The sequence below is a fragment of the Bactrocera tryoni genome, chromosome 5, assembly GCF_016617805.1.
Source record: "Bactrocera tryoni isolate S06 chromosome 5, CSIRO_BtryS06_freeze2, whole genome shotgun sequence".
In the NCBI taxonomy this organism is placed as follows: Eukaryota; Metazoa; Arthropoda; class Insecta; order Diptera; family Tephritidae; genus Bactrocera; species Bactrocera tryoni.
Genome location: NC_052503.1, coordinates 54,790,205 through 55,052,247, shown reverse-complemented (window position 1 = coordinate 55,052,247; position 262,043 = coordinate 54,790,205). Strand labels below are relative to the sequence as shown.

Genomic DNA, 262,043 nt, shown 5'->3' with positions numbered 1-262,043 from the left:
TGGACTGTAATTCAACTTGGTGAGAAGATGGAGTATTTTCTTCTTCATCATTCGCATATTGAGATGTGCTGAATATCGGTTAAAAAACATTATTATTTTTTTTTTATAAAAAATGACCGTCTGTCTGTCCGTCCGTCCGTTCAAGCAGTAACTGAGGTAAATTGAGATATCTTGATGAAACTTGGTATGCAGGTTCTAGTACAAAAAAATTGCGTTCATAGATGGGCGTAATTAGAATCGCCATTTTTATTGTTAGAATTTTTTATTGTTACAAATTTTAGAATATTTTTATTGTTACAATTGGACTAAAATTTTACCAAGAAATTGGCACGAAAGAGTCTTATAGGGGCCGGGATAAAGATTGGACGATGGGCGTAGCACCGCCCACTTTTTGGTGAAATCCCACATCTCGGGAACCGGCTGAGCGATTTTGACAAAATTTAGAAAATGATATTATTTTCATATTTTGATGTCACTCTGTGAAAATTAGTGAAATCGGACAACAACCACGTCTACATCTTCTATTCGTTCAGTTTCCAGTAATAAACCAAGAATAAATTAATGTAATGGGATTAAACTTTGCACGAATAATGCCTTTGAACTCTACCACTTTATGACAGAAAATTGTTCAATTCAACTAAAACTCTTCAAAGACACTAGGTACCGAGTATGTGGACCCCAGAACCTATATATAATTGACTTTTGTTCGAAAATTACGGTCAATGTGTGAGATATGCAATAGAAATTGTAACAGAATCCTGTTTCCTTCAATAGTAATTCTGTGTATCCAAAATGGGGGGATTCGGGTCAATACTTCCCAGAGCCCCCATGCACCAAATATAAAGATTTTAGAACTTCCTGTTGACTTTATGCTGGATGTATGGATTATCTTAATGAAAATTTCGGTGATTTCGGTTTTTCTACCAAATCTGATGCCGACTTTATGTATATGTAGATAAGGGTATAAGTTATATTTGGTGTATGCATATAATGTATGCATATATTACTTAGATTCTGATCCTCTTTTTGACGTTTAACATCGTAAAGTATGTCCTTGACTTTGATTAATGCAACTTGCAAGATTATAAAATGTTCGGTACCGCCGAACTTAGCCTTTCTTACTTGTTTTATCTAATCTCTTCAGAATTTAATCCCACAATATTTGCAGATTTGCAATTAAGTTTCGTCATTCTAATAATTCAAACCTCCGATCCACCTTAATGTTTGTGTTTTTTCTTACTCATGTATAAAATATTTATTTGCACTCATTTACAATATTTATTTAGCCTACATTCCAGGCGTGCATTTTCAAGTTAATTGCGGAGAATTTAAAAGTGAGAAAATATTTTCCATAAATGTTAACATTTTTACACAAGCACACCGTTTGGCACATATTTACTTGTGTATACGTATTGTGTGCGCAATTTCAAGTTAAAATATCTACATTTTCCTTTTAGAATATTTTCTGAATGCGCGCATGAATAAACTGGGCCATAACAATCATTGAAGGCCGATTTATTATGATGGTAAATGTGTCAGTTGTTTTAATAAAAATTTTTAGCTTGGCTGTCTATCTAGTGTCTATCTGCAGGTCTCTTTGTCTGTCTGTCTTTCCGTCTGTCTGCCTGTCACACTGTCTAGTCTCAAAGCTTTCTGCAGACATAAAATGATATCTCTTTATTCTCGTTATTTAGCAACATTTGTGCATTGTTCATTTGAAAGGCTTCGGCTTGTTTATTTAAAGCATTTAAACGATCGCTCAAGAACTTGATATATGTTGATATATGTACATATATTTACATAGATCTAAATATATAGATACGGGTATATCTAGCACTTTTCATTGACAGCTCACTGCGCGGTGAATGCGATTATAATGCTTTGCTAAACAGGGCGTATAACAAATTTGAAAAACACGTGTTCTGAAATTGTTTTTGTTTTATTCTGCGAAGTAAACAACAATCCGCTCCTTTGTATTCGCATGTGCCAACGCGTTTGCATGGTGTTGTTCACCTTATAAACATAAAATCAGGCATTTCCGCGGCGAAGATTGACATAGGAGGTGGGATATTTCACACCGCTATGCGTAAACGAGTTTTATAAACTTTATGGAGTAATTGTAGTGGTTTTGTTATTAGACAATAAAATTCTGGAAGTGATTGGCAGAGCAGAGCGGGTGAAGTGCATTGGAAATATACATAGACTCCAACGAGCTTTCATAAAACTTGAGCGTTGTGTTTATCTACTTGACAATGGTTATAGTTTTGAAGTTGTTGTAAGGCTTTTCCTTAACTGATTAAAAATTGACTCTGGTAAGAAATCTGAAATTTGTTGTACTCTTGCAACAGGTTAGCAATACTTTAGCTATTGTATTTATGTGAACAAAGGTATTATACTCTGTAGCAACATGTTGCAAGTGTATAAAAACAAAATTTACAGCAGAAAAATTAAAAACATATGGGGTTAACGCTTAGCTTTTTTTTAGCTTTTGCCATAAAAAAGTAATACTCAAATTTTTTACAATCGTCATTTTTGCACACTTGAATCATTCGTTATTTTTACTTTGCCATTTTGTGTTTGGCTTTTATTATTTTTCTTTTTTTGCTCTGGGACACCTGTTTCAGAGCTCTCAAATCAAGTAGTTGTCGAGTTGGCGTTCTAATTTCGATGTTTATTGCCAAGTACCACTTAAGCCTGCCATGAGAAACAAACCTTGCCAAACTAAAAATTTACAATCATTTGTTGTGCTCTAAGGTTTATTGCCATAGCTTTGGGCGATAAAACGATAAGAAAATTGCTGAGAACGGCATTAAATTTTGAATAAAGTTGTTACATATAACAACCACTATATTATATATATATTAGCTGTATATATTAGGCTATAAATTTTTAATGTAGGTTACTGCTATATAATTTTAATGCGGAGCAGTTTCAAGTGATTTTTTATTTATTTAATAATAATAACAGTAATAAAATTACATAGTTTTCTGGCAAGCTCTTAAATATAATAGCTTCGTTGTTATTATTTCTTGTGCTACGATGTCTGATTAGACTTATATTTTTTCAACAAAGTGAGTATTATTATTTAAGACCTGGAACATTACGCGAGGAACATTTTTTTAGGTCTAAATTTACTCAAAAAAAATCTATGGATAATTATTACTACAGATGAATGCATTGAATGAAAATTTAGGTTGCAACTATTTTCATAATTTTATGAGAACACAAGTTTTGAGGTCGATTTTGGGTCAGAATACCATTATTTTACTTGTATTGCCTGTCATTTGATGACTTTAAGACTAAACAAAGGTCCGTAAAGCTTCAATAAATTATGTTAAACTAATTCAAATGGAAATACTGGTTTTCTTTTTATACTTTAAGTGCGAGGTCATACATTAAAAAAATATTGCTGCTTCCGTAAATACATTTTATGTATTTTAGTAGTCAAAGTTCAATAATTTTAACTTACCAAAAATGCTTCTGCCCCACATATTATCGAGCCACTTGGTTTTGCGGATTTGAATTAAGTAAAAACTCTTAAGTGAAAGCTTCTTTCATCCTTATATTTCAGCTTTCAGCTTATGCATCCATCTTATATGTAATCAAACTGTTGCAACCAAACAGCTTGTAGCCACATATTAAGGCCAATAAAGCCTACACCTATCAAAACGATCACTAATATCGACAGGTACCAGTGGAAGCTCGAAACATTTTCAGATTAATTATACTGCAGTGAAAGCAAAATTAGGGTTATAACGCAAAAAATTGCTAAAAGAAGCCAAACCAAGAAGCACATGACCTTAGTGCGCCCACTTGAAAGCTGCTTTTCTATGCACAACTTCATTAACCAAAAATTAGTCAATTTCAGCTTTTGACTTTACCGCTACTCTAAGCGTAATTTACGTAAAACTCACTGAGCACCAACATGCCCCATAGATAATTATAGTACATGTATGCGTGTGCATTTTCAGCAAAGAAGCATCCTTGGTATGCTGTGACAGCTTTAGGTGTGTAAGCTTTTTGCCACTTATCCCTGTAAACCGTCTAATATGCAAATTCCGTTTTCCTTATACAAATTAGACAACGAGAGTGGCACGTAGCTATGTATGAGGGATTTGGTAGAGCACATGCGTGCGGATAACGGTATATGTGCTCCATTTAATACACACACACACATATTCCGAAACAGGATTGCTTTCTGTGGGTCTTCGGCTAGGGGCTGCTTAAAACCCACTAAATATTCATGTAAACTTGAGTGGCAGGATCTATCAATAGGGATGTGTTAGGAGAATCAAGTGTGAGTATGTGTGTCAGTGTATACACATGTGTATGTTTAGTTGTGGTTTTGTATTTCAAAACGGAGGCAGGCGGAGGCCTTGTAAGTGAGTCTAGCTAGGCCACAGATGAAAAGCTAAGAATCCCGCTTGCCACACTTGATTTACGGCCAAAATAGACTATCTTACAGAAACACATATATGTACTATATGTATATAAAAACTCACATACACATAGGTACCTACGTGTTTTAATATATATGTACTTGTAGTTAGCAGTTTGTTTTGCTTTGGTGACCTGTTCGTATTTGTAGGCTAAGCTCGCTAGACGTTGTACTTGCCACATACCCCAACATATAGATACCGATATATACTTAAAAACACAACTATATACAGTAAACTTGTAAACATTGCTTCATGTATATAAATATGTATAGGTATAGTTGTATTTGTGGCAAGGGAGTAGATTTGTTGACCCAGCGCAATATTTGACTGACTTTCTTTGGCAGCTTGCGCACTTAAACCATTTTCTAGTCTAAGCTTTTAGACACTATTTAAAGTTTACTATGTGTGCAAAATATTTACAAGGCGGACTGTTTAACAAAGCAGTACATGTATGTATATTTTGATAGACAAAATGACAAACAACAGCATAAATAGATATGTACATAGAGCGTACGTAAAGTTAGACTTGCATTCGATATCGAATTGCATGTTTGACTTGTCATTGGATGCATGTGACACATGAGGCATGGCACTCAAACACAGAGGACGTGTTTTTTTTTATAGTATGTAAATATTAAAAAATATTAAGTATAATGAAATATGGACATACATATATGTATGTGAGCTAGATCGATTGTGTCTAGTTTTTAACTAGTCGGAAATGATATGAAATGAGAAAAATTTATCTTACTGGCGGATGCTACTTGAACCAAGTTTGTTCCAGATATTGTTTAACTCATTTATTTAATTTCTGCAGGTCCGATCATTCGATCTGCGTCATGCAACAAACTAAAAGAAATATTTCCTGTTATTGAAATTTTAATTATGCAATACGGCTTTTAGAATGATGTAAAATACCACCTAAGTATGTTATCTAAGTTGACGCCCTGACTATATTGATACTATACAATACTTTTACACAGAGTTCAAACTGAAAGATGTTGCAACTTTATATTGTTCCGTGTATTGTTTTATATATGTATACTAGTATTTAATTTTCGCTTTGCTTTAATAACCAACTTCTAGCTTTCAGCCATTTTCAGCCCATTTCTCTATCATTTTATACACATTTCACATCCTCTGCTTGGCGTAGCTCATGTGTATATTAAGTTCAAGTTTTGTTGTTGTGCACTCGCACTGTTGACTTATCGCCGGCTATACCGCAAATAAGCGGCGACTTTGGCACTGGTTTCACTCTCAAGCTTAAGCCAATGCAAAGCCCACTCGAGGTTGTTGTAAATATGTACATATTGTAGTATGTGTCATATTTATTTATGCCTTGTTTGTTAGCTTTTATACTTTGTTTACATGCTATTTTTGTCCAATTTTTTACACACACATACAATTTTCGTTGTCGGCTTTCAAAAGCCACGCTTCCAAACAAGCACCTACGCACATACTGTGTACATAAGTATGAGCAGTTGACTTGTATGTGTATATGCGTTAGTTATTTTTGTTTGCATATGTGGATGAAGAGGCCTACTGACATTCCAATACTTCTACTTCGGTTCTTTGACTTAGCGACTCTGCACATCCGCAACTTTCTATGTAACTTACTGGGGTGCTAAAGAACGCATATATTCAGAATTTCCACTCTTTGCCCTCTATTGAATCCGTTTATTGCTTCTTTCGTGTTCGTGCCACATGCACCATTTCACCACTTCAGTGGCAGTAAACATTGGCAGTCCATAGGCAATGCTAACAAATTCGTTCCAGATTATATTCCACTCGTAGACTACATAATCGAACGTCTTATATGATAATAACCCACATACTCATATGTATAGACAAGTACACTGTATAATGGCGTATATCGGAGCATGAGCGAATCGAATACTAACAACGTGACTAATACTTGACTCACTCATTCACTTCCTCTAATCTCTAAACATCGCCATACTTGTGAGAAGAGAGAGTATATATTCATTGACAAAATATTGGTTTTCTGAGCAAACGAGCATCAAATGATGTTGTCGATTTCCATGCCACTTACACGTGCCACATACATAAGTTTGAATGTGAATTGATTTTGTTGAATAGACGTGTGTTGCATGTTCCTTAGTATTCACCACAAAGTGTCCCACACAGTCAAGTTGGTACGTGTCGATTTTGCTTTGATGTTGTAGGCCACTTATGCTATTGTGTGTCTCGATGTAGTGGTATAGGCCAGCAAAATAGGCGTAGCATAAATTTCTGGTTGCCGCAATTTCCTTTGCTTTCTTGCTGAACTTATTTGAAGTCTTCTGATTCGTAATTATAAATAATGTTTATTTTTAAATTCAAATTTTACATAAGAATGTTAAAAAGTTGATTTTTTGAGAAATAAAAAGAAACTTCTGTCAGCATTGTTTTCAAATTTAAAGACTGTGTATTATTATTGAAAATATTTGAAAGAGAAGCAATGAAATATTAAAATAAAAGAGTTAGACGCAATCTCTGATGGCGCTAAAACCAAGGTCTTAAGCTATTACAGTGATTTCGGCATTCTCCGTGAATGGAACCTAAAAAGCCTTTATTAGAAGCCTTTCGTCCGTCCTACGGCCTAAAAAAACCAATAGCTCGATATTTTGAAATCCATTGAAACTATAAAAAACTAAGTTCCTATAGAAGTAGTTTACATACTCCGAGAATATCGTAAGTCATCCCCCGATATCAGGCAATCTCAAGTCCTAATTTAAAAATAAAAACGAGTTCCTTCAGAAATTAAAATCTGTCTCTCATCCCATGTGAACGAGCTATTTTAAAGAATGGAGATTTGTTTGTTATTAACCTTAACCATTTTCCAAAAGGTATTCTTGAAATCTGAAAGTTAGTCTGGCTCATTACAAAAGAGATTACTCTTGAAATCTGAAGCATTATTTAATGCTGAAACATAATTTATAGTGACATAGTGTTGATTAAGAACTTTTAGCAATTTAACTAAATATATTTTTCGATGCCATTGTCAAATAATTACTCTTCAAAATTCGAGTTGTTGTAATTGGAGAAAATTGAATCTACAAATATTTGCCAAGAAACATTGAAATGTTCCAGTATTCATTCCTTTCTAGGCCAAGATATGTTCGTAGAACTATTGGCCTTTATCTTCTAATGCTTAGAAGGAAAGTTGTTAGATGTACCCGAGGTAACAAGGATATTGTGTTGTTGTTACAGCCCGCCAGTCTTATCATGCTGAATGCTTAAATACGCAACGAGCTACTTCATAATAAGATTTGTATGGTTATAACTACAAATCGTAGAGGATACTACCAAAGTTAAGAAGTGCAACGAAAAGCATTTCCACAATCAATGGCAGAGGGTGTTCTGTTTCTTGTGGATTGCTATTGAATGGCTATTAGGTTTGCGTCGGGTGAACTTTTGCGGTGTAACGGTTCTTCACGCTGGCTAAATCACAAGAAGTCCTAGTTTTAAGAGTTTTAACAACCAGTGCTCTGTTTTCATTCATGTCTTGATGTCACGATTCTTGAATTTGTCAAGACTTTGGACTCTCACGCTTCCGATTATGTTTGAAACATCGGTCCTATAACATGCTGCTTAACAGGTCGTGTTATTCAAGGCTGAGAAGAGTTCTTTGATCCTTGGCGGTTATGTTTCCATTATGTGTTTGTGACATGACTGACACTTACTAATAATAAGTTGTTGATATGAATATAAGGAAAATCGTGCTTGCTCGTCTTCTTCGATATAGACAAAAGAGATGGAAGACAGGTAATGCTATTCGGGTTGCTATTCCTATGTTTACTTCGAATTCCATTAGAGCTTTACTTGTCTCAAACACTGATTCACAAGAATACTTTCTATTGTTTTCGATCATATTTTTGTTCAGATATATGCGCATAGCATATACAAGTATATACATAATTTCTTAATGCATTCGAATCTCACGGATTTACTCAATGCTGAAAACGGTTTTGCTTTTGAACTATAGAGCCGAGCATAATCCAATTGAATGCCAACTTGCACCATATAGTTTCACAAATGAATGGGACAACAAGCACACCTACATAAGCTCATACATATCCTATGATACATATAATATATTTATATATCTAGGTACAATCCTGCCGTTATATTTTGCAATTATATACAAAGAGAAGCAGGCACATCTGTATTCTGCTTACTCAATGTGTATGTGTGAGATAAAGACATATATTCATTGTTACAACACACACGATGCTGTATGATTGCTTGTAATGAAGCTGTTGCTCCAAGGTCGTTACTGGCCACATCTTGGCCTTCCAAGGCCACACATTCATATATAATAGCCATAGGACTAACATACAAATGATGTATTTAACTATTTAATGCCAATGTCACAAAAGGTCTTCTTCCTCACTTTCTTTATCACTTGCCTCGCCGCTTGCCGTTGAGCTGTTTTACCATTGGTCGCTGCAATGAATTTATTTCGAATGAAATTCCAACGTAATATATACTGGTTTACAACCACTTTGACCAAGATATACATATGTGCACCGCTATGTTTGGATACATATGTATGCATATAGCCAAGATCGCTAGTACGTTGTCAGTTTGTGCCAGTACTGAATGGAACGCAACATGTACATTGAGCCAACCATGTCAGTACTTAACATGTCGATAGCCAGTGGCAACCATGGACGAGGGACGGCTTTGCACCGGAGTATAAAGCACTATGAAAGATAGTTGTAAGCTTTGAGTCGAATTCAGAATGAAGGTCATCATCAACTGTTGACTCGGAACTATGCTCGTAATTACAAACGCTTATCTTGCCGATTTTAGTTCGACCTGATTGTTAGGATTACTTCAGCAATAAAACAGATTTTTCAGATTTGGTTATATATTGAACTTAATAAACTTCAACAACTAGTGTCTCTTTAACCAAATTCGGTGCATCCTCATTAAGAAACTACTGCATCCATTGTTTTTGGTACTTCCAAAATATATTTACATGTTTAAAATACGTGACATTTTTTTTGAGTTCTCCCATAAATTAATAATAAAACGTCATTAAACTTGAATATACAATTCTGATTTCTAAAACGGGCAAGTGGCAAATAAGTATTTTCCAAATTTGGTAGCGTTTCTCGGCCAAAATTCAAATTTTGACTGATCGATTTTTAAAGGTAAAAATTGATTTATATGTACCCTAATTTCAATATTAGCACTGAACCCATAAGAACCTACAAAGATGTTCCTTTGAGTTCAAAAAATTTTTAAAACTACTATTGTCAAGAGAAATAATCGGTTCTTAAAATTGAACATTTAATTAAAAGAATCAGAAAATAGTGACTAAGTCACATAATCCAAATATATCCAACTCATTAATATCAGGATAGTTTTGATTGAAGAGGATGTCGTTTAGTTTAAACCGCCGTTGTGTTCAAAGATAAAAGGAAACCATCTTAGAGTTATTATGTTAGATTAGTGGATGATATTTCAGTTGCAATAATAGTGGCTTCTGAATGAAACTACATATCTGATTTTAAACTTAGAACTTGAAAATAACCGTAGTTGCCACAAACTTTCACGAAGTCTCTTTTTCAGTTGACAGTTGACATTGATCACATTTTTACGCAAAGTTTATAGAGGAGAAGGTTGGCAAATCAATGGTTTGTTAAGACTCAAATTGTTGTTTATTATATTTCCTACAAGGTACGAAACATCTATATGAAATCATGTACCACTCTGCCCAGCGACTCCAGCTATTCCGCTAACACACGTACGCTAAGATGATAGATGGATAGATATGTGGTAGTATAATGATGAGGTTGCCGACAACGAGCATAGCCAGAAGGAAGTGAACGTATCTGATGTATGGTCTGCATTCAGTATCTGACGGTAGCGACGCGCTGTCAACGACAATGGCGTTGGAATGTAACAGACGCCTGGGCTAAAGTTAAGCAAAGTAGCTGAACCGAACTGAACTGAGCTGTGATGTCTGGTCAGTACTAATGGTGGTGGAGCCGTCGTTGCTGTTGCAGCCGCCGCCCCTGCTATATCTTATGGCGTCGCGCGTGATTTTCCGCGGTTTTTCTACGTCACTTAGAAGAAAAGTACATTCTGTTCCATTCTGTAGTCTATATACATATTTTGTTCCTTCGCTAAGTCGTCTTAAAGATCTTTGTTTGTTGCTTTGGTATTTTTGTCGCTCGCCGAAATTGTATGACAATTGAAATGGGCGAGTTCGAAAACTGTGCTTTGCCAGCGAGCTATCGCTTGAGAATCTCGAACTCATACAAAATGCAAGGAAATAGAATGATGCTTTGCGGCGAATCGAGATTTCGGATTTTATTTATTTACTTTCCATGTACTTGCCCAGAGATATGTCACAACGAATTTAGAACGAGTTGAACGAAGTTAGCGCAAAAAAACAACAACAAATTAAAAGAAAATGTATTTATATAAACAATTTGATATGTGAAAATGACCAGCAACAAGGTATCGGTAATGAATTGAGCCAAGAGGCCGACTCTATAGTAAGCGCATAAATATTTAAGGCAACATAATTAAGGCCCACGGCATTTCTAAGATTAATAAGTTTCTTTTGATTTATTAAAAAATTTGTGGATGAAAAGATCATGAATCAGAAGTAATTGGGAATTATGATTTTATTTGTTAAAAATTAAAGAAATAAATATGTTTATAATAAAGAAATTAAAATATATAGAATAATTCTAAAATTTAATTGTTGGTATTAGAACCGAAAATTATTGGCTTGAGCACTTACTAACTTTATAATAAAGCCTGCCTTATGATAAGGATAAACTTTCTGAATTTATCACTTATTTTAGGACCTTGAAATGTACCGGTAACTTAATGCGACCTTGACAAAACAAAGTTTATACCTTCCTCACGACTTCTTTACTACTATAATCAAATGAAAACTAACCGTAAAAGAAAATTCCTATTTTATTAGCTGAAAAGAAATGTTAATTTTTAATCAGATATTTATTTGACCGAGTAGAGCGAAACTTTAAAATTCCAAAACAAAAAAATTAATTATTAACTTTATTAAACTGGTGCCGGTAAATTCATTTCATGGAGAGAATGCAAATAGCTGTATAATTTGTTTAATCCCACTAAGCAAGAATAATTGAATAAAATAATTTTTAAAATGAAAGCTTATTTGTTTGCCCAAAATTGTCCATTACCTTCATGAACTATGACTTCAGTAGCCAAAGCTCACTCCTTTAGGCGGTTTAAGATATTCATTTATACGACAACGTACTTAACTTTTCAAACAACATAAATCAGAAACATGTTCCATGAAGGTCAATTTTCGTTTATCTTAATAATTAGCAACAGTTATGGATATATAGTAAGTGGCAGTAATGACTCTGCTTCTAAATAGGTTATAGCATGGGTTCTTTAATGAGAAGAACTGGACCGAAAAGTAAATCAACGTCTCAGACTTGAATATACCGATTATTTATGTTAAATATAAGCCTCATCTTGAGAAATAAGGCAGAATTTGTTAAGCTGCAGCCGCAAACAAAAGGAGCCTCTTAAGGCAGAACTTTCATTTTAGATTGCTCTTCGCAACACCATTGTATAATCATCGATTGATTTTTGGTAACTCTTCTTCATTTCTATAGCATAAATGTTTGTAATGCGTTAAATGCTTCACAGTCTTCAAGCTCAATTTCACTAAAATGTACATATGTATATGTAGTATATTAATATAATATTAAAATTTTATTGCAATCACAACTACAAATATTTGAAAGCTAATTTTTAGTTGCAAAAATTTAAGTATTTAACTCTCATATGGGTAGCTTGAAAGAACATTTGACTATATACTTACAGTGCTGTACCGTTGGCAGTACATTTTTCCTTGCGACTCTTCATTAATCTTTTCTCCATGAAAAGAGAAGAAAATAGCAAATAGGTAGATTTATTGAAAAAAACGTTGAATGCTGTTTAATCAGTCATTATCCGTAGTGGAAATTATTCTTAGCCGCTTATTTTGATGGCCCGCACTGATATCACTAGAATTTGTATCAGAATCAATAGTAAGAACTATGGATTGATGTTCTGGTTGACTTAGCTTATCTCCGACTGAGTTTGCATCATAAATTCCGTTAATTTAGTTTGAAAGCTTCTTTTTGGACCCAATAAATTCCGATGTAGTTCTTTATATCTTAACATGCAGAGACTCAATTTTTTTTGAAAAATTCGTGTACGTTCGGCATCAGTATCATTTGCTACAAAATAATTTTCCAATTCTGCAGCAAGTTTAAGACCAAGCAAAAAACGAAAAAAAGCAATCGCGTTAAAGTGAGAAATTCGCGTAAAAAAAGGAATTTGCGCTGCAAAAATAACCGCGTTAAAGGTCGGTGAACACAATGTTTTCCCAAAACCAATACGGTTTGTTTAAATATTGTTTAGCAGCCGCCGACCTCTTCTTTTTATTAACCTTATTTATGTATGGCTTACGACGGGCGATTCGTCCATGAAAACCAGCACTTTTCAACACATTCCCTACTGTTTGAGGATTTATTTTTTTGGGTACATTTCAAAAATGGATAAACAAACGTATCTGAATATTTTAAGAAAAAAATTTTAATTTTAAGTGTGCTTAAATCGGCTGTTAATAGCGGTCACTTCCATTTACAACAGGATAACGACCCAAAACACCCAAGACGAGTCGTGCAGGGTTTTTATGGTCCCGCAATCACCATACATTTATCCTATTCAAAATATCTGAAACTTTTTGGAAAATCGTATTCGAAAACATCGAATTTCTTCAAAATAAGGCCAAAAAACTGGATCATCGACTTAGTGGGTCAACATATGTGGAAATAATACTAGAAATCGAGTGGGGAGCATACGTCGATGTCTAGGGACAATAATAGCAACAAAATGTAGGCCAAAAACCGCTAAAACTATTGTAATTACTTTTGAATTATATAAATAATCATTGGTGTATGTAAACTTTTTTGATGTGAATTAGACGCATTTTAAGCTTTAGCATTAATTTTTTTATTAGTGTAAAAAAAAATATTTTGGTATGCTATATTTAATGTTAAATATACATATCGTGAAATGGATAGAAAAAAACCACAAAATTTATTCATTTTAAAATAAATGAACGTGTCTTAATTTAATAGAACTAGGTGTATATAAACTTTATTGGTCCACTGTATATCTAATAGAAAAAATTTTTAAACTTCCGGCTGACTTTATACCCCACATATCAGCCAATATGTGAATTGTCTTAATTAAATTTAGTAGACATATTTTTCGCCTAAGAAAATATCTCTGTGGAAGGGTAAAATCGGGTGATCCTTTCCCTTGCCATATAACTATCCCTTGCTACTTGAGGGTATGTGAGGTACCTTAATGAAACTCAGAGAACATCTGTTTCTATTAATAACTACAAATCCCAAAAATAAATAAAATCGAGTAAATACTACACCGTTCCTCCATCTACCTATTAAGGGGTTACATGGGTTTATGTGTTTCAAAAAATCGAGTTTTAATTGTCTTATTAAATTCTACAACACCTCTAGAATATTGTCAAGTTGATTCGAGTAATAGTTTCGGAGATACAGCCTTGAGAACTTGTGCGTTCAAGGCTAGCTGGGCTAAGTGCGCCGTCTGTTAACTGTGCTCTTGAAGTCGGTTGGCAAGATTTCTTTGAGATACAATTTTTAAACAAAGTTTTTTTTAATAGTGTATGTTTGTAATAAAAAAAAAATTGTAATAAAATATTTAATTTTTTATATGAGAAAAAAATTGTTGAAAAAGGGCTGTTTTTAGCCAAGGAAACCCATGTAACCCCTTAAACGATTTTCAAACTTACGGTTGGCCTTAGACCGCATAGGGTATATGGTCAATATCATTAATAGAGATCTTCTGACTGACGTTTTGATTGGGAGTGTTTTTCGGAACATTCTTTTAATATGAAGCCAACACTTGAAGGTTCCCCGGCTCCGTTTACACTCGAACTTGGCCCTGACTTACTTGTTCAATCTGCTTTTTTGAAAGTAGTTTTATTACAGTACTGCTCTTTGAATTCTGTCTCGTGTTGCATTTGGAGATATTTTAATCCCTTTTTAAACAAAAAACTTTTAGCTGTTTTAGACTGAGGAGTTGTTTCTTCTCAAAAAGGAGAACAATAGCTTTGTCCTCACACTTAAGTGTCACGTGATTCGTCCCTCTTTGACGACAAGCTATCTACGTTCGCAGTTTCTCCATAATTGTCACACCACCTATTCATAAATGACTCATATTTAAATACTTTGTGGTCCATGTGGGACTTTTTGTGTGTATAAACACATTTGCTACACTGAACACTCATTTATCTTATTCTACGGCACGACGTGATATGTTAGGAAGATCGAAAAAAACTGTCCGAATTGCACGCGTCAGTGATCGCAATTGAACATGTCTTACAAGTAATTTGCAAAAAAAGAATGTTTTGCGAATTGATCGCGGAGAGGAAAACGTTGATTTTAACATACTGTAAATATATGCAAGTCTAATATATTTATAATAATCCGAATCGGAAATCCAGATAAAACAAGCTTCAAGTAAACTCGACGTCTGGTCAATCAATATCTAAGTTCAAGTATGAGGAGTAGTACCATAACTGCCTGAAGAGCCCACGTAGATATTTCCTTCTATACTCATGAATTAAAATGATGGGTTCACATAAATAGAACTCTGAGTTTGACAAATCCGCTAAGTTTTTATTAGCTTTATTATTCATTAGCTTCTAAGTTTCCCGGCCTCATATTATCGAACTGATAAAGTGTGGACCTCCCCGCACCTTCTCTCGACTTACTAATAGGCATTACCAGATCCTAGGATTAAGAAACCATCTTTTGAATAGTGGCGAGAGCGCTCTTGTGTGAGCTGTATCGCAAAAAGTCACTGATCAATTCCTTTCTAATAAAAATAAATCTCAACGCACTACTGATCCCATAACACACAAAATAAAAACACAGGTATTGCGTTTCATTGTTTTTGCCGTGGTGAGGGAAAGATAAACATCCTCAAAGTTCTCATATCGGCTTCAAAAAACAATTACTGGCCATCCTAATACTCAATATGTATTATATTTTTAAACATACAGAGATACGTACGAAATTGTTGGAAGTTTTGAATTTGAAATCGGGCGACACACGACACTCAAGCAAAGCTCCAACAACATGCTAGCAATTACAGTAACATATTTTTGCAATACAAACGTTCCTATGCACTTATGTTTCCTGGCATATGTGCCGCACACCAATGCGTACAAACGAAAGTGCAATTGCAACGGCATTTGCATTCGTGTTTGTGTTCGTATTTGTTAGCTTTCGATTGCAATATGCAAATCTAGAGTATTGTGTGTCAACAATTGGCCTTTGCCAGCATTTCGAAATGCAATTAATTTGAGCATAAGCCAAAAGCGCAGTGTCACCGACGGCCGCCCTTCTTCCCCCCCTTCGCTCCCTCTCTAGCTCATTTGGCCGTCAATCAATTTCGGGCAAGAGCTTTGCTGGGTTGTGTGAAGGTTTACAGTTTTAATTGTCAATCATCTGTCGGTGCCGTTGTTCGAGTGCTTGAACGAGTCGATCTGTCACTCAGTCAAGTTATTTGTTGTTTTCGCTTAGATGAATTCGCTAATGTCAAATGCAAATTTTCGAAAATCTAGGAAATATCGCTTATTGCATTCATTTGTTTTTGCTTTTGAGCTTATTTGTAATTTTGTATGAAGATGTATGTGGATGTAAATAATTATAACGGATAGTTCAATCATTATTAGTGACAGCATGAACCTACTGCATAGAATTGAGTCCTGTTGTAGTTGATTTTGTTGTTGTATAGGCAGAAATGTTCTGGTGCCGCATGGTTGCACATAGTGTTGCCTCGGGTGAGACTCTCGTTTTGATAACGGCCACTGCAAAAAGCAACCACAAAATTGCTAAACTGAGCGAACTGCAAAGGAACTATCCACGATCTACGTAATTGGGACGGGACGGTTCCTTAACGTGAAATCCATCATCCAGCAAACCAGCTGATTAGTTATTTAGATCATACATGCTTTACCGATTATAGTTTTTCGCTTTGATTTTAGTGTGGAGGAACATTCCAGTCTTAGGCCGACTATGAAAGGAGTTTTAGAATTTTTTTATTAACTAAAGGCTATAGTTTGTGGGTATGCACTTAGAATATCCGAACACTCATTCAGATATTCATCTCTGCCTAGCTGGACTTCTTTCCTCGAAGATATCTGTGTTCGTAAGAAGTCTTCGTTGCCTCCTAAAAGGCCTTGGATGAGTCGAAGGATGGAGTAAATTAGAACCCGTTGACATGTGCAATATCGATCATGTAAATTTGCGGTATTTTAGTTTGATATATGTATGTAATGCTATCAAGATGAAGACAAAATCGTGATTTCAAAACTAGAGTAAACACGCATGGAGTTCTCTTTCTCGCCTGTGGAAAATTTTCTACTCGCTAATCGACCACGAGCAATCACGAAACGTAGTTGCATTCGACGCCATGTATCAAGAAAAGAAAATACGAGAAGTTACAGTGCTATTTTCGGACCTAAACAGAAAGCGATATATGTATGTATGTAATGCAGTAGACACTCTTTTTATCGAAGGATGTAAAATAGGCGCGGATAAGTTAAAACTGCCACGGGAACAATTAAAAATATCTATCAGAAGGTACTTTGACTCAAAAAAGGTTAAAGGGGTTATCCAAAAGGGGGTATTCCAATTTTACATTCACAGAATTTAATGTACTTTATTAACTGGTGAATCAAAAATTAAACGGTAAAAGTGCATTTTGGAGAGTGAAAAGATTTGGAAAGCAACCATTCTTAGTTACAAAGGGACTCTGAAAAACACCACTGGTATCACGTATGTATGTTTGTTCTGAATAGATACAACTGAAAGAAGTTTTGGAAAAACTGCTTGCCACAACCGCTAAGATTTGCTACAAACAAAACGGCGCTGGTCCATACTGATTCACTCGCATGATGTCTTTACTGGTTGGCAACTTGCGCTGATCGGCCTTATGGGCTCCAATAACAGCACATCTTCGATGTTGACTTTTCGCAGCTGATTCTTGTCAACATGAAAGAAGCAAAAACAATTCCTAGTGGAGAAGGTAATTAAGGCGCCTCCCTTGAACGCCACTGCGCATTGAGCAAACACAAATGGTCGCTTAAAATAATATTTTCATTAACAAATGTTGCTGTCAATGGCTTCGTAGAAACGCACACACGACACTCAATCGGAAATGAGAAATAATAGAAATAACTTTCAAAACGCTGATCAATGGTTGTTGCTCATGTTTGGCTATGCTTTGTACACAAACCCTCATATATCAATGTGCACGACGACGGACGAACAAGTATTGAATATTTGAACAGCAATTTAGATGTTATCTCGACATATAACCATTAAAATGTTCATATTTCTTTCATTTACAGGAAATTAGTGCTGTGCAATCAATGTGGAACGCATAAAACACCATACTTGTAAGCAATCCAAATGAATGGACGCGGCTGTTTGTCTCATTAGCCACTTGCCTCTCTCCTGGGTACAGCTCAGTTAACAACATGTTTTTGTACTTCGAAGACCCATCACAGAAATTACAAGAAGTCATAAAACATAATTTTACCTTTAATACATACATATGTACATATGTACTTTTTATGACACTCGGGCGCACTTTGCATTTTCCCTCATAGCCGCTGCAAGCAATGGAAAGGTGGCCACACCATCAATCGTTCGAACAATTCACCTCACCGCGGCAGTCGTACATTGGTTTTTTATACCAAGTGATACGCATAAAACGATTTCAGATAGAATTCAGAGATTTCATTAAAGAAATTTGTATACATTTTATAGGATTTTAATTTTTTATTGGCCAATGCTTAAATGCTTCGCATGTCGGTGAGGCATAATTGACCTATTGCCAGTGCCTCCAATTTATGTATGAATATACATACATATCTACGCACATATCGGGCTTGCCAAATAATTTTGTCGAAGGCAATGCATTTAATGTGCGTTCTTGGATACGTGAGTCTGAGTTGGACTGCAGTCATTGGGGTGCAGGACGGCTAGCGCTTACCAATTTTATTGCTTGGTTTTATTGCAACAACGTATGTTCTCTAATTGCTGACTTTCCCCTTTTAATAATGTTGGGCCAAAATGTGTAGGGACCGGCAAGTGATCTAAAAAGTGCGTTTCGCATAAAAGCAATTATGAAGATATATTTATATGTGGATGTACATCATCACATACATTCTTCCGCACCGTTATACTAATATATATTTACATTTTATTATTGAAATACTGTTTTTGTAAAAGGATTACAGTCGATATGGGCCGAAACGAAAAATATAAATAATAAATAAATTCGCTGCATTTGTCTACCCAAAATAGGGCAAAAGTATTGAGTTTGCCACAAAGTTTGTAACACCCAAAAGGATATGTCGGAAAGACTATAAAATATACATTTGTATGTGTATATAAATGATCAGTGGTATAAGCTGAGTACATTTCACAATGTCCGCTTGTCCATTCGACTGTATTTATTTACTGAAACTAGTCCCTCAATTTTTGAGATATTGATCAGAGATTTTGCACACGTCACTTTATCTCCAATAAGCTGCTCATTTGCCTGAACCGCTGATATCCAACTACTATAGGATATAGCTGTCATACAAACTTCTTCTTTATTGGCATAAACACTTCTTGGACGGTTATAGCCGAGTTTTCAATAGCGCGCCAGTCGTTCTTTCTCATCGCTGTTTGGCGACCATGTGTACTCAGGTCCTTCTGCACCAGGTCTTTCTAATGGAGTGGAGATCTTCCTCTGCTTTCCTCGGCTCATCGTACAGCTCATCATTCCGTCGACTGACTTTGTCTCGAACACTCTTAAGGCCGACTCATCAGAATTGTCATCATCCATGCCTTTGCACCATATAGCAGGACTGGGATGATGTGTAATTTGTATAATTTGTTTTTTTGTTTGTCGAAAGAGGCCTTTACTTCGCAATTGCTTAACAGAACAAACAGCGCGGTGGTTATGGCCAATATAGAAGATTGTACTTTCTCCATTCAGATCTGCAGCTCAAATTATTCTTTCCAGGTGTAGACTGAAGAAGTCGCACGATAGGGAGTCCCCTTGTCTGAAACCTCGTTTGATATCGAACGGCATGGAGAGGTTCTTCCCGATCTTGACGGAGCTTTTGGTATTGGTTAACGTCAGTTTACTCAGTCTTTTGGTCCAGTCATTTAAGCTTAAATTAGGTAAGAAACTCGGAATTCGATATACCCATTTATATGTCTGTAAATACTTGTATATTGACACCCTAAAGTTCTCTCAAAACCTACATATGGTAGGGTGTCAATATGCAAGAATTTACAGACATATAAATGGGTATATCGAATTCCGAGGTGAACTTACTATAAAGACTGGACTATTATTAGTTTTTCGGGGATAACAAATTAAGACATACCGACTTTATGCATCGTCTTCTCATGCAGTCAAAAGTAGCTTTGAAATCAACGGGTCACGGGTTTTTTTCCAAGATTTGGCGCATGGTGAATATTTGATCAGCAGTTGATTTTGTAGGCTTAAAGCCATGGTTAAGGTCCAATCAGTTTGTTGACGTTGGGCTTTAATCTTTTCTACAATACGATCGATTGAACCTTATATGCGATGTTGAGTAGGCTTATTCCATGATAGTTGGCGCGGATTGTGGGGTTTTCTTTTTGTGGATTGAGCAGAGTACATTTAAATTCCAACCGGCGGGGATGGTCTTGTCTGACAATATTCTACAAATAAGCTGATGCATGCTCCATATCAGTTCTTCGCCGCCGTATTTGGATAGTTTTCTGTTTTTCCTCAGACGAATAATTGCTATTTGCACTTCTTCATGGTCAAGCAATGGAACGTCTGCTCCATCGTCAAGGATTGGAGAATGGGGTTCACGATAAAAATCTTCATAAGAGGTCTTATTTCCTGCTTTGCAAAATTTAAAATCGCTTCCTTTACAAGCCTTCAAAGGGCCATGTACTTTTATTCGACTGTAATCCAGTAGGCAATGTCGGGATAAATGACACCCTATCAACCAAACACGGCGCGAAATATTGATTAGGCGTTAACTATAGGTCTATAGGCCAAGTCTATGACCAGAAAATATGCTCCGTAGTGCGTTAACAAAAACAGCGTCATACTATACCTATACCTTTTTAACATATGACAGATCATTTCTCCAGTACTGAAAAGATACTCATACATAAACTCGGTGTCTTCGTCATACAACGTTCAATGAATAAAATTTTTAATATTTTCCTATCTTGCTCATTCTTCAAATATTTGGCACTAATGCTTGTTTAGCCAACACTCTGTTAAACAAAATAGAGTAATTACATATAGCCGCCACTCTAAGTCACTACCCCGATGGATCTGATAACAGTACATGATTTGAAAAATTTGCATATAAACTATTGAGATTTTTCTCATTTAAAAAATGGCAGCTGATCAATGCGCGATGGTATTTGTGGCGCTTTTCATTGGCATGATATTTAAGCCAGCACTTTTCGATTTCTTCGACTTAGTACTATACAGAGCGATCACGCTCTTGGCTTTCCAAATCATTATAATAGAACTTCTATTTCCAATTTCCTAAACGAAAGTATTTCAAAGTACCGTTGTATGGGAGGGATACTTATGAAAATTTACAATGTGATTGAACTATTTTTGAGGTGGATATTATAATGTTTCAATACAAATATGAGATCCTTTGGCAATGAATTGGTCTTATCCAGCTTCTAATCAAAAATCAAAACAATTAAGCTGCGCATCTTGTTCCGTTCGGTTTTAAGAAATGAAAATAAAAGTATTTGGATCGCGTGTTCCTCTACAATTACTGTGCCATTATGCCGCCATAGGATTAATAAACAAAAGAACACAAGCGTCTACAAAGAGAAGAAGTAATCGGAAATCGGTAATACCAGCAGCAGTGATATTGCTTACTCCACCACAACAACCATGACATTCGATTTTAGTATATATGTACGTATGTATGAATGCAAGTATATATAAATATGCATTGACATACTCACATTCATCTGCTTCGTCTGCGGGCAGATAAAGGTAGGTACTGCGAAACCAGTGAACGATCGTGTCAATTCCAAAGAAGCCGCTCCCTTTCGGAGGAGCCACTTGTCACACACACATACAAACACGGAGAAGCCCTTTCCTTGGCTTGGCAGCTATAGCGTGACATTGTGATTGCACTCGTGAGGCCACTAGGCAGTGGTTTCCAAACTTGCTTGAACCGCAGTGCAAATTAAAGAATTTGAAGAAATAAGCACTACGGTTTGGCGCTCCCTGAAGTTTTTTTGTGCTGCTTGATCTTTTGTTTTTGTTTCGACAACTTTTATAAATCCTTGTCCGACCACAGCTTTTTATTGCTTTCTTATTTTTTTTGTCTTTTTTGGGGTTGTCTGTTTTGTTTATCGCGCTTATTGTTTTTATACTCTTGCAACATGTTGCTTCAGAGCATAATCGTTTTGTTCACCTAACGGTTGAACTTATCACCTAAAACTAAGCGAGATAGATATAGGGTTATATACATATAAATGAACAGGTTTACGAGAAAAGTTGAGATCCGGGTGACTCTCTGTCCTCCCTTGAGTAAAAATTGAGATATCTTGATGAAACTTGGTTTGCCCGTTTCTTGGTGAAAAAATATCGAATTCGTAGATGGGCGTAATCGATCCACAAAACGCCATTAACCGAAATCCTATAAAGTGCCATAATTAAGCACTAAATTAAGATATAAAACTCGTATTTGGTACAGTGGATCGCAGTAGCCAAGGGAACCTTTGAGAAACAAATTTTGTGTAGCGGGTGTAGCCCCGCCATTAAAGCTACAAAAACGAAATTCGGCTAGGGCAAATACATAAAGCTGCTACCGACAGCGAAAATGGATGGAATCGGATGATAGCCCCACTCACCTCCTATATAACGGTACTGTTAAAAACTTCTAAGTCAATAACTAAATACGTCAGAGATATTAAAAAATTTAATAAACCCCGAGTTGGTATGAAAGGACTCTAATGGAGTCGGGGTAAAAATCGTACGATATACGTGACTCCGCCCACTTTTAGGAGAAATCACACATCTCGGGACCCGGCCGACCGACTTCAACAGAATTTGGTTGGTGACATTCCTATGTAATAGTGCGAAAGCGGACTACAGCCACATCTACTTTCCATACAACACATTTTTAAATTCCATTTGAAACTTTCACTTGGCAGCACACAAATCAAGAATGGATTTATATATTTACCGAAAATATCGTTCAATGTGTGAGATATACAAGGTGCTTTCCAAAGTAAACAGGACTTTTTGAAATTAGCACCCCCTGGTGGCGCCATCTATATGTCGACTGGTACGTTAGAATCTGCTATCTTTATCGATTGTCCAGTGACAGTTTCATGACATTTCATTGATTGGAAGTGAAGTTATTGCGTTTTAAGTGAAAGTATGTTTGAGTTATCGGTGCGAAAATTAGCTTCGAACAAAGAGCCAACATTAAACTTTGTTTTAAAATTGGTAAAATTTTTATCGAAACGTTTCAATTGACGAAACAAGTTTATGACGATGATTGCCTATCCCGTAACAGAGTGCACGAGTGGTTTCTACATTTTCAAAGTGGTCGTGAGGACATAAATGACGATCAACATATGGGCCAATCAAAATCCGTGATCACCAGAAACTCCATCGAAACTGTAAAAAATCAGCCGAAATCATCATTGAAATTCATGGAAATGGAATTGAACATCTCCAAAACATCATTTTATCACATTTTGACCGAACATTTGGGCTTAAGAAAGGTGTGTGCACGGTTTGTTCCGCACAAATTGACTGACGACCTAAAATTGCTCAGTATCCAACATTCGAAGGTCATCATTTTTGAGTAAAAATCACATTTTAACCATTAACCACTCCCCGTATTCACCTGATATGGCACCGTGCGACTTCTTTCATTTGGGGAAAATGCATTTGCCCATGAAAGAAAAGCGTTGTGCAGACGTAGAGGCTATTCAAAAGGCCTGCACCGGAATACTGGCGGCCATACCGGCCAATGAGCTAAAACACTCGTTCGGGTTGCAAGAGTATGAAATATTTGGTTTTACCCGAACTTGTCTCTGTCTTACTTGTTGTTCAATGCGATCGCTTTGCTGAGCTTAACCTGCAGCGTAATTCAGGATTCTCTGTTATTATACCGGCGCATTCATTCTTATTGTTGCCGTGGTGGTTCTTTGTACTGCAGGCAGTCTGTATGAAATTCTTGTACTAGAGATGTGCAGAAGAACTCAAGATCGGGACTAAAGCCTTTCATTAGAGCGGGATATACGGGATTAAGAATATTCCTTTACAGGAAGAAAATTATTTGTTGAAAGAAATTAAAGCTTCCAAATCTTCGGACTTGGAGGTTTAGGGATGGATGATTGGAAGTTTACAGAAAAATTTATCGATGCATCTAATAAGGTACTGTAACTTATAACGAACAAATCAGTTTAATATGATATATTAAACTTGTTCTAGATAAATCATTTACTATCATTGCTATTGGTAAATTTATAGAACTAAAAGCATTTTTTTAATTCTTATAAACGCAGCGAAAATCTAGCCACACCATGGGTGTCTGGAAGACCATCAAAAATTTGATAAAAGTTTTATTTTACATTACAACAAGTTCGACAGGTACTCTTTACTTAAAGGAAATGTTAATTAATTAAATTGTTGGACTAATCTATAGTACTGGGTGCTTAACCATCTTACAAAAAGTTATGAAAGATGAGAACCGTCATCATGTTCAGCACACTTCGTCAATAGTATTCTTTTTTTACCACACTGATGTCTACTGGACAATTTCTACAACTAGGACAAGATGAACCATAGATGATCTATGGAAGCCTTAGCAGGATTTAGCTCGATCGAAGCAATAATAAGCCTGGGCTTATTTATAGATAGTTAAATCACACCCTGTTGGCTCAAAAAGCAAAAATTGTTGTTCAACGAACGGAATGAAGAAGTCTCGTTGCTTATGCGACAAAAGTTCATCTAAAGTTTCGAAAAATCAACTGATGTGCGCCAAATTTTTAACAAATTGTAAAATTTGACTGCCTGAAAAACATAAGACGAGCAAAGAGTGTTGGGCCTACCTTACACTTCTTTTAAATATTTACCAGCATTTCTATCACATTTATGTTACACTCATATGAACTCGAAGCAAAAAGGTTTGTCATCGTGCAGCACATTTTGGTACCATCGAGTCTGTTAGGCTTTGCGTCTGCCCTTTTGCATTGCTTACCGCTTACCGCTCACCCCACCTCCACACCACGGCCGTTGAGTGCATTGTCTTTGTTTTTGCACTTCTGCGATTCCGCCCTGTTTTGCAGCTGCCAAATCGCGTATTTTGTTTTTGTTGTCGTGTTTTTTTGCCAATTCCTGTTTTTTATTGCAGTTTTCTTCGTTATTATTGTCGACGTTTATGCTCATTTCATTTTTGTTTGTTGCTTTTGTGTTTTTTTTTTTTTGTTTTGCGGGCCCTGCGCAGCTTGAAGAATTGAGGAGGCTGGCTAACTTCGGCTTCTGCCCAAACTGCTTTTAAGAAGCCTTTGAAGTTTTTACCAAAGCTGCTAGGAAGCAATTTCGATTTCTCTGAACCCATAATTGCCCGTATGCGTGCACCTTGTTCATTCAAGCATCGCACGGCCCTTTCGCTTCTCTTTCCTTGCCCTGTTTTCTTCTACTGTACACCCATTTATGCGAATGCGATGCGACCGTCTGTCCGGTCCACTGTATGTCCAGCCGCGTACATGCTGCTTGCGGAGATAGATACGTTTTACCTTCAAGTCTTCGGTTTTCGCCTCTGATAGCCGCATGCTGAAATCTGTCCGGGAATCGCCGTTTTACAGCCGGAAAGCGGTTGGTCTTTGCGGATTTTTCTGTTTCCCTTTTTCGAATTTTCTATTTGATCAACAAAAACACCAATAATATCAGCGAGACAGCGATCATGCTGCTAATGGAACTGGAAGTTGTGTGTGCAAAAACAAAATTATATTGTGTACAAAGGCTTAGATACTTTTGTCTATACATTTCTACATACGCACATATTGTTTATAAAAATATGAATTTCTATGTGTTTTTTAAGGTTGTTAAAAAGGGACACTATCTTCTTCACACGCATCGGCTACTCATTTTTTATGGGATGCACGTTGGCCGGTCCCAACATTTTTTGATGTTTATTAAGGATAATCTATTAACCGGACAGAAAGGCTAGTTCCGCCAGTATCCGCTTATGGGAGCTTTCACTGTATAAAGATATGAACTTCAGAGAGCCTACTTATAAAAAGCATTAATTTTTCGTGTTCCATTTGGTTTAGAACTTCTAAAATCACAATAAATTAAGAAGAAATGGATCCTATAAAATGCAAGCCTGTTTTTCTATTGTTCGTCAAAAATGTTAACACATTTTAACTGGCTCAATCGTGATTCTGATCCACGAACCATTGTAGAGTTGTAGTCACGCAATTAAGACAAGCAATGGCGGTTTCAGTGAAAAATGGATTATTCTCATGACTCGTTACGTGTGCTTCGAGACTTTGAGTACGATAAGTATTGAACTCAAAGTTTTAGCTCTTTATTCATGTGATTTAAGTTAACGCATTTTATTGATTTGTAATGATAAACCCAGAAGAAAACAGTGTTCCAACTTACCATATATGCAAAAGTACCCAATACTCATAGTTGTATACAAGTATATATATCGATCCAAATTTTCAATTGAAGCAACGAATTTTGTGTACTATTTATTTGGGTATAAACGAAATTATGGATTGATGGGATTTCTGACATTTTTTGGAAAATACCATACTTATATTTCACTTATTATACTAAGTGGTCCTAGAATAGAGTTCTTTCGACCTTCTCGGTCTTGAAAGTATATTGAGACACACTCGTATTCGTTGAATTATGACCGTTGTATATTACTATGGGTCCCCTCCAAAACAATCACCCTTGGCCGCAATCACATTTTGCCAACGTGTTTTCCAATCCTCGAAACAATTGTCAAAGTCAATTTCCCGAATAACATTAAATGCGCGTAGCGATTAACTCTTAATGCCTTCAAATAGTATTCCTTGTTGACAGTTTGATCGATTGGAAGGAATTTGTAGTGCACCAAAGCTCGATAATCGAAGAAAACTGTCAACATCACCTTGATTTTCGGTCTTTTTAACGTGGATTTTTCGGCTTTGGCTCACCTTGCCGCCATATTCGGCCGATTGATCGTCTGTTTCCGGGTCGCAAACATAGATTCAAGACTAATCGCCAGTGATAATACATTTAATTATATCCCGGTTAATGCTATGCTGTTTTTCGAAAAAAAATTGATTGGTTTTGGAACCAATCGTACTTTTACTTTTCTTAGGCCAAATGATCTTTCAAAATGGCTTTCACTGATCCTTCCAATTTTCTAACGTTGCCAGTAAAGTCTCTGACTGTTAATTGTCGATTCCAAAGCACCAAATCCTTTATTTTATTGAAATGTTGATCACGAGTTGATGTTGATGGTCGTCGTGGACGTAGTCCGTCGTCATCGCTCTTTGAAAAATGTATACCAGTCAAAAACCCTTGTCCCCACCACAAACAGTTATCAGCGAAGGTGTTTCCCAATATTCTGAACGTTTTGGCACCAGAAATTTGATTCCGCACACAAAATTAAATGGAACTTTTTTATTGAAAAATTTCACTATCATAAAACTCCGCGAATGCACTCTATGCACTTCAGAAAGATGTCACTAACGGATGGGTCACTGAAGTAAGTATCTGGCTAATTTTTTTATCAAGAGTCGCTTAAGTAAACTGGTAAATTTTATGGTCGCTGGCTTTTCGATTGATATCTAACAAATGATTTCTGTTTGTTTTTGGACTCCCATTGTGGTTTGCCTGAACCTGGGACTGATGGGGGCTATTTTTGGGCTATGCTCTAACTAATATTTTATATTTTTGTTCAGTTTATTCACATGTTCACGATGGTTTTCTATATTTTTTGCAAATTCTTCCCTATTTTCTTAATATTTTATGTCATCCCCGTACTAACCAATCTAAAAGAAATTACCTCAATATTTCGTCGGATTGTCAGACATTCCAAACCGCCCTTGTTTGCATTAACGGATAAAATTTAAATATTTCTTGAATAAAATCTTTCCATCTTAGTTTTCGAAATTGTGTAGCCTGTTGCCAGATAAAAGATGTGAATCCAAATTTTTTAAATGCAACCCAGTTTTATATACATACTTATGTACATACATATGTACGTATATGTATACACTTGCACGATGCGGTATTTTCGCAATAATTAAAATATGTCAGTAAATTTTCAACAGCTCGCAGTAAATCCAAATCTAAATATGTCGAATCAATCTCAATATACTATCCATCCAAAGAATATAATATACAATATATACATATACTCTTGTATATAAAAATATTTCAATTAAACAGAGGCTGGAAGACCGCAAATTTATGGCGGCCATCCATTGTAAACAAATCAGAAAATATAATAACTTAGACATTGGTAGATTTTTCCAAAATATAAAGTCATGTTATACATATCGATTATTTACATGAACAGTGTCATAACTCAAAAACACGATTTTTTAATTGAGTGTGCACAAATGTGCGCAATGCCCTCGTCCATATTATGCAAAAATTGCTTTACTAAACAGTCCACAGAAGGTCTACTGTTATTTCGCTTATTATGCAGTATTACTTTTGAATCACAACAACGACCCATCTCAGTTGTGCTAGAGTAAGATTGTTTTTTTTTTATTATTGTAAATAAAATTATAATTTTTAATGTTTTTTTTCAGCAATAGCGACTCATTTTAGGTATGACAGCGAAATTGCTTTGCACAAATAACGCCATAATTCAAAGCGGAAGATATTTATGCCCGTAAAAATCTTTAGTACTATACTCTATGCAGTCCACTTACGTATGTAGTTTATTCAATCCACGTATGGTGTTTATTTTAAATTTGCTAAATAAGAGACAATTGTAAACTTTAAAACGTTCTCCTTAAAAATCGACTTTTTGAGTTATGACACTACTTTTGTAAATACGATAGGTAAATTCATTTCATACGGATAAATACAATTGAATATATTTACATTTGCTGTTCATAACAATAACAAACCATCAAAACAAGTTTTCTCTTGCCGTACGCAATTTCGAAAACGATGTTCTCTTAACTCAATGCCGAAGCGCTTAAGAGAGTAGCGCAACTCCCTTTGTGCTTTTCTTGCTGCCAGAGGAAGCTGTTGTCATAATATATATATGTATATCAATATATATCTCAGAGCACATTGCAGATTAAAACCAGGCGTGCTCTCTGAGAGCGAAGTTATGTTCGAATTTTCGATATAAACAAAACGTAAATGCTAGAAACTCGTACAACCGGGGTGAAGGCGCTTAATAATACAGGCGAAATGTACACTGGCAAAAATAAAGGGAATTACACAAAATATATAAAAGAATTATACACCAACAAATATATGTTTATCCTGATTTTGTTGTAATGTTACATTGATCTTAATTGAAAAAAGCAAAGTCCGGCGCTGAACGTTGTTTTCCATAATTTCCAACTATGTGTATGCGTTGCTTGCGTATTGCTCTAAATCTCCTAAGGACTGTTGAAAGTCTTGCTTTTGAGTTGAACTCCTGGGCTGGAATGGCACAGTATCTGAAAAGTCTGATTGAAGCCCAGATTAAGCCTTCTGTTTATAAACCCTTTCACAGACAATCTGAATAATGACTAAAGGCGCACTTGGCCCCGACTAGCGCGTTATCTTTACGCTATCGAAAAATTCACGCGCTAAAATTTATGCCATTCGTTAAATACTTCATGTGAAGGTTTCTTTTATGAGCTTTAATCTAAAGTAAAGGCTACTAGGATGCTGGTTCGATTATATTTTGAGGACCATGGAGCACCGTAATCGAAGGCTAAGTTTTTTCAACAGAGGGTATTCAATATTACTTAATAAATTTCCGCTTTCAGTCGGATTTCGGGAGTAAAAAAGCACTCAGATCTGTATTCCTCATTAAGAAATATATGACCTGACGTAGTTCTTCGCATCACTTTTCCAATTATCCGCTCAGTGTACTCACAATAGCTACACTTGGCCGAGCAGCGCGCGAACGTTTTACTTTTGCCGCCTTGCGCTTTGGTGTGCCGCCAGCCAACTTGCTAGCTAGCTAGGCTGCTCCCCAGCTACCACCAACAAGCGCTTTTGTATACCATGCCGATTGCCGCCTTTTGGAGTCAACAACAACGACAACAAAAAACATAACAACAATGACTTGCTATGACCAGAGAACGCCGACGCGCACGTCAACTACAGCAACGACGGCAACAACAACGCCAGTGTAGTAGCAGCGCTGACGAAAAACGAATACATCACAGGCAGCAGCCGACAAGCGTGGCGTGGCGTAGAAGAGGTTTGTTGTTTCAAACGTTGCGGCAGTGTGGTGCCCGTTCAGTCAGTGGTCGTACGTTGAGCGTAAAAGTAATGATATTCGTGAAATGAAACCGATTTTATGCGAAGAAGGGACGGTTAAAGGCTGAAAAATAAACGGAAGTTCCGAGCGAGATATTCGGAAGGCATGTGTTTTTGTGTTGCATTTTGCAAGGAATTATGAAAAGCAGTGCGAAAGTGCTGGAATAATGGAATTCAATTAGCAATTTTAATGAAAAGTGTTTTCGAATCGATATAGATGAGATTTTGGAGTTCTTTAGTGAAAAAGTGCAAAGATAATGTTAAACAGCAAACTTCAGCTGTATGTAAATAACATGCCAAAGTGTCGCGATTTCTCAAATGGAAATTAAAAATACTCGAAGAAGAATGCCAAAGTGCTCGAGCGTTGGCCGGATGTAATTTCCATAAGCAATGAATTTCCTGTGTCGGACCAATTGAGTGCTTTGTTGTGTCGGTAGTGCGTGGCGCATATTTTTGTCGCCGAAAAAATTAAGACGAGTTGCAAACCAACAACAATCAATGTTTAAAAATAGAAATTGGTTTTAAATAAGAAATAAAGTGAGTTAAGTGCAGCGGTAGTATTAAATAAATTGTTCAGGTTGGCCAACAATTGGTTGAGAATGTGGTCTTAAGGTTAATGTTTTCTTCTAGAAGTAAACATTTGATTTTTGAAGCCGCGAATGGACCCATACATACTCATACATACATACATACATATGTACATATGTGAGCACGAGTCTTGTCGACCCGCATTGCAGAGAAAGTGCGAAAAGTTGTGTGAGCTAAAATATTTGCAGACACTGAAAATGTCAGCTGAATGTTGTCCAAACCAGTAAAGGCGCTATAAAGCGGTAAGGAAGTGCGCCCGTGAGTACAGTGACACAGTAAAATAGAGTGGAAGTGGTGGAAAAGCGACTGCCTACCATACGCCAAAAACCTGTCGATTAAAGCGACACAGCAAATGCAAAAACATATAGCGTTTTACCACTTAGGTAAGTGACGCGCTGAGCCACTGCCTGACTGGCGGCGCTCATTTTACCTGCCAAAACGATAAGGATAATAAACGGCAGCCGCGGTGAAGTGCAAAGTACAGTGAATGCTAAAATGTGCGCGTGTTGCAATCAAGAAAAAATTATAAAAATAAAAATAAAATAAAAAGTGGGAGCAGCAAATTGAAAACAGTGTTCTCATAAAAATAAAAAAGCGTAAAAAATAAGAATCCAGCAAATTATTTGTCTCCAGCAAGCTCCGTTGGCATTACTGCTGATTACAAAAAAGTTTCGTTGCCACAAATAATAAATAGGCAAATACCCGGCAATAAAACAAAAACAAAAGCAAAGGTAGTTTAGCAATTCAGCCGTCAAGAGCAAACAGCCAAGCCAGCAAAATCAGAAACCATCAATGTGTAATATCCACCTATGCACGCACTGTCGGCACTCGGCTGCTACTGATTGTTTGCGGTTGCATTTACTTGTCGTAAATCACGCAAACCAATTGTCGTAGACATTGCGCCAGACTGCACAAAAAGCGAAAAACCGAAAAAGCGTGGCGAGCGAAACAGTGAATCACAGCAAACGGCAAAACAGAAGTTATCGACTTCGAGCGGTCCGTCAATAAAAAAACGTTGACAAGCCGCGTGCAACGTTGCGACGTGGAATTAAATATAAAACAAACAACAACAATTCGAACAACAAACAACAAGCGGAATATTCAACAGCGTAAAAAGCGCGTACTTTGCATTTATTTTGGCGTTCGTCAGCAACATGGCGGGCAATATCGTCAAATGGTGGAAGCATAAAATACTCGGCGGCTATAAACAATTCTCAGGTAAATTGCGATTTTCCTTTAATACACGTTCATACTTACATATGGATTTATTTGTTTATGTGCATCTCTGAGCGGCAATCGGTGGAAGATGCGTTACATGAAAGTTATGGCGACGTAAAGTTTAGACTTTAAACTCCATGGCGAATACAAATGTACTCTAGGAATAGCAAAAATGAAGTAATGCATTCCCTTACAGAGCACCGGGTTCAAAATATGCATACATATAGATAATTAGATCTAGGTCTACATCTAATCTATTGAATTTTTACGTGCAATTGTTGAAATTTTTATTTCCCTGTTGTTGCTGTTGATGTAGCGACAGAAAACATTCATACAGTAATTTCGAGGTATGGTGCCGAGTTGACAGTCCTTGCCGGGATAAAAAGCTATGTCTTTTCCGATTCCTTAGAGTCGAATGTCGTGGGAACAGAACGGAAATTTCGCCAGTGTTTAGTAGTACTTTCATACAAAAATTATTTGCGATCTCATACAAAAGTAAAGCCAAAAATAATATGGTAACTTTAAATTATTAGTTCTCGGTTGAAAACCATCCTTCGAAAAAATCTTGCCAAATAAAATTAACTAGCGAGAATTCTACATACTTGGATTAGTACCGTTAAATAAAGGGATCTTCATTCAAAACATGGAAAGCTCTGCATTTAAAATTCAACAGGAAATTAATCTCTTTATATTGCGCAAAATAATAAAGAGGCGACTAACTTTTGTTTAAGTTTCTGTCTATATTGATTTTCACGCAATGTGTACAAACAAATAACAGGAAAATCGACTTTGAACCTAAATGTGAGATGTAGAGCTTTTCCAAATGCGCTGCCGGTTTGGCTTTATGAAATCTCAAATATCTTGAGAGGTAGCCAATGAAAAATTATTTGTGGTTCTCATTAATATCATACCAATAACTCTTGAACGTGATATCAGTAAAGTTGGAAGCAAATCTCCATAGAAAGAAGCGTTGCTGTTTAGTTAACCGAAGGTAGTTCACACAACTCAAGTTTGCATATAAAATATACATCGCTTGAAAATCATTAGTAAATCATACAAATAGAGATATAACTACCTACAGGGACTAATATCCTACCAAACTTACTTGTGTACTTCCTTAACGAGTCGACAGAGACGGAACAAGTTTTTTTGCTAAACTCAGCTATGAAATAGACCAAAATAAAATGGTGCTGGCAGATAATAAATCAACCGCGTGTTTAAATGACAACAAATTAGTCTACTGCAGAGATAAAGTGATGCCCAACTCTCCTGCCATTGGAAATGAGAGAGCAACTCTCCTACCCGACTTTGACAGCTGACTGGATCGGGTATGTTTTGACGTTTCACAATTGGAACGGCTGCAACGGCCAGATATAAATTGTACCAAAAATAAATGTGAACGGAGGAATTTGTTGCCACCATTCAAGATTACTAAATAAAAATGTAAAAAATGAAAATTACTTGCAGGAGAAAATATCTTAGATATTAAAAGATTCAATTTGATTTAAAAACAAAATGAGTACCCTCCATATTAGGATGAGTCAAACTGTAGCTTACCGAACTTATCGAATTTGTGTGCTAAAATTGGCATATCTGTATACAGGAAAGCTACAATAACTACGAAGATAGAATTCTTAATTTGTCGATTCTTGTAAAGCATAAAATTTGCTTAAAGATCCACCTCAGAGGGATTTTTTAAATTCAAAAATTTTTATATTAGACAGAACACAGTTGATGGAAGCAGCATTTGTTAAATGGTACATACATATGTACATTAATATCAGCATATCATTCGCACCTTACTACGTGTAAAACAAAATGCGATGAACACTACGGAAAGTATATTTTAGGCTGGATCGACCTACGCATATTCGAAAGTTTCGTATGTATGTTGGTTTAAAATAATGAATGGAAAAGAAGTAGTCTCTTTAATCTGACGCTTGTGTTGGTTGGAAGTAGGTTAATGAAGTGTGCAGTTCACAGCTGTAATCACAGTGGCTTCAACACAGTCGTCTAAGTATTAATGACCTCTGTATTATAACCATAAATAATTAAACGATATTATCAAAAATAATGGGATAACAACTTATCAAGTGCAAAAAGCATTAGCAACTTGTTCAAAAATCAAATTCAAGTCATCTAATGATCGATAAAGTAGATTATACAGAAAAGCAAGCAAACACAGACCATTATATAAGTTTGTGGATATGTAAGAGCTCACATATTGATATACTATTATATGTATATAAAAATTCAAACCCTGGCATGTTTCTTCGTTCAAAAAATTATTTCGAAATCTTCATAAATATACTACAAAAAAGCAAATAAAAGGGAAGTAATGACCGCCGTGGACCTTATACACTAACAGTGCCTTTCGGTTTGAGTATACGTCGATGAGTCGACACTTGCGACGCAGCTTGTTGGAGTATTCACCAAATGTTAGAACATCCATTGATCATTTGAGTTTGAAAACGCCGCAACTATAACAAGCAAACAGTGCAAAGAGCAGAAGAAAAACACCGAAAATATTAAGAACAACGACGAGCCTGACAAAGACATGCAGACATACACGGCTCGTACAAGAAAATTAAAGGCAGCGGGTTTTTTCTTTTTTATGCTACCGCTTCCTATGCGGTCGCTACAGGTCACAGCCACACAATTGTACACACGTTTGAACATTTACATATCTAAATCACGTATAGATATGTATGGATATGTTTGTGTGCGAGATCATGATGAGTTTTTTGGTATTTCGGTTTCGGTTTTTCTTGCCTACCATTTCGTATAAATATGCTGTGGTCTATAAAATAAAAATAGATGAAGTGGTGGCAGCGAAACAACGAACGACAGCCTAATAAGACAGTGTACCACCGAGCCGCCGGTGCCGCCAATATCAGATCTCGACACATATGTACATACAAGTATATACTCACATGCAATGATACTGCAGACAACAACAATCGCCTATCGAGCGCATTGGCTCTGCAGGAAGAAGGGAGAACAATAACAATTTGCCGAGGGGCGCGCTAGTGAGAATGTATGTTGTTGAAAAGAACATGCAGAGAAAACTAAATTATAAATGAGAAGATCGCCGAAAAGGGAAAAATGAAGATAGATCAAATCTTTTGTTGTGTGTTTTTCTTATTATTTTTGTTTTTTCTACCTACTCCATTCTCTTTTTTATTTTCGTTGCGATCAATTGAATTAACAAAGCCGCCACTTGCAACTGCACTACGACCGATAGATTCCCCCGAATTATTTTAGCAGGTCTATGCGCGGCTAGAGTTCAATGCGGGGCCGCCGGCGTGGTAACTCTGAAAGCGAGCTACTGCCGTGTGTAGTTCTGAGTTCGTATGCACTCACCGAAACCTTTTTCGAGCAATACGAAATTATGCGCAAACGAAAAGCTAGAAAACAACAAAATTGTACACAAATATATAAGAAACAACCAGCAGCTAATACATACATAATAAGTATGTATGTATATTGTAGACAAAAGTAAACAATTCCTAAAAGGAAGCAGCCGAAGATGGCAATGAAACCGAAAAGAAGAAAGAAAAAAGCAGAATTGTGAAGAAAGCAAGATGGAATACAAAAACAATAAAAATGTATAGAATACACTGGAAGACAACAATAATGTGTGTAGGTATGTAGTAAGCGGCAGGTATAACGAAATGCGTCGGAAGACACTGGTAGAATCCAGATACTACTGGCACACATTGTTAAAACACCAAGACTGCTAGTTAGCAATTTGCACTTCAAATGCACCTCAAAATGTATACGAAAAGATATACAGATATCCACTTAACTATACTTGCATATAATTGATAGATACAGGGTACTTAAAAACCAAAGAGAGCCATACTTTACCAGCCAAAAAATCTTGCAAATATGTTTGCGAGCTCCAGTGAGAAGACATGCTTACCATTGATAAAAGTGAACTGCAGAACACTAGCATGGTATGTACGGCGGCTTGTTCTTCTAACTGTTGGGTACAAGTAATAGTTTCAGGACCTTTCCAATCGAAATGGATCGACATTTTTATTCGAGTAAATTGAAAACAAGTTTAAACGTTTTCTTCAACTCAACTCTCAAACGAGAATTTAATATTTAAAATTTTTAATCTTTAAAAGCAATAGTAGCGCACGAGGTTCCTTTCGTAGTAGGTTTCATTTCCTCCTCCTCCTTTTATTAGGAGCACTCTCAAACTTTTGGCCATACATTATGGTCTGCAATTTCTGGTAATGGTAGAAAACTAGGCTGACGCTTTTCTACACATATGTATCTACGAGACTTCAATGTGAATGAATCCAAATATATGACAATATTCGCTGTATAGAAATTAGAGAAATTATCCGATAGAAATTATGTATATTTATTTGTCTAGCTGAAACCTATATAATTTATAGAAGAAAAGGGATTTATTTTGCAAAAAGTCACATAAAAAACATGTCTCCAAGGTCCGCAAAGAGTTTCTTTTAACAGCTTTTAGAGTAAGCGTCAATTTTAATAACAAAATATAAAACATCAATAGTCATACACACACTTAAAAGCAGACTCGATAAGGCCGATAGCCCCACAGAAAAGCCATTTCAAATAGCAGCGTTAAAAGCGAAGAAAACAACAAGATAAATACCTCCTCCTACTTGTTGCACATTTTGTTGGCATTCGGCATCTCTATAGTGAAGTTAAATACCGAAAGAGAAATAATAATAACAGCGCGCATGCGCGCGGCACTCACAAAAACACAAAGCGGCCGGCCGACAAACGTGAATGCAGGCTACGCGGCTACAGAGCTGGCAAGCCTAAGACGAACGCTACACTTGGTGCGGGCCGCCAGTCAAGCCAGCAACCATTGAGCCACAATCGAAGAGCAACGAAACAACAAAATAAGACAACAATAATAATAACAGCTGCAGCATAAACCCGTTCAAACAATCAACCGGCCAACAATTCAACTGCTTGCCGTCCCCCATTGCTTTGGTTCCCTCATTGCACAAGATGCATTTTTTCTTTTTTCGAACTTTACTCGTGCAGTTGAAGTTTTTCTTGCTCGCATGTCGGCGTGCAGCGTTTGTTAGATGGCGGCTTCATTTTCAAGCTGCCGCCGGTGCGATCGTCTACTAAAGTCAGCAGCACATTGAACAACACCACCGCCGACTTCACCGGCACCATCGTCATCATCACAACTGCACCGCCAAAGCTGCCTCCAACGTTGGTCGGTCGGTTTTTGTGTGCCGCATCAAGCGGCTCTTGCTGAATTGCGTCTTTCGCAGCGAGGTGATGCCGCCGACCACGAGATGCCGATGATTGCAATGTCTCAGAGACCGTCAGCCGGGCAGTATACGAATGCTTTGCTGTTGTAATATTTTAAGTGCATAAGTTTTATTCCCTTCACGCTTTAAATTATAATTGCGTGAACTAACATTTCGGTTCTAATTTTGCAATGCTGTCATCTGTTAATTCACGTGATTCCAATTCCAATGTGAACCAATTCAAATCTGCTAAAATTCTCAACAGCTCGCCACTCGTGGTAACTCGCTTTTTGGCGCCAATTGGAGATTTCAAGTGTACCCAATCCTTCTCCACCTGGTCTTTACAATGGAGTGGAGGTCTTCCTCTTCTGGTTCCCGGGCGGGTACTGCGTCGAGTATTTTCAGAGTTGGAGTGTTTTCATCTATTCGGACGACATGACTTAGCCAGCGTATCCGCTGTCTCTTAATTCGCTGAATTATGTCAATGTCGTCGAATATCTCGTACAGCTTATTACTCCTTGGACTGCGATATTTGGCGTTGCCAATGTACAAAGAACCATAAATCTTCCGCAGAACCTTTCTCTCGAAAACTCGTAACGCCGACTCATCAGATGTATTCATCGTCCATGCCTCTGCACCATATAGCAGAGAAAGTTATTGTAGTAACGACAGACCAGACCTTAAATATTCATTCAATCATTTGGACCTGAGGAAAGAGTTCCCTAAATATGAAATTCGATTTTATTGTAGTAGAATAAAGTAGTGTTAATTAAAAATTTCTGCATCCGGTTGAGTAAAGTTCTTAAAAACAAAATTTTTTTTGGATTAATTGGTGTTTCCAAGAGTACAAGTGATTTACTGTGAATTGTATAGCTTCCTTCAGAACAACATTAGAAGCATATGCTTTAATGGTACCTTGGCTATGTTATAACGATGAAACTAGTCGTTTCACATTATTCGGATAAGAATATGAGGGAATTAGTTGGCTCAGAGGGAAAGTATGCTACAACAGTGAACAGCTTCTGACTTGAGAAACAACAGTGGAAGAACTTCAAAGCACTTAGTGGACCTGATATATCAATTTGAGGAGTCTTAGTATCCGTATATTTGACTTAAAGTATTACGGTTTTTAAGGTTTTTTCGAACAATTTACTCTGAAATCTGTGGACAACTCGTGCACTATAGCTATTTTGCTTTTCAAATATTAACTTAGCAATCGAGCGCACTTCACGAAGGCTATAAATTGGCGCGTCAAAATTTTTTGTCCAACATTTCGCTACACAGTTGTTTTGATATTGGCCTTACGTGCCGCTATGCCATGTGTCGTCCCTCATGCTCCATCAAGTTGGCCCGCTGACAACAAGAAATTGAGGCAAATGCACATACAAAAGATGAGTTGAATACGCCGACTCGCCGCGACCATACACAAACACTCACTGGGCAGACGAAACCATCAGATGATCATCATACGTACGTACGTATGTATGCCCATGGTTCGTCCGTCAGACGCTGTATCCATCCTCTGCGACGTTTGCGAGTCAAGTTTCACAAGTTTTTAAAGCTGCAGCAGTTGCTTGTTAGTTTTTATTGCAGCGCTTGCTGTGCTGTTGTTGTAATCGTTTATTTTATTCGTTATTCGTTATTTTTTATTTTTGTTTGGTTTAATTTGAGCGGGTATTTACAACATATTCGAATACTTAGGCGAGCTGTGTAGGAATCACAGACATTCAAAAGCATGTGCTACAGCCACAACCATTCAAGGTATCTTTAATTTCCAAAGCAGTTGTTTGTTTTGTTTTTGGGTTAAGTACAATGGCGTTATTTTTTGATGGAAAACAGCTGTTCCGAGGAGACTAAGGGACTTGTAAATTTCCTCTAAAGAAGAGCTATTAAATTTTAAGCGCTCTTTGCGACTGAGCTCTACGGCCGTACATAGGTCCAAAAGAATTGTATATTATATATGAGCGCAACAACAACGCCGTCATTAAATGACAGTTCACATACGGACTCTTTTGTCGCCCAAACCGGCTTTTTTAAATTCGAGTGGACGACGAAGAAAGACGAAGTGCCGCTCATGCTCGGGTGTCACTTTATGTTCTTATTCTTAACAGTTTGCTGCTACGCAATTCGGCATGAACCACATCCATGGAAATGCCTGGTTAGCAAAATGTGAGACCAAACCAACATACAAATGAACTTTACGAAGCGTAGCCGAACCGCACAAACATTTGTTTTTTTTTTTTTGTGAAAAGGAAAACAAAAAAAATCGACTCGACTGTGGGACAAAGAAAGAGAATTTGCCGATAATGAGTGACAAAAGAGTCCCCGTCTGAACGCCGACTAACAGGTCATACGCGTAGGCTCGGCCATAATAAATGTTAAATAAAAGCAATGGTAAGACAGGGTCTCGCAGCGTCCGACAGGTACTTGGCGTTCTTTCAAAAAATAAACAATAAGAACTGAAGTATTGCGCAGGCGCATGCGCAGTCGACCCAGTCGCAATTATGCGTATCGTCGTCGTCGGTCGGCGAATGCACTTACGATTAAAGGCTGGCGGCCTGTAGTGCCTTCACAAAAAGCTGTTAGCTTGTAGCTTCTGCATTTATTTTGCCATTCCTTTATGCCTGCATATTTTGTCCGCACGGCCTACAAATGGTAAATAAAAAAACGCAAAGAACGCGAAACATTTTAGCCTTTAAGGTTGGTCTGCATGCTGAGCTGGTCTCTGAATGTCCGCGCACGTTTGTATGTGCCATTTCGGCGAATTTACAACAGAGAAGATCAAGACGCGATTTCCGACAGCTACCCAGTCAAGCCACCACAAGCCAGGGATAGAGGAAGCATGCCGCCAATCGCGCGGTGCTCACAGCATTGGTAGCGATCAATGGTGCCAACAAACTAAGCCGCCGCCCGACCAGCCAAAGACGTCACTAAAATATGGAAGAAGCCGCGCACAAACAGCTCCACCGTATCAAAACAATGCAAGCTGCTGCCGCCGCTGTGTTGAAAAAAGGCTGTGGAGGCAGTAAAAGCAGGAAACTGCTGGGCAAAGTCATTGCTGCGGTCGATACGTTGTGTGGCGGCTTTGGTTTTTGGCGCGCCATGGCGGCGCGATCCGGTTTCAAGTGATCGTAAAATGTTGTGCAATGGGCTTTTGTGGCTTTCAGCTTTAAACTTTAATATCTTGACTTAGGCAGACAATGGCCACAAGCCTACAATACAAAGGCATCAGGCGAACAGCCTAAAAACGTGTAAAAAACACAAGCTGTTGCCTTTTTGGTTTGTGCCGATGGCATAGTTTTGTTGTTGTTTAATTTTTGTTCGTTTTCGGTACCACTTTTTGGAAATATATAATAGCGCATGCTTTGGTGATTAGTTTCGAAATTTTTGGGAGAATGAATACGATTGAACTTATGCAGCACTTAGGTGCAACCGCAAAAAAGAAGCTATAAAGTGTGATGATTTAGGAATTAGGTGGAATTTGGAAAACTTTTCCAATCTACAAAATTATCTACAAGGAGCGTTCCAAGGTAAACAGTAATTTGAATCTAGCGCCCCCTGGTGGCGCCATCTAATTGTCGACAGGTGCGTTAGAATCTTCTATCTTTATCGATTGCCCAATGAGAATTTCATGACATTTCATCGAATGGAAGTGAAGTTATTGCGTTTAAAGTGTCAGTATATTTGTGTTGTCGGTGTGAAAATGAGCTTCGACCAAAGAGCTAACATTAAACTTTGTTTTAAAATTGGTAAAACTTTTACCGAAACGTTTCAATTGATGAAACAAGTTTATGGCGATGGTTGCTTATCCCGTAGCAGAGTGCACGAGTGGATTTAACGTTTTCAAAGTGATCGTGAGGACATAAATGACGATCAACATGTGGGGCAATCAGAATCCGTGATCACCGCAATCTCCATCGAAACTGTAAAAAATCAGCCGAAATCATCATTGAAATTCATGGAAATGGAATTGAACATCTCCAAAACATCGATTTATCGCATTTTGACCGAATATTTGGGCTTACGAAAGGTGTGTTCAAGGTTTGTTCCGCACAAATTGATAGGCAACCAAAAATTGCTCAGAATGCAATATTCGAAGGACGATTATTTGACCAAAAATCACATTTTTACCATTAACCACTCCCCGTATTCACCTGATATGGCACCGTGCGACTTCTTCCTTTTCGGAAAAATGCATTTGCCCATGAAAGGGAAGCGTTATGCAGACGTGGAGCCCATTCAAAAGGCCTGCATCGGCATACTGGCGGCCATACTGGCCAACGAGCTAAAACAGTCATTCGACATGCTTTTGGACCGTGCAAAAAGCTGTATTGAAGCTTTGGAACGCACCTTGTAAAAGCAGCCTTTTTCAAAATATTCATCAGAATGATAATGCGGTCAGACCCATCGTTGCCTCCAGCTATACATATGTACATATACTACATTACTTGCTTAAAAAGGCCATTCAGCCAAATTTTGTTTAGTTCTTTAGCTGCCTATGAAGCGGCGCATAAAAGTTGCAACATTGTTGCCGAGCCTCATGACTAAGCAGAACTCAACGCGCAGACGTAACTTTTGACAAATAAACATCATAGCAACGCTAACAATGAACAGCAAAATATGCAACACACAAAACAAGACAGATCGGTTGGTTAAAGTATCATTTTCTTAAGAAATCAAGGTGTTAAAATGTGAAGCTTTGAATACATGTTGATTTTATAAATGCAAAACAAATGAGTATTTACTATCAACAAAGGGCAAGCAAAGTTGTAATGTGTACAATACGTAGACAAGAAAGTGAGATGTCATCTTGAAAGTGAGAAGAAGCGGAGGTAGATCACCAGTTTTCAGTAAATTGAACAATATCAGATATTCTGCTGATGTCCCAGTTGCGAGCGTTTAGAAAACTCGTAGCTTGGCAGCAGCTTGTGCAAGAAGTCCCATCGCCAATGTGATGTGTGATGTTCGCCAAGGACAAACCCCAGATTGAAATTCAACCAACTTGAAGGAGAAGGTGTAGCTATAACTATATATCTTCACCCACTTGAAATTTAATTTCGTACTTCACTTAATTCATTAAAAAGGACCATAAAATATAAAATAGGGTAGAAAGTAAGATCTGATCAGGATTGAGGGAAGAAAACCACCAACTCTTAGCATGTTTTGAGAATTCATTAAAATTGATTACAACCAACTCAAAGGTGAAGCTGAACTTTGGTCTGTGTTTTAACGTTTCCCTTCCCAAAGGAATCGGTCAAAATTTCTTGTGTTTTAGAAATCTAAAATGTTTTTTACTCTAATAGTTGAATATAACTGTTTAAATGATTGACCATTATCAACGAAGGAACGAAATCGTCTGTCTTATGTTGTAAATTAATAAGCAAATATGTATACATGTTTGTATATCCACATACATACATATATGTAGGCATATATACATATGCGTTATATACACATATACACGATATATTCTGTTTTGTTAAGCGCACTTGAGAATAGATTAAATCTATGTGGACACTTGAAACGGCGTCGAACTGGGTAATTAAATAATGCACTTCATATGGTAATCGCTGTAGTTGACTTAGAAAGTTATTGCGATTCATATGCATACGTTAAAACAAAGTAGGCCGAAGTAATTACCACTCGACTGCAAATGGCACAGCGCATCTTTCGAATAATTCAGCTAAACGCTTGGGTGCCTCTAAAGTGCTGAATGGAATTCGGTCCGGCCACTGATCGCGCTAAATAGATACATGTGCTTGCAGTAATATATAAATGTTCATGCAGATGTTTAATTATTTTTCCGATCACATGATGTACAAATGTAAGTTGAATCAGTAATGATTTCAGGCCATGCCCGTCAAAGTTTTTAGTTAGCCGCAAAATAATGCTTTATTAATGATTAATTTTAGTCGATTTTTTATGAAAGTCCGCTGCGGTTGAGTTTTTCTACTTGTAAAGACTCCAACTAAAGTTGTGTAGGCTTTTGTCCGCTCACATTTAACTGGTCATAACTTGGGTTGTTGTTTCACAGGACGGATAAACAGTCTAAAGTTGAACTCCATAACTACATACTTACTTACAAAGTTTGTTTATTCGTATTTTTGTACAGTCTCTATCTGTCAAGTTCTTTACATATTATTACATATGTAGATATTGTAAATAAGCATAAATGTATAATCACAACAAAAACTAGAAAACTTTAACTTTGCACCGTAGCTATAATAGCCTCCACAGGTGCATTTCTTACATATATACAGGGTTTGTCCGAAAAGTAAATAGGACTGAGCCGATTTAAAAAAATTGATTGAACTAATCGTTACAATTCTTTAAGCGCGAGGCCATTTCCAAGCATTGAAGGCGTCACGGAAGGCATCCTCCGGGATCATATCAAACGTCTCTGTCGCAGATTTACCGAGTTTCACACAGAATTTCGGGTACCTCTGCGACGTCAATCGAAAATGTTTGTCCAGACTCTCCAGGTGCTCAGACACAACCAGCCGCTCTTTTGTTAGCTAGGAACGCCCTCTACCGAATCCAGTCGGTGCGCGCACACTCCAAAGTACAGTCGCGGCGAAAGGAAATCACCCTGTATTTTATCTAAAACTAAATGGAAAACGAACTTTTTGTTTGGAGATAGGAGAGCTGCTTCAGACCTTAAACTTGGCCAAATTTCATGAAGATATTTTGCAAAAAAAAAGTTGACCATACTTGATCTTCAGCTATATGCTATAATGGTCTGAGATCGGCGGAGCGGCTACTAAGCAGTTTTTAAGGATGAAGAGGAATACTTTCAGATAGATAGCCAAAATCTCAGTGCGTGAGATGAGAGAAGGTGGAAGGTATAAATATAAATGAGCACTGTACCGCTTAGTTAACGTTAAAAGCGCTGTCGATTGTTTCCTCTGCGTTCACACCAATTGTGAATGATGGAAAAAGCATGTTAGCCAGCGCGTTGGCAAACAAAGCAAAAAAGCAGTTAAAATATAACTACATTTATGCTTTTATGCTGCGTCTATGTAGACTCACTTTGACCGTGGGTTGCCGTGGTCAACGCCACAGGTTGCTCGCCGCTGGCTAATATTCACACACACATGAATATATGTGTGCATATATGTGTGTACAACCATATATAATGCACTCAAGTGTTTCAAGTGCCAATATTACCGCGCACCCTTCGCAGAGCCTTTGCCCTGTGGCGCAACAAATGCCTGACTTTAATTCCATTATTTTACTCTTGAAACTTTTTTTTGCAAATTTTCCAGCTGCATGTTGAGATTTCTGTATGCGCTAATGGAAAAAGTAAATACTAGTATGTTTTAAAAATATATATAACTTTATGCATACGTATGTGTGCGTGTTTTAAATGCTTTCAGCCATTGTGCCTTTTTCCTATAAATTGTTTCCGCTCTTAAGTGCTTTTAAATTTTGTAAAATATTTATGTTCGCTGAGTCTACCGTAAAGGTTTCAAATATTGTTTCGAAATTTATTTCTTTATTTTTATTTAAAAGCATACATTTCTGCTTTAAAGCGGATTATATACGTAACACTGAGTTAAAATACTTAGCTTAAGTCGGCTTAAGTTGAAGTAAAAACTGTGAGTTACTTAGAGCAATTTATACGCGCTTGAAGGGCGTAGTTCGTCTGAAATCTTAGATTAGAATCGAATTCTTCCAACTACAATGATATGGCATTAAGAAATGTTCGGCTATTCCGTGAGCAGTATTAGTGCGCATCTGTAGGTATTTTTATAAACTTGAAGTTATTTTGATATAGGTATAATTTTTGATAAGGCCATGAACTTCGTAAACATAATTAATTTTCAGCACGAGAATCTGTAACTATTGTGAGTTATATTCAATTGTTAGTTTTTTAGCATCGAAAACATAATTTCGAAAAGAGCTGTTCATTTAAAATTGAAGTTTTCTTTATTAAAGACATATTGAAATGTATTCACAGATTTCGCTAACTCAAACTATATGAAGCTGTCTTCGACACATCAATTGTTTGAAAGTAGAGAATCGAACATACAATACTAGCTGCACAAAAAAACTGGTACTGCTCAAAAATATGTAATATAAGCTTTCATCGATAAGCCAAGTTTTGGAGCATACTAGATGTCCAACTAGCGTGCGGCACTTGCGGGGCAACCCTGCGCTAAAATGTTTTCTAACACTTGCGATTACGCCGAAGTGTTCTCTCAATATTACCATCCATCCATTGATTCATGCGATGTGTGGCAAGTGATGCCAGCTTGTTGAAACCAAATGTCGCTGAGATCCCGAGCTTCAATTTCCGGATCAAATAGTCGGTTATTATGACGCGATAACGGTCGCTATTGACGGTTTCGTTCTCAACGGCATCAATATTGAAGATATATGAACCGATGATTCCACCCACCCGCAAAACACACCAAGCCGTACTTTTTCTAGATGGAATGGAAACTCTTGAATCTCTTCAGATTGATGTTCGTCTCAAATGCGGCAATTTTACTTACTTACATACCTATTGAGGCAGAACAAAATTTGGCTCGAAAACGTCGACTATTCATGGAACTTTTCAAGAGCTCATAGAGCGAATCGATGTCGCTTGGGAAGGTTGTGCGGCTTATGTTCTTGCACAAGCTGTATCTTGTACGCTTTCAGTTTAAGATCTCGACGTAAAATGCGCTAAGTTGTTCCATACGTCAGTCCGAGTTGCTGCGAACGACGCCGAATCGACTCTCCAATGGGTGCTGACGTGGTCTATTCGGTCGAATGTTATCTAATAATGAATGTTGGGTCCCAAGATGGCTGACAGTGTGGCGAATAGTACGCTCAGTAGGTCGATTATGTTGACCAAGTTGAACGAAGCGCGCGAAACACATTTTTTACAGACTTGAATTTTCGTAATAAAGTTGAACTATGTGCAAGCGTTGTTCAGGCGTAAATATTTTCAAGATGAAATGCCGAACGTTATTGAACAAAAATAACATGACAGATTGACATGACTCACGTGTGATCTGTCAAAAAAAGGCTACTAAAAAAAGTACCACTACTTGGATCACCCTTTTTAATATAACATTTTAAAACAAATTAGAAGCAATAAATATTCTGTATTGCCATTTTGCACAGATATTTGGCATTTGAACAATTTACAACTGTAAAACTTGTTTGCTTTAATAAAGTATTCACATACGGTGTCAAATTAACTCCCCAACTTTGTTGTAATTTGATAAACCTGTAATTTACTTTAGAAAAGAGAGCAGCTCTCTGTAGAGAAGTGTAGATGGTTGCTGTTTGTTTATACCAGTTTACAAGTATGTGACTTACACCGGTTGCTGTTCGATTCGCGACTCTGCAAGCACTGTTAGTTTCTCTATTTCCGTGTAACGGTTTTTCAACTATAACTACTTCGTACTAAAGCTTTATTTGTATATTTTTTTATTCATAATTTTTTTCGCCTTGCTTGCGTATCACTTTTTATTGATATTTGTTTGTTGTTTTTTCCTCATTGAATCACATTCTGCTGATAAGCTTCAAAACAAATGCCGGTCGCATGCTTTCAGCTTGTCGCCGCCGCCGCCGCCGCCTTCTAGCCAGCTAATGTTGGTGTTGGCTTCCGCGCGCGTTTGCACTAGTTCGCCTTCAAATCGTTTTCGTCACGCCTCATTGCTTATCTTAATGTTATTTAATACACTTTAATGTCTATATAAAGTATAGTACAAATATTTTTTTAGCGTCAATATGACTTTGTTTAGCTGTCGAAAGAGACAGCAGTGATTAGCGGAGCTTTGAAGAGATTCTTTTTTAGTGCCTAAGTGGCAATTAAAGCTGTTACTATGTTATACGAGTAGAATGAGGAAGTTTTATACGAGGGACTGGAGTGCACTGAAATTGGGCCGTATTTCGACGAGTAGCGGTAATTAGGTCGAAACGCTGCTGCTTGAAGAATCTTTAAATATTTCATAAAAAGTCCATACAATTATATACACTTATGTGTACATACATACATATGTACATACTTAAGTCTGCCAGTTCAGCATCACATCATTTTAATTATCCGCTTGATTGATTGACTGCGCTTCACAAAAAATTATTCAAGTATTCGCATATGTTTGTGTGCATGTTTGCGCAAATGGGCGATGGTCGCTGACGCCGTTGTCTGAGAATTTAAGAATTTAATTGCAACAGCATTCATCACGGTGTCGTAAACCGGCAACGAAATATAAATAAAAAACTAATGACAAATAAATTTCGTAATGAAAAAACTGTTATGAGCAATCAACTGACAACTGACACTGTTATGCAACCAGTAATTATACACTGCATACATACTTACACATATACATAGTACAAAGTCGTAAAAAGTAGTGTGTCTTTAATGACTGCGCTTTCTGAAAAAAAAAATAATAATAAAAGAGACCAACAAAAAATATTTGTTTAGGAAAAACAACAACGGCGTTGACAACACACCGGCTGCGCCGCTAACTTCCGCGCTGCTGCGCTGTGTGTGTGACAACACAGGCCGCGGCTGCAGCAAAGCAAACGCGCTCAATCAAACGATCAATTCAAAATGCAAACACATTCTCCCATGTATAAGCGGTGTATGTATGTGTGCGCGCATTTTCAGTAACTTTTTCACCCTTTTTGTTGTTATTATTTTTCGTTTTTATGTCGTGTACAAGCACAAATAACATTTTCCGCTATTTAAGTGGCGTTTAATTGATAAATCAACGACTCTGTGCGCCGTCTCTGTGTGCGTCTAACAGCTGACTGCGCGAGCGTGTAACGCGACACACATCCGCTGCACCACAAATTCCCACGCTTTGAAAATATAAAATGGACTGTGAACAGAAAAACCCTAAGAGGTTGATGAAGTATGTACATAGAGCAGAAGTGGAGAGGAAAATGAAAAATATTACAAATTGAAAATTTGGGCTTGCACAGCGCTTCCGGTGGGCTTTGAAGTCTGTACTCGTACAACAGTTTCAACACAAAAAATCAGTACTGATTATTGAATTACCGGTACACCGGTACAGTAACACTTTTGTTTATGCATTTTAATCTCTAAAATATATAAATGTATAAGAACTTTTAGTGGTAAAACTACAAATAAAGCTGAATATCCAACCTTTGTCAAGGCTCTAAAGTTCGGGAGAAGTAAGAAGAATTGCTGAGAGCAAGGGGTTCAATTTACCTCTTATCTATTCTGGAGGCAGAAAAACCAAGCTCAGCCGATAACCAGACCCTCATTACTAAAACGTTTGAGAGCAGCGATTAGTTCCTGGTGTGATATTAGGACGAGAGTACTCCATTTTGCAAGCTCATCAGTTTAGCAGTTTCTCGTGATTTTTTGTATGACCAAGTACCCATACAATACATATTACGAAATAACTCAATTAATGCGCTGCGCCATCGGAGCTAATGCTAACTTAATGGAAAGTGACTGCGTTCCGATAGCGGTTGATGTGCTGGGCCTTGAAGATAGACATTTGATCCTAAAAGATGCTCCACAATGAGCAGGTCAGATCAAAATAAACAAGTTGATAGCGAAGTATCGAGAAAATACTTTCCTATAGATAGTAAATACGTTTATTAACTAGAAATAAGACATTACACCATTAATAGCCATGTTCTTCTTTTCATAAGCGAATGGGGAGGAGATATTTGAATGCATTTTTGCGACCTTGGTTCAATATTTTTTTGTTGAAAAATCTGTGTACAATATTTTTGTGCGAATTTGTTAAACAAAACTTAAACTAAAATCCTTTGTTTATTTTCTTGAGAGGCATCTTATTCCTCTAATGCAAATATGGGATAACGATTTTCCTTACTTCAGCACCTAAATTTACTCAGTTATTTTGAAAAATCATGTTTTTATCTATTATTTGTGCATATTTATAATAATCAAACCTTAAAACTGTTGTTTGATCAACCATATTCCTGGGATAGAGGTTGTTATACCGTAAAGCGCATCTCTAACATGAAAGGCTCGGTTAATTACTTTCACTTGTTTGGTCTCCACAAACCAATACACAAGTGCTAGTAAATAAGTTTTGTCATTTCTCTTATATATGTATTTCCACATAACTGGTAGCGTTGTCCTCTGACTAGGCGGAAGCGCAAGTACTCCACTGCGTATGAGTAATTTAATTTCAAAGCACTCAGCGCACAGCCTAAAAGAGCAGGCATTTGGTTTCAGGACGCACATGTAGCAGTATTCCGTTGGCAACTTGCAAGCACATAAATTTTTAGCTGACATATGAGTTCATAAATGTGTATGTATGTGCGTATGTTGGTTTATTGTCAGTTATAATTATATATACAAGCCTGCCAGCAGGAGCACATAAATTTTAAAGGCACATAAATGCTATAATTTTAACTGCGAAAATGTAGCTAAAACATTCGGAGAGCAAATAAATATGTGGCACAAACATTTACACATCCATACATATGTATATGTATACAGCTGCAAACAGATAAATTTCATATAAAAGCAAGCAAAATGTGCTTGAAACGTGATTCAATCAAAGCAAGTGTTTCACAACATATGGGAAATATGGAATTTGTGCGATTTTAACTGTCAATAATAACTTGCTAAAACTACAGTGTGCAATAAAATTGTAGCACCTACAATATAAATACTCAAATTTATTGCCTTTATTTTATGAAGAGTCTATCGAACGAACATAATCAAAGTGAAATTTGTTTGTTGGGTATAACTTTCTGTATTTATATTATTTATTGAAACTCACATATGTACATACATATGCTTTGAAATAATGCAAATAAATAAATTCATGTGTAACATTTTGCTGCAGATTTTAGCCGACTGCTGCTATGCATTTATAGAAATCATAAATTATTTGTTTTGCTGCTTGCTCACTAAAACTGGCATGCTGGCCATCGTGTGCGGCGAGGCGAAAATGTGGTTGCCATGTCAGGCGTGCAATTGTCGACGGCAAAAATACTCAAAAATTATATTTCACACATACCGAAAATTGTATTTTTGAAACTCTTGATGCAAGAATGGTGTTAAATTCATGAAATAAACAGCGATTTTTAATTAAGCTGAAAATTGCAATGCAATTTATATTAAATGTTTGGTGTTTCGGAGTTCGACAAATATTGTATTCATAAATGCTGTATAATCTTTTCTGTACAAAAAATAATTAATATTAAAAAAGTAAGAGATAAAGATAGTTTCAAAAATAGTTCGGTTGAAAGAAAACAAAACTTTTAACGGTACAGTCGACGCACACATATTAGAACCACTTTGTTTCTAAGGTGATTGCAATTTCTGGAAGTTTATTTATATATGTATAAGCAGAAAAATTTATTAACTTTGCTTAAGAAACTGCAATGAAATTCTTTTCCATGTAATTATTAAATTGTGCACTTTTCTCACTATTAATAAAAAACAAAAAGCCAAAGTCAAAAATCCACGACAATACATATCACATTTTCATGTTCAATTAAACATATATATGTATATGCTTGTATACATTAAATCACAAACAAATAAAATAAAACGTAGAGATGTCACTCATTATATACACACCTATATATATATATACATATTTTTTTGTTTATAGTTTTCCTATAAAAAATGATATGTTATCAGTAAAAATATAAAGATAATTACGATAATTTTCTAAGATTATCATCCTTTTATTAAACTGTTAAATCATTTAAAGAAAATACGCTCAGACATTTTCGATTAAAATTTCCGTACATAATTTCTGGAAATTCTCACTACCTAGAATTTTCAGGTTCTAATTTGTAAGTGTCAACTGTATTACTTTTCTAGATAGTCGAAAAATCACCTAATTCCTAAAGAAGTTAATTCTATTCTGTCTAAAAAACAAAAGCATATCAGTGTTCTATACTTTGGAAAGAGTAAGAGCCAAACTCTTTCAAAAAGATCTTTGTAGATATCATCTTTGAATGTGTTGAAACAAAAAGTCTACACAATTTGATCAATTTGCCAATTTCGTAACGGTTGGTAGGAATCGAAATTTATTTCTTACTTTTCTTGCTTTGAAACAATTACACTGTGCGATACGATTTTTGTAACATAAATGATATTACGTGTTTTGAATTCCTGACACTTGTATCATTGTTGAAAACATTGTCTAGAGCTATGGTTGTCTAACACGTAGTCAGTAGTCGAAGTCGATTAAGAATCGATTCCTGACATTCGAAAAATCGATTATTTTACGAGAAAACTGGATTCTCGAGTAGAATCGGAATCGAGTTTACCATCCTTACTGGCAGCCATCGCGTGCACATATAATAACCTCCGCACAATAAGAGATATGAAAAATAGAAAATTTGAAACAGGCACCTCTTAATATTAATATTAAGTGACATCATCTTTTGAGTGACTTTTTTCACAATTTCGAAAGCTTTTAGCCTGTTTTTCAGTTGAAAAAAGGTTGCTTCAGAATGACACACTATTCAAGGGAACCTTCGTAAAAAACAAAACCAAACGTCGTTCATTTCAGATTTATTTTCATACTGAACTCTGTACGCCTAGAAATTAAAAGTGTTCTAGTTTTAGTTTCTAACAGTTTGTTTAGGCAATCATAACATTTTTTTGAAAGTCATTTAAAATTAAAGAAAGTTTTAGAAGGTAATTTCATTAATAATTGCTTAATTATTAAAATTAAATAGTTTTCGAATTAAAGTCTTATCCAGTGAAAAAAAAATGCTTCGAATTATTTTTAGTAAGTAAATAAAAAGTCATGCAGAAGCTTCATTTATTATTAACTAGCACATACTACCCCATGCTCCCCTCCTCAAACAAGAAGACCCTGTATATCGCTTTGTGTTATCATAATGCTTCGCTTATTTTCCGCTACATTAATTTTATTTTCATTTTTATTCTCTTATTTGTGTTTTCATTCATGCGCCTGTCAATAATTTCGCGCTGTACTTATTTGTAATAGTAATTGGCATTGTTTGTGCGGATAATAAATGTAATAAATAACCGATGTTAATGCGGGCAGTCTGCGGCGCAAAGTGTCATAGCGGCAAAAATCATAAAAACCAATACTAATACTTTAAACAATATAAAGACAACAACGGAAATGAATTATAGCTAAATAATATAAAAAAGTTTATAACTGTTTGAACAAATATTGGTTTTTAGTGGAAAAATACAAAACTCGACAGTAATTCTTACTAAGAGAGGTAAATTTAAATTAATGTGACTTTTTGCAAAGAATAAATGCTTTTTGTTGGAAATATTAGTGCAATGATTTATTCAAGTATACAGTGCAATGAAAATCAGAATAATTAATTATTATTCAAATACTTAAATACTTAAAAATTAGTACACTATTATGTAAAATACTAAACGTGTAAATTACTAGAAATTTTGAGTTTAGATAGCCAGTGGCGTAGCTACAACTTCGGGCGCCCGGGCCAAGGATGTTCTGCTGCCCCTCTTTATCTACCTACATACCTACAAGTTGCATGAGGTGGTTCGAACAAAAGTGAATTTTTACAAAATATCTTCGATATTAAGCATATAAAATTTAGGAACTAGAAGCCACGCAAATTCTGTAGTTCCAAAATTCTCACAATACGGTTTTTGAGGAAATTGATAGTAAATTTACAAGACATCTTCCACAATTTGCAGGAATTTTTGCCCGAAATGGAGTTTTTAAATACCATTTCTGAAAATTTGGAGAAATAAAAGTATTTGTTACATTCAAAGCATAGGATAACTGTGAGAGTGACACGTCGCTAGACAAAGCTAAAAAAGTGCATCTTAAGTTCTATCACTATTTTTAAGAAAGATATAAGCCAAAGATATAAGACAAATTCAAAGACTGAAGAGTATTCGAGTAGAAATTAATATTTTTCATTGTTATTCCGGTTATTACATAGTGAGTGTACAGCTCTTTATCTTTTATAATAAATTTTGTAAAAAAAATTTGTAAAAGTATTTTTCTGAATATTAAAAAACACCGAAGATCGTTTTGCCGCCCACAAGACATTGCGCCCGGGGCGACGGACCCCTTCGGATTGAAGCGACGTTTTGGTAATGAAATGGAAGGCGCGAAAAGTGCATATTCATTCAGTAAAGCACAACAAAATTTGTATTTAATACATTATGTGAATATGTATGCCTTAAGAACATTTTCAACAGTAAGCTTTTCCGAACCTTTGGGTTTGATACTGTTATTGCGGTGTTTCCTTAACTTTTTTAAATATAAATATCATTAAAGATGTGGCAGCCCTTTTTAAATAACATCTACTGAAACAATTCATGAAACACTTTGATCTAATATGTACCAGTAGAAAAAACCATTTGATTGAAATAAATATCAGATTTTAAGCAGATCGAAACCCGACTAAAATTGCAATTGTTTTAAGTTCTTAATGTAGCTACGAAATCTGAAGTATTTAATTTTATTAAGCAATTTGATCGAACATAAGAATGTAATCATGTGGCAACTCTACTTAAACATATTTTTGATAAAACTGTTTAAAATTCTTTAATTTGATTGAACATATAGTAAAAATTTATTCATGTGGCAACTCTACTTAAACATATTTTTGATAAAACTGTTTAAAATTCTTTAATTTGATTGAACATATAGTAAAAATTTATTCATGTGGCAACTCTACTTAAACATATTTTTGATAAAACTGTTTAAAATTCTTTAATTTGATTGAACATATAGTAAAAATTTATTAATGTGGCAACTCTACTTAAACATATTTTTGATAAAACTGTTTAAACTTCTTTAATTTGATTGAACATATAGTAAAAATTTATTCATGTGGCAACTCTACTTAAACATATTTTTGATAAAACTGTTTAAAATTCTTTAATTTGATACAAATTCTGAAATATTCATTTTACTAAGCAAATTAATGAAAGCATAATAAATGAAACATGTGGCAACTCTGATCAATAATATTTTTTACAAAACTGTTTAAACCTCTTTAATTTGATACAAATATTAAAAACAAAAAATTAAAAATTTAATCTTGTGGCAACTCTACTCAAAAATATGTTTGACAAAATTGTTTAAAGTTCTTTAATTTATAATTATTTAGCAATTCAATCAAAGCATGAAAAATTTAATCCAAAATTTTACTCAAAAATACAAATTGACTAATTGTTTAAAGCTCTTTAATTTGATACAAATTCCCAAATATTCATTTTATTTTATAAGCAATTGGATCGAGTATAACAATTTAATCATGTGGCAACTCTACTCAAAAATATGTATTTTTGAGAAAATTTTTTAAATTTCTTTAATTTGATAGAAATTCTCAAATATATCATTAAATTTTCATTACCAAAAAAAATTAAATTTTATTGACTATAAATATCAGCATTTTTCATAACTGCCTGCAGTTTTCGGCAACCTGTTTTTAAGATATCGATGTTGCTACATGTCTACATACAATGCTTCTTTTCAAACGAACTTAACGACTACTTGGTTTATTTAAATAATTCCCCATTATCGTTTCACCTGCCCACAATTTCCCCTTTCTCTCATAAATTCCTCAAATGAAAACAGCAAGCAATGCAAGTTTTGACAGCGCAGTGACACTGTGGTGAGTTATAACACTTTAGGTGACAATTTATGTGTTTACATATTATATTTATTTATCTAAACATATTACATACATACATACACACAGGCATAAAAATGCACACACTCGAGAGTTCTGCCGCCTTTTAGCCACATACGATTATTTGCCTTGCTGTTTATGCGCTACAATTACCCATCACAATAATATCGCCCTTCGATTAATTTATAGCAATTTTGAATTTATTTTCATAGTAAATTGTCCACTGATTTGTGTGCGACGTGACACATAATCAAGTAAATAAATAATGGCAAGTTAGTGGCAACATTATGTGATGCCAAGCGAATTGCCACACTATGCAATTGGTGAGGCGAAAACTGGTAAACTGACACTTCGGTCAAATATACATATATTTACCCACCTAAATGCATATTTCCTTACATATGTACATGTACTTAATATTTATATATGTGAGTCACTTTGCTTTCCACATACACATTTATTTTTGAATGTCAACAGACTTCGCGCCTTGTACGCTTGCATACTCGCATGTGTCACTCATGTTCGGGCCGCGCAAGTTGACAGCTGTCAGTATCCACGCCTGGCAAGTGTTGAACAAATTTGATTGATTACATTCATAAATGGTCAAAAGACTACACATATTTACATATGTATATACGCTTTTTTAAAGTTGCCGTTTCGCATTTGTAGGGATAGAAATAATTGATCGCCTTCAGGAAATGCAGTGTGAAGGGTATCTTGATTTGCTTTGAAAACCCGCGAAGTTCACTCGAGTCGAGAGCAATTTTTGTAATTTCCTTTAGTTGTTTTCAGAATAGTTTTTGAAAGGCCTAGGTCAGTCAGTTTTAAGTCGGCCTAATTGACTGACATTTATTGCGAGAGTATGGAAAACAACAATCGAAATTCTCTCCCTCATGCTTTGTTAATCATGCAAAGTTTGTATTAACATTGCATAAAAAGTGACAGCTACTGGACCAAGCTGCGGAAACACCTTTTAAAGTGGCTCTCTACGAGCGATGCTTTATGAAATGTCAAAAAAAGTTTACTTTTTGGCACGAAAGAGCGAAAAAGACGTCCTAGGCAAGACAGAGATTGCCAAAACAAATAGGTGGAATCGTGCTTAATTTATAAATGGCATGCCTAACTCGACTTGTTTATATATAGAGTGCCGCACTTCCGCCACATTCTTCATTTTCCCCATATCGACTAAAATAAAAGCCAAAATCCAAGAATTGACTCAAATGTGAAAAGATTAATGGTGGTACACCTTTTATTCAACTCATTTACTTTGCTTTTGTGTATCATTTAAATACCGAGATGTCTTCTAATCACACACGAACATCTGCTCATTAGCAAAACACTCCAACAACAAAGTAGCATCGGGCGTCCGCTGGAATGGCGTCAGTTGGCATTACTCAAATCTCAGACAGCTCATCAAGCGCACACAGCACCACATACCTACCAATACGTACAAATAAACAGCATATAAGCAGCAACAGATGCATATATATAGTAGAAGAGCCCAACAAACTAGTATTCCGATGAATTCGAGGTACTCATCAAAGCAACAAAGTAGAAAGGTCAGAAGCAGCAGGTCACCTACCGCATACATTCCTCAATTGTGGATGGCGGAGATATGTAGATATGAAAACATACAATTTTACATGTATATCCATGCATTGTTTATCTCTCTACACAGTATACTTGCAACTATATATTCAAGTATATATGTATGAGGGTGTATTCGACTGTTCCTCCATGCATTGCTGTCCTCATAAGTGTACAATCCACTCGGATCACACCTAATTTGCTGCTGAAATACTAGGAAATGTAGGCATCAGCTCGAAATTGCCTATATTCTGTAGATTTGTTCGATAAGATTTGCCTACGTGCATCCTCTTACACGTATGTATATATGTACATATATATTAACAAAGAATTTTGATGCGTTTTAACTGTTATGCCTACTAGGAATACATTTGTCCTTGGAATTTTTTTTTGGTGATTCAGTTATTCTTAATCTTCAGCAAAAAATTTTAATTTTGGGTAAGAATGATCTAAGTAAGTGAATTATTATTAACTTACAGGGTGCTTCGTGTTCAAGGCTCCTTTTCAAAATTAAATTTAAATTTCAAGTCAAGCATTTCATTATAGTTGGAGTTAATTTTGTTTAACTACTTTTAGTGCTTTCGCAGTTAAGCATCATGTTCTACACAGTCTTAGAAAACCTTGGGTAGTCTAACATTCTCTAACTTTATCTTCACTTTATAGTTATAAAGGGTTTCTCAAAAAGAGCGCTTCAAAAGTTTTTTTTTTTTATTAAACAAATACAGTTTGGGATATCAGTGAAACTATTTATTCCTATAAAAGTATATTCGATGCTATTACACAGTCTTACAAAAGTTTACATACGGTACTAAAATTTGCAATTTGATAAAGGAAACTGAGCATATAATAATTCTTTTTGTTTTATTTTATTTTAAAGTATTAAATATTAAAAAGGAATTTTAAAAATAGTTCAATTTAATAAATTTATATTTAATAACACAAAATATTTCACTTTTGTTTACATACGCCTAGTAAATTAAAGAAAAAATAAATGAATTAGTACTCGGTATGACCTCCTTTGGCTTTTATTACGTCTGCCAGTCGAGAGGGCATGGATAATGCCAATTTTTTTGTAATATCGGGAGTAATTTTACTCCATTCCTCCATTAGTGCTACCTTTAGACCTGCAATGGATGATTTTTGCCGTTTTTTCAGATTCCGCTTCAAAATATCCCACAAATGTTCGATAACATTAAGATCGGGAGATTGTGGGGGATGTTCCAGCTTATGTCTGACGTTATAGAGAATCCATTCCCTTACCACTTTAGAAGAATGTTTCGGATCGTTGTCCTGGAGAAATATAAAATTTCCTTCCAAATCTAGCATTTCCACACTAGGAAGGTAACTATCTTTTAAAATGTCAATGTACATAGCCTTCTATAATCCTTAATTTGCCAACACCATTTGCGGCCATACACCCCCATACCATGACCGAACCGCCTCCATGTTTGATTGTAGGGGTTATATTCTGGGGCAGTAATGCTGTATTTGGTTTTCGCCAAACTGTTGCCGGACCATCACCTCCAAAGACCATAAATTTACATTCATCAGTAATTATTACCCTTTCCCAAAACGTTGGGTCACTTATGTGAATATTCGCATACTTCTGAGCGTATTCAAACCGCTTTTGTATATTTACAGCTCTGAGAAGCGGTTTAATGGTTTTATCTTTCGTTTAAAGTTATAAAAACCAGCAACATATAAGCAGTATTTTGATATTTATAATAAAATTAAAATTTTGTGGTCGTATGTAAACTTTTGTAAGACTGTGTATGTGTGGAACTAGATTTTTTTTTACATGGCCACCGAACACGCTTGCAGAAGTCCAGACGCTGAACCGAGCTTTCGACGGTGTTTAAGCATAAATCGGCCGATACTGCTGCAATTTCGCTTTCGATATTCGTACGAAGTTCATTAGTCGTCGCTGTCTTGCTGGCATAGACCGTAGTCTTAACGTAGCCCCACAGGAAATGGTCTAACGGCGTCAAATCGCACGACCGAGGCGGCCAATTGAGTGGGCTACTTCGTGAGATAATAGCCTTGACAGACGGCAGCGTTAATACGGATTAACTGGGCACTTAATCAGATCCAAATTTGTAGGTGACAGACGGCAGCTATGCGAGTTCGAAACTCTCGTAAACAGCTGATTGCCATTTTTGTAATATTTTCAATGAAAATGGATAGATGGTAAACATTCCTTTGTAGCGCTATTATTGAAATACCCGTTCTTAAAGTTGAGGCCACTGACTCCGAATTCCGGTAGTAAAGTTTACTATTTCGACTCGTTGTTGGATCGTATAACTCTCCATGATGAAATGGCAAACTTTACTGAAGATAAATATTCAAAGAGCGGGAAAAAATACAGCACCGTTTGCTGTCCCTATGGGTCTACTTTTGTAACGTCCATATTGAAAACCCCGTTATATAGGTATATTTGCTGTGGGCAACTTCAATATTAACGAATTGTATTTGTTTAATATCCGTCTTTAATAAAATTTCAAACGAGTTTCCATTGGCTACTCAACGATTTTGTGCGGTCTTTTGAACTCAAATTGGTTTAGAGGAAGTATTTCGACTTCCTTGCAGTATTTCGGGTGATCGCAGCGCTGTCATTAGCAAAATAATAGAGGATAATCGAATAAGCAGTAAAAAAATGACTTTCTCCGCAAAAGTAAAATGTCCCAAGAAGGAAAAAATACTGCAAATCAGAGACATTTTTACAACTTTCTTATGTGTTATTTCCACTAAGTCAAATATAATGACAGTTGACTCTTTGATTCATACACTAATTACCACTTTTTTTGAGTTTTCACTTAATCACTTCGAATGCTCATTTCAAATTTGCTACAGCTTTCACTTTTGTGTACCGAAATTCTACCAAAGCCATTTGTTTTGCTAAAAAATGCAACCTTTGATGTTGTCTTCTTTTTTATGGAGTATCCTTCTTTCAATATACTTCACTCAGTTGTCGTCAACTCTTCATTCACTGCATCTTTTGCGCTCCCCCTTATTTGTCCGCATTTAATTAAACCCAATATGTGGTTGCTCGTTTGCGAGCAGGGGATGTGAAAAGGTTTTTGTGCGAATCCACCGCATATATTTTGATTTTTTTCGGTTTGAAAAGCATACTTTTGCATTTTTTTCCTGCTTCCTTTTTTGCAAAACATGCGCTATTCAAGCTGAATTGAGTTATTCTCATTATCCCACATAAATTCGAGAAGTGAAGCGCTTCATTCCAGTATGGTTGTAATGGAAGGTATAGTTACGTATGTATGTGTGTTTCTGTCACACATACGAAGTTTTGGGCGATATACCCACATACTATATACATATTTACAGAGAGTTCACACCCACATAAACGGGTCGCTTTCTTTCGTCTGTTTTTTCTATTTCACTTACCGTTGTAGCGCCTGATGACCTGGAGCTGCGGATTAACATACTTCCACGTGTGAGCTTACAGAACATTCCTATCTACCCAGATATCCTCAGTCATAGCTTTTAACACCCACACAAACGCTCGAATGTTTGAAATGCGGGAACGCTTTGCTTCGTTTGGTTTTCTTTCAATCGCAAACAAAAACGAAAAAAACAGAGATGAAAGAATATAATTCTTCTTTCACTTTTCACTCACCTTCCACAATTTCACCTGCTATTTCTCGCACTCTTTAAGTCAGCGGCACACCTTTGACTTTTCAACAGCTTATTACGTATCCTTTTCATAACTCGGCTTTCATCAGCCGAGCATATCAGCACTTGTCTCTCCACATATCCATGCGCCATGTGTACAAGGATAACAGTTATGCGAGTCAACCAGTCACCTTTGCCGCTTTCTCAAGTGACTTGTTGCTTTTTGCATTTAAAATGAATTTTCACTTGAAAAAGGAAAAGGAAACGAAAAACTCTTACAATCTGCCTACCGGTCGTCCAGGGTTAAGCAAATACCACATACAAACGGGTATGCAAAGTGCACGCACAGAACCAGCAGTGAAAGGAGTCAAGGCAAAGTGAAGGCTCTTTGCGAGTTTGTGAGGAATAACTACTCGCTCTCTGCACTGGATTAAGTGTGTGGATAGCACAGGCAGCACACAAAGCTTTTGCTAAGCGCTGTTTATAACCTTGACAGCCAAATTTCTCAAAGTGTCTTAAGCATGTGAATTTCAAATGATGAAATAAGAGAAATGTTTTATATATTCTTTGAACGATTTACACTTTGTGACTTTGAGTGAGTCTGAAAACAGTTTGTCTGTAACGTAAGATGCATTTTTATATCCACAATATACTATACAAATACACAGAAGGAATATAAATAAAAATTGAAATTGTCTATGCTTAAAGATGAAATGAAATGGATGTTCAGTCAGACTTATCCACATACATTAATGAAGAATTCCTATATTAATACTCCCAGTGGTCTTATCAAATATCATTGAAGTAACCTTCTGTTTGATCAATTCAAAATCAAAGTTCGCAGAGCTGCGAGAATGCGGATTGCAAATGGGGGTTAAGTTGGCTGATTGACAAGTAAACAGTTCATTTTATTACATCGTGTCTGATTTTTTAATCCAAGAACTCGGAAACAAGAATCGATACAAGGTTAACTCGGCCGAGAAACGGGAGTTAAGTCGGCTGATCAAAGCAATTCTTCTTTTGCTATGCCTTGGTGACAGTTTCGAATATAATTCATCTCCTTACTAAGTGCGAAGATTTTCCCAAAGACCGAAACCGTCGAATGTGGTACTGAGATATGTTGTCTATCTTTTTTGTAGCCTAGCTAAACCTTCAACTTCTTATATACATCACAATTCTAACTTTATCTGCAATTTGTAGTTGCCTTTCTCAACAAATTTAAGTTATCAATCATCAGAAAATCTAGGACATTCTTACCGATTTGCTGCCCTAAATCTTAGTTAGTGTTCTTCACTAAACCACTCATTACCAAAATGTGCATTTGTTTAAAGGAAAATAGCAATTTAACATATAATTCATAAATTCTCCTTCAGATGTTAGCACAGATACACAAGTACATTCCATCGAAGCTTAATCCATTGCAACCGGTTCAAGTAAAGAGCTCTTAGTTTTTTCCGTTGCAACCGAATCTTAATGAGTTGCCCATTAGGGATTCTGAAGAATACGATAATAAAATTACAGAGCGCGCCGCCAACAACAAAAAACGACGAACCATGGCGGCGGCAGAGTTGCAAACACTTAACCCGGAGTAGGACCGTTAGCAACGACTGTCAGTGTGCGCCCAGGAATTTTCGAAAAGAGATTATTTTACTAACAAAATTACAAGCGATAAAAATAAATATATATTTATTTATTAGCGAGCGCCATCGTACCCTCGGTTTCTTGCACTTTACCTAACCTTTTGCCTTACCCGCGCATATTTTCTGTTTTTTAATGACTCTCCAAAAGGTTGGCGCGCATTCCTTTTGCTGCTGCAGCCGATGCCGCCACTTTCCTCGCGAACTTTTGAACTTCTTGTATGCGTGTTGCCATTGCTGGCATGTCCCTAGACGGCACCAGCCCAAAGCGGAAGTTTATTATGTAATAAACTAGTGAAGAAGCAGGGCACGAAAGCTGCTTGGCATGCAGAAGCCAGCAGCAAGGTGCTTCCCCGAACTGGCGTTAAGCAAAAGGTTGGAAAGCTAAAGCAGAACTATTTAAGAGTTGCGCGGCATATTGCAGAAAGAAAAGGAACCGAAAAAAGGTATAGAGTAACTAAAAGGAGCAAATTAGTTGCGCGAAATTCTAAGAAAGACGGCGCTCACCTGAGCAGCAGAGCGCGCCATTTATTATTGCTAATAATGCCGGTAAGCCGCTGAAAGCGCTCAACACCTGACCAATCCGTCGGGAATTCAAGCTGTCGGAACGCGCAATTAAAAATGACGGAAAAATATGAATTGATGGCGGATAAGCGCGCAAAAATTAAGAAAACACAACAAAGACGCTGCAAAAGAGTTGCACATCGCGTACATCAAAGTGTAGCGCAGGAGCCAAGCAGCTTGTTGGCCGATTCGTATCAAGCAAAACAAACAGGTGTAAAGAGTTGAGCGCGCAACGCCGACATGCCGGAGTAATGAACATAAATTATAAATGAATTAAATTCCTGAGTTTACTCACTCTTTGTGCGCCACACTTACATATGTACATACATTAAAAGCGAGTAGAACAAACGCAAGATTGCTTTGTAAATTTATACGCTCGAGTGCAACCCGAAAGGGCAGCTGTGCGGCGGCTTTGCGATAAAGTGATAATAAACGCGTTGTGAAAAAAGAATTGTTTACGCTTTTACGCAAATTGCCGTGCACTCTGCGCTATCGTAAGCCGAGCACACGGACAAGGTGAGCAACAAGATAACTGCTGACCCTCAAGTCAGTGTTTAATTGCACTCAACAAAGTTGCTACTGGTATGCGCCAGGAATGAGTGGTGATTAATATGCATGTGGAGTAGTTTAGGAAAGAGAGAAAATGTTGTTTTTTAAGTAAGAAAGCAACTTTTTTTAAACGACTCTTGTGTTGACATCGCTGTTTCTACTGCTGTACTCCACTAAGAGCTACAATTTTGATATTGTTTTACAGGTTAAGATCGGTGCTATCTGTCAAATGTAATAGTAAAGGGTGTGCTGCCGCTACTTAGCCGAAAACGAGCAAAAATATGTGAAGCGTTAATAAACTATTGCGAATTCAAGAAGATAATATTATTGTGAATGGTCGCTGGTAATAGTCATTTACCGGACAGCATTGCCATATCCGATAAACTTAATGCACTCATATAAATAGATATGAAAGGAAAAAACAAAGCAGGGTGTTGTCGTTGTCAAAAAATCAGTCTCCGTTGCCATCCAGCCACTTCAAAGGCTGCTTAAACACCACCAGAAATGCTCTCATGAACCGACCGAAAAATTTTAAGTGATTAGATTACACTTAATCTAGAATGTCCTCACTGCCGTTATTAATGAAACAGCTGTTTTTGACGTTAAAAAATTCACATCGTTAATATTTATTAAAAGAAATGATCGCAATGTCGTATTTTGTTATAAAAGTCGTTTTATTCGAAATATTTTCATTTAATGGAAATAAGAGAAGCACATTTTTCATTTGATGGCAAAGTGACTTCAGAACATTTTTTGTTTGTTTCCATGTTTAAAATGTGTAAAGAAACATTTTTTCTCCTTGTAGTGTATAAATCAGCTGTGATAATATAATAGATTTCCTTGCTGACAAACAGATGACGCTAAAACAGGTAGATTTCGACTAGATTACCCAAATCTCCTCGGTGACGAGGTTAACGAGTGTCCGTTTTTATGACGAAATGTTTCTAAATCTGGCATATTAGTAAGATAATCTATTCAAGAGCCGAAATGTCGTGATTAAGTGTCGGTCGAAAGATGGTATTATATTTTTAATTGAGAAGGGATTAAGTAATGTGAAATGAGTTAGCACAGCGCTTTTACCCTTGAATCAACACCCCCAGAAACTTGGTTAATAGAAATTTGCAAATATTAAACATCAAGTCACTAATCCTTCTATGGCACCCCCAATATTTCAATCTGAGCAAAATTGGCCAGCTAAAATGGGAAGAGTTTAGGAATTTTAATGAATCAGCTCGAAGAAAAATTAGCTTAAAGATGGCTAGCAGCGGGCGCTTTCGACCTTTCAACCAAGTAACCATTAAATGAATTAGCAGTCTTCTCTCCGAAAGGCCAGCTATACACTTCTTAATTTACTTCAGCGAACATCAATATTGATGCTTTTTGGTATTATTGAACTTCCCACTACGGAGCTTTGAAGCTGGACCCTGTGGCTTTACTCTCAATTTCCTGACATAAATATTACGGTTTTTCTCCAGTATGTTGGATAACCGTTAGCTAAAGTCATGTCATATTGGCTTTATAAGAGAGATCACTAGGAACCTTGTAAAGCCACAACCAGCACTGTTTGCTCTGTTCACTCAAATATTGTTTTGTTTTCGTCTTCATTCTTCTCAAAAGCAACAGTCGTGAAGATTTCTTTCTAAATCCAAATTGGCTGCTTTACAATCTCCAATTACTGTCATAACTCGGCTTTCAAAGCCTAATTTCTAAGAAATAAATTTCTAACTGCATTTAGTGCACTTTATGATTGCGCCGCAACAAACCACCTGCCACATAAGCAGCAACAACAATTGTTTGTAATTTTCAGCCGTCAGCCGAGCGGCTAAAGCAAAGTTGAGCTCAACTGCAGCGGAAATGCCTAATTTGCCGCAATTTGGTTGCGTGCAACATTTGAGTTGGTGAAAGAAGTTGCAGCATACAGTTTCTTGCGTATGGCTTGCGGTAATTTCTGGGCTGAGGGTTATCATTTTCTGAGATTTCCGTTGAAAATTTTCCGCCACTAAAGCGCCTCTTGGTAGTCTTAATCCAGTCAGAGTAGGTACTGTGCGAGAACTCAAATACAACAGACCCCAGCGCTGCAACAGGCGCATAATTACCGCTATTTACTGAAGTGCAACGAATGTGAGCTCTGTGCAACAGCGATTTGAGGGCAGGAAATCCAACCGTTGAACAGACCGAGAGCACTTAAGAGCTACAAAATTTGATTATCGGCAGCAAGTGAATATTCCACAATAACAACAACGCTTTCTAGTGTGCCGGTAAGTGATTGTAAGTAGCGGCTTGCTTCAACTTTGTGGCAAGGCAGAGCATTAGCCGCTGTTAGAACTAAAATCAAATCTAAAATGGAATGGAAACTAAATTTTAGTTGAACTGAGCTCAAAGCCGTTAGCCACATAATGCGGCAAAGTGCCGCTGCTGGTCAGCGTTGCACGCCAAAACAAGTATTAAAGGCTGGTAACATAGTTGCCGCGTGCAACACAACCTACATTTGAGTGCAGCTAAAGTGCAGCCGGCATCAAGGAAAATTTAATTTTCAAACGGAAAATGATTTTTGTAGCAAATTTTGTGTTGTTGCTTTGTTGCCACTGCTTGTGTGGGTTTATGTGGCACAAAACCAGCGCTTTGGTAAGTACTTTTTTGGTGAAGCTTTGTTAAACTATGCGACATAAATTAGTTGAAAAATAGATTTGTCTTCTAATTGAAAGCGGTTTACAGTGGTTCGCTCCCAAATGAATGTTACTATATCTGCGGCACAACAAATGCATCTGTGATTCTAGAAAAGCCAGCTCGTCCCAAGAGAAGGTCAATTTGTTGAAAAGTTTATGTCAAAGGCCTAAGATACCCGTTATCCTCTAAAAATACTACCGAAAGCATCCAAACATAGTCAAAGATTTTTTTTCGTTTAGAAGACGAGGCCTTTAAGGGCAAAATCGCCAAGTTCGGTTATTATCACTCTTATTCGGACTATATGTAAACTCCCGCGAGGTACTGATATTTTGTTGAACAATGCATTTGATATTTAGGGCTGTAACCCAATCATTGATTTAGCCAAACCCATTACTGTTAAAATAATAATACTAACGTCAAATAATAATGCCTGAAAATATCTTGAAAAGCACTATTTGATAATAAGACAATCTGCAGTACGGTAGATGACTACGCAGGCAATATAATGTTGGTAGCCACCCAGCAAAAGCTCTATAAATATCGTGGAATATAATCGGATACTAAGGATACATCGGGGGTACTACGAGTCACAGCTCTATATTCAGCATCCGAAAGACTTAAAATAGTTTTACGAATTTTTTCCGTCGGAATAATTTTCTATTTTTCATTTACTTTGGCGCCTTTATAATGCAGAATCGATTTTTGACTTAACTTTGGTGTTTAGGACATACCATAGCCTTAGACTTAGACAAAGCCTATACTTTGTGACTATTGACTTCTTTCACAAGTCAAAATTATGTGAAAAAATCAAATAATCCAGTTTTTGGGTCATCGTCCATGCCTCTGCACCATATAGCAAGATGGAAATGATGAGTGATTTGTAGAGTTTGGTTTTTGTTTGTCGGGAGAGGACTTTACTTCTCAATTGTCTACTCATTCTGAAGTAGCACCTGTTGGCAAGAGTTATTCTGTGTTGGATTTCGATATCGACAGTGTTGTTGGTGCTAATCCTGGTTCCAAAATAGACGAAATTATCTACGACTTCGAAGTTATGACGGTCAACAGTGACGTGGGAGCCAAGTCGCGACAGTTGGTTTAATGACAGGAGATATTCCGTCTGGCCCTCGTTCACTAGCAAATCCATTTGCTTCGCTTCCTTGTCCAACCTGAAGAAAGTAGAACTAACAGCGCGGTTGTTGAGGTCAATCAATATCATCAGCGTACGCTGTACACTTTTATAGAAGATTGTACCTTCTCTATTCAGCTCTGCATCTCGAATTATCTTCTCCAGGAGTAGATTGAAAAAGTGTAAGGAGTCGCCTTGTCGAAAACCTCGCCAGGTATCGAACGGTTCGCAGAGGTTTTTCCCGATCCTGACGGAGCTTTAGGTATTGCTTAACGTCAGTTTACACAACCGTGTTAGTTTCGCGGAGATAACAACTTCGGACATAGCGGCATAAAGGCAGCTCCTTTTTTACTGAAAGTTTACGTAATTATATCCGTCTTCTAAGATATACGTAACTAGTATAACGATGCAACCGCATAGAAGACCTGACTCACTTTCAAACGACTACTCGTACAATAATTTATCCTACCTGCACTTGTTTTGACCGCCAGTGTCAGCATATTTATCTGTACCTTAGTGGAAATTTCGTAGAATTTCGGTCATATAATTAAATAACTCGATTGTAAGTTGCAGCAACAGCGGCAACAACAACAATAATTCAACTTTACAACAATGGCTGCGGCATTGTTACAGCGCTGTGCCGGCGCTGCCACCCACTCACCCGCCGTCACCGCCACTGCCACAACAAAGGGTGCGCAATTATGTGCACTTTGTGCCAACAACAACAACTTAATGCAGTTCTGCATGATTTTCGATTTTGTGGCAAACAGTATGGTGCCAATTGCCATAACTGCCGTCTTCTCGCCAATGGTGTTGCCAGCGAAATAATCGCATGAAATGCACACCTACACACACACAGCATACGCGTACACACTTTTGGGTGTGCCAATTTGTTGCCGACAGGTTCACTAAGCACTTCATCATTAAATTTCGCGTGAAAGCAACAACAATGCCATTGGAGGGGCGAAAAATGTTCAGCGCCAAAATGGAATTGATAAAAGCGTGCGGACACAAGCTGCAACGCAAAGGCGATGAGGTAATGGTGTTGTTGTCCGGTGTTGCAAGCAATGTTGGTGATGAAACTGCTGTGGCGGCAGTGTTGCAAACAATTTTAGGCCGTTGTAAAAGTAAAGCTTTTGCCGTTGCGCGGTTTCAACATGTTTGTTGTTGTTGTTGTACTTACAATTATTCTTGTAGTTCGGGTAGCATTTTTTGGTTTGCTGTTGGTGTTGTGCGCGTTGAAACTGGTTTTTAGCGCGTTGTTGTTGCTATTGTTGTTGTTGCCTCCTTGCGGCTGCTGTTTGTGCGGCGTATAATTTTCTCACCTCCTGTAATTCGCTGCCGCGGGGCATGATTTCGTGTTTTTGCGTTATTACAGTTATTGCGCGGTGCAATAACAACATGCCGCTGACCGCTGCACGAATTTTTATTTTTGCCACGAATTTGCGAATTTGTTGCACTCAAAGTTTGCCTTTTCCAATGAATCCACAGAGACATCCACGACTTTATTATTATTTTTTGCATGTTTTTGCATCATTTTTGATATTTATTTTTGTTGTACACAACTTTGCACAACATTATTTATCATCCGTTACCACATTTGCAACAAGTGCAACACTGACAAGCTGCGGCAGCTGCAACATTTTTGTGTGTTCCACATTTTTTCGCTTAATTTGGGTAATTATGGGGGTGTACTTGGGCGGCTGGAGTAGCGACTCTTGTGTGTGTGAGCGTGTAACAGCGCGTTGCAACAAGGCTCGGCACAAGCACCGCGTATTGCAGCGGATCAACGCGGACGTTTTTAATTTAAATTTTTTGCGCACTTTGTGGGCTTCGAGTTCTTTTTTTCACCAGCTTTTCTCTGTTTTTTCGTTGTTTTTTGTTGCTTTTTGTTGCTTTTTTCGTGTCTACTTGAACAAGCGCTAAAAGGAGCAAAAAGCGTGGCACACATTAATTAAAAAGTTGTGTTTGTTGTTGGAAATGCCGGCATTGCATTCGCTGCCGCAGAGTTGCATCGCTTGCTGGCGCATTACATCTGATCAGAAGTGTTTAATTTTTTCTCTTACCCAAATGCCAGAAGGCATGTGTATATGTGTATGTGTAGATAGGCAACTTGCCACAAAGTTTTAAAACCAATTTAAGCTCTAGAAATGTTCGCTGACTAAAAAATGCAGCTGGGAAATGTTCTATTTGGCAGAAATTTTGGGAAAGAAGCTTGTGAGAGTGGTCTGCTTGATAAAAACGTGTGAATTCGTTAGTTGCAAAAAATAACAGTAATCTTTGTTGCTTAAATCATGAGAGTTTAGGATACACTATTTTACATACTTAATTCATCAGTATTTTAGGAGCATACATACATTGTGACAAAAAAGTATGGAAATTGTAAATAAAAGGGAAATATTTAATATATTGTCGCCTTCAAATCCCCACCAGATGTAATGCACTTATGCCAACGACTTTTCCACTCCTTAAAACACTTTACATAAACTCTTCAGTTTCTTTAGCGTACTTTGCTTTATCTCTGCAATCAACTGAAAACGGGGTCTATTCGATGATTATTGACGTGTTTGCATGTAAAACTCATAAACTCATGTCTCATCGGCAGTTATAATGGTCTCCATGAATGTGGGATCGGAATTCGCACCTTCACGTTTGTCCAAATATACCTGTTTATGATACTCTTTTTGAAAAAAATTCAGCTTTATCGGGACGAGTCGAGCAAGAACGCGTTTCATACTCAAATTATCCACCAAAATCATTTAAGCGGACTCGCGAGAGATGTCGAACTCTCTTTGCCATCCCCTTAAGATTTGCCTGACGTTTTGCCAAGCGCCATATCCTTTACTTCTTTAATATTTTCATCAGTTGAAGAGGTCGGAGGTCGTCCAGAACGAGGAATGTCTTCAACGATCTCTCGACCGCCTTTGAAGGGTTTAAAATTAGTATTTTTTGGTTGATGTCATAATGTTTTCTTCAGTGTTTGAGGTAAAAATTAATTACTTTTTCAATATTTTTGGTGCTTCTAATTTCAAACACAGTGTGTTCTAGGGGCTGTTTTAAGTTAAATATATGAATAAACATATGTTATTCAAATATTTTCTATAAATAAAAAAATATATTATTTTAATTAAATTTATTATAATATATTAGTAAATTTAATATTTTCAATGAATAAATATTTAGACACACATATAATTTTATTAAATACTATTTTTTTTTAATCTTTCCAGGTAAGCACATAATTCTTTCCATATAATGGAAGAGGTTGGGAAAAGCCCCTATTACTTATTTCCTACTGTAAGTACCGTCTTTATACTTTCTGGGCTCTATTTACGTTTACATATATCACCAGCTCACTCATCTCGACTGTGAACGATAAGAAATTTTCTGTGTGCATTCTTAATATATGTAAATAAGAAAATAAAATAAAAAAAATCGGTTTTTTTTTTAATTCTAACTGTAGGACTGTTTACTTTGGAACGCACTTTGTATAACCACTCAAGGGAACAAGTCAATTTCTAATAATGATAGGTATATATAAATATAAAGATAATTATTACGAAAGCATCAGCTGTTACAATTACATTACAATTGATCGTCTCCAATTAACTCTAGGGTGTCCTAATTCTGTTCGAACTAAGAATCTAAGATTTGCTTCAACTATTTCTGCTCCGAAAATAATATAGAAAGCTTCAATATCTTTGCGATTTGTTGAAATAGCCTTCACAAATGCAAAAGATTCCTCACAAAAGCTTTATTACAAGGTGCGTTCCAAATCTGGCGGCATCTATATGTCGACTGGTGCATTAGAATCTATTAAGTTTATCAATTGTCCGGTGAGAATTTCATGACATTTCATTGATTGGAAGTGAAGTTATTGCATTTTGAGTGTCAGTATGTTTGTGTTATCGGTTTTATGGAAGCTCATTCGAACAAAGAGCCGACATTAAATTTTGTTTTAAAATTGGTGAAACTTTTACCGAAACGTTTCAATTGATGAATCAAGTTTATGGCGATGATTGCCTATCCCGTGGCTTCAAAGTTTTCAAAGTGGTCGTGAGGACATAAATGACAATCAACATGTGGGCCAATCAAAATCCGCAAATCAATTCCATCGAAACTGTGCGTGAATTCATCAAAAATCAGCCGAAATCATCATTGAAATTCATGGAAATAGAAATTAAACATCTCCAAAACATCGATTTACCGCATTTTGACCGAACATTTGGGCTTACTAAAGGCTTGTGCACTTTTTGTTCCGCACAAATTAACTAACGACCAAAAATTACTCAGAATCCAACATTCGAAGGTCATAATTATTTGACTAAAAATCACATTTTAATCATTAACCACTCCCCGTATTCACCTGATATGGCACTGTGCGACTTCTTCCTTTTCGGAAAATGCATTTGCCCATGAAAGGAAAGCGTTATGCAGACGTAGAGGCCATTCAAAAGGCTTGAACCGGCATACTGGAAGCCATACCGGCCAACGAGCTAAAACACTCGTTCGACATGGTTTTAGACCGTGCGAAAAGCTGTATTGAAGCAAAAGGAAACTATTTTGAATAAAATAAACTGATTTTGTCGAAAAAACCATCTGTTCTGTTTTTTTTTAAAGTCCTGTTTACTTTGAAACGCACCTTGTATTATCATTCCGCTTTTATGACAGCTGTACTCTACTCTGTTCTTTTCTTTCGACTCAATATGAAAAGTTTTGAAGTATTGAATTTTCAAAATCTCAACGCGTAGTAAGAAAAGTATTTCGTTATAAAAATAACTAGTCGGCCCAGTGTTTCCGATTTTTCCCCAGCTTTTCAAAGGGATAAAATTTCTACTTTTTTTAAACAGAAGGTATACTTTCATAAACAATTTTGTTTGTCCAACGTGGAACTATATTTATTTAGTTTTTTTATTGCACAATGATTTTGACAAATTTTCGGACTTCATTTCTTCATTTCTCACGCTTGCTACTAGGGCAGTGATCATTATTTTCCAGTAAAAATAAAAATTCACAACTTGCAGTCTTAGCGGATCTAACCTTATATCGGTAGTAGGACTGGTAACATTTTTTTTTCAAAACTAAAGATTACGTTCACTATATAATATTATGGTATATAAATAACTGTTTCAACTCTCTAAAAGTTTCAGAGTAGCGAATCGAACACTCAATTGGTATAAAACATATACATATGTACTTACATATAAAGATGTTAATAAAATTTATTGATTTTTTTAGTTGCGAACTGGCACGAAGTAGGCTAAAATTTTTCTTCTACGTAATCGGAACACACTTTGAATTCGGTCGCATTCCTTAAAATTATTTGTGAAATTTGTGTTCCGATATATAAGTTATGAGATTTATTAGGATTATTGATAAAGAAAATCTATTAAATTGTTTATGACAAAATTTCTTAGCTGCTGAACTGGATACTCGTCGAAAAAGTTCGTGCCTCCTTACGGTATAATTACTAGGCTCTGCGTGTTATAGAAAAAGTATGTATGATATTTCGCTTATAAACCCGAATTACTGTAAATACCCCACTACGTATCCACTCGTCCGCATGCGTTGCCACTTTTTGTTGTGCTCCGAATTGCAGGCCCAGCTTCAACTTGCTCAGCGTAAATTTTTGCGTCACTTCACGGCAAGGGTGATACATACTATGTACAGCAATATCTGTGTATGTGTGCAGAGAGGAGCACTGCCACTGCGCCGATTGCAGCAATAATTCACAGGCATTTTTTGTTGTTTTGACGTGTATGAATTGATCATAATGTTAAATTATGATTTGTTGCGTTCAAATTATGAATTTCATGCGCCGCACAGGAAGGAGACGGCGCTTTGCGGGGAAGTTGATGAAGTTATTTTTCTGCAAAGCAGAAGATACATAAATAATGTGGGAAAACCGAGAGGAAGAAAGCGAGTAGTCGTAGGCAAAGTTGTTTATGTGGCACGGTGTAGCAATTGCCGTGTAAGTAAGTGTGTGCGCAGCTGCTAGGCGGCGTGTAGGCAGCTTTCGTTGAGGTTGCGGTAATAATGAACTTCATGCGCATTACGGTTACACACGATTTATGGGGCTAATATGGAAATTGAGCGCGAATTAATAGCAATCTCGCTTTTCGTTTTTTATGATGTGACAGCGCATTTGAGGCAGAAACTTCCGCCATAAAGTGTTGATTAAGGCGTATATAGACAAGCCGAGATTTATTATTGGAATTTGTTTGGCACAAAAATAACGGTACCTTAGTGTATATTAGCAGGTGTCAATTCATTTTCCGATATTATATGTACAAACTGTTTTTTAGTAAAATTCAGATTAAATTTGTCCGATAAATACAACCGTTCTTTGATTAGAATTTGCCAAAAACTAAGAATCTTAAAAGAGTAGATTATTTTATTATTGAATGCAGGATTTGAAGAAAGTATTTTGGTTTATTGCGTTTCGTTTTTATAACTATTCGATCTGGCATTACACTGAACTCTCTTTCTCTCATAGAATTGACTCAACTGTGAAGGTGACTTTTCAATTAAATGCTAATTGTGCAATTGGTTAATCAGATAATTAATTATAAGGTTAATTGAGAACAATTAGAGGTTAAATTAGCAAACATATACTTAAAACAACATATAATACCTGAGATATAATTATATACTTTCTTAAAAAAGCAAAAACTTGTTAAGCAATGAATGGAATAGTTTGTAAATATGAGCCGGTTTCTTGACATACAGGTCTGCATAAGCTGATTTTATACTTATGTGTATGGTATATGCACACCCGTAAGTGTCAGGTCGGAAAATGTGGTGTGTTTCCACAGCCAATCAACCGCTATTTTTAAGGGTAGTTCTCAGCCATGTCTTTGTAACTAATAGTCTAATAAATAATCTACTTTTGCGTGCGATATTATACAAGTTACGAATTACAAATAATATCTGAATACCCCTAACGATTGGACTGCAAACTATTAATGCGTCTTATGTCAGATAAAGGGTGTTTCTTTTTTTTAACGAAAAAACAAAAAACTTCAAATTTAATGAAGAATGTTTATTTTCGGGGTACTCACAACCCATCGTTTTTACACTTCTTTACAATTCGCCATGCTATGTTTTCGAATCGTTATAACTTATAACTTCATGAGATTTGTGAAAACCCTATATCATTCGAAAGAACATTCTTTCGTATTTATTTATTGAAGATTATCTCTTTCACACAATGGCACGCGTGATGTTTTGCTCCAAGGCCTGCATCGAAGCGGGATTGCCCGCATAGACTTTAAATTTTACATATCCGTACAGGAAAAGGTCTACAGGTGTGACGGTGCGATATCACACGATCTTGATGGCCAATGGACCGATCCAAAAAGTGAAATTATCTGCTTACCAAAGTGTTCTGTCAATCAATCCATTGTCTTTTTGAAACCAATTGTCGCCGAGATCACGAGGGTCAATTACAGGCTGCAAATAGTTGGTTAACATGGCGCGATAACGGTCGCCATTGACGGTTACTTTCGCATCATATTTGAAGAAATATCAACTGCTGATTCCATCGGCTTACAAACCACAACCAAAGCATTGTTTCTACTGCACGAAACGGTAGCTCTTGAATCTCTTCAGTTTGGTCTTCGTACCAAATTCTGCAACTTTGCTTGCTTACATACCCATTGACCCAGAAATGGGCCTTAGCGCTGAACAAAATGTGGATCGAAAACGGCGGATCTTCCATGATGAAATGACAAACAATACTGAACAAAAATAACATGACAGCTTGACACTACTCACTAGTGATCTGTCAAAAAAAGTATATTGAAAAATTACCTCTACTTGGGCCACCCTTTATTTTATTTTCTATACTATACTATTTGTTGTTTTGTTTACCGAAAATTTCTCGCTTCAAGTTGAGATCTTAATTATTTCTTCATTCCGAGCTCTTTTTGGCGCAACTTCCATTTATCCTTGAATGTTTATGAGAAATCTAAACTAAATTCTCACAAACCTTTACAATTTCCGTTATATTGTTAACTATTATATAAGGATTTGCCATTACCTAAGCATGCTAGCATGCCACATGTAGCTGTCATTCAATAAATTGAAAACATGAACAATATACTTCCGGTAAAGTAAAAACTATTGTCTATTAGCTTTTACCTATACGATATCAGGCCACAAATATAGGAATTCACATGGACCTATACATACGATAGACATAAGCCTTTGTATTGTTGTGCGAAAATCGTTTAGAACACCTGCGTGTGGTTTTCCATGCAACTGTCAAAGCCAAACTGACAGGCCACTGAGTACACATGCTCCGACCCGCCGCTCTCACACACTCGTGCGCACTCTTTTGCAATTTTATCACATCCATCTCATACCATTATGTCACCACAATGTCGGCATTCCAATACTCGTCCTCTATGGTCATTGAGAATGTGCGCTATTTCTATGCTTGTCATTGACAGGAAGCGCTCCTTTGCAAATATGAGTAGCCACGAGTGTGCCATTGTCATACACGTCAAAGTGACAAGTGCTTGGTGGTGGTGGTGGTTGTGCTACGAGTGTCAGTGCGTGTGTGCGCGCTTATTGCAAGCTGCCACTTGAATATTGAATATCAACGATTTATTTTTGTCAATCGTTATGTTATGTGACAGTTGTGGTTACAACAATGACACTTGCCGCGCGATGCATTCGTGGGGGTGTACACGGAGTGGTGTCGGTAGAGTAATTTGAAACCCTCAATTCAAGTAGCCTCATACGAAAAGCCATATGCGGTTAGCTAATTAAAGCGTTTCGATTTCAAGTATTTGTTCAATAAGATTTGGACTTGATTATTTATAATTAATTGTCAATCGAATCTTGGCAATCGTCAATAATTTCAATTTTAGTATTTGATTGTTAAAATTTTCGTGATCTTTTTTTTCAAAAGTATTATATTATTTTGTTTGGATTATGGTTTTATGGTACTCTGTGCGTAACCAATTTTGAGTAAATGATCTTAAGCTATAAATACGAACTATTCTGCTTTCGAAAATTAATTAAAAATTATTGCCATAAAAATATATCCCACAGATGTGTAACTTCGTTGTATATAGGCCAATAAGCCTAAATGTGGCCTTAAGGGGTTACATGGGTTTCCTCGTGTAAAAAACAGCCTTTCTTCAACGATTTCTTTCTCATATAAAAAATGAAATGTTTTATTATAATTTTGTATTGTTACAATTAAACAGTACTAACAAAGAATTCCATAGTGGTAATCGAAAAAAATCCTTCGTCCATGTCTTTAAGAATTATATCTCCGATACTGTTACTCAGATCGACTTGAAAACTTATTACGATATTCCAGAGGTGTTGTAGAATTTAATAAGTTAATAAAAAATCAATTTTTTGAAACCCATGTAACCCCTTAAATTATGCAATTGTTCATTATCCAATTTTCCATCAGAGATGATGATTGTAGTTATAGGAGTTTGAAATCTTTAACCTTGGTCATCTTTATTCGAAAAAATAGGCAATTAAACTTTCTTTGATGGTTCTCAACGGTTTCAGCATAAAATATTTCTCCAATAATAGATAGTTTCGGAGAACTATCGAAAGTAGTAAAGTACCTTGGATTAATTAAATTATAACTTGATGGATAAGTTCATGGTTAATGCCGTGCCTTAACTTCCGAAAATTACAATAAAAAATTAAAATATGGAGGATATTCTAAGTTCAATGAAGCAAAAATATGTGTAACTACAGAATCTTTTGTCACTTTTACAAAATCTGCTTCGTATAAAAATATTTGGGTTATTATATAGCAAGTCATTAGTGCTTAATAAGACAGACAGGCAGAGAGGCCTCTGGATACGACCTGCTACACTTGTAATAGACACCGCAATATGCGCATATGACACTTTAAAGAAGCGCTACAAATTGTGGTTTCGGGAATGTGTGTATGTGGTGTGTCAGCCGTGTTCCACGCTGCTCAAATTCTTTCGGGACCACACAAAATGCTGTGCCAACAATGTCGCTGCCACATTGAATGCTCACATTTCGCCGACAGACATGAACTGTAGGTAAACAAACGTATATATATGTATGCACATAGCATATGCAGGGAGATGATATAGACGGTTGTGTATGTGTGTAGCTGGCATTCTTGTTAACCAAGAAATCGCAGTAAAATTTCTGAGCACAGCTTCGCCTCAAATTATTCGTACGAAAATCCATTGCATAACGTACAAAGTATTGCATTGGTGGCAAGGACAACAAAAAATGACAGCTGCATTTTGGCTAAACGGCGCCTTGACAAAAAAGCGGCCAAGAAAAACGATCCGGCATCATGATATGCCACTAATTACCAACGGCAGAGTAACGAAACCGGCAAGGACAAACTGATATGCGTTTGACGAAGTATGTATGGGCGCATTTGAGTGTGTCTGTGTGCTTCCTTGAATCGCACCGATGGACAGACACACGAGGAGTGAAGCCGCAAACGAGTTGCGAGCAGCGGCTGGATGTCAAAGCAGCAGTTTCACTAAAATCTATATAACTAAATATACAGACACACATACACCTACATACATATATATATATGTGTCTACATATGTACATGTACAACTACAGCTACACACCGTAACTGCAGCTAAAAAACAAAAAAGTTGATGTGAAGACAGAAGTAAAGAAATGACTTCCAAGAAATTTGACACATTGCACGAAAGGTTCGGCTCATGTTGTTGATTATTTGTATGTACATATGTATGTATGTATGCGCATGCATATTTTTGTTGCTCTTGTGAGGCGCTGTTAGCCGCCTGCAGCTATAAAAATGTAGCGACTAGGCAAATAAGGGAAGAAAAGGACACCGAAGCCGACAATGGGCTGTCATCCGCCACATGCTGCAGCTTATAGCAATAACGCCGAAAATTATACAAACACATACACAGCTACGGGTAAACACCAACTTAAAAGAAACGCGCAATGTACTTTAGGCACGCTAGCGACTGCAACGGCAAAGTGTTGCGACTCCAAGAACGCAGCATTGCACACACCTACTTTGATGACTTGCGTTTGTGTTCTTGCGCATGGATTTATATAATAAGCCCGCATTACCGCGCTCGGCAGCAGGATTTGTACACAATCCACGGCGCATGTCGCTTGTGACCCTTGCAACGCCGCTGGCGTTCTGCGGCAATAACAATAGCAATGGCGGTTGGGGAGCGCTTGTGACGGTAGTAGCCGACGCTGTCATTAGCGTGGTTGTGGACAGACAAATATTTGATTTTATATTGAATTATGAATTTTCGACAGCTTATGGAAATTTCGACAAAGCAGTGTGTGTATGTACATTGGTATTCACATACATTTATTGTGTATATAAATAAGTATTGGTGAATGTGGCTACAAAAGGTTGTTTAATTAAAGTGTGGCAGCCATTTGGCGGTGCACGCCAATGAAACTACCCAGTAAGTCACGACTACGGAAACTCCAATGCGTTGAACGAATATCTGTGCAAACTAACACATACACTTCATGCAACTCAAACCTTATGCGGTAGACAGATAAGTATGTCTGATTTCACAAGTACCCAAATGTTTCGGTTAGATTTCTTAATTCAGTATTAGAAACCTTTTGGAATTTAAAGAGATATCCCCGGGTAAGGAAGTGGAAAATGCCTTCCGTGCTGTCGTCACAGCAACGGTATGTGCCACTTGCCACTAAAAACCTCCCTCTAAGGAACCGCCCTCACCCTGGAACTACTTTGATCTGCCTGGTACAATTATGTACCATATAGTCCAGGGTATGCTGATGGCAAGTTGGGTTCTCCTTTTCCATTACTGATTAGCAGCAGCCGTTGCTTTTTCCAGAGTTCAGAGAATATTCCGGCGTTGTAGATTTTCAAAAGTACTGCCGGTCGCTCAGCACGAATATTTTCAGGATTTCTGCTGGAATTCCGGGGCGTGTGATTTGTTGGCTTTGAGCTTGCCGATGTCTAGCTGCAGTTCTTCGAGGGTAAACTAAGGCATTTGCGGAAATTTTAGAGTTGGTTTTGGATTACTAGCCCTTTTTTGTGTGTGGGGAGGAGTGCGTTTACGATGTGATCCATTTTGGCAGCGGTTAAATCAGGTATCTTTGCTTGAACACCGAGTAATAATTTAGTTTGCTCGATGTATATAGTGTTCAAATTTAATTGCTTTGCCACTTTTTTCAATATTTTAACGGCAATTTTAATGGCTCGATATGCAGTAATGAACGATGAAATTTATTTATCCATTTCAGCAACTTAAAAGTATAAAAAATGCAGGCCTTTCTAGTATTATACTCTCTGACTATTATGAAATAAGTATATTAAAGTATATTTTTGTAAGGTAGCAACCGTTCGATTAAATGTTTTTGTTGGTTACCCATTTTATGTTTGTTTTGTAAGTTGTATACCCTGAACATGGGTTACGTTTGCCCCGAAGTTGGTAACACCAAGAAGGAAAACTCGGCGACCCTATAAAGGATAGATATGTAAATATAAGTGGTCAGCGTGATTAATTGAATTCAGCCATGTCCGTCTGTCTGATAATCTGTACTCGTATATACGACAACTAGGCTTTCAGTGTTTGCAATATAATGGGTTGTAAAAAAGTTTTGCGGTATTTTCGCTAGTTGGCGCTGAAAGCGCGTAGTTCTAGTTTTATTCGTCGCATCGGGTCATGCTATACCTTTTTGGAAAGCTCATTTCACGCGCTAACACGTGTTTGATTGATTATCGTTTCTTTTAAGTCGTTCGTGAGTTATAGCGCCGCAAACATGGAGCAAAATAAAGAGAAAATACGGCATATTTTACATTACTACTACGATAAAGGCAAAAATGCATCTCAAGCCGCCAATAAAATTTGTGCAGTTTATGGACCCGATACAGTTTCCATTTTCACCGCACAACGATGGTTTCAACGTTTTCGTTCTGGTGTAGAGGTGGTCGAAGATGCGCCACGCTACGGAAGGCCTGTCGATATTTCTAAGCCTACATAAATCATTTCAGTTTGATAACTACAAACATACATACATTGTAATATTATATTTTACTTGTCAATATAATTGTGAATGCTTATACGGGTGGCAACCATCTTCAAAACATTCTCGAATTACAGTGAACAACCAAGAACAAGTTTTCTATAGTTAAAACTATGTGACGTAATTTTGTTACGTAACTCAATTTCGTTGCATGTTATATATTTTACTACAAAGTGTGTCGGAAGAAGTTTCACTTCAACATTGGCTTAAAAAGTGAGCTCAGTACAATAAAGTAGAAAACCCGAACAACAATTTCACCCAATCAAGATTTTCGATTCGAGCCATGTACTACATTCCTGGTTATTTGTTTATTGGGATAGATGACGGTATGCAGAATATGTACATAATACACATATGTAAGTATTATCAGACGGTCAGTTTTATATGTTACATCGACTTAAATATATATGTACATAGATACCTAAAATTAAATCCTAAACTCATTGAATCGTATATATTTTTTTAACGGAATATATGTGGAAAGATGCAGTCAAGTATGTTTCTTGTTGCAAATTGGAATTCTGAATAGTCGAAGTGGATTGACAATAGTCTCGATCTCGTCAGGAGAGCCTCTAAAATAATTCCCAAGCACGTAGCCTATAATTTACGAACTTAAATCACCACCAACTATATTCGGGTACTATTACATTAAGAACTGTAGTCTCATTAGATGTTGTTTCTTAAACACATTATGAACCCTTGGACTGAGGACCCAGTGAAAATGCAGCAAATAAATTACGATTTATGAGACGGCGCTAAAACCAATAAAAATATGTTAACGTAAACACCTTCAGTCGAGACAAAACAACAAGCATTCATTGGCAAACAAAAACTAGAAACATAAAAACGAAAAAGCAGCGAAATTGCACAAAAAGCAACTGTAATCAATTACGAGTTGCAACAAGTGCTAAGAGCACACACTTGTCACAATCAAAATGTCAGCACGGCAGACGCCTAGACACCGTTTTTTCACCTATTTGGCGGCCCGAACGCCGAGCACTGCACTCAAAGTGCAAGTATCGAAATTGCACTGAAGCAAAAACAACTGCCACAACCAGCGCGCCACCAACAATAGCCACACTGCGCTTACATTAACGCGAAAATAAAAGCTGAAGCGAAAAATTATACGCAATTATTTAACATGCGAAACACATGTGCGAACAAGTGCCACAAAAAAGGTGCACAAAAATCGGCAACAATATTTTTCCACAATAAAAAAATTAATAATTTTGCGCCAATGCTGTTACGCGCGACCGGCGCACAAGCGAAACGTCAAAATGACAAAACGCGCCGCCCCGCGCGGTGACAGTTAAAAAAATTCGGTGTCGGGCCAGCGTTGGCGCGGAGGCGAAAATGTGTGAGGCGCGATCGCCAGCGTGGTGCATAGCGCTGAATTTGTGCCACACACATGCCTGTTGCGGCGCGCTACAGGGTGAGTTGGCCGGCAGGCGGTGAGGCGGTTGGCATTCACAGACTATTATGACGCTTGTGATGGCGCATTTTTCAATTATGGCACCACAAATTATCGTTTCCAGTTCAAATTGTCTGAACACACATGCAAGCATACACTCACACACCCATAGGCAGCCATGAAGGCATAAAATATGAATATGAAAAAATTTAAATAAAAAAATGTTTTGAAATTAATGATGTCGCTGCTTAATGAACAACAACTGACAAGCGTACGCAGAGAGCTTTAGAAGAATACGCTTAATGAATAGCAAAACACGAAATTGCTCGCGCACCAAAACTCGTCAGTTGGACTGGCGGGCAAACGGTGCTGGAAAAGCGCCTCCAAAGCGAAGACAACATCAAAGCGCCAATGAATTTGAAGGCTTTAACAATTACGTATTTTGTTGCTGATGCTGTGGAGTTGCCCCTAGCTGTGTTGTTGTGTATATAAGCATATATTTTTATACCCATATACATATGTAATTATATATAAATATATATACATATATCCAACGCCTGCGCTAACCTACAATGGCCCCGAAAGATCGTGTCAAAACAGCGCCTGATTTCCATCGCGTTTTCATACATACTTTTTGTATTTTGATGTACATTCTAACACGTACATACATATTTATCCAAAGATATCCCTATACGTGCTTGTATATAATTGATTAAATCTACTCGGGAATAGGCTATTAACGCTACGCTCACATTGGATATTATATGAAATATGTGCATAAAAACGTAGTAACATAGACACAGTGGTGGCAAAAATATGTTAAGGCAACCACTTCAGTATTAATATCCCACTGTATAGAAGTTTGTAAAGGGTGATCTATTTCGGGGTTGCCTACTCTTTAAAGAAAAAACACAGATACTTCAATTTTAAGTGGAAATGTTTATTATCATTCGAAAGGATACTCCTTGGCATTTATTTTCTGAAGATTATCTCTCTCGAATGTTGGTCGCGACAATGTCTCAGAAGATCCATCCGTTGTGTTCAATTTACAATGACTCGTTCGAGCATTTCGATTGGTAACTGGCGAATGATATGAGTGATGTTTTCCTCCAAGGCCTGAACGGAAAAGGGATTTTCGGCATGGACTTTAGACTTTACTTATCCTCACAGGAAAAAGTCTAAAGTTTAACGGTGTGGTATTACTCGATCTTGGTGGCCAATCTACCTGCCCAAAACGTGAAATTATCTGCTCACCGAAGTGTTCTCTCAACAAATCCATTGATTAATGCGTTGAAACCAAATGTCGCCGAGATCACGAAATTCAATTTCAGGCATCAAATAGTCGGTTATCATAGCGCGATGACGGTCGCCATTAATGGTTGCGTTCTCACCGGCATCATGTTTAAAGAATTATGGACCGATGATGTCAGCTCTTGAATCTCTTCAGGTTGCTCTTCCTGCCGAATGCGAAAATTTTGCTTGTTTACATACCCATTGAGCCAGAAATTGGCCTCATCGCAGAACAAAATTTGGTTCGAAAACGTGGAATTTTCTTTGAACTTTTCAAGAGCCCATAGAACGAAGTGATGTCGCTTGGTAAGGTCGAGCGGCTTCAGTTCTTGTAGAAGCTGTAGTTTGTACGAATCTAATTTAAGATCTCGATGTAAAATGCGCCAAGTCGTTTTACTATATGTCAGTCCGAGTTGCTGCGAACGGTCGACTCTCCACGGTCTTCGTGTACACTCTCAGTTAAGGGCATGCTGGACGGGGTCGATTCGGTCGAATATTACTCACTAATGAATGCTGGATCTCACGATGAGTAGTGGTGTTGCGAATAGTACGCTCAGTGGGCCAATTATGTTGACCATAAGTTGAGCGAAGCGCGGGAAAAACATTCTTTTCAGAAAATCAATTTTCGTGATAAAGTTGAACGATTTGTAAACGTAAGTCCATAATGAAATGCCAAACAGTTCTGAACAAACATGACAGCTTAACACGGCTCACTCGTGTCTGTCAAATAAGCCTATTGAAAAAAGTACATCTACTTGAATCACCCGTTATATGTCAAATATGAATAGCGATGTAAAAATGTCCGAAGATTGTTTCTATTATTTTACCCAGCACTGTATGCCTAGCCAAGTATATGGTATGTTCGTATATAAGTATACCGTATATACTATACATACATATATACTTATGTACATATGTACTCATGTACAAATATTTATGTGAAATGCTTCATTATTATTGTTACTTTCGTTAACGCGCAACTGACAGTGATTGATTACTTTCGTGCATAATTTATTATTGTAATACTCGTATACGCTTGGTATTACTATATTTTGAGTTTAACCATTTGCCTACACAACGCTCCCAAAGTCCATCCTCATCACACTTTGTTACGCTTCAAATGCCATTCACACATACTGGCGCACAAACATATATATATGTGTGTGTGTGTGATTATACTTTCAATCAGTGGTTTATCTATCTCGCCCATATTTATTCACATATTTGCTGTTTTTGCTTTCAATTCACTTTCTCGTACTTTCCAATGCATTCTCTAGGAATTTTAAAATATTTGAATTTTCGCCTCTAATTGAGTGTTATTATAATTATCCATCAAAAGAGGAACAGTATGCGCAATTAGTTGTTTGAGTTTGTTTGGTCAGTGGTACTCAATCTTGTATCCCCGAACAGGATATATCCCGTCAGCAACGAAGTTTGTAGAGGATCAGTGGGAAATGTCGCAGACCATATACTTGTACATATGCAAATGATCAGCGTAGAATTCAGCTGACATACAAGCTAATCCATCAAACTCAAGTCCCTGTAAGGAAAACTCTTTTTTTGATAATGTAACTTCACGTAATTTGGCACAGGTATTTCAAAGGAAGTCCTTCAGAACGGACCTTTATAGCATATAGGCATTCAAACTGACTGATCAAAAATTTATATCAGGCAGCCGTGGTTAGAAAGAGCTAGCAAAATGCTTTTCGTTGTATGGAAACCTGAGACCGGATACATTTTCAGAATCAATGAATGCTATAAGAAAGGCGTCTGTGAAAAGCGTTGTAACCTCTGTGCATTTAACGTTTAATTGCAAAATGGTGCTTCAGTAGTATTTGCCGCTCAAATGTTATTTTATTTCAACAATACTTATTTTGTTCGAAGAAAACTTTAAGAGTGACAGAATTTCGGAAAGTTTTATGAATTTATGCTTTAATTGTTTTTTGAGTAACCAGAGGTTTTTCTTTATAACTATCCATAGGATGATTCAAATCTGTGAAAAAATTACTAAAATGAAAAACAGCGAAATAAATTTAAAAAATATCTCGCCAAGGAAGTCCTGGGGTTTCTTTATCAATAACTCTCTCTGCGAAATTCTATCTCTTAGACCTGTATCAGTAAAGAGTTAGCAAAGAAATGTTTTTAATAACTTCAAATTGCGGATATTCTGTTTATAAAAAACAGGAAGCAAAACGCGAGGCTTCTAAATATTATGTAAGGAAAATAGTGCTTTATATGATTTTATAATTTCCCTCAAAGTAAAAAAGCTGCTATACAAACTACATAAATCACAGCCCCACACAAACCCCCATTAAAGAATGCTCATCAGTGACTTAAAAACGCGCTCACTACGCTTTTCCAGCGAGCAGCTCAAGCAGACTGTCACTTGACGCCAACTGAAAATTGACATGTCGCAGTGGCATTAAATTGTCGTCCTATTATCGTGAGTTTACCGTTCGTTTACTGTACGTTAAATCAAAAGCGAATTCTATTATCGCAAGCGCACAGCCGGCGCCCGTTCGTCAAGCTCTTACCATGGCGACTTCAACCGTCGTCTAAGCGAAAAAGTCACGTATTTCATTTGACAATTTTCCTAAACGGATTTGCCACCATAGTGTAATTGCGGAGTGGCTTCCGACTATACTGTTAACTTTTGAATTTCACAAATAAATATATAGTTGCCACTTATTTGCTTTCGAAAATTCTTTTTTGAATAAATTCACCAATTTAACTGCGCGCATATGGTCGGAATATCACCGCAACACTTTAAAGTTTAAAGCTAAAAATATGAGCACTTTTGTGTGGGATTTCGAAAAGTTGCATGCCACATTGGTGGCTTAAAAGTTTACGAGAAACTGCAGCCACGAATGCGCGCATATATTCTAACCGTATCTCTGCTACCTTCTAAAAAATCACCGAAAAAGTGGCAAATGTGTGACTCCACACACGCCAGCAACAACTAATCGAGACCATGAAGCAAGCCCCATATACATACATATGTATATAGTATATCGTACCGAGTTGAGGTGCTCTCCGAGCAAATGCTGCCGAAATATAATATTTGGAAAAAAATACAAAGATTTACCGTTGCCTGTGCCTTTTGCAACTTAAATGCTTTCAGTGCAGCCGAATTGGCGTTGCACGTTAAAATTTGAAACGTGTGAACTCGCCACAAGCTCTGCAAAAAACACAGGTGCGGTTTGAAACATTTTGCTCACACAACACTTTCGATATCGAAAATCCATTATGAGTTTGCTGACCCAGGAGAGGTTGAAAATAGAGCATTTGTGGAAACAAGTTCGTTGTTTCCTGAGTAGTGGTGCCGAGTTGGCAATACTTGACTGATTGGAAAACGTGTCGTTAGCCAGATTGTTGTGTGAATAGTATTATGTTCATCTTGGGCTATGTTTAGGTTAATGTTTCTTAGATAAATCGACTGAGCAAATAGTCAAATATTTTTCTTTTCATGCTTTTGCGTCCTTATGATTTTTAAGGATTTCTTATTTTTCCAAATTTAGCATGAAGAGAAAAAAGCAAATCACAGAAGCTGTGAAAATCCCTAACCCCGAAAATGTTGAGATTCTACAGAATACCAAAAATTAACAGTAATAGAATCTAAAGGAAATATTAATAAGTGAAATTTTTGCCGATACGGTTGTTCGAATTCAAGTAAAATGTACCAAACTATATTCACGCAGATCAGTGCTAATTTAAAGTTTCGGTTGACGAGCTTTAGCAGTACATTTCCGATTTATTGTGTATTAGAGGTGTCATCGAAGGAACTAAAATGGGCAAATTTGTATACATATGTTTCAAAGTTTTGTTTGTTAGATTTCATTTGAAATCTACGTCTACTAAATCTCTTTGGTATATACTAAATATCAACCACCTCCTCCGAGATATTGATTATTATATTATATTGATACTTTGACATCTGTAATCGGAGAATTTTGGACAAATTTAATTTAGCAATATAAAATTACTCGACTTTTGGTGAATTAAACCGTAGAATAGGAAACCTTCTGAAGCTATAAAACGTGGAAATAGTGCTAGAAGCTTGTGCAAAAAGAAGGATCGGAAGATGTTTAATTGTTTTGTTGCATTATGTTGGTGCTCATATCCCGTTTAGTTAATTGGTTTTGATTGGACGCTTTTTGGTTCGTTTTCGATTTTTGTTTATTCCAAGAACTGGATCAAAGAATTCGTACAAAATTGTGTGTGAAAAACAAAAGCAACTTTTATCGGTGGTACAAAATGTCTTCAGGGGGTCGAGACAGCAGATGTGAACGGCGAAGAGGACGTCTGAACACGTTAAGAAAAAACGAAAGCATTGAAGAAGAGAAGAAAATAGTGTTGACTAATAGTCGAATCACCATGAGAGAAATTGTTAAGGTACTAAACATATTCACTGCTCTTTTTCGATAAAAAAAACAGCGTCACGTTGACAGTGCTCAGAGTGAGTGACAAATCATGGGCTTCTGTTTATGACGTGTCTGATGGCGTGGCGCATTCTACAAGAAAAAGCGCTGGTGCGTTAGGTCAAATGTGAAGGTTTCACTAACAGTTTTCTTCGATTGCAGGAATATTTCCTATTACTAGTTATGGGCAACTTGCTCAAAGCAATCCTCTCGAAAAGCGAATTTGTGTAAGACCAAAAATTGGATTTTGCGCCATGTTAACGTCATGCTATTCCCCAGACCTTGGCCTCTGTGACTTTTTTCTTCCCAAAACTGAAGAGGCCAATGACAGGACGACGCTATCATTGAGAGGATAACAGCTGCATCGAAGAAGGAGTTAAACTAGATCACAAAAAAAACTGTTTAAGTGCTATGGCCGTTGGACAAAACACCTCTGAGGTGACTACTTTGAAGGGGGCAGTATAGATATTCATGAATAAATAAACACTTTCTTAAGAAATACCAAATTCGCGATACTTTTTGAACAAACTTCGTAAAATTTCACTTCAGAAAAGAACGGTATGTTCCTATATAGTTATCCGTAGAATTGTAAAGGTGAATTGTCAAATGATGCTGAACAATTCAATTCAAGCTTAATCCGTTTGTAATAATCTGACTTTTGTAATGTAACAGTAAACGAACGGTATCAATGACATTCAATCTTTGCGAAAGTTATTTCAGCCTAACATCGATTTGACAGCATATTCGAGTTGGCATAATGCCGTTCCTCCCTCAGCTGGTTTGTTTGCGTGTGCACTTACTTACATATACACAAAAACCACGTGGGCAGTTTAGTAAGTCATTGACTTTAAATGCAACGCTGCTCTTGGCATTTACAGTCAATAGACTACCGAGAGTTTTTATTGTTGCAAAAAATTATAATCAAATATTTTTGAGAGTTGCTGCTGAGTCAGTTTTATTCGGTTTACATAGACCTGACTGCCATGTTACGGTACCAAATAGAAAGCTGAGGACTGTTAGTATATTAATAGCGTGACTATATTACATTTGATATAATATTTTGGGTTCGTCGAGGCATTAGTGACATATTTAACCTCTGAAAGGGTTCGGTCATCAAAATATTCCTCGAGATTTATGTACGGATTAATATTTCGTTTGATGTCATACTTTCTTTGGTTTAAACCGGGAAGGATGGATCTCAGATTCCCTTAGACCTATCGACGAAGTAATTGAGAAGACACTGCCGGCACATTAGTTTTCTATAGCAATTAAATACTAAGAAAGATGTGTTCAGTAGTGGGTTAATTCCTAAAAAAAATATAAACTTATTCCAATCCAAAAGCCACTGGCTTATCCAGCAGCCCGTACGGCATTAACGAGCATATGTTCCAAAATCCTTATTGGCCTGTCCTCTAAACACCTTTAAAAACTTACAACGAAAGTGGAGTGCCGATTGCGGTGCCATTCAAAGCATTACCGTTACCCAGATTTCCGATATACCGTTTGCCATTAGAGTAATCGAAAGGTAATACGTGTGAATATCCAAATGTGACTGTCAGCAGAACAATCACACCAACAATTCAAACACCTAATGCCACACAACCGCTTTTGAGATTCATATAAGTATATATGTATAGTATGTACATATATACATACATACTGAATGGTATCTGAGGGTGTGCACACACAAATCTTTGCAAATTTAAAATTTTACCATCTGCTTGGCGCGCACTGTTGAACGACTGAACTGCAATTCCTGGCAGTGAGTTGTTTGTGTGGTGAGCACCCTTAACTTGCTGCCAAATTGTGTCGCAATGCCATTTGTATATATGCATTTATGTATGTACAAACAGTTACATTTCTGGATACGTGTTTGTTGGGAACACCTCACCCATTCTCCCTCCCCCTCCTTTACCCTTATTAAAGGATTACGATTGACAACAAAGCGCACATTCAAGTATGCAACAACACCCTGTATGTATAGAATGTGTAAGTAAAACGCCAGTTTTCACAATAAGGATGAATCAGTAAAAGAAGAAAATCGTTAAATCGTTGAATCGGGATCTTAAGGAGAGCAACTAAAGTACTCGTATGCTGTGGCCGTTTAAGTGGAGTGTCGACCCTTTCGCCTGTACTATGGTATAGCGCCTTCAATGTTCTCCATGGCGCCGTTTTGCTTGCCTAAAATGCTCCTGCATTGCAAAGGTAAACCTTTCGTCTTACGAGCATCCTGTGGATATTCCTTGCCGTAGTTTGGCAGGTGATTTGCTCGGTTGGCTAATGTGTGGCTGCATGTAGTTCAGGAGGTAGCAGAGTTGCAGCACTAGACCATGCCAGCAAATCGATCTGCACAATTAAATTGTAAACGTTGCAGAAAAGGTAACCACACGCTCATATATATGTGATTTCTTAAGTGTACTCGGTGGTAAATTGGAGTCTGTTTAATTCTCTGTGTATCGCATACATTATGGATTTAAGGTGGAGCTCATACTGAAAACTACATAGTTTTCGGTATCAGCCTCGAAACTCCAATTAAAACTCTCCAGTATCTTGAAATAGATATTTCTTCGCAAAAATTCTACAAAATATAGCTCTCTACGAAGTCTTGGTGTATGCTTTAAGGTTTTTCAGCCAAATAATCTTTGAAAATAGAGGTTATACAGCTAGCTGTCCGACCTTATAAACGTGGTCTGAAATGTTGATGTCGAATCATTTTGCTTAAAATTTGGGTTAGAGCCTAATGCATTAAAAACCGACGTAAGTGATCTTTAGTTGTCATATATTTATATACATAAATCTTATATATTGAAGCGAAATGAAGAAAAGTCATTCAGGCGTGCCTATTTTGGTGACCCAAAAATAATTTCTTCCAACCTGTCTCTTAACAAATCACTCTATTCCGTTTCTTTGCTTATTTATTTCGTTGATGTAAGTCGCTTAGCGGTGTTGTTTCTCTAGTTTAACAATACTAGTAAACCTGCTTCCTTATTGGTAGTTTGATGTACCATTTTCTCATTACTTTTAAACCAGTTCAGACACAGTCGTGACAGGAAAAGTGCACTGGCTTCATTTGTCGTCAAAACCTTTATTCACGCTTCAGGTAATGTAGAGACGATATATATTTAAAAATGCTTCTATATACATACATACTTACACTAAATACAGTATATAGTTTCTATATAAATAGAAGATAACACAGCGTCATGTGGAAGTCAATTCCGCTGGCCAAAAGATGTTATTGAAGTGATAAAGGATTTATATTTCGACAAACACTGAGCCTCAATATTTTTAGCAATACATGAAAGGCAACACTAACGATTACTAGATAAATTTTTAAAACATCATAAAATTCTTAATATGTATTTATATCGTAAAATTTTCAAGGTTGTCTGTGAATGAGATTGGTTCTATTTAATATTATTAAAGATATAGATAAATCGAGGATCCGTAAAAGGGTCAACTTTAACAATTCGTTCTAAGAATATGGTAAAAAATCGAATGGATCTCTTTCAGGTTTTTTCAAATATTTATTTGAGCTGTTATATTGACAAATTTATTCAAAATGGCTGCCTTTGGACCAAGCTTAATTCATATAGAACTTGACAGTAAAGTGATTTTTTTTTGTTTTACTTTCTTTTTTCACTTTTTTACTGGAAAAATTAGCAGTAAATAGTTAACAAAAAAACACAATAAAGACACATGTATGTAGTTTAGATAATGTCCCTGTGAAGCTAGAGTTTTTGAAGTAGTCTATCTCTTTGTACCATCGACCACCGATTTGAAAAAATGTAGTTTCGAGCAAAAAACGTTTGTAGTTCTGAGTGCTCAGCTGAGCGACCTGAACGCTTCGATACGACAATAGAGTGGACCACGAAGCTCTTTTTTCATTATTCTAAATCAACAATGGGGATGGGGATAACAGTAGCCATGCGTAGAAGTTCACGCAAGTGAGGAAACTTCCCTGAGCGTCATTCACTAGGGTGTGGCCAGAAATGATTCTTTTACATACGACTCAAGCAACTCACGACTTCCGGTTTTAGACAAAGTATTATCTGGGTAAGAAAAGCTAAAGAAAGAAGGCGAACCATCCCTCCCCAGGGTGGTGCGCTGGGTTTGGGACCCGCCACCTAAATAAAGCATCCCCAATGAAAAGGTAAACGTCTGGCGCGCTGTTGTAAACTCGGCTATATCCGTGTAAGCTGTGTCTAGTCAATAGAGAATAAGAAGAAGAAATTAACAATTGAATAACGTTTTTACTTTGCTTATGCTGAGTGGCTTGATGATTTTGAATATTTAAAAATTTTTTAAAGTTTAAAGCTGTTTGAAAGTTTTTCGAAAACCCGGTTGAGTTTATATTTTCAAGTCGGATGCTATATTCTCAATCAAACAACTATCAGTGTTAGTAAAAAAATTTTTAATGCTTTTTCTATTATATTTTTTAATGATTTGCTTATTTTTAATTCAGGAGTAGTATTTGGCAAAACTTCTTCAAGTATTTTGGCGCTTATAAATAAAAATTTCATTTAGTGCCCCTTAGAGTTTTCAAGTTCAGTCCCTACTTTTAAACTATTTACATTTTTAAATCCCGAAAAATAGTTTTTGCACAAACAAAGCGCTAAAGCGCCTATTTATACGCTTCACTGTGCTTGAATTTCTTCTGAAATGGCGCGAAAGCAGCAATAAAATGCAAAATGTATGAGTAAGCAGCATTTTTCAGCGCACAGTTTCCATTTTTTTTTTAATTTTTTCTCCGTTTGCTGGCAAGCAACTTGTAGCACGGCGCAATAAAAGGACATTTTACACGAAAGAGTTGAGTTTAACGACACACTTGCTTTGCCGCTTGAGCCTTGAGCTAAAATATACCATATAAGTACATAACAGAACAACAACAACAAATGGAAAGTGACGCATTTTTAAGAGCGAAGCATTTGTTTGTGCAAATTTAAATTGTAAAGGGATTTACCAACGGCACAGGCGCAAACGCGTCGTCCTTGTGCCGGCCAAGGTAGCAATGGTAGCAATAAGTGTTCAACCAGATGGAATGCACACACATTCAATTTGGCGACACTTTAAGCTGCGTTTTACTTGCCATATGCCTTAACTATACGGCGCAGCCACTTTCTTACACTTCACAAAACAATCAATGGAGGGAAAAATAAAGATTCCGAATGAGTACTCGTACTCTTTACCGGATTCAAGCGCGCCAAAATCACATTGAACTCTTTTACTTGCATCACTTTAAGTACTTGAACTTTCTGTAAGCCTTCCCTCACCTTCAGTTTGCCCTCGGCGCAATCGATTGCTGTTCATAATGACGTCCACAGTTTGTTGGCACTCGAGGCACCGTTATTGTTGCCGCTATTTCGTTTCTTCCTTGCAGTTGTGCTGTATTGCACTCCTTCCATTCAATCAACTTCTGCTAAGCTATTTATTCTTGCCGCTTTTTTCTCACTTTACCTTCATGATTGCCAAGATCGCTGCGCGCTGCCTCCTTCTCTCCATGCTGCCTTAGAACGTCGGTGTGAAAATTGCTTGTTTACGCTTCCTGCACTAGAAATTACAATGCTTTCGCCACTCCTCCGCCTGCCTTCCTGCGCCGCAAATACCTCAAACCTAACCGAACTCCTGCTTCCGGCTGTGCGACACATGCGACGTGCCACATAAATAGTGTTGTGTTGCTGGCGTCGCGTCGCCTCAGAGTGCCACTTATAAAACGATTATCGTTGTTGTTACAGCACATTGTTATTGTTCTAAATTTGCAGTTGTTGCTTTTCTGCACCGATGTTGTTGTTGTTGTTGTTGCTTTTACATATACTATATCATATGGTATGAGGATGTTGACATTTGATTGTTTACGCCGGTGACTGGCGCTTCTTCGTAGCTCCAGCGCGCCGATTCAAGCTCCGTACCCCTAACCATCGCGCCTTTAGCGCTTATGCCATGCGAATCAGGCAATATTATATGGAATATGAGCGAATGTGTGGATGCATTTGAATTATGTCGGAGATAATTTTATTATTTGCTTTGGCGCGGTTGAATTGACATTGGCACGACTGAATGCCTCCAGCCGCCCGAACGCTATGCGCCGTGTGTTTGTTGCTCTCCAACTGACTGGCAATTTTCATTGCCTGCATATAGAACTTTTTATTGCTTTTGTTGCTACTGGTGCTCGTGCGTATCTACAATTGTGCTGTAAATTGTTGTGCGCCAACGTTTGTGCGGGAATTTAGTCATAAAAATTCCACTGAAAAATTCATCACTCGTCACATTTCTGAAATGACTTGGCACAAATAGACCTGTGGACTTATATATATGTATATGTATACTTGTTTAGCGCTTTAATGGAATGTGCTTGGAGAAAACGGTTATATGATAATGATTATTAATGATGGCAAAGTAACTGTGATGCTATGGCGTATACGTAACTCCGTGCCGACTTGAGTGTATTGAAAATAGGCCAACTAATTTTAAGTTTATAATACGTACATATATGTAAACATACTTTGGTTCTGGACTCGATCATTTTTGTATTTTTTCTCGAAACTGTGTTGTTGAAGTCGGTTGACAATATTTCTCGAGAAGTACATACTCAACCGATCTTCATGAAATTCTATACAGGTGAGATACAATTCTTAAAGACTTGGAGGAAGCATTTTTTTCGATTATAACTATTTGGAAAAAATATGCCGCGGAATTTTAATTTTATCTTTTTTAAAAATGTTTGCCAAAAATTCAGTTTTCAGTTTTTTTCCTTTCCAAGTTCTAAGTTAAGAACTAAAACATGTATTTTTTCACTTAAGGTAATCCTCTAAGGAGTTATCCTGCCAACGCTGGCACAACTTTTTTCAGAGGGGTCACCGGAAATGGCGTCACCTAGTTTAAAATATTTTTTTTTCAAAAATTTCAGAATTGCTTTGTTAATAGTATACACACTTTTGTAACAGTAACAAATTCTATAAAAAAAATTTAATTTTTTATATGAGAAAAAAATTCATGAAAAAATGCTGTTTTTTACCGGAGGAAACTCATGTAACCCCTTAATTCACTTCTTTTAGAAGTGATTTCCGTGAGTTCGACCTTATAAAAGATCGCTTGTGTCCACTGGTAAAGTGATTGGTGGCGTTCTACATTTTCAAAATAATTCTTAGTTTAGAGTAATAACTTTTCTACTCAAATTATATTGAGCATTAGGTAGTAAAACCTAGGAAATTGCAACGTTTTATGGACTGACCCCAAATGCGATGCATCTAAAGCTGGCCAGGTAGCGGTATGTTTACTTTCTTTTATAGCTTTAGAAGATTCTGCAACTGTTATATAAATTCTGAATCGCTAGTTTCGCTAATGAAAATTGCAGGTTATCATTAGAAGTTATTCAAGTTCAGGCTTGGTATTTATAAACTCGACTATATCGGTAAACTAAAGCGGTGTCTACGCCAATATTAATTTATGTGCTGTAAATTGAGCTAATGTGTTCAAAAGATTAAATTTCAATTTCTTCATGGATTTAAGGCAATAACAATCCACCTTACCAACATCACTACTATTGGCAACCGATTGCAGTCATACGAAGACGATTAACTTTCTGCCGGCACTTTTTCAAATATATTTACTCGAAGAATTTACTCAACTGCAAGCAATTTCTGCGAAATCTAATGGGCAAATAAAATAATACAGTTTAATTAAGATATTTGCAATAATCAAGTGTACAATTGGCAGCACTTATACACAAACTTGCAATAAAAGTCACTTATGGGCAACCACAATACACCTGCGGCGCCTCCGCGACGTAGCATCCACCCAATCCACACCGAGCCGATCGAAATCGAGCACAAATCACCAATTTCAGCAAACGTGCGGTGCGGAAACCGTTACCGGAAATCAATGTTGGCTGCTAACCCTCACTGCCTTCCTGCAACTTTTATATAGCATATGCGCACACACATCCATACAAAGCAACTCCTGGAAACGAAGGAACAATTGGGAAGCGTGTGATCGGCTCTAACGAGCAAAGCTCCTCTAGTGAAGCGCAAACAATGCAGGCATTGCCATTTTCGCAAAATCTATGCCATTCCGCAAAAATAGAATTCGGAGAGATAAAAAGCGTTGAAAAATTGTTCCATATACAGCAATACAGATGTTTGGTATCTGGGAGGCCGTGCGAAATTTGTTGGGTGTGGGGTTGTGATGCTATGACAACGACGGTTCGTAGAAAGTGGGTCAATTCTGCGTGAAAACGGCGAAGATAACAGCTGCTGACACGGTGGTGTGGCTGGAGTGAGAGTGAATGAGACTCTTGTAGTTTGACAGGCATTCAATGGGAAGGGGAGTGTATTTCCAGGTAACTGCTGCTCAGCTGAAAGCATATGGCATGTGCAAAGGAGGAATATCTTCTGATTCTGATGAAGGCAACATATACCAATTATGCCAATTCTTTCGATAAAACTGGATAAAGGTGCGTAAAATGCCAGCACACGCATTTGCAAAATAGACATTTTCATTTAGTTTTATGCTGCCTTCTTCGTTTCCTTTTTGGCCTGAAGGCAACAGCTGTCAACTTAGAATAAGTTTGCGTAAACAAAGGCCTAATAAAACCGTGGAAACTTGCGGACGGTGGGTTGTGGTAATAATTTAGCTGTAAAGACTTGTATAGATTACCGAAAAATAGGGATGCTTCACGATAGGCGCCGAATAAAAGAGTTCGATAGGTCTAATAATGACAACAGCAGTGCAATTTTTTGAATCAGTTAAGGTGGCTTTCATGTTAAAGTAACTCTATATATATTTAATAGGAAAGAAAATTTCCAACGATGCTTTATTGAATCAAAAGCCTCTCAAGTTAAATTTGGAAATAATTAAACCAACCAATTATAAAATCTTCGTTAAAATAGAATATGATTCAGTGGACTACAGGTACCTTATGAGATGTCTAAAAATACATTTTTACGATTTAAGGGAGGATAAGGACAATGAAGAGAATTGGGCTGTATGAGCTAGAATCCTAAAATTAGCTGAGATGTTAAGTATAAGACTTTTGTCAAAATATTGCTGCAATATACTCTACTTGGATTTGAAAGAGATTTAAAAGGTTAAACAAGAGAAGAGTGTATATTAGATTCTCGATGTTCTGTTATCAGGTAGTGTTGACATATTTCCAAAATAAATATTGAAGGGTTTCTCATATTCGGTAGTGTTTTCAAATATTGAAATCTTAATGAGAAAAAAACTGTAAAATTTTATAGGTTTGCCTAACAATAACGGAATCACTGGGGACTACAAAATCGATGAGCTTGCCCCTTATCCTTATTCCTCTACCTTTAGAATGATTTTGTGTCAATAAAAGCCATCTGTCGATAAATAAGGAGCGTTTGATACATACTTTGGAGAGTGCTCAGTTCTCGAGGAACCTCGGATACACGTTCTGAAGAAATTCAAGCATTTTTTCGCTGAGCTTCTGGTTGCACTGCTCTAAGAGATTAGGAAGACACACAATCCCTTCACTCCTCCTCAACACGCACGTGCAGCACAAAAGCGAGTGGCTTGATGAAAGAGTATTAACAGAAAAAATTGCCTACATTACACCACTTTGTCTTCGTTTTGTAGCTTGGGCAGATTATCGAAACGGAAAGCACGTGCAGAAGAATGGCAAACGGAAGCCAAAGCTTGTAAGCCTGGCTATAGGAGCAAGGAATGCACAGTAGGGGATAATGAAATTAGAAAAACGTATTGAAAACTCATATTAGCACAACTCAAAAACAAACAACAGAGTATAAGACAACAACTTCGGCAAACAAACAAAAAATAAAGAGAAAAAACATAAGCAAATAAGAACACAATCAAAACAAATAACAAAGAAAATAAACTACACAAAACAATCGCAAACAAAAGGCCTGCCAAATTCCAGAAAAAAATATAAAAAAGAATACAACAAAGGAGTAGAGTATGGGTCCACAACAAGTATGGATGACAGCGGTACGTGCTTGGACTTCACTATGCGGGATTAATTTCATTTTCTACCCACTCCTTGAGACTGTGCCAACTTTGATTGCAAATACACATGTGTGTATGTATGTATATGTGGTTGCGTATGCGCGTTGGTGGGCGTGAGTATGTAGGGGACCCATTACTACGGTCATTGCCAATACAAATACACATTTGCTGTTCAATTTTCTGCTATTAGTGGATATTTTGTTGAATCATTTAAACGACTGTAGGCAACATTGGCCACCATTCTAATGCCATGTGCACAGAAGTACATACATATATATGTATATATATGGCATAAACAACCAACAGCTCCAAAGACCCACATACGATTGTGCCACATTATAGGCATATAAATATAATAAGGAGAAAGAAGTGGGTGGGTGACGCTTGGAAGACAGTCAATCGGTAATCGCCTTGGCGGACTTTGAACGCTTGGCTTTCTCATAGGTGAACCGGCGCCTCTAATATACAGTAAAAATGTAGTTGATGGCCTGAAAGCTTGCTTGGAATTTTTTATGTCTATTTGCAGAATTGTGTTGACTTCAATCGTTCTTTTGCTGCTAATCTCAATCCCAGTCGCTGCTCTAATGGGAGACATTAATTTGAATTGCATTATTTAGTAATGCCATTTTTCGCGCATTCACCGCTCGAAGCCGAACGTTCTTTGTGCATTTCCTCTATCCATTTCTTCACTTTATTTATTTTTATCTGTGGCATATTTATCAAGCGCTCCTCCTCCTTCTTACTACTATTTATTGCTATCGATAGACTCGTAGTGCCGATTATCGGAGTTGTAGGTGTTGGCATAAGCTGCGTGAAGAATGTTGGTTAGCCGGTTTAATCTTAATTTATCAGAATAAAATATTGCAGCACTTCTGGTTGAGTCTTTCTCCAACTGAAGAATGTGTGAAATGTCTCAAAGTAAGCTAGATGTAGCTATGCAGATTGTTATGCGTATAGCTCTGTTCTGCTGTAAATGGAATGAAAGAACACTCGTTAAAAACATACATATAAACATTTTCTTTTACCAACTACAACTGCTTCTCTTCTTGAGTTGAGCTGGAGCCTGAAAAGTTGTATACCAGAATTTATTCGTATCATTCTCTTTCTCAATGAGGCTCTTGAACTTCAATCGTTTAAGAGTACAGACACAAGCCTTACACAATTAAATCTATTTTTTATATTTTTTTAGTAATTAACTATTTGGCAAAAGCCCCTGGATTGAAATTTTATTTAGATTTTTTGGCTTGCAAAACACATACATTTTTACGATAATATTGGAATTTTTACTTTAAGCTACGTTCTTTCCGCTCTTACTTAAAGAAGCAAAACTCGTTTCAAAAAGAAAGATATTGGAAAAGCCTTTAATATGTGTTCTAGAGATCTAGAAATGAAAAAAATGACAGACCACAGTCACTTCAAAAACTTTGAAGGCTGCGTATCCCGAACTAAGTACCCTGATTTTATAGATTATCACAACAACATGATTTTTTAGAGCTACTTAGGGAAATTGTATGCTACTAGGACAACAAGATCAGCAAGTATGACAAATTTCTGCAGAAAGCGATCTTTAAATACTTTCGTAAGCTGTAAGAATATTAGGTGTAAAGAGTATTTTGATCTGCCGATGTACAAACATATCATAACTGCAAACGTAAAGAATTTCTTCTTCATTGTTTTATTTTTTTCATTTCGTTTTATTTTAGGTTTTATTTCTTTTACTACTTCTTACTCAATATCTTATAGCATTTGATTTTTAGTTTTTATTTTTAATTTAATTCCTTTTTTGTACGCGTTTTTTCCATTGTTTTTTAATTATTTCAATTATGATTTATACTATATTTGTTATGTTTTTCAATAATTTGTCTTACTTTGCTTTATATTCTATCATCCAATCTATTTACCTTTCCCAATCAGAAACCTTCTAAATACCCTTCCAAAACCAAATCAGATGCATCCAAACATTCTTCAAACACCCTTACATATGTATATTTAGCAGTCTAGAGCTCTTGGAAAATGTGACATTCGCACTGTCCAGGCAAATAAAGTATTATAACAAAAATATTTACCTATACACTTATGTATTTACACCTAAATATATATATACCTTTGTATATAAGTAGTATGTAAATGTTACTCGAGTTTAGTGAACAATATGTGCACAGAACCTCATTTGCTTGCCTCGTGAATCGTGAGAACAATAGACCATTGTTACAATTGACAGTTAACAAGACATTTCGGTCGTAGTGGAATTTTGGGAATACTCGAAATAACGGCAGTAAGTAGGTGTCATGTACACAATGGTCTTAAATGACATTGTACTAAATAAATAGAAACACATGCGCATATCTACATATCTAACTATTGTCGTCCAAAAATGTCACACATGTAACTATGAAAATGTATATATGTACAAGTATATGTATACTTATGTATGTAGACGACATAAACTCAACCATGAGTGTTAAGTTCCATTGGGTATTCGTCTAATCAGTGAGAATATTACATTTCTGAAGTATACCTTCTCTAAAAAATGTATATGTATGTGTGTGCCTCAACTTCTCTCCAGTATTCCAGGGGGCTTTTCAACTTCATTTAAGCACGATAAATTTAAAAATAAAATATCTAACCATATTGACTTCTGCTTTAAAATTAAAAGCAATTTTGCGTATCTAATTGCTCTCATCAAAGGGAAAGTCTAATTGTTGTTCCTCTTGATAAGATTATTGCTTTGAATATAAAAATGATTCCTTCTCTTTGCTACTTTTTGGTTTTTTGTGTTAAGTTCTTTACTCAATACCATTATATCATATTCCTTAAGGCTAGTTATGCAGAGGTAGTGACATGTAAAGTTGCGGCTGGTCAAAAAGAAGTTTTTGCATTATATCAATAAAGCAAATTTTTATAATCCGCTTTAGTTAGATTGTCCCCTAGTAATCAAAAACCAATATTTCATAAATATAGATATGTATACCTTTATTCGAAGATACAATTAGCTGCTTTCGAGATATCGTTTATTTAAAATCTTTTTAATGGAGTAACCGGAAATCAACCTAATTTTCGTGTGCAACTTCTTCAAAATTATTCAGATTTTTGGAATTCTATTTTTAATTATAAACAGACTTCTGATTAGGGATGACTACAATGTTTCCTAAATAATAGCTCATTTTTATGTTAGCTCATAGAAGCTTTTCATTGAATCTTTTATAAATATTTAGTAACATCCGAGATCCAATTGGAGTATTAGGCATGTTATTTTGGAGCCGAGCCACAAAAAATGATTTACCTATCTTAAATTGAGCTCTCAGCAGTTTACAATTCTGACTACAAATTTAGAACACCCCTGGTATGGGCACATATTGTCACCTCTCCTGTCTTCTGGCGTAAAGAATTCTTAGTTATTTATAAATGCTACAAAGCAATTTGCCCATACCAGCTACAGCAAAGAAAGCAAAGACCATCGTTAGATATGGCAGGCGAGTGGGGAGCAGGCATTTGTAGCACAACGCGACAACATTGTTTATGAGGGGCAAATCCACAAAGCAACACGTACACATTGGCTACAACAACAACAGCTCTTAGTTTATTTTTGCAAAGTGGTGCGAGTGATAGCAAAATGCCACATTAATACCAATTTTAAGCGACTGTTGGCATGTTAAGCGTGCAACACATGCAACATATACGTCATTGCGGTATTAAGTGGAAAGCACACACATACACACCGCTGCTGCAGCCTATATACAAAGATACGCATTGCTGCAACAAGCGGGCCGTTCATTTCATTCTTCCCGCAACAACACTAATCTTTATGCAAGCGCATGCCACTGCTGCTGCCCCTCCTCCTCACGGTTGCGGAGACGGGCTGTGTGTGCGTGGCATGCGAATGAAGCAATTCGTGTCACATAGCGCAACAGGGATACAAGTGTAGCGCGCACTGTTGCGGCAAGTGAATGGCCTGTGCTACATTCATTTGCTGCTGTTGTTGTGTTTTGTTCTTAATTTTTATTTTTTTAGGAGTAACCAAAACAAGCAAAGTACCCGAAATAACGTAAAATGACAAAAGACAAACAAAACAATAAAATAAGAAGAAAAAACAAGCTGGCAACGCCAATAAAAATAAAATGTTGCAACATGTAGTAGGTGCCGGAACGCGGTGGGGACGCGGTGGCTGCCGAGGGGCTTTGCCATTATGACAACAACCTTTTGGGAGGATTATGATCTACTCGCCTAAAAGTAGGTGTGTGTGTTCGTGCATAGTTACTCCATGGATGCTCGTCTATGCTATAATTCACTTTATTATTATGACATAAAATGTGTGCGGGGACAAAAATAACAACAACAATAACAAGATGTTATGTTTCTATGGAAAAATTATACTTGCTAATGGTGCCAACAATCCGCTCCTGCCACCGCCACACATACTGGCACTCTCCTCCCACTCTCTGTGTCGACAAATCCAGCACGAATGCCCCAAACACCGCCTACTACATACATACAAACACATACATATGTACATCTGAATGAATACAAATGTGCTACGTGTAAATTTTTACCAATTAAATTGAATTTCCCGAAATGCATTTTATTTATTCCTGTGCGACTGCCGTTCGTTCTGGCGTTGGCTTCGTGGCTTTTTTGTTGCTATTTCGATTTCATGCCACTAAAGAGATGTGAGTTCTTGTAATTCGACAATATATGCATATGTGTGTGTGCGTGTGACATTTTTGTGTATTTATGCTTGTAGTAAAAATAAAAGAGAACTGTCACTTTTCTGCTCCGAAATGTTTTTATGGGTGTTAATGCCTGGTCGGAGAAATATGATAGTTGAAGAACATCGGAACCTAAACTGAAACATATAAAATCTTTTTAAAGTTGCTTGCTCTCTTTTAAATGTTCCTCCACCATATACAGTTACTTTGGAACCGTTTGAGTCAAAAATGATTAGATTTTGACGCCATGGCATAGGAAAACTCAGTTTTTTCTTTAGAAGTTATTTTAGGTTATGTTGTTTGTCATAATTATGGTCATAACTTCTGAATATTTAATTTTTTATTACTTTCTTATGCCTTATTTTGTTATTTGGAGTTTGACTGATAATTCGCAGGCAATTGCTAAATTTATATTATTTATTAGGGAGATAAAACCTCTCTCTTTCATTTTTAGTACAATTTTCTGACAAATATTTTTTTAATACAAGAAGTTGTTCACATTGGAAATATTTATATTACCAGTTATGTGAACTAAGAAATATTATTATAAATATTGGATTAAAATAAATCCGAAATTTTTTTGATCCGAAAATGTTCTAAAGGGTAACAAAAGTTCTCTTGCCTGCAGGCATTTTATTATTTTTTTTTTCATTATACATTGTGATCAAAAAGTACCTGTAAATCATAAATAAAACGAAATTTTTTTAAATTATTCATCAATATTTATTTTGTCGTCTTCAAAGTAATTCCCACCAGATGTAATACATTTATACCAACGATTCTTTCAGTTCTCGAAACTTTTTTCTTCTCCAGCGAATTTTGCTTTATCTCTTCGTTCGACTGGAAACGTCAAGCTCATAAGCCCATGTCTCATCGGCAGTTATAATGCTTGTTTATGGTACTCTTTTAGAAAAAAATTCAGCTTTATCGCGAGGAGTAGAGCAAGAACGCGTGCCATACACAAAATATTCAACAAAATCATTCGAACGGACTCGCGAGAGATGTCGAGCGTTCTTGCCATCTCTCTATCACTTGCCTGACAACAGCCCCTTTTTTAATATTTTCATCAGTTGAAGAGGTCGAAGATTGTCCAGAACGAAGAATGTCTTCAACGATCTTTTTGTTTTCTAGTTCCTCGAACGGCAAGCATTAGATAACTTCCTGCTAACAGAAACCGTTAAACGGTGCGTACTTCCGTACACTACCATTGCAAGAGCAGTCTGGTAGGTCCCTATGTATACCATATCCTACACGATATTGCCTTGTTGAATAGTTATGAATAAAAAAATATATTTATTTTCGTAATCTTATAAAAACTTAAATGTTCAGAATTTCTAAATGAGTCAGATCCGAATATTTAATTGAGACGGTCAAATCGTTTCCAGGTATGATGGAAAAAAATGAGCCAATCTCGGCTTTTTCAAAACCACATTTAAAGCCTCGAGTTTCAGCTCAGCGCTAGTGACGTACTTCTTCAATTCATTATAGTTAAATTTATTTGATGATCTCATGTCTTTTATATTTCTCTGAAGTAATAGCAAACAACTACATATTAATGAAAGTTAATAACTCTTGCTAAATACTCTTAACAAAAAAAACAAACTTTTACTTTTAAAAATGATTTTTTGTTTCCATGATTCTGTTTTTATTATTTATAGCAATAAAATTAATCATATATCTCTTCTCTTTATTTGCAGGTACGTTACAGCTACCCTACTAATGAAACAATAAGTATACTTGTAAGTAAAAATACGATTTTTGTATCCAGTAGAAAGGACACGGCAAGCACCCACAATAAAACCACCTAAATTTAAAATACCATACTTTACGATTGGTCTGAACTGCAAATCTAATTTATTAAGTAGAATTGAATAAATGTCATTAAATAGCGTTTTCATTTTTCGATGAAATTGTTGTCTCATTACAGCCTACAAATATTCAATATTTTAAATTATACAAGAAAAAAATGGCACCCTATTATAAATCAGCATGGTTTTCGGTAATAATTAGTGCATACAATAAAATACATAAGTTCATAGAAGTAATGAAGGGTGCAAATAAAAAAATAAACGCTTAAAATGGATTTGGAAATGAATACGTCTGAAGTTGACTCCACCTTTAAGAGTACACTATGCAACTATAAAAATTAACAAGTAGGCAGAGGACAAACAATAATTATAAATATGTTTGTGTTTCAGTGTGAATAGATCGTAAGACCCGTCTTCTACTCGATAGATATGCATCAAAAAAGATGAGTAGCATACCACAAAAATGCAACGACATGAGTTTCGACTGATTTTTGTATTATTCTTTCTTTGTAACTCCTTGTGACATACCATGTACTTTCTGTATACCACGAGATCACTATAATAGATAATCTCCATTAACAACTAGCATCGTCATTTCCTTTTCTGATGATGATAGGGATGAATCGACTAACTCATTTGCAATTTCCGATAATGATTTTAATAAAATTGGCCGACTCATTTTACTTTTGGCAATAACTTGTTTAAAATACTTTGAAATTTTCAGAAACGTTACATAAAAACTCAAAAAAACGTTACAAAAAACAATGTTCCACTTTTGCCTAGTTAGAAGGCAACACTTTGAAAAAAGAACAATCGAAACTGAAAGCGTGTTGAGACGGGAAACAAGAAACACGTAACTTTGACAGTCCGAGCATAATACAGCATAAATGCAAGATTTTATGAGAAAAGAAAATGTAAATAAATATGCCTTGTACCGTTTATAGCATATAGTTATAATTATACAAAAATAGTATACCGTCAGAAACCAATTTACATCATATTTTTCTTTTCTTCGAAATAACCGAATTGCCGAGGTAAAAATACTGTCTTGTCGCACCAGTTTACCGAAAAATATAATGTGTTGCTGCTTTTTGGCATCAGTCGCAAAGTTCTAGATAGAGTTTAGTTCCTTTTTGTCTACCTGTTTTCGGCAGAAGATCGTTATTTTCCTAACAGCTTTTCCTCTTTTTTCTGCTGGGATATCATGAAGACACACACGTGAGACAATATTTGAACTAGACTGTTAAACATATTTTAATTTATCTACTTACTTGGCAACACTCTCGCACCGTCGCCCGGAAGCCTATTCATTTGCTGTGTGAAAGAGTTTGTGACATCAATTAAAATCAAATTTTCGAAAAATTTTACTCGACCAAATCCAACCCCAAACGCAATTTAGTGTGCAAATAAAAGCGAGAAGTACACAAACAAACTCGAGAGTTTTTCGGCCGCTGCGACAGCTGTCTGCTCTGAGTTTAGTTTCGCTCGCAACGCGTGCTTTCGCATCTTATTTCGCAATTAAGGTCTCTTTGGTGGCATCTCAAGCTCAACAAAGCAAACAAAACCTTGCAGTGGGGCACGAAAATTTCGTTGGAGTATAAAATTTGAATAATAAATCCAGTGACGCACAAAGGCCCGACAATGCTTTTGAAAAAAAGCTGCGAACAATGGCTTGGGGTACACATATGAAGTTGGGTTTAGGGTGGGCACAGCTGTGGTTGAGGAGGAGAGTGGAAGGGGGCGCAATTTTCACGCTTTGACAAACAGCCAATTCGCATGCTTGCGTGACAAGGGATGGTAATTTAAGTTAAATACCCGACACCCCTTAAATGCGGTTACGAGGTGAGTGTGTGCATGCTGTCGCTGTTGGCGTTTGCGTGTCAGTGGGTGACGTTGCGTTAATTAAAGTGACAGTGACGTTTGCATTTGACACCGTAATCGTATTAGTAATAAAGGAAGTGAAGTAAAGTGAAATGAAGTGAATTGAAGTGAAATGACCAAATCGATTTTTCTACTTCAAGCAGCTGGCTTCTGAAATCTCCGTTGTTTACACTTATGCTAGAGCTAGCTGAGACTCTCCGCGTTCTTCCTAGACTGAAAAATAATAAGAACTACATAGTTATGCATCGCAAGCCAAATTGTCAGCTGACTCTCTTTTCACTGGAATCGCTTACATGACAATATTTTATGACCTGCCAATTGTCAGTTTAAAGACAGAAATGTATCAAGTTCATAGGTATCAAAAGCATGGATGTGTTTTACCTAAAATGGACCTTGTCCGCATCCATCATGTTTTTAGCGATTCGACCACGTAAATTACCTCTCTTTCTGAAGCAACTTTTCAAAAACTGTATATAAATAAGTAATAGAAAGGTATTAGCTAATATGTAAGTCTAGCCACTTTGAATTTTATCAGTAAATGCTAACTAAACTGGAATGATTGCAACTATTTTGTAGCCTCAATTTCAGGATACTAAATAATAACATTTAGGATTGTTAGGTTATGTTTCGAGGCTGATTTCTGTTCTCTGATTTTCTTAGATATCCCTCTTGGACAGTTAAAACATCGGTCCTTTGTGGTCTCAAACACGCATAGACATGAATCGAACGACTCTTCTGGGTCGACGAAACGCTTTGTGTATACCGCGAAGCTGCCAGTTTGGCTAATATCGATCTCAGTCAGTTCGCCGAAAGTAAAACGACCATGATTTTAATCTCAACTTAGCGTGAGCAGAAGAGCCGAGGAGAAAGAGTGAAGATAGCACTCGATTTTAAGCGATTAGCTTAGTCGGTCCTACCAGTTGAGTTACTTCAGCCAAACTTTAGTGCCAGTACTTTGAGTAAATCGGTTAAACTGGCATAGCCAAATCATGACAGAAATTTAGGAACGGGAAAACTTTATGGCCAATTTTTATAAGAATTTTTATTTTAGGTGTTTTTTTTTTAATTATTATCAATTTTCACTACTTCTGTTTTAAAAATCCAACTCTGTTCTTGCGTCATTCGTGGTTGGTATCAGCCTATTCATCCCGGTAAAGCCCAATTTAGATCAATTGTGATCTTTTCACAGTTTTATACTACATACGTCAGATTATGGGATCTATAGATCAGGGTTGTCATAACCTCAAACAAATACGCTGCTGAGTAAGTGTAGGGTTTTGGAATACGGTTTTGGGTCGGGTGGATTTTAATTTCTCTAATTCAGTTTTTAATTGCGTGAAAAACTACCCTTATAGCCTTTGTATGCCAACAACAAGCACATATTAAGTGCAGCCGATGTGAAATGCTGGGCTACTGCTTATCCTTAAATACAAAGACCCTCGTATACGTCTACAACGACAGATTGTATGAGTGATTTGCTGATTTGTATTGGCCGCCCTCAAGCACATACTTCGTGAGGGTTGTGGCATGCGGCATGTGGCAGCACAGCCACCACCCAGCGATTTTATGGACGCTGCAGCCGCAAAATGGAAACGAGCAAAATGTGCACAGTTGGCGGAAGTCACGGAAAAGCAAAAAATAAAGCGCAAGCAATTCAATGTCAAATTTAATCATCGCTCGCTACCAAACTAACCCCCAGTCACGAAAGCGACAAGACTGCCGCACAGCGCGTGCAACCAGGAAGTGCCGAATCCGACGCGACGGCGAAAACGAAATAGATTTCTCATTTTTATCAGCGCATACAGTTCACCGGCACAGCGCAGTGATTTGTTGCCGGCATTGTTGTTGTAGCATTTGTTGCGAGTGCTACCAATACCACTGCAGTGCGATATTTCCGTTATGACGCAACAACGGAAACATCGAATTCCTTAAAAAGTGGCAGTGGTAGCGGCGAAGTGTCACGAGGCAAACAACATGCGATAGGGCAGTGCCCCTGGCTAGCCGGGTGGCACCATAGACACACAAACATCCATAAACGCCGTGCAACAGACATAATTCCAATATAAAAGTAACGATTCGTTGCGTCTACCACGAATGAATGTCTACCAAGCCGACAAACGCAAGGGCAGCGCTCCCGTGGAATGTGTGGTAAAGGGGGTTTTGCGTCACACCCGTAAAACCACCACCCGTTGACGTCTCTGAGCAACCCAACGGTAGCGAAGCCAAGCAACGCCGAAGGAAACACCCAAGGTGCTTGCAAGCACTCCACCCCCGACGGGCGCAGGAGACACGTGCAGTGGGAATATCCTTGACAAAAATATTTTTAAATGTCTCGTGTTGTTTGTTTCGAATTTGTTTTTGTTGTTGGCAACCATTGTTACATATTTATATTTGTGTAGCTCTAAGTTGCGTTTCGTTATCGCTGCATGGAAAGCTGTTTTGTGGCAACGATTGCAGTCCAGAACGTTTTGTGTATTTGATGACTCAATGTTACGGGAATACAGGTTTTTGGAGACTTTGGTACCAGCTGCCGTATTCTGTAGGTATGCATAGTAATACACTTACCTTACGTGCACTGACATTTGCGGTAAATATTCACGTGCATTGATATTACATAACACAGACGCTAAGGGACTCAATTGGAGCAGAGAGCCGGTAGTTACATATTTGGCTACTCAAAATTATTATGAAGGAGTTTTTGAACAAATATCAAATATTTTACAAGCACGCACTTTCAGACCTTTTTCCGTCGGCTGCTATTTTTTTTGTTTGGAATATTGAGAGCCGTGGAATATGGACCATTTCATATAGCTGAAGGCCGGATATTCCAATAAGTTATGTTTTAAAGTTTACTTATTCTCATCGCATGCTCTGTATATTCTGCCATACCAAGATTTAAAGATGAGATCTCTGCGGTAAGATTCTTGTGATGACCATTACTATATTACTAAATCTCCTCTTTTCTAAAAAAAGAGCCTTTTGCTATGTTCGCAATCTATGCTAGCTCAAAGTAATTTTTTGATATATGTAGGTGGTGTTCCAAGACTTTTTCTAATATTAACTACTTCAAACAGCTTTTGAGGAAGCAGAATGGTCTTAAGCAGCTTATGGGAACTATGCTATGGAAACTGTGTTTCCAGCCAGGACCATTAGTTTTCAGAGCACCACAAACAGTAATCTAAATATTAGCGCAAATATTTGGTTAGAAGCCCGATTAAAATTCTTCATAGAGATTAAAGATTTAGATTCATCAAAACTTTAAGACCGGCTAATCTAAAACACAGCTTGCACAGATCTGCTAGAGATAAAGTGGTGGGTAATAAGTTTGTTTTTACAAAGAACCGAGTTCAAACTTAACAAGCATTACAGTGGCGAATCTAACTTAGCATCTGTGTAAAAGCAATTCACTCCTGTTCAGTGGCGTAGCTACAACTTCGGGCGCCCGGGGCCAAGGATGTTCTGCCGCCCTCCTTTATCTACCTACCTACAAGTTTCATAAGGTGGTTCGAACAAAAGTGAATTTTTACAAAATATCTTCGATATTAAGTATATAAAGTTTAGGAACTAGAACCCACGCAAATTCTGAAGTTCCAAAATTCCGTATTGTGAGAATTGAGGGAGTTTTGAGGAAATTGATAGTAAATTTACAAGACATATTAAAAGCCATAGAAAAAACCCATTTTCGGCCTATATCTTGTACACTTTTGACACAATTTGCAGGAATTTTTGCCTGAATTGGAGTTTTTAAATACCATTTTTGAAAATTTGGAGAAATAAAAGTATTTGTTACATTCAAAGCAACGGGTAACTGTGAGAGTGACACGTTAATTTATAATAAATTTTGGAAAAAAATTTGTTGACGTATTTTTCTGAATATTAAAAAACAGCAGTCGTTTTGCCGCCCCCAAGACGTTGCGCCCGGGGGTCTCTAAGAAAAATTATTCCAAGTTTGTACGGCTGCTTTTTGGTATTTTGGAGTCAAAAATGAACAACAAATGCTTATTTGGGCTTAAATCCGGTGCCTGAGCTGTCAAGGCCAGTTTTTCTTTAAGCCTTTTTCAAAAAAGCGAGTAGTCAGACGAGATGTGCGTAGGCGATCGTTACCTTATTGGAAGGTAAACGACCCCAAGTTCACTTTTTTAGCATTTATTTTCAAATTTTCGCTAAGAATGTCAACATATGAAGCAACCGGCATTCGTCCATCGATTTTAAGTACACTATTTACACCAAATTTTGAGAAACAGCCCCAAACCATGAGAGAACATCCTCCATGCTTCACTGATGATTGTATGCACTGTGGTTTTACGCGTTCAGAATGATTACACTACACTCCCCTACGTGTTTTTTAACTCCTTAGCTCGAATTTGAATTAATCGGACCAAATTACTTTGTCCAAAAATGTGGTTGGCACATTTGGATATTGTTTTGCAAACTCTAGTTCCTTTTTTCTACTCGAAATGGAAAACCTAGGTAATTTTTTGCGACATAGTTTTTAAAACCAGATGTTTGTAGTTTTCTTTTCATTGTACTAATGGCAACATCCAAATTAAAATTTTCAATCAACTCCCGCCATAAAATTTCAGGGTTTTCAGGAGCTTTTAACGTACAAGTCGCTCAGCGTGTATAAAAATTTTGGACTTTGGAACTCCACCGTATTGAGTCTTGCATGTCTTTCTTCTCTGGGAGTATTCAAAAATCTTTCTTCTTCCCTCTCTGATCGAAACGGAGTATTTTTCATAAATTTTTTGATACGTTTCACCCTTCTTCCCATCTTCTACAATTAAGATTCGATTCTCTACAATTTTTTTTATATTTTTTACTAAGAACAGAACAAAAAAGTTTTCACCATAACAGAAATTCCCTTAGTAATTACAAATGTATTAAATATGTAGTACAATTCAGTTTTATCTTGAAACAAGTAAGGAAGGGCTAAGTTCGGGTGTCACCGAACATTTTATACTCTCGCATGATAAAGTGATAATCGAGATTTCATTATCCGTCATTTACATATTTTTCAAATACCGTAGTTGTGTAAAGTTTTATTCCGCTATCATCATTGGTTCCTAATGTATATACTCGCATTATACAAAGAAGGCATCAGATGGAATTCAAAATAGCTTTATATTGGAAGAAGGCGTGGTTGTGAAACCGATTTCACCCATATTTCGTATTTTATGTCATCAGGGTGTTAAGAAAATATTATATACCGAATTTCATTGAAATCGGTCTAGTAGCTCCTGAGATATGGTTCTTGTCATAGGTGGGCGACGCCTTAGCGCCCATTTTCAACTTTTAAAAAAAGCCTGGGGGCAGCTTCCTTCGCCACTTCTTCCGCAAAATTTAGTGTTTCTGACGTTTTTTGTTAGTCGGTTAACGCACTTTTAGTGATTTGAACATAACCCTTTTGTATGGGAGGTGGGTGTGGTTATTATCCGATTTCTTCCATTTTTGAACTGTATGGAAATACCTGAAGAAAACGACTCTGTAGAGTTTAAGTTGATCATAGTTATAATAGTTTCGAGATATGTACAAAAAACTTAGTAGGGGGCGGGGCCACGCCTACTTTTCTCCAAAAAAATTACTTCCAAATATGTCCCTCCCTAATGCGATCCTTTGTGCCAAATTTCACTTTAATATCTTTATTTATGGCTTAGTTATGACACTTTATAGGTTTTCGGTTTCCGCCATTTTGTGGGTGTGGCAGTGGGCCGATTTTGCTCATCTTCGAACTTAACCTTCTTATGGAGCCAAGGAATACGTGTACCAAGTTTCATCATGATATCTCAATTTTTACTCAAGTTACAGCTTGCACGGACGGACGGACAGACGGACGGACGGACGGACAGACAGACATCCGGATTTCGACTCTACTCGTCGCCCTGATCACTTTGGTATATATAACCCTATATCTGACTCTTTTAGTTTTAGGACTTACAAACAACCGTTATGTGAACAAAACTATAATACTCTCGTTAGCAACATTGTTGCGAGAGTATAAAAAAATGAACCAAAACTAAAATTATACTTTCATTTGACGCGCAATCATAGGCTCACCAGCGAAGACTAATCACTCTCGATGGAGTAAATATTTTTTGCGTCTAAATAATAAGTGCAAATATTACTGCAACTTTTTATTTACATAACGGTGCATCTACATAAAATGCTTTATGAATTTATTCTTAAGCGAGAATGTAGGAAGTAAATGAAAGATCTGAGGTTGCCAGTATATATTACATTTATACTTTCATTTGATGCCTAGTGTATATTATACATATAACTAAAAATTTCATTTGAAAGTAAATGTTTTTTACGCAGATTGAAATAATTGATGAAAATCTTTCATAAAACAGTCAGCCACGGATAAAAATATGCCACTTCAGAATAATGCGAACTCACAAAATAGCTGAAGCTTACACAAAATATTTTATCCATGCCAAACTGCCACAACCATTCCATTTCTGGCGCCTTCGAGTTGGCGACGGCAGAGCCCTTAAAATTTAATCTCAGCAAAAGCAAACGACAGCACGTCGCAATCGTCTTCAGAGCTCTCCATCAATTTTCGAACGACTCTTGACGATATCGACGAAAACTGCAACGTCAATAAGAACTCCGAAACTAGGTAAATAAAGCGCTACTTTCAAAAGTAAATATTACAAAAAAACGGGATATAAGAAGAAGATATTTCGAGAAAAAGTATGCGTCGCCAAAGTGAATTGAATGGCGTTGTTGAACAAACAACGCTGACAACTCTAACACACAAACACTGAAAATAAGTTGTTGTTGGCATGTTTGCATTGGAAACTACGCATTGCAGTAGAAAATTTATCACCCACCAAATTCGAAGGAGCCCACCCCTTTCATGTGGCCTCCGCCGACGGGTCAGTAACGAGAATTTGGAGCGATTGAAAGCAGGCAATTTCATACTAATGCAATGGAGGAGTGTTTGCAGTGGCAGTTGATTTGTTGCATAGAGCTTTCACACAGCTTTCAAATAAATACTTACATACATATACATATGTATACACTTCCAAACAGCTCAATATTTTCGCTTAATCTAGGTTGCGCCAGCATTCTTCAACCCATATTTGCTGAGCGAATTCACACCAACCCCGCTATTCCTGGCAGTGGCCACACATTTCAACTCTGTTTGCATTTGGTTTGCGGCACGTTCCATCTTCAATCTGCTCGCCACTCTCCAGCTATATGCTTCATCATGCACACTTCACTTCATTTTGCGCAAATCTTGTTTGCTAAAAATGTACGAAAAAGAAGCAAGCAAACCCAAAAGCTGCTTCTTGAGGTCAGGCATGTCCGTGCGGCTGGTGGATGTGGCAGCGAATCAAATGGAATGAAGTACACAAAATTGCATGCGAAACTTTTGGAATTTTTTCTTACTCCGCTCAACTCTAAGCTCTAACTTTTTAAGCGCTCACAGCGCGGTGTAGGTCGATCTCTCAAACACAAAACGGAGCAGCGAAAACGGAGTTTGTTTGCTGACGAAACTTTTTAATAGAAAAACGATTGCCACCGTGTAACCCTATTCAATACTGCCGATATTTAAGGAGTGAAGAATAAAAATCACTGCTCAAAACAATTTCTTTTTACTTGGCTCTGGCAGCGGCATCCTTTTATATGTTAAAAGAATTGCTCTATCTGATTTATTTGACCCATTGGGAGTCGTTTGTCGGTGGGTCAATGTAAGGTCGTTGCACTGTCATCGTGAATCTCTGACAATTGGGAATTCTTTGTTGTGGCAGCATTGTAACCCACATAAAGTGTGCTTGGCTGGCTTATTTATAAGAGAGTTGAAATAATGCACCAAATAGAGTTGGGACACTGTCCCTCCGTTAATTTAATTAGTTAGCAGTACTTTGAAATTTTTTCTAAATCAAATAACATTTTTTATTGAAAAAAGATTTAGATTGAATTATTAGTATGCAATATTTTAGTTATTCGCCGATAATTATGAGACTACGAAATCAATATCCAACTATGGTGGGCCTCGTTTTTAAAACAATTTAAACATTATTCATTAAAAAAACGACTGTTTGTAAGAGATTGTAAGTGACTGAATAAATGACCTCAGTTTGTCAATATCCTTAAAAAGTATCGGAACCACAATATTTGTTCTATAAATTCAGAATTTCGACCAAAAAATTACTAAGACTTATCAAATTTAGTTGGGCTTTATCAAACATATTTTTATGGAATAAAATACTACATGAATGTAGGTTTCCAGCTGGTTATACATATATGTACATATATGTAGATTCATCAGCATAAATTAGTCCAACGTAGTTCTGCCAACTGACCCTAATAGCCGTTAAACATACCCTTTTCGTTATATGGCTATGAAACGTCGCGTCGATGAAAGCAAATGATAACCGTGTCGTCTGTCCGATCAATGCATGGTTCAAATTGATAATTTTTTATCTGTGACGATTTGTGTTAACAGTTTCACTAGGTTTTGGAAGATCATACCGTGTCCTTCTTCCCCAACAAACGCCCTTCTTACTGAATCGATCTGCTTTTGCAGTCGACAACCATCAATCCCTAATTAACCCATGATTTTCTCCGTTTAGGATTCTTAAAACAAATCCATATGTCATCGCCAGTGACCACTCGTTGAAAAACTACTTTCTTTGAAACAGAATTTTTTCGGGTTTCTATTTGTCTTTTAATTCAATTAATGTGGCACCCATTTTCTACAATTTTGGATCCTTCCCGTAGCTTTCAAATGGTCTGAAATTATTTGTTGTGCAACACTTACCATGACTGCCTTTTGATTTTGACTCAAGGTCTCATCTTCATCATATATTGCTTGAAGTTCGATGTCTTCAAACTTTTTTGGCAGTCTTCAACGTTCTTTATTTCTCACATCAAAATCATTATCTCTGAACCGTTGAAACGAGCTTTTGCATGTTGCTTCTGATAGACCGTGATGACCTTCGATGCGACTCTGCAGAACTGTTCTTCAAATGAAAACACAAAATAAATGCTATCCGCAAATAATCACTTTTTAGTACAAAATCTGACATTTTCAACAAAAAAATAATGGGTTGTCAAAAAAGCCTTGCGGTATTTTTATTGAATTTTTTTTTATTGAAATTGAAATGAATTTTTGATAACTCATGCCCAGCTCTTGACTGATGCTACGGCTGCTACTATGTCGGTCTCTTTCGACCAATTCAGCAATTTTCGACGACAGGCCTTCCGGAGCGTGGCGCATCTTCGACCACCTCTACACCAGAACGATAACGTTGAAACCATCGGTGTGCGGTGGAAATGGAAACTGTATTGGGTCCATAAACTGCACAAATTTTATTGGCGACTAGAACTACGCGCTTTCAGCGCCAACTGCTGAAAATACCGCAAGACTTTTTTTGACAACCTAATATGATGTTGTTATTGAATATGTTTGACAGATGTCATGCCACCCAAATAGAAAAAATGAAGGCTCGTTCTCAACAAATGTAAATGGTAAATAAAGTGGAAGGTGATATTTTGCTTCCATTTTACCGGAATCGATTGCCGATTTAAAGATTAAAAATGACGGCGTAAGTTATTTGCTTGTTATCTTCATCAATAATGTAAGCTCTCTATTAGGTTTCCAAAAAGCTTGAGAGCCTCCACTTAAATCCACATCATTCTCATAGTTTTGATCATAGAACCTGCAAAAATCGTCACAATACTTTCAAACGAATGAAATATGAAGCAAATATTTGTGGAAATATCAGCACCCATAGAAAATATTGTCGATTTACCAAATGAAAGCACCTTAACGAATTTACAAGTTTACAGCTAAACCATGTCTATTTTATTGTAAAATTGTGAAATCGCTGGACCTAAGAAAGTGATTTGCATGGTAAATAGTGATTTTGGTTTGGTAAACAAAGAACATCCCGGGTGGCGAAAAAGTTTGAATAATAAGTCGTTATTGCATCGGCCATATCCAAGAAGCCAAGGTAATGCTCTGTAGTTGATGGGATCTTAAGAACGTGCTGTATTACTCCTCACCCACCTTATAGCGCAGACTTTGGCTCCTCAGCCTACCATTTCTTCCGTGCGATGCAGAACACCCACTATTTGTAATACTCTGAATTTATTTCCCTCCTCTCCTATGCAATATATGTATGTATGTATATGAAATTTCATAGCAGAGTATTACATACATACATAAGGTTAGGCGTCGCTGTTTGGCTTTATTTGCTAAAATCCTTCTTTAGATTGTAAATTCTTGCGCTTTTGAAACCACTGCCTCGAACTAGTCTTCATAGTAAGACCAGAAATCGGTTTAAGTATTGACTTGGTTAGTGCAATTAGCTTACATAAGAAGAATCATTTAAATATTGCAAAGCTCAGAAGAAAAATTAAAATAAAATATGCATGAAGTCTTTCCTGGCCTCCATATTTGCGCTGCAGTGGGAAATCAATTTCAATGGAAATGTAAACAATGAAATAGCAGTACTTTTGTTGCATTATTAAAATGATATGAAACTCCAGCAGCTTCGCGGCCCACTACAGCGCCAGTGGCGGCTTGAAGAAGCGCAGCAAAGCAATTGCAGCAGACAACAGGCGGTGCCGCTTCATTCTTTCAACCAAGCCGGCACATAAAATATTTACCACTACATTATCAGAGCACCAGGTCGCGCCCCTCGCATACATGTACAGATATGGCGGATATATGCATACGTAAGTTATTGTCTTGCGAGCTTTCGCGCTTTAAGGGGCTACCTACTGACTGAATTTTACTGCAATCCGCCACAGCTCGACGCGCTCAACAAACTGCGCGGCCGAAGCATGGCCACCATTTTTGTTTAACAACAAAAAAGGAGCGACGAAAAGCGAGAAAAATCGTTCATTTTCACTGCTGCCCCACTAAAGCGGCATAGCTGAGGCACCAGCGCCGATGCTGACGTTGTGGCACAGTCCTGCAACAAGCAAACAATGGTTAATGTAAACAACATAAAAGAGGGGCGCATCAAATGGGGTAATTCATATAGTGTGCGTTTTTTGCGAAAAAAGGCAAGTGTAATAAAAACTGGGATATACACCGTTAAATGTTCTGTAGCGCATGTAGTACGAAGGCACAATGCGCCATTTGCCATATGTGGCATTGTTTGCCGTGCGCCCGGAAAGCCGTCACGTCGCGCAGCATGTGAATATGTCGTCGTATGACAGCGTAATTGAAGGATTCCATTGGCCTACGTAAATAGAGAGGGCGCAGCTGCTAAGTGGGCGTGTAGGCGAGGGGGATAGGTGCGCAAGCAGCGCAGGACACTCATACGGGAAACTGCCGTAAACTGGGTCAAGTTTTGCTTGAATGAACGCATTTAAGTGCCACGGAGTAACTGTAAACGTGAATCGAAATCACTGTGCTGTCAGTTAACTGTATATGCAAAAGAATGTATTGGTTGGGTGGTGGCAACAGCAAGCAGAAAAGGAGAAAACATTGTTTGATGGCATTTTCCGTTTTTCCCTGGTACTTTCGCTTTTACGAGTGAACTCTGCTCAGTGGCAAATCCTCTGCAAATGTTTACTTTTACTTTGCCACATTTTGTTACAAACCGATATCAGTTAAGCCTCTTGGAATGCTCGTGATCACTTTGATGAGTAGTTTTAATAAGTGGCGAGTGGTTACACAATGGACTTGCATTAGAAAGCTAAATTGCCTAAATTGCCACACTTTCCATATGCAACACACATTTTGCTCAGTTTTATGAAAAAATAAACTGAAAAACGTTCGATGGCAAAGTTCACATTAACTTCAGTTGAGTATAGAGCGAAGTAGATAAAAACCGTTATTTTTTCCCTGTTGAACGTAGAAACTATTGGGTCTTTGGATGTGAACGCTGCAAACCTCTGAAAGAAGTGATTAGGTGACTCACACCATCTGTTCTTAAAGGAATTGCCATAATATAGTCCTGTATAAATAATATTTAACTCGTTGGCTGCCAATGTATCACCGCTGATCACTACAAAAACCTACTACTTTTTGCATAGAAAAAAAAATACACGTTGCGTTTTGACCAGGCGTGTAACATCTGTGATACATTGGCATCTGGGGTGCCGATGCTAATTTTTGTCTGCAATAATTCACTACCATCATCACCGGGCCCGGCTTTATCTCTACGGTCATGCGTCTGTGATAGCATTTTTTGTCCCAAATATTTCTAAAGAGTAGTTGCATTCTCTCACAATAACTCGCACATGCCTCATCTACCTGCCTCCTGCCTCAATGAGATTAAACTGACCTAACCCGCAAAGGAATTCAATGAAGATTCATAAAGTAATATTTTCCTGCCGCACAGTTAATAAATTATACGTTTGCTTTATTCTTTTGAAGCTACTTTCTTGTTCCATGAAAGCTTTTGTTTTCATTTTTTCTTCTTCCCTTTTGTGCATTTCTCTATTGTAATGAGCAGATACAATTGAGGAATTCCATATTCTTTATTTCATTACATCCTTAGGGACAAAGTAACAACGATGGAGTTTCCTCCCTATTTTTACTTTATCTCTCACTGTTTTTCTTCCGTAATTTCTGTGTACTTAAGGTGCTCTCTCGCCATTAGCTATAATCAAGAAATGGTTTAGTATTTTTACCGTTTCATAATTTGTTACGATTGCGGCTTAAAGAGTCACTGTTAACGATCTCTACAGAGCTCCAGAATATGAAGAAATGAATAGAAGATATGTATTTTACAATATCAAACTTTTTCTCTTTTTTATTATAATTTTTTTAAAACGATAACAATGTTTGATAGCGCCAGAACTAGTCTTATAAACTAACGAGCAGTTTGATTTTAATACCCTACACAGATAACATGGAATTTTTATGAAAATATTTATGTTTTCTTAAATGAAACCTATGCAATACCCAAAGAAAAGATAAGCTAAAGTCAACATGCCTTAATCTCCTCATTCCACAAGACATTAAGGTTTTTACTGATCTTCAAATTTTTGTGACATATTGAAACTGACTCGAGTATTTTTAACCTATTTCCAGCGCCAGTCGTTCATCCTTTCCACTATTTGGCGCCAATTAGATATTCCAAGTGTATCCAATTCCTTCTCAACCTAGTCTTTCTAAAGGTGTGGAGGTTCTCCTCTTCCTCTGCTTCCCGCGGTGGGTACTGCGTCGAATACTTTCAGAGCTGGAGTATTTTCGTCCATTCGGGTAACATGACCTAGCCAACGTAGCCGCTGTCTCTTTACTCACTGAACTATCGTAATACTCGTACAGCTGTTGTCATCGTCCATGTCTCTGCACCATACAGCAGAACAGGGATGATAAGAGACTTGCAGAATCTGGTCTTTACTCTTCGAAAGAGGACGTTATCAAAAGAGGGGTATCTAATCCGAGGCTGTTGTGTCCTTTTCATTGGTTTTTTACGTGATGGGTCCCAAACCCAGCATACAACCATGGCGAGGGATGTTCGCCTTCTCACTTTTGCTCGCCTTCAAACGGATGTTTTTTGGCCATATGTAAAAGAATCGTTTCTGGCCACTCCAATATGAATAGCGCTCAGAGAACTTTCCTCACTTGCGAGAACTTCTACATATGGCTCTATCCTCCTTAAACTGATTTTATTCGATTTAAATATATTTCCACCAATTTGAACTGATTGATACCGTTATAAGCCGATTTGAGATTTTCTATTGGTAATGACGCAAAATAATGCAAATAACTTTTATGGAAACCAACAAAGACCCGACCCTACGAAAGCACCTACATTTGGCTACGTCCTTAAACTACCTCCACTGTTCCTATATAGATATTTCCGAGCATTCATCGCATTTTGTTCACTTGCAGTAAACACTTTTTAACAAAAATGCTTTGTTATTTTTCTTGTTATCGAAAACTGTTTGTCTTTTGCTTAAATCTCTTTTAGAGATTTATTAACATTTTAGTTTTACTCTGGTCCAATATATTTAGCGTCATTGTTTTGCGCCAAGCGCCGCTTCTTGTCAAAGTGGTTTAGAGTTTTCACAACTTGCCACGGAAGTTGTTCTTGGTGCACAGACCAAAGTGTGGCCATTACCGCCTGCAGTACTCGAATTGCGAACAACAACAAGCACGCATGCGAGATGAAGTTTCGTCCTTCATTGGGGCGAAAAAGTTTTTGCAACTCACCAATACACCATACACACCACTGAATGCTCTAATGCTCGCTTTTGCCCCACGCTCCGCCAGCAGCAGCGGCAATCAGTTTTAAAGCCGTCGCTTCACTCTGCTCTTTGTTTTTGTGCTCGTCGTTTTGCGCTGTCGAAAAATAATGAATGCGAACTGCAGAATAATGAAGCATCTTAAATGACAGCTCGGATAATGGGTTTCCTTTGGCGTACAGCGCGCTGCGTCAGTCTTACAATGTGCTTACTCCTTACGGCATTGTCTCAAAGTTTGCGCTGCCGCCGCGCGTCCGCCCCTCGGCTGTGGTTCGTCGAGCCCGCGTGTCTAGCCGTTGTCCATTCATTTCCGCTGCCGCGAACGTTGCCACATAAATGGGTTCTGATTGCATCGTTGCCACCCGATTTGGGCACAACAACTCGACGAAATGGTGCAACTTTTTCACACTTTTTCCACGGCTGTCGCGGCGCGGCCGGTGGTGTCAAGTCAAAAATAGAGATGATGAGCTTCAGTTGATGAAGTTGAGAGCTGCTTGTTTTTCTTTGGCTTTATAGGAAGTGTTGTCATCGTTTTGGCCACCACTTGTTGTGTACATATAGCAATATGTACATACATATATACTATATATATATATATATAAATGATCCCATTTTCAAGCTAAGGTTGATTATATGCCTGCCCGAGTTGATGAGAAAGGATGACTTGGCTCGTTCACTGAAAGTGTAATTGGTTTATTGATGGCGGTGGTAGGCAGCTTCTTCTGCACTTCTCTTTAGCTCTCACTCCCCGTCACATCAGCTGCTTTGTGGTTTGGTTAGTTAGTTTCTGAAGCGGTAATAGACACAACATTGCGGTACGTAGTGCTGCCTTGTAAAGGGGTTTGAGCTGTTGCTGTCGCTGGCCGCAGCGCTGGAAATTGCTTTGCACTTGCACTTGATTAATTGAATTTGTTATAAGAAATAGCAAGTAATTTTTACGCCAACTTGAGGAAATTTCATGCGGTGATAGGATCGTCGGAAATCTAGTAATGTTGCTGAGGAGACAGTGGAGAAATGCGAGAATCTAATAAGCGTTGATGAAAATGTGTGTGTGTAAAAGGGAAGATTGATTATTTTTCTATGTTTGATCGATGAATCTGGCGGTCATGCTACAACAATAATGCAGTGTAAAGTGGTTGCTCCTCCTTTTAGCGCTGAGTTGATAGATTGCGGCGCTTTTTTGTTGTACTTTGTTGCTATAAAATTTGCGTCCTTCTTGGCCATCTTGTAACTTTAATATTGGTGATACGTAATAAAGTGTGTTCAATGCGCAAGTTTTCCTTGGTTTCTATCCTTAATGAAGTAATCTAGATTTTGTCCGTTACTGTTCTCACTGGCAGGCAAATCAAACATTCGAGTGTGTTTCAGAAAACAAATCATTTGTCGTAGAATCCATGGCTGTTTCGACGTAATTTGGGACTTCAAGAATCCTTCAATTTTTGGTGCAATAGATAATTCTATCATTTTACAAGCTAACTCAACAGTGTTCCAAGCCCACTTAGCATCTGAAAGTTATGAACGTGTGTTTCATAGAAAATTAAGCGAATAGATGTATAACCGCTAGTATTCGAGAAGACAGCTCTTTTGATAAATTCATTCATTCTGATGAACAGAGAAATTTAATATTTTGGGTAAAATTTATGGATTTCTATGGAAATAAGTGAGCATTATATACCCTTTACATATTAGAGAACGTTCTTGAAGTAATAATGTCCACTGCAAGTAACATTCTACTTGAATTTACTCTAACGAATAGGTCTTCACTACGATTCTATGGATATTTTTTTCATATTTCTTTTTTGTTGCTGGTCATAGTAACAGTAAGTACTCCTACTAGGGTAAAGCGAAGAGAAAAACAATGAAAAACTTTTCGCGTCGTTACTTTTTTCGAGAGCGTTTGACTGAGGACGACTGTGTAGAAAGCTGTTAAAAAATTACATTAAGATATCAACAGAGAGTTTCCACAATTTCCACTATATTCTCTTTTATATTTTGAATTCTAATTTTTCCTTCACATTTTCCAGCTGCTTTATTTTCATCAGCATATGAATTTTTCATTCAATTCATCACATCATTTTCACTTGACTTCATTTAATTTCACGTTCTTGCCGGTTCTCTCCTCGCATACAATTCGCACATGTGATATTTGCCTGAAATTGCTTTAAGAATTTCAAAGTTGCAACACAGCAGCAACACGAAAATGACAAACAACCAAATGTGAATTTTGCAAGGCAACCAAATTTCACATTCTTTTCGACACCACACACAACAACAGTGTCACATGTGGAGATTTGCATGCAAAATATACGAACGCTGTGCTTTATTCCACATCGTATGTTGCTCTCGGAGAGTTTGCATTATAAAGATTGCCACACGTATCATGCCGACAGTCAAAAGCAAAATAAAAGGGGAAAAGTGTGTCACTCTGTTGTTGCGGTTGGCAGTGACTGCAAATTCTTTGCGGCCAAGTTGCGCCCGAAAACGTGTTGTAAATATTAAACGGAGTAGAAACTGGAGACACAAATAAAGAGAAATACAATGAGTAAGAAATTAATTTACTATGCACATATGTAAAATGGTTTGCCATGTCAAAAAGTGCATGAAAATACCAAAAGTGCATTTGTTTGCATCCGTAGCATACTTAAAGGCGCATAAACGCGTTGAATGTACATACAAGTTGATTAGAAAAGTTTTTAATTTTATTTTGCTTTGTCTTTTATTTACTATCTCTCCCCATTCCCCGCTCTTAACTTGCCACTTGCCACTTGCTTCCAATTCCTCTGTAATAAAGTGCAGAGCAATCCCTGCTCTGCTCACTCACGCTGTCATAAAACAGCTGTTCTAATTGTCAAAGTAATCGCTTGATCTCTCAGACACTTTTCCTTCCGCTGCCATCCGGAAATGTACTGTCTTTACACAGTCCTTGCGCCACACGTGCTGAACTTTCAACTTTTATCATTTTTTACTTGCCCCGCAACGCTCTGCCAGGGTCTGCGTTTATTAAGTGACAATAATGTTGTTGACTAAAAGTGTTTTACTCTTGACGTCTGCAGACACTTACAACAATAATCATAATTACTATTTTAAAAGTAGTTGTCCAACAACAATAAACTTAAATAAAGTCAGTAAAACTACAATATATTTGCGGATACTTAGGAGACTGTAATCGCTTTTAACGTCCAGCACAACTTGACTTTTGCTGTTGTTGTTATTGTTGCAAAATCACGACCAAAATAAGTGTTGTTTGCTGCATTGTTGTTGTTGGCTACTTAAAACCGAAAACTTTGCATATAAATTTCTGCTTTATTTGCCATTTTGTGGAGCAAGTTTTTGCATCTTTTTTCTGGTTACGTAAATTGTACTTTGGTGCCAGACGAAGGTCGGTAGGTAGATAGTTTTGGTAAAATCCTTGTGCCTTAACTGGTATAGAGAGGCACTTGAGCGTAGCTTTTTAGCTGTTAGTTTATTACTTGTAAGTTTGATCTCCATTTGCTTGCCCTCTGCTGGTTCTTTAGGTTTGGCTTAAGAGTGGCATTTTTGCTCACTCAACCGGTTCAAAGGCAGTCAAAACTATTTTAGTGTTAATTTTTACAAATTTAAGTTTAAATCTGTACACAACTTAGATATTCAAACTGAAAATGTAATTTAATTTTATTTTGGGCTTTACAGAGTATTTTTAAGCCAAGAAGATGCTTATTAAGTACCATCTATTGAAGGTTAGCATTGTGCGGGAAAGGAAACTGCATAGAACGAAGCCTTCGACGAAAGTATTACTGGGTTTTAATCTGTAAATCTACATTAATATCGAGCCGATTATTCCTGGTATTACTGATCGAGTTGTTTCTTTTATTGTTCCCTCATAGTTTCATATAGTCCCCTGATATATAGTGAAAATCGAGCTATTTTGGATCAACTAACGTGCCGCTAATGATTTGGTCAGGTATGACATAATACAAGGTCTCTTTTTATACATAGTTTCTTTCTATAGAGATAAGGTTCGATCAATTTTGTGACAGCAGAGCCTTCCAGATTATGGGATCACTTTCTTCTTACATTGCAATTTCTCTTCTCTATATTCGGTCAATATGCAAATGACTCTGTGGTGTGTGGTGAATACCAAATCTTTCTTTTTGATTTGAAATTCAGGTTGTCTTCTCCATATGTATGAAAGCATAAGCTTGTCTTCGTGCACCAACTAAGAACTACCTTCAAAGACCCATATACAATTCCAAGTTTGATACATAAACAACTAAAATGACGAGACGAGTTGAAATCCGGGTGACTGTCCGTCTGTCCGTCCGTCTGTCGATCCGTCTATGCAAGCTGTAGCTTGAGTAAAAATTGAGATATCTTGGTGAAACGTGATATGTACATTCCTTGGCAAAAAAGTAAAAATTAGTCTTCTTCTTTATTATTTTATTATATCCAAATTACGACAGCATTTTGGATTTTTTACGCCAATTGGAGGTTCCTAGTGTAGGCAGGTCTTTCTCCACCTGGTCTTTCTAACGGAGTGAAGATCTTCCTCTGCTTCCCACAGCGGGTATTGCGTCGAAAACTTTCAGAGCTGGAGTCTATTCGTTCATTCGGACGACATGACCTTGCCAGCGTAATACTTATAGAGTTTGGTTTTTATTCGTCGAGAGAGAACTTTACTTCTGAATTGCCTACTCAGTCCGAAGTAGCACCTGTTGGTCATTTAGACACTTCCGTACTAACATTTTTTCCAGTAGCTTGAAGGCGACATCTAGCGATCTATATAAACTTAAAATTCCCTTATAGTCACAGTTGATTGCCTGTCGCGAATCCACTCCACTTAATATGCTGTTAGAGAGGTCTAATGTAATTTGGGCTTTCATAAACATAAATGGTGTCATTCTGGAGCTTTGGGACTTTAATTTCAAACAGGCACAGAACGCACTAACGCTTAGTAATACTGTCTAGTCGTCCGTCCGCCAGTGGCATTATGCAAATGCTCTTTGTGGCAGGCAAATAAGTAAAAATCAATTTGATGCGATTGTAATTGATTTTAAGCCGTGAAATTGTGTTTAATCCTACAATTTTAATAAATACACTTGCGTGGAAAATTATGCACCGACATGCGAATTTACACACCGAAATTATTACAAATTATCGCACTCAGAGCATCGGCCGATTCGGACTAGACTCAATGCCAACAGCAGCACGTCAACATTTGTATTTTCGCATGTGTGTATGTGCACTTGTCAATTGGAGCAATTGGCAATAAATTTTATTTAAATTGACACTTCAACGCATAAATTCAATTGTAACGCGCGTCCAACTGCGAATGGTCAGCGCTTGCCCAACAACAACGCAAATACCAGGTATTGTTTTCGGCTGTCGGGCGCCGATTAATCCTGTGGAGAATACGCGCATTTCGCATTTTATTTCTGACAGTTCGCACAGTTTTTATCTTATTTGCCGTTTTATTGCATGTGTGTGTGTGTACGTATTCCGTTTTTTGTTTTTGTTCGCATGCATTGTTACATGATTGCATTAAATATTCATTGTGATATGGAGTCTGACATCAACCGCGTCGGATATACTAGCTGTAAATACATACATATGTACATGTGCAGCGCCTTGATACTTTTACCAACAACATAGTGAAGCCTTCGCCAACAATATGAGCGCCACCACCCCCCTTACCCAATTTCATGTGGGAATTGCACACGGAAACTGCGGCATTGATAGGAAAAATAGTAAATATGCAAACGTACTGTTGGGCCGTCGCTGGTGTGGCGTGAACTGTGACGCGTAGCACGCGCTTGCCACACATGCATGCAAACTTCCACATTTAAATGGTTAAATAAATTAAATGTGTTATGGAAATGCAAATGCGTATCTCGAATGTGGCATGTAAGCACAAAATGTATGTGAGGCTGCATAATTGCTAGTATACATACAGGGTGTGTCATCTCTGGACGATGACTTTTTCACTATCACAAAGTGAAAAGTTCGAAAAAACTTGCTCGACGCAGCAATAAAACAATGATGCTGATTTCGGAGAGTGAAAAAATTGTTCAAATAAATTTGAAATTATTATTAAAATTGTCTTCTATATCAATAATTTTCAATTCAAATTCAAATGTCGCACCCTGTATGTTAAATAGTGTTGATATGTATGTATATATTTCATGCTTCTGTCCATTTGACCTGCAGTTTGTGGTATTATGGTTGTTATTGTATTGCCATTGTACGAGTATTACTGTTATTAAATTTTGATCCCTTAAACAAGTCGTCATTTCTCCATGGAATAGTCCTCTGTTCGCTATTTTACATATCGATGGACAATTGGTGATTGGGCATTGTTAAATGTCACTCCAGGCGAAACGTGGTTGGGAAAAGGTCGTTAAGTGGAATTGTTTAAATTCGGGAATTTAATAATTTAATAAACGCATGAAATAATTTAGTATTATAAGTATTATTTTTGACATTGCCTCCTAAACCAAGCAAGTAACGTAGAAGTCTTATACTACATGTTATGTAGTTAAGGAAAACAAGTAAGGAAGGGCTAAGTTCGGGTGTCACCGAACGTTTTATACTCCCGCATGATAAAGTGATAATAATTTACATATATTTTTTTTTTGCTGTAAAATTAATTAGATTAGATAAATTTGTGTACTTTGAGTATTGAATTGTATTTTCATTTCCTAATGTATATATTATACAGAGAAGGCATCAGATGGAATTCGAAATAGCGTTATATTGGAAGAAGGCGTGGTTGTAAGCCGATTTCACCCATATTTCGTATATGTCATCAGGGTGTTAAGAAAATATTATGTACCGAATTTCATTGAAATCGGTTGAGTAGTTCCTGAGATATGGTTTTTGGTCCATCAGTGGGCTACGCCACGCCCATTTTCAATTTAAAAAAAGCCTGGGTGCAGCTTCCTTCTGCCACTTCTTCCGTAAAATTTAGTGTTTCTGACGTTTTTTGTTAGTCGGTTAACGCACTTTTAATGATTTTCAACATAACCTTTGTATGGTTATTATCCGATTTCTTCCATTTTTGAACTGTATATGGAAATGCCTGAAGGAAACGACTCTATAGAGTTTGGTTGACATAGCTATAGTAGTTTCCGAGATATGTACAAAAAACTTAGTAGGGGCGGGGCCACGCCCACTTTTCCAAAAAAATTGCGTCCAAATATGCCCCTCCCTAATGCGATCATTTGTGCCAAATTTCACTTTAATATCTTTATTTATGGCTTAGTTATGACACTTTATAGGTTTTCGGTTTCCGCCATTTTGTGGGCGTGGCAGTGGGCCGATTTTGCCCATCTTCGAATGGAGCCAAGAAATACGTGTACCAAGTTTCATCATGATATCTCAATTTTTACTCAAGTTACAGCTTGCACGCACGGACGGACAGACAGACATCCGGATTTCGACTCTACTCGTCACCCTGATCACGTTGGTATATATAACCCTATGTCTGACTCTTTTAGTTTTAGGACTTACAAACAACCGTTATGTGAACAAAACTATAATACTCTCTTTAGCAACTTTGTGGCGAGAGTATAAAAATACCTGACAAAACCTTTGTTTAGTTCAAGAGCATCGCAAAATCGCAGGTGGCAACACCCTAAATATAATTTCAAATCTAAATTGTTTTAGTTGATGCAAGTGTTTTTTACTTCATATGTTCTTTGACAAAAAATTTCGAAAAAGTTGATAACCCTAAGACTATAACCGAATGACTGTTTAGGTCTATTTACAATGAGCCTCTTCTGTGTACATTGAAATTCGTGCTAATTATGTTTAATCATACTCTTTACTTTTTTACTTTAGGCTGAGCAAGTTACTTAAATTTTTTTATGTTCTAAGTAAACACCTTGATTCATGGCCATTGTTAGATCAGCCGCCAACAGCGGGTATTTACATAAGCAAATCGCTTATACTAATTTCGCCGCCAATGCGAGAGCATTATCACACACACACATGCATGCATACATGCGACTTTCAAGTGCGCTTCCACAACGAATTCCTCTTTAGTCAAGGTTATCTCAATAGTGGCTCGATTATTTCACTTTGATCGCCGTGCTTTTACTAAAATACCCATCAATTCATTAAATTACTTTTAAGTGACGCTTTTAGAATACGAAATTCAATAAAATTAAAGTAATTTGTCGAAATATTTTTAATAGAACATGAAAGGCCTTTTGTGGGCGGCGCCGTGACTTTGATCTCCCAGCGAGTCTGACTAAAACGAATTTTCGAAAATAAATAGATTTGTTGTATCGCCGCATTTGTTGTTATTTATTAGTAAATGTTTATTATTTGCGCGTTGTTGGCCTTAAGCCTCAATGTCTGCTGTGTCTGTTTTATTTTCATTTAATTTTTTTTGCGATCTCTTTTGATTATTTCGATTTTTTTTTTGCACAGCGTGGGAGCGGAATTTGCTTTTAAGTTTCCATACAACACTTTCAATTAATTTGGTAAATAAATGCATATACACACATGTATACATATGTATGTGTTAGCAAATAGACTCAGTGACTAGCAGATTACCCTGTGGGAAAGCACGTACTAGTGGCACTAATCACTGTGAGATAACAATGACCTTATGGATTGTATCGTTATAAAGGGTGACCCATTTCAAAGTTACCTTCTTTTTTTAAGAAAAAACACAGAAGCTTTAAATTTAATGGGGAATATTTATTTTCATTCGAAATACCATTCTTTGGTATTATTTTTTTGAAGATTATCTCTGGTCGCGGCTAGGTCTCAGATGACTTCCATGATCGTTCGAGCATTTCAACTGGTAGCTGACGAATGACACGCATGATGTTTTCTCCAAAACCTGAATCGAAGCGGAATTGTCCGCATAGACTTTAGACTTCACATATTCCCACAGGAAAATGTGTAACGGTGTGATATCATACGATCTTTGTGGTCAATCGATCGGCCTAAAACATAAAATTGCGTGTGAAAAATTTCCGATTGATATGAATCAAAACATCTATATCTTTTTTTAACAATTCTGAAATATTGGAGAACGTACTTTAAACCGGAATGTAAAGCTTTCTAAAATGACCAATTGCTAATTATTTTATTATTGGATATTTATCACACATTCTGTTTGACTTGTAGCTCAAATTGTTTGATTTGTATGATCAAACATTAAAACTTAAATAAGATTCTTTAAATCCTTACCACTGGTGGGGGGAAAATAAAGACCTTATTCAAGTGAGAAATCTTTCATTATTTTGGTGATTGTTGTATTTTTTCGGTTAGTAGACATCCCATCCGTTTCTTCTTCTTGGCTTTTGGATTCAGTACTGCATCTTCCGTTGTCATACCTTCAACGTCATCGACTTCAATTAGCATGTCTTCATTTGGCTTTTCATCTGGCGGATCTTGATTCTTGCATCTGTAGCAAGATAACCACCATCCCTACTTTTTCCGAAGTGAGGACTCTCCCGAAAAATAAAAAGCCTCTTAAGGTCTTCTCTTCCCGTAGGTGATAAATTCCCTTGTTTAAAATCATAATCCAAAAATTTAACTGCTTCTACATTGATTTTATTTTCGTTCATTAAGGAGGTGCTTGCTTTAACCTCCTCTTTAGTTTTTTTCGTTTTAGTCAGGATGCATGGTTTTTGATCGCATTTAGTTGTTGACTTATTATCAGCTACCATTGGGTCGTGCTCTTTCGTTCCGTTCAATATCTCTTTCTGTAAGATCTTTTATCTCATCTTTCTCGAAGGTTATATCTTCTACGCGCAGCTTGCGTTCCTTCGATATGTCATCTATGCGAGGTTTCTCGAAGGTTATATCTTCCACGCGCAGCTTACCTTCTTACAATATATTATCAACGCAATGCTTCTCGAAGCGTATATCTTCTACGCGCAGCCTGCGTTCATTCAATATCTCATCAACGCATTTTTTCGAAACGTATATCTTCTAATATGTCATAAACGTAATGCTCTTCGATATCTTCTACGCGCAGCTCATCTTTTCTATTTTTTAAATTTGTTTTTTGGTCTCTTTAATCATTTCAAAATTTGAGTGACATCCCAAGATAGATCTTTCTCTCCGTGGAACGTATTGGTATTCTCGATCTACCCTTCTGTATTTTATTTGTCTATATATCTTTTCGACGTCAGCGCTCATCACATTAGGCCACTTTGCGATGATATCTTTGCCCATCTCTTCTAGCTTTTATGACCATCTCTTTGGAAGCTATTTCCTTTTTTGCCTCCTGGACTCGCTTTGTATAATCTTCGGCTCTCCTTCCTATAAAGTCTATATTTATTTCCTCAAATCTAATATCTTCTACGCGCAGTTTCTTCTCAAATGTTATATCTTCTACGCGTAGATCGGCTTTCCTTTTAATATGTCCGCAGTGTTCGACATTTTAAAAACTGTTTTTATTCTTTAAAAAAATCGTTGGAGGTAATTGTTTTGGTCGCCTGGTTGACTTTGCTGTGCCTCGATTCACGGCCGCTGAATATTTTTTTAATAACAGTCCTTACACAGCGTTTAGTTTCGTACTAAAACGGCTTATGTGATCATATAAATATGCGGGAATATGGACTCGTCTTACAATTTCCTTATTCATTTGCCTGTATAAGTAACAGGGCTTTTATGTTGCCTATATACATACATATATAATAGGACTTTTACATAAATATATTGCCTGTATATTTTATACACATTCATTACTCTTCTAAATTTTAGTCTGTCGAAGGTAGTGGCATTACTAAAAAGATTTTTTACGTACCCACAAATATAATATTAATATCGAAAATAATGTTGAAATTAAAGAATATCGAAGATTTAGACTTGTCCAAACTTTCCTTACATCCCTTCTAAAGTTTTCAAGCACAACAAATCAATCATAATATCAAAGACGATAGCAAAGAGCACTTTGATAAGGTCCAACAATATCGCTTGTAATGGTATTGCACACTTTTTATTCTATTTTCAAGAGTTTTTACTTCAGTCATCACCTGTCACAGGTTCTACGCCGCAGCCTCAACCATAAAATCGGAGTAGAGTTTTCTTAATAAAATTAAGAACGCTTCGGCCATTAGCCCTCATTTCACCAAAAACCTGCGCTGATAATAAAGCTCTTGCTAGTCAAACATATCTTTTGGGATTCCAGAAATGTTCGGTCTTGAGAAGCAAATAGTACTGATAAGAACTGATTAACTCATTTTAGAGTTCCGTTCAATGAATCTTAATTCTGTATTGGTAAAAGCACCAATGGGTCAGATGTATGTATATCGACAATTTTACCTACTCGTCCTCAAATGTCAAATTCACATAACTTCGGATATTACTTCTCAACTTCGACACTTTCATTCCCTTCGTCGAAGCTAAAGTTTTCGTTAATTTAGAGTCTTCTTTACATATGCTTGCAGTGGATTAAGAAATTTCCAATTATTATGTAAATCTATGGACGTGCAGAAAGTGTCAATAATACAAATGCATCCGTATAAAGTTCAAATCTGCCACGGCAGGCTGAAGACAAGAAATGCCTTTGTCTGTTATGTTAATCTTCGCATGCGTGTCTGTAAGGAATACAACGAAGTTTTCTCATTAAAATTCAGGTCACAAGTGTCAGCGCGTCAATGACTTTCGGGAAATACACGAAATTTTACAACTCTCCCACTTTTCAATACACTTTGTAATTCAAATGCCCATGCAATACTTTTCACATTTCTCTCAACCGATGCCTATTACTTTTGAAACCAACGTTTTTTACTTAATATGTTTTCTTTTCACCTAACTGCGGCTGTGATTTGTTATTAATAAACCGAGCTGTCAGAATCAGCTGTACTCACACACACAAGCAGCGCCAAATACCTAATTACATTTACAATGAAAGCTGCTTTTGCTGATGCTTACGTGCATACGTAAGTTTCTAAGAGTCGCGCGACGAGCCCGTCTCCGCCCGTGAATTTCGCACTTTCGCTTCATCCTTCCAATTTCTGACAGCTACGTAAACTCAGCGCTCAAAACAACGGAACCACACATGTGTACGCATGCTGCGTAGGTGTCATTGCAGCTGTCAAATAAATGCAAGAGTTTACAAATAAATTTCCACACTAATTTTTACGCCCGCAGCAACGAAAATGGTTTGCTTAAGCACTTTTACTATTTATGCGGTGGAATTACTTGGGCGACAGGGCGAAGGCACTTGCAAATATTTCGTACAAAGCGTTGCTAATGCCTTAAGTGGCGTGTGTGAAGTGGGCTTAATTTGACAGCTGAATGAGCGCATCAGCCGACAATCGCAAGTGTTTGCGGAGCCGAGAGAGGCACAGGGTGCATTCCTTATATAAAGTGCAATTTAATGTTAATTTTAGTGTGTTCCTTCTTTCAGTAACTCGTCTGCATCATTCCAGAAGCGTGTCCCGACCATTAATGCAAATGTCAACTAAGAACCCACTAGTTTGTATATAATTTTCTAGAAGCAGAAAAACTTTTCTGTAGACAGCATGTTTCGCTTCGCACTAAGGGTGTTGCCAGCAAGGCAATGAAGAAAAATAAAACTTGCATTTTAATGACTTTAGTATAGCATAAAGCCTTCAACTGCCGCTCACGCTGTTAGGCCTTTGATTGACGTGTGTTTGCCTTTGTTTTTATTTTCTTAGTGCGTTTGTTAATTTCTTTGTTGCGCTTTCAATAATTTGCCATAGTGTATTTCGGTGTTTATGTCCTCGGCAGCTGCTCCATCATCAGCGCTGTAACAAAGTTGAGCTGTCAGCGTGCGGCGCGTTGACAGCTTGACAGAGTGGATGTTGGAAGTATGTACTGGGGGTAGAGGGAGTAAGAGGTGGCGGGACGTACACATACCGGCGTGTAAGCAATGTCGATTTCGTAGCAGTGTCATAAATGTTGACAGACATGTGCAGTTTCTACTTTACTGCTGTCTAAGTGCTGGTGAAGAATGTTGCAATTCCGTAAAAAACAATAAAAAAATATTATTCGTAAAAAGTATTTATTTTGCAATCCGAAAATTGTTTTATTAACGCTAATTGTATCCATAAGAAACTGTATTTCGACCTATGTAGGTTGCACAGTGTGCCAGTTCCATGAAACTGTCAAACAAAAATTATGTTCAAAAAATTAAGATACAAATTATTCATTAAATAAATGCAGAAGCACAAAAATAAATTATTATTTACACTGGTCTACAAAAACAACCATTCAGATAATGAAGTGAATTATAGACAAAAAATTAAAGCATATTTTTTAAAAAATCTGTAAACAATAAAATTTCTCCACAATTCCAAGAAGAGAGGATAAACATCGAAATCTCCAACTACAAACATATTGGAAAATACATATGTATATGTATGAGAGAATTCTACCTATACTACATCGAAAGTAATGAGATCAATATGGAAGGAAAGGAAGCTTTCAAAAGATCACAATATATGGGAAGTTGGCGTGGGTTTTGTTCGATTCGCCCATTTTCGCACTGTAGTGTAGCATTTTCTGGATAATAATACGTACCGAATTCGGTTAAAATCGGTGGATTAGGCCCAGAGATATGGGTTTTTATCTGACACCAGCTTCTATAAAACTCTTTTGTAACATTTAGGGTGTAAATTTTTATTCCTCTGACTTTTATTTACTTATAATTCTATGGCGATTTTAGTAGTTTTTAGGGGTAACAGTTATTTCGGGAGTGGCTGCGGTTTAACCCGTATTTATACATTTTTACGCAGTGAGTAAGGATGCCAAAAAAATTTGTTCCGAAAAAATTTGGTTATCAATGCTTTAATGGTTTAGGAGATATGTATGTTCTACTTATTAGAGGTCGGGCCACGCCGCTTTTTCTTTAATTTTTTCAACCTCTCCCTAGTGTAATTCGTTGCAATAACAGCCATGTATCCTTTTGCGGAGTTTAGTTCTATGATTTCGATTTGTAGGTGTGGAAACGGTTTCATAAATTTCGCCCATCTACAAAACTAACGCTCCTTGAAAGCCAAGTTTCATCGAGATATTTAAATTTTTACTCAAGCTATCGCTTGCACGAACGGAAAGATGGACGGACAGAAGACAGTCACTCGGAAATCAACTCGTTTAAGTTCACAAAGTCTGAAAGATTCTTTATAAAAATGGAATATATCAACTTAAAGTAGACACGATATTTTCGATCCTGTTATTGACCAAGATATGCTGCTATATTACTTATATTTGATGAGGACTATTTAACACTAGACATTCTTACAATTGTTAAAAAAAATTCAAAATACATACATATGTACATATATTCTCGCTTAACTACCAAAAATTTCACAACTATTAAAGCTTAAAATATATTTTACGATAGCGCGATAAAAATATAAAAGCATTCAACGCGGTCATAATTAAATTTTTATAAGCCTTCAAATTTCTTTAATGTTTCATAAATTTAACAATTAAAATGACATTAAAAAGATTTCTCGCTTTCTGCCTGATTTAAATGGATGATGCAGAACGCACGCGCCGAGAAATTCAAACGCTGAAAGAAAACTTCTGAAGAGGCTGTAGATTTGTCACATACATGCTAATTTTTTGTAAACTTTTCAAAGGCTAACACTTAGCCACGCAAAGACGTGTTCTTTTCACCACTTTGACGTTTTTCCTTCTTTTGACGCGCATACAAATCACGAAATTCGCTGCAACTTAAGCTGCCAAACTGTGTAAAGCAACAAGAAAAAGTTTCACAACGCCCACCTAATGTCATTAAATATTCCACCGGAACCAGCCTTCACACACACACATACATATACGAAGAATTTCTAAGCGAGCGGCTTTTTGTAGGCGCAGCAAATTAAAAGAAACTTTGCTTTTCGAGAAAAAACCAAAAAGATGACAAAAGCAAAAAGTAGTATTAATAAAATAAAAGCGAAATCTTAAGAGTAAATCTTCAAACGAATTCTTCGCGCCGCTTATTTAGCATCAATCAAAACAGCGCTGAAGCATTCGAACAAAAAGGCCGAACTCGCTTATGACCACAGCGGAGAGGGGGACACGGAGATTTGTAGTTACGTATAGTATGTTATGCAGACTGTGTGGGGAGCTGGTGAAATAGGTGCTTAGCGGAGGTGGTGGATTTACTTGCTTGTTTATGAAGGCATCTAAAAGATAGCGATAAAAACCTGTCAAATAAACATCAAAGCTTTGTGTCGCTATGCTGTTTTTTGTTGTTGTGCTGTAACTAAGTTATTATTGCTTTTGTTGTTGGCGCAACTTTGACATGCTAACAAAATTGCACACACACACGCACACATATGGACATAAGTAAGAAAACACTTAATGCTATCTGATGACTTTTCTTGAATGAAGCGGCTTTGTTGCTGTCGTGGCTGTTGTTGTTGTTGTCATTACGGATGTGGCAAAAGACTAATAAAACTACATTCACATGTTGGATGGGACGCGGCGAACTAAAAGCCAAAGTGGGACGCTTTGATGAGACCCGCTAAGTATCCACAAAGATATAAAGTGTGTGTGTGTGTGTGTGTGTGTGGATGTGTGGAAATATGTAAATGTGTGCGTGCACTTGACGTTAGATTTTTTTTGGAAAAGACAAACGCATGTGTTGTTGTTGTTCACACATTAGAGACGTGACAAAAATGCCGTTGCCAGCCACTCCAGCATCAATTCTTGCGGGTAAATTAGCACGTACTACAAAAGCAACAACAGCAAAGGTGTTATTAATCTTAAGAGTATCGAAAGAAGTCTCGAAAAAAGTGTAACCCCAGGCAGAGCAGGGTGTTTGGTTAAGTGTGAATTGGCGCAGAAGTTCAAAGTAAAAATTTTCTTGGTATTCCAATGCCGTCGCCGACATGCAAGGCGGAGTCCCAACCATTTTTGACAGCTGATCAAGTGTCACGGTAATGACAGCGCCTAAGGTAGGTGATAAAATACGCTTTGGAAGATTTCAGACGCAAATTATGGACGTATATTTCTAAAAAAAAACAAAATAAAAACGAACAATAATAAAGATTAAAAAAATAAATATAAAGCAATATGTGTATCAATTGAATTGAATTGAACAGTAATCAAAAAATTATGCGAATAAGTCCTGTATGTAAGTATACATACATGTATGTACTAAGTACTATGAGCAAAAAATACAGTACCCCGCCAACTCATTAGAAACAAGGAAAATTATTCATATAGTTTCGCGTTCAGAGTCAAATAAACCAAAAATTATTGCGATATGTGAATGAAATTTTTTGTTAATATTTATTTGAAATTTCATTTTTCATAAAATTTTGAAAAACTTTAATTTTTTAGTATTTGGTTGACAAATCTTTATTTTTAATAGCATCCTTCACTCTTTGAGGCTTACTATTAAAACAATTCTTTATCTTTTTTTTTAAATCTGGATCATTTAGCCACACATCATCATGGGATTTCTATGGGAATATACCTTCGATTTAAGGAACGTCCAATAGTTTTCGATAGGGTTTAAGTCGGGTGAATTGCCCGCCAAAGATAATATATCAATATCCAAGTTGTGAAGGAAATCAGTCGTTCGCCGGGAGGTGCGGCAAGCAGCCCCATCCTGCATGGGGGGTCGTTCATAACTTTGTATGTTTACCTGGTTCCAATCCGCCTTCATGTACTTCTGTTGGAGACTGACCCATATTACACGTTGATCTTTCATTTGCTTGGTCAATTTAGATTTCTTTGCTGGAGTGCGGCATTTTCAGTTTTTTCCTGAAAGATGTATTCAACTGTTCTTTGCGATATTTTCACATGGGCATCATGTAGCTCCTTTGTAATTTCTCTAGCTGGTTTGCTGCGCGATCCTAGGGCAAGTCTACTTACGTTAGGTCGAATGCGCTCAGCCATTTTCCCATTTTGGGCAGCTTTTTGCCGCATACTTGTGCGACCAACGCGCCATTTTTGAACGTGTGCACAATTTTCGCTACTCGAGTAATAGTAGCTGCACTCACTCCATTTTTTTTTTTTTTTTTATCGAATGCAATTTTTTCTTTTAAAAGTGCAGCAATAGCACTTCTGATTTCGTTTGAAATGTCCAATTTTTTGCATTTTTCCTAAAAGGTATATTTTTCATTGATTATGTTATATATGTACATAGCTTCAAAAAACTTCAAAAAAATACTTCCCTAACAAATTGAACTCTAGATAATAGTTGAACACTTATGAAAAAATTCAGTTTTTTTCACTATGCCATACAATTTATCTCTGATGAGCCAGAAATCACAAATTCTAACTCCAAGTAAAGTAAACATTTCAATATGATTTCGTTTAATTTAAGACTCGCTAATTGTAACGCTTTATTTTTTTTATATTTGACACGGAGTAATATATAGTGTACGGTCTACTTAATGCTTAGACAGTGAAAAAATTCAAATTATTCGCCTAGCAAGCTCCCCAGTACGTTATTCGTAAATTTTAATATCTATTCACCATGTTTCTAATGGGTTGGCGCGGTACTTGTGCCAACGTCCTTTCTAATCCTCGAAATGGTTGTTAAAGTCAATTTCCGGTGTAGCATTGAATGCTCGTAGCCACACACATTTAATGACTCAAAACGGTCGATGGAGTCTGCTGAATAGACAGAAGTCCCACAATGCTTGTCGACCCATAATTTTCACATTTTTTCACGAATAGCTGCACACAAACTATTCATAACACTCAAATAGTACTCCTAGTTGACAGTTTGGACAGTCAGAAGAAATTTGGAGTGTACCACACCTCGATATTCGAAGAAAACACTCAACATAACCCTGATTTTTGACCTTTTTTGACATGGTTTTTTCGGCTTTGGCACACCTTTGATCGTCTGTTTCCGAGTCGTAAACATAGATCCAAACCTCATCGCCAGTTTCTTGACATCCTAGTAGTCGGAAAGCAATTTTTCACAGATGGTAACGTGATTTTGAAAAAAAATATTTCTGCAATGGCTTTTCGCGCGAAATTAAAATAATCTTAGTATTTTTTCCTCGCAGTAGTACTTGTATATTAATGTAATTAATTTTTTCACATTTTTTAATATTCCAAAAACTTTCTTATCATAAAAACATATAAAGAACATTTACTGAATATCAGAAAAATATTTCTAGTTTATAAGGAAAATGGCAATTTGGAGATCACAATATGTCGGTTGAAAGTTCCTACCCGAATTTTTGTTTTCATATTTTTTCAACTTAAGCTAGAGCAATTAACTAATAAAAATTGCACAATATTTCTCGCTTTAAGTTTATTATCTAAAAAATTTCGATTTACTAACATTCCTTTTCTCTTTTTATCCTTTTAGGTATGTTACAGACGTTTAACCATAAATCAAACAAAAGGAGGTCACATTCATGACAATAAACTGTTGTAAGTTATAAGAGCATGAAATAAAAAATCCTTGTCTCTAAACCTTTTGTAACTTAAGGTCAAAAGGTAGTCTACCAAAAAACTAAGAAAAAATAATTGTTTTAATTATTATAATCTAGAAACAACAATTGTTGGTTTGTCTTTACTGTCTGAAACAAATTGAATTGAACTCTGGAAAATATTTCTGCGTAGATCAGAAAGCTTTCGAATGATACCAGTATGTAGTATTCCCTTTTTATACTCTCGCAACAAAGTTGCCAAAGAGAGTATTATAGTTTTGTTCACATAACGGTTGTTTGTAAGTCCTAAAACTAAAAGAGTCAGATATAGGGTTATATATACCAAAGTGATCAGGGTGACGAGTAGAGTCGAAATCCGGATGTCTGTCTGTCCGTCCGTCCGTCTGTCCGTCCGTCCGTCTGTCCGTCCGTCCGTGCAAGCTGTAACTTGAGTAAAAATTGAGATATCATGATGAAACTTGGTACACGAATTCCTTGGCTCCATAAGAAGGTTAAGTTCGAAGATGGGCAAAATCGGCCCACTGCCACGCCCACAAAATGGCGGAAACCGAAAACCTATAAAGTGTCATAACTAAGCCATAACTAAAGATATTAAAGTGAAATTTGGCACAGAGGATCGCATTAGGGAGGGGCATATTTGGACGCAGTTTTTTTGGAAAAGTGGGCGTGGCCCCGCCCCCTACTAAGTTTTTTGTACATATCTCGGAAACTACTATAGCTATGTCCACCAAACTCTACAGAGTCGTTTTCTTCAGGCATTTCCATATACAGTTCAAAAATGGAAGAAATCGGATAATAACCACGCCCACCTCCCATACAAAGGTTATGTTGAAAATCACTAAAAGTGCGTTAACCGACTAACAAAAAACGTCAGAAACACTAAATTTTACAGAAGAAATGGCAGAAGGAAGCTGCACCCAGGCTTTTTTTAAAAATTGAAAGTGGGCGTGGCCTCTCCCACTTATGGACCAAAAACCATATCTCAGGAACTACTCAACCGATTTCAATGTTCGGTATATAATATTTTCATAACATCCTGATGACATGAACGAAATAAGGGTGAAATCGATTTACAACCACGCCTTCTTCCAATATGACGCTATTTTGAATTCCATCTGATGCCTTCTCTGTATAATATATACATTAGGAACCAATGATGATAGCGGAATAAAACTTTACACAAATACGGTATTTGAAAAATATGTAAATGACGTATAATGAAATCTCGATTATCACTTTATCATGCGAGAGTATAAAATGTTCGGTGACACCCGAACTTAGCCCTTCCTTACTTGTTTAATTTTAATTTTTCCATTAAAACTTTCAAACAAGTGACAACATTTCTCAAAAGTATTTTGCAAGGAAATCTTCTTTTGGATTTCTGCTTCTTTGTTTTTGTTGAAATATTTAATTTATTCTATCAACCAAGTTGAAAAAATCTAAAGAAACGGCGGCGCTCATCAATATCGATTCAGTGACCTCTTTACTCTCAGTAAGGCTAACCTCTCTCTGGCTGTGGGTTTTTTAATAGACCATTGCCCTATTGGAGTCCATGCTGTAAAGCTGAGAATTTTACCAGACGCCATCTGCAGAAGCTGTATGGAAGAAGATAAGATGGAAACAACTCAATACTTCTTTCTTGGTTGCTCCGAGCTTGGGAGATTAAGTCTTAAACACTTGGGAGCCCATAAGTTCAGACATCCCACCGAACTGGTAGGAATGGAAATTGAACGCCTTTGCAAATTTGTATCGGTTACTTAGCGTTTTGCTAATTTGTAAGTACGAACACAGGAGTTCTTCTTTTCTATGGCTTTACAAACGACTACACATAGCAGTCGATCTACCTGTATGTTGAAAAAATACTAAATAGTTGTCAACTCTTCTCAAACACATTTTTAGTTATGGACTTTCTAACCGTACATATGAAACCAGAAAAAACGTTATATCCTTTTTCACTGGAGTTCTATAATACCCTTCACAAATACAAAAGATTTCGTACAAAAACTTTGATCGGTCAGTTTGTGGTATGTTTATGATATAGTGACTCGATCTGATTGCTCTAATCCATTTCAAATTTCTTGATGGTATTTCGTAAAATGAAAAACTTTTCCACCAAGCACTTGATTGCGACTGTTCAGTTTATACGGCAGCTACACGCTATGGTGTTCCGATAAGGGCCGTTCCCATAAATGCGCCTCTACTTGGTTAGAAGGCAATGAGTGCGAAATTTCAGACTGATATCTCAAAAACTGAGGAACTAGTTCGCATAAATACAAACAGACGGGCATAGCGGCTCAGCTCGTCATGCTGATCGTTTATACATATACTTTATAGGGTAACTGACGTCTCTTTTGAGTGTTACAAACATCTTAGCAAATTTAATATACCCCGTTCAGGGTAAAAAATCGACTGACGGAAGGTAGTATTCCACATTGATATACTAGCGGAAGATAAAGCTTAAGATTTCAATATTTTATCACAAAAGTTCTGCGCTCTTTGCTTACAAACTTAAACATCAAAGCCTAGACGTGACACATTATTTGTGCATCAAAGTAGATGAGAGAATATTTGACAGTTTGAAAAGGTATGCAAATACCAAGAGTCAGAGTCAGACACAAAAGTCACAAGGCAGCAAGCAAAACCGAAGTTGTATTTGAACAACAGCAAATTTTCATTCGGCACTACACATCAAACTAAAGCACACGCAAAGAGCAAGTTATTTATTTTTTGGAAGTATTTGGGTAACTACTCGTATGTAGCCAAGTTTGAGCGCCAGTCACATCAAAAGCGACAACGTTAGCTGACAGAAATTGAAAAAACAAGAAAAATGTAAAAAACACAGAATTTTAGCGTGAGTAAAATTGGAAAAAAGTCGGAAAAAGTTAGCACAAATAAATAAAGCTCTAGCAAAGCACTGCAGTTTGAAGGGTTGAGCACTAGTGGAAGGGTGTGTCAGCCTTTAGCAAACAGTAGGTATATTTTGCCGACAAACAAAATGCCGAAATGCCGCAACTGCATTGTATCACTTGAAAGCTCCATGGCACAGACAATATGTGTAATTGTTTGGCAAATATGACAATGAGAAATATTTACGATTTGCTCTGTGGACGAGTGGGATGTGTCTGTGCGTGTTGTTGTTTTTGCTCGTATCTCAAATTTTCGACAAGAAAATTCAATTTGTGTCTACTCGCACACAACAGACCCCAGCAACACACTCTTGTGAAGCACACGTGATATCATACGCATACATACATGCATCTATATCATCATCAGATAGCTAAATTATCATGCATGTACATCTACACACATATATGTATGTATGTATGTATTTTTTTGCACTCTTTATTTTTGTGATTTTGCTTATTTGATTGCCGTCTGCGCTCGAGTGTTCTTCAGAGCCAGTGTCTCGCTGGTGTGTGGCATTTTCTTCATAGATAAATTACTTTTCCGATTGTTTTCCAATGAAAACTTAATGGAATTGTCTGCGCCGGAATTGCTTTGAAAACAGGTGTGGCTTACTTCCGGAACTTTTCATGTGTTTAAAGTTGGGGCGATTCTTTGCCTTTTAAAATCCAGCATGAAATGAATTGTAAGTCAGTTCTCATAATCAGTTTAGATAGTTGTTATGCGGCGTGAGATAATATAGAAACACAAGGTAAGATCAAGCTTTCTCATTTCTGTACATATTACGTCCGATCGCTTTGGAGGGATCGCGATGGCAATATCAGGTGGAAATCGTTGTCTAGTGTAGCCTTCCTTTACTTTTACTGGCTTATAGCCCTTATCTATATTTAAATCTTCTTGGCGTAAAATAATTGAGTTCGAAACAGGAAGGCTGACACCTCAAAAAAAATATATAGTACGTTTCATCAACCTTTTCCAATTCGTAGATAAATGAAGATACAAAAGAAATAACTTCAAACGAAATCCCAGGAAGCTACATGTTATAATATGAACGATCTTTATAGAAAAATCTATTTGTTATGAGAGTTTTAAAATGGAAATATAATGTTTAGGAAATTTGCTGGACTTTTTATACAGATTTTGGTAATAACGACGCCTCTACGAACCCTCACCGGTTTTTTATTTGGTGTTTTATGTTTATCATGTGAAAAAGTTCTTCATTAAAACCATTAAAATCCAAGAGCAGTTTCCATTTGTCTTATTGGCATATGTACTTCATATAAATATTTAAGTAGGAACTTAACTTAAAACCCATCATAAACTCATGGCTCATAATAAATCAGTACTAGATTTGCAGAGCATTCCCTTGACTTAACTTAACTAAAGCTTAACTTAAACTTTGGAAACTTCATTAAAGACTTAACTTGTTCTTGTATGTATAAAAACTGAACTTAAGTAAACACTTAACTTAAATAAACACTTAACTTAATTTAAACGTCAGTAAAAATATTTCCTAATTTTAGGCAAAAAAACAAGAAAATTCACCATAACCCTTCCTTTAAGCCCTACCTTAAAGTGCTTGAAAGCGTCAAATGTAAAGTTCGCTCTGCTATCACAAAGCAATTGGATTAGTTAAACAACCCAGCACTTAACAAAGTGCAAAACTATTCAGCTTTACGCTGTGCAAATTCAATTTATACTTTAAATTTGTTCTCTTTTTGCGGTTTGTTGCTAGAAACCCACTTAAATTATACACCAAACTCTTTTTCTGTCAATTCCGTTCCAGCATATCACTTTACTTTAACTTCGCACTGCTACGCCCCCACCCACCAGACGCACCATCGTGCATCCTTTTGTAAAACTTTTGCCATTCTTTAAACATTTTTTTGTTGAGTGTAATTGCTTCGTTTTCGGCATTTTTAATTCACAACTCCAATTCTGCCAACTTCATCCTTAATTCCGCTCTGCTTCAACTTTCGTGGCAGCAGCAGCTTTGTTTTTCACTTAGCGCCCTACTCTGTCGCCCCTCTGTCGGATTGAAGCTCTCCGACGGAGCGGGTCTTTTACAGCTTATACAGCTCGCATGCCATTCCTTTTGAGAGTCATCCTTTCCCACTAGTGAATTGCTGAATTTCGCAAAACGTCTGACTTTTAATTGCATAAAATTATTCCAGATAAATGTGGCACTTTGTGGGCCACTCAAGCGGCAAGGCAGCCAGTTGCGGGAGCAGGAGATCCTGCGAATGTGCATGTGTATGTATGTATGTGCGTGTGTGTAGCTGCCACTTTTTGGTCGTTTGCGTTATTTGTGGCGCTGTTATTGTTGTTATTGGGCGGTTGGTGGCGGCTGCTGCTGGTGGCACTTGTTCAAAAAAGGATTTTTAACACTTAACGAATGAGTTGCGAAAAACATAAGCGTACAACAGTGGCAACAGTAGTAACGACAAGCACCAGCAAAGCAACAACTGTTAACAATTAGCAAAAGTAATAAATGTGGCAAGCGAAAAGCGTGTGAAAGGGCTGCCATTAAATGGAAACACACAAAAACACGACCGACGAAAAAGAGTGAGAGCAACATACAAAACATGCAACTGAGAACGAAGGAGCCCGGTGGAGAAGGGTGTGCGAAGAATAGCAACAGCTGCTGCAGTCCTCTTTTGTGTTCGTCCTTCGTGTTTTTTGCGGGGAGCTCCGAGCGAAGGTCTCTGCGGAGGTGGCGCTTTCAATTTTGTAGCTTAGAAATGGGGTCAACATTGGTGTCACTTGCCCTACTGCCTTTGTAATGTGCCGCTCACATAGAATTTGTTGTTGTTTTCTTTTTGTATAGTAAGTTTTGTTAGGCTTAGTAGTGCTTGGACCTCCTCAGTGTTATGTTATTTTCTTGTTAGAGACACTTGATAAATGATGTTTTCGAAAATTAACTCAGTTTTTGTGCTGATTCAAATTGAGTTAGTGCTCATCGAAATGGTGGATTAAGAGATCAGAAAAGAGTTAGATGAAAAATAGACGGCCAAGGTCCAACAGGGAAATTAAAGTAACTTCAAATAGTGAGTATAATATGGACTATAGCCGAATCAAGAGTATGCACCTGTTGCTAGGCAGTGCAGTTTAACAGGCGAGAGAAATTCATTCCATTCCATTTTGTCGATTCAAGAACGAAGAACCGAATAATATTTAAGCTCTCAGATGACTGAGGAGGAAACTGTTATTTTATCTGATCAAAATATAATTTTTAATACTATACGTACCTTATGTCTACTGTCCTCCTTGATAGTCATTCAGTGCGCTGAGGAAACAGTTTTCATTGGTCATCGACGCAGAGGTCTCTGAGAGAGGGTTCCCATAGTTGGCAAATAATATAAGTCCCAATTTAATTTTCATTTATTTAAAATTATACCATTATCGTGCCGCTACATTTCACCATTACCATTAAACACCATTCAAATTCACGGTGTTTACGCCATAAACAAACTTCCTTAAAGTCTCGAATAGTGAAATGTTTTCATGTTTGTGAAGAAACAACACTGTTTCGGTTTTAATTTGATCGCAAGATTGGGTAGTCTTTTCAAGTAACATTCCACTAACATATCTAAGAACATTCACCATAAGACTGGGAGCTTAATAAAAGTTAAGAATGAAAGCATTTACAAATTTCGCGATATTTTTTTTAATAGTTGTCATAGAAAAAAGAAACCTTCGTCCATTGAAGAACTGTATCTCAAAGATAGTTCTCGAGAAATCCTGCCAACCGACTTCAAAATCATAGTTTTGAGAAAAACGCATTTAAAGACGGCGCACTTTGCCTAGCGCACAAGTTTTCAAGGCTGTATCTCCGAAGCTTTTACTCGCATCAACTTGAGAATTTAGGACAATATTCTAGAGGTGTTTTAGCTTTTTATAAGACAATAAAAAATCTTTTTTTTAAAACCCGTAAACTCATGTAATCCCTAAAGTGTTAGTAACCGTAATCCACAAGGTGTACTGATCTTTGTACTTTTTATATAAAGCTTAAGGTAAATGTGAGTACTTTAGATTGAGTTTTCAAAAAAAAAATTTTTATGGATCTACAGCAATATATTTTGAGTGACAATAAAATATTTTTTAATATTTAAAATTTTTAGTCAAAATTTTTGCTTATTTATAGATTCTAGTTTATATTTATGTATCTTTTATCCTTTCTCATTAAATCGAAAATATTTCTGAAACACATTTATTACGAAGACACCACATGAAAAAGGTTATTGAGTGCCTCGGCAAGCAAAACAGTTTCGATTTATTTGCCTTTAAACCGTTATATATCTATGTATTCACTATCGGAGTCTACAATAAATTAATAACACACAGTTGTTTAGTATCACGCTAATTGCGATTGCTTTATTTACAAGCCGATAGTGTTTATAAGTTATTTTTATTACCTGATTTATCGAAATTGATATATTAATCTGCAACAGTGTGCAAGCAATCGCCGTTCAAAAGTGATTTAAAGCAGCCGCTGGCACAAACACTTACCGGCTCGCCTAATAAAGCTCGGCATCAATCAAAATAAAACGCAGGCAATATTTATGAGCTGCTTTCCATATTATACAGTGCATTAATTAAAAGAGTTCGGCGGCATCGCCGTGGGGCTTGCTGATTTTATCGATGGCGGTGGTTGAAAATTAGCAAGTTTAGATGGAATTTCTCGGCAATTCGATTGAAAAAAGGCATATCGCTCTTTTAATTTTTACCTTTGCTTTATGCACACTTTTATTGTATTTCGGCAAAATTTTTTTAAAGATATTTTAATGTTTACTCATGAAAACGTAATTAATGTTATCGAAGAGGCGCAACAAAAGATTCGAAATGCTTTGATTAAAGCGCCGAGATAATAATGGACTTTGAAGAGTTGTTTTGCCTTTCAAATGGGTGTTCTTTAATTTTTATTTTTATTTAGTCTCTTGTTTCTACAATTTTAGGTTTTTTGATGGTATTTCTAAATATCTCTTATATCTATTATATAAGTTTTTATGCTCCTCGCCGTATTGTTTTTCATGTCTCGTCCGCTTTTGTTGTAATTTTTATGGCTGAGTCAACTGGTTGTGCCAACTGATGCTCCGACGACCACGTGCCACTATAATTCTGCCGCAAAGGCCATTTGTAGTTGAACGTGGAATTTGAACAGCGATTTTAAAGGTCGCTGTGATGTAGCATGATAGCGCGAGAAGCGAAAATAATAAATTTAAATATAAAATACAAATGTTAATTAATAATTATAGCGCCATAAACTTGCATGCAACCTTGAAAAGCGCTTCGGTCGGAATGATTGATCGTTTTTTCGCAATTCTCTCGCATTGAAAGAGTATTCTGAAATACAAAAAAAAAATAATAAAAATAATAAAACAGCGCTTTATATACGGGAAAACAATTGTACGCTTTTCTAGTTTTTGAATATAAATATTCGTATGTGTAGGTACATATATTTATATGAGTTCCTTTAGAAGCTCTGAAACTGATAAACGAAAGAAGTAAAGGCTTACGTATTACGATAGGTTGGTAGGTATAGCGTCTGTCTCACGACGCACCTTCTGCAGGCCCATTGTGTTACCACCGAGACTAAAGTCCCCTCACTCTATTGACTCCTCTCTGAGCCACCCTGGTGAAGTTCATCGGCGTGAAAAGTTTACTCTGAGCAACCTCCGAGACGTTGTCAACAAATCCTCAACCGATAGTTGCGTTTATTTTCCTATATAGAGCTTTGCAATCGCATAGAAGATGTTTGGGAGTCTCTACCTTTTGTAGCTTCCGACAGCTTCTACAATAGTCGTTAAAAGCGTTCTTTGTTTGCTGTTAGTCTAGTATGTTTGCCTATTCCTACTAGAGTCATTACTTTTAGTTTTTGATAGTCGACATGCGCCGCCCATATTCCACTCATGCCACGTTAGCCTGCTTATTGAGCAAGTTAGGGATTGATTCCACCAAGACTCAGCTAAATTTATAATATCTTTGTTGATTAGATATTTGCAAGCATACAAATTCCCTCTTTTTCGGAGTCTATTGTATGGTGATGCCTGTTCTGTCAACTTTATCTGCTTCACAGCTTCCTGGGATACCACTATGTTTAGGAACTCTTAATAGGTTTGTCGTGCAATGGATCCACTAAGAGATCTAAGCATGCTTTCACTAACTTAGATGAAACCCCAAGAGACTTTAGTGTTCCCAAGGCCCTTGGGGATTTACGTATTTAGTTTGGCAGAAAAGAGACCTCCCGGTCTGTTATCTAGTCTGGAGCCATCCGTATAGATGCTTAACCTGACGTTGTCTATATCTCCCCTTTTATACTCTTTTCTGGAAAGGAAGACAATATTGGGGATCGAATGTTAATTCAACTCTGTAGCATTTAGAAAATCCGTGGTAATGGAAAGAAACGGGAACTTTTTAAATATATATTATTAAGAATGTGTTTGTTGCTAGTGTAGTAGTTAGGATTCCCTTAAGATAAATATTCCTCTGAGAGCTGACTTCGGTGCAATTGCTTACAGAACAAGTCTTTTGGTAGTAACTGTGAAATTATATTAAGTGCTTGGCTTGGCATTGTTCTGAGAGCTTCACTGATGCAAATGCTGGCTGCTCTTTGCATGCTTTCCATACGTCTTACAGCGTATTTCTATCCCGTTATCGGCCACCATATCAATATATCTTAGTCATAGTCGGTCTAATTGAAATAAAGTGGTCTCCCAGTAAGGCAAAGTGAAATTGCTTGAACTATGTTACTAATTGATCCCTCAGTTTCAATATATTGGAGTACGGAGAATGAAAAAACATTCCTGCTCTGAACTAAACTCTGTTAAAATTACGTGTTCGTCATTTTGAGAGAATGCCGAATTTAATTGTCGATTTTAATTGGTTTGGACTTTTTTAAAATCAGCTGCGCGTATACTTTTTCATACCTTTGAATCTTTCACTTCCAACTTCGAAAATATTTAAAAACTATTACCGCATCCGCTGGTCTTTTGAAAGCCCAAAAATGAGTCATGTCTATTCTCAATTCTAATTCGATTTCGGAAATAAATAACTGTTTTTAGTGGCCTCCACTCTGGACATCTGGCATCATGCTCATACTCAGCTATAACCGGCTTGAAGTCACCAGGAGCGTGTCCGTGATTTTGAAACAGGTGAAGAGGAAATATAGACTAAAATATATCAGTCTATGTTATCTAAGGATTTTATAAATAAATGAGATTGATTTTTTTTTTAAATGTTAACATTGTGATCGAATTTAAAGCCAAAAACGCATTGAATACCATCTATCAATCACCGTATTCAGCGGATTTGGCTCCGTGTGGTTTTTGGATCCCGAAACTGAAATTGCCGCGCCGTAAAACACGTTTTCAGTCGATCGAAGAGATAAAACAAAATTCGCAGAAGTAGCTGAAGGTTGACCCAAAAAGTGCCTATGAAAAGTGTTTCGAGGACTGGAAGAATCGTTGGCTACACTTATGCCATACATTTAGTGGGGATTACTTTGAAAGCGACAAAATAAATATTGATGAATAAGGAATTATTTTGCATTTTATATACAATTTCCGGGTACTTTTTTGTCACAATATGTGACGCTCATAACAGATTTAATATTTTTTCAATAAACGCATGAAACATATATGAAATTAGTAATTCCCATAGCTCGATTACCAATGCCAACCAATGCCAACGGCTCGGAAACTGCATTTTTTCCTTGAATTAAACATTCGTTGCAGTTTACTCTGTATGCAAAAATTTATTAATATTTTTAAAAGTATTGCACACAAGTCCTCTCAACAAGCACGTTCCATGCATGGTTTTAATAATTTTTAATTTTACTGTTTGTTATTTTTATGACCTCTCTTATGCTGCCGCAGCCTTTCGGCTCTTCAATAATTTGCATAATTAATTGGCATTTTGAATGGCTTTTATGGGGTTGTTGCTGCCGCTGTTGTTATCGCCTCGAGATAATCAAAACACATTTTTATTGCCAACGCTTTAACAGTTTTCAAAATCAAATGAATAAATAAATCGGCAAATAAAATTAATTTTGCTCAAATAAAAAATAGCGTAATACTTTTATGCAGCGACGGTGTTGCCAGAGAGGTATATTTTTCACAACCCGCAATTTGTTTGTTAAAATTTAATAGCTCATTACTTTTAATCTTGAAATTGTTGCTCGAAATTCAATCGGGTCTGCAAATATGGTATTTACCTCCGCAAGTATTTGTTGCTACGCCCACTATTAAAATTCACGGTTCTCCACTGTTGGCCATTATCACATCCTTTTACCATTACATTTGTACACACCTAACGGCTATTTAACTGTCAAAATTGTCATTCGACAACTGTCAAAAGCGCATAAAATTTTAATTTTAATTTTGGGCAGCACTTTTTAATCGCCCATTCAGCAGTCACTCAAAGCTATTACAACAAATACACACACGCCCAACACCAAAGTATCCATTCACCAACGTCTTGCTGACGATCACCGGCACCGAATTGGGTAGCCGGACGTGCAGATGGACAGACAGGCGAACAGTACGGACATGCAATTATCGAAGAAAGCTTAAGTGGAAAATTTCATAATTGTCTATGATTTCTTTTCAAACTGCTGCCAGTCGAAAGTGGCATTGAGCCTATGACTTGCAACCTTCCTTACCGTCCCTCCCTACTTTACCTGTAACCCATACAAATGCTCATGTATGAGTTTGTATGCCGTTCAACTTGGAGCGCTTGGTTGCTAACGTATTATATACATACATATGTACATGTATAAAGAAATACTTATGTACCTTTGCTTATATATACATATATATTAACGTATATATGTACATATGTATATCTATGTATGTACTATTTATGCATATAATATTGTCTTTCTTACCTCGCTTTGCCCTTTTTAGTTAAATTCCATTATCTGCGATTCGTTGTTGGTTGGTGTTGTTGCCAGTGTAAGTGCTGCAGACCAGCGGGAGCAGCGTAAGCCTCAAATGGCTTTTGTGCTTTTTATTGCATTTCACCAAATTTAAATAGTAATCGCTTGATTGACACTTTTTCACGCCCGTTGCCACAGGGCGCACCTCAATTTGTATGTGTGTGAATATGTGTGTGTCTTTTTCAATTTTCTTGAGTATTCCTTTTTTAAGCGTGTCTTGTGTCTCCTCTATTTGATTATATTTTATGTACACATATTATGTATGAAGGCGTTGTTGTGTGGCACGCGCCAAATTAGGGTTTATCGGCACTCACTTGTGGTAATGTATGTATGTAATTATGTAAGTTTATTTTGAAGAAACATTTATGAATGTAAGTTTGTTACAAAATATGTGAAATTTCGTATGTAGTAGCAAAACGCAAATACTCTAAAATACGAAATACGAAATCTCAATCAGCCGGACTAACGGCTCTTTTGATTCGCATTTGGAGAACTGCTCAAGAAAATTGCAAACTTTCAGTTACTTTCGAAAATTAACCAATATTTCAATAACTCAATTTATATTATGCGTCAGATCGGTATCAGGTGCCATAAGAAAGTATGTTATTACCGGCATTAATATTTCAAGCTTTTGATACCAATAATATGGTAACTCTATAATTGTACGATAATCAGATGGTTATTGACATTTTACTTCCCTTTTCCTAATTTCATATATCAATTATTTAACTTACGATAGTTAAGTCGTTCAATGCTTTCCAGCTACATTCATCATGAACTATCTGCCTATTCCATAATACGCGATTTATTTGTAAAGAGTTAATTTTTATACCAAGTTTGCAAGATCCAGAAGAAAACGACGGAGACCCTATAAAATATATAAAATATGTGTATAATCAGCAACGCGAGCTGAGTCGCTTTAGACATCTCCGTCTGCCAGTCGGGCTGTATATACGCGAACTGGTCCCCCCGTTTTTGAGATATCGATCTGAAATTGGCACGCGTTTTTACTCCCCAAGTATCCTCAATTCGGCACGAAGATTGTATATAAGCACCGGGTTAAAAATAACTAGTAAACGAAACGATTTCCATTGGATCAAAACCGGGGTTTTCAAAATTAGGTATTTTTTTTATTATTGTTGTTTCTTTGTTTTTGCGAGTGAGCGGGTGGAAAATCCTTCCGCATCATCAGTGCTGTCTTACATCAACATTATGTGCCATTTGCAGGTCACTAAACCAACCCCAATCCCTCGAATGAACCATCGCCCACCCGGAACCACATTTGCATTACTTCAGGGCTGCGTTCCATTTTCCTCGTTGAGAGATTTACAACTGCGCACCTGCGTGCTTTTTTCTGCGAATTTCTGAATAATCCCCTAGTTAGCTTCACTCTCCAGCATCACACTGATTGCATTGTCTGCGTTCATTAGGCCAAGGGCGGTGCGTTCTCGTTGCCATCGCACACATTCAATGTGTGTTCACCGTAGTTCTCTGTCGCGTCGTTGTACGAGTATATGCACGACGACTCTTCGACTTTTCCCATTCTGTAGAATTATTTTTTGAAGCATCTGTGACCGGATAACATCTGAGTTGTGTAAAATTCGATTTCTCCGAATTTACGGCTTGTCCATAAGCTTAGGTCTCTTATTAGTCGTTGCCATGTTATTATTGTATCTTTCTTCATTTGTTCTATTGCGCTCTTGTTACGCCGGTTTTTTTTAAGCACATCTGACCGCTCCGTATAATAGCACGCTGATTGTCGTCGATATTAGGAACTTTCTCTTTCCTTAGCTAAGTTTATTTTCGCTGCCTTTCCTGCAGCGTGCTGGATTTGAACTCAGAATGGTTAGTCCGGAGTCTAGCCTTACGTCTTATTTCAAGGAGTATGTACTTATTTGTTAGCAGTAGTAGCTCTGTTTTTTTCCGTAGCGAGCTGGAGGATGTGTGAGTCGAGCCATGCTTGCGTCCGAATTCTGACCTGATTAAGCTTTCTTCGCGCTTATTCTGTATCTCGTTCTGTAATTACTCCTGAAATGGCATCCGCCAAGGTCATAGTTTCGGTGCAGCCGAAGTCAAAGTGTTTTTGGGTAAATCTATTAGGGTGGGGAAATCTAAAGCTTCATAAAGTGTTCCTATATTCACATATTTATTTCAAATGAAAAATTTGGCGTAAAGAAAGAGTAAGATTTATTTTGCTCAGGAAATCTGGGTTCCTAATGGAGCGTGTATCTGAACACGCGGATATCCTGACAAGCTTTGACTTCATACCGGATCATCTGGATCATGGAGTCGCCATATCGAACTCCGGCGGCTCCTTCACTGCCCATATACCGACAAGGGAGGTTTGGGAGAGAAGAAGTCGTTGGAGGAGAGGTGCAGTAAGCTTCTTTGCGGACGGGTCAAAGCTTGGGAGGAAGGTTGGTGGAGGGGTCTACTGTCGGTAACTCTCCATTAAATCCAGCTTCAGACTTCCCGACTACTGCAGTGTCTTTCAGGCTGAAGTCGCAGCCATCAAGGTGGCAGCAGATTTGCTCCTCTGGAGAGTGTCTACCTTCAGAGAAGTGACCATTCACTCAGATAGCAGAGCGGCGATACTAGCCTTGAACTCATTCACGGTGCGTTCAGGGCTGGCCGAAGAGTGTCTGGCATCACTGTCTCTGGCGGCTAGAGCTTTTGCTATAAGACTTGTATGGGTGTCGGGCCACAGCGGAATCGCAGGTAATTGCAAAGCTGATGAGCTAGCAAGGAAAGGCACCCTAAAATCGTTATCGGTAGAATGGGGACGGGTCGGTGCTCCGGCATCCTCCTGTGCTCTACTACTGGATAGCTGGGCCTCGCGGCTTCTTGGTCAACGCTAGGCCAGCATTGGTACCTGCGCGGTCACAAAAGCCTTCTGGTCCAGTATAGATCGCAGGAGATCTAATGATCTCTTTGCCGTCAGTAAGGCCAGCCTCTCGTTAGTGATGGGGCTCTTGACGGGCCACTGCCCTATTGGCATACATGCTGTAAAACTGGGAATTCTACCGGTCGCCGTATGCAGAAGCTGTTTGGAAGAAGATGCGGTAGAAAGTAGCCAGCACTTCCTTCTTGACTGCCCCGCTTTCGGGAGATCAAGACTTAGACACTTGGGGGCGCATACCTTCAGATATCCCACCGAACTGGCGGGCGTAGAAATTAAGCGCCTTTGCAAATTTGTATTGGCTACGAAGCGTTTCGCCGATCTTTAAGTCCGAACATGGGAGTTTTATTTTTAATGGCTTCACAAAGGACTACTTCTAGTCCACGTGCGATCTATGATCAGCCATCTAACCTAACCTAACCTATTTTGCTTCCTTAGAAAGCTAGTTCCTAAACCCTTAGCAAAAATGATTCTTCTTTATCTGGATTAACACACGAAAGGAGCTTAAGTCGATTTATGTACTTGTATGTTAATTCAGAAAATTATTCTATCTACTTTATTCGAGACTCATTGAGGTGCTTATCTTATCAGATCCAGAACTTCATTTGAAGTAAAATATTTTACACCAGAAAAATATATGCATATAAAAATATTTCTAGGCAGCAAAGTATAATATATGCCTTGATTAAAGATATGACTTAAGCTATATTAGATGTTAGTTTTTGTTACGTAATTTTGAAATACGCTAATAATACTTTAATTTAGTTAATATATTTTTTTTTATTTTATTTGATTTTATTATTTTTTGTTTTTTTTTTTTTTATTTTTTGTTATTTAATTTTTTTTTTACCTAGAATAATTTTATTGACTTTCAAGTTGCCACTCGATGTTGAAGTACAGTGTCGACAGCAAATTTCCTAGAAAACAATTTATTATTAATCAAGCTGCAAATTTAATTTTCTACCTCTTGTACGTAACAGCGTTGCAGCTTATCTTGTTCTTCTTTACTGGCGTAGACACCGCTTACATTTACGTTACAGCCAATTTGTTCCCGAAATTACAAAAATCTATTAATTTTTCCTCTTTGCCATAACCAATAATGGAGCATATGAGTAGTGCACACACAACCTCCTTTGATGAACGCACATTTTCCCGCTCCTTTGCCACACCACTACGAACTTGCAACCTATTTACATCGGCAACATTGTAAGAACATTTTTCTTCATCACCAACACAATAGTCGAACGGCCTAGCCAAAGCCTATATCCAGGCAATACATCATATTTAATTCATGCGCATTTCATCAGCAATTCCAAAAGCCATTTCAAGCGAGTTGCAACAGGGCCGCTGTGATGGAATGCCGACGTGCATGGGGAGACTGCGCGGCATTCATCAGTTTCCTGTTTCTTTATGGTGCGTACGTGTTGCTCACTCCACAGGCTTATCTGTGAATGTGTCGTGCCGTGCGAATCCCCTCCGCTCCACAACGACTAACCCGAAAACATGAGTGATCACTTTGTGAACGCAAGCGTGCAACAACAACCCAGCAACACGTACGCTTTGACATTTGAAGGCGCGCTGGCGAGTGGTATGTGAGTGTTGATGGTTGAGTGACTTCCTATGCGTGCATACTCCAGCCAGCAACTCCACCAATGTTGTTGTTTCTGTTGTATTGGTTCTCTACTATCCAGCTTCATCGCCTCACTGTCTGGCCAGCCCAGTTTGGGGAACCATTCTTCACAATTACTTCATTTTTCAACAACTTTGGGTCGGAAAGCGTTTATGTGGTGGTGTGAGTGTGCCTTGACAGCTGCCTCGGCTTGGCTGAGGCACGATTGCATAAATGTAATTTAATTCAATCAACTAACTTGCAATGGATCCACACACGCACATTCAAACCGAGGTGCACTAAGTGGATGCTGCCTAGGAAGAATGTGCCTGTTGGACCTTAGGCTTTTTAGTTTGCCATTTATGTCATTTGTTGTTGTGTTTTGTTTTTTTTTCTTTTTTGTAAAGTCATATGACCGATTGGCATTTGTGCGTACTGAGGCCTCGGCTCGGCTTTTGAGGTGCTTTATGAGCAACCCAAATGGGTTGGGAGACGAAGTAGTACAAATGGTTGATAGATGGGGCGTGTCACCGACATATACATATATGTATGTATATACATACATACTATGTAGGTATGGATATATGTATACAGTGTTGTTGTTGGTATGCATGCTGGTGCTTGACAAATGAAATGACAAGCGGTTTAGGCCCGGACTGGTTGTCCATTTAGCGGTTTGTGTATTTTGGTAGCACTAATGTGCGTGCAGCTGCGCGCTTGGCAAGTACGTTGCGTAATTTATGGCATACAAATTGCTAACTATTTGTTGCTTACCTGCTTTTGACATGCGAAATACTTAATATGGCGTTCAAGTTGAGAAATGACGAGTTGATTTGTATCAGAATTTTGATGCAATCATTTTTACTTTATTTTTGAAAAATTTATTATCATAGTTTAATTAACAGATAGAGTGACGCCATCGCATAGAAACGTTTGAAACCTTTCACCATCGTACTATTGGATAAATAAATGAGGATTGCACCGCGACCTAAGGTCCATTGTGCCCTCTCCTAAGTCACAGCGACTCACTTAGCCCCAGCAATTTGATAAATTCCAATATACTGCTAGGTGCTATTGAGACGATGTGATCCTTATGTAGAAACATGGATCCAACAGCCTTTGTTCTATGTCTACAAACTACTATATGGTCAATTAGTAGATGTTCTGGAGTTTCAGGCTCCATGCCGCAGAACCGGCAACTCGCACAAGAAGTTAGCCCCTATTATACAAGTATACTTATATGTATATAGGTAAGGACTTCTTAATCTTACAATGGCCAGTGTAGAAGGCGACAAGTAACCTGGGTTCAGCTATCCAATTCAAAGGCTTCGAGTCTTGTCTTATAAGGTACGTTGAATCCCTCTATATACGACGTATGTACATATATACGTCGTTGCTTACTATGGGTCAAAGGACTTATAAGAACATTCCTGCCCAAAGCATTCTATACTTTTGTTCTAGCATTAGCAGTTGCAAAGATACTTCATTTGGATAGTCCTGTGACAAAATATATATTAAACGGTAGCAACGGTATCTCATACACCTATGAATATGTGAACGAAAAGAAATAAGGGGAGGATATTTATGAGGGGAAATATCTGAAGAATTGTGTTGGTCCGCCGTATACTTGTCTAGGGCTTTCATCTTAAAGAATCTGGTGAAGATCTCTTCCTAGGACAATCTTGATAAAATATTGAGAAGCTCGTTCCATTAGCGCTCTATTTCGGTCTTTTAAAATTTTCAGTCTTATCATTTCCACACTTTAGGTATTAAAACTTGTAGTAATATAGCATACATTCGAGACTTGTAACAAAGGTCTTAAGAAAACTTTTTGTCTTTCTTCTTTATTGGCGTAAATACCACTTAGGCGGTTATATATTGCGCGGATCTCAGGCCAACCTTAAAGCTTCCGGAATACTGCAGTATCTCCCAGGCGGGAGACTTGCTGTTATGAAAGCAGCTTAGATAGCTAACATCACAGAAAACAACATAAGGAATATCCACATAAACGTCGATAGCCAAGCGGCTATCAGAAGCAGGGAAGCAAGACATATATTGGCCATTGGAAAGCGGCTTCACATAAACTGGGTTCCAGGCCACAAGAACAATACTGGGAATAAAAATATATGATGAGATTACCAAAAGTTGGATCCGTTTGGCTATCGAAATCAGAAAATATGCAATTTGCTAAAACTAATGCTAATGAAAATTTTGAAAAAAATACTAGCAGACGGATCCGAGTGAGATGGAATGCCTTAAGGACATGCAAGGTTAGCCAATGCCATGTGTAAGGACCAAAATAAAATCGGCATGTTTGTTGCTCAGTCTCAGAAGCTCACAACTTACTGACAGCACATTAGTGATGACGAAGCTAACCTAACCCTAACTCTGCTGCGTTCGTTATGCGCTGGGTAAAAAGAGAGTAAAAAACTATTTGCTCGAGGATTAATCAATGCAATATATATCGCATATAATTGTTTTAAATTGTGGCTATACATTGCAAAATAAATGTAATTCCGCTAATTAGTGAAAATAAGTTAAGCCCGACATTATAAAATGCTGGCGACAACCGCAGCCATGCAAACCGCAAACATTTTTGTGCGTCAAATATCAAACAAAAAATTCACCGTCAACTGCCAAAGCATTAACAACATTTGTTTGATTTGCGATTAAATTAAAAAAAAATATTTGTGTATTATTGTTGTTGTAATGTTAAGTTCTTACAGTATTAAAATGTCACGAAGTGTTACATAAATAAGGGCATACATATGTACATATGTATGCATGTATGTATATACTAAGCCAGAAAAATTGCTTGTGTAAAATCAAAAAAAAAAAAAATACAACAAACAACAACAACATTTAACCGCTAATTGATATTGTTATTACCAATGTGCACCGCGTTGTTTGCACACTTATTTGTGTTTGCCGCCGACAAAGTTTTATATTTCATGTGTGTGTGTGTGTGTGTGTATGTACGCTTGTATAGTGTTGTTGTACGTTGTCGTGCCGCATTCTCACTCCGCTTATAATGGTTATTGCATTAATTTGTAAATTAAATTGGCGGTTGGCACAAACGCCTATGACTTTGAGCGTGTGTGTGTGCGTGTATGCATGTGACGCGCCGAAAAAGCGGCCGGCAACTACAAACAATAACAGCAACACAATGTACGGATGTTTGTATATAAATTAATAACAAATAACTACAAAAATAACAACAGCAAAGGCAACGAGCTCGTCGCAAAACTTGAAAAGCGCCAACTTTTGCACACAAACACACACACAAACATTATATATATGTATGTATATGTATACATGAGCACATATGTATGTACGTATATATGTATGCACATAAGTAGTACATAAACAGCTCTACCAGGCAGCTGGCGTGTATATTAAGCGCGCCTCAGACAAGCTACCGCAACAACAGAAAAGTTTACAACAAAAAATAATAATTTTTTGAAAAATTTAAATGTGTAAAAATAATAAAATACAGACGCGCGTTTCTGTTGAAAAATTACCGGCCATTAGTTGTCACTTGACGCCAGTCGACACGCTTGAGCAACGCTCTCAAGGGAATGCCAAGCACAACAATTTGAGCAACAACAATCACTATGTTGATTTTAGTAGAAATAGCTGAAAGCACAGATATTTTGTTGGTACACCAACAACTATTAAAAACATAACAGTAATAATTGCCAGTTGTTAAATTCAAGCGTGTCAGACGACGGCTGAAGACGTTGAGCCAAACCGGTTGATGCTCAAAAAGAATGTTTGAGGAAAAACATTGGCAACAGGTGTGTGGCGCCTAACAGGCAAAACTCGCGATATCAATCTACAGATTTACATTTATACGTACACACGTAAAAGTACATATATACTCTGAGTGAAGACCACCGGCTTTGGTCAGCAAAGTCACATACTCGAACAGCACATATTTCACCTACATCGGCTATCATTAATGATAAATAAAAGCGCGCTGAATGACAAAATGACGTCACTCCGTTTAGCTATTCACCAGGCGATCTCATCTGTAGCCACACGCTTTGAGCTTGACAACTTCAAACAAACTCGTTGCCATGCTTTCTGTTAAGATACCGATTTTGTATTCATTTGTAGCCTTAACTTTGACGTTTATTGTTGCCATGTTGTTGTTGGATTGGAACACATCACAATTAGCATTACTTTTCATTAGTAGATATAACGGGTGATCCCAGTAGAGGTACTTTTTTCAATAGTCTTTTTTGACAGATCACGCGTGGGTCCTCTCAAGCTGTCATGATATATTTGTTCAGTTTTGTTTGACATTTCATCATAGAAAGACTTTTGGACAACGTTTACAAATGGTTCAACTTTATAGCGAAAATTCACATAATGTATGTAACGTGTATCGAGCGTTTCGCTCAACTTAAGGTCAACATAGTCGACTCACCCGCGTACTATTCCCAACACCATAACCCAACTTGAGAGCCAGCATTTATTATTGAATAATATTCGACCGACTTGATCACGTCCAGCTCGCAGTGTAGAAAATATAGCAGCCATAGCTGAGAGTGTACACGAAGACCGTGAAAAGCCGATTCGTCACCGCCCACGGCAACTCGCACTGACTTATGGAACGACTTGGCACATTTCACGTCGAGATCTTAAAATGAAAGCGTACAAAATACAGCTTGTGCAAGAACTGAAGTCGCTCTACCTTCCCAAGCGACATCGCTTCGCTTTAGGGGCTCTTGAAAACTTCCATCAAGAGCAAGTAATAGGAAATTTGGCTTTACAGCTTTAGTCACTGTCTTTTATGGAAAGATATGAAACTGGTATTTGTTGAAACTATGACTAAACCTATCTTGAATTATTCATTGGGAGATATGTAAAACTCAAAAGAAGAAATTGCCGCCTTTGGTTTTGAAATCAGAAATCAGAAACACAAAATAAAACAGTGATCTGTAAAGATAACGATAAAGATTCGTTTGTTTTTATACACTCTCTTTCACTTTCTTTTTCAGCCTCTTAACTTCATTCCCATTAATTCATCCTACTGTGGCTCCATCGGGTGGCTAAGTTCCAGTTTATACGAGAAAACTACTTTTGTTGGTCAACAACTCGAACCAGACGGTTTCCTGCACAGACTTTTATATCTTTTCCCCAACTTTGTATTCTTCATCTTTTCGCTTTTTAATCAAATAAATGCAAGTGATATTAATGCACCAGAACGCTTTGCTTGGAATTCGCCAAACGGCGAAGTAAAACTGCAGTAAAATTGTGTAAACCACGAAACGCTTTCGTTCGATGTGGTGTTTGCTAAGCAAATTTTGAGCCGATCTTGAGAAAATTGTGAAAAAATGGACACAAACCAATTTCGTTTTTTTTATCCAAAATTTATACTTTACTTCTCTCTATATAACTCAAATAAGTTGATTGGTAAGTGAGAGTACTTTCTAAATGCTTTTGAATCTAATTAGTGGTTCTTTGACCTTATTTAGTCCTGCTGCCATTAGTTGGTTCTCTCAATATCTCATTTTATGTCTAAGCTTACGTCATGTGGCTAGCCATTCTAGATTTGATACATCCTGGTGAAATTCCCCTTTATGGACAGTCCTTATAACCGGACAGAAATCATAATTGGACAAAATTAATGAACACAAGGTTTTCACTTATATTTTTAAACAAAACCAATTCCTATAACCGAACAATGACCGGACACGGTCAAAACCACTGCGAAGGTGGGTTTCCGGCTATGAGGAATTTCACTGTGTCTGAGTTGTATGTGAAATAGTCTCAACCATGATTTAATTATATAAGCTTATGTTGATAGCCCAAAAACAACAATTTAACAAAAGAAATTGGATTCAAAATGTCAAAATCAACTGTTTTGTTTTATATTGTTTTGTTTTTATGTTTCAAAAATCAAATTTTCAAAGATTTCAGCCAATGAAAATGCCTTTTTTGAGTGATAACTGAATACGAATTCATTGCAAATAACACAAAATCTTCAAAATGTGAATCGAAACTTAATGAGGAAAACAAAATACAACTGATTTTGACGTTATGGATACAAATCGTTTTATAAAACTTTCTATAATTGAATCATGGGCTCTATAAAATAAAGAACTGCTTTCTCTCAGTTGAGAATATCAAAAATGTCAAGTGTCAAAGAATACTAGAATTCATCATAATAGTGTTGTACTTTTAACACAATCCAGTGGTAAAAAATTACATCAGAAAGCGCCAGAATTCCAAAATTATTTTTGTGAGTTTTAAAAAATGTTTATCAATTACTGAAAAATACTTCTATTTGAAGTGATTGACTCTGAAGTTAATTTTGATCAAAAGAGCTTTCAGCATTAATTGAATTAATTAACATATGAAAAGCAGGTGTGCACATAATCCTTTATAAACAAAAAGGTAACTAATCTAGTTTCCATGTGTGTGCTTAACGATTCCATTTTATCATCAATCGCCGGTCGCACACTAATTGCTACTGGAATTAAGCCAATCGAGGTTTTATGCTCAACCACTTGACCAGGTACACAAATAGTGATAAGCCCAACAAAGGGTACGCAGATTTTCCGCAACGATAAGAAGCGCTATAATTCGCTACAATTTGCCTTTGACTTGGCGGCAATTAATCATCAAACGAATTTCGCCGCTGAGCGATTATTTTAGCAAAAAAACAAAAACTGTCTTTGTAGGTATGTACATATAAATGTGGTGTCAAACTTTTTATGACTTTTTGCGCAAATTTGAAAAGCAGTTAAAAATATATATATTTGTACATAAATATATGTATGTACTTTCGAGGTTCATAAATTTAAGCTTGGGCTCAGCAACGATTCGCATTCATACCGTGAATATCACGTGAGCGTGCGGCTGTCTGTGCAATCTATTTGAATATGACATTTATAGGCCGACGCAGGGCGATCTAAATTGTAAAAATACCCACACATTTGATTAATAGGGCAGGCAGTGCCTGCAAAAATGCTTTGCGGCGACACCACGCGGCGCTGCGCATAAAAATAAGGGAGTTAAAAAAAAGCGATGGCATGATATGCAAACAAATCCAGAGAATATCGCGCTTTTACAATGGATGTATACATATTTATATATTTCATTTAAATACATACATATATATACATACATATATACATGCACATATACATGTCGATGCACGTGCATATTTTTTGCATGCGATTATTTTATAGCTGCTCGCTCGCCTATTGTAATTATTGTTGTGCGCGATGTTGTTGTTTGGTGTTTGAAGTCGCGCCACGTCAAATGCAATTCGATTTGAATTGAAAATTAAAAGATAAAAGTCGCTTACCGCCACAAAACGACGCCACACACAATCACTGTCGCCGCCAACGTGCGTCCCGCCGCGATAAAGGCTCGCACACACACATATACAAATATATGCATGCATTATATCCATGGGGTATCAAGGGGCTGCACCGCCGGTGTTTGTTGTGTCTCATGCTTGAGCCCAGTCACGCCGGCTGCCGTGTTTACAGTGCTTTGCGAAATTAATTGCACTTTGGCATGCCTTGGGGAGGGGGAGAGCACGTAAATGATTCACGCCGCTGGTATTTGGGCGTAAACAACGGGAATTAAAGAAAGTCTACACTCGCAGCAGTGAATTATGTGTTGATGCTTCACTAATTTATTGAGTAAACTAATAAAGTATAATAGTTAAGTGTATTAACGCACATGTCCAAAGAGAGCGAAAGAGAGAGTAATGTACATATAAACATTTATGCATTTATCAAATTTCCAAGTCTTCATAGCAATCCGGCGTCTGTCAATCAATGCGGCTGCTTGTCGCTGAAACTGACTTTTATGAGCGGCCTTGCTGTTATTTCTAATGTCATTGAAGTATAGAAGATTGTAATCTCACTTTTGTCTGTCGGCTGTTAATCACTCAGGGAATATGCTTTTCAATATTTTAAGACTTTCGAACATTTTATCAGCTGCTTTCTTTTTTTATACTAACTAATTTTAAACCCTAATCAACTCACACTTGTCACTTAAATGTGATATGTCACTTAAAGCAAAAGTGAGACAAACAATGGTTATGTCTCGGAGAAAAAGTGCGAAAACGATAGTTTTTTACTCATGATGAAACATGAATTTTTGGCTAAGATCAAACCTAGTAAAAAAGTGTCCATAGAAAGTGTTGTCCAAAATTAAAGGTAGCATTAAAAGCAAAGAAAAAATTGCTGGCCGTAAAATGAAGTTCATCGAGAAATGTGACACTCTAAAGATATCAAGGCCACGTATTGGGTATGAAAATCTTGATAATTTGGGTATGTGAAAAGTGGTTGCAGCACGAGCTTGCAATCGGCCAATTCACTGGCTTAGAAATCACTCCGAGCCTCAAGAAAATGCTCCCTAAAACAAAATTTAGTGGTAGTGAAAAACATACGCCCAGTCAAAGGCCTATTTTAAGCAAGTTCCAATTCATAAATTTGGCAGTTGAAAAATCACTTCGCTGTATCACTCTCGACGGGATCTCGGATGAATAATAACATTGAATTGTTATTTACGTGTATGTGCCCTTAACTGTTTGAATGAAATTAGCGTAATTTAGTAGTCTTACTAAGAACGTTTTCAGACCCAAAGTAAAATACGTAGTTAAGAATAAGATAGCTCGTTAAAGTAAGAACGCTCGTGCTTTCAAGTCGTAACTTTAATATACAGGATTAAATTTGTATACAAAATTTTATCACAGAGTAATTCATTTATCTAATTTTAGCTGGAGGAAGCCAACTATAAATAGTAATAAAGCCATCAGTGGCTGATATCTAGCTACTCGAATATGTATATTTTGTCTTTTCATAAAACAATCAAGTTTTTCAATATTTAATCTGATATTACTGCTATTATTAGGTTGTCAAAAAAGTCTTGCGGTATTTTCGCTAGTTGGCGATGAAAGCGCGTAGTTCTAGTTTTATTCGTCGCATCGGGTCATGCTATACCTTTTTAGAAAGTTCATTTCATGCGCTAACACGTGTTTGATTGATTGTCGTTTCTTTTAAGTCGTTCGTGAGTTATAGCGTCGCAAACATGGAGCAAAATAAAGAGAAAATACGGCATATTTTACATATTTTTTTTTTTTACTACGATAAAGGCAAAAATGCATCTCAAGCCGCCAATAAAATTTGTGCAGTTTATGGACCCGAAACAGTTTCCATTTCCACCGCACAACGATGGTTTCAACGCTTTCGTTCTGGTGTAGAGGTGGTCGAAGATGCGCCACGCTCCGGAAGGCCTGTCGTCGAAAATTGCGATAAAATCGCTGAATTGGTCGAAAGAGACCGGCAAAGTAACAGCCGTAGCATCGGTCAAGAGCTGGGCATGAGTCATCAAAAATTCATTTCAATTTCAATAAAAAAAAAATTCAATAAAAATACTGCAAGACTTTTTTGACAACCCATTACATTGATAGTCGATACTATTGATACTGAATAACCAATTTATTGATAATCGGAGATATCTATATGTGTTTCAGGGTAAACAGGGCTTGAACAAAAATTGAACAAATGGTTTCTTCGGCAAAATCAATTTGTTTTATTCAAAATAGTCTCCTTTTGCTTCAACACAATTTTTTTCACGGCTGTTTTAGCTCGTTGGACGGTATGGCCGCAAACCTTTTGAATGGCCTCTACGTCTGTTTAACGCTTTCCTTTCATGGGAAAATGCATTTTTCCGAAAAGGAATAAGTCGCACGATGCCATATCAGGTGAATACGGGGAGTGGTTAATGGTTAAAATGTGATTTTTGGTCATATAATCGTCCTTCGAATGTTGGATACTGAGCAATTTTTGGTCGTCAGTCAATTTGTGCGGAACAAAGCGGGAACACACCTTTCGTAAGCCCAAATACTCGCTCAAAATGCGATAAATCGATGTTTTGGAGATGTTCATTTCCATTTCCATGAATTTTAATGATGATTTCAGCTGTTTTTTGATGAATTCGCGCACAGTTTTGATGGAATTTCCAGTGATCACGGATTTTGATTGGCCCATATGTCGATCGTCATTTATATCCTCACAACCACTTTGAAAACCTCGCGTGCACTCTGCTACGAGATAGGCAATCATCGCCATAAACTTGTTTCATCAATTCAAACGTTTCGGTAAAAGTTTTACTAATTTGAAAACAAAATTTAATGTTGGCTCTTTGTTTGAAGCTCATTTTCCCACCGATAAGACAAACATACTGACACTTAAAACGCAATAACTTTACTTCCAATCAATGAAATGTCATGAAGTCGACATGTAGATGGCGCCACCAGGGGGCGCTAGACTCGAAAGTTACTTTGGAACGCACCTTGTATTAATGTATTTAGAATCATACTAACTTTGTTTCGCCACCTCTGGTAAATTTGTTAGAAACTGTTTTATAATATATGTACATATATGATACAATTTTCATTTAAAGATTTAACAATTATATAGTACAGAAGTAGCCTTTGGTATTTTGTTATTAATATACTTATTAGAGAAGTAGAAACGACTGGCTGTTGTTAACTCGGCTATAATCGCGTAAGCGCTGTCTACGTCAGTAAAGAAGAAGAAAAAGATATTGGATCTATAACTGTATTCTTGAGGTTTGCCAAGAGATCCAATATTCCGAACATGCGTTGGAAAGCTGCTCTCCTAGTGCGCAGTTTTCAGTGTACGTTGGTAATAAAACAACAGTCTACTGCCGAATCCAACAAAAGTCGTTCGCGCACGAAGCACTTCCAAGCAAATGGTTGCCTGTTTTTTTAGAAAAACTGGACATACCACAATCATTTGTTTGCTTGTAGATGGCGCCACCAGGTGGCGCTAGTTTCAAAAAGTCCTGTTTACTTTGGAACGCACCAAAGAAATAGGAATATAGTTAAGTTACTATTTTGGATTCTCTCATCTGTGTGATCGACAAATTAAGAAGCGCCTCTAATCAGATGTTACTTTAAGCTTTAAATAAGCTTATAATTTTGACCTTGTCGTATTTTATAATAAAAAATTCAAAATCTACAGAATAATCAGTGGTTTCTTATATAATCGTTATTTAATTGCTGTTTAAACTTCACCTTAGTCTGTTTTTGTATTATTGATGGGTTCCAGAAAAACCCAGTAAACTTGCTTGTATCGACTAAAAGGGATTAATTAATTTGTGATTGGAACATATTACGCAAAAATTAAATCTGAGAAATAAAATGTAAGCCCAAAAATTTTAAATCGTTCTAAATGGAATAAAATCATGTAAAAGAATTGATTTTGTTTAATTTTCGTAATAATTTATGATTCTAGAAACACACATTCTCCATCACAAAACTGACAAATTTACTTTTTCTCTCTCTATAGACTGTCTAAGTTGTATGCACAGAAAATCAGTTTGAGAAATTAATTTCGACAATTTTCAAATAGTTTTCTAGTCTATTTTGAACAAATATTTGCTTTGACAGCTATCGATCTAGGAGCCTCTAAAAAATTCTTAAATTCAGCTACTTTTTATTTGAAATTCGATTCGATTTTAAATTTCGATTTTACTTGAGCTTCACCGGCTAAACAAAAAAAATGCATCACATTGCATTCTTAATAGCGTCCTAACTCATGTGAACAGCTCCAGCAGCTGTTGCCACTTTTTCTTTATACGCAAATAGCTATACTTATATACAAGTACATAAGTCAATGAATATATGTATGTATAATGACTTGCTGTCTTTTGGCATTTTATTTCTTCAGCGCTTAGTATAGGCGTCTATTGGATAAACAAATGCCATTTTGAACTTGTGAGGCAAAGTTATTGTAGCGAGCGCATAAATAAAGATAACATTTGGTCAACAACCAGAAGAGGGGAGGAGTGCCCAGAAATACATGCATATGCATGTGTGTATGCAAATTGCAACGAAAATCATAAATTTTAAAGACTTCGCGTAGACAGGTTAACGACAAATTTACTCTCGCTCTGGCGCCGGCGTTGTCAGAGCGACATGCAATTTGCTTTCAGATTCAAGCACACACACACAGACTCTCATGCAAACATAAAAAACAAAAGGTAAACTGTGCAAATGAGCAATCATGGACTGGTTTTAAAATCTATATAAAATGTATCGATTAAATTTTGTATATGCAGATATCGGGGTGATTTGTGAAAATCGATAGTATTATGGCCTTTTTAATGTTTTGTGATTTTTTGAGGTTCACTGCGGGCGTTATTTTTTACGTGGCGGGTCCCAAACCCAGCGCACAACCCTATGTAGGGGTATTTCGCCTCCTCACTTTAGCTCGCCTTCAAACGGATGTTCTTAAGCTACCCAGAGTTTAAGTCATATGTAAAAGAATCGTTTCTAGCCATTCCCAAGTGAATGACGATCAGAGAACTTTCCTCACTTGCGTGAACTTCTACCCATGACTAGATCCTCCGTACGACGACATTGCCATAGTTCAGTGAATTAAAAGACAGCGGCTACGCTGGCTAGGTCATGTTGTCCGAATGGACGAAAACACTCCAGCTCTGAAAGTATTCGACGCTGTACCCACTGGTGGAAGCAGAGGAAGAGGAAGACCTCCACTCCGTTGGAAGGACCTGGCTACGCTTGGAATATCCAATAGGCGCCACGTAGCGAAAAGAAGAAACGACTGGCGCGCTGTAGTTAATTCGGCTATAATCGCGTAAGCGGTGTCCACGCCAATTAAGTAGAAGAAGAGAATTTTTTGTGGTTGTATGTGAATTTTGTCAATATGGTGATGATGAGGTTTAGAGATATAACTACACAGTTTTTATCTTGAATGAAGGTAATATATAAATCTCACTCCATAACTCTACACACAAGTTATCTGTAACTATGCTTATCAATTTCTAAAAAAAACTTTTAGACTTGTCAAATATTTGTCATCCACTCAGCCAACGTCACAAAATCATCTCCAAGTTATCTGCTACCCAACCATATTGCTGTGGAAGAACACAAAACACGGATGAGTTCGGCTGCCCTGTTGAGGCTAAGGACACAGTTCTTATTAGTGGCCCAAGACTATTCAGCTCCTCCAAAGGCTGCTTGTTGCAAAATTACTTTGAGATAGTGTGGATAGTAGATTTATTTTCAAATTTAAACGATGCTGCTGGCACATTGGCATTACGAATGACAACTGAAAGGCGGTTGCTACATTTCATTTACAAATAATTAGTTCATGCATCATATTAAATCATCAAACCAACATCGAGATCCGCACTATCTTTGTGTAATTGTTTCTTAGTATTTCCTTCAAAAGTGTTGGTTATACCAAAAACTTTTCATGTTCGTCATGACCTTGGCAGTTTTCTACCACATTCCGATTTTATGACAAACATTGCTTGTCATTCTACAATCTCAAAACATTTCATTACAACGTACATGCATCTGACAGGTAATTTTGAAAGTGAATTGCTAAATAAAGTAGCTGAAAATGGTGTGTAAGAATTCGTGTTGCCACTTTGTTTGCCATTTGAGATAAGATAGCAGTCAACCAACAAGCCATTCTTTTACACGGAGACATACTTGGTAAATGGTATTTGAAAAAAAATCACAAAAGCAATTCGTTAAAACTGTTTACGCTACAAGCTGGTAGTTGGCCGTGTTGAGAGGCACTTCAGCGATTGGCGAACAACTCATTTTGGCTCGCCTGTCAGATAAATCATTTATCAGTGTGTATTTTGCATTTCGCAATGCTGTCAAACGTTTCAACTCAACTATTAATTTACGGCGATAATTGCGTGCATTCGAGTGGCCGCAACAACAACGTTAAGATACTGGCTTGCCAATTCCTTTTGAATTCTTTTGGTAGATGCTCTTTTTTTGTGCCCAATTCTATTTGTATGGCCCATTGGCAAGAACAGAAATTTCTTTTAGTAAAGTCGTCTTAGCAAAAGCCAGATGATTAGAGTGGTCAATTGCCAAATACACTTGGGTATCCACTAACTGATAGTTCATTGTAATAAGTATGGCAATATGGAAATCAGAAAGTGTGATTCCGAAAGTACCTAGTAGTGTTCTGCTGCAATCAAAAAGTGTTTGGAAATGGTTACTCTACACTTTTTTCATACCTTTCAACTAGTATCCTCTCAAAATTGTTGAAATTCAAGTTACAATAAAAATATAAAGTAAAATTTTAAAAAAGCTGTTTTAGATCTACTCGCTCCCCTGTCTGTCTGTTTCTTGCTAGTGAAAAAATGTACATGTGAATGAAGCAAATAATCTGTTCAATAATTTGTAAATAAAATATGTTTCTCTCTCTATTAGCTTCGAATAGTTGCTTCTTCGATTCGCCACTCTCCAAATTTTGAATAGTACTGAAATTCATAATGCCAGTTTTAGTAAAAATAGTTTTCAGAAAGGTTCTGCGGCAAATTTATGGTCCTTTGCGCATTGTCATTGGCGAATAATGCAGTCGATGGAACGATGAGCTATACCAGATATACGACGACATGGACATAATTCGGCGAATTAAAAGACAGCGGCTACGCTGGCTAGGTCATGTCATCCAGCTCTGAAAGTAAACGATGAGGTACCCGCCGGGGGGAGCAGAGAAACTTCTCCCGTCACTCCATTGGAAAGACCAGGTAATGAAGGATCTGGCTACTCATTGCAGGGAGTTGGGACCAAATGAGTGTTCATGTTGACTTGGGAGATGTTAAGTTTTAATCTGATGGAAGCTAAGACATAAAAACAAAAAACAATAATAAATATTGAAAATAAAGTATAGCATTATGAAGGAATCTTTCTGAGCCATTTGAATTCAGAAGCGACCTTAAGTTATGACAACCGTACAAAACTACAGAGTGACTCACCTTCACCTCTTTTCGACAGCCGATCTAAATGCTAATCACGGCAAAAATATGGCTTCGTTGGATTCGGATAACACTTTCTCTGACAACTTGAATCACTAAATTCGGGTGTTTTGATGGTTTATGATCTCTACGATTTCGTAATCAACAAAATTCGACTATATGCAACGAATACGCTGGGCTTGGTTAACATAACTGAACAACTTTTTTCAATGAAATGGTCACTCTTTGGGCATATTGGCGCGCTGTTGTAAACTTGGCTATCGAGGCTTACGCTAATAAAGTGGATTATATATTTGAGGATGTGTCCTGCTAAAGGTCGTTTTACAATCTTTCATTTGCCTATGTAAGGTTGAATAAAAAGTAAACCAGATGTAATTCGCTTTTGTCTGTTTTTTTCATCTAGCACTTTGCTGATCTTTCCTCGTACTACTTCACTTTCATTTATAATGATCGGTGATTGTAGAATTCTACTAACATAACAGAATTTTTTATCTTCATACAAAATATCGTCTATGCAAATGTCGTTAGTAGCACTTCGAAACATATATACATACATACATATGCATATTTAAGCTCTCATAAGCGTAGCTTTGTGTGCTCTTTCATTGGCCATCGCTAGGTCTTTCAAAGCGGCCGCCACCACTAAATAAATTACTTTAAGGGGCAATATGTCAGTATAAAAGTTGTCGGCGCTTTCATTAATGCCAGCAAAGTGGGGGCAAGCACCAACATTGCCAACAACAAAAGTATGAAAGAAAAAGCAAAAAATCGCAACAGCAAATGGGCAACAGCATGCGACCGCTGAATCAGCGACCGGCAACAGTTGCCGGCAAATGGCGCAAGTGTTGGCTTTCAAATGGAAAAATAAGTGCACACATACACACACACACACATTTAAATAGCTGCTATTGACTGCGACTGGGCAAAATGTTGACCAGAGCGCTTGCATGAGCGCGCACACAAAGGCAAGTGGACTCGACGCTGAAATCCATAAAGGCGCAGCGTTTGGCATTTGCGGCGTTTGGTGGAGCGGGGGGCGGCGAAATACTTGGAACGCTTTTGTGGCGCCGGCATTGCATGTATCACCATTAATTACAAAATTCTTATGGCATTTTTTGTTGTAAATAAGTATTTGCCGCTTTTGTTGTGCTGATTGTTTTTCGCCTGCGCTGCCACATTAACTGCCTGGCTGAGTGGCGTCAACAGCAGCAACAATAACAACAGCAAACGCAGAGGCCTTTAAGCCTTTGTTTTCGATAAATTGCATGCGAGTTGGCATTAAATTCCGCCAGTAATCAGCGTCAGCGTCAACGCCAGCAACCGAAGCGTTGGCAGTGGAAACAAAAACAAAAAATAACAAAAGCAAACGACAAGAACAACAACAAAGGGCATAAGCAAGATAACTCGCGCAAATATTCAAAACAGCGTCGTACAGCAACAACAATTGCGCCGTAAAGCTGCCGACAGGTTTATTGTTTACGACCCGACACAGTAGCAACAACAAGCAATAAAAATGCAAAAACTGAACGCAAAAAATAAACTGCAAAATGAATTATTGCAGCTGATAAATTAGTTGTACAAGTGTTGTTGTTGTTATATTAGTGTGCAACGGCGTCGGAAATGCGGCGAATTAATTTAATTACACCGGCTACAACAAATATGAAAATAACAACAAAAACTCGAGTTATTACAACGTCGTCAATTTAATAGCCGCGCGTGTAAAGTATTAAGATTTAATGAATTCACACACACACGCACATAAACAGTTATAATCATATATATTATCGCAACAAACAACTCACTCTCTTTCTTTTTCTCTCTCTCTTGCTTGCAGTTCAAGAATGCACCACCGACTCCGAGGAGCTGATGTACCACCAGGTGCGCGCCTCATCCTCCTGCAGTGCGCCACCCGACTTGCTCATGGTGAGCGATCGCGAAAACAATATACCGTTACGTTCGCCGGTAGTCAATCTAATTTCCACCGCAACAACAACAACGCCGGCGGCGCATCATCACAGCAGCGCCGCTGTTGGCTGCAGCAGTGTGCCAAAACATCATCATGCCACCGGACAACAGCAACAACAACATGCGGCACATCGTGATCCACACCAACAACACGGTGCAAAGGATGACGGTGGTAAACAACATTTGAAATTGAGCAGCAAAAGTGCTGCCGGTAAATTCATTAATACACAGCAACAGTTGGCCGTTAGTAGTCAACAACAGCAACAACAACAGTACCAGGATGAAATTGATGGGCCACAGCAGACATCGCATCAGCGGCACTCCTCACATCAGCACGGCAAGGAGGAGCGCATACGGCTAGAGGTGAGTTAATTAAAAGCACAGTTGAATGGACTGACGCTTGGGTAAACGGTCTTTTAGCCCAACCGATTTAGTTCGGCTTTGATTTACATGTAAATATGTATTGGAAATGTGCTCCATATACAATTTTTGCTAGAAGGTTGTAGAAGTAATTCGAAGGCAGTAATTGGGTTTCAAGAGTTCACATTTTTCACACTTGAGATATTGCGAAGAGATGAGTTGTTCGTTAGTATTAACAAATTACATTATATTTTAATAATAATATGGAATAATATCTTTAGAAGATTGAGTCAAAAACTCAAATGGCAATTAAACTAGAGTAAAATTAAAATTTCCTTGAGTTATAACTGTCAAACCAGCATGAGTTTCCTATTGCGTTGAATATAAACGGCAGGCTGTAAATCTCTTATTTTATTTTATTTGTTATGAGATATTTATTACAACACATGTTTCAGTTTTTCATCTAAAATTCCTGTACACTATTTCTTTTTATACCGTTTCCAGTAACACCCAAAATGAAAATTCGGATACCCTCTAAAGTATACACATAAAGAGTGATCCATTTCGAGGTTCCCTATTTTTTTAAAGAAAAAATATATAAACTTCAAATCTAATGGGCAATGTTTATGATCATTCAAAAGAACATTCTTTGGCATTTATTTTCAGAAAATTATCTCTTTCAAACGTTAGCAGTGGCTCGTCCGCTGAGTCCAATTTTCAAGAACTCTTTCGAGCATTTCGACTGGTAACTGGCGAATGGTACGCATTATGTTTTGCTCAAAGGTTGAATCAAAGTCGGATTATCCGCATAGACTTTAGACTTTATATATCTCCTCAGGAAAAAGTCTAACGGTATGATATCACACGATCTTGGTGGCCAATCGACCGGCCCAAAACGTGAAATTATCTGCTCACCGAGGTGTTCTCTCAATAAATCCAATGATTGGTGGCAATGTGTGGTAAGTGGCGCCATCTTGCTGAAATCAAATGTCACCGAGATCACGATTTTCGAAGAAATATGGACCGATGATTCCACCGGCTCACAAACTACACCAAACCGTTGTGTTTTCTGCATGAAATGGCAGCTCTTGAATCTCTTCAGGTTTCTCTTCGTCCTAAATGCTGCAGTTTGACACGACTCACGTGTGATCTATCAAAAAAAGGCTACTGAAACAAGTAACTCTACTTGGATCACTCGTTATATAAATGATCAGAGGAGTCAATTTAGCCAAGTCCGTCTTTCTGTCAGTCCGTACATATGTACGTTAACTATTCTGTCAGCTTGTGTGATATCGTCTCCCCTAAAACGGCTCATTTGTCCAAACCGCCGACTGGAGCATACAGCTGCCATACAAACTAAACGATCAAACGCAAATCCGTGTATAAAAAAACTTTTTTTTTGACAGGCATCTTCTCAAAATTTGACAGAGATTGTTATCTAAGGCATCGCTTTAATCCCCTAACATATTGTTCAGATCGGACTACTATAGCTTATGACTGCCATTCAAACTGACAGATCAAAATCAGAATAAATGATCTTTTTATACTTTATACCATAAAAATGCCCCTGTTATTATAGTTTCGCTGTAGCCACGTTAAGGTTTTTATTATTATTGTATTTTACTTTATTGGTTCTGCTATCGAATCCAAAACCATTCTTCAGTCATTATGATGATTTTATTATGAAGCTGGGTTATCCAGTACTATATCGGGGTGGGGGGAATATTACTATGACTTTGCCGCTACCAACTTCGTTGTTTTAGAAGATATTGCCGATAGATCACCTAATTTTAAGTTTACAGTTGTTACGCCTTTGCTAGTATTTAAAAAAAAGTTGAAAAGTATAGTTCATATGTATTTCAGTATGTCTCTTGAATGATATTGAGAGATCTGATTGAACTTGATTGCTTAGAGTTAACCTAAATCTCATTTGACTTAAATTTTGACTGTTTAGGTACACAAAAGTTTAATAAATATGACTTCAGTCGTGATAAAAGCAGCGGTTAGGAAAATATGAAAGTTAATAAGTAGTTAGGTACTTTGTAATATTTTTTTCTAGCTCATTGAATAATCTCTTAATTGCAAACAAATAAAAAATATTAAAAAAAAAAACAAATAAAGCTAAGTTCGGGTATAACCGAACATTTCATACTCTTCCAACTTTCGCGGATTAAAGCCAGTAGGGAGCCATCTTCATGTACATAAGGCTTGTTAGTTATACAGGGTCTAGGTTCAACTTATCTTCCGATTTTATTCATACTAAGCACAAAGGTGAACCGTTATTACAAAAACATATTATTATATTAAAATAACTCACATATTGGCCGACATATTCGGTATAAAGTCATAATAAAGGTATATCGGGGCTAAGGGAAGTATTGACCCGATTCAACCAATTTTTAAAAAACACATACTGAAAAGGATTCTATCAAAATTTGAATTATATGACAAATTGATCGTTATTTTCGCTAAAATTTAAATATAATCGCTGGGTCCTCATATTAAGTACTTTGGGGCTTGAACATTTTTGGTTCGATTTGTGCAATTTTCAGTCATACGGTCCACACTTCAAAGCCACTATTCGTGCAAAGCTTTATGCTGATATATTAATTGATTCTTAATTTGTTTACTGGTAAATGAAATTTTAAAATGGAATTTAAAATTGTGTTATGTAGGAAGTAGACGTGTTTTTAGCCCGATTTCGCTCAATTTCACACTGTATCGTAGGAGAATCAAAGAAATGATTTTTGTCGAATTTGGTTTAAACCGGTTGAGCAGGTCCCGAGAAATGTGGTTTCACTTAAAAGTGGATGGTGCAACCTCTTTGTCAAATTTTGACTACGATACCTTTAAAGGCCTCTCACATGATCTGGGTGGTAAGTAACAGTACCGTTACACAGAGAGTGGGTGAAGTTATCATCCGATGTCATCCATTTTCACTCTTTGTGAAATAGTATTTGGGCTAGGCGAATATGGTTGTTGTAGCTTAAGTGGTTTAGGATATACATATTTACATTAAACTAATTAGAGGGTGGGGCTGTGCCTTTTTTGCCTTGTGATTCCATGTGCCAAATAACAGATTTATATCTTAGCTTAGTGCTTAGTTATGGGTCTTTATACTTGTTTGATAAATGGCGTTTATTGGGCGTGGCAGTGGTTCTATTACGCCCATCTACGAACTTGTCAATTTTTCCTCAAGTTACAGCCTGCACAAACGGACAGATAGACAGTCACCCGGATTTCACCTTTTCTCGTCATCCTGACCATTTATATACAGTGTCGGATTAAACTAGCGCGGGGCCTGTAGCAAATTCTGTCAAGGAGCCCTTGGTTTGCTATAGGTTCTCAAGTTTAGGGTACTAAATAAAGCAAAATTGTTACAAATAAACTTTTCTGGATTTATTATGGGCAAATTTAGAGATATTACTTTCAATATCGACTTCTTTAAGCAAGTCATGCTCTATATTCAACAAAGTGTGATGAGTAAGACGTTCTTTGCCCATCGTGTTCCTTAATTCATTTTTAATACGTTTTAATGTTGAAAAAGAACGTTCGCCACTGTTAGTGATCATGAGAGATAAGTAAATTCGCAAAGCAATTTCTAAGTTTGGCAAATACGATTCTAAAGAATTATTTAATAAAAGTTTATAATATAGTTGTTTCAGAGGCTCCTGTTTCTTGTTGTCAATAACAGCAGCCACATCTCTTTTCAGCAGCTCTGCGAACTGCACTAATTCGCCGCCTAGGCTGTTTTCCAAATCATCTTCGTAAGCACTGACCATACTAGAGGATTTTTCCAAAATCTCTTCTGTTGTAAGAGATTTTAGCTGTCGAAATACTTCAAGAACACTAGTAATTTTATAATATGCTTTCATACGTTTAGTTAAAGTAGACAGTGCGTTATCAATAATGACACTAATCCCCTCAAATTCGAAACATTGTCCAGGTGTTTGATTTTCAACAAAGTCGTCGAGTGTAGTAGAGCCGCTGAAATGGTCGTACTTTGTATTTCGCTTGATTCGTCGTGATGTCTGTTGCTGGTATTCTTCACAGTAGATCAGACCTTCGGCTCTTGCCTCAATATCTGTAAAAGTGGATCGCATTGCTTGGACGTAGCCATATAATAATTCATAATACGTATCCCGTATTAAGGTCTTGATCAGACGACTGCAGCGAAGGGCTAGTCGCTTGCAAGCGTTCTAGGACTCCGTTCCACGTAAGTGTCATTATTCCCGTTTCCGTTGTCCGTAAGCTTTATTACGGCACTCCGCTTTTTGATTCACGTTATTGAAAATGATTTCCAATACTTGCTGACCACCTAGTGTCCGATAACCGTTTCGAACTTCGTTTTTTCGAAGTAGAATCTTTAAGTGCGTTCGTAAGACGACCCCATCGATAGGTGTAAAAGCGGAAAGAAATGTATAGAGGTTTTCAATGAAACCGGAGAAAAGTAATGATTCTGTACAGCAGTCTGCAGCGCACTTAGCAACCAAATTTAATGAATGTGAAAGACAGGGAACTTATTCTGCATACTTATTTATTTTCTTAATTCAGGCTTGTAATTCGATGTATTCTCCACTCATGTTGCTGGCATTGTAATAGCGCTGCCTACGACAATCTTTGATATTAATGCCTCCCCCACTCAAGAAATCTAGTAAACTTTGAGCGAATTGTTCAGCAGTATGCGTTCCATGTCCAAGAACTTAACAAATCTGTCCACTGGTCCAGATGGCTGGAGACTCTGAAACACCTTGCTTTTAAGGCTGGGCTGAACTAAAAATTTTAACATGTTAAGAGGCCAGCGTCCGCTTGGAAAAATAAATAACTAGATAGAACATTTTAATTACTGTGTTTTATGATATAAAATAATGTTTTTTTTTATAATATGGAAGGTCACAAGAATATCGCTAAACAATTATTTTCAATAAAAATATTGTAAAAATTTAATAATTAGACTTATTTTCTTTTGACGGCCATGAAGCATAAAAAATCAAGAGATATTCGATAATTTTTTTTTATGAAAATATTTATTTTATTAATAAAATTCACAAAAGCGGTATTCGGCAGAAAGTTAACTTTGTTTTGATATAGAAATCAATGGATATTAATAAAACAATAAGCATCTGGACGCTTGAAGGGTAGAAATGTACCTAGTATAGAAACTAGTCTAAATATATCGATTATAATATTTATAATTAAATATTAGAACATTAAAGTTAAGAAGTTCGAAAATGCCTACTTATTTTTCGGATATTGTACACCGACAGTTTGTCCCACCTGGCCAAACGATTAATGCTGTGTTTTACCTTGGTGTTGTGAAGCGTCTTTTGTGACGCATTCGTCGTGCTCGACCACAAGACCGTGAGGCAAGGTCCTGGCGCCTGTTGCACAATAATGCGCCGTGTCATCGGTCGACGCTTGTCACTGATTTTTTGACAGAAAACTCCATATTAACCATTAATCACTCACCTTACTTACCAGATCTGGCACCCTGTGATTTTTACTTATTTGGAAAACTTCATTTGCCCATGAAAGGACACTGGTTTCAGGACATTTCAGCTATCCAAAGGCGACGACCGATATTCTCAAAAGCATTCCGAAAAATGACCTTAAACACTCATTTGAAATGCTAATTGACCGGGCTAAACGCTGTATCTAAGCACAAGGAACTACTTTGAATAAAAAAATATAACTTTTGAAAAATATTAATTTTTTTTTGTTTTTTTTTTAACAGTCCTGTTTCTTTTGCGACAGACCTTGTATAACCCTATATCTATCTCGTTTAGCTTTAGGTGATACGTACAACCGTTGGGTGAACAAAACTATAATACTCTGTAGCAACTGGTTGCAAGAGTATAATAATAAACTATTTTTCTTGAAACTATACCTGAAAATTAAAATTAGCCAAAAAACAAAAGAATTCACCGCCCGCTACGCTCGATAAACAGTTTCCGTCAAAGAACTGGTCATGGTCTTCACGCACTCCCCGTTGAGTGGACGCAATTTAAAGATGTGCGAGTTGAAATTTATTACGATAATCGTTTTTCCGTTGAGTACTACGAGTTTGAGGTTGGGAGACGTGATTTTCAAATTACTTTTTTCAACAAATTACATTTTTCGACGAATTTTATTGCCGATTAGAAAGTGCTGAGAAAATAAATGCACAGTGAACAGTGAGGAAATGCTGACACAAGCAGCGAAAATTTCTTAGAAAAAATCCTCAAATTGCTGGAAAAGACGATTTGACGTCTGCTTTATTACTTCGACGTGTACCGTTAGTGCACGAAAACAAGCAAATGGCGCTTAAAAGAAAATAAATAAGCATTCGCAGTTGTTGCTGTCTAATCGCCTGTGGTATTGCCGATGGGCGCCTCGGCGACTGTTGCACCCACGCAAATGCACTCAACTGTTGCAACAACATGTGTACATACACACTTACATTTTCACATTACAAAAATATGTATGACTAGTCAATGTGTTAGCTGTGCGGATCATAAATTTGATTTGAAAAAATAAACAGTTAACAATATTTACATCAACGAGCGCATTTCACAAAATTTGAGTGGAATTGGCGTTGGTGTTTGTGTAAAAAATTTATTTTTTTAAAAGCTGTATCATGATTTTTATTGGTCAGTTTAAATGGCAGCTATAAGCTATAGTGGTCTGATCAATATCGAATTTTATAAAACCTCTTGTGAAAGAAAAAGTTTTTAATAGGTAAGTTTGATTTTGATAGGTCACTTTGTATGACGCTATATGCAGTAGTGATTCAAAATCGGCGGTACTAACAAAAAAGCTGCTTCCATATATAGTCGGGCGGACATATGTACGGGGTAGAATCGACTCAGCGCATCATCCTAATCATTTATATACCATATATATATGTATAAATATAAATATAGGATCTCCGGCGTTTCCTTCTGGGTGTTGCAAAATGTCTTAGTTACAGACGCTCGATTTAGCCAATAATGATCGATTAAGTTAAATGTACCGATTGGTTAGTTGACCCTAACCTTAGAAGCAATTGGGATGTCGAGAGCAATCATAGTTCGGCATTACATTATATAGATAGATGAGGATGTACCGCGACCTATTATGCCCTCTCCACAGCATATTGATAAAGTCCAATATACCGTTGCGTGCTATGAAAGCGTTGTGATCCCTATTTTGAAACATGGATCCAAGCGTCGGCAATTTACCAAGGAACCTACGTTCTATAAGTGCTTTTTCAGCTTGCCGTGGCCATTGTAAAATGCGACAAGTAGTCTGAATTTGTCTCTAGGGAAGTTGATTATATATTTAAACCTGCTTAGGTTGTAACCTCCCATTAACAACTTGTCAATACCTCTCTATACCTACTTCTTCTTTCTTGCGATGAAGGGTTCAGGTCCTACCATGTTCGTGGATGCTGCGGAGAGGGCGAACTCATCAGGTAGTTCATTCCCGACCAAAATTTTGTGACCGGGCACTCAGATGAGGTGCGATTGGTTACGTTCCGCAAGGCCGTTCTCTACACTTCTGCACCAGTAGCGATTTGATCTCATATGTAGAGTTTGCTTTAAGTGCCTTGAATTTCGCTAAGTATGGTTATACGTTCGTTTCGATAGTTGCGTTGTAGGTTTATCTCTATGTACCGACTTATGGCAAAGGCTGCTACTTGCAAATAAATGCAAAATGTGACTCCTGTTCCCTTTACTGTAATTCCCTCCGACGTTTTTAAGCCATCGGTATACCACTTGATAGTTCTGCATAGAGATGAGCGATCTTTGATTTTTCAGAACTAATATGTAATTCTACGCAGGTTTTAAGAGAGAGCAAAAAAATAAATATACCACTCTGTTAGTGTGAACTATATCGTTATAAGTCAAATACCTTTTCATCTCTTCATCAGAGTTTTTTAATATAGCGCTAAGAAATACTATTGATTAATTAATTAAACACTAAACAGCTACGAAATTCTTTTACATAAAGTCGCCACAAATACCTCCTCTTTTGCTGCTTAAGGAGATAGGTAGGCTATAGCTTTTTACCAGATGTTGTTAATTTTATCCTCTTTCTTAAACACTCAAACGAGACGACTTAAACACGGAGTTTTCTAGTTTTTCCATAACTCCAATTTTAGCTTAAACACCACATAAGCGTAAGGAAACTTAAACACGCAGTTTCTTAAACTTGAATTAATGCCGAGAAAGTTTTATAAAGCTTGCGCCAGATTGCAATGCATATACGGTTATGTGCAAAATAATAAGGAGAGTGGTCTGCAGTTAATGAAATTAATGTTTATTCAGAAATGTGGAGGAATCAACGACAATTGAATAATCAAATTAATTGAAAATAAACTAAAAATGAGTTTTGTTTTCAGTTTTGCCCATATTTTGCTTTTGTATTTTATTTGCATTTGTTTTCAAATCCACGATTTTAGCATGTGAAAAAAATAAGGACACTTCGTGATTTATTTAAAAAAATACAATATTAAATAAAAAAAAGTAACTAATTTTCATTCAGAAGTGATTATATTAATTACTTATTAGTTTAATATTTTGTTGAAAATCCCTCATCATTTAAAATTGAATAACACCGCTTTGGCATAGAATCTACTAGGTTTTGGCAGGCGGGAACTGGAATTGCTTTAGTTGTTGAACGGTCTTTATCGCATACTTAGGGTTATATGCTATATTCTTCGGTCTTCTTACATAATGAATATCTCGATCAGAATTAAATAAGTTGACTTTTGTTTCATCAGACCAGAAAATGCTACTCCGTTGCTCTTTAGGCCAAAGAACATGTTCTTCAGCAAACTTAAGCCTTTGTTGCACGTTCTTTTTTGACAACATAGGCACTTTTTTTGACTTCGGCTCTTCAGATTTTCCTTTATAAATAAATTGCGGATAGTTGATGGGTCAACATCAATATTCAAATCACATTTTATTTGTTTTGACGAAATAAATGGATTTTTTTTTAACACAACGAACGAAATTTTTTGTTTGACAGACAATGACATTTTTGACTTCCTGCCGCGCGTATCAATCTGGAGAACCCATTTTACTGCTTGTTCAACCATTTTTTTGGAAACATTCAATAGATTTGATACGTTTCTGTACGAATTTCGCTGTTTCACTAAATAACTATTTAATATGTTCTCGAGTTTTCGGATCGGAATGCTTACCCTTTCTCATATCTATTTAATAAAAATAAAAACCAGGTTTTAATTGATTGATATTAAAACTGAAAGTATTATTCTTCCCTTATCTATGTAAAAAACAACGTTTTAGTAAAACTATTTTCGTTATTAAAAAGCACGCTGTCCTTATTAAATCGCACATCTGCTTGCGGACTTTGTTAAGAACAAAAGAATAAAGCGGAATTTGTTTTAATAAATAATGAGTGATAAAAAAATGCCGTTAACTCGCGGAAATTTTCATGACTTACTACAATTATATTGCTGTTTTGTTTTTACGCATCCCTGTCCTTATTAATTTTCACATAACTGTATGTAACATCGGACCACCTTACTTCTACTTTGGACTGGGTAGTGTTTCTTGTTTTCGCTTTCATGCCATTTGCCTGTTGCAACCGTGCGTGAAATATGTTTTCGCCTCTACCACCGCACGTCCGTCTTCCTCTTACTACTCCCACCTACTAAATAGGTTAGCGGAGTGAGGAGATTTCATGCGTGGCCCGGCATTAAGGCCAAGTACTACATAGCGGCGCTCATCCTTACCATGCGCTCAGTTGCTTTTGCTGCTGTCTGCGTTTAGCATAAATTATCTGTGTGTGGGCGTGTTTGTGAACAATAAAAACTCATATACATATGTACATATTATATATATATTGTCGTGTGTTATAAGCATTAGGCGCCACAATTACCTAAATGACATTAAGTCGTGTGTAATGTCATAAAAGTCAACGTGGCGTAATAATTTCCGAAATACCTTCAGTAGATTATCGCACGCGCTCGCCTTTAATTCATTTGGCAGCTCCAGCGCCACTCCTTCGCCATCACCAAGCTTCTCGAAGCTGTATGTGGTCCTCAACCTCCGCTCTGTTTAAAGTGATAGCAATTTCCGTTGACGCTTACGTATTCTTTTCTATTATCAGCATATCATTTCTTCTGCATTTGCTGCTATTTCCGTGAGCCATTTGTTCTCGGATTTTATTTATTGCTTGATTTTTTATTTGGCAATAACTTTTGCGCGTTTGAAATTTTCCTGGTACTTAATTTAGCATTTAAAACATGACGCTTGGCTGATGAGTATCTCGGTAATTAACGGGAATAAATACAGTCTCTTTTCCAGCTTATATTAGAGGAGTTTATTTTAAGCTTAGAACTCGTATGAGATTTGTATTCCAGCATTTCTTCGCGTATAAGTTTATTTAATCCTTGAAAGACACTGGATTCCTCTTCAAAATTTTACCCTTAAGGAATAACCTAATAAAAAAGTTCATTAGCGATAAGCCTGAACGACTAGCTAGTTATTTTATTATGCAACCTCTTTTAAACTTCGCTTATAGTCTAAAATTTTTGTGGACTGCATCCATTGGGTTGTCCGCAGTACAACATCTAATAGCTCAGGAGAAAATTACGAAATATTGATAACTGCAAATATTAATTTTAAGTTATTCTATGTTGCCTCTAATACCAACCCCGCTCACAATTTCAGCCTTGAAATCTGAGTTGGAGTCAGTGCTCACAAAGAAATACTATTTGGAGTATATTTTGGTCTGCAGTCGAGAATTGAAGTTCACTATGGCCAAACACAATTGATCCTTTCGAACTTGTCATATCATCATTTGGCATATTGTTATTATTCTTGTTGTGTGTACTGTGAACTGTGTAAACCATTCTCCAAATGTCTTAGTGTCCTTTGTCAGAAATAAACTTGGGTCCGGTTACATAAATAGATGCGTCCTTACGTGTAATGCAGAATACTCTGAGCAAAAGCGGGCAACTACAGAAGCCCTTAGCTTTTATTGATCTTAGAAATTGTCTAAATTTTGAGAATTCCTTTAGTCTTTAACACTATACTATATACATACATATACTATGTGCTATTCTCCCCTTTGCAAGCTCCAGCGATTTGGTTTGACGTAACTACGCCTTCATGCAACAGATGATGTGAATTTTGTTTTCTTGCTAATTGCACATGTTTGCACAAATAACAAATAAATCTCTACACAATTCTGCAAGCCAAGCGCTCCGACTGCAATCGAAACAAAATAAACGGATTTCGGATTTGATTGGATTTGGCTCGTGAGTACCGTAAGCTCTCACTGCAGAAGTGGCTTTCGATGTTTTCGTAAACAAATCAAATTCAGCGCTATTTTCCCGATGTATATCTATGGAAGCTGGTTGTTTACATCAACACCCTGCCACCCGCTCACCAACACTTGGCCACACTTCCCGCAATGCGTCCCACTGCGCGCTCTTAGTGCAAAATCCAACGTTACGGCGCAACGCGTATTTGCGAGATTTCAATAAAAAAAGTGGAAATTCAAAACGAAAACGGTTTCTGAAAGCGGCACTAAAACAAGCTCCATGTGTGCTTCCACTGTCGGAAAATAAATAAATTTTGCAATTTTGTGGAACGATTAAAAGATTTCGTGGGTTTCGGCTGCACTTTGCAACATTAAACGATTTTTGTTATTGTGAGGAATATGTAACTGTGAATCATTTTGTTGTATCAAATCAATCTTTAGAGAATAGGAAGGAATGGCTTGGCAGTCCAGAAAACTTGTTGGTTAAAACGCTACAATATTGTGGAACTCGATGGGATCCGAAAAGAGTTCGGTACACACATATATACCAGAGAGTTTTACTTTTTTAATCAATGCTTCATGTTAACCAGAGCTATATATGTATATGTGACCTGGTCTACGAAAAGGGAGCTAACGTGCGAAAACTAGTTTTCTGGGAAACAGCTGTTAAAAAAATCTTCCATCCGAATCAACTAAAAAGTGAAAATTGATTTTTTGACACCTAAGCCCCCTTTCCGTAGACCAGGTCACATATATTTGCTTTCTTCAAAAAATGTGTGTCTCAACTGACGCCTCACAAGCTTTTACCAGAGAAACGAAATTCCTCAAGCTCAGACTCTTCGTCGATCATAACCTCACTATTTCAGTGGTCTGCTTACTTCAAAGTACCGTTTACTGTTGAAGAAGTGTCTTACTTAGATGCTCAAATGGTTTCACGAGTTATAGACTTTTTGGGGGCAAAATTTTGCTTAGAAATGTTGCTGTGTTGAAAGTGCTTTACTGAATAAAAAGTAGGTTTAGAGAATCGATCGTCTTAGGAACGGAGGAGCACATTCTTGTAAATATTTTTTGGTTTGATTTGATGGTTGATTTTGTTTATGGAGTCAGAAATTACTCAACAGACAGCCATGGCTTTATTTAGGTTAGGTTAGGTTAATCTGGTAAGTCAATGAGCCACGTATATACCAGTTTGGTCCTTTGCGATACCAGATTGAGTTCAGTTGCTTAGTCCAAGAGTAGTCATCGTTTTGTATGCCTGCTCTTGACGCGAATTTTAACAGATTCTGCGGTCTCACTATCGATACCTCCTCCAGTGTATCATACCGTGGGGATCCCAGTTGTTTACAGCGTAATCTTGCCAATGCGGGACAAATACATTGTTCCCCTGGTGCCCTGCACTATACATTTCCTGCAGTCTTCTCGTTCTATCAGCTCCATCCTGCGGGCGTGAGTCGCCACCAGACAATGACCAGTTAGTATTCCCATCATGTTCCTACAGTCTCTTCTATCGAGTGCCAATAGGAATTTTACTTCTGACCTATCTTTTGTACATGAGGAAGCTTGCCTTCCAAGTTCCTTAGTAGCTTTTTCACCACTGATGTCCACAGAAGCGGAGATAGCACTTCCACCTTGCGACTTTTGATCCAGCATTGTACAGCAGAATCAAAACCTATTGATCGGATACTGTTCGGAATAGGTTCCGTAGAGACGTTGTTGAACGTTCCAGAAAAGTTCAGGAATGATCCAAGAGCGTATTCCTCATATTCCAGAGCCCTTTCGATATTAAATACCAGTCTATGGAGTGCAGTCTCTACAGATTTGCCCTTCGCCTTTGCGCCCATTCTTTTTTATTCTTCGTAAAGATGTGTCCGGGAACGTTTACTGCACTACTCCCTTCGTAGCTAGGACTTATCTCGTCCTTACAGTGTTCAAAGTGCACGCTGACTATTTTTGCGAGTTAGACCGGCCGAGGCGGGGCTTTTGGATAGTAGTTTCCTAAGTCTCGCCACCTAAAAAGTTGTTCCTGGATTCTCGCTTTGTCCTGCGCATCAACTTCTTACAGTGCCTTAGAAGATCTTTATATTCGTTCCAACAGTCCTTGCTTTCTGCTAGCTTGGCCCAGTTGAAGCATTGCCGAACTTTGCGCCTGCTAGACCCAACCGTAGGGCATGCCTAGTGAAGGGCTATATTTAGAGCATTCGTAAATACAGTAACGCCCTTTTTAATCCCTTCATGCCTGCAGAGATCCAAGTTTGTATTGGTGGAATTTCTCCTAGCCTCGTTTCTAATCTTTGCGTCCGATCTAATGGATAAGTAAATGTATTTGTGGCTATTTTTACTTCCGACTTATCTCTCTAAAAAGCTTTATAGGGTAAAATACCGGATTTACACAACTGGATACTTACAACAACTACTACCTGTGCATCCTCTCTAAACTCGAAACTTATTTCATTACTTAAGAACCTGTCATCACACCACTTTTGTTCGCACAGAGAGCAAAGACCCCTACAGTCCTTACACAACTTTCCAAGTAGTAAATTTTAATTTTACTTTAATAACTTTTTGGAATTTTTTTCTAAACATGCACATAGAAAATACTCGCATATTTGACTAATTACTCCATAAATTTGGCGCTCGTCATACAGATTCCAATTTAGCCCAATTTTCCGCCATAAACATTTCACATTCGAACTCAGATTTCTGCTACGCAATTTCCATTAATTTTGTTGAAATGCAAATGGCTAATTGCCAACAATTTTTGCTTCCCTTTTCACTTGACAATGTAATGCATTTCAATGGTGAATACGAACCATACTTCTTCCAAGTTTTTACAAATCGTTTCCCATATATATTTACATATTATTCAGCGATTCCGCACGTACTGTCCTATATTGGCTAAATTTTTAAGCAAAAATATTGCAAGTGGCGTAACGGGATTTATTGGAGCACGAAATTGCAAGACAAGCAAACGCAAAATGGCAGGCTGAAGGCCTAGACTAAACATTGCGCGCACGAGTGGGGGAAAATATGAATATGTCTGTCTGTTTGCGAGCACTCAAGCTGTAAAGAGGTAAAAAAATCTGCGTCAGCCTCAATGAAAACTTGAAGAGGCAGGCAAATCATAAATGCTAGACAGTATTTTTAAACATGTCAGCGCAATTCAATATTTACGACAACTCAGAACTTTTCTAGTTATCTATTCGTGTCTGCAAGCAACATATAAACTAACGGCATTTATGTTTTTTCTTCTTTTCTTTTCTCCCCTCCAATTTGTGCATAGGAGTTCACTTGCGACGTTTCCGTTGAGGGTGGCAAGTCCACACAGCCGCTGCAGTTCTCCTTCACCTTCTACGACCTCGACGGCCATCACGGTAAAATCACAAAGGATGACATTGTCGGCATCGTCTACACGATATACGAGTCGATCGGCAAGTCTGTGGTAGTGCCACACTGCGGCAGCAAAACAATCAACGTCCGTCTCACTGTCAGCCCCGAGGGCAAATCAAAATCAGCCGCGGCCGCCGCTGCAGCTGGCGGTGGAGGCGCGGGTGGTGGCGGCGGCGGTAAGTTGAAGAAAACTGCTAACGGCGCTGGTGCCGGCATATTGGACGCCGCGACAAAGTCAAACGCCGGTCACGGACACGGTCACACACGTCGACAGCACCGCTATCGGCCGCGCAAACTAATTAAATCGGATGATGAGGACGATGACAGTAACAGTGACAAGGAAAAGGAAGCAGCAGCCGCGACCAATGCTCCTGCCACAACGACAAGTGGCGCACTGGCGGTCAGTGGCGTGGGTGCGCCATTGGCGGCGGGTGTGGGTGTGGGTGGCAAGTCAAAAGGTCATTCCAGCGGCAGCAAGTTCAATAAAATGAAGGCCTCCGCCGCAGTGGCGGAGCAACAGCAAATGTTGTATCAGCAACAGCAGCCGCAGGAAACGGGCAATGCGGCAGCGCCACAACAGCAACACACGCCACCACACATCGACGCGTCTGCCGCAAACTGTCCGCACGAGAGTCTCTATGAGAATATGACGTCTGTGAATCTGAAATGTTGCAGCACTAAGGATGCGCGGCTGAAAATCGAAGACTGTCGCGGCTGTGAGCCGACAGTGACGAGCGCACCGATTACACCTGCGGGCTATGTGCGCTCGTCGACGGATGTGTACATGCGACAGGCGTCGACGCGCGTCAAAATGCTGCGTAAGGCGCGAAAACAAAAGGTAATTAACGGCATATGGATATGTGGAAACTATGTGTGCATGAGAATATGTGGCAGTAACTGTGCAAACGAAATTTAATCACGCAGAGTTGATTATCAATTCAGCATATTTGCTTTGTTGTTGCCACAAAGTCTCAATGCCAACATATCCTAATTTAATATTTATTTGCAAAAGTTTCTTAATAGAATATAAGTAAGCATGCTCATTGTTTGATTTTTGTATTTATTACTAATTAATTGCTTGTGTTGCATGCAGAAATAGTATTTTTCAGCGACTGACATGTTTGACTTTTGAGCAATGAAGGCATATAAATTATACCGCAGCGATCAGTTGTTTGTTACGCTAAATATTTAGTTAAGAATAAAGTAGACTGTAAGAAATAAACCAAGAGAATCTCTAAAATTATTTAAATAATAGTAAAATGCAGAAATCGACTAATTTTTAGGAAAATAGTTAAGTACTAATACAAGTAGAAGTTATAATAAGACAAAATATGAAAAAAATATTTTTGTGCGACATGACGTATGAGTAACATTTGTTTTTTAACTTCGTTTAAACTAAAATTCTTACATGGCAACGTTACAAAAATGTGGGAGACAACCATAAATACATAAAAAACTCAGTGCATCTCGAACGTCTTCAGTGCTATTTTATTTTTTCTGTAAATTTAAGAGGGGGGACTAATCAAACGGCGTACCACACTCTCCAACAAAGACTACAAATAGTCCTGTATGACAATAATGTAGCCATTGGCTTTAATAGTTCCGTTGTTGGAGACAATTTCAACCTTAAGTTAAAAATGCTTCCCTAAGTCATATGGTTTAATATGAAACTTTATTTTGTTCTAGATGTATGGAAAATTCCCTCAAACTTTGGTCCTACACTTTTTCGCTTGTTGAGAGACTAACGCTTCCGCATAAGCGCTAAGTTTTGTTTTTTATTTATGGTTTGATGATCGCTAGCAAAATTTAAAGCTTAAAGCTTTTAAACGCAGAAGTACTTTTAAAACTTTAAAGCTTTACGAAGACATGTAGCTTTTAAAGTGCGATGCATTTATGCTCTTTCCCATCATGTGGACTTTTCGTAGTATCATATTTCTCTGTAGTATGGACCTATAGGTAATATCAATATAAAGCTTGATGAACGTGGCATTTTTGGAATTATTTCCGGTCTATGGCTTACCGACAATAACAGAACCACAGCTAGCTCACTAGAAAGCAGCGAATCATAAATTATGTAAAAGTGAGGGCTTAAACTGTGTATGAGTTCCCAAAATGTGACTTAATGTGAATCCCTTGAATGCTTTTTTTAAGAAGAACATAACAACAGGTTATTACGAACTATAAACTGTGGAAGCTATGAATCTGTAGACAATTTAGACTAGAGTAAGGAGTATTCCTAAATAATTCATACATGCCGGTTATAGACTGAACTTTAAGTGAACAAATGGACTTGGGGTTTGAAATATCTTACAATTAAAAATTCCAACATAAATTTTGAATAGGTATACTAAATAGGCTGAGATCTAACAAGGAACGAACTTTTTAAGGCTTTACTCTTGGAATAGTTTTTGGGTATCAAATCTGCTAAGTACGATGAATATACTGGAACTTACCCTACATTTTAAGGTCTTGCAACCAAATTCTTTCTGTGGTTACCACAAATACAAGTAGTGACCATCCTGAACTTGGTTTATGATTTCTTTTAGCCCAATAACTAGAGAGTAATTACATTGTATGCCTTAGTAAGGCCCAAAAGGGCATGTAGTACAGTTATTTTCAGTCATATTAGCAATTAAATAATATTTAATACGAATATGTTCGGACCTGTGGTTAAACGATAAAATAGCATAAGTCGACTTCGGTTAAAATGGTTAATTCGATTTTAAACGTAAATCTAGTCTAGAAATCGAAGTGTTTTCGGCAGTTTAAGTCGACCTAGGCTACTTTAACACATACACACACACACACACACACATTTTTAGTTTGAGATACATTATGTGAGCTATTTTTTATTTTTACTTGCTTTCAAAAAATTAAGTCTGAAATTAATGATTCACAATATTAAATAATAAGTGTATATCTCTAGTAAATATGTTTTCCTTTTATTTTTACGTTTAATTTTTGTGTTTTCTTTATGCACTTTTCAATTCTTCAATTATGTATGTATGTATATTAAATTTTAATTTCGTTTTATTTATTTTTGTTTTTCTATTTTTCGTTGCATTTTCATCACAATGACGATGACAACAACAACAACGAAAACAACAAATATTACCGCAACTACAACCACTACTATCTCAATACCAACAACTGCTTAACATTACATTACAATCATCATCATCTTTACCGTTATTGCATTTCATTCATCTGCAACTCGTGAACATCATGCCATTCATCCATTCATGCACTCAACATGCATCACAACCACCACCGCTACCATCACTAACAACCAACGACCACCAACAAACCGGCGGCAATAAAAAAACGGCAGTTTCAGGACCATTGCCACGAAACACGGCAGCGCAGCCTCTCGGTCGGCAGCGAGGCCTGTTGGTACAATCGGCACATACAACAACAACAACAGCAAAGCAAACTAGAACAGTCTCAGCAGCAGCAGCAGCAGCAATTAGGTGATGTTGTCGATGGCGTTCAGCTACGTAATCCACAGAAGAACGCAACTACCGCCGGCGCCGCCGCCTCGTCCGCTCTGGCTCAACGGCAGCGCAACTCTGCTGAGTGCTGGAAGACCGCATTGAATCGCAACGACTTGATGAGCATTATACGGGAAAGCATGGAGAAGAATCGTTTGTGTTTTCAGATGAGCGGGTAAGCACCGGCTGCTGGGAAGGGTGGCCCTCTATTATATACATATGTACATATATACATACCCACACAAGCACTTGCCTGCAGAACAAAACTCAAATAATATGTATATATACACACACACACATATCCGTATATGCAATATTCTGGCTATTGTAAGAAAAAATTCACAAACAACAACAACAAATGCCCTCATAGCAATCACAATTTTTATATTTCTGATTTCAATCCGCCTGATTTCGTATTCAAAAGGACGTAGTACAGAGAACAAAGCAAATTCCTCGCTTTTTTCGCATCTAATGAACACCGTTAAGCGTTGATTTGCATTTTGCATTTTATTATTTGCTTTGTACTTTTATTTTTTACGATGCCTTTATTTCACCTACTTTTTAATGTTTGATATATTTGTTGTTGTATACTTGATATCTAATTGCATAATCAATATTTTGCTGTTGCATGCATCCTTTGTGAGTCTAACAAGTATTACAGTGAAATGTGACAACGCTGCAGAGAGAAAATTTAAGAGTACTTATAATAAAAGCTTAGATATCTTATTCTATGCTTGACCTTCTCCAACATCCTCTTAATAAAGGGAAGTTTGGCAATATTGCAAAATAATACCAAATATTATCCCCAAATTATAAAAGCTTAGCTTATTTGGAGCTTCCAATTTTGATTGTTGAACTATGTTCCTTATGGTGAAATGTGGCAACGCAGCAGCTTAAAGATTAAAACTTACCTCTACAGATTGTGTAGCTTTTAATTAGTATGTATATAATTGGAGCTTAGAAATCTTACTATTGGTTGAGCTTATACAGTCCTTTGTGACTGCGAAAAGTGACAACATCGCAGAATGAGTATTAAAAATTTCCTCTTATAGATTGTGTAATTTTAAAGCTTTAAATTTTAAATAAATTAGAAATTAGTAAACTTCTTTTGGGAAGCCAAATTTTATCACTTGGCCTATGTTCTGCAGGTCTTTGTGTCAATCATTCAATAAAGTGATGTTAAAAGCCAATCCGAGTGACTAGCGGATCTTATGACTGAAATTGAATTGAAACAGTCTGCTAAGGAGAGGTAGCATTACATTACAGAATTATAGATTTCGGTTCGATTTCGAGATCATAAAGTACCAGACGAAGGTTTGTAGTAGTTTGTCTACTTCATTTAAAATCAGAAGGTCAGCACTTCAGCAAAAAAATGCCTTCAAAAGGTAGTAGGTGGGGAATACCTGCCAGAGGTATTGTGTTTAGATACATATTGGCGGCAAATCGTTGTGTTTTTTTACAATATTTCTGGATATTGATTAATTCTTCTGACGATTTCTGCAGTCTTTTCACTTTATACTGACTGTTTTGCAAAAATTAGCTCAAAAATCTTGGAAAGCCCACAGCCTAGTCTCAAATCAAAACAACTGCGCGCACTAACTGAGAATCTTCGAATACGAGATTATTAATTACCCCCCTTAATGCCCCCTTTCACGTGCACTTACTCATTTGTGTTATGTTTTATTGGCACTTTCAGAAAACCTCAAGCAAATGTGAGTCCTATAAGGCAACCACAACTTCAACATCAACCGCCTCACAGTCAGCAGCAGCTGCAGCAACAACAGCAACAGCAACAGCGCTCAAATACTGTGTCGAAAATACCAACCTTAATTGCGAACCACAGCAATGCCATTATCAACCACACCAACAGCAGCAACAACAATCACAGCAGCAACAACAACAACCATCACCATCGTCATCATCACAGCCCCAACAACAGCCACAGCCACAGCAACAGCAGCAGTCACAGTCACAGCAGCAATCACACGAACAACAACAGCAGCGAGTTAAATTTACACGACATCAGCACCACCAACAACACCAACACCACACAATACCATCCTCAGCCACATATACCCATCTACCATCAACAAATGGCCATTAATCCCGCTGTGCTCGCCGCACAAAGTGGCATGCAACATGGTGTACACGGCAAACTGAATTTGTGTGGCTACGATTCTTTTCTACATGCCACCATTTGCGGTGGCGGCACCAGTCACTCGCCACCGCTGACAACAAGTGGCAACGTCGGCGCCTTAACGGCCACCACATTCGTGCCACAAATTGTCAGCCACGATCAACACAGTAATCAACAACAACTAATCGCAACAGTACAACCCATAATGAACGCAGTTCCTAGCAGCCAGAGCACGCCCGCAAAGGTCTTCCTCAACTCCACCACGCACCAGATCAAAACCAGCAAAATACTGCGCAGCGGCTCATACTCACAACAACATACACCGCTGCACAGCCTCACCGCACATAATTCACCACAGTACAGCGGCTATCAGCGGCTGTCATCTTCCAATGCGCACCACAGCCATGCACATGGACATGGTGGCCACAATCAGCAAGTACACCAACAATGCGCCAATAAGCTGGCGGCTCTGAGTCTCGGCGACGCGCCGCTGGCTCACAACTCCCCCGTAGAGCACATTGAGAAGTGGCTGAAGAACAATAGCGCCAAACATCAGCGCAAGGACAGCGCCACGAAGTATGCCGATAATGCGCTGTACGCCAAGCTGAGCGAGAAGCTGCAAGAGAGCGCGCTGAGCACGCACAACCAACGCGAAAATGTGCAGCGGCGCAAGCACAAGTCCGCACACAAGCTGCGCACGCCGACCGCTGGCAACACGCCCACAGCGCAGTCGAAAAGCGCATGCGCGTCTAATGGCATGCAGTCGAGCAGCTCGAATACGAGCATAGGCACCTACGCAGCGCTCATACCGATACACGGCGATCCGGCAGAATGTGAGAACCTCATCGCGCCGACCACTACCGACGACGAGGCGGTGAACGAGGCGCCTACGGCGCTCTTTTACGCGTCCTGCAAAGCTGCCGCAAACTCAACGCCGAAGTCAAATGCAGCGGCTAACGCTGCGGTGGAGCCAGTCAATCAAGAGAGCAATGTAGCAACCGCAAAATTGGTGGACATAACCGATGAGACTGAATTGGTGGCTGTTGAAGCTGTGGAGAGCGCGGTGGATGATCGGGATGTGACATTGCGCGTAAGCGATGCGGCTGAAGTCGAGGAGTTGGATGCGGAGGAAGGTGTGGAGGATGAAGTGGAGGTAGAGACCGAAGAGAGCGGCAGTGCGAGCGCGGCCAATACGAGTGGCGGCGCATCGTCGCTGATACACCGTTATGTGCACGAGCACATACACCATCACTATCATCACTTTGAAGAAAAAGACGAATAAAAGAGAAATACTAAAATAAATTTATTTAAGAAAAATTAACAAGAAACATAAGTGAGATTAGGCTCATTGACTGAGCCACCAGCGGTAGACTAAAACAGTATAGTATACAAACAAAATATATGTATATAAGAAATAATAAGAAAACAAATCAGCGTTTAAGTGTTGCTTAGCTGTAATATATATGAATGTTATCAAGTATTCTTTAGCGAATTTCTCACAACTAGCCTTGCTGTTAAATGCGAAGCTTAAAGGCCTAAAAGTATGCTATAAATGTAATGCTTATGCTGTAGGGACGCAAAGTTGGCTGCCGAAAGTGGATTTGTTTTAAACGCAGCAAATTGAGGGTGCATTACAACAAGAAAAAGGCTTAGCTAACTACTTAATTAACAACACCTTACAGAAATTACAAAATTTTTTGTTCACAAAAACACTTTAAAAACTTTGTCATACAGTATCGTGCAAAATTTTAACATTAAAATATTTTAGTTTTCACTGTTAATACGCTGGCAATCAATTTTGAGTTTTAGAAAGATGTAAAAAATATTTACCCTGCAGAATTAGGCAAAATTTTAGCTGCCTTATATCTTTTAATTTCAAGTTTCACTGCAAAATTTTTAAAGCTTTTTTGAATATTCGTAATAATTGACAATTTTTGAAAATACTTTAACGAATGTTTTTCTTGCGCAGTTATACTTCAGCATTTAAATTGAAATTAATTGAAGCAAAAATTCAAAATTTTTTTATTATCACTCTTTTTAACACGTTTGTCACGATTTTTATTGTAGCCTTTAACTTTTTTTTCAATTATGATTTATTTTATGATATTTGATCCAAAATTAAATTTATTTGTGTTTGAGCAATTTATGCTTAAAATCGTAATTAACATTTCAAAAATTGTATTGCATACTTTTGAGTGTTAATGATACGAAATGATGACGATGAATTTGCGCACAACACTGTAGTAAGAATAAATTGCGTTGCTTTTATAGCAAAAACCAATATTTTACCGATATTTAATGATAATAATAATATAATCACAACACTGCGAGCTTTTGCATGCTTTTAAAAGTTTTATTTAGGTTTTTCATTAAAAATTTCGATTCTTTCGAATTTGCGAGCATTGGTTAAAAGCTTTCGAAACCACACACAAAAGATACAAAACAAAAAAATTATTTTCTACAAAAGGATATTGATCATTAAGGCAGTTGCTTACAAAAACAAAAATAACAAATGAAAAATGTGTAACTATTGTAGCTGTAATTATAAATTAAATAGAAATGTTATTTATTGCTAAAATAAACTAGACAACTACACTATTGTTGTTGTAAATATGTACTTGGGAAATTTAAGGAATTTACGTGCAGCACTGAGGACTATATCACAAAGGCTAAGAATTAAAAACTAAGCAAATACAAATAAAAGTGTTTATTAATCGAACTAAAGCACAATTGCGCACAAAATAAATGCATAATGAATTGATAGCAACAAATACATACAAATAATGAACAAACACTCACACAAGCAAACACTAAAAAAATTTATACATATATACATGTAACAAATACAAATGTAAAAAACACTAATGTAACTGTATAAATTATTTATAAAATATTTCATATATTGTATAATTATTATATAATATTTAATATACTAAAACATTAAAAAATTTAATTCAACTATCCGATTGAATGTGCGAAGTTACGGTAAAAGCTCATGTTGCTGACAAATAAGTATATATAACTAAAATACAAATATGTAAAACAAAAGCAAAAACAAAAACATGCATATACAAATTCTTATACATACATACAAACAAATATAATATAAATGTTTCGCTTGCATAAAAAACATACAAAACGAAAACTAGTTGAAATTGTTTCAATGTACTTGATTAGCAAATAAAAAACCGAAATCTAGAAAGCACTAGAACAGTTACATACATATGAATATATGTACATAAGCTAACGCAGTTGAAAAATTACAATATATTTACATACTTATAATTACTTTGCTAAATCCTTGTGGCAACTAACTGCTTTGCGCGTTTCAGTAAAAAAGTTTGATTACTTTAGGCTTAGTGCTTACAAAGAATTTCAACTGACTCATACAGTACAGCGGGTATACACATACATACTTATGTATAAATAAAACTTTAGCGCTAAGTTTCATTGCCACCTTCGTATTACATCAACCAATCACCGCTGAATTTATTATTTTGTATTAATAGCCAATTTTTCTCTAAATATACTTCAATATAACTGTAGCAATGTATTTATTATATATAAATTATATATTTTTACGCATATACATACAATTACTGATACATATGTTCAACTCTGTTAATATATACATCTACTATATATATGCCTTTATATTATTTTTTCTTAAAACACATAGAAAAAGACTGATTTCCATTTATGAATTTATTGAAAAAATGAGAATTTTTTTTAAATATGTATCGATGGAAATACATACAATAAATTATTGAATGAATTGTGAGAAAAAAACTACAAAAATGTTTCATGTATTTATTTTAACTACAACTGTTACAGAATAATAGAGAGTTTTCAAAAAGTATCGTATTAATCTTCTTCTTCTGTATTTGCGTGGCCACCGCTTTCGCGGTTATAGCCGAGTTTACAACAGCGCTCCAGTTATTTTTCCTTTTCGCTGTTTGGTGCCAATAATGAGTGACTTATAGAGTTTGGTCTTTGTTCGTAGAGAGAGGACTTTACTTCTCAATTGCATACTCAGTCCGAAGTAGCACCTAGTGGCAAAGATTAATTCTGCCTTGGATTTCGAGACTGACGTTGATTTTGGTGTTAACTCTGGTTTCAAGATAGACGAAATTATCTACAATTTCGAAGTTATGATTGTCAATAGTAGTTTTTCATTGGTAGAGTTTTTTACGTGGCGGGTCCCAAACCCAGCGCACAACCCTATGTAGAGGATGTTTCGCCTTCTCACCTTTCGCCTTCGAACGAATGTTCTTAAGCTACCCAGAGGATACTAGCTCAAAAAGCACACGTCAACAAACACAAGGAATGTTCGACGTCGAGAAGCTGCAATCACAACAGACAGCCGAACGATTTTCTACTCGGCTTGCACTTTTGTTCTCTGAGAGCACTCGTCAACAACTCGGTATAAGGGAACTGTGGGACGACATTTCAAACTCCTTACGTACAGCTGCTTCCGAAACCATTATTCTTCGGAAAATGCAAAAGAACAGCTGGTACGACGAGGAGTGCCGTGTCGCAGCGGAGAGAAAACAGGCTGCCAACCTCGCAACGTTACGATCGACCACAACACTCGCGGGATGGGATAGATACCGAGAGTTGAAGAGGGAAACGAGACACATTTGCAGACAAAAAAAGAAAGAGTCCAAAATGCGTGAGTACGAAGAGCTTGATAAGCTGTCCAACAGCGGTAATGCTTGAAAATTCTACGAAAAAATGCGGCGGCTTACAGAAGGTTTCACGACCGGAGAATATTCTTGTAGAACCTCCAAAGGTGATCTAGTCACCGATACCCAGAGCATACTTAAATTATGGAGGGAACACTTCTCCAGCCTGCTGAATGGCAGTGAACGCACAACGCCAGGAGAAGGCGAACCCGATTCCCCAATAGATGACGATGAAGCAGACGTTCCATTTCCCGACCATGAAGAAGTTCGATTAGCAATTGCCCGCCTGAAGAAAAACAAAGCGGCAGGGGCCGACGGATTGCCGGCCGAGCTATTCAAACACGGCGGCGAAGAACTGATAAGGAGCATGCATCAGCTTCTTTGTAAAATATGGTCGGACGAAAGTATGCCCAACGATTCGAATTTAAGTGTGCTCTGCCTAATCCACAAAAAGGGAGACCCCCCAATCTGCGCAAACTACCGTGGGATAAGCCTTCTCAACATCGCGTATAAGGTTCGAGCGTATTGTATGAAAGATTAATGCGTCTCGCTTCCCTTTTCAACTCTTGGTATCTATCCCATCCCGCGCGCATTGTGGTTTCTCTCCACTGCAACACTGTTCTTATGTCTTTTCCGAAAATCAATGGTTTCATTTGACGTAAGGAACTTGAAATGGCACCCCACAGTTCCCATATACCGAGTTGCTGATGAGTGCTCTCAGAGGATTGCAAGTCGAGTAGAAAATCGAAGTCGACTAGCCTCAACCCATTTGGGGATGTCTCATCATGGATGCTGAATTTACGGGCCGTTCTGCCAAAGATAACTTCTTTGTCCACCCTGGCGTTAAAGTTGCCAAGCACGATTTTAACATCATAGGTGCGCTCCAAGCGCTTATAGAAGACATCATTGGTCATATCTTCTTCTCTTCCATCGGCGCGTGGGCGCAAATCAGAGAAAAGGATGTCTTAATCAAATTCATACATAGTGTTGTGGCTAGACGTTCATACACCGGGGTGAATGTCAGAACTCGGCGATGGAGTCTTGTCCATCGCACTTCTTGGACGGTGGTGATGTCAGCCTTTACTCTTATGAGTACATTAACCAGCTGGGTAGTGACACCTTCTCAATTAAGGAACCGAAGATTCCAGGTATCCAGATCGTAATCCTTAGCACGTTTGCAGTGGCCGTCATTAAAAGGGAGGTCTCTCATCCGAGGCTGTTTTGTTCTTTTCATTGATGGGTATTTCTTACGTGGCGGGTCCCAAACCCAGCGCACATCCCCGGGGAGGGATGTTTCGCCTTCTCTGTTTAGCTCGCATTGAAACGGATGTTTTTTGGTTATCCAGAGGATACTTGGTTTAAGACCGGAAGTCGCGAGCTACTTGAGTCATATGTAAAAGAATCGTTTATCGCTACTCCCAGGTGAATGGCGCTCAAGGAACTTTCCTCACTTACGTGAACTTTTGCACATGGCTTCATTCTCCTATAGAGTTTCCAAATAGTAGCGCACAAGCTACGAACTGAAATAATTAAATTTTTTTTAAATGAAGTTGGTTTTAGAAAAATAAGTATTTTACAAAGAAACATTGACAAAGGACACTCTTTAATCTCTAATTTCAATGAACCTTACCTTCAAAAATAAAGAAATTTATTCAAATTCATCACTGGGTCTGTGTGATTGAATAAATTAACGAAACATTATTATTTTTTTTCAACTTGAGAAAAGATTAAAGATATTATAAAGCTCATATTATGGCCCCAGAGTTGAATTTTTACTAATAATCATATTTGTACACCGATTTTCTTTATGCTTCTTCTCTAGTTTTTGTGCTTCTAAAGCTCCAATAAAGCTATAACAGTCGTGGATTATAAAGCTCATATTATGGCCCCAGAGTTGACTTTTTCCATGCTTTGAATTTGGTTCTGCTGGTGCAGTCTTCTCAGATGATTCTGGATTGGACACCAGTGCGAAATTGTAATATATAATCATATCGCTAAGCCACCTATTACGGTTTTCAACAAAACTGCATTTTGGTTGAAGTTTAAAAATTCGGATCGAAACCCAAAGGACCAAAAAAAAAATCACTTGAAATTTTGTCAAATTCAAACTTTTTGTGTTATTATGGATTTCAACTCTGCGACTCTGGGGCAGACCACAGTATAAAAAAGTGTCAACTGTGTGGAACTTTACTGCGTTTATGTATGATGAATATTAATAGAAAATGGATAAATAGAACTACATATATATGTATATAGCAATATCAGTTTGCGCACAACATCAATAGTTTCCGGAGCAAGAACTGATTTTGGACGACATTCACGAAATTCGTGTAGTGATCTGCGACCTCGACTGGATTACCATCAATAAACACTGATCCTCGATGAAGCTTAATCACCAAAAAACTAAATTAAGTTCATCGATGCACTGTTGCTGAGATAATCCACGCCGAAAGTTGTAAAAAATAATCGGTCGAAAATGTGCGTGATTTTTTTTTTGAATATTTTAAGTTACTGTACTTAATGTACAAATATCGTTCGAAGTATGGATAACTATGATCAGTAGACCATAATCTGCGGGCACTCTCTGAGCGAGCTTTGAATGTACATATGTACATGTGTTTTACAACAATTATTAAACCGTAGAAACGGTGAGCCAGTTGCTAGTTGCTTTCTGACTTCCCAGCGAGCAAAACATGCGAGGAAAGTATACGCATACATATATATATATATATGAAACAAAAACCAACGTTTTTATTTGCCTTTAATATTGAGGGAATTAGATTTTGCTTTAATTTTTTTTTTGTTTTTTATTTTTATAAATTATTTGTACAATGCTTAATATTCTACAAATAAATATCTAGCAGCAACTGGCAGCAGAGGTCTTCGGCTGTCTGTTATGCTACATACATATGTTTGTTTAATGTAATATTAAAAACAGAAGTGAAAGGATAGATTAGTACTTAGGAAGTAGGGTTAGTGAATTAATTAGGAGTAGCTATAAATCTTTTATATTCTGTCGAAGTAGATCTGTTTCCTTAAGAAAATTATAAATCATATTAACATTTTAGCGGTGGGCTCATTCAGAAGCTGGAATGGATCGGCCGAATTAAAAAATTTCTCATGTTCTAATTGTTGCAGTTATAGGGCTGCGATTAATATGTGTTCTACCGTTGCGTTTTCAAGTCGCAGAATGGGCAGTTACCATGAGGGGCACGTTGCAATAAATAAGCGTGTGTAATTATGGTGTGTCCCAGTCGTAAGCGGGTAAAGGGGCCTGATGGCGCGTAAGGAGATGTCGACAGTGTAGGTCGGCTTAATTGAACGGGTTGATTTTAGAATAAAGTGATGAATATATCCATTCCAATTATCTTTGCTGCTTTTTTTTCCTTAGGCGTGTAATCTCTCAGATATAATGTCTTTGTTTTGTGAAATAACCGAAAGTTATGGTTGGTGTATTTGCTGCATTTTCGCAGCTACGTCTGCTTTTTCATTACCGGATATCCCCTGTGCGGCCCGGGATCCACATCAGTTTCAGCTTGTTTGATATTTCTAAAAGATTGTTGCGTATGGCGACTATTTCATTTTGTGTGTATTTTCCGACGATTCTATGGCTTCGATGCAAGATTTGCTATCGGTACATACGATATACTTTCCCCTGGTGTAGCTTCTTTCTACATATAAGTAACTGCTTCTAATAAAGCGACGACTTCGGCCGTAAATGAAGAACATATTGTGTGAAGATTTGTAACTGCGAATGTTGAGCTGTTTGTTGCTTTTGAGCCGCTCTGTGTATATAAAGTTCCAACTGTAACTGGAGTATTTTGACTTCTCCGAAGCGAAGAGTTGCCTGTATTTTTCGCTTCAGTTCTTATCCTTCAGCCAGTTGCAGGGTCTTAATAGCAAGTGAAAGAATTTTTTTATCATCCATTGTGGACGAGTTTCAGGTCCAAGAGAACATTTATAAGAAGGTAAATCTCATGTTGCCTGGCGAAGTTAACGCATCGCGCGATGGCTGACAAGCACCCTCAGGGTTTCCGTTTCTCTCGAGAGCATTGTGAAAGGACGTCTTTGGCGAGAATAGTGTTGGTCGTGAACAGAAGCTTTGGTAGTAAACGTCTGGTGCAGTCGATAGTCCTGTCTATTATAGTTGGCAGGCCAGTTTCAGCAAAGAGATTCTCTAGTGGTGTTGTTGGAAATGCTCTAGTGCTTCTGCGCATGGCCACATGGTAAGGGGAGGAGAGTATTTTCACTGTAGAAACCGGGAAGTTGCCGAAGATAGGTAGAGAGTAGTCGATCTTGGAAATTACTAGAGCCTTGGTGACGTTGATAAGCGTAAATGGATGAATTAAACTTTTTTTCGACGTTAGATATTTGATTATATTTAGTCGCGTTAATATGCTTACAATGGGCCTTAAAGCTATATTTAGAGTCTAGTACTAGCCCTAAAATTTTAAGTTCATTTTCCATACTAATATTAATATTGTTAGAATAGGTTAGTAAACCTGAGCATGTTCGTTTTTTACAAATGTGTAATGTTTTTGATTCTTCGTAAGAGATAGTAGTTCCTGATGATAGGGACCATGTCGAAATTTCGGATAAGATATTCTCAAACAGATGGGCTGTATTGGTGAGGGCTTGCATCCTTTGTGGTAGCAAAAATTACATCGTCAGCATAAAAGCTGGCACCGTGATGCCGCGATGGTTGTAAGTCAGTTGAGTAATCTCTTCGAAAGCTATTATAAAAAATGAAGGCGGATAATGAGACCCTTGCGGGGTTCCGTTGTCAAGTGAAGCTATGGAGGATAGAAAACCATTTATTTTACTTTGCATTGCCTGTGACTGAGGAAGTTCTTGACAAATTTCTTGATTTTTAGGGCCTAGTTTCCACTCTATATCTTAATTGTCTCAGAACGATAAGCACCATATTTCTTTAGAGGAAAGAGCGCTTGATATAAAGTGATCTAGGTGCAAAAGGGCATCGATGAAAGGGAGTTCTTTCTGTATGCGGTTTCCAGTTGGGGCTTGGTGAGTTTCTTTGTTGCCATACCACATAAGCTTCGGGTTGGACATATAACTTTTTCAAGAAGTTTTCCCAAACAGCGGTAAGAGCGATATCGGCCTATAGTTGTTGACATCAGGCTCTGGCTTATTGGGCTTCAGGATAGAACTATACACGAAGTTTTCCAGGCATGAGGATGATAGCATCCGCTTCAAATATATTATTATAGAGGTTGAGTAAACGATGCTAGCCTGGATAGGCAAGTTTGAATGATTGATAGGTAATTTTGTCAAGACCAGGGTTTTGCCTTAACGGACAAAAGGGCGAATTCGAGTTCGGTTAGTAGAATTTCAGACTCTAGTTGCTTAGCGGGAGGCGATAAACGGTACAAAATAGGTGGTGGTTCAATACTTATTCGTTGAGATTTTAGGTTGCGGGAACGTGTCTGAGAAGCTTGCATCGGAAGAAGAGAGGATAGAAAGAAGCCAAAATGGTTGGCGGCCATCTACGGGAGCCGTTAATGGACCGCTTTGTGTTTGAATGTAGGAAAATAGAGGCTGTTTAGGAGATCCGGTTAGCATTTTGATATCATCCCATATTTTCCTTGGGCTAGTGCGAGGGTTTATGGACTCAGTGAGTTCTTCAAACTTTTTCTTTTTATAATGTTTGGCAGAACGTCGGAATAACGCATTTGCCTATACTATTCGTACCATAAATTCTGCTTGGTGAGCCGTAGTCTGGACAAGTCAGCGTTCCACCAAGGAATATTTTTCCTACTTTTGTTGGGAAGCATTCGAGGGATGGAAAAGTGAGAAGCGGTACGTATGATTATCGAAATTTTAGCAGACTCTTGGTTCGAGTTGGAGGAAACTTGCGTGGTCTCACAAAGATTGTTGCATATTTGTCTGAACTTTTTCCAATCAGCCTCATCAGTTTTGAATTAAGATGTAAATTTAAATGTACTCGTATATTGATTGTTGCGCGGATTTGTTTGTATGAATATTGGGAAGTGGTCGCTGCCAAACAAAGAATTTAGCACGTTCCATGTGCATTGGGGCGCTATATTAGTAGAGCAAAACTTGACATCAATGTTGGAGAAGGTGTTGTGGGTGGAAAAATGTGTGGCGGATCCATCGTTAAGACAGATAATATTGGATGCAAGTAGCGAATCTTCAACTTTTTCGCCTCTTGAGTTTGTGTTCGTAGATCCCCATAATGTACTCCAGGCGTTTATGTCTCCTCCTAAAATAAGTGGTTTATCTAATTGGTTTATCAATTGCAGAATATCAAAAGAAGCAAAATCTTGTGTGGGTGGAATGTGGATCAAGCTGCTGCTAGTTTTGTTGGTGCATTAATTTCAATGGCAACTACTGAGAGATTAGACCGAAGAGGTAGTACTTTGTGGGGTATGCTTCTTCTTATTAAAATAGCAGCGCCTTGTTTTTTGTTGTTACGTGCGGAGCTTGTAAAATAGCCTACGTAGGATTTTGGCGCAAGTGAGCAGGTTGATTATGTGGAATGTGAGTTTCATTAAGGAAGATCATGGATGGAGTGTAAGAATTGATAAAAGAGTTTCTAGTTCGTGATAACTGTTGGCATAACCGTCTCATATTCCATTGTATGATCGACAGCATACCGAAAAGCAGTAAAGACAAGAAACAGAAAAGGGAGAAATATAAATAGCTAAAAGTGAAATTGGGAGAGAAAATTTAGTCTTGGCAACTATGAGTAAACTATGCTATGGCGCTGTCTAGTCGCGTAGCTGCGAAGAATGTTTAAGACTTGGAGCTATTAGCGAATTGCGCAATGTCATTTAACTTAGCGCTTGCTAAAGGTGGATTGCATTGCTTCGCTGAGCTGAGAGTTTAGAAAGGTGGTGGAAGACTGGTATTGGTACTTTGGGGTGGGGGTATAAAGCGGTAAGGCTTATTGCATTTGAATTTAATGAAGAGGTGGATGGTGTATCGATTGGTGGTGATATAGGGAATGATGTTTGCATTATTGTTTGTTGTTGTAGTTTTTACAGTGGGTATATTGATGTTGTTGGTTGCTTTGGGAGCAGGTCGCTTAGTAATTTCAGAGAGTGATTGAAGAGGAGGGGAGGGAGCTTGCGCCTGTATTTCTTGCTGCTAACGCCTCGCGCATACTGCACTTTTCTACCGTTTTATTTTAATATTTCTTTCGCTTGTTGGAATTTTGGGCAAATAATTGAGGACGCGGGATGTTCACTAGAACAATTTGCGCACATTAATCTTGAGCATTTTTCTTCTTCGTGAGGAGGGAAATTGCAATTAACGTATGATGGAAGATTTTTGCAATACTTTAGTGTATGGCCAAGCTTTTGGAAAGATTTGCAACACACTGGGTTGAGGAAGTATGGGCGAACAGAAATTTTCCTCCATGCAACATCTATTTTTTCGGAAGTTTAGCTTTCAAAGGTTAAAAGTAACGCACCTGTTGGTGTTAGAACTCCTTTTAGTTTTCTCTGAAATCTGTAAATGGATGTTACACCATATGCTTCTAAGCCTTCAACAATTTCGTTGTCTGAGACGTGATTGAGGAACGGAGCGAAAAATTGTGCCTTTGACACTATTGAGTTGCTCATGGTATTTTGCTTCGATTTGGCAGGATGCCGGAGAGAGTTTTGATGTTGATGAATTTTTCGGCAATTTTTTATTTTTGCAAGTAGCAAGAGATTTCCATGTTCCTCATCTCTGTGATTTTCACATCTTTACTTATGGCGTTAGGGCTTTATGTACCAAAAACATGAAAACGTGATAGGGCTTGTTGTTGTAGCACGATTTTAATATTATGAACTTAGGATCGTCGTTCTTTGTAATGTTTACAAGAGGGAAATCAGGAAACTCTTCAACAGATTTTGGCTTTTTTTCCTTTTTGATTGTGGACTAGAGGAAAGCAGGGCAAACCTGTTTTCCCTCAGGTTATGCAGTAGCCCCTGGGGGCTATGCTTTACCCTTTTATGTTATTAGTCACTTGGTAGAGTATACCTTTGTTCGCACAAACAGAAGAAACATGCGGGATAGAAAGAACACGCGCAAAAGAAGAATAATTAAAGATAACCGCACTGAAGCGGGTGGTTTAGTCGATGACAGTTGCTTTAATTTAATTTCTTTTTACAATACTAGTGAATTATATAAATAATGGTTAGTTAAAACAGAAGCTTTAGATTTAACGATTTAAAGGGAACTAGTGGTGGTCCTAATTACACTTGAATCGAGAAAGGTAGAGGACCAGCAAAAAAACAATACCACTGAGACATTGAGTCTCCACACACATACTCTCCCAAAAGTAAAATGTTTGAATGTGACCACCGATGTAAAATCAAAAACTTCAAACTTAACGATAAAGTTATGAGTTTCCCGTTTTGCAGTACTAGACTTGCCAAATCCCGAATATAAAAGGCAACCTGCGAAGAGCCGCCACTCAAACTGATCGATCAAAATAAAAACAATTTTTTTAAATACCATTTTATGCACTTGTGAAAGGTATTATAGCACCGGTGTTGCCAAAGTCAATGTACTTCCTTGTTTAAGATATCAAAACTTTTCAGACAACCCGTCTATTTTATGTTTACGGTTTCACAAGAATACGAATGAGCTAATACGGCATATGTTGTTTTTTACCAAGCGACACGCCCCCCTTGTTGACCAAAATATTTATACGTAAGATGCTCAGCGCGTAGACAACATCCAAGAAGCTAATGAAAGATCTGAGAAAATCTATAAATAAAGTACTAAAAGAACACGGAGTACAAACAATAGCGCTGTTCTAACAACAAGAGGCCTGTCGTACGAATGTGATTTATTCAAATACAAACCCATACACAAATATATATTCGACGTTAACGAAAAGTTGTCACGTACAACACGTCTCCCTATACGCTATGCCGTCAGCGCCTTGGCACGCTAAACAATTCTCGCGCTCAGCATCAAATGTGCGCGCACTTCGCGTGTCGCCCTCAAATGACAGCGCTCAAATCGCCCCGATGCGCTTTGCAGTGAGATTGCATGTGGTATACCTACCTCGGTCATTTTCATTCTAATGGGCGGAAATTTCGGCAGCTAAGTATGCAGATTTGTATGTGCAGACGAAATTTATTGAATTCGGTCGGATCTGCGCTGCCGTTGATTCTCAAATTTATTTGTTCGACCAGTCGTGGCATGACTGGCGATTACGCAAACCGAAAATTTTCAAAAGTTCCACTCGATCGTCGCGTGTGTTCTGCAATATTATTTGATTAATAACATAAAACGTTTTGTTTATAAAATCGGAGTCGCCAATCTAACGGAAACTAAAAAGAAGACAGTGAAGATATGACTAATCCTGGAAATTGCGCAGTTTGTGGAGTGGCGGCGTCACAGAAGTGCGGTGGCTGCCGAAATGTGGTCTATTGCGGCAAAGAGCACCAGATCATACATTGGAAGAAGGGGCACAAGGCGGAGTGCAAGTGTTATGAGGTGAACAAAAGTGATTCGTGTTAGACGGAAAATTATTTACACAGAAATATTTCACTAAAATATAAGCCTTTCAAAACAAAAAATCTTGCAAGTTTGGTTAACATAGCAACATCAGCATATGTACGGGTCTTCTCAATCAGATTGCTTTTGAAAGTCTTTTGCTCTGGTCGCCTGATTAATGGCGGACTTACAATTGAAAGTTCGTTTCGCTTACTTCGTACGCTTCGAAGATCGCTGTTTATACACAAAACCATTTTTTTTTTAACTTGGTTGGAGGCTCAGATGAAAGGCAAGTTCCGCGGAGTGATATGAGATTACGCTAACCACTACGGTAGTCATCGCTACTCTCGTTTGAATGGAATCAAATTCGGAATGAGTACTCCTACGGTATAGCCATACAAAACTCGCCAGGGCTTCGCGGGAGCTGGGTGAGCACTGTCAACTACGAGCACACGTGCGAGGCAGCGAGATCCCGCTGGCCCATAGTCATACACAAGAAATTCATTAAACTACTTGCTCCAGCCAGTATCGAACTTTTGGCGGTTTTAATCCGAGACTATCCTTTTGAAAAATATGTAGTGGGACGAAAATTTTGATAGAGGCCAGTTGCAAAAGTTGACCAGAGAAAGGCGAGATGGGAATATCTGAATATTTTCTTCTCAATTAGTCAGTTTTTGCTAGATTGAGTTGCTGTTGGATGTCATACCTTCGAAGAACCGGGTGAGTTGGATATTTGTCGCCTGAACAGATTTGTGATAGGCTCCAAACGCTTGGTGATTCAAGAGGCTTTTCGACCTATGCTTCAAAATTAAAAATGGGAGCTCAGTGATTTCCGTGACAGGAACCATTCCTTGAACCTCGCTAAGGGTCTACACCGCTCTGAAATTTCCAAAACATCAAGTTTGAAGACTTTATTTTACATTAGCCCCAACTGAAATTTGGCGATTTTTCGACGCTCTATAATAGTGCAACACCTTAATAGTAAACCCAGCAAACCGTGCTTCCCGTATGCAACAAGAGATTGGCAATAAATTTTGTCCGTAGCAAATATGTAAAGTTTTTTTTCAAATTGTTTTAATTTAGATTTTTTGGCACGCAGACAAATTTCGTTGTTGCAAAGGAGGTGATTAACCTAGGGCCAGACAATTTGCAGGTGGTCATTGATGCCCCATGTTGATGCAACATAAAAAGATAATGAGCGAAGCACAGAGAAAATAGATAAAAATAGCGAAGCAACTGAGCATAGAGAAAAAGAAAAAGCTTTGCTGTAAATATTTACCGCAACTTTGTTTACAAACGAAGAAAATGAGGCAACAGGTGTCCGCGAAAAGAATCGCGCGCAATTCAGGGGAAAACGAAAATTCACATGTACATACATACTTACATATTGCTGTTGTACCATATTATAATACAGACATGGTTTTGCAACTATATGTGTTAAGGATATTATCAACTTGTATCATGGAAAGAGATTGGTTTGCAAAGAGAGTAGGTTACGTTGATATCACATACTTAATGTTTACTTATTATTTTATTATGATTTATATGTATGGCAACGTTATGGGCAACATTCATACATACATATGTTTTACAAATGTCATCCATAAAAATATGTTTCAAATATTTAAACTATAACAGACAATACATAAATTTTCGATGAAAGTTGTATCGAAAATACATGAAAACAACAAAAGAACCCCGAATTTCACCTCTAGCGAGTCGGAGCACCTATTGGAACTGGTGGAAGTCCCAATCCGATTCCATATGTTTTCACAAAAAATTATTTCTTATTATTCTTCTTTTGACAAATAACTGAAAATTCAAAACAATTCAAAACAAAAATCAAATGTTACTTAAGCCCTGCTTAAGCCTCCCAATTTCAGTACTTAAGCATAACTTAAGTATGAACTGTAAAACATTATTTTTCTGTTTCATCTTACCCGCAACTTACATAAGATTGGACTGTGAAACCGGGAATAAAACTTTTTCTTTAAATTTCGCGTGAAAACCGATTCATCAGAGACATCGAGCCAAATGTCACATCAAAATAATCATTATTGTTTAGTATACGGTTGGCTTTCTGAGGTACATAAATTGCAAGCGGCGTTTTTAACGATGAGCGAAATTATTCAGCAAAGAAGTTCCAATAAATTCTGTGTACAAACTCAATTTCTGGTGCCAAAACGTTGAGAATTTTGGAAAAGGCCTTGGGTGAAAATTGTTTGTCGCGAGCAAGTGATTCTGATTGGTACAAATTATTAAATGCGTTGCCGATGAGCCACGTTCATGACGGCCATTAACATCAACTGATGATTAACACGTCAATAAAATAAAGGAATTGGTGCTTGGGATCGAAAATTAACAGTCAAAGATCTTACTAGCATCGTTGGAATATCGGAAAGATCCATTTTAAAAGATCATTTGGGCCTAAGAAAAGTGAAAGGACGATTGCTTCTAAAATTACTAGACTTTTTCCAAAAACAGCGTGGCGTTAACGTCTGTGAAACAATGCTATCCCCCTACCAGGATGTCATGAAACGTATTATTACTGGCGATGAGTCTTAGATCTATGCTTACGACCCGGAAACATACGATCAATTGGCCGAACATCGTGGCAAAAGAGAGCCGAAGCAAAAAACAACCAAGTCAAAGTATGTCAAAAATCATGGTTATGTTGACAGTCCTTCCGACCGGCCAAACGGTCAACAAGTTATGCGTCGTTTGGGCGAACCTATTCGTAAAAAGCAGTGGGAATTATTGGCCCATCGCATAGTGCATTGATTCTTTGTGAGTTTCTCGCGAAGTCTTCAACCAATATCGTGCCACAACCTCCGTATTTGGGTGATTTAACTCTGTGTGATTTTTGGCCATTCAGGAAACTTAAACGACCGCTCCAAAGTAACCGTTCTGAGTCAATTTAAGACATTAAACGTGAATAGCTACGCGCATTGAAGACTATACTGGAAATTGACTTTAACAAATCTTTCGAGAATTCGAAAAAAAGTTTGCCCAAGTGTACTGGGCCAAGGGGGATTACTTTGAAGGGGGCGACACAGAATTAAAGAATTTCAAAGTTTTACTATTTTTGGCACATAGTAGTATGTATAAAAGTAATCCAACAGGCTCAAAGGGGCTATGACAACTACATAACAAAGTTGGGAAGAAAAAGTAAAAATCACTTTTTTAGACTTCTTAGCTAAATGGTGACCTATGATATCAGAGTTACATATAATTGTTTTTCTTAATTGTTTCTTTTTTCTGACAAATATCAGAAACTACACTGGGTAGTCATGAATGGTGACCTAGACGACCGGAGCGAATTCTAAGCTGTAGTAGGGTTTGTCCAATTAGAATAAATTTTAAAGATTATGCTGTTTTTTTGTACCGATTTGTTAATGCTTTTTTTTTATTAATCCTTTAAAAACCTTCTCGAGAAATTTAAAATAAAAAATAATAATAACGCCGCAATTCATTTTATTTTTTAGATCGCCACAAACGATATTCTGGGTCGTCATTTACGGGCCACGCGTGACATTAAAAAAGGTGAGATTTTCTTACGTGAGAAGCCTTTCATCTATGGGCCCAAGGTGGCTAGTGCGCCCACATGTTTGGGTTGTCACCGCTCATTGCCTAATCCAGTACCGCCACAAAAGAATTTCTACAAATGCAGCCGCTGCTCATGGCCCTTGTGCGGACCGCAGTGTGAAAATTCCTCCCATCACATTGACGAATGCGAGCTGATGTCGGCGCGCAAATTCAAGGCCAAGATCGATTTTGATCCTACTAAAGAAGGGACAGGTAAAAAGGAGTCTGCCTACTGTGTCATTCTACCGCTGCGGTGTATTTTGCTGCGCAATAAAAATCCCGAAGCCTTCGCGCGTTTCGCCCAGCTGGAAGATCATCTCAATGAGCGCATGAATACGCCGCTCTATAGGATACTCAGCGCGAATTTGTTAACGTTTATCAAGACGATCATGGGTTTCAGCGAGTGGAGTGATGACGAGGTCTTACGTGTCGCCGCGCGCTTGGACACTAACACTTTTGAGGTGCGTCAAGCGGCAGCAGGGCAGAAACTGCGCGCGATCTATACAAACGCGGCGATGATCTCGCACGATTGTGTTTCGAATGCGCGCCACACCTTCGACGATCAAATGCAGATTCTTTTCATAGCGAAGCAGAAGATCGCGAAGGGCGAAATTATTGCGACCTCCTATACGCAACCGCTAAAGTCTACGCTCATGCGTCGGCAACATCTCTCGCAGGCGAAGTGCTTCGAGTGCACTTGTGCGCGCTGCAAGGACCCCGAAGAGTTGGGCACATTCGCGGGCGCCATCTTATGCAGTCGATGCAAAGTCGGCAAGGTTAGTTGTTGCTTTAAATTGTCAATCCAGCGAATTACATATAAATATTCATTGCAGATAATATCCACCGACCCGCTGGACAATGGCGCTTTGTGGAGGTGTCAGCTCTGCCCACACGAAATACCTGCCAAACAGATTAATTGGGGCAACGGCGCCATGCTGAAGGAGATCGAATCATTAAACAAAATGTCACCACGCGCCTTTGAAGAGTTCCTACACCGTTATCGCGACACATTGCACGAGAAAAATACGCATGTGTTGCAAGTCAAATACGCACTCACTCAACTGTACGGAAATGCGCCCGGATTCCAAATGCACGGTTAGTCCATTTCACTGTTGAACTTGTTAAATAAACTCACCTCATAAACTCTATCCTTAGAAATGAATGATGCGGCTGTAAAGCGAAAAGTTGAACTATGCCAGGAGCTCCTGGAAGTGGCGGAAATACTCGACGGTGGTTGGAGCATATTCCGCGGTAACCTCTTGCTCGATCTGCAGGAAGCGTTAGTGGTGCAAGCAAAACGCGAATTTGAGAGAGGCTTGCTGACCAAAGCAAATGTTCAAGAAAAGCTCACCGAAGCAATGGAGCTACTGAAAGAAGCTGTAGAAATTATGAGATTGGAACCCGATATGCAAGAGGCGCTAAAGGAACGCACGCAACAGTTAGCTAAAGAGCTAGAACTTGATTAAATGAATATAAAAAATATTCGGTTTTGAAAGTAATTTATTAATTTTTAGTAAAGAGTTTTAGTAAAAAACTCACTGGTAGTGAAGCTGTAAATATTTGGTTGCGGTAGAAAGGGACCCTTACAAAGTATAATAATATTACTGAAAAAATTGGTTTACAACGGTAAACGATAAGATAATTTTAGTCGTAAATACATAGCTCTCAGAGTCATACCTTCGATAAACGGACTTTTTTACGGAAGGCTTTCACGGCTAATATCTGTGATTTATCAACAGATCCTTACAGTCATAATTTTAAGAATATATCGAGGTTTATTTTTAAAGTTATGATAAAGGAAAGAGTAATCAAGTCTTCTAGTGAAAAGCATTCAGGAAAAAACAAGATTGAAAGCAATTCTCGAGGTCGTCTGTTTATATGATGATTTATTCTTCCAAAGCCATGCGCTACGGATGCTGCTGAAACCCAAACAAGTGCAGATTTGTACAATTCTGAATACAGATGCATCTAATGAGAGAGATGAATAAGTAGTATAGGTTGTGAAAGTGTAGAAAAGAACTTGGCTTCATCAGATTCTGAGAGCAGTGAGGAAGGATCGCCTGTTGATAGATCTTTCTTCTTTGTAAATTGCAAAACCTTTTCAACATTTTAATATAAATATAACGGTACTTACGTTCGGATATTATTGCCCATAGAAATTCACACCTAGAGGGCGCCCTACTTCATGAATGCGTTTTGTTCCCGTTAGATGGTACTGCCGTTTAGTGACAGACAACAGCTGTTGATGACAGTTCGCAAAAGAGATGAGTGTTCAGCAAACGTATACAAAGCATAAATAATTACAAAATCGGTTTGATAGTTTTCCTCTAAAACTACATATATTAGTGTATATATAAATCTATATAAGTCGAAACTGTAAGTTAAAGATAATGTCGAATATAACAGCAGCGGTAATCGCGAATCGCAACAAGAAACATTTTCTTGGCGTGCCGGCTCCGCTTGGCTACGTCGCTGGTGTTGGCAGAGGGTAAGTTGATTTAAAAACAATTAATTCCAAACAATAATGAAATTTTATTCCTTTCTTTCTATTTTAAAAGTGCTACTGGTTTCACCACACGTTCTGACATTGGTCCTGCTCGCGATGCTAACGATGTCTCAGATGATCGACACGCACCACCGGCTGCAAAACGTAAAAAGAAAGAAGAAGAGGAGGAGGAAGATGAAGACTTGAACGATTCCAATTACGATGAATTTAGCGGCTATAGTGGTTCGTTGTTCTCCAAAGATCCGTACGACAAAGATGATGAAGAGGCCGATCAAATATACGACTCAATAGATAAACGTATGGACGAGAAGCGTAAAGAATATAGAGACCGACGTATGCGCGAAGATTTAGAGCGTTATCGTCAAGAGAGGTAAGTAAGAATTCGTTTTTTTAATGAAATTTGTTTCACTAATGTAAATTATTTTTCAGGCCAAAAATTCAACAACAGTTTTCGGATTTGAAACGTTCTTTAGCTAATGTCACCGCTGAAGAGTGGTCAACCATACCCGAAGTGGGCGATAGTCGTAATCGCAAACAGCGCAATCCACGTGCAGAAAAGTTTACGCCACTTCCGGATAGTGTGCTATCACGTAATCTCGGCGGCGAAGCACAGTCGACAATCGATCCCTCCTCAGGCTTAGCATCGATGGTACCTGGTGTAGCCACACCCGGTATGCTTACTCCAACCGGTGATTTAGATTTACGCAAGATCGGTCAGGCACGTAATACGTTAATGAATGTTAAGCTGTCACAAGTGTCAGACTCTGTGACGGGACAAACTGTTGTCGACCCCAAAGGTTATCTTACTGACTTGCAGAGTATGATACCAACTTACGGTGGCGACATAAATGACATCAAGAAAGCACGTTTGCTGCTGAAAAGTGTGCGCGAAACCAATCCCAATCATCCTCCCGCTTGGATAGCCTCGGCTCGTTTAGAAGAAGTCACTGGTAAAGTGCAAATGGCCAGAAATCTGATTATGCGTGGCTGTGAAATTAATCCACAATCAGAAGATTTATGGTTGGAAGCAGCACGTTTGCAGCCACCAGACACGGCTAAAGCGGTAATTGCACAAGCTGCACGACACATTCCTACCTCGGTGCGAATTTGGATCAAAGCTGCCGATTTGGAAACGGAGACAAAAGCAAAAAGGCGCGTTTTTCGCAAAGCACTCGAACATATTCCCAACTCGGTACGTCTTTGGAAGGCCGCTGTAGAGTTGGAAAATCCCGATGATGCGCGTATTCTTTTGTCACGTGCTGTGGAATGTTGCAACACCAGCGTGGAGCTGTGGTTAGCCTTGGCACGTTTAGAAACCTACGAAAATGCCCGTAAAGTATTGAACAAAGCACGTGAAAATATACCAACCGATCGACAAATCTGGACTACGGCCGCTAAACTTGAGGAAGCTAACGGTAATATACACATGGTTGAGAAAATCATCGACCGTTCCTTGGCTTCGCTTGCCGCTAATGGCGTTGAGATCAACCGTGAACATTGGTTCCAGGAAGCCATTGAGGCGGAAAAGTCTGGTGCTGTGCACTGTTGCCAGGCCATCGTAAAAGCTGTTATTGGTATAGGCGTTGAGGAGGAGGATCGTAAGCAAACTTGGATTGACGACGCTGAATTTGTAAGTATCAATAGTTTTACAAGCAACTTGCCGAGCATAACCTATTTGCTTTTCTCTCTTTATATACAGTGTGCGAAGGAAAATGCTTTCGAGTGTGCTCGCGCTGTCTACGCGCATGCTCTACAAGTGTTTCCCTCAAAGAAGAGTATTTGGTTACGCGCTGCTTACTTCGAGAAGAATCATGGCACCCGCGAATCGTTGGAGGCTTTACTTCAGCGCGCCGTGGCTCACTGTCCAAAATCGGAGGTACTTTGGTTAATGGGTGCCAAATCCAAGTGGCTTGCTGGAGATGTACCAGCGGCTCGACGCATATTGTCTCTAGCTTTTCAAGCAAATCCGAATTCCGAAGACATTTGGTTGGCTGCTGTCAAATTGGAGTCGGAGAATGAGGAATACGAACGTGCACGACGTCTGTTAGCTAAGGCGCGGTCATCAGCACCAACTCCGCGTGTTATGATGAAATCTGCCCGCTTGGAATGGGCTCTAGATAATTTGGAAGATGCTTTGCGTTTACTTGATGAAGCCGTAAAGGTATTCCCCGACTTTCCGAAGCTATGGATGATGAAAGGACAAATCGAAGAACAACAGAATCATTTGGATGAAGCTGCGGAGACTTACAATCAAGGCATTAAAAAATGTCCAACATCCATACCGCTATGGGTGCTATCGGCTACACTAGAAGAACGAAAGGGCACGCTAACCAAAGCGCGTTCAATATTAGAACGAGGCCGCTTACGTAACCCTAAGACTGCAGCACTGTGGTTAGAAGCAATACGTATTGAACTTCGCGCCGGTCTCAATGAAATCGCGAGCACAATGATGGCTCGTGCTCTGCAGGAATGTCCAAATGCGGGAGAATTGTGGGCGGAAGCAATTTTTATGGAATCCAAGCCGCAGCGAAAGACGAAATCGGTCGATGCACTCAAAAAATGCGAACACGATCCACATGTGCTATTGGCTGTCTCAAAGTTGTTCTGGTCGGAACATAAATTTACGAAGTGCCGTGACTGGTTTAACCGTACGGTAAGTTATGGAACCATTTTAGATAATAATTTCAATATTTAAATATTTGTTCTCTTTCTTTTAAGGTTAAAATCGATCCCGATCTTGGTGATGCCTGGGCGTACTTCTACAAGTTTGAACTACTGCATGGCACGGAAGAGCAACAGAAAGAGGTGTTGGAGCGCTGCATAGCTGCAGAACCGAAACATGGTGAGGCCTGGTGTCAGGTTAGCAAACACATTAAGAATTGGTGCTTCAAGACACCAGAAGTGCTGAATGCTGTTGTCAAACAATTATCTATACCGGTGTAAACGTTCTCCTTTTTCAATATAGAGTATGCTAGAACTAGAACTACTACAATATACATTAAACGTTCACAATATAAATTCATTTTATTCGAATTCTCAATGGTTTATCTAATCCGAAGTATGGTATGAAGGGTTTGATATATTAAAATCTATTGGCCACTACATCCACTACAGCTTCACGCAAAGTCTTAAGCTTTTTAACTTTTTCGACTAATTTATCTGCTTCTACACAGTTTTCGGGCATACGTGCGTGTTGCTCAAAGTTCCGCTTTGCCTCTCGCAAACGCTTGTGCAGTTCTTTTGGTTCCAGCAATGTTCGTCCGGATAATTCAAAGTCATTGGACAGGGCAGCTGACAGTAGTGCAGCATTTTCTTTTGTAAACTTGAAATCGTAACCGGTACCCTGACGCTCATAAGGACAACGCAACAGTAGGGTGTGAGTTGGCTCGTCTGCTGGCTTCGTTAAATCGAATTCTTTATTCCCATCAAATTCTGTGTCGGTGTCGGGAAACTTGTTCAACTATTCAAATAAATATAAAATAGCATAAGGTCTAAAAATTTGATGTTCTACTTACCAGCTGGCGCAATTGATGCGGTTGTTTGACCAATAAAAAATCGTCGCCTTCTTTTGGTAATCGATTAAAGCCAATCCGTCGATCGGCGGACATGCGTGTATAGCCAGTGGGTATCCGTTCGTATTCTGGATGTAAATCCAATAATTTCAACATTTGTTTTTGTATTGGCGTCAATTCGTAAGTATTGATATTCGGTAAAACTTTTCGTTGGAAATGATCATACAGTTGTTCTCTGGTATATTCACTGAATTCTTCGGTGTTATATAAATTCGTTGCATGGAACTCGTTCCAGGTCTCCTCGCGCTCCACAAAAAGTAACCTACTACCGGTAGTTACGTACTGGATTAACGCTTTATCGATATCGTCAGTGTTTCCATTTATGTCGAATGATTTATTTATATTGCTTTCGGGCGAAACTTCACCGTGCAGATTACGCAGTTCCACGTCCAAAGGATCCATTTCAATTCGCTCAAAGAAAAATCGTCTTCCTGTTTTAGAACGCGTCTAACCGCCGAAATCTGCATTGTCACCTGTAGTATTTCCTTCCATATTGGAGGTGCAGTGTCGCATTTTACCGGCAAATAATATCCGCCAACTGCGCCAAGTAGAGTGGCCAATTAAAAACCACTGTTAAAATTTTTTAAATATTTATCTGTCAACAATATAAATATTACACCAAAAGTATAGAGAATATTTGGTAAATAAAGTGTACGAATTTAAAAATTAAACTATTGTTATTAATGTAAAATAATTAATTCATAAAATATGTATTATCTGATTTCAGTATCAATGTTTTTTTGTATTAAAATCGATAACCCTCTTTAGTGGGAATTTTCGAAAAGTATTTAAACAAGCTTACTGACAGCTAAGTTAGCGGATTTTAGGGTAAAAATTAAGAAGCAAACACCCAAAATAATTTCTAATTCTACCAAATTAATTAAAAAATATTCTGCAAAAGATTGTGGTCCAACCGTATTGGCCGGGCTGGTAGTGGCATTTCACTCCGGTACGCTATCCCACTACTGCCTACCACGGGAACTCTTGGCTGCTGGTTTTCACCCCTGGCCCGGTTCATCCCTCCTTAGCCAACCTGAATGCCAAGGACTCCTCCATGGCACCCATATTGATGGCAAGCTTAGTGCGGACGTTCCGTCAACATGAACTGGTCCACCACACAGAACTCCCGGCCTCAGGCCATTCCACAACCCGACCTCACAGAAGCGTGATTACAGAAGATGCCAACCTTCCAGTCATCATAACGGCACTTTTATTGCCTACATATGCTGAATGAATGTCTGAAACGCCTGGTGTGCACGGTAGGTGGCGCTCTCCAAGCGATTGTACTTCCGAGCAAAGCGATGATTACAATTTTAAATATTAAAGCTTACACTAACAATTCAAAACAGTTTTGTTGAATATTCACAAAAATATTTAAGTGAAGTGGTTAAGTTTTTAGGAATATTTTACTGCTTTAATACGCTGGAAGATGCACCGAAATTGCTTTGCGACATCTACTGTCAACTTTTACTAACAAAGAAGCTCTGCAGTGTTGCTCGATTAAATTTTTTACCCCTGACATCATGCTACTGAATTAAGTGGATCAAAGTTCCGTGGTTCGATTCTCAGCTCAGTTATGTTTAATTTTAGCTCTCAAGAATAGTATACTTTAATAACTTAATAAATTTATTATATAATTTATTTATTTTTTTTTAATATCTACGAAAAATTTTAATTTTAAAAATAATTTTAGCCAAATCGTAAACAAATTAACTGAGTTCGAATCCAGAAGCGATATATTTTCTATTTATTTATAAATTTTATTTCTTAAAACGTGGAAATAATATAACATAATTTTATTTTGTAATTATTTTAAGAAATTTATTCATTTGACTTTAGTCACTCGCTGTGACAACTCTCTTGGGTGACAGCGATAAGTTACTTCAACTAACGCGCTCTGCATATTAAGTGGGTAGGTAGATAAATGTAACAACAAAAATAATGTACAAGTTGGTTATTTCGCTACTGATACTAATATTTCGACTGGAAGGTTGGCATCTTCTGTAATCACGCTTCTGTGAGGTCGGGTTGTGGAATGGCCTGAGGCCGGGAGTTCTGTGTGATGGACCAGTTCATGTTGACGGAACGTCCGCACTAAGCTTGCCATCAATATGGGTGCCATGGAGGAGTCCTTGGCATTCAGGTTGGCTAAGGAGGGATGAACCGGGCCAGGGGTGAAAACCAGCAGCCAAGAGTTCCCGTGGTAGGCAGTAGTGGGATAGCGTACCGGAGTGAAATGCCACTACCAGCCCGGCCAATATGGTTGGACCACAATCTTTTTGCAATAATTTTTCATTATTTATTTTAAAAATTAAATAATATAACAACGAAATATTAATCGGCCGAATTAATAAAACTTGGAAGGTAAAAAATTAAATAATATAAAAAATATTAAAACTTAAATTTTTAGAAAAAAATAACAAAAGGGTTAGCGGTAGGCAGAACTTTCAAATAAAAGGTTTTTTTTTGCATTTTCTTCCCAGAAAAAATATTTTTCGAGTTATTTGAAAATTAACAATGTGGATCGTTCGAGAGATGGTAGTTAGCAGCTGTTGTAAGCGACCGGTTCAACGCGTTGAGAGTTTGCTAACATATTTATACTTACGATTACATACCTCTATAAATCATAAGAAATACAATTTGTTGCCCTTGATATGCTGGCAAATTTTGATATTTTCAGATCACCAGATTACAAATTTCTTCATGAAAGTATTGAATTTGCTCTTATTTTTATGATTAATATATATATTTAATTTTATCATTAGTCGGCCTGTTAGCAATAAAATTTATTTTCCCAGTCATGATGAAGGTTCTGCTCACTTTTTTCAAGCATACAAACATCATTTGATTTCCACTCAAGCTCCGTACCGAAAATGTGCGAAAAATCCCGACTCCACAAAATGTCCTGTTTTACTCAATGAAAATCTCCCTTTCATTTGAAAATTAATATCCATGGACTATTCAGACAAAATAATGTCACCAAATACCCAGATATCAGAAAAGCCTATCAAGGGATGTGAATAAGAGGGTGAAGCATCTACATCAAAATTATTTTCTAAAAATAAACGCGGAGAAATTCCGAACTCAGGAATAACAAAAAATTTGTCAAATTATGGATTGTTTTAGTGACATTCGTAGAACTTAATATGAAAAACTTGAAAGATGGAATATTTGATTCAGCAATTTTTGAAAGATATTATAAAAGTTATGACTGTTCTGGAAAGTGAATCGTGGAAACGTTCCATAAAATTATGAAAAATTTTGTAAAATAGGCTGACTAACTACAAAATCAGAAGGAAAAGTTGTGTCAAATTTGCTAAGAGATCTGTGGGGTGTTTGAGTTGTCATTTTAGTAAATAGATACAACAAAAAAAGTCCACCGTGTTAAGAAATTTTTACTATCATTTTTGGGTTAAGCTTCTTGAGAGTAAATTACAGACTTCTTCATAAATTGGCTTGATAGTTTCTAAAATATCAGGAGGTACGGGGAATAGCGTTTGTTGCCCTAGATATTATCGATCGATTTTAGATATATTTGTATCTAATATACCCTTCACAGGTGCATTTATTTAGTAACTATGTGTCCAGTTTGTATGGAAGCTATATGCTATAGTAATCCGATCTGAACAATTTCTTGGGATATTAAATTATTTCTATGAACAATAACTCATACCAAATTTCGTGAAGATATATCGTCAAATGAGGAAGTTTTCCATGCAAGCATTTGATTCCGATCATTCTTGAAGAGAAAATGACGTTTACAAAATTTCAAAACGGTATCTTAAAAACTGAGGGACTAATTCGTATATATACAGACGGACAGATAAACAGACGGACATGGCTAAATCGACTCAGCTCAACATACTGATCATTTATATACATATAATAGGTTGTCAAAAAAGTTTTGCGGTATTTTCGCTAGTTGGCGCTGAAAGCGCGTAGTTCTAGTCCTTTTTGGAAAGCTCATTTCACGCGCTAACACGTGTTTGATTGATTGTCGTTTCTTTTAAGTTGTTCGTGAGTTATAGCGTCGCAAACATGGAGCAAAATAAAGAGAAAATACGGCATATTTTACAGTACTACTATGATAAAGGCAAAAATGCATATAGAGCCGCCAATAAAATTTCTGCAATTTATGGACCCGATACAGTCTCCATTTCCACCGCACAACGATGGCTTCAACGTTTCCGTTCTGTCGTCGAAAATTGCGATAAAATCGCTGAATTGGTCGAAAGAGACCGGCATAGTACCAGCCGTAGCATCGGTCAAGAGCTGGGCATGAGTCATCAAAAATTCATTTCAATTTCAATAAAACAAAAAAAAAAAAAAAAAAAATACCGCAAGACTTTTTTGACAACTCATTATATATATTTATACCCTGAACAGGGTACTACTGTGAGCAAAAGATAGTAAGACTTTGTTCATAATTTTAAAATACTTAATTTATTCTTCAAAATCTATGTCGTTACCCTCTAAGTAATTTCTTTTGCCTCCATCCGCGTAGCTTTTCACGTTTAATGTATTTAATTGACTCAAAAAGGGTCTCCCCCGAGCGGTTTTTTGAACAGTGTATTTTAGGTTTGCCCTCAAATTTGTAATAGCCAAAAGGAAACGTCAGAGACCCTATGAAGTATGAAGTGAATCGGTCATATGGGTACTTCGATTTGAAGATGTTATAATTTTTTAGGCGTGTAGTGACGTTTTGATATTATGGGAACTTAAGAGTCAAGCTCTAAATTTAAATAAGGAACAAACTACATATTCATGTCCTTACTTCTTACAGAGTTTGTCCGGAAAGTAATAGGACTGAGTCGATTAAAAAAATATTATTGAACCAATCGTTACAATTCTTTAAAAACTCAAAATGCTCGGAAGGTTGCCTCTTTGTCTCGGGATCATACTAAAAAATCCATGACTCGTCACCTGTGATTACGTTATTTAAAAAATTGGTGTTCATTTTCATTTTTTCTTGGCACACTTCCATTCCCCGCCCACCTTGCGCATGTTCAATTGCTCCGTCACAATGTCATGAACCGCAGATTTTGATAAATTTAACTTCTGGGCAATTAAACGAATTCTTAGTCGACGGTCTGAGTTCAAAACTTTGCGCACACGAGTCACATTGTTGGTGTTTGTCGAAGTTGTCAAAATTCCCTGCATGGTCTTCATCATCTATCTCTTCCCGGCCCTCCAAAAACGCCTGGTGCCACCGAAACACATCACTTCTTGCTAAAGCAAGATTTGGGTAAGCCTGCTTGATCATATCAAACGTCTCGGCCGCAGATTTACCGAGTTTCACACAGAATTTAATCGCGTACCTCTACTCTAACGAACGCAGCATTTTCGGCTTGGACCACTCACAGAAACACGTCGCGCGAAAATGTTTATCCTGACTCTCCAGGTGCTCGGAGACAACTGACCAGCCGCTCGTTCATTAGCTAGGAACGCCCTCTGCCGATCCAGTCGGTGCTCGCTCGCTCCGAAGTACAGTGGCGGCGAAAGAAATCAGTCCTATTACTTTCCGGACAAAAACAATAAAGGAAGGGTTAAGTTCAGGTGCAACCGAACATTTCATTTCACCTTAAGGTTTCAGGGATCAGCTTCATTGTTTGACGAAATCATGAATGGATAGCAATCAAATGTGGTATCTTATTAACTTATATTGAAAGTCATGTACCAACTTAGTTTTATTAATGTATTTTTTTATCACGTCAACGAAAATTACGCGAATACTATTCTTAATGGAATGGTTTTAATTTAATTAAAATAACACAAATTTAAGGCAGAATTAATTTGGAATTGCTTATTTTGAAATAATCATCCTAGTTGTAGTCCGATTTCGCTCATATTATATATGTACATATTAGGGTGTGCCATTTTAAGACAACCTTTTTTTTCAACTGAAAAACAGGCTCAAGACTTTCGAAATGTGTGAAAAAAAGTCACTCAAAAGATGAGCTCTTAATATTAATATTAAGAGGTGCCTCTTTCAAATTTTCTGTTTTCCATATAAATTACATGGAAAAAAAATCATTTTTTTTGTGGTGGCTATTGTGCGGAGGTTATTATATGTGCACGCGATGGCTGCCAGTAGGGATGGTAAACTCGATTCCGATTCTACTGGAAAATTGAGTTTTCTCGTAAAATAATCGATTTTACGAATGTCAAGAATCGATTCTTAATCGACTTCGACTACTGAAGATCGATTTCGAAGGCGCTGTTCGCAGCAACTTGGACTGACGTATGGACGACTCGGCGCTTTTACGTCGAGACTTTAAATTGAAAGCTGAAAAAACACAGCTTGTGCAAGAACTGTCAACCTTCCTCAGCCGCATCGCTTCGCTCTATGGGCTCTTGAAAAGTTCCAAGAAGATCAGACGTTTTCAAGTCAAATTTTGCTTAGCGACGAGACCACTTTCATTCAAGAACAGCTTTCAACTAATCGATGCCCGAAATTGAAGCTCGTGATCTCAGCGATATTTGGTTTCAAGAAGACGGCGCCACTTCCCACACATTGCATCATTCAATGGATTTGTTGGGAGAACACTTCGGTGAGCAGTTAATTTCACATTCACGGTTTGATTACGTTCATTTCCGAACTAGTCCTCTTGTGTACCAGTTTGCACGGCCGGACGGAAAGACAGACAGTCACTCGAAATTCAACTCGTCACGTCATTCTGATCATTTATATATGTACATGTATGGTATATAACACTATATTTTTCTCGATAAGATTTAGGTGATATACACAACTCTGTTCTCTCTGTTATGCTCTGTAGCAACATGTTGCCAGAGTATACAAATTGTAGGACCATAAATTATATCTTATTTCTTCAATTAACTCCAAAAAAAAAGATGTGTAAATATGTACTCTTTTAATCAAAACAAGGAACACGTATTTATTTAACATTCTTAGCCTTGCAGGTTTTCAATAAATACATTTAATCTTCTTCGCAATAGCCACAACTTTTGAAATAATACAATAAATTACCAAGGACCTAATGTACAAAATTACCTTGATACCCATCAGCTGCACTGCTTCCCTCCCTCTGTTTCTTGTTTCGATGTATTTTCTTTGCTAAATTCCACATATAATTAACGACCAATTCCAGAATGAAGCTGAAAGCACTCAGTAGCAATCCGAAACCGAAAATGCCCAAAGCGTAGCGACATTCAGTGATGCCGATCGAAACAAAACCACCCATACCACCCTCACATTTCGGTTTCTGCGGAAACCATTTCAGCTCTTCGCGGTTCATCAAGCCAACTTCACGTTGCCAACGCAATCTACAATTAAGTTAAGAAAAAGAAGAAGAAGAAGACAAATAAAATAAGTAAACTAAACAAGAAGCACTCACTGTCTACGAAAGAGTTCTTTGTACGGGAAATTCTTTCGGGTTGGAACTGCAATCATCGGCAACTGAAATGGTTCCAGCTCTTTGAGTCCACACTTTTCTGGCTCGCTAAAGGTGTTGCTTATGATCTGATATCCGGCTTGCAATTCCACTTGGTAAGCGAAAAGGCCCGTGCGCATCTTCTCCATGCCTACTTCGGAACGCATGAAAATATTTTCACCTTTCGGTGCAATTTTCTTATGATACAAATGATTGGTAACGGGATCGGTGGACTCCTAAAGCCGCATAACTGTTAGTTACAAACACATTTTAACACTTAAATCGCTTTCACTTACATTGAAGTATATTTTATTGTATTGTGTATCTTGTACACCAACCTCTAACGGGGACTGCGTTAAATCACTTAAAGTTTGTATGGCCTCCGAAGGACTCTGCAGCAACGCCACTATATTCGCCGAAAATGACGTATACAAGAAAAGTGTCGAAACAAATGTCGTGAAAATGATGACGCGAGCGGAGCGATTGAGTAGGTTAGCATAGAAACCCTGCTGACACATCGCACCCCAAACGAAGACCACACAATCCAATATATCCATCTCGTGCAAATGTGGCGAATATACTAGCTCCACTATGAATATACCTATAGTGAAAATCATCAGCAGTAGTATAGCAATCCAGACATCACTGGCAAAGGGCATGGCAAAGATGTTGGCCACGGCCGATAGTGGCGGTTGGCGAAACATTATGCCAGCGCGTATCCGATATGTTTCAGCTACAAAATCCACTATGGCGATGCGATCGAGACGCATGAAAATGGCCATTTGAGCGAAGTCCAGTTCGTAACGTTGAAAACGTCCCATTAGTCCATCGAACGAGCCGTTTGGTTTATGCCAGCCATAGTTGTCCACTTGATGCGTGTTGAAGCTTTCAGAAAAAAGAATAGAAATATTAATTATGTTTTTTCTTATTTATGTAAATAGTAGGACGCTCTGCAAAGTTTTTTCATTACATGGCGACAGGCCTTAAACTGCGTACACATCTTTGCGCTACAGAGCTATTTATAGAAAGTGAAGAGAGAATTGTCATAAATCCACTGCTTTTTTTAAATAGGCACAGAATACCGGGTTGAAGTGGGCCATCGGTTGACTATAAGGGATAAGAATTTAAGAAAAGGTATTCTTATTTTCCGGACTAGAAATGTTGTGTGGTAAAGTGGATTGGGTGGAGTTTAAAACTTGCGCGTAGGAAGATGAGATGTCAGAATAGTACCTTTGTGAATGACAAGCCTTTAGCCGGTTGAGACGGGATATTTTCCACGGTTTCCAAAGTTCAAACATAAAAAACAATGGGCCACTGGGAGGAAGAAATGTATTTACTAAATCCACTGTGCTGCTGGATAAGTTTTACTTAGTGAGCACTTCGGAGCACAATGGGCTTAGTGATGGCCTAATTGCGGCCGCCTGCGGTCTACACGCTCGCTCGCCTGCCTTTTTCAACCAACCAACTAACCAACAACACAGGAACTGATTTGGATTTTCTCCGGCCAAGGATTGTTATTTCGGAGATCTAACCCCGTTTAGATCGGTAAGTCTTAGTATAAACTTGTCGTCATTGGAGCAACGCCTCGCAGCAGTGTTGCTACGTATCCTCTGACTCGTGCTGGCATTGAGTCCAATTCGCCCCCGGAGGATATCTTCTGCTGCATTTGCGCCATATAATATAACAAATCTTCAAGTGAGCCCCTCATAGGGTTTCAAACCTAACGTTTACTAAACTAAGTATAACAATTTTTAGAGAAAATTAATAGTGAAAAACTCAACACTCCCCAGCATGACATCTACCTCAACTATTAATTGGAGGAATTGCAAGAACTTACCGTAAATTTAATTTGTTCGCCAACTCAAGTGTCAGCCTATTATTTACTTTTGAAATAGTGTCGATATGCCGTAGCGACAAATCCTCTATATTCGTAAACAAATCAGGAAAGGCGATCACAAGTCCCGTCTTGAAAGTGATACCTTCCAAATTTTGACGATAAGAAATGGCCGAACCGAATTTACCTAGCGCTTGCAACATATCCTCTGCGTCCCGCAATTCCCGACCACCCACCGAGGTGCGTCGCAAAGGCTTGTCTGCGGCTACCTTATACACATCCACCAATGTGAAAAATTGCGCGCCTGGCTGCCACAACATGACACGCACCTCGCCATCCGGCGGCAGAAATATGTCCTCATCGTCGAGTAGTGAAATATGTGTCGGCTCATCGATGAAAAGCAACCAAAAGCGATTTGTGGTGAAATAGTTGTGCTCGGCGGCAGCGGCCCAGCGTAGCACGTTAAGTGAACAGGCGCTGGCGAATTGCAACAACAGTATACCTGATTTATAGGTGAGTGCTGGCAGCTGCAGACGCAATGGGCGACGCGTGTTGTTATCGCTACGGAATGTGCGCGGTGGACCGAACGTGGCGCGGTTCATTGCAGGTACGGCGCTTGTTGAATCTGCCGTTGAGGTGTGAGTCGTGTTGAATGTCTCGGCTTCAGCTTGCGCTTGCACCGCACTGCGAGTGCTTTCGTTGTCATCGTAGTCTTGGCCATTGAATACGCGTGTGGAAAAGCCATGGGCGATAAATTGGCGCAGTAGCGATTTCAATTTATGATGCTTTTCGCTGGTGCCTGCAATGAGAGGAGAATTGAAAGGCGCAGTTGGTTTATGTTGTTGAAAATATTGGTCATTTCATTTTATATTTTTTGCTGCCGAGTTTATAGCTTCTACTATTGGTTTATGGGGAGGATTATCGTACCCCTCCATTTTACCTTCCGCTGCATCCTTGCAACATATTACTTCCTTACCTACATCCTGCGGACAGACAATCAACATTATGTTGTGTACACCATACCAACGAAAATATTCCATGAAAATTTGAGCATCGTAACCTCCCCAAGTAGGCTCTTTCGGTGTTGAATTGCCTAGTTGCTCGGCACCTGCTAAACCGCTTGGCCCAGCGCCGCTTGAAATGACCACCAGAAATATGTGGCAAATTAGTACTATAAAGTGTGGAGTCATAGCTTGTACTCTTCTTGCCTAAGCCTTTGAATTTTCCTTCTTTCTCAAAACCGTGTTCTGCTGCATGCCACGGTTGTGTCGTAAATTGCCGCCAAGTTGAGTGTTCGATTCATTTTATAGCGCTGTCCGTTTACTCGTCCTCATGTAGGAGAGTTTTTACCATTAAGTGGGGTAGTTAATATCTTTATTCGTATTTCGAAACGCAATTGCGGACTTATTAGTCCAATTATAAAATAATGAAATAGATGTGTTGAGTTACTGAGTCGCACGTCGGCTTAAATTGCAGCAATTTGGTGGAAAATTGCTGTTGCTCTTAAATTTATAATGTGCGTAGTAAAAATAAACATGTGTGAGTGTAGAGCTATTTTAAAGGAACGGTATTTCACGAATAAAGCAATATATTGGCTCTTCATTTCGGAAACATTACAGTCGGGCTAGTGACTATCTTAGAGTGATGAGAGCGCAGAAAGGATTTTATACCGAGTTTCTTTTGAACAAAAACTATGAATGCTGAAATACCATTAAGATTTAGGAATTTGAGTTGAGTGTTAAGACTGTCAAAATATCAAAATTATGTTTTTGTTTGCGCGAGCTCACAATCGATAATAATTAGTTTAAATTATCAGATAAACAAAATAATAAAATCTAATTCTTAACTCACAGTGCAGCAAGCTCTCTAAAGTTCCTTGAAACTCTTCGATTGGGAGCAATCGAGATCTCGGGCATTTGATGCAGATGAGATTTAATGTATTCCAAATTTCAAACTGCAACTCTATTCTTAGCAGTAGCGTACCATCGCCATCTTATTTTTTAGAATTTACCCCTAGAACTCCATTACTTCGAATCATAATTTCTTAATTTTTGTCATTATATTGTTGGACTCATTATTATATATTCGATGATTAGAGCTTTCGGTACGGCATCTCAATGTTTCGCCTGGCGTAACAACTATGAGACGGCTGTCTTAAAAACTATCTGAAACGTTCGAAAGATTATAACAATGATCTATGTGATCTTTGCAGAGGTGAGCTTGTCGTAAATATAGGGTACACATAATGGGTGAAAAATATAGGTACTATTTTCATCAGCCTTTTTTGGCAGATTACCCGTAATGATAGACCAAATCAGCATGCAGTGAAGAAAATATAGCAGCATAACCTCAAGGTGTACACGAAGACCGTGGAGAGTTGATTCGGCATTGAAATCTTAAAGTGAAAGCGTACAAAATAGATCTGTGCAAGAACTGAAGCCGATCGACCTTCCCAAACGACATCGCTTCGCTTTATGGGCTCCTGAAAAGTTCCAAGAAGTTTCGATGTTTACGAGCCGAATTTTGTTCAGTCATGAGCTCATTTCAGGCTCAATGGGTGTGTAAAAAAGCAAAATTGTCGCATTTGGGGCGAAGAGCAACCTGAAGAAATTCAAGAGTTGCCATTTCATCCAACCGCTGTGAAGCTGAATAATTGCGTAATTAAGGGGTTATGGGTTTACGGGTTTCAAAAAATAGTTTTTATTTTATTATATTATTAAATTCTACAACACCTTACTAACCTAAATTTACAAGTTGATCCGAGTAATAGTTTCGGAGGTACAGCCTTCAGAACTTTGCGCTCGAGGCTAGCTAGGCTAAGTGTCCCGTCTTTAAAAGCGTTCTTCTCGAAACTGTGTTTTTGAACTCGGTTGGCAAAATTTCTTGAGAGCTACTCAACCAATATTCATGAAATTTTACAAAAGTCTTTAAGATACAATTCTTAAAGACTTGGACGAAGGATTTTTTTCGATTGCAATTTTTTGATAAAAAATGTCGCGAAGTTTTAATTCTTTTGAAAACTGTCTGCCAAAAATCCAACTTCCAGTTTTTTCCCTTCGTCCAAGTTCTAAGTTAATGTTTGAACTAAAATACGTATTTTTTCACTTTATATGATCCGGCAAGAAATTATCCTGTTAACGCGCCGCGTCAATTGTCGAGTTTAAAATATTTTTTCCAAAAATTTTCAGAATTTCTTTGTTAATAGTGCATGTTTGTAATAATATAAAATTTTATTAAAATATTTCATTTTTTATATGAGAAAAAATTTTTGAAAAACGGCTGTTCTTTTCCCGAGGAAACCCATGTAACCCCTTAATGAAACAACAAAACAGCCTCCAACTGTACAGTATGAGCTGGGTGTAAGCTTTGCTCAACAAGCTCCTTGCTTAATACCTGACAAAGGGAAATGATAGTAGGAGCTTTGATCTGAACTCTTTCTTGCTTTGGATAACCTTAAGATACTTACCATATTTGAACATTGCCAATTTTAACTCCCCTTGTTAACGGTATCGGTACCATTGGTATTCCTCGCAAGGCCACCCAGCAGTTTTCATTGCTGCAAAAAGTCCACTTGTCTCAAGCCAAAGGTATCGAAATTTCATAGTACTTAAAGGTGATCGAAAAGAATGAAATGTTTTGACACTAACTGTAAATCAAAGCTAAATCTACTGCCAAACTCCGCAAAATACACAAACGCAAACTGCAAAATAAATCACGCAAAGTTTTCGCCATTTTGGCAACTGCAACATGCAATTTTCCGCTGTCAGAAACTGCACGCCAGCGATAACAATAACATTCGAATGCTTGCTATACTAAGTACGTCAAAATATTTTCTGTAAATCTCTTTTTCCCCATTTTCTTTTCTTCGAGTGCCTTTTCTACTCAGTTTTCGAGCCGTGAAGCTTTCGCTGCCATCGATGGCAGTGGCAACAACAGCGAAGAATTCTTCATTTTCACAACAGCGTAGCACGCACATGCTGCATTGTTAGATGGGCGAGGGTGGACTAGGGAAAGTAGTTAACTGAAAAATTGCAGTTCTTGCTTTTGCCAAGCTGTTAGTTGGCACATTTAATTGACAGCATGACTTCTCGTTCACAACTGTAAGTAAATAATGGAAATACAATTAAGAGCTGATTGAGTCTAATTCAATAGAAAGGGCAAAAAAATTGTTGCCATAGGTTGGATACGAACTTTTGAAAAGTTGTTTAACAGAAAACTTCGAAAAAGTTTAGAGTTTATATTCGAGACTGGATCAGTGATCCTTTTTAATATTGTAAAATTGACAACTACTTTATAGACATATTTTTTTTTAAATAGAATATCGAGCTTCCAAAGCATTAACAAAGCTCTTTAGTATTCCATGAGTCTTTCTATTCTATAGTCATCATCTATTCTATAGTCATCGTTTGTTAAAATAGAATATCGAACTTCCAGAGCTTATATAAAGCTCTTTAGCATATCATGAGACTTTTTTGGTTGCCACAAAATATTATACAATTTGAATGCCTTTGTGACGAATTGGTCCAAAAAATGAGCTAATCCGATGGGGTTGGTGCGGCTAGTGGAAACGTTGTTAAATGAATGGGTTCAAGGTAGAAGGCTAGGCAAGGTACAACTGGTACGTCGAAGTCAAGTCTGTGTATAATAACAGAATAGAATATCAAGAACAGAATTCAGAGAGACTTACTCCAGGTTCTTGAGACCATTTATACTCTCGCAACAAAGTTGCTAAGGAGAGTATTATAGTTCTGTTCACATAACGGTTGTTTGTAAGTCCTTAAACTAAAAGAGTCAGATATAGGGTTATATATGTATACCAAAGTGATCAGGGTGACGAGTAGAGTTGAAATCCGAATGTCTGTCTGTCCGTCCGTGCAAGCTGTAACTTGAGTAAAAATTGAGAACTTTAAAAACTTTGTACACATATTTCTTGGCTCCATTGGAGGGTCAAGTTCGAAGATGGGCAAAATTGGCCCACTGCCACGCCCACAAAATGGCGAAAACCGAAAACATATAAAGTGTCATAACTAAGCCATAAATAAAGATATTAAAGTGAAATTTATCACAAAGGATCGCATTAAGGAGGGGCATATTTGGACGTAACTTTTTTGGAAAAGTGGGCGTGGCCCCGCCCCCTACTAAGTTGTTTGTACATATCTCGGAAACTACTATAGCTATGTCAACCAAACTCTATAGAGTCGTTTCCTTCAGGCATTTCCATATACACTTCAAAAATGGAAGAAATCGGATAATAACCACCTCCCATACAAAGGTTATGTTGAAAATCACTAAAAGTGCGTTAACCGACTAACAAAAAACGTCAGAAACACTAAATTTCACGGAAGAAATGGCAGAAGGAAGCTGCACCCAGGCTTTTTTTTTAATTGAAAATGGGCGTGGCCTAGCCCACTTATGGACCAAAAACCGTATCTCAGGAACTACTACACCGATTTCAATGAAATTCGGTATATAATATTTTCTTAACACCCTGATGACATGTACGAAATATAGGTGAAATCGATTCACAACCACGCCTTCTTCCAATATAACGCTATTTTGAATTCCATCTGATGCCTTCTCCCTTCCCTACTGTTCTCTTATAAATTTGATCAACAACCGGTTATAACTAAAATAGACGCAAGGGATTCTGCTGAGAAAATGCCTGATATTTCGGTGATCTAGCCTCTTAAGATCAACAATCAATAATTAAGCTATCGAGGCTGCAAGGTTCTTTTGAAGCCATATGAGTGCTATTTTCTATTGGAAAGTTTAAATAGAAAGGCGCTTTGCTTCAAGAAAGATTTATGTAGCAGTTTTCTTTATTCAAAAAATATACGAGACCTCGTGCTGGCCATTCGAAAGCCTTAGTGTAACACCCGCTTGCCTGTCATTGACCGAGTATCTCTTTAATTTATGGGATACTATAAGAAAAAGATACAAAATTCTTTCAAATATTTTTAAAGAAGAAATCTATGCACCATCAATTTCAATTCTTCATTTTCCGTCTTATGCCAAAGATTTCTATTATTTCAATTTATTTTTTCAATTCTCCATCGAATCACACATTTGCCTTGCTTTCAATTTGGTTTATGTTGTCGCAGACTTCTTTGCAGTACTTACCGTCATATTCATAAAATGCTTGCCACAAATTTAATATTCCAAAATATGTCACTGCAGCGCATAAAAATATTTATTTTTCATTCTCGGCGGAGCAAAAATATTTTCAAATTTCTTCATAATACACGCGTGCTTGTAAGTATGTGTGCAATGTGTGTCTAACAGCCTTTTTGCTGAGAAGCGCGATTCCGTTGCGGCACGCTGATTGCAATATGTTGCGCGCCCAATGTGCTGCACACATATATAAATATATGCTTATAAGTAGTAATAACAAATGTACTCGTATGGTAATATATATGTATTGAAAGAGATGTGTGGCTTGTCGAGTTATTTGCCTCATGGAAAAAGTAAGATATTTCAATTCCATTTTTGTCGAGTGCCATTTGGCAAGCGAATTCCATTTTTCTCGCGGCATAAGTAATAATCGTCTACGTAGTTGTTTTTCAGAACAAACAACAAATTTGAAGCTCAAGCAGAGAGCTATTACAGTCGGAATCAATCTTCGCTAAGTTGATTGAAACAAAATGAGAAATAGTGATATAAACCAAATTATTTAATTAAAATTTTATTTCACAAATATTTTTCAATTGCTAAACAGTTAAAAACGGTAAAAATAATAACAAACAGAAAGAAGTAAGAAGGAGATAAGTTCGGCTGGAGCTGAAAGCCCATTCGTAGTAATTAAAGGCCTGGAAATATTTGAAGAAGTTCTTTGACAACCAACCAGAGAAGAGTAAATAAAAATATCGGGAATATTGGAGTTAGGCATACTGACCAATTTCTCAAATAGTATGTGCACTTAATATCCTATATTAACCGACATAGAGTCAATCGAAAAATTTAAAATCTCTACATATGATATATTGTTTCTAAAAAGGTCTGAGCTCTTTGTTCAAGATGATATTTTTATCCGACTTTATTAAGAAAACTCACGCATTGGACGATATACATATATGATATAAGCCCAACCTAAAGGTTGAAAATCGTTAGAATAGGTACAAGGGGGTTAGAGTCTTGATTTTAAAAAGTTGTTGCAAGGACATATTATTATCAGGAAAGACTTCTTATTAATTTCAATAATATATCTCACAGACAGATTTGATTTTGATGGAAAGTCAGGCAAAAGCACTGCGGTTCTCTTATTCGGTATTTGGTGGTTTTGAAAGTTATAGGCAGAGGCTTACATTTTTTCAAAACCATTACCATACCTAGGAGACAATATTTTTACGCATCCGATTCGGACGACATTGGTTGAAATCACAAGAATTCACAAATTTTTGTCTTGGCATGTATATTTTATCATATGAATTTAATTTCATTTCTCTAATAAATTCAATAACAAACTCGCTTAAAGCACTCAAGTCGAATGGACTCGCTGCTCCATTAATGAACATCTCTTTTGCTTTCACAATAAAACGGAAAATTTAACTCTGAGTCGTTCAACTTTAAATGCGATTTACACAAAACTCTGCTTTAAGCATTTGCCCAGCAAAAGTCTCTTAAGTGCGTATGTACAACGAACTGACAAATAAAATGTGAAACGTAATTTCCACCGCATTAAACGAATTTTATATCACATAACTCATACGCCACGTACGCCACGAGACAGTAAAAAGTGTATGTACTACATTCAAGCGCACATTCCAGCTTGTACAGATGAGGTATTAGGTTAATCCTATAGAATTACCAAATTGTTAAAAAAATGTATGATATGCCATGGAATGCACAAGTGGTCTAATGAAATAGACCATATATATAGAATAGTAAAGAGCACAAAGTAAAGTAAACAACCGCAAAAACTTCCGCTTTTCTATTTTTGTAAAATATGTACTCTATAATTATATTAACATTTTTGAAGTTGAATCTTTTAACTATAGGAATAAGCTTCTAAGGTTTAAGGCAAATACAAAAGCTTTGTTAGACTATACAAAGGGCGGACCACTAGACTGGTTGGCAATTTATCTCAAGTAATTTTGCGAAGTGATCACTTGGACCCAACTTCTTTGTAATAAAGTAGATTTAGTCTGTAAACATTCTAAGGTTTCACTCGAAATATATTTAAGCTTTTGTTGAGGATACGCAAGGAGCGGAGGTTGGTTTGCATAGTCACTGCCACGATCTGCCACCGTCTAATTACCAAAGGTTTCATAAACCTTATAAAAATAAATCATTTGCTGATACTTTCTGTATAAACTTATAAAAGAAAAACGAAAATTATGGGAAATACCGATTTATTTCTCAACGTTGTCTTTTTTTACCGTGATATATCCAACCCAGCGATGCGCTAACTTCTTTAACACGTCTAATACCTTTTCTTGATGTTTTTAGAATAGGTCTCTGTGGCGAAGTTAACCTTCTATCTAAAATTTCTGCTCGGCTAGTGAGTTTTTCAAGCGGTGGAAGTATACCTGCATGCCGGTACGTTGTTGTTGTAACGTGTTTTTCAATAGAGACGCCACAACAGTAGACCGATAGGGACAGCAAACGACGTCATATTTTTTCCGCTCTTTTGACATCTCTCTTCAGTAAGGTTTGCCATTTCATCATAGAAACATATACGATTCAAGAACGAGTCAAAATTGTTAAAATTTACTACCGAAATTCGGGGTCAGTGGCCTCAACCTTAAGAGCGCTACGTCCAATTTATGGTCGTCATAATCGTTCTGTCAGATCAACAATTGAGTATCTAGTGGAAAAATTTGAATCCACAGGTACAGTATAAAATGTTCCCGTGCCAGTGAGGCCAAGAGGTGCCCGCAGTGTCGAGAAAATGTCTGCATCAATTAAGAAAGACCCAAATCAGTCGCTCACACGTCGTTCTCAAGCGTTGGACATCTCTGTGACGAATTGTTGTGGCGAATTTTGGAAAAAGATCTTGGCCTACATCCTTACAAGATCAAATTGATGCAAGAACTGAAGCCGATTGACCACCATAATCGTCGTATATTCGTGAAATGGGCGGAGCAACAACTTGGAATTGATCCGGATTTTCATCGAAAAATCATCTTCAGCGATGAGGTTCATTTCTGTCTGAATCGTCGTCAATAAGCAAAATATGCATTATTGGTCAGGCAAGAATCCACACATACTCCATCAGTTACCATTGCACCCCGAAAACATTTCCGTTTGGTGTGGTTTATGGGCTGGCGGCATCATTGGGCCGTACTTCTGCCGTTGTGATCAAGACCGGCCCGTTACTGTGAATGGGAATCGCTACCGGTCAATGAGAATCGAACATTTTTGCCCCGAATTGGATGATATGGACTTGGACAATTTGCGGTTCCAACAGAACGGCGCCACAAGCCACACAGCGAATGTCACAATCGATTTATTGAAAACCAAGTTTGATGAAAGTGTTATCTCACCGCCTGAGTCGTGCGATTTGACGCATGCATAATGTCATCAAATGTACTTTCACAGAAAAAAAATAGTTTTATTGACATCCCAAACCGTTTTTGTTTAATTTAAAAAACTCTTGCAGTGCTTTTATCCGTTAGTAGAGTACTGTTTTCTCCACCAAATGGAGACATTTTTTTGACAAAAGACGTCGAATAAAGCCAATGAGCTAGGTCGCATAGCAGTTTCCTGTGACTTTTTAACCTTCTTCTTGTGAATACCAAGAAGGTGGCGGAGGACAGTCATCGCCTTCTTTGAAACAGGGTGTATGAAGTCTATGGTTTAAACTGTTCCTTGGTCTCAATCACGGAATAACTTTCAGAGCCTTTCAAATCGAGTTAAAATAGCGTCAAGCACTTCTGTGAAGTGATCTCAGCGACCCACAATCACCTCGCGGTTGTAATTGTTGCTTGGAGTCTACCATTACGAGATCGTGGACGTTTGCCACGTTATCCTCCGTGGTAGCCGTACTTATTAAACTGGTTTTTCTCGATTACAATAATTGCTCAATTTCTCTTAAAAGAAAGAAAAAACTACGAGCCCGATTCGGGTGATATTGGAATAGACCCCTAAGTGAAGTAGAAACGGAGTACATATAGTAAATTTCTCTTTCTCCCCAATTGGGCGGTGAGGTTAAGTAAAGTTGGTTTAAATTTATTTGAGAACGGTTCTCTAAAGTTATGCTCAACGCTTAAGAACGTTCGCGTTTGCCAATAAACGTTTCAGACAATCGTTTGCAATTTAGTTAAAAAATCAATAAAAGTAAGAAGAAGTAATCATTTCAATACATGAATTCGAAGGCTTTTTACAAAGTTTCAGATTGTCTAGCATTGAAAAATTAAAAAGAAAAAACAACTTTTACGACGATCCCTAATGTTTGTGGAATATATGTATGTATGTATATTTATTTATTTCTAGCGCATAGATACTTAAAGTTGTCTTCAAAAACCGGCTCGTAAAAAATTCTGTACACTTTGGGCATCAAGCATTCTTTATAGCTTCCTATATCTTTTGAATACTCTAAAGACGCTTTAAAGATAACTGTTGTGCGTAGGGCACTTTCTTAGAAGCTGCAACTTGCCTCAAACTTAGCTGTTATCACCTAGCCTCTGGCTTTGCATCTCTTCTCCAGCATGCTGCTAATGCTCTAGTAAAGCGGCAAAATGCTATAAATCATAAAGTAAATCTTATATGGCAATATTTATGTCGCCGCCTCCTTATCCCCCGTGCTGACCGAGCCAATCGAAGACAACTGCTCTTGCTGTTGCTATTGCTGTTGTTGGCTCGGCGTCTTTAACAAACAATATTATGTATAATGAAGTCGTTTCACAGTTCGTTGCACCGTTTACCACTACAGTCGCGCCGACGATGTGAGTCGAGTGGCAAGCGTCAAAGCGTCTGTGGCACGAGTGTTTATTGTACATATGTACCGTAGTTGTTGCAGGCGTACTGAGGGGCTTAGACACTTTGCTGGCAAGGCGGCGCTGATTTGTTGCAAATAAATAGGCTGAGCGTGTTCGACTCGATATGGCGCTTAAGTCACGTATAGCACACTTTTCATCCAGTATTAATGTCGCATTATATGCATGTGCTGTACGCATACACGGGTTTACTTACATATGTACTATATAAGCACTTACATATGTACACAAAACAGTCGCTTGTGCCACTACATACATCGAGGTTATCGGGACAAACTGCCAAAGCGAAGGTGTCCACATGATTCGTGCGACTCTTGTGTGTCAGTGCGTTGTTGTTGTTTTTGGTAACTTTCGGCAGCAAATAATGTTGTTGGCCAAAAGTTATGAATCATATTGCAGTTGATTAATTTAATGTTATTTATTGGAAAATGTAACTAAGGAACAAATGTATTTAATATATGAGACCGCGATGAGGGGGACATGAAATATTGTTTTCAACTTGGAACCAAAGAAGAATAACCACAAAGAGTGCAGGCAACGTCAAATGTGTGGATCTAAAATAAAATAAAATTTAAAAATTTAAGTATTGTAGTGTATATAAATACGGAGCTAATCCCCTTTTTTTCAATGATTAAACATTGAATAATTTTGAAAGAAAACGCATACTTTTATATTGAGATGTTTTTTTTTGTATTATATTTTGTTTTTACAAGTATCAGGAGCGATGACTCTGGCACAATATTTTCCTAGGATCGTTATAGTTCAGTAGATTGCTGACGTTTACATTGCTTTGCAAAAAAACCTACAAAAGTAAGTCAATGAGTTGAACAGTCAGTTATCGTCTCTCTTTGAGATGAGACGAAGTGAAAATTTTCGTTGCAGAAACTGAATAGTTTAAATAATCTGCTTGAAGTAATTAATTGCTCAGACCTTCTTTATGCGTTTATGTGCAGCCCTTTTGAGACCACATCCATCCATATCGATAGGTAGGTTGCCACTTATATTTCGGGGTTAGAGAACAAAAACAAATATTAATCAACGAAATTCGCTTTACTGTTTTTCAAAATATTCTCCATTAAGATCTATACACCTTTCCATGAGCGTGAACCAATTGTAGAAGAACTTTTGCCACTCTGATTGAGGTATCATGCCATTTGAATGCATCAACCGTCTCTTCAGGTGTCGAAAAACGTTGAACGGAGATAAAAATAAGTCATTCGGTCCCACGTCCGGACTATGCGGTGGATGCCATATCAAATTAAATGTTTGAGTGCTCAAAAATACAATTGTTTCACTCCATGTTTGAGAGCTTGCATTATTGCGGCGAACCGTGGTTCGGCTGTTGGTTTTCCTCATTTCTTGAAAGACAACTGGCAAACAAATGACTGTGTACCACTCAGAATATACTATCCTGCATTCTACTAGTGATATGGTTGAGATACATATGTCTAGTTGTTCTAAAAAACAGGTAACCATTTGCTTATAAGTGTTTCGTGCGTTAACAAATTTTGCTGGATTCCACTCACCTTGAAGCACCCATACAGTCGTCTGCTCTTTACTTTCATCATCTGTCACGATTTCATAGACGTTAGTCGAAGCACCGATATCGTATTTTTGTAATGCTTCTCCCGACCAATCGACATGAGGTTTTTTTTTTGAGCGATTGACAAACTCTGTGGGCTCCTCCGTGAACAAATGACGATCTTGCAATATCAGTTTTCGCACAACATCAAGAGTTTCCGTAAAGAGAATTAATTTCGGACGACCTTCATGAAAGCCCTCTCGAGTGATCTGCGATCTTAATTGAATTCACCATACCATCGATTAACACTAGTCTTTGATGAAGTTTCATCGCAAAAAATGAAATACTACTGTGAACCAGACAACTTATACTTATTTCCCTTTTGTGGGAAAGAATGTCGAGTATAGGTACATGTTGTGCATTAAATAAGTTTTCAATAATTTTGAAACATATTTTGTTCTAATTTGAATTGAAACGGACAAAATGATATTTTATCATTCTTCCGAAATTTGAGAGGATGCCACCTTCATAAAATAAATGGACCCTTGAAGGCCTCTAGTATATTCCTATATTTTATGACATAATTCTAAAATAATTTAACTGGAGTTTAAAAGGATATACTAGATTTGGGGGCAGTTGTTGAAACGTTTGAAATGACGCCGGAGTTGAATTTGCACAAAAGTCTAAGTTAGGCGCCGAAACGTGAACATAGGTCGTTCTGAGTGAGTGACTTACGAATGGTTAAGTCTAAGGCAAGCAATCTAAATTTAACATCAATAGAATACCTAAAGTTGATAAGTCGTATTTTTTATTTGTTATCCAATCTACTTATAGCAAAATATAAATCATCTAGGCTTGTTTTCTGGTGCAAAACATTGACTTTACCTTAAAGGTGAAGAAGCACAAGAACACTTTCTGGGTATACATAGAGTGCTGGATGAATGAAGAGTACGATAGTATAGAGCTTTTACATTCGGTTCATTAATAGCCTCCATAAAATGCTACTACAAGTCGCAAAATCTCTTAGAAGTCAGTTGGTTCTAAGGCTACCCATTCAATCTTTGGAAAGTTGCAAGAAGTCTGGTCTCAAGAATGAAAGAGAATAACTGACAAAATTGTAAATTCATTTTCTATTGTAAATGTAGAACATACATACGAGTACAAGTATGTATAAAATTATGAGACATATTTATATACGAAAATGTAAGTATGCATTCACCATCGTACCAACGAGCAAAGCGTAAAACCAACAAAGTTATAAGACATGTGCGAGAGTGCAAATATTGACAAAAGTTTGTTTGAGAACTTCCAGTGCAATCTGCAGAAGAATGCGCTTGCATTTCGTTACATTCAACAATAAGAGATTTATTTTTGTTGCAAGTACTTTAAAGTTTACCGTTTTTCACAATTTCACTAGCGACACGTCTACACAATGACATTCTTAGGCGGATATCACAGTTTTTGTGTTCCGCTTTCTAATACCATTCAAAGGGGGAAATTATTTAATATTGCTTTTGATACAATCCTCAGGGGCAGTGTTTTATGCTATACTATAGTTGGTAAATGTTGTTTTTTTATATGATTATTATACTATATAAAAATTGTAAAAATTTATTTATTTTATAAATCTTATTGAATTAAAAATTAAAAGCAATTATCAACCTTATGCTGATCTTTTTAGTGCAAAGTCTTCTTATACTTCTAAATACCTATATTTTAAGTTGTGTAGTCTTTTAAAGTTTTTGAGTTACCAGTTCTCGCTGTTTGTCAATAGATGGCTCCAGCAGTTAGTGGTGATCGATTTTGATCCGTACAAAAGTGACAAACTTAACCAAGCCAATAGAAAACGAAAGTGCGTTTTCACATTAGTGATTTTGTACATGTGTCATGTACATTTGGTTGTGCGAATATATCTCTCAAATCGTCATTTGCGGGAAGTGTTGATTTTATACCTGCAGCATATCATTTCGGCGGTTGAAGCACATCGTGAACTACAAAAAGTTTATAGAGGTGCTGCCCCAGTGAAACAACATGCCGCGATTGGTTCTCTCGTTTCAAAGATGGTGATTTCGACATTAACGATGGTCCGTGTGTAGGAAGGCTAAAAACCTTCGAAGACGTGAAGTGGAGACACTCGAACAGTATCCATGTCAAACGCAAGAAGAGACTGCTTCAGCACTGGAAGTTACCCGCCAAGTAATTTCAAAGATACTGCATGCGTTGGGAATGACTCAAAAACAAAGAACTTGAGTTTATTTTGACCTCAATACCAGGGAAGGCATGAGAACATTCGACTTCAGGTTGCCAAACCCGTTAAACCCACCCTAGAAACATTTAATTGGGTAGTCCTACCCCACTCGCAATATTCCCTATTTTTTGCACCGCCCGATTATTATTTGTTCCGTTTGGATTCGCACATGGCTGGATCAGAAGCAGTTCCATTCACAAGATGACACCGAAAAATGGTCTGATTCTTGGATAACATTACAAGATGAACAGTTTTGCTGTAATAGCTCAATGAGTGTGATGAATGTTTGTTGTGTAACACAATCTGGCGCTGATAGAAGCAATTCTCGAAAATTTTAATAATTTTTGTTCAAATATAAAAATATTTGTATACAATTTTCCTCTAAGCGTGAAAGGCATAAGGTGTTCCGTATAGCTGACGATTAAGCAGCATCGCGTTGCAAGTTGAAATATTAGTATGAAAGTATGTGTATGTGCCTTGCACACATTCGTTTCTTCTCGTGCGTGGCGTTATAAATGCGTGCTTTGTATGTAATTCAAATATTTACTGAAGGATTTCAAGGCAACTTTAGCACATTATGTTTCTGATGCTTTGCTGCAGTGTTCGGAATTGTGTCGGAGTGCTACGTGCATTGGGCGGCAATGATCGATAACTTTTTCGTAAACCTGTTTCCACCGATTTTTGTGCACAAAAGTAGAAATTGCTGTTGCCATTGGAAATTATTAAAAGAAATAAGTAAGCAAGTTCTTCACAAAAAATATATATAGTATTAGATGTTTAGGCGGGAGGGTAGTGCTGCTGGCATTGGAGGTGGTAATATTTTCTTTTAATATTTTAGATATTTAGGTGAAGTTTGTGTACTTAAATATATATACTTATGTATTTGCTATATTTTTCCTTGTATAAATTTAACAATTTTACTTTCTGAAAATTTTAGTGATCGAAGTGTAAAACACCCGAGCTTATGTGTGTTTAAAGGATGTGCTTAATCCTCTTCCTTTCTAAATACCAATTCATGCCGGTGTCTGTTGGTGTATTTTACCTTATAAATATTTATGGTTGCAGCTACAATATTTGATAAGTTTTTCATCAACCACCTGCCCATTATATTGTAATTCAATATTTATTTAAAATACTTTATTCGGCGATAAAAACACTTTTTTTTTAAATTATTTGTATGTTTTACTTCAAATTTAGTTTAATTACTTTTTATAGGATGTCCCTTTAAGAGCGTGATGTAAATAATGATACGCTCTTAACCGTAGATATCTAAATACACAGGTATATACTTTAAAATTATTGTTATGTATTTTTATGCTCTCGTAACTTGTTGCACACAATATATAAGGCAAAGGCATAAGGAGTGGAGGTCTTCCTCTTCCTCTGCTTCCCCCGGCGGGTACTGCGTTGAATACTTTCAGAGCTGGAGTGTTTTCGTCCATTCGGACAACATGACCTAGCCAGCGTAGCCGCTGTCTTTTAATTCGCTGAACTATGTCAATGTCGTCGTATATCTCGTATAGCTCATCGTTCCATCGAATGCGGTATTCGCCGTGGCCAACGCGCAAAGGACCACAAATCTTTCCCAGAACTTTTCTCTCGAAAACTCGCAACGTCGACTCATCAGTTGCTGTCATCGTCCAAGCCTCTGCACCATATAGCAGGACGGGAATTATGAGTGACTTATAAAGTTTGGTTTTTGTTCGTCGAGAGAGGACTTTGCTTCTCAATTGCCTACCCAGTCCGAAGTAGCACCTGTTGGTAAGAGTTATCCTGCGTTGGATTTCTAGGCTGACATTGTTGGTGGTGTTTGTGCTGGTTCCGAAATAGACGAAATTATCTCCAACTTCAAAGTTATGACTGTCAACAGTGACGTGAGAGCCAAGTCGCAAGTGCGACGTCTGTTTGTTTGATGACAGGAGATATTTCGTCTTGCCCTCATTCACTGCCTGACCCATTTGCTTTGCTTCTTTGTCCAGTCTGGAGAAGGCAGAACTAACGGCGCGGGTGGTGAGGCCGATGACATCAATATCACCAGCCAGCAGCTGTACACTCTTATAGAAGATTGTATCTGCTCGATTAAAATCTGCAGCTCGAATTATTTTCTCCAGCAGCAAATTGAAGAAGTCGCACGATAGGGAGTCGCCTTGTCTGAAACCTTGTTTGTTATCGAACGGCTCGGAGAGGTCCTCCCGATCCTGACGGAGCTTTTGGTGTTGCTCAACGTCAATTTACACAGCCGTATTAGGTTTGCGGGGATACCAAATTCAGACATCGCGGCATAAAGGCAGCACCTTTTCGTGCTGTCGAAAGCAGCTTTGAAATCGACTAAAAGGTGGTGCGTGTCGATTCTCCTTTCACGGGTCTTTTCCAAGATTTGGCACATGGTGAATATCTGGTCGGTTGTTGACTTGCCAGGTCTAAGGCCACACTTATAAGGTCCAATCAGTTTGTTGACGGTGGGCTTTAATCTTTCACACAATACGCTCGACAGAACCTTATAGGCGATGTTGAAGAAGCTTATCCCACGGTAGTTTGCGCAGATTGTGGGGTCTCCCTTTTTGTGGATTAAGCAGAGCACACTTAAATTCCGAACGTTGGGCATGCTTTCGTGTGACCATATTTTACAAAGAAGCTTATGCATGCTTCTTAACAGTTATTCGCCGCCGTGTTTGAATAGCTCGGCCGGCAATCCATCGGCCCCCGCCGCTTTGTTGTTCTTCAGGCGGGTAATTGCTATTCAAACTTCTTCATGGTCGGGCAATGGAACGTCTGCTCTATCGTCATTGATTAGGGAATCGGGTTCGCCTTCTCCTGGCGTTGTAATTTCGCTGCCATTCAGCAGGCTGGTGAAGTGTTCCCTTCATAATTTTAGTATGCACCTTTGGGGGTTCTACAAGAGTATAGTGCCAAAGATACCTTCTTTGCCCACCCGAGGGCAGCTCTCATAGGTGCGCTCATAGAAGGCATCTTTGGTCACATCTTCCTTTAAATCCGTCCGGGCGTGGGAGCAAATCAGCGATATGTTGAAGAACCTAGCTTTGATACGGATTGTGGCTAGACGTTCATTCTCACCGGAGTGAATGATAGTATTTGGCGACGGTGTCTCTCTCCGACCACGAATCCCACACCAAACTTGCGCGCCTTTATATGGCCACAGTAGTAAACGCAACAAGGAACTACTCGCCTCAGTACTTGTCTCGTCCATCGCATTTCTTGGACGGCGGTGATGTCAGTCTTCACTATAACGAGAACATCGACCTGCTGGGCAGCGGCACCTTCCCAATTAAGGGACCAGACATTCCCGGTGCATGTCCTCAAATCATAATCCTTGCTTCGTTTGCTGTGGTCGTCATCATAAGGGGGCTCTCATCCGAGCCAGTTGGTATCTTTTCATTGAGGGCCTTTTTTACGTGGCTGGTCCCAAACCCAGCGCAGGGGATGTTTCGCCTTCTCACTTTAGCGCGCTTTCGAACAGATGTTCTTAGGCCACCCAGAGGATACTTGTTCTAAAACCGGAAGTCGTGAGCTACTTGAACCACATGTGAAAGAATAGTTTATTGCTACTCCCAAGTGAATGGCGCTCAAAGAACTTTCCTCACTTCATCCTCCTCAAATCTACATGTATGGTACAACTAATAGGCTGTTTGAAAGTAATTTTGAAGGTAGTGCTATGCTCATAGAAACCCTCATCCTTATTGACTTAAAACTGGAAAAATAATTCTCGGAGATTCTGGCGAGAAACTATTGATTGTGTGTGGCCTGACATTGTCCTGATACAATACCATTATTTTCTTATTGATCAAAGAGTCAAAGTAAGATGGAGAATCTTCCAGTTACAATTAAGAGCTCCCACTTAGAGAGACATTCTTAGAAGTGTCTCAGAACTTATTTTTCAGAGTAGGAAGCGAACAATGGCCATTTTTGACCCACTTTAATATAAATATATGTATATATGCATATAATACTTATATATTCTAATTTATAATAATAATTCTTATTTATGTCGGTATGTATTTAGTTCTAAAAGTCTGTCTGTCTATCCGTTTGTCAATCAGACAAATTTAAATACTCATGAGACCAGAGAAATTTTGCCACATATTCGGATTAAACTTGTTCCAGAATACTTGGTTGGAATATTGTCAAAGATCGATGACATTCCATTCTTACCTTCAGGTACATAAGTTTTCGGGCAAGTTTTCATCCGATTTCTTCCATTTTAGTTATAAAGGTAAAGCGTTATCAGACAAATACGTTCACTAAAATATCTCTCACATTTTCGGCAAAAAGTCAGCAATACGCACTGGGGTCCACATATTTGGTATGTGAGCGTCTGGAGAGTTATGATCCGACTTAGACTATTTTCAGACTCAAACTGGCAAACCTCAAAGACAAAGATCAGATTGTAGTGCGATTGCACCAATTTTCACTGTACAATAAAGGATCATCAGGATAATGTTATGTACCGAGATATGTGATTTGACCTAAATGTGGGTTTTCACAAAAGCTTTATATACGGAGAGGGCGGGGTTATAATTCGATTCATCCATTTTCACACTGTCAGTAGGAGCTTTTATAGGAATTGTCCTAAACGAATTTGGTTATTATAGTTTTAGTGGCTTAGAAGATATGTGCATTAAACCTGTTAGATTTATTTTTTCAAAAATTTTAGACCACACCAAGGGGCACCGCTGTATATAATTACATGTTTATATTTCAGTCTGCTTAGTTATGGCATATTATAATTGAAATTCAATTCATCTACGAGCTCGTTATTTTAATTTTAGTTAGTGGACAATTTGTAGGAGTAGCAACTTTTAAAGTCCGAAAGTACTCAAATTGACACACCCTTTATATCTTTTATATTACTCTACGACTATTTCCAATTTTCAATAAATTTTAAGGGAAAAACTGCTGGAAACTTTACTATATTTTTAACATAGAATAAATATTTCGCATAAATTTTCACTAATTCTTCCGATTAATAAAACAATGTAGTGTGTATATTATGTGTGCGTGTGTGTGTGTGGATGTAAATGCCGGCAATTCAGGTGTCACGAGCAATATTTATAATTGCATGCAACTAATTCGTTTATCTCAATGTACACGTATGCATAATCAATTTCCATTTACCGTTACCTGTGTGCATGTGACATTAATTAAATAGGAATGCATTGTGTATTGTACTCGTAATTTATTCAAATTGTCAATTAATTTGCTTGAAGCGCAGAAGTTGCCCTCAATTATTCATGGAATATAAAAAGGAAATATTAGATCACAAAAAACAACAATTGTATGTTAATAAGCGCCAAAACAAATATTTTAATATAAGTGGTTTGTTGGCTAATACATAATGTACTCCATGTGGGGGACAAAATTAGATTTAGATTAAACAATTAACGAAAGTGTTAAAGTGCCAAGGGCATCAACAGATTACATGATGCATTGTTAATGACCTGCAATTGAGGCTTTTAATTGCATTAGTAATAGGCGCCTTGTTTTAAGTTTTCCAACAATTATATTTTTTCTTGATTTATTTGTTTTGAATTAACCCATCTTTATAGAGAAGTAGAAAGGGGGCCTTAAGCTCTTCAATATTGCTCAATTTTATTTCAGTGAGCATTCCCTTAGCATCTGAGAACAGGAAAAAGTCATTGGGAAAAGTTTTGTCTAATACAGTGAATGCGAAAGCAATTTGAACTCCCATTCATGAAACTATGCCAGCGTTTGGATTTCCTGCGGTTGGATTTCCTGTTTCTTGCGTACTACTCAGAATTTTCTGATTTGCGTTCTTCCGGTGATACGTAAATGGTTTTTTTTTAATTTTTTTTTTTTTTTCGATTGCTGTTTTGTTTCGGGCTCATACGCATAGATCCATGATTCGTCACCTGTGACGATCTTATAAACGTCTTTTGAAGCACCGCGATCGTATTTTTTCAGCATTTCTTTACACCAATCCACACGAGCCTTTTTTTGAGCGATTGTCAAATTGTGCGGGATCCAACGAGAACAAACCCTTTTTTTTACTGCCAGGTGTTCATGCAATATCGAATGTATGCTGGTGGCAGAAATGCATAGGCAGGCCTCTATCTGAAGGTATGTTACATGACGGTCTTGCATTATCAGTTCACGTACGGCATCGATGTTTTCTGGCACAACGGCTGTTTTTGGACGACCTTCACGGAATTCGTCATTGAGCGAGAGTCGGCCACGATTGAATTCGTTGTACCAGTTTTTCACAGTGCTATAGGATGGAGCTTCATAGCCATGCAAAGATTTTAGTTCATCGATGCACTCTTGTCGTGATAATCCACGTCGAAAGTTGTGAAAAATTATCGCACGAAAATGCTCACGAGTTAATTCCATTTTTTGGCCGAGATGAGTTTTTTAATTCCCTGTAAATAAAACAATTCACGATTAAATGACAAAACGTTCTGAGTGACGTTATGCTAAAAAATGTCAAACTTTCTAATGGAAATGTCAGATTGCACCTGGCAATACTTAGTGTTGCCCTAGGCCAGAATATATATAGCAGCCCTCGTATGGTTGCGACAAGTCGAAAAAAAGATAAATTTGAGCGAAAAAAAACTGGCAACCATTTGCTTGGAAGTGCTTCGTCCGCAACCAACTTTTGTTGGTTTCGGCTCATCTTGGAATATCCATACTTTCCGGCTCATACGAGTAAATCCACGATTTATCACCTGTCATAGACGTTTCTCGAAGCAGCGTTATCGTCGACTTTCTCGAAATTCGTTTTGGAGTGATCTATGATCGCGATTGAATTCACCATACTATTGATAAACAACAGTTCTTAATCGTCAAAATAAAACACGTCCAAATAATAAAAAAAATAATCTCTTGAAAATTTTCGCGAATTGAATACTTTTAGTAACTGTAATAACACAAAAGCGTTTTTATGTCATAACGTTCTGCATTTGTTTTATTATACCCTTGCAACCAGTTGCTACAGAGTATCATAGTTTTGTTCACCTAACGGTTGTACGTATCACTTAAAACTAAACGAGATAGATATAGGGTTATATATATATAAATGATCAGGATAACGGAAAAAGTTGAAATCCGGTTGACTGTCTGTCTGTCCGTTCGCCCGTCCGTCTGTCCGTCCGTCCGTGCAAGCTGTAACTTGAGTAAAAAATGAGATATCTCGATGAAACTTGGTATGTAGTTTCCTTAGTGCAAAAAAAATTCGAGTTCGTAGATGAGCGTAATCGGACCACTGCCGCCCCCAAAAATCGCCATTAACCGAAAACATATAAAGTGGCATACCAAAGCACTAAATTAAGATATATAACAATAATTTGGTACAGAGGATTCCAGAGGATGATTTTTTTGGGTTCGGCTCGGTTTTTCCCTCCATTCCGATGATTGTTGACTTGTTTGCGTGTCAAACTCATAAAGCCATGTCTCTTTGGCAGTTATAATGCTCTGCATGAATGTAGGATCTGAATTGCACGATAAATCATGTCCAAAAAGACCTGTTTACCGCAATCTTTTTGAGGAAATCATATCCTCTTCAAAATCATTCGAACGGACTTGTGCGATATGTCGAGCTCTTTTGCCATCTCTCTAACACTTGCCTCATTTTCAAGCACCATATCCTTAAATTTTTTAATATTTTCACTTGTAGAAGAGGTCGAAGGTCGTCCAGAACGAGGCATGTCTTCAACAATCTTACGACCGTCGTTGAAGGCTTTGTATCACTCGTAGACTTGTGCTTTTGATAAAACGGAATCATCGTAAGCCTTTTTTAATATTTGCAATGATTCCGCATACGAAATTTGATTAAAAACACACAATTTGAGACAAATTATTTTCTCGATATTTTTATCCAATGTAAAACTCGCAACGTTAACTTTTTGGAATGTATAATGTATATTTGCGTTCCTGGTAGCAATAATTAAAGAAATAATAAAACATCACTCTTCATGATCACAGATGAAATCAGCCGACTGCACGTTTACCATTTACCAAAATTTGGAACCGCTTACCCGAATGGCATTAACAAACGCTTTGCGTGCCTATAATGCCGCGATCACTCATACGCACCGCTGGACACTGATTGCTACATACTGTATGTGTTTACAGCCAATGTAAACATGTTAATTTTGCTGCGATATTGCTTCTATGCAAACAGCCTGAGTTAATTGACACATATGTGTGTGTACCGTTATCAATTACGTTTGATTGTGGCGGACACAAGTGGTTTTGTTTTGAAACCGACAGCCGACCAGATAATCCATCAATTTTCCCATCAAATGAGAATTGCTATAATACATATACTATATACCAGGTCTGCATTTGAAGGCTATAATGCCTATATGTCACACTAATTAGGCTTGTATGCGAGCGTGTACAATTGGCAGGTAATAAATGTGTTGAATCATTGGTCGAATTAACAGTTAATTAAAACATGACGGCAGTGTTGCTCGGAATTACTGCAATTCGGTCAAGCGATTCGAGCAATTCGGCATAGCTTTTGTTGGCTTGTGGGCACAGCGGGGGTTGTGATTAGCCAGCATTAGTGGTTGAAAAGTTTAATGAGTTGATTGTGCCTTAACTATTCTAATTTGCGCAATTGGTGGTGAAAATTTACAAAAAAATTCGAAAATGATTTTTTTTAACGGAAATCAAATATTTATGCAATTACTCTTTGTGGCAATAGTTGAAGTATTTGTTTTTTGTGTTTTCTTATTTTTTGATTATTTATATAGTTTTTTGCTTTGCCTTGATGAATTCATTAAGAGCCGGCACCCAATTGGCGCACAAAATGAATTCAGTAAAAATGTTTACAAATATTTCCATTGTTGCGCGATTGTTTGTTTGTTGTTTGCCTTTGCTGTGCAAATATTTGTCATTCAGTTGAATGCTCGGCTGCCGCCAAAGCGGTTTGGCTCAGGGCTTGCCATTAGTTAGTAGTTACAATGCCACAAAGTCATTCCATTGTTGGCATTTTCACATAAATGTTATTGTCTGTGCATGTGTTTACACATATACATGCGCAAACAGATGAGCAATTCAGTGAACACAAATTTAACGTAAAAACAAGTATATTTGATGGATTGCTTACCGTTTTAAATGGATTTCAGTAATTTCCCGTAAACAAATTTCACAAATTCAAAATTTACATAGCTTATTGGTAATTGTAAACATTATTTGTGAGATTTCAATTCATTTATGCATGAACGATATGATTACTACAAATTTACAATTTAGGGATTTACGCACATTTAAAGCCGTAACTTAAGTAAAAGATGGCCAAGTGGGTTTCATGCAAAAGTGTACACTGCCACTCCCATTGCTTTTAGCGGCTAAACGCAGAAAAAAATAACTGAAGCTATAATCTACTTCTTTATTGGCGTAGACACCGCTTACGCGGTTAAAGCCGAGTTTTCAACAGTGCGTCAGTTGTTTTCATTTTTCAATGTTTGGCGCCAATTGGAGATTCTAAGTGTATTCCATTCCAACGGAGTGGAGGTTTTTCTCTTACTCCATTCATCCATTCGAACGACATGACCTTGCCAGCGTCGCCGCTGTCTCTTAAGGGGTCAGTAGGGTAATTTGGCCTGTGTTTTGACAGTTTTTTAGTAGAAATTTTTATTCTACAATAGAACTTTTTTCACATATCATGAGGTATATCGTGGAGTGTATAAACAATTTTTTTCGAAATTTTTTGATGAATTTTGTCGAAGAAATGGCTGGATGAATGAGATGCGTTTTTTCACTGGCGGACACGATTTCTCATGTTTGGATCATCTGAAACACAAAAACTCAATTTATTCTTAAAAAGTACGTGAATAGTTATCGTTCCTACTAGAATCATGGAAAAAAGTTGATAAAAAGAAAGTAATTAACGTTATTTTTTTTAATGGGAAAAATTGTTTTTTTACATAAATTTTGTCATAACATTGTCAATAAATAAAAAAAAAGTATAGAGACGATAGCCAGGCGTTTTGTGAACACTTAAAAAACAAAAGTTAAGCAAATCGGTTGAGTAGTTCAAACGGAATCATGTCCGCCAGTTTTAAAAAGTGTGCTTTGAGAAAAACGCGTTTTAAGTTTGAGGTGTACACTCCGAGCGCTCCGAACGTCGAGCGGTATTATTATTTTTGGGCCTTTTTCGAAACCTTCCAATGGTAAAGTGGGTTGCTACATTAATTCTAAGGGTATAAAGGAACAGAAACGAGAGTTCGTTTTGCCCTCGTTCACTTTTAGACCCATTTGCCTTGCTTCTTTTTCCAACCTGGAACTAACGGCGCTGTTGTTATGGCAACTGATATCGATGTCATCGGCGTACGCCAGCAGTTGTTTACTGTTGAAGATTGTACCTTCTCTATTCCCCTCTGCAACTCGAATTATTTTCTCCAGTAATAGAATGAAGAAGTCGCACGATACGGAGTCGCCTTGTTTGTTATACAAGGTGCGTTCCAAAGTAAACAGGAATCTAGCGCCCCCTGGTGGCGCCATCTATATGTCGACTGATGCGTTAGAATCTGCTATCTTTATCGATTGTCCAGAGAATTTCATAACATTTCATCGATTGGAGGTGAAGTTATTGCGTTGTAAGTGTCAGTATGTTTGTGTTATCGGTGCGAAAATGAGCTTCGAACAAAGAGCCGACATAAAATTTTGTTTTAAAATTGGTAAAACTTTTACCGAAACGATTCAATTGATGAGTGCAAGAGTGGTTTCAACATTTTCAAAGTGGTCGTTAGAACATACAATGACGATCAATATGTGGGTCAATCAAAATCCGTCATCAACGGAAATTCCATCGAAACTGTGCGTGAGTTCATCAAAAATCAGCCGAAATCATCACTGAAATTCATGGAAATGGAATTGAGCATCTCCAAAACATCGATTTATCGCATTTTGACCGAAAATTTGGGCTTACGAAGGAGAGTCACAAATTAACTGACGACCAAAAATTGCTCAGAATTCAACATTCGAAGGACGATTATTTGACAAAAAATCACATTTTAACCATCAACCACTCCCCGTATTCACCTGACGAGGCACCGGGCGACTTCTTCCGTTTCGGAAAAATGGATTTGCCAATGAAAGGAAAGCGTTATGCAGACGTAGAAGCCATTCAAAAGGCTTGCACCGGAATACTGGCGGCCATACCGGCCAACTTGCTAAAACACTCACTAGACAAGCTGTATTGAAGCAGAAGGTGACTATTTTGAATAAAATAAATTCATTTTGCCGAAAAAACCAATTGTTCTGTTTTTTTTTAAGTCCTGTTTACTTTGGAACGCACCATGTAGAACGGTTTGGAGAGATCCTCCCCGATCCTGGCGGAGTTTTGGGTCTTCTCCAAGATTTGGCGCATGGTCAGTTGTTGATATTCCTGGCCTAAAGCCACACCGACAGGGTTTAATCAGTTTGTTGACGGGGGGCTTTAATCTTTCACACAATACGCTCGATAAAACCTTATATGCGATGTTGAGGAGACTAATTCCACGGTAGTACTCGCAGATTGTGGGATCTCCCTTTTTGTGGATTGGGCAGAACGCACTTATATTCCAATCATCGAGCATGCTTTCGTCCGACCATATTCTACAAAAGAGCTGATGCATGCTCATTATCAGTTGTTCGTCGTCGTGTTTGAATATCTCGGCTGGCAATCCATCGGTCCGCTGCTTTGCTGTTCTTCAGACGGGTAATTGCTATTCGAACATCTTCATAGTCGGGCAATAGAACGTTTGATCTATTGTCATCGATTGGGGAATCGGGTTCGTCTTCTCCTGGCGTTATGCTCTCACTGCCATTGAGCAGGCTGGAGAAGTGTTCCCAATATAACATACTACATAAATGTATGGTTCACATACATACGCATAGACATAGAACAGGGTATAAAGATGATACGGAAGATCAGCAAAGACAGGAGGAAAGTTTCAGTCACAAAATTTGGTTGATATGTTTTCATAGGATCTATAAGTTTTCAGCATAAATTTCAATCTGTATTAGTTATAACTATTTGTATTTTCTCTAATAACGGCCTTATCTGGGCGTGGCAGTGGTCCTGTTTTACCGATCTGCAAAATGAACATTCTCAGACTGTCAGGTAATCAGTGTATCGATGAGCACGGACTTACGGAATTCAACTCGTCTCCTTTTATTGATCACTTCGATAATTAAAACACCTTCTATATTTCAATTTATTAGTTAGAATCATGTGTTCGGTAAGTGTACGATAGAGTGTAAGACCTGATGTTTTCAATATATGTATACAAAAAAGGATCGATTGGACAAATAAGTCATTGAGAAAGATAAGAGAATTGAATAAAACTTCAAGTTTTCAAGCTTTCTCGTTAGTCATACTGAAACAAAGGTTTCAGGATAACTTGTTAAACCATTTTGAATGCTGAGGTAAGATGTCGAAAGAAAAGGGTGAATGCCCGAATGCCGGGTATTCTCATACTTAAAAACAGTTAAACATACAATTGAAAGTTCTCATTTCTAAAATATTTAGTACTTTTACAAATTGTTGGGACTATAATTTCTTTCGCCATCCTTAATGACTGAATTAAAAATTGATGTGGATGAAGTTAACTTCCAATGGTCTGTTTATCCGAAGAGAGAGGGTCCGGCACTCGAACTTCAGACCGTTCGCGCAGCTATCGCACTGGAATCAGCTGTTTATAAATTTGCTGAATGACAGTTCGAAGTATTGTTCACAAGTGCACAAAAGCGTTTTGCCAAAAGTGAACGCAAAAAAAAGTGATCAGCGATGGAGTTCAAACGTAATAGTGTGATTGCTTTATATTTAGCTGGAAAATCACAGCCAGCAATTGCTCGTGAGCTCTAACACCTTAATGTGAATAAAGTTTTTGTTTATCGCACCATCACTCGTTACAATGATACTGGTAGCATCGCAAAACGCCATGGAGGTGGTCATCAAAAGACTGCAACGTTACGTGAGATGATTCGGAAAGTGAATAAGCGACTTGAGCGAAATCCACAACGAAGTGCCAAGTAAATGGCTAAAGAACTGAAAATATCCGACTGCAGCATCCAACGCATATTGAAAAATGAGCTCAAGGTCAAGCCTTATAAGTTCCAAAAGGCCCATGATCTCACACCGAAGCAGCAACAAGTAAGACGTGAGAGAGCGAAGCAGTTGCTTCGCTTGGCCGAAAGCGGTCAAATTTCGAACATTGTGCTTTCTGACGAAAAAATTTTTCCAATTGAGCAATTCGTAAACTCTCAAAACGATAGGGTTTACTTGACCGACCGTTCATACGAGAATCTAAGTTATCGGTTGGCCACCAGGAGGCAGCACCCGCCACAAATAATGGTTTGGGCCGCTGTCAGCGCAGATGGGCGCTCTCCAATTGTTTTCATCGAGCCTGGCGTCAAAGTAAATGCTACATATTATCGGGAAAGTATTCTGGAGGCTGCTTTGAAGCCGTGGGCAAACAAACATTTCGGTCGCAAACCATGGACGTTTCAACAAGATTCAGCACCGTCTCACAAAGCACGGGTGAACCAAGAATGGCTGAAAAACAACGTTCCGAACTTCATTACGACCACACAATGGCTCTCGAATTCACCAGATGCGAATTCCATGGATTATTCTCTCTAGGCCATTTTGAGAGCAAGGTCCGAAGTAAAAAATACACCAGTCTCGAGATGCTGAAGAAAGCCATTGTCTGTGAGTGGGTCAAAATACCGGCAAGTCACATTCGGGCAGCTTGCGATTCGTTTTTTGACCGTCTCAAGACCATAGTTAAGGCAAAAGGTGGTCATATCGAGCAAAAGTGAATTGGTCCTGAATTTATGATTATTTTCACACATTTTGCACTTTAAAATAAATAAAAATAATTTTCCAAATCGAATTTATGGCTTCTTTAATTGGTTACACTTCGAGTGGGCCCTGTAATATGATTCTACGGAAAATATGAGAAACAATTAACAAATTCAATTCGATGTAAGTGAGTATTCAACTTTTGTCAACCAAGTTTTGTTTTACGGTTTTTTAGAGAAGTATTTCTATTACGAATGGCTGAAATGATAAAATATGGTACTATCAAAATGGAAACATATACATATTAAGACTTGAAATAAAACAAAATTGTTAACAGAAAATTTAAGGCAAAAGTGGTCAGAGGGCACCTAAAGAATTTATTGGCGCTGAGAAATCTCTTTTAATGAAATAATTGCCCCACATAGGCGTTAGAGAACCTGTTAGCACAAGATTAAGCCTCAAGTGATGCCAGAGTTTGAACAACTGCTATAGTTTGTTCGATTCGCTACTCTCCAAAGTTCAATATTAGGCTCAATATCACAGAGAACTACAGGTGTCATTCAGTGTTGCATATTCGGTTGACAAGTAATGAATAAAATCCTTTCTTGACGTACAAATACTACAGTTTACATTCCACATTATGTATATTCTTCTGAATTCTTGATCACAACAAGAGGCGCATTACTGTCTACTGACTTTTTTCTAGCGAATTTATAGCATCGATTCGACGGAGGAATGATTTGAGCGGTAGTGTTTAAAAAAATGTGTGTAGAAGAATCCTAAGCGAACCGTTTACTATCTTGATGATCTGTGCAATGAAATATTTGGCGCTATTTTCATAATTGCAGAAAAGATGTGGATTGGACAAACTTCTTTAACGATCTGGATAATGTAACGATGGGGATGTCACTCAGTAAACCATTGTACCAGGGATGAACGTCGTTAAAGCAAATAACAAATAACAAATTTCAACGGATGTCCTTGAAGTCTCCATAAGGAATCTACATTTATGTACATTTCATCTATGCAACTTCTACTTTTGTACTCCAAACCAACACAAATTCAATAATCAGTGAATGTGTAAAAAGAATGGTACATACAAGATTCTGACACGATGTGATACGAAAAACTTTCATTGTAATTGCATAAATAGTTTTCCCATCTTTTCTTTAATGACGCCCCGAATAATGCAGTTTTCTACAGTTCTTCGACGTTTTCATAACCTAAAGAGGGTATAATATGTTTGCCACAATGTTTGTAACAAATATAAAAATATCGCCAGAGACCCTTTAAAGTATATACATACATGACAAATGAAAATGATCAGCAAGACGAGTTGAGTCATAGCTTTGTCAAACTGTCTGTAAATACTAATCCAACAGTTGTAGAGATATTCTTCTGAAATTTGAAACACGTCCTTTTCCCCTCAAGAATTAGCTTATTTGTCGGAACCGCCGACATTAGATCACCATAGCACGGGTTGGTGTCTAAGGTCGTGGTACAATCTCAAAAGCAATTGTTCAGATCGGATCGCTGTAGCATATAGCTACAATACAAACTGAATAATCGAAATTAAGATCTTGTTAGGAATCTTTTGTATTTGTGAAGGATATTGTAGATTCAGTGTATCCGATGTTATTGTTTTTTCATCATTTCCTCACTTATAAAAATTGAAGAGGTACTGTCGAAGTGGCAACCAATAACTAAATTTTAGAAACACTAAAGCTAAACGACTGCGATCTTTAACTGTATAAATTGTACATTATCAACTACTGCGTAGTAATATATCAACATTGAGCTTTGGGAGTCATAAAGTTTGCTATCTTAGGGTTAGTCCAAGAAACCAACAAAGACTTATCTATTGATAGATAAGCTATTTAGCTGCTGGTATATAATATTGATATTTCATAGTCACACCAGCCGCTCCTCCTACTTGTCGAGTGCCTCCATGTGAAGCAAAGTACACTCTAAGAATTTTCCTTATTATTTTCATTCATAAAGAGGAACAGTCACTGGCCATAATTGTCCGTAGGATAAAGTCTTCTCGAAACAAAATCTATTGCTTGACACTTGGGCACCACTAAGAGATTCTATTGGAGACACTACGCTTTGGACCTCCATAATAGAGAAATACGAGTATAAGTTCCCTGGTCAATGGTTCATTGAAAATGCCACTGGAAATGACATCCAGATCACTTCGAAGTATAAAAACCAATTTAAGTATGGAAAGTTTGAAGACATACAAGTATAAAACCACCAGCAAGATCTGGAAGTCTGTGTTTGTAGAAATCAGCGCAGGAAACCACAGAAAGAATTTTATATTGATGAAGTACTCAGTACTGCTGTGTGTGTTTGTTCCGATAACAAAAATTACCTATAATTTTTTTTATAATTATTTATTACTGTAAGAGGGTAATTTGTAGATTTATTACGTGCCGTTATCAAAATAGCAAAAGGCTAGAGGTGTAGAATGAAACACTTAAATACATTGCTGTTCGTAGCTTAGAATTTCAAAAATATTTAATAAAGCTCTTTTACACTTATTGCCCTAGAATTTCTTTTAATAACGCCAATTTCTCGAGCTTCAGCATTTTAGTCACAAAGCTAACTGTGTCTTCTAAGATGGTATATTTTCGATGGTCAGTTCTTCTACACCCAATAGACCGCTTGTGTACAAGTCATCCAAAGGTAAGTCCTTTACTACACTTATGAAATCGTCAACGGCGCAGGCGTACGAGTAGCCATTCATGAGGTTTTCCTTGTCCCAGCTAACCCACTTAATACGATTACCCACGTCTTTGCAGATCACATAGTCTTTCTTGATCTCCTCCAATGTTACATGCGGGTTGTTGACACCTATTAAAACAATGCCATTGCGGGACTTACGATCGATGACAACGCGGAAATATATTTTTGGCACTGGGATCAGACCGTTATTGTTCTCGTCAAAGTCCAGGTATAACTCGCGTTGTACGCCATTAACATCTGGGAGCGTGGAGACACCCCAAATGCCGGTATAACAGTCCAAATCTAATGCTTGATCGCTTGCATAGCGACGCACACTGTCCTCCACACGTTCCCAATTGCGGCCGTTGAACATCTGCCACTGCGGCGCCGCATTCACGAAGAAGAATGTCGCTTTTTGGGGTGCGCCAAAAATAAAGTCCACCTTGGCGGCCATGTGACCGCGCGCCAAGTACACATCGATGGTGTCATTGAAGAAAGGCGATGCATCCATGCCGAGGATTTTACTGATGGTATTATTTTGTTCTACCTTCGTGTAGAGATTATTCACATTTTTGCCAGCATAAAAGTCACCGGTTATGAAGCTGGGACGTGTGACGCCATGCTGATAGCCGGCACTAGAGGGATTAAGCTTGTGATGAACGTAACGGGTTACCTCGTTCACTTCATCGTGGCAAACATCCATGATTTGTAAAAAACCCGAGGTGAGCACGAAGCCAACTTCCACAAGATCTGTGCCGCCATTGCAGGGGCGTCCAGTGCGACGTGCCGTATATGCTGGCCAACTGGTGCAGCTAAAATCGGAGAATGGATGAATCACACCATCGACAAGGAAGTACTGCTTTTGCAGACACTGTGCTGTGACTTTAGTAAGATTGCTAAACGGCGCTATGAAAGACTTGTCGCAGTACATGTCGATGTAGGCGCCGTTAGATAATTCGACCACACCTGCAGGATTCGGCACTAGCCATTCCAGTTGGTTTTGTGGTGTGAAGATCGGAGCTGGATCATTGAGATCACCATTCACATCGAATGCACAGTCACCGCGCACCACGACACCTCCACCAATCTCTGGTGGTGGCGTTGTGCTGCTGAATGGGCCGTCCGTGGTGACGTCGGTAGTTTCATCTGTTACGTCGGTAGTTCCATCAGTTACGTTTATGTATGGAGGTGTGGGGTATGTATTAGCCGTGGATAACGTTGGATATGGTGTGCGGGGTCCATCATTCTCAGTATTGGCAAGTAAGCTTTTCACTACGGTCTCTTTTGAGTGCAGTATGCCTGCCTCCACAACAGCTAATAAGCAAGCTAGCACTAGCACAAGCTTCACTGCTTTTCCGCCCGAATACATTTCGACCGTTCGCGTTAAACTGTTAAAGCCTTGAGAGCTATTTGGTATTTAAATAATTGTAGACCATCGAAGTTTGGCACGGAAATCTAATCAAGTTTAGACGAATGTGCCTTCGTAATCGTTGATAACCCATAATCCACCGCAACTGATAAGTTAAGGCGTTTCTGGTATATTTTTTGAATTTTAGGTTACAAATTATTCGTTACTTCACTGAGATTTTATTACCATCGATTAGTGGCATACGATTTATTTGCACTTCATAATATAGTAATTAAGTTACTGGAAGTTTGTGTTTTGACTGGCAGCGCATTAAATAATTAAAAATATATTTTATTGCCTTTCTACATAGAGTCTTACTAAGAGAATTGTGAAAGCTTTAAATATTTTAGGGTTACTATGCCCGAATTCAGATTGGGAACTCCGCTTCCGGGGTTACCGTACTTTTTATGACACGAAAAGAAGTTCTTATATGGATGCTTTTGGTGTACTGGGTAAAAGCAAGTTTAATGTATTGTATTATATTCTTTCGATTGTTGTAATGAAATGAAGATGAACAGTTGTTTAGTGGCCGAAAATGAGTCTGACGTTGAACTACCCTAAACCTCCTATACTACGAATAATGATACATAACGGACTGGAGCAATGGTCATCCGACAAACACTGTTAACACTTGGACAACAGTGGCGCTCTTATCTGTGTTTGTAGTCGAATACTTTCTGATATCTTTATGTGTTTCATCTATCGATAGCCTCTGGTTATTCTTAAAATAATTTTTATGTTTTCTCGTTATTTTATTTGCTACGAATGATTTATTGAGCGGCCGGCAGTCCAGTTTTTGGCTGTGCACGTGCTCAGATCTCATTAAATTACAGATAAAAAGAAACGGCACCTGAGTCATGTACGGTAGTAAAAACACATAAAGGTATAAAATAACACGTGTTTAGAAAATATCAACCTTGATAAAAAAGAATTCAATAGAAGGGTAGCAAAAAGTGAGGCTATTTTCAACTTCGTAACTGTGATTTGTGAATAAGCAAGAGATTATGATATTTAGGCGTATAATGGAAGTGAGTGGATTGATTACCTGATAAATTACATCATTTATAAGCACAACTGTATATGTATGTGTTTGGTTGTATATATAAGCGACTATGTTTCACATGCTGTTGTTGGCTTAGCTTGATTACGCAAATTTAAAGACAGCAAATAAGGAAAGGCTAAGTACGGCTGCAACCGAACATTTTATACCCCTGTGACTTGCAAGAATCAAAGCCAGGGACTCGAAAAAGCTATATTTTGCATTAAAAAATACTGTTTTAATTATTTGAAAATTTTGTGTAAATATATTTCATACATATTTTAAGAAATTCCAGTAAAGTTCTTTGAAACAAAAATTTTAATATTTTTCGAGCTAGATGCGATCACCGACGGCGCTAAACAAAAAAGGCCTTCATTTCTGCAGTAATTCCGCCTTTCTTCGTGAATGAAACATAAAGTAAAATTATCTACTAGAAGCTACTGTCCGTATAATGAACTAATCGCAAAAGCTTCGGAAATTTAATTGAGAAATTTGGAATTTTAATCAATCTTTTGGCGTATAAAGATAAACTGATGGGTTTGAGTGAACTAAGCGGCTACACTTTAGCATTCTAAAACAATTTTAGCTATTAATATAAAATTTTAGTAGTATGTATGTTGTTTTTAAAAGTATAGCCTAACGATATATGAAAAATTCAATTTTTTTAAATTTCACATTAGGTGTGCTTCTAAATAACTCATACACTGACCGACATATACGGCAAAAGGTTTGTTAGGAAAACCCAAGTTTTTCTATTTTTACCAATACCACAACTATTAACAAGCCGCATAATAAAAAAATCAATGATTTATAGTAAAGTCAGCCGGAAGTTCGAAAATTCTGATATAAGTTATATGGGGGCTAGGTCAAGTATCCGCTCAAATTTATCTATTTTTGACACAAAGATACACTATTAAGAGCAAAATCTGCTCTCTCATTTTTTTTGAGATAACTCACATATTGGCCGATATATGCGGTACAAAGTCATCGGAAGTTCGAAAATCTTTATATTACGTTTATGAGGGCTAAGAGTTTGACATGCAAACAAACTATTGATAGGCAAGTATTATCCCTGAATATCAATTATATATCTCACACATTGACCGATATTTTCGGTAAAAGGTCAACTATAGGTATAGAGTCCAAATATTCGGTACCCAGGGCCTTTAACAGTTTTTGTTGGAATTGGACGATTTTTCGATATAAGGATATTCGTGCAAGGATTTATCCTGCCATATTAATTGCTTCTTGATTTGTACACTCCAGTGGTAAGAATCAGATGGAATTTACAATTGTGTTATATGGAAAGTATGTGTGGTTGTTGTCGGACTTCATCAGTTTTCACACTGTAACATAAAGATGTCAGGGCACTTCCATGTACCAAATTTGGTCGAAAATTGTAGAGTGAATTCTTAGATATGTGATTTTCTAAAAGTGAGCGTTGACGCGCTTGTCGTCCGATTTTGACCCCGTCTCCACTAAAGGCCCGTCATACCATCTCGCTTTTAGTAGTTTTTAACCGTCATATTGGGGTAAGTGCGGAATCGCATAGTTTCAATTAAACAGACGGACGGACATAGCTAAACCGAATCAGCTCGTCATGCTGATATACTTGTACATTTTAGAGCCTTCGACGTTTGTGTAACAAACTTCGTGGTAAACTTAATATACTTTGTTCACGGTGTTAATAGTACCTTTTAGTATAGTGTGCTAGCCAACATATTGCGGTCTTACAATTTTTTCTCCTTCCATTTTTCCTTTTTCACAAATTTTTTGCATTTATTGCGCCGTTGCTGCCACTTGTGGCGTGCAGAGTCTTCATGTTGTTTGAGCTTTCATGTTGTTTATTTTTTGTACACAAGCAGACGTCGCTTTTCTAGTTTTTGCAGTGGCTTATGTTGTGTATTGTTAACTTACAAATGTCTTTCGAAAGACAGCTTGATAAACTGCCACCAGACGAAACCCCATTCGCTGTCCGCTTTATATTAGCACAAAAAATGCCAAGCTTCTCTTCTTCTTGTTGGATTAGTACTTACAAACAAAGCAACGACCCCATCCGCCAACCTTCATACCTCCACCGACAGTTTAAATCCGTTGGACTGCACTTGCTTCCGCTTCGTTTTTCTCCGCTGATATATTGGTCAGCTAAAGAGTAGCATATTTTTTGGCGGACACAATCGAATTTTTTTCTGGAGACTTTCTAGCTAATTCTTGAATAAATATACATATGTTCGTGACACTTTAGAATTTTATGTATGTGTATATATATATATTAAGCCAATTTGTGGCGAATTTGCTTTGAACTAGGGAAAATTAAGCCTTTAATCTCACAATTTACCAAGACGTTTTGAAAGTGAAACTCTGTTTTTCGAGGAATCCACATGAGTCAGACAGACCGACATATAGTTACTATATTGGGTGATAAGAAACTAACTTACCACTGTCGTAATAGAGCTTTCGTATGGGATGACGGTTACTGTCTGCTGGATCGGACTGGAGACGTGATTCGATTTTTGTTCGTGGAAATGATCTGGCGTTTCTTCAATGGCGATCGTCAAAATACCTTTAACAAGTTTAAAGGTGATTGCATGCCGGTTTTTGATAAGCCACGTCCAAGTTTTTCACGGCTACCAAGAAAGATAACATGACAAAACGAACCACGTCGGCAGTTTCCGTAACAGATCGCCGATTGTAGATATGCAAGATATGAGATAGCGACAGTACGCTTCTCAAAAGGCTCTTGACTGTATTATCAAATATAAAAAGCGACAATTTAATTTTTTAGATGTTAGGTTAAGTTAGACAAATATGATGATTGCTCGTGAGACCACAACAAATTCCAGTTGGACTGCTAGAAACGGTGGCCGTTGTGATGCCCAAAACTCCTAAGTATGGATCAAAAAGACCGTCGGATATCGACAAAACGCCTAGAGCTTGCAAAAATTTATTGAGGTGGCTAATAAAAATTCCAATCAATTCACAGGGTTCGTAAAAAGGATGGCAACCGGTATGCTTTCATTATGTCCTGTAAAACCTGGAGAGTGGAGATGTTTTCTAGATGTTTTCACTTCATCTTCCATCTTGTTTTGACAAGTTGCGTTTTCCAAAGTCTTTCGCCTCACCGCCTGAGTGACATTGGGACATCGTCCAGTTAGGACTCCCATCATTGCAACTATGCGAGCCTTGTTAAGAGCTTGCAGTCCAATGGACCTTTTAGGGTGGACTCAGAGCCAGAAGGCCTTTGAAGCCAATGCTTACTGAGCTCGCGTGAAGCCCATAGTTCCAGCTCTGCTACTTGAGTGAATGTACACTTCCCTATAAGAAGCTACACTTCGACGAAGTACATCTGCTGCTACCTTGATGGCTGCCACCTCTGCTTGTAAGATACTACAGAGGTCCGGCAAGAGTTGATTGAGAGCTCCGGGCAGAAGACAACCCCTTCAACATTCTCTCTGAGGTTCGATCCATTCGTGAAAAAGTTGACTGTTCGAATCCGCTCCACTGGCATATCTCGCGAAGGTATGTGCGTGGAGAAGATGCCATTATGCGTGGATACAAGTTATCAGGCATGCAGTCGAAATTAAAGAGGATTTCGTAATGTCCTTAATATCTCCATAAGCGCCATCGTTGGAGTTGTAAGTAGTACACTACTGATGCCAATCAGAGCCACTCGTAGATTCTCTTCAGCGAGTGTGGGTTTACTGAGCATCCTATGCCACACAAATCCCTATATAAAAATATTGGCTTAACTACTGTTAAGCTTTTGGTGGTAGACCTATCCCCTTTCCAATAAAAAGCTTACAACAATATAAGACAACCGAAGTCTACCTTATTCTCTCCTCAACATTGGTCTTCCATGATAGCTTCCTATCGAGAACGAGGCTCAAGTAATTCAAGGACAGGGTGAATGGAACGGAATTAAATTAATTCAGTTTTACTTCGATTGACAGCTAAGTCTCTTCTTGCCGCCCAGCTAAATACCACATTGAGGTAACCTTGTGTTAATTAGTAAACGGTATCCAGGATTTTTTCTTTAACCATGAGAGCTATGCAGATGAGCATA

The 262,043-nt window shown here is 37.6% G+C and overlaps 6 protein-coding genes across 6 annotated transcripts; 3 read left to right on the top strand and 3 right to left on the bottom strand.

Annotated features, from left to right (window-relative positions):
* Window positions 1–30,082: 30,082 nt before the first annotated feature.
* On the top strand, window positions 30,083–194,085 carry LOC120777770 (protein naked cuticle). The gene is made up of 5 exons (XM_040109283.1): window positions 30,083–31,883; window positions 170,517–171,010; window positions 185,544–186,488; window positions 188,982–189,316; window positions 190,838–194,085. The coding sequence occupies exons 1-5, from the start codon at window positions 31,820–31,822 to the stop codon at window positions 192,558–192,560; spliced, it is 3,561 nt and encodes a 1,186-aa protein (XP_039965217.1). The 5' UTR covers window positions 30,083–31,819; the 3' UTR covers window positions 192,561–194,085.
* A 10,953-nt stretch (window positions 194,086–205,038) lies between these two features.
* LOC120779003 (SET domain-containing protein SmydA-8) lies at window positions 205,039–210,662 on the top strand. The gene is made up of 4 exons (XM_040111107.1): window positions 205,039–205,440; window positions 208,926–209,801; window positions 209,859–210,120; window positions 210,181–210,662. The coding sequence occupies exons 1-4, from the start codon at window positions 205,297–205,299 to the stop codon at window positions 210,489–210,491; spliced, it is 1,593 nt and encodes a 530-aa protein (XP_039967041.1). The 5' UTR covers window positions 205,039–205,296; the 3' UTR covers window positions 210,492–210,662.
* A 619-nt stretch (window positions 210,663–211,281) lies between these two features.
* Window positions 211,282–214,564, top strand: LOC120777686 (pre-mRNA-processing factor 6). The gene is made up of 5 exons (XM_040109160.1): window positions 211,282–211,513; window positions 211,584–211,901; window positions 211,961–213,161; window positions 213,231–214,184; window positions 214,250–214,564. Exons 1-5 carry the CDS (start codon window positions 211,416–211,418, stop codon window positions 214,472–214,474), a joined length of 2,796 nt encoding a protein of 931 aa, XP_039965094.1. The 5' UTR covers window positions 211,282–211,415; the 3' UTR covers window positions 214,475–214,564.
* Window positions 214,543–215,638, bottom strand: LOC120777687. Its single transcript, XM_040109161.1, has 2 exons — window positions 215,047–215,638; window positions 214,543–214,991 (listed from the first exon to the last, which is right to left on the bottom strand). The coding sequence occupies exons 1-2, from the start codon at window positions 215,503–215,505 to the stop codon at window positions 214,614–214,616; spliced, it is 837 nt and encodes a 278-aa protein (XP_039965095.1). The 5' UTR covers window positions 215,506–215,638; the 3' UTR covers window positions 214,543–214,613.
* Window positions 215,639–221,971: 6,333 nt separating this feature from the next.
* Window positions 221,972–225,521, bottom strand: LOC120778042. Its single transcript, XM_040109717.1, has 5 exons — window positions 225,308–225,521; window positions 224,335–225,130; window positions 222,794–223,382; window positions 222,462–222,733; window positions 221,972–222,390 (listed from the first exon to the last, which is right to left on the bottom strand). The coding sequence occupies exons 1-5, from the start codon at window positions 225,519–225,521 to the stop codon at window positions 222,102–222,104; spliced, it is 2,160 nt and encodes a 719-aa protein (XP_039965651.1). The 3' UTR covers window positions 221,972–222,101.
* Window positions 225,522–255,290: 29,769 nt separating this feature from the next.
* Window positions 255,291–256,918, bottom strand: LOC120779055. Its single transcript, XM_040111190.1, has one exon. The coding sequence runs from the start codon at window positions 256,900–256,902 to the stop codon at window positions 255,424–255,426; it is 1,479 nt and encodes a 492-aa protein (XP_039967124.1). The 5' UTR covers window positions 256,903–256,918; the 3' UTR covers window positions 255,291–255,423.
* Window positions 256,919–262,043: the final 5,125 nt, after the last annotated feature.

Coding starts and splice junctions, on each gene's coding strand:
- LOC120779003 (XM_040111107.1), top strand. CDS start 205,297: ATGACTAATCCTGGAAATTGCGCAGTTTGTGGAGTGGCGGCGTCACAG. Junction 205,441..208,925: donor CGGAGTGCAAGTGTTATGAG/GTGAACAAAAGT, acceptor TTTATTTTTTAG/ATCGCCACAAACGATATTCT. Junction 210,121..210,180: donor GCCCGGATTCCAAATGCACG/GTTAGTCCATTT, acceptor CTCTATCCTTAG/AAATGAATGATGCGGCTGTA.
- LOC120778042 (XM_040109717.1), bottom strand. CDS start 225,521: ATGACTCCACACTTTATAGTACTAATTTGCCACATATTTCTGGTGGTC. Junction 223,383..224,334: donor GCGAACAAATTAAATTTACG/GTAAGTTCTTGC, acceptor TTTTTCTGAAAG/CTTCAACACGCATCAAGTGG. Junction 222,391..222,461: donor AAAGAACTCTTTCGTAGACA/GTGAGTGCTTCT, acceptor ACTTAATTGTAG/ATTGCGTTGGCAACGTGAAG.
- LOC120777686 (XM_040109160.1), top strand. CDS start 211,416: ATGTCGAATATAACAGCAGCGGTAATCGCGAATCGCAACAAGAAACAT. Junction 211,514..211,583: donor GTCGCTGGTGTTGGCAGAGG/GTAAGTTGATTT, acceptor CTATTTTAAAAG/TGCTACTGGTTTCACCACAC. Junction 214,185..214,249: donor GTGACTGGTTTAACCGTACG/GTAAGTTATGGA, acceptor CTTTCTTTTAAG/GTTAAAATCGATCCCGATCT.
- LOC120777770 (XM_040109283.1), top strand. CDS start 31,820: ATGGCGGGCAATATCGTCAAATGGTGGAAGCATAAAATACTCGGCGGC. Junction 186,489..188,981: donor GTAAGGCGCGAAAACAAAAG/GTAATTAACGGC, acceptor AAAAAACGGCAG/TTTCAGGACCATTGCCACGA. Junction 189,317..190,837: donor TTGTGTTTTCAGATGAGCGG/GTAAGCACCGGC, acceptor TGGCACTTTCAG/AAAACCTCAAGCAAATGTGA.
- LOC120779055 (XM_040111190.1), bottom strand. CDS start 256,902: ATGTATTCGGGCGGAAAAGCAGTGAAGCTTGTGCTAGTGCTAGCTTGC.
- LOC120777687 (XM_040109161.1), bottom strand. CDS start 215,505: ATGGATCCTTTGGACGTGGAACTGCGTAATCTGCACGGTGAAGTTTCG. Junction 214,992..215,046: donor CGCATCAATTGCGCCAGCTG/GTAAGTAGAACA, acceptor TTATTTGAATAG/TTGAACAAGTTTCCCGACAC.